The 243,793-nt window shown below is 45.3% G+C and overlaps 1 protein-coding gene across 2 annotated transcripts; it reads left to right on the forward strand.

The window, feature by feature from the left end:
- Positions 1-31,257: 31,257 nt before the first annotated feature.
- Positions 31,258-242,191, forward strand: DAAM1 (dishevelled associated activator of morphogenesis 1). Of its 2 annotated transcripts, none has more exons than XM_054970185.1 (25): positions 31,258-31,343; positions 103,333-103,555; positions 139,002-139,091; positions 167,694-167,765; positions 176,021-176,115; positions 179,694-180,027; positions 180,752-180,862; positions 181,973-182,076; positions 183,337-183,403; positions 184,903-185,020; positions 189,160-189,298; positions 190,625-190,683; positions 192,586-192,773; positions 194,444-194,752; positions 196,082-196,189; positions 213,689-213,792; positions 220,632-220,716; positions 224,097-224,203; positions 225,888-225,976; positions 227,136-227,304; positions 228,806-228,913; positions 230,640-230,700; positions 231,366-231,497; positions 235,554-235,724; positions 237,612-242,191. In XM_054970185.1, exons 2-25 carry the CDS (start codon positions 103,373-103,375, stop codon positions 237,819-237,821), a joined length of 3,213 nt encoding a protein of 1,070 aa, XP_054826160.1. In that variant the 5' UTR covers positions 31,258-31,343; positions 103,333-103,372; the 3' UTR covers positions 237,822-242,191. The 2 variants fall into 2 exon arrangements, with proteins under 2 accessions (XP_054826160.1, XP_054826161.1); XM_054970186.1 differs by lacking the exon at positions 31,258-31,343 and adding an exon at positions 32,699-32,869.
- The last annotated feature ends 1,602 nt before the right edge of the window (positions 242,192-243,793 follow it).

The following is a 243,793-nucleotide window of genomic DNA, read 5'->3' on the forward strand; positions in this document are numbered from 1 at the left end:
TAAATAAGACAATGGAACCCTAATTGGAAGCTAACCTCAAATGAATAAAATCTATTGTTTGCTTCATGCTAGCCGTAGAAAAAGTTTGCATTTTGAGAACAAAGAGTAATTTAAAAGTAACTATAAAACGCTTTAAACGTTCTGGGTGAATTTTGATGGTGGGTGGTCAAAGGGGAGGCTGTTTGTTTCCTGCTGATGTCTGTTAATTGTTTTCTGCTTTAACAGTGCAATCCTAAACAGACTTACTCCAGTCTAAGCCCACTGAAATCAGTGGGCTTAGACTGGAATAGCTCTTTTTAGGATTGCACTGAAAATATCATAGTAACTTATTCTGTACCTCTTTTCCTGAATTTTCTCCATTCATTGCCCCTAAAGGTCCAAGTTCAGTAAAGACCGATGTTCCTGGTGGAGCATAAAACATATAATCAGCTTGCTTCCTTTTTCTGACATGGGCTTTGTGCCTTTATCAGTAGAATGCCGGGTAGAAATATGACAGGTGGAGATTTTTGCATCATTGCACCAGTTTGGGAGAGGGGAAGGATAGTGGCAGATACCGGTTGCCCTTCAACAAATCTATTTTGCATCAGCTCATGTTCTCATGACAAAACAAGACACTTGTGTTTTTCTTGCACGTGGGGGCTGTGCACAATTTGTGCATGGTTGCTATCTCTGTGCGGAGAGAAATACCATGTGCAAAGAAGTTGCTTTGAGTACTTAAGTCGGTTAATCCTGCCAGTTTTTTCAACTGGTGGAAGAGGGGCAAGCCCCGCTCAGTTCCCTCTTCCCTGTAGCCCCACTCCACTTACCAGCAGAGTACCCTTCAACTAGCAATACTGCAAATCTCAAAGAGCAAAGCCGTTCGGAACGAAGAATCTTGACTGCTCACGCCCAGCCGAAGCTTGTAATATCCCATCTGTCGGCCAGCTTTTGTGCAGCCGGTCCCTTGTCCATGTTTACTCAGGAGCAAGTCCTGCCGACTTCAGCAGAACTTACTCCCAAAGAAGTGTGAATAGGTTTGCAACAAACCTCGGAGAGCCTGTTTGGAACCAGGGGCAGGGGGAAGAAGCTTCGGGGAGGGATTTGGAGACCTAGGGATGCCAGTTCCGGACTGGGAAATTCCTAGACATTTGGGGGTGGAGCCTGGGAAGAGCAGGGGTTGGAGAGAGGAGAACCTCAGCAGGATATAATGCTATAGAGACCAAAACAGCCATTTTATCTGGAAGAACTGATCGCTGCAGTGTGATCAGTCTTAATTCCGGGAGATCTCCAGACCTGGATGTTGGCGACCTTACTTGGAGTGGAGGTTGGAGAAGTGGTGTGGGGGGGAGGGATAAGCATCCCTGCTGCTTCTCTGCTCTAAATCGCTCCTCCCCTTCTCCCCCGCCCCATGCTACTTCGCAATGTAGGAAGCACGGCATCTGGCTTTCATGACACCTGTGTGCAGGTGTGTCATTAACATAACTGATTTGCATATTCCACACCCCCTGACATTGCCTATCCTGGCTGTTTTGGACTCAATCCTGGCCATTCAGGGCCGGAATTGGGCCCAAAATGGCAAAAAGGGGCTGAAAATGGCTGAAAAGGGGCACAAAATGGTCAGGATCGGGCCGCTGCTGAGTGGGAGAGTGATCCACCACACGTCAGAGGCCCGATCCAGACCGATTTGGCCCCAATCCAGGCCAAAACGGGCCCAAAATGGCCGAGATTCAGGTGGGTGGGGCCACCTGACATGTGACCTCTTTGGGGAACTGCTGGAACTGCGTTCCTGTGTGTTCCCCCTCGAAATCAGCCCTGCCTGTGTGTATATATATCTCATAAGGAGAACTTTAACTGGAAGAGGCCAACAACCCTATGACATGCATCTCACTTCCTGATAATGTCTAGAAAATAAACGGTCCTGGAAAAGCCAATCACGAGCCCATCCAGGATTTTCCTTTTACTTCCTGTTTGGCCTTAAGCAAATTGCAGTTCTGTTCTTATCTACCACCCAGGATTAACTGAAGTGAGGGTACAGGCCAGTGCTGTAGGAATCATCCTGCAAAAGGTAAAATATTAATAATACGTGGTATCTGAACACATACAAATGGGCTTTTGTTTTATTAGCTCACCTCCCATGGTGGAAAGTGCTATCAAGTCAAAGCCAACGTATGGCAACCTCATTGGACTTTCAAGGCAAGAGACGAACACAGGTGGTTTGCCATTGCCTGCCTCCGTGTAGTGACTCTGGACTTCCTTGGTGGTCTCCCATCAAAGTACTAACTAGGGCCGACCCTACTTAAGATTTCGAGAGCTGACGAGATTGGGCCAGACAGGGCCGTCCAAGTTAGGATCAACCTCCCATGTATACGGGATTAAAGTCAAAGCTTCCAGATAGATGCAGGGCCTTTTCAGTGATGGCCCCCAGGTTACAGGATGCTCTCCTAGAAAAGGTTTTCAAGAGCAGATCTTTGATTGGCTTTCAGAAAAGCTTGTAAGACCCACCTTTTTAGGGTAGGATTTCAAAGCATATGCTGCCAGATCTGCCTACATATGCCTGCTGTTCTCTTTTCTCTTTTATAAAATGGAATTCTACATTGTCTTCTGATAATTGTATATTGCCTTCTGTTAATGCTGTGAACTACCTTGATGTTGGTCAAGGCAGGATAAGAGTGTAATTCGGGTTGCCAACTCTTGAGTTGGGAAATTCCTGGAGATTTGTGGGCAGAGTATGGGAAAGAGAGGGAGGCCATAAATGATGAGATGCCATAGAGTCCACCTTCCAAAGCAGCCATTTCCCCAGGGGAACCGATCTCTATCATCTGGAGATCAATTATAACTCCTGGAGATCTCCAGGCTCCACCTGAAGGCTGGCAACCCCAATTTTGTATAGGTATGTAAGAACCAAGCTGCAAGTGACGCTTGACACAGGTTGGACATTTGTCAGCTTACCTCAGGTTTTGATGGGAAATGTAGGCGTCCTGGTCTTGCAGCTTGGCTCTCCATTTAATTGAAGTTTACAGAACCCCACACACACTCCCAGTGGAGGGGAAGCAGGGCGCCCGGCAAGAGCCCGACGCCTGCACTCCCCTCCCAACCACATGTTCTCCCTCCCATAGACTGCCGCTCTGTAAACTTCAATTAAATGGAGAGCCAAGCTGCAAGACCAGGACGCCTACATTTCCCATCAAAACTTGAGGGAAGCTGACAAGTGTCCAATCTGTGTCAGGCGTCACTTGTAGCTTGGCTTTAAGTGAAAAAGAAAATAAAACTTTTACAATTACCTCAGAAAAGTACAGACTCTGGCATGGCTGATAAATTACTGAAATGGCCGCTTCTTCGCCATACTCTGGAATTTCCTACGAAGAGGGTCGCGCTTTCTTGTCTAATTTAGTTTGAAGCAGGCTCACTTTTGATTTGGATTTCCATATTACAGTGTTGATACAAGACATTGCAAATGGTTAAAACCTGACCACTCGACACAGCTTTCCTAACTCTGGGGTGGCTGTTTATTAAAAGAAAATGGAGCCTCAATGTAATATGCGACTAAGACCTTCAGTGGTGCTAAAGCTGATTATAACGGGCACGCAACGAAGAATTATTTTCCTTTCTGTAACATAGCAGGATTTGCCTGTCTGACATGCCCTCAGTGCTTTTCAGAAAAGAATTTGGTATTAATTCACACGTATTCACTAGAGAAATGCACGCACACCGCCGCTGCAAGAACTTAGTAGTCTGAGGGCAGGTCTGAGTCACTTCAATACAGAAAATTAGCAGCCAGAAATGAAATATGACCATGGCAAGTGTGTGGGTGAAACCTTTGAGATTTCAAGCAAATCTCATTAACGTGATCACAGAGACAGCGTATCGACTGTGGGTGCATCCCGTCTCCTGACGCAGCCATTTTGCTGTCTGCTTGGGAAAAAAATGCACAGCGCACTTTTAAAAGGTGTGCCTGAGATTTCACGATGGAAGCACAGATAAGGTTCTGTGGGTCACCACCACACTGACAAGTTGGAAGCCCAGTTGTTGCTGAGCGGCTTCAAAGAAGGAAAGGGAGAGGCGGATACAATTCAGTGGGATGAAGTTGTGGGTAAAGTGTTCAGTTGCCAAGTTTTCCCCTACAGCACCTCTCTAACCCCATCGCTTCCCCCAGAATGCAACAGTTATATTAAAACAAAGTGTGGTGAAGTTTTACTTGGAAGCAAACAGCAACTTAATACTTAATTCTGTGAACCTGGGCAAATCTGGGCAACTTAATACTTAATTCTGTGAACCTGGGCAGGAAGGGTTACACCAGTGCTTAGTTCTCGTGGCCCCTTCTTACACGCCCAGGGTAATGCTGATCGCCACTTTGGGGTCAGGAAGCAATTTTCCCAGGGCAGTTTAGCTAGGGATCTTGAAGGTTTTTTGCCATCTTCTGGGCATGGAGCAGGGGTCACTGGGTGTGTGTGTTGGGGGAAGGTAGTTGCGAATTTCCTGCATTATGCAAGGGGGTGGACTAGATGACCATAGAGGTTCCTTCCAGCCCTATGATTCCATGAACCACCCCTGAGACGCAGCACAAGATGGAGGGTGGACTCCTTTTGGATGTTGTAGTTGGAGAGGGTGCGGCCATCTTCCAGCTGCTTGCCCACAGAGTTCAGCCTCTGTTGATTGGGGGAATGCCCTTCTTATCCCGGATCGTGGCCTTCACGTTCTCTATGGTGTCACTGGGCTCCACCTCCAGGGTAACGGTCTTGCCAGTTACGGCCTTCACAGAGATCTGCATGCCTCCTCTGAGACGTAGCACAAGATGAAGGGAAAGATGTCTGTTGAATATCAAGTACAGCCTTCCGTAACCCTAATTCGCATTCTCTGAATGATGTGTTGTTATCTGTTATCTGCTAGTGTGGTCTGTGATCGTTGCTGAGGCCCAAGTTCAAATCCAGGAAGCGTGGGTGTGAGGTTCACCCTTCAGCTCTCTGTAGTGGACAAACAGATTAGTCCCTTTGCAAAAGAATTAAGTGTACATAAATCTGACATCAAAAATCACATTCCAAAACCTGTGGGAGAGCGCTTTAATCTGCCAGGCCGCTCCATTACGGGCCTAAGAGTAGCTATTCTCAAGCAGAGAAACTGCAAAGGAAAATTACAAAGGAATTGCTGAAATTGAGTTTATTTGAAAATTTGGAACAATGGTATTGGAATTGGGACATAGGATTTTTCTAATTAATTAATTAGCTAATTAATAATAATAATAACAACAACGTTTGATTTATATACCGCCCTTCAGTACAACTTAATGCCCACTCAGAGCAGTTTACAAAGTATGCTACTATTATCCCCACAACAAAACACCCTGTGAGGTGGGTGGGGCTGAGAGAGCTCTGAGAGAGCTGTCCGTACTAGCCTGCCCTTGTCCTTGCCACTAATTGTACTAATCTCACACTATGTAATCCGCCTTGAGTCTCAGTGAGAAAGGCGGAATATCAATAACATAAATAATAAATAAAATAAATAAATTTGCAATACCCCTCCAATCCTCTGCCTGGACTTTAAAGACTCCTTTTTCCACTCCATGTGTCTGAGGAAGGGAGCTTTGAATCTCATAGGCTCACACCCTGGAAATCTAGTTGGTCTCTAAGGTGCTACTGGACCCAGTCTTGCTCTTTTACTACAGTCCAACACGGCTACCCACCTGAGACTTCTAAGCCTAGTCTCTGTCACAAAGTGATTTGTGTTTATTAAAATGTTTATATGCCGCTTTTCCTCTTGGTTCAGGACGGCTTATTGTGAACATAAATGGTCTAAAGTGATGCTATAAAATGACTAGACCGAGGCCTTGATCACCTCATGAGAAGACAAAACTTGCTGGAAAAGAAAATAATGCTGTGAAAAGTTAACGGCAGTAGGAAAAGAGGAAGACCCAACATGAGATGGATTGACTCATTAAAGGATAGGACATTTTAGAGGTTGTTAATTCATAGGGTCATCATAAGTGGAAGCAACTTGACAGCACGTAACACACAGAGATGGAATTAAAATGAGAGTGGCTTAAAATGCTAATTGCTTTTTGAGAAATAGTTGTTAGCTAAAGTTTGGCATGTAAACACATGGAAGTAGCGCTCCATCAAAGATTATGGGGTTGTATCCTACAACTCCAGTCTGCTGAGGATAGCATGTTTCTCTAGAAGAAGCAGGTTTTTGCTGCCATAAAGAACCTCTTCCACTAGACCGCAGGGGTGGCCAAACTTGCTTAATGTCAGAGCCACATAGAATAAACGGCAGATGTTTGAGAGCCGCAAGGCATGATGCATTGAAGTGACTTCAGAGGAAGAGGCGGGTTTGGGGGAGTGTCTTGAAAGTGGCATCATAGGAAGGGGTGGAGTTTTGGTGCAGTATGCTGGAAGTGACAATTGGAAGGGGTGGAACTTGGGAAGAGCCATCACTCGCTGTTTGACAAAAGTGATATCCCATGCTTCACCCCCAAAGTCCCCAGGTATTTTCTGAGTCAGACCTGGCAACCCCAACCATTTTATTGAAAATATGAAAGACATGGAAAGAAAGAAGGAAAGGGAGGGAGGGAAAGACATGGAAAGAAAGAAGGGGGGAAATAAACTAAACTAAAATAAACTGTACAGCCACAGCGATACTCAGAGATGTCTGGAAGCCGCACAATATGTCTAGAAGAGCCGCATGCGGCTCCCGAGCCACAGTTTGGCCACCCCTGCACTAGAGGAAAGTTCCCTATTCCACCAGGAAGATTCTTTCACTGGAGGGAAGTTCTGCCATCTGCAGAATGGAAGTTTAGCTAAATTTAAGCTTTAATAGGAGTTTGGTTCCAGTTAGCAGACTAAAGGGATAAGCCGGATCCACCTGTTGAAAATCCATCCAAATATCATTTGTTTTGTGTTTGCTGATCATTGACAGTTTTATAATATTTTTGGATTGTTATTAGCCTGCTGACATCTCTTTCCTTTTCACTCTGTGTAAAAAACGTTACAACATTTTCTGGATTCATCCGCTGACTAAATTAGGACAGGAACTGATAGATAACTTCTTTCTTTCTGTTATTATAATCATTCATTGTTGTTTTCCTGTGTTGAGTAACCTTTCGTCTTCTGTTTTATTATTGATCTATTGTTTTAGAGCTATGATTAAGTGCGGGCGGAAATGCAATGGAAACTATGAATAATAATGCATTAATACAAGCTTTGAGAATAGGCTATTCTCAGAGGTGACAAAAACCATTTGTGTTAAGGGACTCTCATTTGTGATATTTATTCATCGTCCGTTCCACATAATGACTCATGCATATTGATGCATTTGCCACACTCTGTGTGGCTTCAGATGTTCGGAAAGCACATGGTGCAGTCCTCTTGAGATGGGAACTCTTTGGAGAGCAAAAGGGAAATCTTACCGCTAAAACCATCCCAAGGCCAAATATTCCCCACATATAGAAAACTAGCATCTCATAAAGAAGTATTGACTGTACCATGTGCTTTTCTGGAACACTTGCATTGGCTGGTAGGTGGCAACTATGTTTTATAAGGAACACGGGGCTGCTACTGAAAATGGTAGTCCTGAGCGTTCTATCATCCCCTTCGGAAATAATCTACTTCATTTTTCTCAGTGTCCTCATGTGACGAAGATGTCTGTTTTCTTGCACATGCCATATCACAGGCTGCCACAGGTGGAGGTAGGGTATCGCACAGGGTACATTGAAGTAGGTGTTCTAGAGGGGGAGAATCTACCAAGGCTGCTGTTTTTCAGTGGCAGCCCTGAGCTCCAAGTTCTCTTACAGATCCTACACTATGTAAGGGCCCTGGACTAGAAGTTCTGCTGCAGTGATGCCTCAGAGTTGCCTTTGAATCCTGAACACAATAAGTTGAAGTGGTCTGAAAAGACCACTTGAAAAAAAAAGAATCAGAAAGAAAAATATTAGGGAAAGGAATGTCAGAAAAGCTGAAGTCTTTTTCAGTACATTGTGAAGAGTTCTGCATCAAACCCACTGAGCCGAGAACAGAAGTCAGTAGATTCGGTGCTGCCCATTTGGCCACAGGGAGAGAGCAAATTACAGTGCTGTTCCAATCATTATTTTGCATTTAGATTTCCAAGGAGATATATTTTGGTTTCAACACGGTCTAAGCAGTTGACAGGCAGCTTCATCTTTTGGCAGATTCTTACCACAAAAACAGGTGGTTTTGAACAAGCTAATCCACAATGAATAATTGAAAGTAAAAGACGCGGGGGGTGGGGAGAGAAAGAGAGAGTGTGTTTGGGGGGGCATTAATAATTTCATGGAAGGGAAGAGAACGTGAACCAACCCCACCCACATGGCCCTTTACAAAATCACCGCACATTCCTCTGACGTTCCAAGCACTTCATCCGTAATTATGTATGCAATATAGGGAGGAACGAGGAAGAGATATGAAGAGGCACTTCAGAGTCCTGCTGAGCCTTCAGAGAGTTTCCAAAAGGGCTCATTCTCCTCCGATGATAATTGGAGTGTATTTATGGAACTGGAATATGTCTCCAGTTGGCTGTGGGCCAGCTGCCACCACCTTTCTGGTGAATAACAGTGTCTTTTTAAGTGTGTCTTTTAAAAAAAAATCTATTACCTTGTGTGAGGGCCTGCCGTTATATTTCTATTCCACCCCTAGCTTTCATTCACAAAACTCTTTGGTTCCAGGTGAGTGGGAACGCTAAGAAAAGACTTCTTTTACTCCATCCTTCGCCTTCCTTCCCTTTCTCAAATCACCAGTGAAAAGACACAGTGGCTGCTTCCACACGTTGGATAATCCACTTTCAATATGCTTTAGTGAACATTTATAACTGATTTTCCATGTGTGGAACAAAAAATCCACTTCTAAAGGATAACTAAAGTGCATTGAAAGTGCATTATTCAACGTGTGTGGAAACGGCCCGTGCCTCGGAGAAAAAAGCTGTTTATATTTATTTGTCCTTCTTTTTTAAAAAAGCCCCTGCGCTATATTTCTTTGCAACCTCCATAATGGCCTTTTTTTGCTCCCGTAGCACTTCTTTCTTTCTTTCTTTCTTTCTTTCTTTCTTTCTTTCTTTCTTTCTTTCTTTCTTTCTTTCTTTCTTTCTTTCTTTCTTTCTTTCTTTCTTTCTTTCTTTCTTTCTTTCTGGGGAGGGCGGGATTTGTGGAGGAGAAGGAGCTCGCTGGGGCATAATGGCATAGAGACCACCTTCCAAAACAGCCATTTTCTCCAGGGGAACTGATCTCTGTAGCCTGGAGATCAGTTGTAATTCCAGGAGATCTCCAGGTCCCACCTGGAGAATCATCAACCCTGTTTCTCGGCACAACCCCATATCTTTCCACCTTACTTTCAGCCTCCTAACATGAATAAAACCCTTCACCTTTTTATTTATTTACTTCATTTACACCACGTTTTCCTCCCCGCTGGCAACCCGAAGCAGCTTATATCATTCTCCTCCCCTGTATTTTATTCTCACAACAACCCTGTTAGGCTGAAAGAGTTTGACTGGCCCAAGGTCATCCAGTGACCCTCTGTAGGAGATGGGAGATATGAACCTGGGTTTCCCAAATCCTGGTCTGACACTCTAACCACTGCACCACTCTGGTCCTCGCTTCCTCTCACTTCCTTCCTCACTCTTCTAATTTGCGGGCTGTCCTCCCTGCCTAAGTACATCTGATCTCCAGAAACTACAGAGATCAATTCTCCTGGAGGAAACGGAAGCTTTGGAGGGCAGATTCCTGGCATCGCATCCCTGCTGCCGATCCCTTCTATCCCCGAACTTGGCCTTCCCCAGCCTCTGTCTCCAAATCTCCAGGCATTTTCCTACCAGGAATTGGCAACCCTACACCCAACTAGAGGCAAAACATATTGAGACAGTAGAAAGACAGAGCAATATAGTTTGGGGCCATCTCTCTGCCGTGGCAGCTTCACTTATCTGAACAGGCAAAATTAACAACTGCCTATTCATGTGCTTTCCACCTTATGGAAAGGCCTGTCTGGTGAGGACAAAACTGGATTATTCAGGAGTGTATTCATGTAAAAGGACTGTACTATTAAATAATAATAATAACTGCGCCCCACCCACTGACTGGGTGGGGCAGCCAGGGAGATCGCTGCTCAGAGGGTTTGTTAATTTCCTCTTTGCCTCCGGAAGGCTCTGTCAGTTTCACCTCCCCTTCTAAGAGGCGAAGAGGAAATAAACCTTTTGAGCAGGGATCTCCCTGGCTCTGTAGAGAGGGAAAGTTGACAGAGCCGATCTCTTTTAAAACTCAGCTTCCCGGCCAACATCGCGACTCCCTTCACGTGCTCCTCCTTGTGTAATTCGTCTCATGTAGCTTAGCTCTGAGACGCTCCATTAACCTCACGTGCTTCAAAAGGTTACTGAGTGGGAAAATGAAGGAGGAGAGAACCAACTACACTACCCTGAACTCCTTGGAGGAAGTGCATGATAAAACTGTGACAGAGAAACCCTGCCGTTTCTCTTCCCCTGCCTCCCTCCATGTGCCTCCAGTTTTTCCTCCACTGGCTCTATCCCTGTTGGTCAAAGTGCATAGGAGATGGGTGACTGAGCTGGGTAAAACCAAACGGGTCTCCTTTAGGGCATGGTCACTGCAGTTGGTTCCTACCCTCCTTAAGAGTGCACCTGGCTGTTAGGCAGTGTTATGAAGCCAGCATTCAGAGCTGGGCTGCCAGTGTCCCTTGAGCACACACACACACGAATCTGTTTTATACTGAATCAAACCATCTGTCCATCAAGGTCAGTATTGTCTACCCAAACCAGCAGTGGCTCTCCGGGATCTCAAGCAAAGGATCTCATATTACCTACTGCCTTATCCTTTTAACTAAAGATGTCTGGGGTTGAACCTGGCACCTTCTGTATACAAAGCAGAAGCTCTTCCATAGAGCTATGTCCTTTCTCCTAAACCAAACAGTGTGACTTCAGGATTAGTGCTGTTCTGGTATAGATTTCTGACTCAGGAGTCCACAAAGATTTCTACCACGGAATACATAATAATAGGAGAGGAGAACAGCCAATGCAGTGGGTCAGCAAATGATATGAAGCCTCTTAGCAGGAACAACGGGTAAGACCAAATTTCACAAGCTTGAACATCCGCATTTTGATTCCACTTCTCTCCTAGGCTCTCTGTTGTTTCCTCGTGCAGAATTTTCTTCCTTGTAAAAATGTTCACGCTTTCCAACACTGATTTGTACATCAGTTGCATACAAAACGGCGTAAAACTACCATAAAATGAAACAAAGGAATCACCAACAGAAACTCTTTGTCTAAGGAAAGTCGGGCCTTCCAGGATCTTGTATCATTTAGGCGGGCCTGTAAGACAGAGATGTTCCGCCAGGCATATGGTGGAGGCTAATTTTAGCCCATCATTGCCGAGCCTTCCACCGGTCTCCCTCTATGAGGGGTTATGGAGAGTCCACTGCTGGCTGCCCTGAAAAGGAGTACAGTATTCTTTCTGTCCGCTACTACCTCTCCTTTTTGTATGCTGATGGGCAGGAGTGCAGGACTGCCCCATCTTGGAATGGTTTTATTAATTGCTTGTGATAATTGTTTTTATGTTGTATTTTAATCAATGTTGTACCTCGCCCTGAGCCCGCTTGCGGGAAGGGCGGTTTAAAAATATAATTAAATAAATAAATGAATGAATGAATGAATGAATGAATGAATGAATGAATGAATGAATGAATGAATGAATGAATGGAGATGAACCGAAATCATCGAGAATGGCACTGCACAGAATCAAAAAGAAACACAAGTGGCCACATTGGAGTCTCCTGCCGGACAACCACTACTTTTCTGGAAAATGAACTGAGATGGTTGGTCGCCCTCTTAAGACACAAGTTACGAACGGCTTCCAATGCCATTAGTAAGATCGTGAATTCTGTACATCCCATTATCGCTCCTCTGAGTTATTTGGTCTCCGCGGCTTTAAACTGTTTATATAAAGGAAGCAATAAAAATAATTGCACCATTGACAATGGCTGTGATGGACAGCCTGCCATTTCCAAATCCCCAAAGTTCCTTGCCTCAAATGGTTTTCTTGAATTACATTGCCAGAGAGATATGCAGCATGCCAAAAAATGTAAACGGGATCTTGCTTTTTTCAAAATTCCAGGGCTCCCCCCCGCCTTTATCTTTGACTTTTGACCTTCTGTTCAGAATGTTGTACGAGTTGATCTCTAGCATTTTTTCCATCCTGCCTCAGCTGTGCCCCAGAAAGAGTTTCTCTTCTGGGATAAGGCAGTATCCGGGACTGGATTATAAGAACATATGGGATGGTGCATTAGCTTATAGGAACTGGCCCCAGAGAATGGTCGAAGGATGGAGGCCCACGTACAGGTGTTGACACAGCGTCGAATCCCGGGGGAAGACTCGGTGAGTCTGGCGTGAAGCAGAAAAAGGATATGCGCATTCCAAGATGACAAGCAGGGGACCTGTATGAGGACTTCAGATTTCTGTAATCTGAGTCGTAGTATATTGCTTACTAGATGTCTCATCAAATTGACTGTTTCATTTTACACTGTGTAATCTGCCCCGTCCTGGATGGCCCGGCCAGCCTGATCTCATCAGATCTCAGAAGCAAAACAGGAGTTGACCTGGTTAGTATATGAATGAGAGTCTGCCACAGAAATCCAGGGTCGCTACGCAGAAGTAGGCAGTGTCAAACCACCTCTCTTCCTCTCTCTTGTTTGTTTGTTTGAGACTTTTATTCCGCTCTCCCCGCAAGCAGGCCCAGGGTGGATTACATCAGATAAAATACACTTTCATCATAAAAGCAATAAAACAATATAAAAAGATCAGACATTTAACAAACATCACAACATACAATATAAAAGCTAATATGCAAGACAGCAGCAATGAGTTTACTAGAAGCTAGATGGTGGGCGACTGATAGGGAGGGCTCAGATCTTCTCCTGTGTCCAGGCCGGCCAAGGCCTAGCCCCGGGGCTTTTTTTCAGCAGGAACGCAGTGGAACGGAGTTCCGGCACCTCTTGAAAATGGTCACATGGCCGGTGGCCCCACCCCCTGATCTCCAGACAGAGGGGAGTTTAGATTGCCCTCCGCGCCATGTGACCATTTTCGCCAAGGGCGATTTAAACTTTAAAAAACTCCTCCCTTGTTCCAGCTGACCCAAAGTGACATCATTGTGCAGTCCTGAGTTCCACCACCTCTTTTCCCAGAAAAAAAGCCCAGCCTAGCCCTATGGGGGTCTCCATAAGTTGGCTGTGACTTGATAGCATTCTACACACACAATCTGCTATGAGTCAGTGAGAAAGGCGAACCATAAATATGCTAGATAAATAAATAATATTCCTCTCTGCTGACACCCACTTCCCTCATCCATTTGGCCGCAGTTTCCTTCCTTTCCTCTGGCTTGGCTTTCCCACTCACTTAGGGCCAAGCTACAAGTGAGGAATGACACTTGCCTGGCAAGTGAACAGACTCACGTGTATTCCTCCCTGTTCACTTGCCATTCACTTGCGCTCCAGTGGCAAGTGAACAAGAAGGAATACACGTGAGTCTGTTCACTTGTCGTTCAAGTGTCATTCGTCACTTGTAGCTTGGCCCTCAGACCCTCAGGGAAAAACTAATTCTGCACCCCACTGGCTCACCTTTCTTCCTTGTTTTCTCCATTTCCCTTCTTGTCCCTTCCCACTCGCCAGACATCCTGGAGGTCTCCAGCCAGTGTAGTGTGTGGGGGACCCTCTCCATGAGCGTTGATTGCCCTCAGCAAAGCGTAACCGCTGAGACATCTGACGCTTGGTAGTGCCCACTATACACTTCTGCAGATTCCCTGGTACACTTTGTGTGGCCTCAGATATATTGTTGTCACGGGTTGCCTTGGCAACCCAAAATGGCACCAAGATCTCATGAATTATTTCAGAAGATCTGGGTCGTCAGAGAGTTTTGTATTCTTTCTTCCCTATCCCACCCCCATTATTTTAATTTCATATTTTTTCTCCCCAGCCACGATTTGTGAAAACCTCTATTATAGCTCTGGTTAACCCAGCTGAGTGGATTTTTTGATTGTGTGGCAGAGGCATATGAACTGGAGTCAGGCAAGTTTAGGCTATGAGGAAAAGCAAAGCGTTTCCATATAATGTTGAAAGCACCTTTCAGCCTACCTCATGGTATTTCTGTGACTGTTGTTACTGAAGGAAATGAAACAGAAATGAGATCACAGAATCATAGAGTTGGAAGGGGCCATACAGACCATCTAGTCCAACCCCCTGCCCAGAGCAGGATCAGCCTAAAGCATCTCTGACAAGTATTCATCCAGCCTCTTCTTGAAAACTGCCAGTGAGGGGGAGCTCACCACCTCCCTAGGCAGCTGATTCCACTTTTGAACTACTCTGACCGTGAAAAGGTTTTTCCTAATATCCAGACGGTACCTTTGTGCATGTAGTTTTAGCCCATTGCTTCGCGTCCTACCCTCTGCTGCCAATTGGAACAGCTCCCTGCCCTCCTCCAAATGACAGCCTTTCAAATACTTAAAGAGAGCAAACCCCCCTCAATCTCCTCTTCTCCAAACTAAACATTCCCAAGGCCCTCAGCCTTTCCTCGTAGGGCTCAGTCTCCAGACCCCTGATCATCCTCATCGCTCTCCTCTGCACCCTCTCAATTTTGTCCACATCCTTTTTGAAGTGAGGCCTCCAGAACTGCACACAATACTCCAGGTGTGGCCTGACCAAGGCAGTATAGAGAGGGGCTATTGAGTATGACCTCCTGCGATTTCGACGCTATGGCCCCTTTGATACAACCCAGGATTGATACAACCCAGGATTGAGATCCATGAACACTGGCTGTAACTTCTAGCCAATGTAGATATTACATCCCAAATGTACACAGAATACATTCCTTCTCTGGGGGATGTAATTAGAACACAATATTAACCACGGGAATGGGTATAGCAGTGGGCTACAATCTATGCTCCAGAGAAGTCTGGAAGATTATCCGTCCTAGGGTTGCCAGCTCCAGGTTGGGAAATTCCTGGAGGTTTGAGGGTGGAGTCTGGAGATGATGGGGTTTGGAGAAGGGATGGACCTCAGCAGGGTATAATGCCATAGAGTCCACCCTCCGAAGCAGCCATTTTCTCCAGTGGAATTGATACTTCTAGTCTGGAGATTAGTTGTAATTCTGGAAGATCTCAGGCCCCATGTGAAGACTATAGCAATTAGTCACAATAATCATGAAATCCTAACAAATAAAGCCTTAGAAAAATTACAACATTATTCTTGCTGTTATTTCATAATTCAAATTGCCATTCAATACATATCAGTACACAGTCTTCATATACAGACCTATAGGCAACCCATGACCCTGTAAATTTTTCTAAGTCTTTATTTCGTTAGGATTTAACGATTGTTGTATCTAATTGCAACCTCTTCCCGTGATTCTCCGCATTTTGTCCCATGTGAAGACTGGCAGCTGTACTTCAGTGTCAGGATTGGGAACTGTGCACAAACTCCCATGAAAGACAGCTGGTCCTTCCGTTACTGATCTTTCTGTGCAATGTACTGCTCCTAGGAAGGGTCAAGCAGGCCTGTTTGATCTCAGCAACTTTCTCCATTTGCTTTGGTTGTCTGCTGAAACTGAAGAGGCCTAGCCAGTGCTGTCCAGTGTACGTTTTAGAATATCCCCCAGAATCCTTTGCAAGATGGAGAGCTCCATGACAGACATGGAAGGGTTCTCCGACATACAAATGAAGAGCTGCTTTAGCATAGTGGTTAAGTGATTGGGTTGCAATTCAGCACTCTGCTGGTTCAAATCCCATTACTGCCATGAGCTAAGTAAGCGGCTTTGAGTAAACTACTCCCCAGCTGTATTGTGGGGATAATAACAACACTGACTTTGTTTAGCACTCTGATAAGCAACTACTGGTGGTCCCTGGCCCCACGGATGCCCGCCTGGCCTCAACCTGGGCCAGGGCCTTTTCGGTCCTGGCACCAACCTGGTGGAACTCTCTGTCTGCGGAAATTAGGGCCGAATGGGATTAATTATCTTTCCGCCAGCCCTGTAAGACAGAGATGTTCTGCCAAGCATATGGGTTGAGGTTGGGGCGAGGGCGAGCTCCTTTGCGAGTCTCCTGTTGAGGTGTGGGGGGGGTGAAACCCCCCTCCCCCTGGTGTATGTTTTACTCTGTTTTAATGTGATTTTATTATATGATGTTATCTGCTCTAAGCCCGCTTGCGGGGAGAGCGGACTATAAATTTAATAAATAATAAGATGGTGATGGTGAGAGGTGCACTAATCTGTCTAAAAGAATGGTATATAAGCACAGTTATTATTATACGGAAAGATTTCTCTGAAACCAGAAAAGCTGAAAAATCACTCGGAGGAGAAATTGACGATATTGTTCAAGAGCCGTTCATGTTCAGTGGCAACTTTACTAGCGATATTTAGCAGCAAATAACAGCCATCCATAAGATTATCGCAACCTCTCTTAAGTAAAATCTTTCATTTTTCAGCCCTCTCGCAGAAAAACAAAATTACAAAATAGGAATCAAAATAGTTGAGTGAAATTGCTAAGGGGTAAAATTAAGTAGCGCTTACAGGAAATAGACATGTTCTCTGCCAGGCTATGTTGCAAACTAATGACAACTGGCACCGTACCATTAATCCAGGCGCAGAGCTTGTTTATTGCACTTTGGTCTCTGATTCGCTTGTATCTTTCAGAAGTTAATCAGACTTTAAAGGAAGCTAAAAGATTAATAGAGTTCCTGGTAGTAAGACTACGCTAGATTTCTCTCTCATTTACTCCAACGAAGCCCAGGGTTGCAGAGGCAGGCAATGGCAAACTCACCTCTGTTCGTCTCTTGCCATGAAAAGCCCACCAGGGGTCGCCATAAGTCAGCTATGACTTGAGAGCACTCTCCACCACCACCCCAGAATATTAAGCAGGGTGGATTTGATTTAAATCAAACTGATTTAAATCACAATTTAAATCACGATTTAAATCACTAGTCAGTAAGGCTTGATTTAAATCATAGTTTTCTACATAAAGACTAATTCTTGCTGGTATAACTTTAATATGCAAGTAGATGAAGATTGTTCACAAACTGTCATCAGAATAGGCCAGTTCTTGATACACTGCTCGAAACAGTCCACCACAGAGTTCCATCTAACATCTTGTGGGAGCGTTAGCTTGGTTCCACCCATCCTTTTCAGAGCTGCTGCAGCAAAATGATTGTTACGGAAGTATTTAGCAATTTCAACAACATTAGTCTTTATTTCTGGAACACTTAAGTCTTTGGCTAAGAGGTGCAGCAAATGAGCACTGCAACCATATGTTATTAGCTTTGTATTCCCTTCCTGCTCTTCTAAATTTCTTCTCATCTTGGATACATTTGCAGCATTGTCTTTAAGGTCTTTTTCTCAACTTTGTTCATGTTATAACATTTTTGCTGTGAAGAAGAGGCGTGTGATCTCTGCTGAGCTGACACAAATTCAGTTTTGAGAACTGCAAAACCAAGCATCTGTGATAATATCTTGTAAGCAGAGAAACTGCCCAATAATCTTACAAAAACCTCTGGAAGAGCATGACATTGTGAATGGATTAATGGAATTTATTTACCAAAAAAATTAAACATATACAGCCTTATTCTACATAATTAAAAACTAATCTTTATTTCATGATGGAATAACCTTTGGATGGTAATATATTTTCCTCAAAAAGCATTTTATTTAAAAAAATCTGATTTAAATAAAAAAAATCCGATTTAAATAAAAAAAATCTGATTTTTTTGATTTTTTTAAAAAAATCATTGATTTTTATCCACCCTGATATTAAGAGAACAGAACTGTACTCCTGTATCTAATTCTGCAGATACACAAAAGGAACTTAGTACCAGGACCTGAGCTCAAAGCAGATCCCAAACTGGTGGCTTATGGAAGGGCAGGTAACTATTCAGTTTGAGTGCTATGTCTGGCTAACCAAAAGCAGTAACCGCAAAGGGAATTTGTCTACTGTATTTATAGACTGGCTTTCTCGCTGAGACTCAACGTGGGTTATATAATGTAAATTGGTGTAATCAATGGGACGAGACCTCTAATAAAGATGTTACACACATTTCCAATGGGTATATTAACTAGTGAGCAATGATAAGGTCAGTTCCTAAATTGGCTCCTCTTGAGATATAGTGCTAACCCGAGTCTGCAACTATATAATGAGTGGAATGGTTTTCGGTAATATATAGAATAGCACAGAGTTCCATTGATTTCAGTTGGGCTTGTATGTTTTTCATTTTCTCTGAATCGTCCCCAGTGTGCCTGAGCTATTGCAAGACTGCATGGTTATATAAACATCAGTACTTTTGAAATCATTAGACTGGGCTTGTAGATGAGGCTGGGTCTCCAGCTCAATCATCCACATGATTGCTTGGGGGCAGCATAATGGGGAGGGGACTTGCATCCCTTCTTGGACTTGGCCAGAAGTGGCCAACCTTGGCCAACTGCAGGGTGCCTTGCTTGAATCTACCCTGTCTGTAGATTGGCAGGGGATTGAGGCCAAAAGAAACCAATGAGGTGAGATCTGAACCAGCAGTTTGCCACCAGTGGTGGTACAATATTGTCATTCTATTGACCGTCACGGTACAGTGGTCTGCTTGTTAACCAAATGGTCTACACTGGTTGGGGGGGGGAAACTTGGTTAATGTAAGAGCCACATAGAATAAACGTCAGATGTTTGAGAGCAGCAAGACATGATGCATTGAAGTCACTTCAGAGAGAAAGGCAGGTTTGGGGGAGTGTCCCGAATGTGACATCACAGGAAGGGGTGGGGTTTTGGTGCGGTATGTGGGAAGTGACATCATTGGAAGGGGTGGAGCTTGGGAAGAGCCAACACTTGACCTTTGACCTGAAAGTGACATCACAAAAGTGATGCCATATCCTTGATAGGCACCACCCCCCAAGTCTCTGGGCTCCACCCTCAAAGCCCACAGCTGTTTTCTGAGTCAGACCTGGCAACCCCAATGTTTTTATGAAAGACATGGAAAGGAAGAAGGAAAAGGAGGAAGGGGAAGACTTAGAAAGAAAGAAAGAAGAAAAGAAGGAAAGGGAGGGCGGGGGGGGGGGGAGGGAAGGAAGGAAGGAAAAGAGAAATAAACTAAAATAAGAAAAACTTCATGGCCATGACGATGCTCAGAGAACTCTGGGAGCCGCATGATATGTATAGAAGAGCCTCATACAGCTCCTGAGCTGCAGTTTGGCCACCCCTGGTCTACCCCGAAAGCACAAAGGACAGAGGGGCTATCATTGGTGCTCTCCTGAAAATGTATTGAAGTATTGAATTTTCATCCATGAAACTACAAACACAGCATGACACTGAAATAAACACAATGTTCTGTGAATCAGATCTCAGAAAACAGAAGATATTTCCAAGTCGTCACGAACTACGGTGGCACCTCTTTCAGTACTGAATGGCTTATTATCCCCAATTGCCAAACACTCGCTGTCCCTCCCTCATGCTTGCAGGCTTTTGACTGCTTCAATGTCCCTGCAAAAGGCAGAGAAGCTTTTTTCATTTAGACCCAGGTTCAAATTAACGCCCAAGCAAGCTCGATCTTGTCAGATCTCAGAAGCTAAGCAGGGCCGGACTTGGTTAATAATTGGATGGAAGGCTTCCAAAGAAGACCAGGGTTGCAGAGGCAGGCAATGGCAAACCAACTCTGTTATCCTCTTGCCTTGAAAACCCCATCAGGGGTCGCCATAAGTCAGCTATGACTTGACGGCGCTTTTCTCCACAAGCACCAAAGATTGTCTTTGAAGAAATGCAGGGTATCGGGGTCTAAGAATTCAACCTGCATTTCTCACAGAATATTACATTCCGAACATCCCCCATACTATAATTTCAACATGTACCATAGGGAGTTTCTTGGCGGGGGGAAGTGTTGATGACTGGGGAAGGCAATGACAAACCACCCCGTAAAAAGTTTGCCAAGAAAATGTCATGATGCGACATCCTCCCATGGGTCAGTAATGACTTGGTGCTTGCACAGGCGACTACCTTTACCCTTTTTACTATAGGAAGAGGGGCTGTGGCTCAATGGAAGAATCAGGAGGTCTCAGGTTCAATTCCCGGTATCTCCAATTAAAAGGACCAGGCAGTAGGTGATATGAAAGACCTCCACCTGAAACCCTGAAGAGCTGCTGCCAGTCTGAGCTGACAAGACTGACCTTGATGAACCAAGAGTCTGATTTTATTTACTTCACTTACACTCTGCCTTCCTCCCCAGGGGAGACCCAAAGCGGCTTACATCATTCTCCTCTCCTCCATTGGATTCTCACAACAACCCTGTAAGGTAGGTTAGGCTGAGAGGGTGCGACTGGCCCAAGGTCACCTAGCAAGCTTCCACAGCAGAGTGGGAATTCGAACCCGTGACTCCTAGATCCTTGTGCGACTACCGCACTGGCACTCAGTATGAGATTCAGCATGAAGCAGCTTCATGTTTGTTCATGCGTGTTCAAGTAATGGAAGCAAGTAATGGAAGAGATGGACAGCTGTCCTTCTAAAGGACCCTGTTGGTTCCTCCATCCTGGCTGTCAACCTTGAGGCAAAAGGAACGCTTGGCGATTGCAATGGGTATACTCATGAGGTGTGACGGAGATTCACCTTGATGGGCAGCGTGGGCTCTGGCTCATCTCGTTCCACATGGTTCCCTTAAGATATGGCACTTTATGGAAACCGGATTACAGAAAAGATCTTCTGTTGTGTTCTCTGGTTCCGCTGTGACAAATCTGCCTGCAGCAGGGTGCAGGATGGGAGTGGTTCCGGCATGAGACTTCCTGCCCAAGTTTCCCTGGTCTTTTTCCCAACTTAACTCCCCACTGGAACCAAAATTTCTCCATTACGCACGATGGCTTCTCCAAATGTCCTTTCAGTATAACTGATGAGCGCTCTTGGCCATCCCTCCAAAAGCTCCTTTGAAACAGCCCTGTGAACGTAGCAGACAATTGCTTTGATTGCCAAGTTTGATTTACTCTCAAAATACGCCATTAATTTCCCTGCATGACTGAAGGGCTCATCCACACTGCCTTATCTTATCGCAAGAGGTTATTAAAGAAACACGTCGCGCTCCAGTCGTTCTGGGGTTGGGAGGAGGAGGTGGAAGAAGGGCACTGGCTCATGCTGAACGCCTCGGAAAGAGCAATTTGTATAACACAAAGTGACAGGATGAGAGCGTGGCAGTTTAGGGAGAGGATTGTATACACAAACTTAAATCTCCACGTTGACAACCATTCGTTTTATATTTGGTATTGGCGGGGGACATCGGACCTACCTCTGCTAAACACACAAAACAGCCTATCTCACATGATGCAAACATCTTGGCCAAGATCCAAATCATTATTGTAGGAGCTGTGCAGTGGGGTTTTTGATCCCTCCACGCACACATCCTTGAAACCACCATGCAACAGAACAAATTATTCTTTAAAAACTATGCTCTGATTCGAGAGATTTGCGGGAGGGCTGTATTGTAGGGCTGGGGTCTCGTATGCTTCGCTAGGGACCATAGACTTCACCACTATGTTGCATTACATATTATCTGTTGCTTTAAATTTGTACTTCTATGTACTACCTGTGCTTTATGTTTGCTTTATGTTGTCTAATTTCAGCCCTAGAAGTGATTATGTTCTGTTTCAGTTTGTCTTTTTATATCTATTTTACCCTATGCAGGGCTTTTTTTCAGCTGGAACGGGGTGGAACGGAGTTCCGGAACCGCTTGAAAATTGTCACATGGCTGGTGGCCCCGCCCCCTGATCTCCAGACAGAGGAGAGTTGAGATTGCCCTCCGCACCGGGAAATCCACACGCACTCACCATCCGCTTATCTTGCACAGTCATGGCAGTTGGGTTCATTCCGCTACCATGCTGTGCATCATCACATTCACCCTCCCAGTGCGTCTTCGTGGCGCAATCAGTTCTCCACACGCCACTGAGTACAGTGTTACAGTGGGCGGTTCCCTCCTCCATCGTCAGCATTGACGGCGCACGTCACTTCCCTTTAAAAAAAAATTAATTTTGCGCTGTACCAATATTCTGACTCTTATGTAGGCAGAGCCAGGGAAAAGCCAGAGTATTTATAGGGGGGAACCAGGTTCCATTCAAAGCTGAGAGCAGAAGGTAACTGATGGTAAGATAAAGGACCATCATCTACTCACTAAAGTCGGTTTTGCGGTACACCGACCTTTCTTTATTGTGCAAATGCGCTATGAAAGCCCTTTTTTTTAAAAAAAAAAGGGTCGGGCAAAAACAGATTTCCGCCATTATCACATGGTACGGAAAGGAGGCGCAATTGTGGTGTTGTGATGGCAGGGAACACGCGGAATGGGAAAGCGTGTGAGTATCTGCTTGAACAGCGCCATGGTTGCGAAAAAGGTGCGGAAACGAAAAGGAAGTGTGGATTCGGCCATTGACTCAGAATTAAGCACCATGAAGGGAGTAAGTTTATAATAACAATTAGCAGAACAGTGAACTAACTGCTTGTACCGAAGTCCTAATTTGCAACTACGGGCAATGTTTCCTCTCCCAGAACAGCAGGTGATGTGAACTAGTATGTACAGAGAATCCATTACATTTCAATTCCATCTTTATCATCTTCTTAAAACTTCATTGTGGGACTCAGAACTTTAGTTCTAAGAACTCTGGAATTTGTGTGAAAGGACAGGGCGGCTGATTTCTTTATCTTCATTTTCCAGGAGACGCTAATTTGAGTGAAGTTATCGGCAACGAGAAGAGGACCGTGAGAGCTCACAGCTGCCTGCTTGTGCATTATTAAAAACGCAGTTACGACTGCAACAGCTGACAGGCCTGTCTCCCCTGGCATGAGATACTTGCAAAAGGCCCTGTTAATTCTAGTGAGTGATTCTGTTATTCTCTCCAGTTAGCCTAGTGAACTGTGCACCAGGGTTTGATCTGTCCTCGGCCGAGGGGCACATTCTTTATCCCTTTGTGACCCTGGCCAGAGGAGAGCAGGTGAGGGGGGAATGGCTTCCTTTTATAAACCTGGCTACTACCAAAAGAATAGATGCAAAATTTTTTAAAGAAGACTATTGCCTTTGTAAAGTACTCAATTTCTAAGAAGACAACGAGTGATTCTGCACACGTTGGATAATGCACTTCCAATCCTCTTTATAGATCATTTGGAACGGATTTTTTTTGTGAGTGGAACAAAAAATCCACCTCAAACGATTGATAAAGTTCATTGAAAGTGCATTATCCAACGTGTGCGGAATCAGCCACTAAGGGACACTGGGCTCCAGTGTCTTAGGAAATGTCAGCTGTTGATCTGGGCAACGGTGGATTGGCTCTTTAACTCACCGGGAAGGTTCCTGGTAGGACCGCTGCCCTGGATGGCACTGGCAGCCCAGGATAAAGCTGAGCCAAGCTCCAGCAATGCTAGCCACCTTGAGGGGGCAACACAGCTCAAATCTGGTCAGTGGGGACAATACTGATGGTAAACAGTGACTGGGGCCAAGCTGAGCAGTCCCTGCCAGGCTAAAAGTAATGCTGGAGTCAAGCTAACATTCCAACCTGGTATGATCCAGGTGGGGCCTTGAGATCCCCCAGAATTACAGTGGCTCTCCTGACTACAGAGATCAGTTCTCCTCAAGAGAAGAGTAGACTCTAAGGCATTATACCCTGCTGAAGTCCATCCCTTCCCCAAACCCCGCTATCCCCCGACACACTAGAGTTGCCAGCTCCCTATACCCTCCCAGCAGGAGGGGGGGCCTGCCTTGTTCGTGTTCTGATGTCAATTGCAGGAATTGGCCCCAGCAAAGCGCGGGAGCACGCCCTCAGCCAGCGCAATGATGTCACTTCAAGAAGTGATGCTGTCGTGCCCCACCAGGAGTGTGCCTGGTACATGCTTTCCTGAGTTGCTTGCTGGTGGTGGGCAATCTTGGGGGGGGGGCTCGCCACCTACCGCCAATCACCAAGAATCAGCAGGCAACAGGGCAGACCCCTGGGACACTGCCCACCAGTGGCTTCATCCTTCAAATCTTCAGAAATGTCCCAATCTAGATTTGGCACTCCTACAACCAAGCCCAGGTGAGCCTGATCTCGTCAGATCTCAGAAGCTAAGCAGGGTCGACCTTGGTTAGTAATTGGATGGGAGACCTCCAATGAAGACCAGGGTTGCAGAGGCAGGCAATGGCAAACCACCTCTGTTAATCTCTTGCCTTGAAAACCCCGCTTTTGGGGGGGGGTTTCCACTGTAAGTCTGCTGCGACTTGAGGGCACTCTCCACTCAAGCAGTCTCTGTACTTGCTCATTGGTGAATATACAACCTGCGTCCCTTCGGAAGCATGTTCCGGGATTGAGCAATGGCACAAATGAAGCCTTGCTTGGAACCTAATGGCACAGAATCAGCAAACAGTGGCTTGGAGCCCCTGATGCACAAGCGGAAAGAGAAACAGACTGTGCATAGCTCCGCTTGTGCAACTCCTTGTGCAACACCTAGCTAGAGCTTTCCTCCCTATAAATTACAGCGTCCAGAAATGGGTTGCTGAAGATCTTACACAAGCGGAAGTGCAAGTATGAGGTACGGCAAGTTTGAGTTAGTGCAAGCAGCTACTGCTTCCTTTCTCTTGTTTTTTTTGCTCGCACAAGAGATCTCACACGAGTGGAAAGTTTGTGCTGGATCCAGCCCAGAATCTCTAATGATTTGGCAGCAAATCTATCTTAAGGGGTGTTTTAATCATACGCATCCCAGAGACGCAGTTAGGTGGATGCTTGGCAGGAGTTAGCACCACACCCTGCTTCTTGATGGAAAAAAACACACACATCTAACTGGTGAGAATCCAAGATGTGGCTATTTCACACATTATAGGCAGCAGAGCTGGGTTTGTAGCTGAACATATACTCAGCTGGAGGATGCAGATAATCCTGGCCCTCTGATGAATACGATACTCCTGTTTGCATTCACATGTCGCTGTTTAAAAATCTAAGGTATAACTCAGAAGCTAAGCAGGGTTGGCCTTGGTTAGTAATTGGATGGGAGACCACCAAGAAAGACCAGGGTCACTATGCAGAGGCAGGTAACCACTTCTGTCAGTCTTTTGCCTTGAAAACCCCAGTAGGGGGTCGCCATAAGTCATCTATGTCTTGATGGCACTTTCCATCATTCATACCTAAAAATGTACTGTTTGAAGCCGCCACAATACTGATGGGCCTTGGACTTGTTCATTAGCCCTTTTGACTTTGGTACCCATATTTAATCTTGGTCCCCAAAGACACATCTGGGATCCAGTGATGCGCAAGACCAAGATACTCCAAACTATTCCCCATTACTGGATGTGAAAGTTGAATAATGAAGGAAGCTGATAGGAAGAAAATGGATTCGTTTGAAATGTGGTTTTGGAGGAGAGTTTTGCGGATACTATGGATGGACAGAAAGAGAAGTAAGTGGGTTCTAGATCAAATTAAGTCGGAATTCTCTCAAGAAGCTAAAATGACAAAACTGAGACTATCGTACTTTGGTCATATAGTGAGAAGGCTCTCTGGAAAAGTCAATAATGCTAGGAAAAGTGGAAGGCAGTAGGAAAAGAGAAAGACCCAAAACGAGATGGCTGGACTCAATAAAAGAAGCCACAACCTCCAGTTTGCAAGAACTGAGGAAGTCTGTTAATGACAGGACGTTTTGGAGGCTTTCATTCATAGGGCTGCCATAGGTCGGAGGCAACTTGACGGCACATTACACACACTTGTCCATATTTACCCCACTCTCACACTGGGTGAGGATGCAAGTTAGAAGATGAAGTTGAGCAGAAGAGGGGGCAAAGGGGACGTTTTTAAAGTGGCCCTCATCCTAACTCAACAATTTCCTTCCTGGTGCAAAGGGAAGCCGAAGTTCCCTCACTCCGTGCCCCACCTTTCTGATCTGCCCACACGCACCTGGGAAGCACGGCACTCCAGAATTAGTCTCCTGAGGTGACCATCCCTGAGGAACAGATAACCAGGAAGCCTTGAAACAGCTTGCTCCTCTTTTTTTCAAGGAAAAGCAGGTGCAGACAGCTGCAAGTTTTCAATGGATTTTGCATCTAGGATTGCTGGGTAATCTCCTACTGATGCACTCAATTGCGCATCACCAGCCAGTTCATCAGCGAGAGGGAAAGCGGGAGATAGTGTCACAGACATCAATGACATCATTTCCAGGTGAAAGTCTGGAAGTGACATCACAAACATGACCCCCCCACACACACACTCAAGGAATCCCTGTGATCTCTATGTTCTTTGCCATAGAGATTTATGGAATTCCTAGTAGCAAAGAGTCCAGTAGCACCTTTAAGACTAGCCAACTTTGCTGTAGAGTAAGCTTACGAGAACCACAGTTCTCTTTGTCAGATGCATCAGAGCTGTGGTTCTTGAAAGCTTACGCTACAGCAAAGTTGGCTAGTCTTAAAGGTGCTACTGGACTCTTTACTACTTTGCTACTACAGACTAACACGGCTAACTCCTCTGGATCTATGACCACAGGATTCCTAGAGCGTCCTAGGGATGGAAGCTGGCATTGCTTCTGGGTTTTCACTCGGAAATGATGTCATCACATCAACAATGCCATTTTCTAGAGCTCCACCCCTGGAAATCTCTTAGGGGTTGCCACTGGCTGGCTGGCAACTGTGGGTGCATGATTTCTTTCTAAGTAGTCCTTCGCAATGTTTACGGCAGCCGATCTGTTTGGATTGGCAGCATTTTTGCCCACGCACAACCTGTTGCAATCCTGTTTGGCAACTGTTGGGGTTGTTTGATGCAGAAGTAAACAGCCTTGGTGATTGGCTCGTATCAGATCATCACAGTTGGCTATACGGCCGAGTGCAAGTTCTGCTGGAGAACACGTTCAACATGAAATTCGTGGCATCCTGACTGTTTTTGCGGGCTCTAAATTGGGTGCCAACTCTTCCCAGTTCTGGCGTTGGCATGCTTCTCGTAATAGTTCTTGGCCCTCGAGCTGCCTAACAATTTTTTGGGAACGTTGGCCTACTAGCTTGAAAGCTCGATGGAAAGGCTCCTTAGGCCAGACAAGGCTCCCATGGCCATACCTGGCCCCTTCTGAGCTCAAATATGGTGCTTCTCCGATCAACTGCTCACGTTGCCCACTTCTGAATATGAAACAATCAAGATATCATAGCATCTGGATGGATCGCCGCATTCAGGGCCTTGAAATTTATGGGCATCAGATCAGACATGAGCTTCAGGTCATTTAAAAAATGTATTTTCTAAACTTCTAAGGGAAACTCAAATGGGAGGTGGGTTGTGTTTTCAAGGTGGGGCAATGCTTCTTCCTGTCTCTCTGGCTCAGCCCCCCTGCCAATGTTTCTTCCTTGAAAAATAGTGATTCACTCAGAATTTACCATCAAGCTATCAGTGCTACATAAAAAAAATTAACACTGGAATAATTAGAAATGGTTACAGCAGCTCTAGCTAGGAAGATTACCAAATTTTACAGTTCCGCTGTTTGGATTCAAAATGCTGTTCGATTCCCACCTTTCTCTTGTGTGACCAGAGTCAGTATTATTTTTTCAGGCCATTTTCTGTTTTTCAGGCCATTTTTTCAGGCCATTTTCACAATTCCCCCCCCCCTATTAAATGCTCCCAACAAAGTTGACAAATAATAGATTGTGGACAGACAAAAGGACGTACTTCTTCACAAGTCATTAAATTGTGGAATTTCCTGCCAATGGCTGTATTAATATATTGTCGAAGGCTTTCACGGCCGGAGAACGATGGTTGTTGTGGGTTTTCCAGGCTGTATTGCCATGGTCTTGGCATTGTAGTTCCTGACGTTTCGCCAGCAGCTGTGACACTGAGAGATCTCGGTCTTTTGGTGCTATACCTCTGAAGATGCCAGCCACAGCTGCTGGCGAAACGTCAGGAACTACAATGCCAAGACCACGGCTATACAGCCCGGAAAACCCACAACAACCAATGGCTGTATTCTTGGCCATGAGCACAGATGGCTTTAAAAGAGAATTAGGCAGATTCACGCAGGAGAGATCTATCAATGGCTACAAGCCATGGTTACTAAGGGGAAACTCCATGCCCTCTGAGTAACAGGGTTAGGAGGCAATATCAGAAGGCCCTGGCTCTCCTAGTCAACTGTTTAGCTGCCACGTGGAACAAGACGGAGAACTAGATAGACAGCTGGTCTGATGTGGCAGGGTTTTTCTTACGCTTTTGTGCAGAGGCATGATACAGTGTAGGACCTGGCCTCCAAGAGTTTACAATAAAAAAAAAATAACGGAAGACTTTCCTACTTGATCTGCTACCAAGTTAAGCTTAGACATTTAATACTTGTAGTCAGCCCCAAGTACTGCTTCTGATCATAATTAGACCAGCAATAGAGTACCTTTATATAGTGCTTAACAGAGTTGTGATTGGCTGCAGGCTCAGACGGCATCCTAAGGTGTTCCATGGCTAATACTCAAAGCAGGAGGCGGCGGTGGGGGGACTTTTCACTCTCCTGGAGTTCAGTGGAAATGTTTATACACGCAACGTAATTTGCTGGTGTAGATTTATGCCAGCACCAGACATGAGATGAGAGACTTTAGGATACTAAGCCAGCACTCCACCCCTCGAACTGCCCATGTCTGGCTCCGATGCTGGAACAGCCACGGTGGATGTATGGCATCAGCGGGCACTACATGGTGGCATGTCCAAGTTATGCCTGCATGAGGCTTTTAGCTGCTATCCCAAGCAACTTAGTGACTGACTTGCTCTTTAAACAGCTGCATTCACGCATGCCGCTTAAAGTATTTTTAAGCCCCCTTTAAGCTTGGTTGTGTGTGCATGAGAAAAGGTACTTTTCTGAATACTTTGGCACAAGATTTCTGAGCTGACGGCTTTGTAAGGAGGTTGAGCTACAACCATACGTTGACCCTCCTGCCCTTTATAATACAAGATTCATGCTGCACAGAATTATGCATGTTTACTTCGGGGGTAACTGTCAATGAGTTCGGCAGGTTTTGCCGCCCAAAGGTGCCTTTGGAGGCAACCTCTGCATCCTCTCCAATCCAGAAACTGCGAGTGAACTGCATCTAGGATCTCTTAGGGGACTGGTCCTCAGTCATTTTAAAGCAAGACCCACGTCTAAAGCGGCTGTACTTTCAGGGACCCTCTTGCAAAGTAACCCAGTGCTATGTTTCCCATACCCAACACAAAAACACTAAACGAGCAAGCTTTATTCTTTTATCCCAGAGGAATAGCCACATTCGCCCAAATGACACGACACATTGCATCACGTGCTAGGCCTGAGTTTTCATGACCCAACTTGCATTTCTCGCACTACAAGGTGGCTGCAGTATTCCCCTCCCCACCCACCCCCAACTTTAAAAAGCACCCCCTAGAGACATTTCAAGACACAAGGGAAAGCAGAAGGCCCTTCCCACCATATTCGAGTTCTGATCCAAAGTGGGAAATAGGTTAATCTGTGGCAAGTCAGATTCCCTGACCAAATTTGGAGCATGTCTTGTGCAGTTTGGGCTTAATATGTTATAGCACCTGTAAAGAATAAAAAAATTATTCCAGTTTAAATTTTGGTGAGTTGTACCTTGCTTGTGTGGGGTAGCAGTTAGAGTGTCGGGCTACGATATGGGAGACCCAGGTTCGAATCCTTGCTCCGCCATGGAAGCTTGCTGGGTGTCCTTAGTTTAGTCACAGGCTCTCAGCCAGACCTACCTCACCGGGTTGTTGTGAAGAAAACATGGAGAGGAGAATGAGGCAAGCCATTTTGTGTCCCTGCTGGGGAGAAAGGTAGGAAATGAATGAAGTAAATAAAGTATTAAGTGTACATCCATTAGGCAGAGGCTTTTACGGTTAGCATTCAACATTTTTTCCAACAGAAGCTACAAAAAAATAACTATAAATGAGTAAAAAGGCCACAGGACACAACCTGTTGCTCAATTCTCAGTATTTATAGATGCTGCTTGGAAATCTACAGTGTTAAGTAGAAATGCAAAGTATACTTAAAGGTGCAATGTTGCCTAACAGATGTGCACTTCACACATCTGATGAAGCGAGCTCTGTAAAAAAGTCTTCATGGTGATAGGCCAAAGGATTGCCAGCTCTGGCTTGGGAAATTCCTGGCGATTGGATGTGTGTGTGTGTCCTGGGGAGGGTGGAGTTTTGGGAGGCCACAGAGCTCAACAGGGAGACGATGCCATAGAGTCCACTCTCTGAAGCTCCCATTTCTTCCAAGATAATTCTAGGCGGGTATTTGTGTTGATCTGCAGTCAAAGAGAAAGATCCAGGTCCCATCGCACCTTAAAGACCAACTAGATTTCCATACTTTGGAAATCTAGTTGTTCTTTAAGGTGTGATGGGACTTGGATTTCCTCCAAGGGAATTGATCTCTGTAGGCTGGAGATCAACTGTTATTCCAGAACACCAGACCCTACCTGGAGGTTGGCAACCATGTCTCACAGGACTTGTGTTTGATTTTTTTTTTCACACTTAGTATTAAAAGGGACGGGTTGCAATTGAGGGCCCTTTTGTTCATCATGGCAAAGACAGCACAAATTTGCCACCCAGGCGGTGGCTGGAGATCTCCCAGATCTCCGGACAGGGATCAATTCCCCTGGAGGAAATGGCAGCTTTGGAAGGCAGCTTCTATGGAATCACATCCCCGCTGAGGTCCCTCCCCTCCCCAAATTCTGCTGCCTCCAAATCTCCAGGAATTTCCCCAAGCCAGAGCTGGCAAATCTCCTCTCTCTCCAGGGCCACCCAGCAACCCTGTTGCCGCTCCAGGTTGGGAAATTCCTGGAGATTTGGGGGATGGAGCCTGGAGAGGGCGGGGTTTGGGAAGGGGTGGGTAACCTCAGCGGGATATAATGCCACAAAAGTCCACCTTGCAAAGCAGCCGTTTTCTGCAGGTGAGCTGATCTCAGTGACCAGAAGAGCAGCTGCCATTCCGGGAGATCTCCCGCCGCCGCCTGGAGGTCGGCATTCCCGAGTAGCCACACCCAGCAGAGCCACCGCCATCCGGAGAAGCCCCCCCCCGAAACGCCCCAGCTCGCCCTGGGTACCCGCTCCCAAGCCCCCTCCGCGCCCCCCTTGCGCGGCTCGGGAGCAGCGGAGCCCGCCGCAGCTGGTGCCGGAGGGCGTGGAGAGCGGCGGCGCCTGGGAAACGTAGTCCTGGGCCGGCGGTGCCTGGGAGCGGCCGGCCGGGGCGGGACTCCAGCTCCCAGGCGCCCGCGGCCCTCCTCCGCGCCGCGCCTCCCCGGCTGGAAGGGGATGATGTCACCTGCGGGCTGGCCAGGCAGAGCCCCGAGTGGCGGCGGCGGCGGCTGAAGCGGCTCCCATTGTAAGCGCCGAGCAGCCGGGCTGGGCTGCCTGGGTCGCGGCCGGCCGAGGATGCGGCGGGGCCGGAGCAGGTAGGGCGGGCGCGCCGGGACCCTGCGGGCGGGCGGCTCACCTGGGCGGAGAGGCGGAGGGGAGCCGGGGGCGGCTGCGGTGCCTTCCCGGGGAGGAGCTGCGCCGGCCGGAGCCTCCCCGGGTGCAGAGGGTGCCAAAGCCGCTTTCTCTCGCCTCGGCGCCTTGCATTGAAAGGGGGGCTCCGCGCGGCGCCCGGGGCTGCTTTGGGGTCGGCCCCGCGCGCTCCTCTTCGCCCCCCACCGGGCGATGCGCTAAGGGGTGGCGGCGGCGGGGCGTTTCGACCGGAGCTTTCGGCCGGGAAGGGCAAGGACCCCACCCCCCCATAGCACGCATTCGGGAGGGTTCTCACGACCTCCTCCTCTTCCTCCGGGATTGCTCTTTGGCTGGCTCGTGGGAACGACGGGACTAGGGCGTGCGCTTGGCGTCCGGCTCCAGCGCCGGACGGGCGGCGGGTTGGCGATCCCGCGAGAAGCGTGTGCGTGTGAACGCGCCTCCCTCGCGGGATCCTTTCCAAAAAGGGGATCCCCCACGGCGACTGTTTACGCGCTTAGAGGAGTGGAGGGGTCTAGACGCGTGTTAACCCAACGCCGTGCCGATGCCACCTCCTCGTGAATCTCCCCACAATCTCGCTGCAACGCCAGAGAGTCAAAGGAGAGATTCACGTCGCTGCTTTGATAATACTCCCCCCCCCCGGCTGCAGCAACAACCAGTTTCCCAATTCAGTTCCCAGGCGCAGAGTTGCCCAGCGGAGCTGCAGTCCCTTTAAAAGGAGCTCAGGTGTCGCTTAAGAAAGGAAGCCGGACTGCCATTGTTATGAATGGCCTGTATATAAAGAACAGCAGGGGAGAGATCAACAGTAGAGCTCAACAAGATTTCCAGGGCTTGAGCTTTTCCAGAGTCAGAGCTCCTTTCTCCAGTATAAAGAGATCCAGTATCCCATATATAAAGGCTCAAGGATCTATATCTCTTAATATTGGGATATAAAGGCTCAGGGATCTCTCATTCTCCTTGTACCTGAAGAAGGGAGCTTTGACTCTCGAAAAGCTCACATTCTGGAAATCTTGTTGGTTTCCAAGGTGCCTCTGGACTAAAATGCAGCAGTTCTACTGCAGACAGACGTGGCTACCCACCTAAAATTGTATATGAAGAGGCAAAAGGTTTGGGAGCCTGAAAGGGGACAAGCCGTATCTGTGCCCCTTTCTTTGGCCAAAAACAGCCATCGGCATCGACTAATCTGCTCTTGAAATTGTGCTTTCTCTAAGGGAAAGCTAATCGGGTTTTCTCCCTCTGCCTGGTGCAGCACTGACCACCTGGTCTCCATCAGCTCTGCCTTCCCTCCTCCCTCCCCAAGGATGTAGGGAGGAGGTTTTGCTTCTGCTCCCTCTTAATTTTATTTGGGAGCGTGTTCTGTGGCCCTCCTTGTACGTTTGGGTGGTCCGCTGTTGCTGCACATGTGGCTCGGGAGATAAATCAGTTGCACGGTTGCCCAGTGACGTGGGGAGAAGACCAAATGAGCCCCAACTAGGTAAGAGAGGTATCTTCTTTTGTGTAGGGTTAAAAAAAAAAAAGCTTGCTCCTGCTGTGCGCATGTGGCATAATCTGTCTTTGCAGTTGTAATAAAATCTCACCTGAGTTGAGGATTTTTGAAGGAGAATGTGCCTGCAACAGGAGAAATGATGGGGAGGGGGCACTGGGAATCTGGTTACTATGGTTACCGAGGCTGTTGGAATCACTGCTGGTTTCTCTCCCCCCCCCCCCCAGTTGATATAGGTTCTCTCCACCACCACCCTTTTTCTTGGCTATTAACTACGGGAGGGTGTGGTTGATAGTCGATTTTCCATTCCGGATTTTAGAAAAGATGGGATTCAGATTTTGTGCATGCCTCCGTGTGCTTGCGATAGAGAACTGGCAAGCTTGCGTCAAAAACTAGGTTAAGTGGTCTGGGTGAAATCCACCTTGCTGCCTTCTTGCTCTACTCCCCGCCCCCCCATTTCGAAGTGCATTGCAGGGAAAGCCAAGGCACAATTGGATCGGGGAGCGAAAAAAGATCGCTGGGGCCCACGCTTGAGTCTGTGTTGAGCAGTCTGGCCGTTTCCTGGGCAGCCAGGGTGGGCGTCTTCCTCTCAGGCATTTGTGGAAGTGAGATGGAAGGCCTCCAGCAGCACGCTACTCCCACAGGGTGTTTCCTTTTCCCCTCCTGCTGACTCCACGCTGATGCGGCGGCTTGCTCGCAGGCACCTGTTGCGAGAGAGGAGGCTTTGCCTGGCTTTGTTCTTCTTGTGCAAGGCTCGGCCCTGAAGGTGTGGGGAGCTTTCTTGAAATCCGGGTGGCGGCTGGACCCATGAGAGAGTGGCAGAGGCTTGTTGGGAAAGAGTGGTGGTTCTGCGAGCGTGCATTTTTAAAAAAAAATTTAAAAAACCTCCAAGGCTTTTTTTTTTGTCTAAACTTGATACTGAAACAATCTCTCACCTGCTATTAATTGCATTGTAGTTTCTTTGGAACGGGGTCTGGGTTGATGTATGCCGAGTACAAAAAGTTCTGACTTGAGACACAAGGTTGAGGGCCACAATCCAGCCACGGAGTGCACGATTTGCATGTGCGAGGTCCCGAGTCCAGCTCTCAGCCTCCCCAGTTAAGGGTTTTTATTTGGCATAGGCGTTGCAAAGGGAGATGGTCCGATGGAGTGAGGTATAAGAAGCACAATGCATAGGTAATAATTGAAATGGTGCGTGCACAATATATGCTTTCTTGCCCACAAGAACAGTCTGGGCTTTCATGGGTATTCCTTCTTGAAACCAGGGGGTCATAGTACTTATTTACTTATTTATATTTTGCCATTCTCTTCATTGGGGGCCCAAAGCTGCTTGCATCATTCTTTCCTCCACCATTTTATCCTCTCAACAACCCTGTCAGATAAGTTAGGCTGAGTGTGTGACTGGCCCAAGGTCGCCCAACGAGCTTCCGTGGCAGAATGGGCGTTGAACCTGGGTCTCTGAGGGCCAAACTACAAGAGATGCCTGACACAGGTTGGACACTTGCCAGCTTCCCTCAAGTTTTGGCGGGAAATGTAGGCAGCTTGGCGGAATGTTGAACAAGTGACAGTTGAAAAGTCCCTTGGACAGCAGTCGGAGAACCAAGCTGCAAGACCAGGACGCCTACATTTCCCATCAAAACTTGAGGGAAGCTGACAAGTGTCCAACCTGTGTCAGGCGTCACTTGTAGCTTGGCCCTCAGAGACCCTAGTCTGACGCTTTAACCCCTATACCACATTGGTTGTCAAGTGGCTGCAGTTTCCACGGCAGTTCTGATCGAGTGGGGAAAGTTCTCCAGATACATAGAAGTCGCTGCCTTCCATTTTGCCAGCCGTACTGGACCATACATCTTTCCATCCGGATGTGTGTTTGGGAAAGGCTGGGGTAACTTGCATGGCTGTAGCAGATGGTGGGTACAGAACTCCATGCTGATATAACTGTGAGCATGGGTCTTTGTTTTTCATCCGCTTCTCATATAAGTTGGGTGCACCATCGTTCTGCAGTATCTTTGCAGTTCACATATAACTCCGCATTAAATTGTGGGTGGACTATCAAGGGATCCCCTGAGATGCCTGAAAACACGATGGTTGTAATTATTGCAGTCCTTCAGGGGAGACATCGTTGGGCCAAATGCCCATTTCAAATGATAATAGGATAACTGTTGCTTTTCTTCTCGCCAAGCAGGCTAATCCGTAGCCTCCTCTTCACTGACAGTGCAATCCTAAACAGAGTTACTCCAGTCTAGCTCCATTGACTTCAATGGGCTTCGACTGCGTAACCCTTTTTAGGATTGCACTGTAAAAGTTCGATCAGACTGCGCCAAAATGAATCACAAGTTAGGGATTCCCTTAATGCAGTGTTTCCCAACCTTTGGGTGGGGACCCAAAAACAGGTCACAAAGCCTTTGAAAACGGGTTGTGGGCCAGCCCATTCTGATGGCCTTTTGCACAATTTGTTCCTTGCCTGTCCTCATCAGCCTCTCAGATTCTTGTCTTCTGCCTCCATTCGCCACAATGATGAAGAGGGGAAAATCTGTTAAGCAACTAGTAACTTTGGAGTAGTAGCTGGAAGGAGGGGGGCTGGAGAGTGGGCGGGAGCTGTTCAAATGCAAAGGCTACGCACTTTGGAATGCCCCACGCTTGGATGCAGTGTTGGTTGGTTGCTTTAAAGCATGTGGTTGGAGACTGTGGAAAATGGAACGCTGGACTAAAAGGGCACCAAGATCGTAGTTTGCCTAGGGTGCCCAAAAACCTTGGGTCGGCCTTGGATGGTTCACCATACCAAGTAGGTTTGGACTTGTGGGTTACCATAACAAAAAGGCTGGGAAGTGTTGCATTAATGCATTCTGGGCATGTATATTAGGGGAGGAAGCTTAGTAGTGGAGTGCAGTGCCGTAGCACGGGGGTGGGGGGACGAGAGGGGCAGTTGCCCCAGGCGCAAAATTTGTAGGGGCGCAAGAGCCTGTGCCACACCCATGGGGAGGCCACCTGCACAGGTGGGTCACTGGGCACCGAGCTGGCCTTCCCGCAGTGGCCGAGCTGCCAGCTCAAGCTGATCTGGCTACGGCGGCACAGGCAGCTGCGGCGGAGGGGGGCAGCTGCGCCTTGCGTGATGACGTCTCTTCCCAGAAGGGGCCTGGAAGTGCACATGCGCAAAGCACATGCGCGAGTGAGAACAAAAACCATAGCGGCGAGACTTGCCTTGCCCGGTGCTCTCTCAACTCATGCTACGCCGCTGGTGGAGTGCATACTTTGCCCGCAAGAAGTCCAAGGTTCAGTCTTTGGTGTGTATAGTAATAGCAGGGCTTTTTTTCAGAGGGAACGCGGTGGAACGGAGTTCCGGCGTCTCTTGAAAATACTCAGCAATAGTGCTTGAAAATAATATTATTTCAAAGAATCCCGTGTGTTTCTTCCTCATTTCCCTCTTGAGAGTTCCGCCACCTTTTTTTCCAGAAAAAACCCCCTGAGTAATAGTAATAGTAATAGTAATAGTAATAGTAATAGTAATAGTAATAGTAATAGTAATAGTAATAGTAATAGTAATAGTAATAGTAATAGTAATAGTAATAGTGCTTGTATACCACTTTTCTAGACAGATTAGTGCCTCACCCAGAGCGGTGAACAAGTTAGTGTTATTATTATCCCCACAATACAGCTGGGGAGCTGGGGCTAAGAGGTGTGGCTTCCCCAAGGCCACCTACTGAGCTCATGGCAGTAGTGGGAGTCGAGCCAGCAGAGTGCAGATTCGCAGCCCAACCACTTAACCACTGTCGCTTCCCAGTTACAGCACCCCTAGGAATTAATCATCTCCAAAATGTCTCATTAAGAGCCTTGCTCAGGTTTTGCAAACTGGAGGTTGCGGCTTCCTTTATCGAGCCAATCCATCTCATTTGGGATCTTCCTCTTTTCTGACTGACTTCAGTCCTTAATATCCCTAGGTAAAGGAATCGAGCAGTTCGCATTTCACTCCTGATTGGCAATTGGGGAGTTAATGGCTGTAGCAGAGGGGCTGTGGCTCAGTGATAGAGCATCTGCTTGACATACGGAAGGTCCAGGGTTCAATCCCCAGTGTCTCCAATAAAAAGGATCAAGTTTATAGATGTTGTGAAAGACCTGAGACCCCAGAGAGCTGGTCTGACTCAGTCTAAAGTGGCTTCATTGCTTCAGACATTAATGAAAGCTGGGGCTGTCGCTTCTCTTTGGAGAGCTAGTTGCAAACACTCCCTCCCGCTATGTATTAAAGGAATCCCAACTTGTGACTCAGCAGACGGCCAAGGTGGAAGTTGTGTCTGTGTGCGAGTGAATGACCTGTAGGAGACTCGAATGAAGAAATTGCTCGGATCAGATTGTTGGCTCGCTTTCAATGATATTCTTATCTTAAGAGATTGAGTGAACAGCATACATTGAGGTCTTTTATCTACAGTAACTCCGGAAATTACATAATGATGATGGCTGCCTTCTGTTGGGTGACGGAGGCCGGGGCTTGCTATCTTGCCACACCCCGCCACCTGTTGAGTTCAGTGTCAAACTGGGCGATGAATCCAGGCGTCCGAAGCCAGTCAATTATTAATTGCAGCGCCGTGCATCTCCCTAGACAATTTCCCGTTTGAGTGATTTGTTCTGGGTGTTGAACTGACATTCTAGTTTCAGGCCAGGGAAGAAGGTGCGGGCTCTAGATTTTTCTTGTAGTGACTTTCAACTTGTCCTCCGATTCTGTCGATCTCGACCCAGGGGGCTTTATAGACTGTTACCTATGATTCATATTGTATTGTTTTTAGGTGCTTGTAGGGTATTTCTTACTCTCAATGGACAGATTATATTTGTCTGTGCAAAACTATTTCCATGTCACTTTTCTTCTAAAAATAGCCAAGGAACCAAACGCATGTTACTTAAAACAGAAGGTCCTGAAAGGGGGAACGCTTCCTTCTCAAGTGCTTCGCTAAGTAAAATGTCGTTTTAACTTGCTGCTGAAAGGAGAAAATGGGGGAGGCCATCAGGTGATCATCTGTAGGGAAAGAATTCCATAATTTGGGAATTAGCATCCGTCAGAAGGTCATTTGTCTGATTTGTAACCGTTGGGAAGTCCAGAAGAGAGGTTGACCAGATAGGGCCGTGTCATAAGAAATATCTTAGAGACAAGCTACAAGTGACGCCTTACACAGGTTGGACACTTGTCAGCTTATCTCAAGTTTTGATGGGAAATGTAGGCGTCCTGGTTTTACAGCTTGGGTCTCCATTACAGCTGCAAGACCAGGACGTCTACATTTCCCATCAAAACTTGAGGGAAGATGACAAGTGTCCAACCTGTGTCAGGCGTCACTTGTAGCTTGGCTCTCAGAGAGCTGCCTTGATAGAGACAGGGACTGTATGCTATGTTATTGGGTACTGTCTGCTGATGTAGATCTGATCCTACTGGGGAACATATGTCATGTTCATTAGTTAAGCTTCGTTTCAGAAAGATTTCACCTCTGCTCGGCTTTATGCTTGTTTTAAAATTGTCTGCCACTGTACTCTATTCTATTTGTTTCACTAAATATCCTAACTGTAGTTCATTATAGTACTTTGCTCAGTGAATGTCCCAGCTGTTGATTATATTGTATTTCACTTGCACTGCATAATCCAATTTGGAGCTCAGTTAAAAAAGGCAGAATAATAATGGTTGTTGTGGATTATCCGGGCTGTATAGCCGTGGATAATGCCAAGACCACGGCTATACAGCCTGGATAATCCACAACAACCATCGTTCTCCGGCCGCGAAAGCCTTCGACAATATGCAGGATGATGATGATGATGATGATGATGATGATGATGAGTGTCCTTCAAACAAGCTAGGCCCACATCATGGAGTCAGGGAGACAGTGACCTGTATGATTCTGAAACCCGTGAAATAAATTGTAGGTCACAGCTGAGCTTAACATTCAATTTATGCACCGCCCTTCAGGACGACTTAACACCCACTCAGAGCGGTTTACAAAGTACATCACTATTATCCCCACAACAACAAACACCTTGTGAGGTGGGTGGCGCTGAGAGAGCTCCTAGAAGCTGTGACTGACCCAAGGTCACCCAGCTGGCTTCAAGTGGAGGAGTGGGGAATCAAACCCGGCTCTCCAGATTAGAGTCCTGCCGCTCTTAACCACTACACCTATCCTATGTACTGCCCTGTGGACTTTCTCCATCGAAAAGTGAGTTCCAAACTATCACTCAGGTTATCACAGCCAAGGATGTTGATGAATCCTTACGACCTTTTGGAACTTCTTCCAAAGACTGGCCACTTCCATTAAGAGAGTACAGAATAGCCTTATACATTCCATAGGTAGGTCTCAGCCAAATAGTGAACGTAATTTTACTTCCAGGAGAGCAACTAGGCATGGCAGAACGTCGACAAAATCTCTTAGGTGGAACTATATAAGCAGTTCCTTTAAGCCTCCAAGATCTTCCATTTAAGAGGTCCAAGTTTCATCCTTGGTTCTTCTTGTTCAAAAGAATCACTTGTGGTAGGACTTGCGAAAGACCTCTGTGCCAAGATGCAAGTTGGGAGTAGGTGTTCCTGGTCTAGATGGGTGAAGGAGCTGGTTTCCAAGCAAGGCGATTACATATAGAATGCCCGTGCTCATTAGCTGTGAGAGCCTATGCCGAAGAGAAGGAGTAGGGTTCTGTAATCTTTGTGACACAGGCTCTGATTGGTGGGGAGGGGAAGGTGTGGTTGGGTGACTCCAGGACCATGTTGCCTGCTGAGCATTTGCTGAGATGAAATGCTGAGATCAGCCTGCAGCCCTCTTGGGACGCACCTTGAATTTTTGGGTGGAGAATTGGCCGAGAGGCATCTGTGGCTGTGCAATGGAGAGCTGGTAAGGAGGTACAGGTTAGGTGAAGTCAGAATTGGAACAGCAGGTCCTTTGACAGGTATTAGGTGAGCCTCCCTCCCCTTGTCATGTATATGAGCGTGTGCCAACCTCGCCTCCCTCAGATGCTGCAGTGCTTTCCCCTGAGTCAGAAAGAGTGCCGAGAGTTTTGCATGCCCACATGCCCAGGCTCTTTACACCCAGGGGAAGCGGCTCTGTAGTGCCGCCCGCATAATGCCTCCAGCTTTAATGAAAGGATGGTGTGGAGTTCAGAGTCTCTGTTTGGGGTCTGAGCCTGTGCTGGATCTTGGACAGGTGACTGAAGAGGGATCGGGTGGGACATTCAGCTTGTGTGCCACCCCCCCCCCCAAAAGAGGGACCCACAGAGACAACAGAAAAAGGCAAACTTCCTTGCATGGAACTTCCTTCCTCACATACCTCCCCCCCCCCCCAAGGTTCCAGATCTGATTCATTCATTGACCTGAGCGTCTATGAGACCTGCTTTTAGTGGTTGGAGGCAATTGGTGGCTTGCTTCTGTACATTCTCAGCAGCCCAATAGCCCAGTTTGGCCGGAGCTCGTCAGGGCTTGAGAGCTAAGCTGGGTCCACCATAGTCAGTACTTGGATGAGAGACCACCAAGGAAGACAGAGGTTGCTACTCGGAGGAGGAGGAGGATGGCAAACCACCTCTGCTCATCTCTTGCCTTGAAACGCTCTATGGTTAGGGTCACCATTGGTAAGTTGTGACTCAACTACTCCTCTTCCTCCTCTGCCGTCTCCTGTGCTGTAGTGATGGAAGTGAAGTGATGGGGGAGGAGATAAGAACTAAGGACTTGTAGTGGGGTCTCCATTAAATACTGAGTAAGTTCAGAAGGGTGATACATTATAAGCATCTGGGAACAGCAACATTCAATTTATATACCGCCCTTCTGGACAACTTAATGCCCACTCAGAGCAGTTTACAAAGTGTGTTGTTATTATCCTCACGACAATCACCCTGTGAGGTGGGTGGGGCTCTGAAAGAGCTATGACTGACCCAAGGTCACCCAGCTGGCTTCAAGCGGAGGAGTGGGGAATCAAAACTGGCTCACCGTATTAGAGTCCTGCTGCTCCTAACCACTACACCAAACTGGCTCTCAATATAGGTGCTTAATCCACTGGTTTACTTATGCTGACCAGTTAACTGTCTCCTGTGTGAAAGGAAATAATCTCCATTTTGAGGGTTGCACTCTCTGTCTGAATAACTTTTGAGTCTGTCCTTCAGCCCCCACCATCACCACCTGCTTTCTCCTGTCCCACCCCTTGAGTTCAGGTGGAGTTTAAAAGGCCACTTGGAAGAGCAACCACTAGCCGAACAATCAGAAAAAGTCCGACCTGTGCATGGTGTGGGGAGCAAGAGTGCTGCAGCTCGTCTTGAGTTCTTCCAAGCCGTGCTTTTGGATGCTTTGTTCTACTGGTTTGCCCGATCAGAGGCTGCCTTTGCAAATAGCACATGTCGATGTGGCTTGTAACGCCTCTGCACAAGCTGTAAATCCATCCCGTTCTCCTCTCTGCGAAGGAGGGTTCAGAAAGCAGCGGAGCAGCGATGCTCTTGCCTGGGGGAGAGCCAGGGAGTGTTCTTCCCTTCGAGCGCCCAATTAATCAGGCCTCGGAGGACTAAAATAGCTCATCAATGCCAAGGCTTATCATGGGAGTGAGAGCTAACCTCTTTCTCAGACTGGCACACTGAAGCAGAAGAAAGGAAATGGCACTCGTGCGTAGAGACGTAAAACTTGCAGAAACGTTTAGAACTGTGTAACTTAAAGACAGTGCTGGAACTGTTCTTTCTGGGAGAGAAACTTTGTATGTTATTGGCTGCTATTGAAACGGCAGTGCTTACGCATTGCAATAAGGAGGGACCTAGTAGGTACCTACATTTGCATCCTGCTTTTCGTCCATCATGAAGTAGGACGCACATGCGGTACTTGCGTCAGATCCCATCCAGGCATTGGCCCGATTCAGACCTGCTTAGCTTCAGTGAGGTTGGTGCATCGTGGTCTGGGATTTCATATTCTGGGCCTTCATGGACTATGTGGTCTTTAATCAGGATCTTATTGTTATCAACTGTTATTTTGTAATGTCTTCTCATGTTTTTTAATAATAAGTTTTTTATTTTTTACTAAGAAAAGGGGGGTACAGAATAAAGAGGGGTGGGGGAAAAAGTTCATATTATATCACTCTAATACATTGCACCGTTCAATCTAATATATTTCTTATCACATCACAGTATGTTCTGCAGATCAGCTATTTGTTTACAAATTTTCCCATTCATTTTAAGATAATGTCTGTAAAAGTCTTCATCTTAACTAAAAGCTAGGTTTCTTCAGTCTTTCTTTGTATCCAGCTGTAAAATGGGTCCCAAATGTCATTATGTATTGTTTTGTCCACATCTTTCAATAAACTCAATCATTTATCCATTTCAGCTGTCTCGAGAGTTCTTTTGACCAGGTTTTCTTGCATTGGGATGGCTGTCATTTTCCAAAGTTTTGCATATAGTATCCTGGCTGTTATTGTCTTGTTATTAATGGGCAGGTTGTTTCTGACCCAGGCTTCTCACCCAAGGCCCATCCATTGCTCACCGCTGTTATCTCTCAAGGAGACCGCCACAAACGTCGTCAAACTCTTCGCTGACACTCCGCTGTTAGAAGCAACTTTTTAAAAACAGTTGGGAATCTGCACTTCACTTCTCGTTCCTGAACCGAATGCAAGCAGCCCTCTTGGGGTATCATGCTAGCAGTCTCAAGGAGTGGTCGTTGGAGGAAGGGAAACACCACCCAGTGTGCTTTATAACGTGCAAGTGGATTTCTTATGCTGATATTGATGGAAGCAATGTCGGAACATGTAGCGTTACAGAATCAGTGACGAAGCATGTTCAAAAGTCAGGAAAAGGGACCCTGCTCGATAATGGGATCTGGAGCCTCTTCCGTTAAACCTGGAAGCAATAGCATGGTAACTGCGCCATTCGTGTGGAAGTAGAAAGAACATGGGAGGTGCTGCAGATCCAGTGTTGTACGGCTGGAACACCTTGGGAGCCTCTTTCTCCTCCCCCAAGCTCTGTTTCCAGGAAACCCTGAGCTCTGCTAGTCTGCATAAGCTCTTAGCAGAGGATTGAACAGACGCACGTGGCTGCTATTTGGGACCCAGAAATCGACGTTGTTGCTCTTAAGTAGGTTATGTTTATCTGTTTGCTTGTTTACCTTGTTCTGTGGTTTTCTCTTTTTTTATCTGATCAGTCATTCTACTGCAAAAAAGAGAGAAAGAAAGAAAGAAGCCAGCTTCAGGGAATGTTAACTTAAGAGATTCGGAGGAAGGTTTTTAGCTGAGGTTCTTGACCTGCTGCTACAGAACCAATCCCCCCCCCCATTTATTAGCAGTTTGCATGCCCTGCAGAATTTCTAAGGCTAGGTCCTGCCTCCCCCTCCCATTTTTCGAAGCAGTGGAAACCCCTGGCTCTCTGCACTGCTCCCTCCCATAACTATTAAAAAGCAAAGAGGGGCTCAGGACTCGTGTCTCCTTCTTGTTCTATGCTTGTGGCTTATGGGTCTCATCCACATCATGTTAGACTAGCGGTGGTTTTGTATCGTCCGTGGGGCTGAGTTAGACTCCTACCCGTCCTCATATGGCATCAGGCCAATTTAGTACGGTCTTCTTTGACTGGCAGCAGTTGTCCAAGGGGAAGAGCTTGCTGTGCCTGTGACAAACATCTGTTCACCTGAGATTCTTCAGCTGGCGGTGCCAGGAATCCAATGTGGGACTTCTGGGCCGTTTCCACACGTCTTACCTGCCTGTGGAACGTCGCGCGAAAGAGCCGGAAGACAGCGTCTTCTCACTCGAAATCGCACCAGGAAGACGCTGTTATCTGGGAGTTTTGCGTGAAACTCTGGGATAACAGCGTCTTCCTGGTGTGATTTCGCGCGAGAAGATACTGTCTTCCAGATCTTTCAAATGATGTTCTGCAGGCAGGTAAGACGTGTGGAAATGGCCCTGGTGTGCAAAGTACGTGGTCTATCAATCACCTCTGCCCCCTTCCTGTCATCAGATACAAGACTAGGCTAAGGGTCTGGCCTGGATGGTCCAGGCTAGTCCGATTTTGTCAAATCTTGGAAGCTAAGCAGGGTCGGCCCTGGCAAGGACTTGGATGGGAGAGCGCCAAGGAAGTCCAGCATCATCACGCAGAGGCAGGCAATGGCAAACCACCTCTGTTTTGTCTCCTGCCTTAAAAACCCTACAGTGTCACAATAAGGGGTGTGTGACTTGATGCATTTTACACCACCGTGAGTGTTCCGATTCTTTGGCTGTTTTCGCACGTCTTACCGGCTGCGTGAAATTGCGCAGGACTCCCGGAACGACGGCGTCTTCCTGGCGCGATTTCCCATCATGACTCCAGTTTGTGGCAATTCGTGCCACAAACTGGAGTCATGATGGGAAATCGCACCAGGAAGACGCCGTCGTTCCGGGAGTTCTGCCCAATTTCACGTGGCCGCTAAGACGTGTGAAAACGGCCTTTGTCTTTTGCAGAGAAACTAAGCTGGGCACCTCTCAGCTGTGGCCTGTAGGAGTTGGAGAGGCAGCCCAGTCCCTTTGGCTTCTTGGGGTGAAACCATAAAATGGGCAAATAAGTCTGCAGCTGTCACCCTAACCATACAAAACCTCACCGATACTATGCAGTGTGTCTTTTTTAAAAAAAGAATGCGCATGAAACAAAAATGCAGGGGCGGGGTGGGAGGGAACCCAGCATTCTGTTCCTACCTTGGGAAATCCTTGCAAATAACGCTTCAGTCTTATCTAATGTAACAAGGTTGAGAACAAACAAGAGTGCACACACATTTTTTCCTTTTAAAAGTGTTGTGTTGTTCTTGCTTCTCTTCCCTTTTGGGAACAGCAGATTGCTAAACCCCTGCATACACTTTTCGCAGTCTGTTTCTCTCGCTGAGAAAGATTTTACCAGGCACTTCGGTTGCTGCTTGATTTTTCTGTAATTATCCAGCTTTTATTACAAAAAAATAAAACTGAATATTGCCAGAGTTTCAGCAGAACGTTGTTTGCCTTGTAATTAAACCTGATTTAACTGGAGCAGCGCAATGTACTGTGTACTTTGGAAATCAGTGTTCATCCCGAAAGACTTGCGCAGATTTGCTTCTGTCGCTCCACGTTAAGCAATATTAGCTCACTATTAATTCAGTGGTTCTCATTTTTTAAAAAAATGTGATGCTCTGTTGTAAAACTACCGGAAGTATGGGGCATCAGGGCTTAGATACCCCCAGTGCCTGCCTTCCAAACTATTAGGGATGCCAACTCCAGGTTATAAAACTCCTGGAGATTTGGAGATGGGAAGAGAGGGACCGTCATAGGGCATAATACCATATCATCCCTTCTCTAAAGCAGCCGCTTTTTCCAGGGGACTGAACTCTGTTGTCTGGTGATAATTCTGGGAGATTTCTAGGCTTCACCTGGGGGTTGGTAACCCTACAAGATATCTCTGTCCCATATCAAGTTCTGGCCTCAGTGGCCCCTAGGGTTGCCAGCTCCAAGTTGGGAAATTCCTGGAGATCTAGGGGGTGAAACCTGGAGAAAGTGGGGTTTGGGGAGGGAAAGGACCTTGGCATGGCATAATTCCATAGACTCCACCACCCAGAGTAGCCATTTTCTCCAGGTGAACTGATCTCTGTGGCCTGGAGACCTGTTGTAATTCCGGGAGATCTCCAGCCACTACCTGGAGGCTACCAAATAACAAGGGATACCTCCAAACCTGCTGAAATGTAAAAAGGAGGGGGAAGCCCCTGGGAGGCAGTTTAGCAATTGTATAGTGGCTGAAGTCTTTAAAGTACCCTCAATTACTTCAACAATGAAAAACAATCATGTGAAACACTTTAACAGCCCTTAGTAGAACTGTATTAACAACTTTAGGCAAACAAAATGTAGCAGAGATCACTACTCTATACACAATTTAAACTAAACAAGTACTCATTGAACTATAAGTTCTGTAAGGACTAGTAACTTACTTGCATTTAAATTGTGTATATTGAGTCGTGATCTCTGCTACATTTTGTTTGCCTAAAGTTGTTAATACAGTTCTACTAACGGCTGTTAAAGCGTTTCACATGATTGTTTTTCATTATTGAAGTAATCGAGGGTACTTTAAAGACTTCAGCCACTATACAATTGCTAAACTGCCTCCCGGGGCTTCCCCCTCCTTTTTACATTTCACTGCCTGGAGGCTGGCAACCCTAGTGGCCCCAGTCAGTCCCTGCAGCCTGGCCTGTCTCCTGGAATTGTAAAGATAAAGCAAATACGGTATTTTAAATCCCTGTGCATTGCAAGGAAGAAATAGCAACAATACGAATTTCCGAAACTGAACAAAAGAGCGTCTGTGCTAGAGACATTTTTGGTCCACTTTGGGACTGGATGGTGGTTGGTTGGGCTTCTCGTCTGCAGACGACTGGACACAAAAGCTACGACAAAATCTCAGGAAGTCTGAAGAAGGGAGCTGTGACTCTCGAAAGCTTACACCCTGAAAATCTTGCTGGACTCAAATCCTGCTGGTCTACTACCTGACCTATCCTCATGGAAGGTACCACATTCAGCCCTGGGAAGTAGAAATCTGTCAACCTCACGAAGAAACTTGGGTGTCTGAGGAAGGGAGTTCTGACTCTCGAAAGCTTACACCCTGAAAATCTTGTGGGTCTCAAAGAGGCCACTGGACTCAAATCCTGCTGTTCATGAAGTCCAAGATGATACCTGTTCTCCATGTCTTCAGGGAACATGTTGTCATGTCTTCCGCAGTCCGTACAGCTTAGGGTTAAAGTATTTATTCCTTGAGAGGAGAAAGAACAGCAGGGTTAACTAGCAAACGCTTGTAAAATAAAAATAATACAGAGAACTTCGGTTCTCCCCCCCCGCCCCTGTTCTTCCTCTTCTGTTTATTGAATGCCAGAAGGGAAGATAACAATGGGGGATAGATTCATTCTTTGGCAGCTGAAGTTGCTGTCTGAACTCCCGGCTCTCTTTATTAATCTAACAAATGGGACTTCTTCAGCTAGGAGGCTTGACACGGCCCTCGCGTCTCACCTTTGCCAAGAAAAGCGAGCTGAAGAGCGCTGCCAAGTTTTGTGTGTGTGTCTTGAGAAGGTCAGCGAGGAGGATGCAGTCGTCAGTTTTGGCAAATGCCTTTTTGGTTTGATCATAATAATACGGACACGCAGTTTCAGTACAGCAATGCAGAATGCCCTTTATTTACCCCAAGGGGTTTGGGGCAGGGGGAACACCGATGAGGATCTAGGCGCATCCGGATGTTGGCAGGTCTATCCAGTACTTTGTGGTTTCTGGGAGATGTAAAGCTTAGTTACAAATGGGCAGACGGTGTTATGTTGGATATCTTCCGTGGTGGTACCTATATCCTTGCAATACTTCATTGGTTGAAGTCTGTGCACAGTTGCTAACATTTTTGCATTTGGGTGTTTTAACAACTCTCATTACTCCGTGCCTCCTAGAAACTGGTGTGCAGCAACAAAATACAGAAGTTTCCTAGTGCAGTTTTGGCTCTTGGTAAGGTGCCAATGTGAGTTGTCATTTTTTTCTCCTCCTAGCTAGGTGGTTTGCAGTCTTTTCAGCTGAATATCATTTTCTGTCATGGCCGAGTTGCCTTGTAAAATAGCCACTGGGCTGGTCTCTTGTGGTCAGTAAAGAATCACCTCCACATGAACGGACAGGGAAGTGATTGTAAACTGCAAGCACAGCAGGATTTGGGTCCAGTGGCACCTTAGATGAAGGTGTCTGATGAAACCAGGGCCTGGCAGGATTTATTATCCTTCCGCCAGGCCTGTAAGACAGAGATGTTCCGCCAGGCATATGGCGGAGGCTAGGATGGGCCCCTGCTGGCCATACTTGACTTGACTTGAAAAGATCTGTCCACCACCCTATATATATCTATAGGTATGGATATATGGGCCATGTCTGAAATGAAGTAACTCTTCCATCGCCATCTGAGGAGAAGTTTTTATTGTATGCGGTGTTTTAAATTTTATTGCAATGTTTTATCTGTTTTTATGTAAATTAAAATGTTGTGCTCTGCCCTGAGCCCGCTCGGCGGGGAGGACAGACTAAAAATCTAATATAATAAATAGTAAAATAAATATAATAAATTAGAGACCAGCATGATTTTCATAAGCTTCCAAAAGGCAAAGATCTCTTCTTCAGATACCGAGCCATGACTCTCGAAAGCGTACACTCTTAAAATCTTTTTGGTCTCTAAAGTGCCACTGAACTCAAATCCTACTGTTGTACTGCAGACCTACCTGGAACTTAACTGGAAGATTTGGTACTGCTTCCGCTTTCCACAAATTGATGATAATAAGAATGTGTGATCTGCCTGGCTAGTATTTTTATGGGCCAGTAACTTCCATGGCCCTATTTGGAAGGCCGTGGCTGAGGCTCCCAGATAGGAGGCCAGGCCTATCTGTAACTTCTAACCATGGTAGCTAAGAGGCACATCCCTATCGTAATTCTTTCAGGTGTCTCTGAAATCTAGTAATTCAGAGAGTTGAGAAAAATTACTGCCTTCCCATGAGCATTGGAAGTGGTCTCCCTCTTAAATGGCCATTGTCTCATCTAGACCACCAATTTCTGCTCTGGTAGGCAGAAGCTTTCCCCTGTTCCCAGCCCTGACACCCAAGATACTTGAGTTGGAGATGCTAGACTTTGAAGTTGTGATCTTCAGCGCACAAAGTGAGGAGCTCTTCCCTCCTTCATGTCCAGCTTGAACGTGCCAGAAACATCTGGGCATTACTTCCTCTAACTGACCGAACAGCCGCCATGTCATTAATCTCCGTGTAGAGGCGCAACAAAAATGATGTGCAACCCACTGAGGGAAAAGACCTTCAAAATGTTGCCTTGGCAGTGTGACTTAAGAGATGTGGACTGAACCTCTGCTCAACTTGTCTGCTCCTCAGGAACTCTTCATTCTTGCCATCCTCCCCTCAAGTTGTCTCAAGTCCCCCATTTTGAGTTGCTGAGGAAAACTGGCCTGGTTTCTGTGAAGGACTGAATCCTTCCCTGATCCAGCTGAGAGTTGTATGCCTTGATGGGCAAGTGGCTTCACGCTGCTTATCTCCCAAAGGAATGTGCTAGGGAGCGCATAGTGATGCGCAGCGAGTAATGCATGATGATCGACTGAGTCACGTCCTCTCTGTTTTCCCCTGTTTTAAGAGCTCACAGTTGGTCTAAAATATCTTCGCCTGTTGCTCGTTTTGAGAGGGATGGGGAAGAAGGCACTTCTGAATCAAATTGGTTGTATTAGGCGACATTGTATTGAGAGAGTCTCTTAAGTCAAGGAATGGTATGTGTTAGTTAAATTATTCTCTCTGGTTCTCTTTAGATGTGCGTGTGGGTATAAAATGTATGTACCGATCTGATTTTTTTTTCTGCTGAAGTTGATGAGGGAGGGAAGGCCGAAGCCAGAGGATAAGCTAGTTTCAGTCTTGTAAACCTGTCAGATTGATGGTGCCCTGCTGAAATTGTAGACAACTGCTTCCTAGCTTAAGGTCTCTTTGCAGCTCAGAAAACTTAAACTGCAAAAGTTGTTATGTTTGTAGCAGCAGTGGTACGAGATGGGTAAATTGCTGTTCGGTGATGGTCCAGTGCCCCTGGGACCAGAGGGTGCCTTCCATTCAGGTTCTTCTTCCAAAGAATTCTGAATTAGGTGAATCTTTGCCTGATCTTGTTATCAAAAGCAGGAGTTAAGAATACAAGTCGAGTCCCACTGCATCAGACCACTGATCTATCTAATCCAACATCCTGTTTCACACAGTGGCCAGCCAGTAGCTCTGGAGGGACAACAATAAGAGAGGCCGTGCCTAGGGTTCACAGGTGCCTGCTGGTGGCGGGCAAACTCCCAGGGATATGCCCCTCGTCTGCCGATTGCCCAGTGATTGGTGGAAGGGGACAAGCTCCCAGTGATTGCCTGCCACTTGCAGGCACCTCAGGAACATGTGCCACCCGGGTACTCCCAACCAGCGTGGCAGTGTCACTTCCGGAAGTGATGTCGTCACGCTGGCTGTGGGAGCATTCCCATGCTTCGTTTGGGGCTAACTTGTGCATGGCCGGGTGGCGATGTCACTTCCAGAAGTGATGTCATCCCACTGGCTCCGGAGCACGTGCGTGAAGATCAACACGCTGCCGGCACGAGGTAAGTGCTGGGTCCTCAACCCTCCCAGTGGGAGGATAGAGGGACCTGACAACTCTAGCCATGCCTCTAGGCTTGCCGTATGCGCACTTATAATGGACAGTCTCCCACTGGTCGCCTCCGTTGCCTGCTGCCAGAGTGACAGTGGGAGAAAAATAAAGAAAAAGAAAGTCACCAAGCTCTGCAGCAGTACGACCCTTCTGGTTATAACCTGAAAGTGACAACGGAATTGGCAAAAAACTCTATGGTAGTTTTAAGAGATGCTGGAAACTGTATGGTAAAACCATAGAGTTTACCATAGCATTTCCTGTGGTTCCTAGAGCTACCCATTGACACTTCTTGATTGTACCTGTGAATGACATAAGCAATGTTGCTGCCTAAATGCCAGGCTCTGTATGTCTCTCGGTACAGTCCTGATGCCTATAAAGTTAGATTTGGGTCCAGCTTGGCAGTTTTAATTATTCCAAGATAGATACGTGAAATCTTCTCGGCTTCCTCTGTATGATGCAGTCCCTCCTAGACTGGTGGTACGTGCTTTCCGGTTCCCTCAAAAATGTGTGTTTGGAAGTACAATCCTGAATCTCCAATCTGTTTGTTTAAAGAACGCTAAGCCAAGATGCCTGGAACACACACAGCTCTCCCCATCTAGTATTAACAATCTTGTTAGGATTTTGTGCTCGGTAGGATTTTGTGCTCGGCCTGTGAAGGGATTGAACTCTCAGCACCTTCTCGAAGACAAGGAACAAACGCCTGCCGCAAAATAAAAGGTCACAGGGTTTTGCCAAGAGTTTGTCTGCGAAGGAGAGGGGGAAGACAGATTTGCCAGACAGTGCACATTTTCTGCTAGCTTGCTCAAGGCTGTGAATAGATACTATCAGTTAATAACTTAAGCCCGAAGTGGCCGGTGAGCATGCTGCAGGCAGACCCTGAAGGCTTCTGTTTTGTGGTTCTCCAGTTCTTGTAGGATTTCAGAAAAATCCGACCAATTAAGTTTCTAGTCCTCTCAGCTCTAGATTTAAATTTGACAATGTGACACTCCAAAAGTGTATCTGAAAGAAACTAGCCACTGATGCCTTATGACAACCTGTCCAAGCCTAAATAACCCAAGGAACATCCAGGATTTATTTATTTACTTTTGATTCTAAATATAGGTAATGGGATGTAAGACATCTCTGGAAGCTGAAGTGACACCTCAGCTTTGCACCCTTTCCCCTCTGCACCCTTCTTCTTTGGTAAACCTTCTGATCAGGAGTGTGTTGAATTGGACCGGATAAGGGGTGGTAGCAGCCTAGGCATTGCGTAATCGTGCGTTTTCTTGTTGCGGAGCTCATTCTATAGACAGCTAACAGATACCTGGTTCTCCCCGAAGAACTGCCACATGGGGTGTGTTTTTAAGCTGTGGTCACCCATTTTCTACCGTATGTGGGAACGAGGTGTGGTTGGTTGCTCGGTTTTCGTTTTGAAGGTTCTACTAATCTAAGAAGCTGTCACAAGTAGATAAATGGAAGCATGCTGGCGGCAGTGCACCCATTCCCCTTTTTTAACAGCATCCTGCTTCATTCTCTGCTGAACCTTCCAACGTCACACTGTCACATCTGTCGCTGGGCTTTACATGTTGGTCATTCTGAAAATTTCCACCCAACTGGAATGTTTATGAACATTCTATAATGCCTTCGCAGCTGAGCCAGTGGCTAAAGAGGGCTTGGCTGAGCCTGAACCAAGTTGTTAGAGCTACAGTAGATAAATAGGTTTCAATTTCTACAGCCTTAATTTTTCTTTTCCATGTACCTGGTTTTTGGTGAGTAAATTGACAGATCTGTGATACTGTATCTGTGGGGCCATAGTCGGTGACATAAAAGACCTACCCCTCTGTTGAAACAGTTAAACTTAAAATCTTGGGATGTCTTAAAGACTAACAAATTTATTGTAACGTAATTTAGGTATGTTTAATTAAGAGCGATGTTGCCTCCCTTGAAAGAGGAATGTGCAGAGTTGGTCGGATCTTTTTTTGAGTTCCACCTAAACAGTTTTGAGGGTGGTTTGATCTGCATTTTAATCTCTGTAGACTTTGGAAAGAACTTGTTTATGCAATATGCTATTTCGAATGTTTACTGTGATTTTTCTAAAGTTTTTTGCATGAAGGATTTGTATGCCAGGTGTCCTGAAATGCCGGTGCTTGTGTTCACAAATCAAACAAGCTCTCTTTCTGTGAGACAGCATCTAATCCTGTGTATACATTCCTCAAGCCAAAAGTTTTAGTCATTTTCTGAGGGCCAAATTTTCTTCTAGGAGGGCTTAGACTTTCAAACAGCAGCTACCTTTAGAAAAATGGAAACTAGTTGTGATTTCATAAGTATGTGGCTTCTTGACTGGAAATGGCAAGGAAAAAAGACCCAGACTGAAAAAAAAATGGGGAGGAGGGTGTTTTCCATTCCCCCCAAAGCATTTTGGAGAACGTTGAAAGAGAAAAGCATTATTAGTCACTCAATGTGTTGTATGAATTCTTTAATGTAAGACAGTTGACAGCATAAAGCATATACATCATATTTTTCAACTCCATGTTTATTGTTTCAACATGACTAATTTTGTCTACAATTAATGTGTGGTTTTGTATACTATTTAAGAGTTCAATGATGTTTATTCACTGACTTTGTATACAGTCTGCCTTTCTCTCAGTGACAGTTTAGCCCTTTATCCAGCTATGCTTTTAGTCTTACTTCATGTCTTTGTTTGATCTTTATTTTTTATTTTTTTTATTTACATCATTTATAGTCCACCTTTCTCACTGAGACTCAAGGCAGATTACGCAGTATGAGGTTAATACAATCAGTATCAAGTACATTTCAATACAATACCATAAGGTAAACAGATACAAGTTTAAAAGACATACCATTAGCAAGGATCCAAGACAGAGTAGAACCAATACTGGAGCAAGACATAATCAATTCTAGGACTAACATTGGACAACATGGAGCACTGGTGGTACATAGGAGTACATATTTAAAGCAGCAGATAATATGTAAGGCAAAAATAGTGATGAAGTCTATGATCCCCAACTTGTTAGTGAAGCATCTGAGACCCCATCTCTACCATACAGCCCTCCCATTTGAGTAAAAAGCCTTTTTGAATAGTTCAGTTTTGCATCATTTATGGAAAGCCAGGAGAGGGGGGGCTCTCCTGACCTCCTCGGGCAGGTCATTCCATAGGGTAGGGGCCACCACAAAGAAAGCCCTTGTACAGGCTGCTGCTGACTTCACCCGTGCGCAGCCTGGCACCTGCAGGAGACCCTGTTCAGATGAGCAAAGCCGCCGTGGAGGAACATAGGGAGGGTTGCAGTCCTGTAGGTATGCTGTACCAAAGCCATGAAGAACTTTGTATATAATAACTAATACCTTGGACTGAGCACGGTAACTGATGGGTAGCCAATGGAGTGACTGCAGGATGGGAGTGATGTTCATGCTCCTGCTCGCTCCTGATAACAGTCGAGCTGCAGCATTTTGCACTAATTGGAGCCTCCTAGTTAACTTAGATGGGAAGCCAGTGTATAGAGCATTACAATAGTCAAGCCTTGATGTTACCACCATAGCATGGATCTGTATTAGCTTTACCTGTTCAGATTGGTAAATAGACATCATCTGTACTGCACAATTTCTTCTGAACAACATACTGTCAGGCGGGACATTTGGAATCTCCTTCTCTGGAAAATGGAGGTGGTTGTGACTTGAGGCACTGAGCTGATGAAGTGACATTTGTATTCTCCCAAGCAGCATACGTGCATTGCCTGCTGAAATGCAGGGCATCGAGTAACCCCTTGGAGAGCTCAGGAATACGCAGCGGTTGCTTAAAGTTGTATGCTGAAAGAGGGCCGCATGCCCCAGCATGAATTTGCATCTTTCCCCTCTCAATAATGCATCTGTGGGGGATGATTCAGCGTCCCATAAGTATGCCATGGCTGTTCACACATAAAGCAGAGGCCTCACCATAGAGTTTCTGCCATGAGAATGTTAATATTTTGATTCTGCTCTTCCTAGATGCCTTTGTGCCCAGCCCAGTGTTTTTTTAACGATTGCTAAATATTTACGACACTAGATTGACTGAAAGGAATTGCAATGGTAGAATGAGATTGACTGTTACTTTGTCTATATCTTACCTATGAAGAAGCCTTTGGGGCGAAACGGGACTGGACTTTTTGCATGCCGGCGAACGCCGTAGGTAGCATACATTACTCAAGAGAAGACCTGGAAGTTACATTCTTGTAGAAAAATCTGGCTTTATATGGGACTATTAGGGCTTCCAAGCACCTTATGTACTGCTTGTAGAAATTTTGTGACTTGTATACCACCGTTGATATCTAAAGGAAATTTGTGATTTCATACCATCGCTGATATTTGTTATATGACAATTTGTATGATGGAACAATTCATATGATGGACTTACTCGCACTGAGCACTTTTAGCACCTTAAATATATGAATTTGGGATAAGTGTTGATTGCATTTTCCTAAGGGCTCTTTGTATTTTCTAAATATTTAGGGTTGCCAGGTCCCTCTATCCTCTCAGCAGGAAGCGATGTCACTTCTGGAACTGACATCCGCACCGGCTGCGGGAGCGTTCCTGTGTTCCGATTTGGCTGGTTTGGGGATGCTCCTGCGGCCAATGCGAGGGGTGGGAGCACGCACATGGTGCATGCTCCTGCGGTGTGTGCCAGTGGCAGCCACGCTCCAGGAGTTTGCCCGTAATCGGCGGATAAGGGGGCAAATCCCCGGGAGTTTGTAACCCTATAAATATTGCTCCACACTTGCAACTTGTGACTGGTTTTACATGCCAACTTGGATGGCCTTCTCTCCTTTCCATTGCGTCTTAAATGGTTTAGTTCATTACATTCAGGGACTAGGACAGAGGGCCAAAATCTTTTCCATTTCAATATATTTCAGAGAGGTGTTGTTTGTTAAATGAAGGGAGCTCGAGAACGCACAAACCTTGTAAACTGTTGTTCTAGGAGTTAATTTATGAGTAACGGTAGATAAAAATCGGCTCAACCGAGAAAAAATTGCCTTGGCAAAAAAAAAAGGATCCAAAAAGTAGAATATAATATGCATAACCTGCAAGACAGTTTGAAGTATTATATGCAGCCAAACTCTAAATTGTTCTCAGCAAAGTGCTAATTTCCTAGAAAGGCAGCAACCATTTCCAGCAATGACTAAGCAATTGCCTAAACATTTTATTTCTTTCAGTAACTATAATGAAAAATACAAGGAACTCCAACTTTCTATCAATTAACCAGTATTTTAAAAGTTTAATGCATGGGAATTTCCCCAGATTTCTATAGCCTTTACCATAGAGAAGGAGGGAAATTACTAGACCGTCCCACAGAGGTGATGTCACATCTTTCCCAAACTCGATCCTTCCCAGGAACCACCCTCAAAATCTCCTGGAATTTGCCAAGGCAGTGCTGGAAACCTAAGTTTTGTTCATCTTATGGAAATCACTTTGAGCAATATGGAAAAGCAGTACATAAATATTTAAGTAAATAATGAGTCCCTAACATGGCTAAATAAAACATATACACAGTTATGCTAAGAGTTTTTCTTTTAAATCACTCTTATAAACAGATGCCTAAAGCAGTACTATAACACAACATCACTTGCCTTCCACATGCCATACAGAAGCTCGTGGGGAAGGAAAAGAACCTTCCGTAAATAGGGTGCCCACACAGGAAAGGCCCTGCTACTACCCTGGTCCAGGACAAAAGTAACATGCAAACAAACACAATAACCAATTGTATCTTTATTTGCTATTTTTTAAATCCGTTGTGCTATCTAATCTGGATAAAGATAAAAGCTTCCGCTAGTACCTGGGTACAAAAGAAGGCAGAATTGTGTTAGTTCTGTTGGATAGAGAAGTGCTTTTTTAAAACTGTTGCGTACTTCTGGAAGGGGGTAGAGCTATGACTTTAGCATGTTTCTAGTGTTCGGGGGTGGAGGGGTTGGAGTTCTTGCTCCTTTCTGTGTTTCCCGGAAATTCCCGTTGCCTTTAAGAACACGAGAGAGTGAGTGAAAGCGTATTAAATTTCCAGCAACCGCCATCTGAAGGTAGCTTCTCAGAGCATATAGTGTGCAGATTAACAACTGCATTTGTGGAATAACTTGCCTTTGTCAGGTCTGGCTAAAGTCCAATTAAATCTGTCTTGATCTCTAAATGAGATTTTGGCCAAATGTCTTATCCCACTGAAGTGTTTGCTTCCACTAATAGCAAAGACGATTACATTAACAATGTCCTTGATGGATATTTATGGTGATGGGCTGGAGTGGGAAATGCTCCTGCAGAGATTCAAGTGTCTGTTTTGTTACTTTTTGAACACGTGAAGTTGCCTTGTAATGAGACAGATTCTTGGCCCATCTATCAAGGTCAGTATTGTCTCCTGTCTGGCAGTGGCTGTCCAGGGTCTAAAGACAAGATCTTTTGCATCATCTACTGCTACTAATAATAACTAATAATAATAATCACCTACTACTAATAATAAACAGATTAGTGTCCCACACAGAGCAAAGAACAAGGTCAGTGTTGTTGTTGTTTATTAAATTTATAGCCCACCCTCCCCACAAGTGGGCTCAGGGTGGGTTACCCTACAAAAGATAAAAGCACTAAAATCACGTATCTATGGATATACATCCTATAATCAGGCTCAACAACATAAAATTCCAGTATCCCCGGTAGACTGCCTTCACCTTCTCTGCACACCAGATAAGAAAGGTGGAGGTGTGGGTTGGTGTACTATAACTACTTGTGCGTGGGGCGCAGATGACCATATGGCCCCGCCACTAGTAGGAGATGGGCAGGGAGGCTGATTAGGTGGGTCCGTTGTTGTTATTATTCCCATAATACAGCTGGGAGGGGTCAGAGAAGTAGCTTGCCCAAGGCCATTTGATGAGCTCAGCTGTAGTGGGTTTTGAACCGACAGCGTGCTGGTTCACAGCCCAACCACTCAACCGCTATGCTGCCTCATAACTGGAGATGCCAGGAATGGAACTTGGGATATTCTGCATGCAAAGCAGGTGCTCTACCACTGAGCCAGGGTCCCTTTCTGTCAGATGCCCCGTAGGAAGATCCCAAGGAATGATGGAGTCCTCAATTCCCTGTTGTTTCCAGCATCTGATAATCAGAAGGGTATGATCTCGAAACCTGGGTGTTAAGTATCATCATGGCCGATAGTTGTTAACAGACCATTCTGCTCTGACCTTTTCTGGTCCTAATGCAAAGAAGCTCTTAACCTGATCGCTGGTTTCCAAGCCCTTCTAAATAACTATTTATATAAAAACTCGTGGTAACATTTCTGGGAAACGTTCAGCACCGTGGCTTTAGAAGCAGGCGACAGTTCTTTGAACAATGCTTTTCATTGTGTAGCGGGGAAGGGAGGGGGAGAGACACGTTCCCTTGAGATGCGCAGACATTGGCCAGCGGAGATGTTATGTTTTTATAATGGCAATAAATTTCCCTGGCACATTTTCATAACAACTGCAGGCAGTGCGGAGGGACGAGGCGCTGGAGGCAGCCTGATGAGGTTTGCAGCCGGACCGAGGCTTGAGCTTTGGTGTTGCTCGTTAAAATAAAAATAATGAAATGCCTATTGCGCTGGCTCTGGGCCAACGTGTGTCATTTGTCCTAGCAGCATTTCCAGGCCGTCTCACATAATGGGCGCTTTTGTGTGCATGCCGTGTCAACTGTATAAATTCAGGCAGCAGGGCACCCTGAAGATGTGTTTTCAGGATGTACGACGTGGCGAGGAGACTTTTTTTGGTATGTCAACTGTATGCCCTGACCCAAATGGCCCATGCTAGCCTGAACTTGTCAGATCTCTGGTTGGCCCTGGTTAAGTACTTGGATGGAAGACCACCAAGGAAGTCCATAGTCACTGTGCAGAGGCAAGCAATGGCAAATTGCCTCTGTTAGTCTCTTTGATAAATAAATCATTATGTAGGCCCCGGAAACCTAATTAAAGGATTCCATGTTTGGGCCGTTAGCAGAGTCTATCGTATGGCATAGGAAGCGTGATTGTAGGTGGTTGTGAGGTGGTTCTGTTAGCTGGTGTGTGTGCAGGAATTAAAATAACAAATCATACACTTGCTTATATTTAGAAAGGAAGTGAGAGTTCTTTATTGTAGGAACTCCATACTCTGATAGGAAAGGAGGAGAGACAGATCCTAACTACCTATCTAGTCTAAGGATGGACATGGATGGCAGGGCAAGGCCTGCATTCATGGTTCCAAGATGGAAGGAGGAGAAGGAGAGAGATGTTGCCTGGAACAAAGCCAGGAAGAGAAGGAGTGAGAGGGAGGAAGTCAGGAGAAGGAAATCCTGAGAATAGCAATCTGCATATTAAAGGACAGTCAGAGTAGTAAACAATAGTAAACAGTAAACAGTAAACAGAGTGCCCTGACCTCTCTATCTTTCTAACTCTTTGGTTTGTCCCTCTCTGAAACCTGAGAGAGACGGGGCTGGATCCTCCTCTTCCAACACTCTTACCTTGAAAACCCTGTAGGGTTGCCGTAAGTGGGCTGCAACTTGACAGCATTTTACAAACACACACATGTCAATTGTCTTGATTGTGCAGTTCAAGGAGCAAAGGGGTGTGACGGAAAACTAAGCGGGGCAATAGAAATCAACATCATCCTTTTCCGCACTCAAGTTAATAACATAATAACATTTGATTTTATATACCGCCCTTCATGACAACTTAATGCCACACAGTGGTTTACAAAGTGTGTTTTATTATCCTTAGACAATCACCTTGTGAGGTGGGTGGGGCTGAGAGAGCTCTGGGAGAGCTGTGACTGACCCAAGGTCACCCAGCTGGCTTCAAGCAGAGGAGTGGGGAATCAGACCCGGCTCTCCAGATTAGAGTCCTGCCGCTTTTAACCACTGCCCCAAAATAATATCAATATTTATTGATATTATTTATAGTCCACCTTTCTCATTGATACTGAAGGCCGATTATACATTGTAAATCAGTGCAATAAAATAATAAATGATTTAAAAATATTAAATGCGGCCTGGATGGTAACCGTGATGCATCATTTCCGAGTGGGTATTCTGGTATTGCAACGTGGCCATTCCGTGGCTCTAGAACGGAAAGGTAAAAGTGGGTGATTATGTGCTGTTACCTATTGCTGTGTTGCTAGATTTCCAGAACGTGCACTACCCATTGCTGTGCTGCTAGATTTCCAGAGCATGCACAAATCCGTGTTTGTATTTTATATTTCAAAATGATTGTGGCACACTCTGAGCTAAGGAGATGGCACAGTGTGTAGCAACGGGAGGGAAGGAACAGGACCTTGAGTTAAGCACGTTATCGAAGGGTTGCTGGTTTATTACAGGAAATGTTGGATCCTGCTAATCTGGCAGAAACAGTGGCAGGGATCATCTCTGGTTATAGAGTCCAAAGAGAGGAATTGCAGGCTTTTTTCTTTTAAGAGTGGATTCTTCTGGCAGCAGTATCTTGGCAAAGCTCTTTCAAGCTATAGGAGACCATAAGGCAAACTGCTGATAAGCTGTTTTTTAACCACTGCAGGGTAGACATGGGCACGAACAAGAAGGAAACCGAACCATGGGGTTCGTGGGGCAGCTGCCATTTGAGGGGCGGAAAGGCCGTTTTCGCCCTCCTCCGCTGCCCTGCGTGCCTGCAGAGCAGTGGAGGAGGAGGAAAAGGGCCCTCCCACCCCTCAAATAGCAGCCGCAGCCACCATTTGAGGGGCGGAAAGGCGAGGGGGGGATCCCCCCCTGCCGCCTGACAGCTGATAGTTTAAAGGGACCTGCCGCTTGCAAGTGGCAGGAAAAGTTTAAATGGCCTTTTCTCCTGGGGAAATGGCCATTTAAACTGGCCCTTTAATACGAACCAAACGAACCAGTAGTCAAGTTCGTGGAAACAAGCTTCTACGAACCCTGGTTCGTGAACCCCGAACCAGGCTGGTTCGTGGGTTTTTTGGTTCGTATTTAGATTCGTGCCCATTTCTACTGCAGGGCAGTTTAAGCTTCTCCCAGATGCTTCCTTGCCTTTTACCTTCTTGGTATGGGCTGGCTGATTCTCAGCAAAGCATGCAGTTTGGTTTGTGTTGACAGATGGCCGGTTTTCCTATAAGTTTACCTTTGAGGCCTGCATCCATTTGAACGAGTGTGTCTGTGTGTGTTTTTGGTTTGTTTAAAGCAAACACTTGCATTGTCTTACCTGCTAACCCACTGATCCATTTCACTAGCCCTTTTCTCCATCGCAAGGAGCCTTTTTGCTGATCCAAGAGACTTGGTCTTTGTATTGGGAGGAAATTACGCCCTGGGAATAGGGCAAATTTACTTTTGGACATCGTGTTTTGTATAAAAGGGAATATGCTGTAGAAGCTCTTGATACACCACCCCGGATTAAAAGTTCAGCATAAATTTCACACGTGAAGTGGACTTTTTGAGCCCTGAAGAGTGTGGTTGCAGTATGTCACAAACAGATGAATTTGGTTAGTTCTCTGATATATTTATACCACTGTCTACAATTCTAGTACAAAGAGAGCCGAGTGGTGGCTACTAAAACTAAGGAATGATGGCCAATGCAAAAATAGTTCCACTGTCGTAGTAACAAAAATAGTTCCACTATTGTAGTAGCAAAATAGTGAAGAGTCCAGTAGCACCTTTAAGACTAACCAACTTTACTGTAGCAGAAGCTTTCGAGAACCATAGCTCTCTTTGTCAGATGCAAAATACTAAGAGTCCAGTAGCACCTTTAAGACTAACCAACTTTACTGTAGCAGAAGCTTTCAAGAACCATAGCTCTCTTTGTCAGATGCAAAATACTAAGAGTCCAGTAGCACCTTTAAGACTAACCAACTTTACTGTAGCAGAAGCTTTCGAGAACCATAGCTCTCTTTGTCAGATGCAAAATACTAAGAGTCCAGTAGCACCTTTAAGACTAACCAACTTTACTGTAGCAGAAGCTTTCGAGAACCATAGCTGTCTTTGTCAGATGCAAAATACTAAGAGTCCAGTAGCGCCTTTAAGACTAACCAACTTTACTGTAGCAGAAGCTTTTGAGAACCACAGCTCTCTTGCATCTTTCTGGGCTGCCTGACCAAGATGGGAGTTGGAGGGTCACATCAGTAAAACAAGATGTTCTTGTGTATATTGTGTATGTATGTGTGCATGCACATACTTTGTTTTAAAATCCTTGTCTTGTTCATTTGAATGAAGGGCACTGTACCCTGAAAACCTTTCAGGTTTTTTGTCATATTTACAATATCCACTGGGTACTCGGCAACTTCGGATTTTTGTTTTTGAGGAGCGTGCCTCAACTCTTGTGTTTAGAAACAGTGAGACATTTTGCTTTCATTTATGCGTTCTGCATGTCCGTGAGCTTGCTGTTCATGGTGAAAACCAGAACACTTTGGCCTTCTGCATGTTTGTGAATGTTCGGTGCTTGAATTCCGCCCCCCCTCCTAAAAAGTCATTCCAAGGCTGGAAAACTTAAAAGTGCTTTCAAATAAGCTATTCAGTACGCTTGCAGAATTAATTTTTTAAAAGACGTTTTAACAAAGAAGCTTGTAATACAGCTGGAAAAAACCCCACCGCAGCTGCCACAGTTTATATCCCAAGATTGTAGGACATTAGGGTGCGTACTTGCTTTATACGCAGACTGTGCATAAGGCATTCAAATGCCATATATTTTCTCTTGGGTCTGCACAGATTTGTTGTGTGCATCAAATAAGATAATTTCCCTAAACATCTTGATGGAAGGGTTGGTTGGTTTTGTGTCCTCTGTGTATGTATCGACACAAACCAACTGCTCCCCTCCCCACAATATTCAACCTCTTTCTGCTACATCTCTGCATGAGTTGCTGCTCTGACTTTACCTGCCCCTGTTATATACCTCCATTGGTATTATCAAAATATTCATTTGCCTCTGGTGCAGTTAGGCAATACCATGGAATGCCTGCCACCAAAGACAGCTGCATGTTGGGTCTCTGATATCTGGAGGAAAGGAATTTGAATTGCCTATTCTCTGTTATCTCTCTTAGGCTCTGTGTGCATGCAAAGGTTTTTAGAGGTAGAGACTGTGGAGCTAACACAATGCAGATTTGACCTGCAGCCCCAACTCTTGTGCAAGATGTTGAAGGGTACATTTTTTTGTAGGAGAAGGCAGGACCCATCATAAGGTGAGGCAGAAGCTTAAAATGGGGCGGTCTACTGTGCTTTGACCCTTGGCCACTCAAGTATTAGAATTTTGCTGAACGCAAAGGCATTTGGATGACCAATTCTAGGACTGAGAGTTGGCTTGATTTAGTGGGTAGAGAGCTGGACTAGGATCCAGGTTCGAATCTCCCATTCCTCCAGACATCCTGAGCCACAGCACATGTAGGCCGCTAGGTTTTGAACCTCATTTCCAGGAGTGCTATGAGGATAAAATGGGAGAGAGGAATTATATACTGCTCTGAGCTTCTTGGAAGAAAGGTAAGATTAAAACTGAGGTAGTTGTGTATTGACTGCTATATCATGGAGTAATCTTAGTATCTTGTCATTTTTTTCCTATGTTTATATGGGATTTTATGATGCATTTATTACGCTGTTGTATATGTTTATGTATTTTTTTTCCTTTTATTTTATATGATGATGATGTTGTGACCTGTCCTGAGGCTGCTTGTGAGGAGGGCGGGCTAGAAATCTAATAAATCTAATAAAAATGTGGTGGAAGGCTGGAATACGGCAGCATTTACTTATGATACGATTGAGAACATACACTTGCTATCTTTATATCTCTAAGGAAATAAAAGGGCTGGAGATTGAGTTTTTAAAATAAATGTGGGGAAGGAGCCCAAAACTTCCTTCAGGGGTCACCCCTCTTTGTGGCTGCTGCCGTGTGCAAGGGGCACATCCTAGCAGTTGTGTTGTCCTGGCTAAGCAGCAAAAGCAGGGAGGACTCAGGATGGAGACTTAGGCCTCAGCCAGCCGGAAATGACCAAGCCTGATGGGAAGCAAAATGGAGACACAACTTGCACTTCGATAACCCTTCTCGCAAGTGCGGGGAGAGCTGCTCTGTTTCCTCTTGTATGGGAAACAATCTGTCATTTTGTCTGAGCCCCAGAGCCGGCCAAAAAGGAAACACCTGGGGCCTTTCCCATGTGCTCTCCCCCTCTGGCACGCTCGCCGAATTTTGGACCGATTGTGAAAGAATGCCTTTTTGGAGTGGACAGATACTCCAAATGTGTATCTTAGCGATAGCTAATGTGTCTACAGCCCAAACTTCCCATCTGCTCTGGCATGCAGGGGAGTGCCGTGAACTGACTCAGATGGAGAGCTCAGGCCCTTTTGAAAACAATGTTGGGAACCACCAGTGAGCCGTTCTATTTACAGATGCAAAAAGACGTCTCTTTTGTGCATTAAACTGAAAATATGAGAGTGCTTTTTCCAAGGGGCTTTTTGGTTACAGTCGAATCTGGAGGCCAGCTTTAAGTTGAGTAAGCAAACTTGGGCCCTTCTAGATGTGATGGACAACCTCAGCTTTTTTCCAGGGATCGTGCTGCCATTTAAAAAGTGTTTCCACCCAGAGACTTGCTTTAAACTGTACCTTGGGGACCTAATTCTAGTTGGGACCACTATGGCACAGGGGGAGGAGGGAATCCTGACTTCCCTCCCCTGGTTTTCCTCCCCATTTTTTTAAAATGGCATAATGTCACCAGAGCAAACTTGGGGACACCCGTAACATCTTGTCATGTAAAGTCTAGCAGCTGTTCTTTCTGTGCTGGTGGTATGTCCATGTCTCACTATCTTTCACGTTCTAGTTATCTGGGAGAAGCAGGCTTATAAATGCTTGAAATAAATAAGATTCTCATCAGTCTCGAGGTGAATAATTTAACTTCTCTAATTTGCATGCAAAGAGCCGGGTGTGAAAGCTGCAAGCGTGCGCGCTAATTTTGATTCGTCCAACAATACCTGCAAAGCCCCAGATAAGCAAAAGGCTTCAGAGCCCCAGATCGCAGCGCTCACCTGATGATCTTGTGAGTTTGCAGTACAGGAATTGTCGCATCTGATCTTGATGCGTTGTGGGCAACAAAAGCTCCTAAAACTGGATGGAAGTTAGTTGTCCTGAAGTGTGGCTTGAGGCTTTTCTTTCATCAGGACCTCCTGTGCTGTGTGTTGTTTGTGCTCGATGTTGCCATTGTAGCTTCATTTTGCCTCTCCCTCTTTATCCACATGAACTAATTTCTTGGGGGCCTTTCCCATGAGTTAATTAAAAACTTCATCAGTATTCATGCTGGGAGAGACCTGCTTGCTGTGTATGACACCTCAATGTGTGTTCTCTGCTCGGCATGGAGACTTCTGTCACACTAAATTCTGTAAGTCTAATCAAGATCTAGGCTTCCTGTCTGATTATCAATGCTGATTTCTCCACACCCACTACCCCTCTGCATATCCCACCTAATCCAATCATGCCTGCTGTTGGCATTCACTGGCTATTGTCATTTTCCTGCTATTGTCATTTGGTATCTGAAAGCACTCCAGATATAGGTAAAGGCAGTCCCCTGTGCAAGCACCGAGTCCATGGGCGGACGTCGCATCACGACGTTTTCTTGGCAGACTTTTTGTTACAGGGTGGTTTGCCATTGCCTTCCCCAGTCATATACACTTTACCCCCAGGAAACTGGGTACCCATTTTACCGACCTCAGAAGGACGGAAGGCTGAGGGCCAAATTACAAGTGACGAATGACACTTGAACGGCAAGTGTATTCCTCCCTGTTCACTTGCCCTCCACTTGCTCTCCACTCAATCCACTTGCCCTTCAAGTGTCATTCGTCGCTTGTAGCTTGACCCTGAGCCGACCTTGAGCTGGCTACCTGAACCCGGCTTCCGCCGGGATCGAACTCAGGTCGCAAGCAGAGCTTGGGCTGCAGTACTGCAGCTTACCACTCTGCGCCACGGGGCTCTTATATTCCAGATATAAGGACAGATGGACTCACATTCTAGCTGTGTCTGAAGAAGTGTGCTGTGATTCACAAAAGCTCATACTCTACCACAAACTTTGATAGTCTTATAGATGCTGCTGGACTCTTGCTCTTTTCTACTGCTACAGACAGGCTTAAGTCTGACCATGTTTGAGTCCTGAGGAGGGGAGTGCATTTCGAGAGTTTGTATAATAATTTGATATTGGGACACAAGTGAGTTTGAAGAAAGCCCCACAGGAAGTGCATTTCCAGAAGCAGCGGGCAACGAAACCTGGGGGGCAGGGGATCGCCCACCAGGGACTTGGCAGCTCTACCCCAAGTCTTCCTTATAGGGCATGGAGAGATTTTGTTTGTCTCAGGGATCTGAAGAGAGGCTGGCTCTCTTGCCAGATCAAAAATAAAGTTCTTGCTGATGGTCAGCAGGCACGGGCCAGTGGGGATCCCAAGGATATTGGCCGTGCTGTATTCCCATCCAGCATGCCCTGATCTCCTTGGGTGATGCACTTGAAATGTGTAGCGCTTCAGTGTTACATGAAGTGAGAAGAGATATGTACGCATGAATGCTGAAAGCTGTTGTACAACCTGGCGAGTTGGGCATGCTCTTATGTACTTGATACGTCTCGCTCACAGCAGTTTCTTACCGGGAAGTTGAACCTTTGAGATTCAGACATCAGGATATGATCTTTTTCACTCAGGCAATATCATCATCATCATCATTATTTATAGTCTGCTTTTCTCAGAGATCCAAGGCAGGATACATAGTGCAAGTGAAAATAAAATCTAATCGGCAACTAGGACAGGCACTGCATTCGCTGAGCAATGTACAGTCACGAACAACAGTTAGGACATGTGGTGAAAGAGATACATAGGGCTGTGTGGTAGGAAAATGGTGCAGGGAGATGGTTTGGTTAAAGGGGCTCTCAGAAACCCAGATGGGGCTGTGGCTCAGTGGTGGAGCATCTGCTTGGTGAGCAAAAGGTCTCAGGTTCAGTCCTTGGCATCTCCCGTTAAAAGGATTGGATAGTATGGGGTGTGAAAGACCTCTGCCGTAGACCCTGGATAGCAGTTGCCGGTCTGAGTAGACAATTGTGACTTTGATGGACCAAAGATCTGGTTTAATATAAGGCATCATGTGTCACCCCAGTTTTATGCTGGATAAAATACACAACATTCTTTGCAGAATTTCCAAAGTCTATCTCAGTCTGGTGGTAATCTTTAGGAGTCAAAACTCCTTCCCAATATTAATACCAAAAGTGAGCCACAGCGGAGCTTTGAGGTGTGTTAATGGTTCACCTTACCTGCTTCAGCCCTTTTCTCCGATCACCTTCTCTGCCAAGGACATGATAGCTTGTAATGTAGCACTTTCCCCTTTTAATAATGCAAGGAGGGGTGGAACTGAGTTCTGGATTCCACTGGAAGAAAGCTGGAGGATTCCTTCCTTGCAGTTTTCTAGTGAACACGATGGACTCTCATGTAGCTGCTTGGGAGAAACTTTTAAAAACTGAGACCTCCCTCTGCATTCATTCTTCAGGCTGACTTTTCCATAAATTGACATGAAGATATGAGAGATATTAGGGAATTTGTTGGATTACGAGAACATCATTATTGCAAATGCTGTGTGTCTGTGTGCTGACAGATGTTATTTAAGCAAAATATTTAGCTGCTTAGGAAGTATACCTCTACTTCTACTTCTGTGGGAGCTGTTTTGGACTACAAGTTACCAGTGACTACAGCAAATGGTTACTATAGTACAATAGCCAAGGATTTTAATTCCAACGTCTCTGTATTCCATGTTAGTCTATAGCAAAACTACATGAGGATCCAGATACACCTTTCAGACATAGATCCAGAGGAGTTAGCCGTTTTAGTCTGTAGTAGCAAAATAGAAAAGAGCCCAGTAGCACCTTTAAGACTAACCAACTTTATTGTAGCATAAGCTTTCAAGAGCCACAGCTCTCTTCTTCAGATGCATCTGGCAAAGAGAGCTGTGGCTCTCGAAAGCTTATGCTACAATAAAGTTTGTTAGTCTGTACTGGATTCTTTACCTTTCAGACAAACTATTTTCCTGCCTTACTGTGTATGAGAGAGAGGCAGCCAGTTTGGTGTAGTGGTTAAGAGCGCGGGACTCTAATCTGGAGAACCGGGTTTGATTCCCCACTCCTCCGCTTGAAGCCAGCTGGGTGACCTTGGGTCAGTCACAGCTTCTAGGAGCTCTCTCAGCCCCACCCACACATGGTGTTTTGTTGTGAGGATACTTGGTAAATCGCTCTGAATGGGCATTAAATTGTCCTAAAGGATGGTATATACATTGAATGTGGTTACTATTATTATATTATTATGAGTCAGCACGTAATTCATCAGATGCATGGAGTGACCATACATTTTGTTAGTCTTTAAGGTGCCACCGGGCTTCAGTTTTAATCAGGGGTCATTTCGTAGAAAAAGAACTGCAGGAACCCATTAGCATAACTCATTAGCATAACTCATTAGCATATGCCACGCCCCTTGACATCACCGGAAGTGTGTCATTACAGTGCACACTGTACATCTGAGGAGGGGGGACATACAGTAACATTCAAGAACAGTGTGTTTCTATGCTTTTCTAGACAGATTAGAGCAGCTCCACACAGGCAACAAAGCCAGCAAAATACCCCGGGCGGGGGGAGAGATACTCACCGCTTGCAGGCTGGGAGGATGGGCTCTGGAGGCTGCTGCAGGCTACAGGCTGTCTTGACCGGCCTGCAAGCTGGGAGGACGGGTAGTGCAGGCCACAGCGGCACCAGGTGGCCACGTGGCCGGCTCCGGAGGCTGCTGCGGGCCGCGGGCCACCTTAACCGACCTGGAGGCTGGGAGGATGGGCAGCACAGGCCGCAGCGGTGCCATCTGACTGTGGGGCCGGCTCCAGAGGGCGCCCCCCCCCCACGCAACCATGCCCCCATGCGGCTGCCCTCCCCTGGCTTCCTACCTGCTGCTGCCTCCGCTGCCGCCTGCTGCTAAAGACACGGGCAGTGGGGAGGCAGCGGGGAGGAAGAGGAATCACGTGAGCGGGACAACTACCCACATGATCTCTTTTTGGATATTCCGGAATGCTGTTCCGGCACATTCCCCCCCAAAATGAGCCCCGGTTTTAATCCAACAGATTATTGTCTACAACCTGTAAGCGCAACAGGAGCCAATCTGAGTAGGAGCAGAAGCTGAAGATAACATTTCAGTTTGCAATTGAATTAAGTGCCTTTTAAAATGTATTTGTTTGCATTATTTATAGTTTTTGCCTAACATTAGGAAGAGCTTCCTGACAGAGCAGTTCCTCAGTGGAACAGGCTTCCTCTGGAGGTGGTGGGCTCTCCTTCCTTGGAGGTATTTCAGAAGAGGCTAGGTAGTCACCTGACAGCAATGCTGATTCTCTAACTTAATATGAATGTACACAGATCAAGAGCGGAAGTACATGAAGGGATGAGCCAGTCCTGGGCTCTCATGGCCCCTTCTTATATGCCCAGAGTAATGCCGATTGCCTCTTCAGGGTCAGGAAGGAATTTTCCTCCAGGCCAGATTGGCCAGGGATCCTGGAGTTATTTTTTTAACTTTGTGCATAGAGCAGGGGTCGAAGAGGTAGAGGTGGGGGAATGACTGTGAATTTCCTGCATTTTGCAGGGTGATATACTAGATGACCTTTGGAATCCCTTCCAGCTAGCGCTCTCGCTCTCGCTTGCTTGCTCGCTCTCGCTCTCTCTTGCTTGACAAGGCAGGTAACAGAATTTTGCTAAAAATGTTGTCATACTTCATAAGACATAATGCTGTAGGAGTAGGATTTCAGAATGCAAACATGCAGAATACAGAATAAAAGAAAAGCTGGAGAAAGGAATGCAGTTATACATTATAAGACATCTAATGCAATAGGACCGGGATTACAAATTTAGAAGACAATGCAAACAACAAACTGCCTAAGGCATGGTGTAGTATGAACAATAAAAAGTGGGTTTACAAAGGCAGTGAAAAGCCAGATAATACCTCTAGAACAACCATAGCCATAGGCTATGACCCTATTCCATCATAAAGGGGCCTACCTGGTAGGGTTGCCGGGCAGTAGGGTTTCCTGGCAACCAGTGGGAGGGCTGTGGATGGGAGTATGAGGGGATCACAAAACCAGCTGTGGCATCACCTCACTTGCAGTAAAAAAAAAAAAAAGTTACGTATGTACCTGTAGGAATCACTGGAAACTATGGTTTTACCATAGAGTTTCCAGTGATTTCTAGAGGATAGCCTATGTTATGTCCTTTTAAAAAAAACTGGAAGTGATGCAACACTGCACATATTGCAGCAGGGTTTTTAAGTTTTTTCTCTCACCACTGCTGTGAGTGGTGGTGGGCAACACTTACAGCAGAGGTGGGGGGGGGGGAGTGGGACTGCTACCACCTGTTTTATTCATTGATCTAATTCTGGTATTTTATCCTATGGGCTGTAGATACTAGCCTGATCCAGTACAAAAAGCCTTTCATAGACTCCATCAGTTGAGTGAATTGGGAGGACCCAGCCTTCCATTGATATCCTGATATTGTCCCCCAGCCTGGAGCTTAAGGGCTTCCCGTGTGAGGTTCCCAGCAGACCTCCCACCTGGGGACTCAGCCCTGCTTTGCTTTAGCGAGGTAGCTGTGCCTTCCAGCCCTACACTCAGATGCCAGAGATCTTGCAGCTCTTGGGAAAACCAGCCATTTGCTTCAAGCTGTTGTGCTCATAGAAACCAACAGTTCTTTATGCTGTGAATATGATTTCCTTTTGATCCATTGATCCAGAGGAGTTAGCCGTGTTAGTCTGTAGTAGCAAAATAGAAAAGAGTCCAGTAGCACCTTTAAGACTAACCAACTTTACTGTAGCATAAGCTTTCAAGAACCACAGCTCTCATGCAACTGACGAAGAGAACTGTGATTCTCGAAAGCTTATGCTACAGTAAAGTTGATTAGTCTTAAAGGTGCTACTGGACTCTTTTGATCCATTGATACACCAGGCCAAATCAAGGGCTGCTTTGCAAACCGTTGTTTAGAAGCGAGTTCGGATGGAGAAACCCAATCTTGCATTGTTTTTCAGTTTCAAAAGCAATGTTTGAAACTTTCACAGTCACATGTAAGTCACCACCCACAAAAAGCAACAACCCCCCTTCAGTGAAACTGTTAGAAAATTATGTTAAGTACTTGTCTCGCAAGGGTCTAATTTTAGTTAATTTGGGCAGAATTCTATAGGGGATTTTAAAATAAACCCTTTAATTTTTAGGTTGCTATCCTGAATACACACACAAACAAACAAAGTGCACCCAGGTTAAGTGTGTGTAAAGATACTGTCAGACAGCATACAAAAATATCACCTTTGCTCACAATTGCTGACTTGCTAGATCGGGTTCGGGGTTCCATTCAGTCCTTAAAAGACTTTGTCAAGATAATAATTTACTCTCTGTATTTTGGCTCCTCTCTATGCCCCCCTTTCCAAAGGGCGTATTTACTTTTCAGCTGAGCTTTTTTTTCTTTTAGTCTGCTGCTTGCTTAATCAGTTGAGACAGCATCTGATCTTCTGATGTTGTCACGCTGCTTATGTAAGTACTGGGCGCAGGGGCGTGGGAGAAGTTGGCACACGCTGGTATGAGAATCTAGATTGAATTGCTGAACTTACCCCAAAAGTTTTTCTTTTTAAAAAAACTTGCCTCCTGACCTTACATCTGGTATAAAGCAGAGAACTTCCAGCCACTTTTTATGCAACTGGTACAAAAGGGCAGCATGGAGGCTTGCCTTAAACTAAAAGAAGGAAATCCTATCTAGTAAACTTGAATTTTTGTGTGTGTGTGCTCGCTCTCTCTGCAAGAGCCAATGGAGTGTAGCAGTTTGAGCATCTGACTAAGATCATGAGAACCAGTCCGCATCCAGATCCTTTTTTGGCCCTGGAACTCCCTGGTTGACCTTGAGCCATTCGCTCACAGCCAAATCTACCTTAGGACAGGGAGGGAAGCAAGCTCATGGTGTAATGCCACCATGAGGTTGCGGTCAAAATTAGAGATGGGCACAAACCGGAAAAAACCCGAACCATGTGGTTCGTGGTTCGTCAAATTTCACTAACCATGAACCACGAACTTTCACGAACCTGTCTCTGGTTTGCGAACCAGTTCGTTTGGTTCGTGAAAACATCACATCCAGGTCAGAAAATCATGACTTCCAGGCCAGCAGCAGGTTACTTCCAGGCCAGCAGAAGGTCACTTCCAGGTAAGCAGAAGGTCTGCAGGAAGTCCATCCCTTGTTTCCTAGGAAACTGATTGATTGGCACCAGGCTGTCTGCAGTGATGAACCAAAAAATGAACCAAATGAACCAGCCTAAAAGTTCATGGAGGTTCGTCAGAAATGGGATCTGACGAACTGTGGTTCGTGAACCACAAACCGGCCTGGTTCGTGCTTAATTTTGGTTCGTATTTCGGTTCGTGCCCATCTCTAATCAAAATAATAGTTTCAACAGAGTCGTATGATTTAATGTGCTTTCTTTGCTTTTTGTATTTGACTGTTAGCAGTCTGAGTAGCCCAAATTAGCTCGAGCTCGGCAGAGCTTGGAAGCTAAGCAAGGGTGGTTAGTACCTAGATGGGAGACAACCAAGGAAAATCTGGGTTATTAGTACACAGATGGTATAATCCTAAACCAAGTTAGTCCAGTCTTAAGCCTATGGTTAGGAGTAACTCTGCTTATGGTTGCACTGAGAGGCAGGCAATAGCAAACTACCTCTCTTGCTTTGAAAACAAGGGGTTCGCCATAAGTCAGCTGTAACTTACCAACACTTAATTGTTAGATTTTCTTGGTCAGTGCCCATTTTTTCTCAGAGTCTGAGTAAATTGTCAGTTTTCTAAATTAGGATAAGTTCTAAATTAGGATTTGCAGCTCCTGAAGGGAGGTGGGTGGTGTCTCTTGGTCCATGACCCTACCTTAGCAGACATCTTAACATAGCAAGGGAACTTTATTTTTGGTTCCTTTCTTTGGTGGGACTTGAACCAAGAGAAACAGGAGAAGGCGAGGTACCTTCCCGAAGCATGCAGCAGCCCTCTTAAGGGAGGCTGCATGTATCAAAACATGTACAATCTAGTAATAAAACAAAGAAAAAACTCACTACATTATATGGTACTCTACAAATCTCTGACTTTTTAACAAAGGCGGGAATGTTAGCATCTGAACACTCAACTGGAGCACACCTGGAAGGTGTATGCTCTGGTTGGTTTCAAACATATCAGCAGCTAGTATGTAAACTGTTAAAGGGTCTAGGGAGTTCTAATATGTAAGTAAAGAGTGGGGAAATGGTAGCTATGGGATTCCTAGTTTTGTAGGCTGGCTGCCAACTGGAATGTGCGATGGAAGTAAGTAATATGGCAGTCCACAGTAGACACGTTGGGCTGGGAACCGTATTTGAGGGCAGGTTGGGTGGGTTGTATTTGCTGTAGTAACGGAGCAGAAAGCAAGTATCTTAGTAGCTGAGTATATACATCTAAGTTGGGAGGTGTGTTCCACTGTTAGTGGATAGAAGCTACCTTTTTCCATTCCATGTATCTGATGAAGGGAGATCTGGCTCTCAAAAGCTCATACCCTGTAAATCTATTTGGTCTCTAAAGTACTACTGGACCTAAATCTTGCTCAGATAGGAGGCATGATCAAAGTGCTAACTGGGGGTTGTTCAGTATTATTCCTAGACTGAAAAGGAACACCATAAAATGTGAAAACCCAGAACTACTTCTATTTACTTCTTCCCGCACTAGAAAATTTCTTTTATTACAAGTGTGATTTCTTTGATAACAACTCTGTGGAATGCCTACAGAGTTTACCTTTGAATTAGACACTAGTGCTGATTTTACAACTTTGCCTAGAGCGGGAAAAGAATTACCTATTACTGCATTCCTCTCGGTTTGGGGTTTTATCCCCTTGTATGTGTGTCGTTAAAAGACAGTGTGCTTGAGTGACATACCTTAAGGCAAAATATTGGCTTATTCAAACTTCTTTCAGCATATTAATGTGGGGTGTTTAAAAATTATAATTATAGTGCGGAAAGACTATTATGTTGTCTTTTGATGCTAATCTGATGGTAAAACATTACAACTGAGCTGGGTTAGAAATGGAGTGTTTATCTAAGTTTTAAATCCTCTTTCAGGATTAGTTTCTGGAATTAACTTTTGGACAGTGCTTCTGCCCCTCAAAGTTTAGGTCCAAGCATGCGAGGAGAAGAATATATATGGCCAGAGGAGGACAGCTTTATGCCGTTGGAAGTAGAGAGAGGAGAAAAGTGCTAGCTCAGCGGCAGAGCACATTCTAACAAGAGATCCCCAAATCACACACGCACCCTCCATTACCTCTAAAAAAGGTACCCCAGGGATTGGAAGGCCTTCCTCTTCACTGATACTCCAAAGGGCTTCCACCAACCACCTTAGTTAATTTTGGGTTGGCTGGACCAATGCTATAAAACAAATTCATGTGTTCACATGTACACTATATAAAATGGATCTGTGTTCCATTTGAAATCTTCCAGTGGAATTTTTTAAAAAAACCTTAGGACTTTTCTCCTATTATTAAATCTTTCAGAGGCTTTGATGAAGTCCTATATGATTTTTTTCCCTGGGGATAAGCTCTATTTCCCTTCCATATGCCTGCAGAGCAAAAGCTCTTTTTTTCCTCCTAGCTATGCCAATGCCTCCAATGTTTGAGGCCTGTTCACAAGTTACAGTGATTCAGTGCACGTAGCTCGTGCCTGTACTTACATATATATGTTTGTAAGAAAGAACCAGCATTTATTCACATTACAAATGAAACTGGGAACTATTACTTGGAAAAATGTCTGGTTTCAACCACACGTTCAGCTTTACATGCATTGAATGTAACATGAGAATGACTTAATGTCTATATAAAGAAAAAAAATCAAGTACACACTGGGCATAGATTGTAGGTCCATTCTCTGTAGCTTGTGAACTGATGAGGGTTAACGCTTGGCCGTTCCCACACTACTCATCTTCTTCCGGAACGGGGCGCAATGTCACGAAAAAGAGCGGAAGATAGCGTCTTCTTGTGCGAGTTTTGCGCGACAAGACGCTATCTCCCGCGGTTTTTTCGTGACGTTGTGCCCCGTTCTGGAAGAAGGTGAGTAGTGTGTAAACATCCGTCAGAATGAATTCAGGGATCTTTTCTCAGAAAGGACTGATTTGACCCCCTTACTGTAACGGTGCTTAAATTCTTGAAAAGCAGTGATCGTGCAACATGACTGGATTTCTTAATAAAATCTGTAGAGTCAGGCCACAATGGTGTTCGAAGAACCCTTCCCTTCTGTTCCCTGTTGGAGATCTATAAGATGGATGATGTGAAAGAGGTGAAGAATGGGGGAGGGGGATGGTAAGGTAAGGGAGGACGGGACAGTATTTCCAGACAGGTCGTCAGGCTCCACGCTCTTCAATATATCCTCTGTCTCATCAGGACTGAATGGAAATGAGAGACTGGAAAATGCTTTGGGTGTCACCTGCATAGTAATAGCACCTCACTCATTTCATGTAGACGTCTAAAGAAACCTAATAAATGGGTTTGTGGGAAACGTAGAGAACATCAAAGGACATGAGGCTTGGTTTGATAGAAAAGAGGAGAGCTGTTCCAAAACCAGGGATGTACCAGTGTCCCTTCGCTAGATGTGCCGCTTTTACTGTTGTTGCTTTGCTTGGGTTGCCAACCTCCAGGTGGGGGCTGGAGTTCTTCCAGAACGAATGTGAATTCTAGACTACAGAGATCAGTTCCCTGGGCAGCTTCAGAGAGTGGATTCTATGGCATCATATCCCTGCCGAGCTCCCTCTCCTCTGCAGACTCTGCCTCCCCCAATCTCTGTCCCCACATCTCCAGGAATATCCCAACCCAGAGTTGGCATCCTTAGGCACCCCTGAACTTCTGAGTCCTGAACGGTTTAAGGGCCTCCATTCCCAGGTTTGTTGGACTAAACTACCTCGTTGTGATCAGCTTTGGAGAAAGAACGCTCTTCCGTAGAAAAGAACATACTCTGTCCTGGTTTAAATTTGGGGAGGGAAGAATGATACACACATGAAAGCAGGATTTCCAGATGGACTTCAGACGGGAGGTAATAGCTTTGATCATGGCAGCTATAGATCAGAAGAAACCTTTTCTGCCTTGCTGGCTCAGAATCCAACTATGTTGCCAAATCCAGATTTTGGAGGGAAGAAACAAAGGCCAGAAGGACTTTGATGTGAAGCTTATTGAGAAGAAGGTAGAGCGCTAGAAGATGAGTGGATTCCTGCCCTTAGCCTTATTTCTGGGGTCTGTTGGAAACCCCCACCCATCCTGGTTAGATTTACACACATCTGGGGGTTTAGCTTGGGTTTAAGACCACCATATAAACTCAGCAGAACTAACAGACCTAATTATAGGGCATTCTGGGGGCACCTCAGGGCACCGTCCCATAGAAAGCGGACAGCAGCCCTCCACTCCCAGCAAGATCCATGACTAAATAAATAGATCAAAGAATGTATCGTGCTGTTTCTCTTCCAGTCATTAGCGTTTGGGGGCGGGGAACTGAGTCATTTTCTCCAACGTGGGTAATTGCTTTCAAATGTTACTGGAGCCATGTGGGTCAAAGCCACGGAACGTGGGCTGCCCCCTTCCCTTGTAAAACAACTGTTGTGGGCTCATCCTCAACATTTTTGTCTTATGTTATGGAACTCCCTCCTTACGGATGTTCGCTTGTCCCCCGCTATCACCCTCTTCCGCCAGCGTGTATAAACCTTTTTTTGTTTCATTTGGCATTCCCTCAGGTAATCCTTCCTTATGTTTTAATTTGTTTTCCTCTAGCTCTCTTTCGCATTGCTTTTATGCCGTCTGAATTCTTGGCCACTACGGTGGCCCTGGCTAGGTAGAAGGGCAGGATATAAGCATTGTCAGTAAATTAAAAGGACCATCTTTCCCAGCCTGTGTTAGCTTAAGATGTTGGTAGGTTTTTCACAAATTATTCCCACACAAGGAATACTAGGCCTCCTTGCATAACTAATACACAGTGAAGGTTTCAGGTGCGCATGACGCACATCCAGTAAGAGAAAACAGAATTGATTGGTATAAATGTTAAAACCCTGCCTCCCCTGAAATTAGGTACGGTAAAATCCAGATATAAAAACAACGCGCAGCCAACTTGGTGCTAAACATTAAAACGGCAACAGTACCCTCATACCTGAAAGCCAGCATTTTCTTCTTCCGGAAAGTATGAGGCGGCTTGTAGGGATAGCCTTCGCACTTCTTCCTCAAAATGGATGTACACCCTGAGGTAATTCTTTTCATCCATTTAAGGCTGCAATTAGAAGGGCCCTGTTCCCCTCTCCAGATGCTACCATTTTGTTTCTCCAGCTAGCAAAGTTGTAATTTTGCCCCCCCCCCTCCATTTCTGTTACAGATATAGGAACGCTCTCTTTGAGTAAGGAGGTTTAATTGCTTGTCTCCTGGCGAGATTTTCCCCAACGCCTCGTGTCCGCAGCAGGAGTTTCATTCATACTCACTGGGCAATCACTGTTCTCTTGTTTGGACTTCGCTATGTGGTACTTTTGAATGTAAAGACTGCATTCTTCAGAAACTGTATGTGAACACACAAGTGGGTTGGAACCAAGAACGGTTGCCAGTAATCCGCGAGGGAAGAAAAACATTGAATTTGGAGGCCATTCAAAGACTTCACTGTTGCCTTCTCCCCCCACCCCACCCCGTCCCGATTCCCACTTTTTGTGCTTTCATCCAACTGGTGGTGAAAGTGTGTGTGTTTTTAAATGTAAATGATGCTTTATTCCTTCCTGCTCGAAAGGCAAATTCCAGATAACCAGGCTTACAGTATTTGCCTTTGCATGGACCGCCTCTAAATTCAACACGTCCCAGGGCATCTTTGGGAAAAGAGCTGTGAACAGGGTCTCTTCCAAATGGCCTGCTACCATAGCTCTCAGATGGTAGTCTGTGTGAAGCCAGACTGCCATAATGTGTGTCCCATAGATCACAGTGGAGGAAATGGAGATTTGAGTTCAGTGGCACCTTAGAGACCAACAAGATTTTCTGATTCCCGAGCTCTGATTCTCGAAAGATTACCCTCTAAAAATCTTGTTTGTCTCTAAGGTGCCACTGGACTCAAATCTTGCTCTTCTACAGCAGACCCAGCTAAACTGCCCCAGATCACAGGTCCCTTGTGGTTATTTTTTGAGAAATGTGGGCCGGTCCAGTGTGGTGGTAGCTTGTGCTGCTAACAGCATGTGCACTTTATCTCATTGGGTGCATCCGCATATCAGCGGGGAGTATTTTTTTAGGGTATTTCCATACTGCCTCCTTGGGAGTCCTGCTCAGGGCAGCTTACAATTAAAACAATGTCACAATATATTTTTTTTAAAGTTGGATGTAAACAGTGTAAAAACTATTCATTAAACTAAAGCAGACCTGGTAAGATTAAAACTTGTAATTAAAAGCTTGGGTAAGAAGGTGTGTTTTGGCCTGGCACCTAAAAGGATATAACATAGGCACCAGGCAAGCCTCAAGGGGAAGGGTGTTCCAGAGGTGTGGTGCCACCACAGAAAATGCCCTGTCTATAGTCACCACCCACCCACCTCACCTCTGAAGAAACAGAGAGCAGGGCTTGAGAGGGACATCTTACCTGGAAGGCTGGATAGTACAGGAGGGAGTGGTTCTTCAGTTATCCTGGCCCCAAGCCATTTAGAGTAGTAGAGGTAAGAACCATCACTTTGAATTGTGTCCGGAAACAGCTGGATAACCAGAGCAGGTCTTTCCTCACAGGGGTGATAGGATCTCTGTAGCCAACTCTGGACAGAGATGCACTGTTTTTTTTTTCCCTGTGTGGACAAACGAACCCACTTGTGAATGATTGTAATAGTGCGATATCGAACGATCTGTGGGGGCTGCCATTGTCTGCTCCTTCCAGCGCGCTATATGTAGGGATCATTTCCTGTGAAGGTATAACATCCTTGTCTGTCTTCCTTCCCGTTCTATGCTGTGAATGGTGGTAGCAAGCAACTGCTTGCCAGTATCTTTTTACATCTTCTACCATTCTAAAGGATTAACAGCAGATTTGGTGTAGTTGTTAAGAGCGCGGGACTCTAATGTGGAGAGCCGGGTTTGATTCCCCACTCCTCCGCTTGGAGCCAGCTGGGTGACCTTGGATCAGTCACAGCTCTCTCAGAGCTCTCTCAGCCCCACCCACCTCACAGGGTGTTTGTTGTGGGGATAATAATGGCATACTTTGTAAACCACTCTGAGGGCCAAACTACAAGTGACGAATGACACAGGTTGGACACTTGTCAGCGTCCCTCAAGTTTTGATGGGAAATGTAGGCAGCCTGGCGGAATGTTGGACAAGTGACAGTTGAAAAGTCCATTGGACAGCAGTCAGAGAGCCAAGCTGCAAGACTAGGATGCCTACATTTCCCATCAAAACTTGAGGGAAGCTGACAAGTGTCCAACCTGTGTCATTCGTCACTTGTAGCTTGGCCTTGAGTGGGCATTAAGTTGTCCAGAAGGGCGGTGTATAAATCAAATGTTGTTGTTGTTTCAGGGCACAATGTAGGCTGTAGGAAACTGAATGTGAAGAAGCACCATACGCCTCCAATAGGAGTGAACCCCTCTCTATGTGCCTGGTGTATTTTGAGTCTGAAACGGGGAGAAAACAGTGTGAAGAGCTAGTCTGGATTTAAGGGTTCTCTGGTGAATGACTTTGAACCAGGGACCTTCCGCATGCAAAGCAGAGGCTATTCCACTGAGCTACGCCCCCAACAACTGCTCCCATATCTGAGGCTATTTATGGATGGGCCCATAGTGGTTTGTGTGGGGCAAGTTTATTGGATTTCTTCCTGGGCCCATCCCCTTCACCAGACCCCTATGCTGAGTGGAAAGGTCAAGATAAAGGGAAAGAATCCTAGAAGGGACCTTAAAGGTCATCTAGTCCATGCCTCCCATGCTCAGCGGAGGAAATCCAAAAGTCAAGAATATCCCTAATGGCTGCCCATTCTCTCCTTGAAGACTTCATTGAAGGAAAGCTTTTCACTCTCTTAAGCAATTGATTCCAGTGTTGACTTGATCTTTCAGTTAGGAAATTTCTCCCTGTGTTTGATTAAAGTCTAACCTCATTGAACTTTAGCCCTTTCAATCTTATCTAGCACTCTGGAGAAGTCTCTTTGAGGTAACAGCCCTGCATGTTTTTGAGGTGTGATCTCCTCTCCGCTGCCCCAAGTCTTCTCGTCCTCCCAAGGCTAAACTAGGACTTCCAGGTCCTCCAGTGGGGGAGGGGAATCTCCTGCTCCTACCTTCTGCTCCTTGCCACCACTCACCTGGCCGGAGGGGGGAAGGCATGGGATCAGGCCACCCCAGGAGTGCTCCCATGCTTCACAGTGGACCGTTTTGGCCCTTAAACTGGAGCACATCCTGCTGGGAGGGTAAGGGGACCCTCGGTTAAACATACCCATTTCCTCCAACCTTTCTTCACTGGACTTGTTTCCCAGACCTCAAGCCATTGTCTTTGCCTTGCTCAACCCGTTCCCATTTGTCTACATCAGGGATCCTCAACTTTTTTGACCCACTGGGCACCTCTGGAATTTTGATAGGGGGTGGTGAACTCCATTCCAAAATGGCTGCCACAGGAGGCGGAGCCAAGCACAAAATGGCTTCCCCAGGAGGGAGAGTCCCACACAACACCTCCCTCCTCACTTTGCAGAAGAATAGCAGAGGGTGAATTTAAAAAATGACAGAGATTGGAGAATAAAAAGAAAACCTGAAGGGGAAATAGAGCAGCAATCTGGAAGCTTACCTGTCCTCCAGAGGCTGCAGCTGCTATGAGGGTAGCCAATAACAAGCCCTGTCTTAAAAACTCGCTTTCTAAAAGCTTGGCAGGCACCAGGGGAAGTAGTGGGGGGTGCCATGGCACCCACAGGTGCCATGTTGGGGAACCTTGGTCTACCTCTTAAAGTGTGATGTCTAGACTGAGTATAGGTATATACAGTCTTGCTTGTAAAGAACCATTGTATGTGAGACTTTTCAGAGTGCTTATTCAGATGGTGTGGAAAATAAGTCCCAGCTTTCATTTACAAAATATATGCTTGGGCGTGGGGGGGGGGGCACTGTCTGTCCTTCATGTGTTGTGCCCCAGGTGCTATGCCAAGAGAGAGTAAGCCCTGAATTCCTTCTAGTGAACTATCACAGCTGATGTTTAAATGCAACCCAGCTCACTCCATGCCTTTTTCAAGGTGCACACAAGTGAGGTGAGTTGGTGGTTGCAGGGCAAAGCTAGGACATTTAGGACGTTCTGGTCACCGGCTTTGATGTGCAGCTAGGTGTCTGTCCCCTGTCCTCATGTAGCATTTTGAAGCAGTGCGGAATTCCTTTTTGCAAAACCCCGAGGTCTCAGCCTGGCAATGTCCCCCTCTGTTGATGCATAGGTAACAAGGAGACAGCCTGGCTTGGATGAGATTCCTGTGGTCTTAGATTATCCTAATGTCCCCACCAAGCCTTGTAAATACAGCTGCGAGAGAAATTTTGGACTTGAGGATTTCGAAGGCTTTGAAGCGGCGGAGAAAGCGCCAACTGCAACAGAAATTGCTTTTGGCAGGCAACTTGCTGGCTAATTTTGATTGAGGTGTTCCTTCACGCTATGTGAAGCATGTGTCTACACATTCTTGTTTGTGTTTGTTCCAGGCTGCAGCTGGCTTGTAAACTATACACAGGGAGTAGAGCTAGCAGGGTTTATCTCTGCTCAATAAAGCCTTTGGGAGAACCAGTTACTGCTCTGGCTCTCTTAAGCAGGGAAGCAAGGGAACCATTGGCTGCTTAGGCAAATGACTTTCCTACCCCCTGCGACCAACTAGAGACAGCTCCATGCTAGAGCAACAGAACTGGGTTGTGCCTCTGGCAACTCAAGTGCAAGGACATAAGGTAGCAGGTTTGGAAGACCTTGCTCAGCCTGAGACTCTGGAGAGCTGCTGCTAGTCAGAGTAGACGGTACTGAGCTAAGTGGACCAAGGGCCTAGAATCATCTAGTCCAACCCCCTGCACAATGCAGGAAATTCACAACTACCCCCCACACACGCACACATACACACATGCCCAGAAGATGGCAAAACACCGTCAGGATCCCTAGCCAAATTGGCCTGGGGGAAATTGCTACCTAGGTAGCGATCAGCATTACCCTGGGCATGTAAGAAGGGGCCGCGAGAACTAAGCACTGATGTAACCCTTCCTGCCCTCCCTCTCATGATCTGCCCAGGTTCGTAGAATCAGTATTCCCTGACTCTCTCTAAGGCAGCTCTGTTTGTGAAGCTGGAGACATCTTGAGTTTTATGAGGAATTCAAGGACAAGTCTGTCTAGGTATAAGCCTCAATACCACTCCTTAGAGAAGAGCTGAAATGGACAAGCGGGCTTCATGGAAACTAAGTCTGACTTGGACATTCTGCTTCGTTCCCACTTGCGCTGTTTATCCTTAGCAGAAGCGGTCCTCTGCTGTAGAGCACATATTCCTATGGGGCACTAAATGTTGCCACTCATACACAATCAGCGTCTTTCAAGGAACGCACTGTGTAGCCACGTGCCATCTCCAGAATGGCCAAAGAGGGCCACAAGTAGAGATGAAGTATATAAAACCCATACTTCAATGGATAACACTTTCTGTTGGCTCTATCATTTCTCTGAACATGGGTACTGGCGAGGGATGTGCTTCCATAATCCATCGTAGGATTTCTGTGGGTGCAAAAATTTCTGCACGTGGACTATGACTTTTTCACTTCCGTTCTCCTGCAACAGCCCAAATGCTTCTCAAAGCCTTGTTCCTGTTTCAGGAAGTATGGCCCTGGGAGAGTGGGGGAGGCAAGGAAGGCATGCTCCACAGATTAAAAATCCTTGCACCCTCAAGAAATGCTCGCCCAGATCCAAGCTGCTCCTTTGTGTAGATCTGCATCTGTTGCTCAGTCACAAAGAGAAAGACATTGCCTACCATGGTAGAACCCCTAAACTCGCTGCAGAATTTAAACTGCGCCTATTTCAATCTCACATCCTAAATATCTGGAAGTACTATATTTTGAAGGTGAATATACTTAGTTACTGGGTTCACCAAATGGAAGAGGCGGAAGTAGTTTCAGACAGATCCCAGCAACCAGCTTACTTAGAATTATCCAGTGTAGTCAAGAACAGTTGACTTCCATTGGTTAAAATCAACCCTGGGACCTCTAGTGCTGGATCAGCTCCCAAGTTCTTCTGACCTTTAATGCAATTCTCTGCATGGTCAGAACCGGGTTTTGGTGGGTCTCATTGTACTGCTACATCTGTAGTAGGAAATTTTCAGAGACTTGCGTCTTCTTTCCCTCTCCTAAGACAGTGGTTCTTAACCTTTTTTCATCATGGACCCCTTTGAGAATCTGATGAAAGCTACAGAACTCCTAGAATGGAAAAAAAATTACAATGGACCCCCTAAGAGTGAAAAGAATTACAACATACACTTGAAAAGACTTTACTTTCAAAGTCATCAAGATCTGATATAAACAAAGACAGATAACCCATAATCATAATGGCAGAGTACCATTTCTTTTATTTCTATCAATGGGAAATTATTCCAGATGTCACAGCATGATGACAAAGACATTGCTCGACTGCGTACAATAGCATCCCATGCCACCCCACACTTTTTGGGGGGGAGTGTAACAATACCGTAACAGCATATTTTGATAGATTTTTTTTTCACAAAGGTAATTTTCAAAGTAACATGAAGAAAATCAAAGCCTTCCACGGATCAGAGATTACAAAGGATCCCTGTCCTAAGAGATCACAGAAGTCATGCTAGAAATGGTTCCATTTTGTAGAAGCTCCCCCCTACATGACACTGATAATATTAATGCTTAGGCATTTTTTAGAGTTTTTATTGTACAAATCTGCATAAACTGAATAGTCCCTAGATTACAATTTCATTCTTAGTTTAGTTTAATTCATTTATGGTCTTCCTCCATCACTGAAACGCAAGGCGGATTACCCTGTTAAAAAGAGTACAATACGAACAATGTCATAAAAACTGGATTATAAAATTAGGGAATACACTAGAAAAAGCCATTTATAGCATACAATGAAGCAGGATTACAACAATGAAAAAATGAAACAAAAACAGTATATCATAGATACGATGAGGAATGTAATGAACAACAGCCTAACATTTCAGAGATGGTAACTACTACCACCCTGCTCCCTTTATAAAAACGCCCTCCTATACAAATGTAGCATTTGTTTGTGTGAAGAGAGCTTGAAATTGGTAGTATAAGCCAGGCCTGTCTGACTTGAGAATAGTTTACCAAGCATCTGGCATCCTATGACAGTCCCCAGGAGTTGTTGTCTGCTAGGGACTGCATCTATAAGGGGACAGTTGGGTATGTGGAAGACCACAGTGCACGGCTGTTGGACTGTATTGGTATGGTAACCCCAAGGATCTGTATACCTGTGGGATTGCTTCTTCCACTATGAGCTAAGCTACAAGTGACTCCTGACACAGGTTGGACACTTGTCAGCTTCCCTCAAGTTTTGATGGGAAATGTAGGCATCCTGGTCTTGCAGCTGTAATGGAGAGCCAAGCTGTAAAACCAGGACGCCGACATTTCCCATCAAAACTTGAGGGAAGCTGACAAGCGTCCAACCTGTGTCAGGCGTCACTTGTAGCTTGGCTCTCAGTCCCCTGCAGGACCTTGCGCTCTGCGGATAACAGCTCCTGGTGGTCCCCATCCCGTGGGACATTTGTCTGGCCTCGACCAGGACCAGAGGCTTTTCAGCCCTGGCTCCAGCCTGGTGGAACATGTTCCCGATTGAGATACGGGCCCTGTGGAACCTGTTACAGTTCTGCAGGGCTTGCAAAACGAGATGTTCCGCCGGGCCTTTGGCTGAGAGCCAGTGAATTATCCCCTTCCTGTTTGCCACATCCTGTGCTCTGGTGGCAGCCACCCTGGGTTGTGCCTCTGGTATGTATGTGGATTTTTAGATATTTCTTATAGCCTGAGTTGATCGTGGCACCAGTTATTTGTAATGTTTTTTTAAGATATGAATATGGTTTTAATTGTATAATATATGTTGTTAGCTGCTCTGAGCCCATTTGCAGGGAGGGCGGGGTATGAATTTGATAAAATAAAAGCCTTCCCATGGTTAGGGGTGGGGTTGATTGGCCATCCCTTGACGTCAGGATATTATGAGTGGGGTTATGGGGCTTGTCTAGTACTAAGCTATGGAAAGTAACTTTTCGGATGTTTGAATTTCTTCTACTCTTTTTTTGTGCCCTGAATCGTAATGTTTGTTCAGCACATAACCAATACTGACTATTAAGGTGTGGAAGGAAGCCCTCAGAAACTGTGTGCCTTCTTTAATAATAATAACCATGTTGGGCAAAGCTGTCGATGGGTTTGACTCCTTTATTAGGTGACAGAGAAAGTTTCTCAGCTGTGAGGAAAACTCTCCTTTGATCTTTGTGCCAAAGGGATCCATCCATCTTCCCTTCTCCACGCCTCTGAATGTTAACCTTATGGCTGAAAATATAAATTATTTGACTTTTTAAAAAGAGAGAGAGAGAACACTTTGTGCTCAGAAAAATGTTGGGAGGTGTGAAGGCCTAAATATGCAGTTAAGGAGTGAAAGTGCAAGAACTGAAGGAGGGCTGCCATTCCCCCAATGGGGGCAGGGGATCCTTTACCTCAGCTGCCACACACACCCCCACCACCGTTCACCTGACTGGCAAGGGGGGAATAAAGGGGAAATGCGGGACTCACCACCATGTGCTTGTGCTCCTAATGACACCACCGGCAGACCCATTGACCTCACTTCCTTTGCGCCCGGAAGTGATGTCATCATATTGCTGGTGGAACCATGGTTTGGGGACAAAAACCAGCGTTATTGCCCAAAACCCAGAGTGGTTCAAGTGGGCTGGTGACATGTCACTTCAGAAAGTGACATTATTACATTAGTGGGAAATGTGCAATGCAGCCGTTAAGTTTTCCCCCACTGATGTCAAACTGAATTTATGACTCTAAATTTGGAATGCCCCTCTGAGGTTTATTGGGTCACCCTTTGAGCTACCTAGCATATACAGTACTGGGATATTGGAACTATGGATAAAGACAGAATATAAACGCGTTAATAAATTATCTGTGTTGCTACACTTCCTGACCAATCCCAACGTGCTGCTAAATCTCAGTATAATAAAAATTTGGACTGTTTATAATGGTATGTTTCTTTCACAGTCAATATGTTGGCTGTCTCATGAGAGAGAGCAATCTCAGATAATATCCACACAAAGCTTACTGGTTGTCAGGCTGTGAATTATATGCAGCTTCATTTGTAGAGTCTGTGGTTGAGAAGAGAAGTCAGTCTTCTAAAGGGAGAAAGTGTTTTCATCCATCAGAGATGGTTCTTGCAATTTGATTTGTGTGAAACACAGCCCATGTTTTCTTCTAAGACAGCAGAGATTAATCATTTGTAGCAGAATTATCCTCCATGTGTAGTAGGGTTTGTTCTGTTAAGCTCATTGGAAAGAATTATTCGGGTATTGGCCGAGCCTTATCCTCTAGGCATGCATGTGGAAGTCTGGCTGTCAAACGGCTGCTTGCATCACAAGTGTTTCCGTCTGACCGTCATATTCTCCCTCTTCTAAAACTTGGCACTGTGCCACTCAACCCATGTGCGTGTCCTTGCGGTTGGAAGAGTTGGACCTCCAGTATCTGAGATCTCCAGTTTCATTCAGGGATATGCCTGAGATTGTAGTCTGCGGTGTAGACAAGACTTGATGGTTTATAGGCCTACCACCAAGCAAGACCTAGGGTTACCAGGTTCCCCTAGTATCCTGGCAGGAGCTGAGAGATTTGGCGCTTACTGTACTGGCGCCCCCATGATGCTTTTCACGTGCCCCTCACCTACTCATGACATCACTTCCGGGAATTGACATCATCATGCAGGCACAGGGGAGGGGTGCTTTGCTGCAGGCCGATTTCGGCCTCAAATGGGCTAAAACGGGCTTGCTGCAAAGTGCAGGAGAGCGCTCTGGGTAGCGCAATGACATCACCCCCAGGAATGACGTCATGCTGCCCCAGGAGTGTGCCTGGGAGGCCCATTCGCATGCCTTCCTCCCCCACCAGCCATGTCAGTGGAGGGGGGGGCAGAGGGTGAAAGCGAAGGATTCCCCGCCCAGACTAGGGGAATGAGATCCCTACATCTGCATCACATTCCTCCTCCTAACCTGGTACTGAACTGTTGTATTAACTGCTGTACATTGACTACAATCCCAGACTGGAATTGACCTTCCAGATTTACCACTCGGAGGCTGGCGTGGCCTCCAGTCTTTTCTTACATTTAACAATCTCCTTTCTACTTACGTGCCTTTCTGGGAAGATGCGCCCTGTTGCCTTTCTACCTGGACGGGGGCTCCCTCTCCTAAGGAAAGTACAGTCTAGTCACCTTGTTGGCTGTGGAGACTGGCTGGAATTGTGTTAGAAAGGGCTGCGCAGCGTGCTGACTTTGATCTAAAGATAGGCCTTTAAAAGTCAAACACATCATTAGCAGCAGGAGAAGCACTTCCTTGTAAACAGCTTAGGAGTGACTCAGAATAAAATCCTGAAAGCTGCCTCGGTCTCCTCCCAAGGTTGATAGATGCAAAGTGTTTTCACTCCTCCCAGAGCAGGGATGCTGACACACAAGAACTTCGTGGCTCAGTTCCAGGTGTTAGGAAACATTTTGGGTCCCATAAGCATTTTTTCCTTGTTGACAGTAACTTCTGATGTTCCCGATAGAGGCGTTCAAGGTTTGGCGGCTGGTTTGCAACGCAGCTCTGCCAAGCTTGTGCTCCTTGTGCCAGCTTGCAAAGGAAAAATGTGCGTGCCCGAGACACTTGGTAGGAAGACTTTTTCCCTAAGAGCATATCTGATCTGTTACCCGCTCAGTGAAAAGGCTGGAGTGAATGTGATTAAATGGCTAAAACTGGGGGTTGGTCGTGATAAGAGAGAGCAGCTGTGATGATAGAGGTGGGGTGCATCTACAAAAGCAGGGATTTATTTCTTTAAAGTTGGCTGCCTCTTTTAAGAGTGTTCAAGGTGGCTCAAAACCCCCTAAGAATGCAATTAAGATCCATAGTCAAAGCAGCAGAATTAAGAATCAGTTTGCAAACAGTAGTGAAACCAACACAGTTTATTTAGATAATGTTCATGCTGCCTCTCCAGGAACCTGCCCAAGGCTGCTTACAAAACAAAAATGATAAAAAAAAACATTAAAAGACAGTAATTAAAATCCAGAATTAAAAAAAAAACCAGCCCAAACAACAGATCACCGACAGTCTGATGAACAATTTCCAAACTAAAATATTATTAAGTGATCAACTCCTTAATTAAAAGGCTAGGTTAACAAAAACATTTTGGCCTGGCACGTAAAAGAAAACAATGTAGACGCCAGGCAAACTTAATGGGGAAGAACATCCCACAAGTGAGGTGCCACCATCGACAATGCCCGGTCTCTGGTTGCTACCCTCCTCTCTTCTGAAGGTGGGGCACAGAGAAACAGATCTTAACTGGCTGGCTGAACAATATGGGAAGAGGCAGTCCTTCAAGTACTCTCACTAGAATACTTATTTCTGGCTGTAAGTTCACTGATACTCTTTTGGGATTGTTGAAAACTGACTGGTTTGAGTATTTATAGAGTAGGAAGGGAATGTGTTTTTGTTTGCCTCCGCTTAAAAAAAGGTTGCATGGGGGGCACCCTTTGCAAGACAGGAGGCTTCCGGCACACACCCTTTTGCTTTAGTTCTTTGGGGTGGGGGGAAAGACAAGTACCAAAAGTACATTATTGGTAAAGTAAAGGTGGGCGTCGACTGCTGGTGGACTTTTGCATATTTTTAAGTAGAATGCTGCTAAAGTTATGCCTTCATCCGCAGAAATGTTTGCAAAAGTTCTCGCTGTTCCAGATCTTTATATTCCATCTCTGTAACAAGAATGGCTCAAATGGCTTCAAAACTGGTGAGCTGTACCCGTTGAACCTCTCCAGGGCTAATGGCAAGTGAGAGGAACTTTTCCAGAAATCCAGAGGATGGAAAAGCTTAACCCATAACTTTGAAATATGAACTGTAGGGGTTGCAAAGTTGCTCTGATATCTGTATCAGATAAAAGGCCGGCTTGTTCTGTTTGAAGCTCCTTATCAGCCATTCTGTTTGCACACTAATGTCTGCTAGTTTGGGTGATGAGAGCGGAACTGTTATCTTCGATCCTTCTCCCCCCCCCCCCCCCGTCCCTTATCAGAATCTCATTTAAGAATGGAGCAGTAGACTGGTGAACCCAATGCTAGCGTCAGCTATTTAATCCGCCCTATTGTATGCCCTGCCTGTGAATTGGGCACAGCAATCCTTTTTACTGCATCATTAGCAATTGATAGGCAGTGTACGTGTCCAGGCTGCGTCGTTGTCCAAATTAAAAAAAAGAATGGCAGAAAAGAAAAAGGAAGGTGACCCAACTGCCAAAATGGTGCTTTCTTGCTCTATTAAACTGCTTTTTGGATACAAGCCTCCTTTTAGGGAAAGCAGTTGCGCTTGAGATGCATATTTTTCTTGGCTGCAGTCTTAAATAACTTGGAGGGGGGAAAGACAGAATCGAGTTGGTGGTAGAAGGGCTGTGTACAAACATAATTGCCTTCCTGGGCTATGCCAAGGGTTCATCTCTCACCAACAGTGGCCAGCTGGATCCCCACAGGAGTACTTTCTGGGTCCGTGATCTATGCCTAGCGGTTGGCTGCCAGCCCCCAAGTATCATGGCCTTTCGCCATGAAAATCCATTCAGTGTGTTATGGCCAATGTAGACAACAGAGGCCGTCTTCATGAATTTATCTAGTCTTGTAAAAAGCCCTCTGAGCCATCTGCAAAATACTGCCTTTAAACATGTTGTCTCACTCATTCTAAAGAGAAAATATTTCATAAGGGTTTTTTTTAAAAAATTCCCCTCCTTAGGGTTGCCAGCCTCCAGGTGGTGGCTGGAGATCTCCCAGAATTACAACTATTTCCAGCCGGTGACAGAGATCAGTTCCCCTGGATAAAATGGCTGCCTTGGAAGGTGGACTCTATGGTATTATAGCTAGGTGAAGTCCCTCCCCTCCCCAAACCCCACCCTCTCCAGGCTCCACCCCCCCCAAATCTCCAGGAATTTCCCAATAAAGAGCTGGCAACTGTAACCCCCTCCCCCATTTTACAGTTGTTCCTTGAGGGAATAGTGGGGGAAGTCCTTGAGGCATAGGAATGGATCCCTTCCCCCCTGATTTTTTCTTACTCTTTTTCCTGGGCCTTCACATCTCTTATAGTGAAATCCTAAGCAGAGTTACTCCAGTCTAAGCGCATTGATTTCAATAGGCTTAGACTGGTGTAAGTCTACTTAGGATTTCACTGTTACTGTTTTTCATCTAGCAGTGCTACATTTTGGGCCCTGCAATCCTTTCTTCATGCCTCTTGTTTCTCACTAATTAGCCGGATGGTATAAGATAAAAGTCATGGATAAAATTCCCACTTCAATAAAATGGGACCATTTCAGTTGGAATTTCTTTTCCTGATGCAAAACACTAAAAAGAAAAGAAATCCAGTCTCATGGTTCATGATCTTTGAGTGCTGCCAGTAAAAGATAAAAGATGTTCTTTAAGATCTACTGGAGATCTACCGCCGACGGTGAGGGCTTTCCCATCTTAAGCCTCTTATCTGGCAGCCAAATTGGAATTTCCAAATCATTTAGAAGTGAATCTTTTGGTATAGAGAGACGCAAAGCCACTGTCCTTAAAGAACAGTAAAAGATGTTCTTTAAGATCTACTGGGTTCTTAAAGTGCCTTAAAAACAGCAAAGCCACTTTCCTTAAAGAACAGTAAAAGGTGTTCTTTGAGATCTACTGGATTCTTAAAGTGTCCTAAAAACGGCAAAGCCACTGTCCTTAAAGAACAGTAAAAGATGTTCTGTAAGATCTACTGGGTTCTTAAAGCGCCTTAAAAACGGCAAAGCCACTGTCCTTAAAGAACAGTAAAAGATGTTCTTTAAGATCTACTGGATTCTTAAAGTGTCCTAAAAACGGCAAAGCCACTGTCCTTAAAGAACAGTAAAAGATGTTCTTTAAGATCTACTGGATTCTTAAAGCGCCTTAAAAACGGCATTAAAAGTCTCTAGAAACTGGGTTATTTAACGGTCTGTTTCCCAAAGCTGTTCATTTCAGTGAGGATAAGGTTAGTTAGTGGTTTCACCTCACGATGAATGGACTGCTCTTACCTGTTCTGAATCCTGGAGATTGTTCTTAATTCATTTTTCTTTTGTACATGTGTGCGTGTGCGCACAGACGCACTGGCCTTGATGGGCCAAACACAAAGCCCTGTTCGCTGCACGGCGTTTCATTGTTAATCCCTGGATGCAACACACGTTGGAAGACTCTGCTGCCAACGGTGTGGGCTTTCCCATCTTAAGCCTCTTATCTGGCAGCCAAATCGGAATTTCAAAAATCATTTAGAAGTGAATCTTTTGGTGTAGAGAGACGCACAGCCACTGTCCTTTGCAGTCTCCATGGCAACCAAGCACAAAGCACTTCAGTAGTGTGTCGACAAGCTAACAGCAAGTTGTGGGTTTTTTTTCTTGTTGGAGTTTTTTGGATTAGAACAGGTTCTCTGACCCTATAGCAGCTCTCCTTTGCGTTGCCAAATTGATTTGTTTGAGTTGATTAAATAAACAGTGGCATCTCATTCACTTTCTCTAAAACACTGTAGAAATATATATTTTGGGTAAAATTGGCATGGAGGCTATGGATTGAATCGCACGAGTGATTTAAATGTGGAATTCACCCTCAGAGGATCCAGTGATGGCCACAGGAATAGACAGCTTTAAAAGAGGATTAGACAGATTTCTGGGGGATAGAGGCTACGACCTATGGTCGCTAAAGGGCACCTCCACAATCATTCAATGGTAAATCTCTGAATGCCGGTGTCAAAAGACAAGTATCAGGGGAAGGTGTCCGCCTCTATGCCATGCCTGTTGGCTCTCCAGTTTGGTGTAGTGGTTAAGAGCGCGGGACTCTCATCCGGAGAGCCAGGTTTGATTCCCCACTCCTCCACTTGAAACCAGCTGGGTGACCTTGGGTCAGTCACAGCTCTCTCCGAGCTCTTTCAGCCCCACCCACCTCACAGGATGTTTTGTTGTGGGGATAATAATAACATACTTTGTAAACCGCTCTGAGTGGGCATTAAGTTGCCCTGAGGGGCGGTATATAAATTGAATGTTGTTGTTGTTGATAATGATAATGATAATGATAACAACAACAACTGGTTGGCCACTGCTTGATGAGACAGGATGCCAGATGGACCAGTGATATGATCCGGCAGGGCTGTCCTTACGGTCTTACCTTTCTATTCACCTAACAGCGACAACTGAGGCTGAAGCCCTTGTATCCAAAGAAGCGTTCTTGCACTAATACAAGGCGCCGATGTTAACATACCTGAATGCCGTGATAGGATATGCCCTACTGTCTATTTTGAAAAGCCCCACATTAGTCTTTGTTCCTAAAAGTCCAAAAAATAGTGGGATTGAGTCGCACCTGTTGCCAACCCCCCACCGGGAGCTTCCCTTCAGGAGCGACTCGGTTTTGAGAATATCATGGACCACTCTTAAGTTTCCAAGCGGCCACGACGTTTCTTTGCCTGTATAAAAAGCCAGTTGTACAATAGAAGAATTTTGGTGGACTGTGATATATGAAATGGACACCATCTGTTTGGAATGTTTGGTTATAGGTCTGATGAAATATGAATGTTGATTAATACTCTGAATTGTTATATGGTCTCCTTGGATTGTATGTCCCTTCTGGTTTTGTATCTCGTACTGTACTGCCTGTCTTGAGGAGGCTCCCCTTCCCATTTGACAAATATTCTATTTTCGTTTGCTCCTTTGCAACAGTTGGCCATTTCAGTCTGGGGGTTGGTGAACAAGGTTAATCAAGAAGTTGAATAGGTTTGCTTGCTGGTAACTAATCACTTAATTGAAGGGCCCGCGTCGTCTGAGCTCGAACCTTGATCGTTGTTCTCCGTTTCCAAGTTTTGTAGAAGTGCTTCCACTTTCCCCCCTGTTATTATTTTCTTGCCCTAAAAACATGACTGATTCATTTGGAAATTATAATTTGCATGAATCCTTGGCAAGGCTGTTGAATGTAGAGGTGACAGAACATCACTTCTGACTGGGGAGATATGTTTTTTCCCCCTCTCTGTATCAAGTATAAATCTGTTGGGAGGAGCGGAACAGAAACAGGAGGGGCCACGGCTCAGTGCTAGAACATCTGCTTGGCATACGTGAAGGTCCCTGGCATCGCCAGTTAGAAAGTTCAGGTAGAAGGCGATGTGAAAACAGCTGGAGAGCAGCTGTCAGTCTCCGTAGACCACACGGATTCAGTCTAAGGCAGATTTCCTGCGTGTTCATGTCTGTGGTTTTCCACTTTTGAGGCAGTGGAGAGCTGCTAGAAGCAAGGCACACTGTTCCTTGGTGTAACAACATTCGAAACTATGCAAAACTAAATTATTCAGGAGGAGGTTTTTACTCAAGCAATAGGGCGGTGCTGTGAGGAAATGGTATGAGGAGATGCTTTGGTAAAGAAACAGGGACAGTAGACTGTACAATCCAGTACTGCCTGTTGACGTAGATACGTTCCTGCTGGGTAATTACCGCATCGTTTCTTATGTCATGTCAGATTACTTATGTTTTGTTTCAGCAAGGTCCATCTCTGTATTCCTGTCCTGGATTTTTTGCTTCTTTGCAGATTTCTGCAGAGTTGTATTGTTATTGTTTTTTAGTAGCTCAGTTGTATTGTTGTTTTTTAATGGCTCCGTTGTTGATCAGTAAGTATTGACTTTGCACTGTAATCTGCCTTGCGTGTCAGTGAGAAAGGCGGACTATAAATAATAAATAAGTAAGTAGCTGTCTCCACGATTCTTTGTAGCAGTGAGCTAGCATAAAGCCAATAAGTGTTCCCCATGGCCTGCGGTTTAAACAACTATGGGCATAAAGTTCCAGAGGCCTTTATTGGAGATGCCGGTAGGGAGACCCCACTGGCTTGTACTGTATACCATCATGGCAGTTTGCTAGAAGAGGGCGCATCTCCCTTGTGCTTCATGCCACCATCATGGTTGGACAAGAAGTAGCATTGCAGTTACCAGCGCCGCATGAACTTTCAGCAGGGGTCAGGTGTTATTAGGGGGCCAGTGGGGTTTTGCCTGGTCACACTAAGTGGCTCACCTGTTCCCTCAAAGCAATGCATTGTTTGAAAGAGACTGGCAATTTCCAACCTGTGTGAAAGTGAAGCTGGGTAAGAGCCAGTAGAAGACAGCAAAGAGTCCAGTAGCACCTATTAGAGTAACAAAATTTGTGGTAGAGTATGAGCTTTTATGAGTCATAGCTCACTTCTTCAGATAACATGGTCATTTGCATATGCGGCCTGATTGGTTCTCCCCCCGCACATTCTAAAGAGTATGCAATTGCTATTGGGAGTCATTGAATGAATGAAGTCAAATGAGGTATTATAACTGGATGTAAAGTAGTTAAATACCATAGCGAAGCATGGGTATCAAGCTAGTATCTAATAAGGCCGTCTCTGATTGTGGAAACTGGGAACGCTCTGCTCAGAAAAGCCACAGCTGGCATGTTAAAGAGCTACATGTGACTCCCGAGCCACTGATTATTACTGCCCTAGATATTTGACAGCTATTGAGTAGCTTTCCATCGACCTGTCTGATGCACTTACTTTGGCCTTGTCATCAACACATCAACATGTTATCCACGACCTCCTGTATCCTTTGGGGTCTTCTCCAACTAGACTTCACTTCCATGTGAGGGTTATCTCCCCAAATATAAGCATCAGTCCCTAATGTTATTTGATCATGGAATTGGGAAGTATTTGCATCTGTCTCTAGAAGTGTATCTGGTGCCAGAGAGCAAAATAGATGTCTTGGCATGCATGAAAGCAATGTGTGAAAGCTCTGAGCTGCACATAAAGTGGGGAAGGTAAAGTTTATGCAATAGAGGTTGGCACCAGGGGAAATACATTTGGCAAAAGAGCCCTCCCTTTTAGCCCAAGTGGGTTCATCGTGCTTCTAATGGTATCTTAAAACCAATGCATCCATAAAACTGCAGATACTTAAAAAGCACTTTGCTTAAAACAGCAAGCCAAATCCTTAAACAGCTAAAAATCAGCCTCATTCTTCCTGTAGGGAACCCCCACCCCAAAAACTTGGTGGTTTCTGAACTTGGTGACTTTGACTGGCCTTATGGGTGCTTCCCAGGTGTTCTCCCTAGGTGGAAAGCCCTAGAGGCAGGGGGCCACCACAGAAGAGGCTCGAGATTACACTGTGATTACATTGGCAGTGGGCCGCAGCGCAAGCCCTTATCCTGAGCGCTCAGAGCTATAAGAAGGAGCACTTTGCCAGTTTCCAGCAAGAATTCATTTTGGGCTGATTTTCAAGGGGCAATGGCATATGATCCTTCACCCTGTTACCAAAGGGGCTGTAGAGCAATGGTTAGAGAATATGCTTTGCATATAGAAGATACCAGCTTCAAGTCTTGCATCGAGAGGTCTCGGCTTGCAGCTACGGGTAGCAACCTTTCTGCCCTGAAGAGTCAAGAGAGTGGCTGCCAATCAGACTGGGCAATATTTTGCTGCACAGACCAGTAGGGTGATTTGGGCACAAGGCACCTGCGTATATTCAGTGAGAACAGATAAAGAGTTGCTATAATCCAGACGGTTTGCAATGTCTGAACACTTTTCAACAGCAGACAGACATAGAATTTCGTGTAGTAATCCAGTGTAGAAGGTACTGTGATGATGATACTTACTAGTGGCTCAGGAACCACATGTGGCTCTTTGACACTGCCACCTTTGCATCTTTGCGCATTGTTCCCCTATCTGGTGCTTGGCCCACCTTTCAGATAAGTGGGCAACACCTTTGTCCAATGGGGCTTGTGGTTGGCAGGTGCTTTCTACCTTGAATCTGCCACTGTCAGAGAAATGGATAAGCTGTAAGCCTTCCTGCGGTGCAGACCTCATTCCAAGGCAAAAACTAAATGTGGCTCTTATGGCTCGTGGTATTTGTGAATGTGGCTGTCCATGTGCCACGGAGTGAGCACCAGTGTATTATGGTGCAGTGTCCTTTTCCCAGCAGTGCTTCTGTCCACACTAGTTACATGTGGCCACCACCCGTGGTGCACTAATGTTGCATGACCGCTATCTTGTAGGGATATGTGCTTTGGGTTTCCAATTTGGGTATTTTACCAGAATCGGACCCGATCCATAAAGATTTGGGATATCCAAATCGGGGACAGCATGCTTTGATTCGGAAATCCCGAATCAAAGCTTTCCGAAGCATTCGGAAAGCTTCGGGCTGAGTTTAAAGGACCCTGTCGCTGCTTGCAAGCAGTGGTGGGGCCCCTTAAACATCACCCCACCTCCAGCCCCCACCGTGGTGGCCATTTGAGGGGCAGGAAGGGCGTGAGGCGGCGGCTTCGGCCCTCCCCACCACCCTGCAGGGCTACGGAGTGGAGGCGGAGCCGGCTCCAGGCCGTCCCAGCTGACTTGCTGCTGCTGCTCTGCCACCACCATGGTGGCATGGCAGCAGCCCACCGCCCAGCTGATAACCCTCCCTGACAGCCAGGTAAGTGGGTGGGGGTGGGGGGTGGAGGGGTTGCCCTGGGGGGGTGAGAGGTGGGGGTAGGGGAGTTGCTCCCTCTCACTTAGGTATGCTCCGAATATTTACGGAGCATACCAAAGCAAGTAAAAATACCATAATTCTGAAGCGGCTTGCCACTTCGGAATTATGATATTTCCGAATTTTTTCCCCACTTCGGGTAAACCCGAAGTGGGAAACCCAAATCTTTTCAGGCTGCACACCCCTACTATCTTGTGGGCACAGCAAGGACTGTAGGGGTGAAAAGTGTTTTGAGTTGTTCAGATAGAAATGTTACCTTGCACGATGAACCAGTGGGTGAGTTTTCTAAACAGAGGCTTGCTAACTAAGAAAAAAAATAAATTACTGCTGCTTTATCCGTAGATTAAATGTAATCAGGCCCTTTCTGACCCTTACGGCCCATTGAGTTTTGCTTTGCAGTTAATCCTCTCCTGAACTCTAATTGCATGTTGCAATGGCTTCCTATCTTGGAGTGTAGCTTTCTAAAAAAATGTTTTACGGCCAGCCTGGAAACAGCCACCCGCTGTGTGAGTAGGTTTTGGAACAAGGAGTCCTTCCACCACTCTGTTGGGCCGAGAAGCAGGATGTAAGGGGAAGAGGTTGTGATTTAGAGCGTTGATTAGCCACAAAATGCTAGATTCTGGAAGGTTTCAATAGTGGTTGAAGAATGGAAAAAATTTGATGGGCATCCATTTGGACATCCAACTGTCACGCTTGCATTTCAAGACTCATCTGACACCAGCACATTTGCTTCCCTGGAGCTTTTCTCATATGATCCAAAGGTACTGTTATGCTGCCATAATGGCACTAAGACTAGCAGCACAGCACTTCTGTTGGCAGAGGAAGGGGGTGCTTTTTGCTGAGTTTCCCCTTCCTGATACAGTCCACTTTGCCTCTTGCATTTTTCCTGGGGATTCTCCAGTTCCCCAGGAATAGACATTCTGGGCGCTCAGACACCTCAGCAAGGGCCGAGGAGGGAAAGTCCTATTCTGCAAGCTTTGCTCCGCTTGTTTAGCCATGTTAGCCAGTAGCACCTTTAAGACTAACCAACTTTATTGTAGCATAAGCTTTCGAGAACCACAGCGCTCTTCATCAGATGCATGGAGAGTATGAAGAAACTGGCCAGAGATATATAGGTGGTGAGAGGAAAGGGAAAGGGTTCAGGGAGTGAGGGCCATACCCAGTTTTTTGCATTTAAAAAGGAAGGTGATGTCAGTTCATATCTGTTCTAGTTTCTTGGTGAGGTTGATGCATTTCCTCTCCATTCGGCTGAATACGGTGCTTTCCATGGTCATAGATCCACAGGAGTTAGCCGTGTTAGCCTGTAGTTGCAAGATAGTAAAGAGTCCAGTCACACCTTTAAGACTAACCCACTTTATTGTAGCATAAGCTTTCGAGAGCCACAGCTCTCTTCATTAGATGCATGGAGGGTATGAAGAAACTGGCCAGAGATATATTAAATCCAACTCGCATAGGATTTTTTCTTTCCTACATAGAGTCCTTCATAGAAAGCCGCTTGCATGCTAGCAGCTGCATTAGAACACAATGCAAGCAAAACAAACTGCTGTATAATGCAATGCAACTAACAGTGCTATAAGCCAACACCATTTGTCTCTTTGTAAAAGCATCTTCATAAGCCATGTTACTGCGCCCTTTGTAAGAATGCCCTTTTTGCTCAGATGAGTTCAGCGGTCACAGTGTGAGGAGTGAGCTATGCACTGCTTCTTAGGTGATAGTCAGTATCTTGAATTGAAACTAGCTGGTAACCTGTGGAATGACCGCAGAAAATGTGTAATATGCATATGTAACCTTGTTCTGTATGCGTTCTATGGGGCTAAATTAAGAATCAAACTTGCAAGACAATGGAAGTTAAGAACTTTCTTTAGAGTTTCTGGGTTGTCTTCAAGGGCAGGCCCATGTGGAGAACATTACAGTAGTCTGGCCTCAAGGCTACTGTGGCATGGATCCACATGGTTAGGTCAGCTGGATCAAGGAAAGGAGCTGTCTTCCAGGTTAATGAAAATTACAGATAGATTTCCCCACCACCACCACTAAATTGTTTCTCCAGCAATAATGTTGGGTGCAGTTGCTTGAAGTTTGATCTGAGTAAAGGTTGAGAAGTTACCAACTGTCCAAGCATTCCTCATGTGCTCCCATGTTCTGATGCCCTTACCACATAAATCTGCTCTTACCTGTATACCATCCCTGCATATTTATATGCTTTAGTGCAAGTGGTAAGTGCAACAGAACATGAAAAAGCATGCGTGTTATATTACATGTGATTTTTTTAAAACACATGGCCTCTCTCTCTCATAAACATGGCGGTTAGTGGATCAGTATGTCCTAACCCTTGCCTTAGAGAAGATCTCCTGTATGTTGTAGCACAGTGGTTAAATGGTTAGGTTGTGAATCAGCATTCTGGTGGTTTGACTCCCATTCCTGCATGAGCTCAGCAAGTGGCGTTGGATAAGCTACTCCTCTCAGCCCAGCTCCCCAGCTGTATTGCGGGGATGATAATAACACTGACTTTCCAGGCATAGGTTGCTGCAGCATAGCAGTTAAGTGGTTGGACTGTGAATCAGCACTCTGGTGGTTCGACTCCCACTACTGCTATGAGCTCAGCAAGTGGCGTTGGATAAGCCACTCCTCTCAGCCCAGCTCCCCAGCTGTATTGCGGGGATGATAATAACACTGACTTTCCAGGCATAGGTTGCTGCAGCATAGCAGTTAAGTGGTTGGACTGTGAATCAACACTCTGGTGGTTCGACTCCCACTACTGCCATGAGCTCAGCAAGTGGCGTTGGATAAGCCACTCCTCTCAGCCCAGCTCCCCAGCTGTATTGCGGGGATGATAATAACACTGACTTTCCAGGCATAGGTTGCTGCAGCATAGCAGTTAAGTGGTTGGACTGTGAATCAACACTCTGGTGGTTCAACTCCCACTACTGCCATGAACTCTGCAGGTGGCCTTGGGTAAACCACTTGGCTCAGCCTCAGTTCCCCAGCTGCATCGTGGGGATAATAATAACACTGGCTTTGTTCGCCACTCTGAATGGGGCACTTACCTGTCTAAAAGAGCGGTATATAAGTACAGTTTTTCTTTGTTTAAAACGCTGCCAACATGCTCGCTTCTCTACAAATGGGTCTGTTCGGAGTTTGGTGCTCGGAATCTGGGATGGAAGCAAGCAGAAGTTGTCAAAACTGCATCGGCCACTGACTTGGACTGGCATTCCATGCAGCCTCATTATGTGACTTTGGGTGGTATTCCGGCAGGGAATGCTTGGAGCTGTGTCAGCAGGCATACCTGTACTTTTCAGCAGAAACCCCACCTATGCTGGGTGATGACTGGGCTGCATACCAGTGGAGTTGGTTACTGCCAAAAGTGGGTGGAAGTAGCGAAGAAGCCTTGCTGATCTTAGCCTGTGATATAGTGTGGTCATGCAACATGGGCGAGGCTCGTTGCCGAAAGGAGGTTGAGCTGTATTTGCTGACATAACCCCACCCTCTTGCATAAGGCTGGAGGCATCCCTAGTGCAGAAATGTCCAAGCTGCTAAAAATGTTGATGCCTAGGAATAGGAAATGTATTTCTGGCCCCGTTTGAACAGCAAAACTTGCATCTTTTCTATTATGCACAACACTACCATAGAGAGAAAATTGGGGAGAAGGGAGAAAGCCAAGGCACTGGAGGAAGATGAATGTATTGGATTTTTAAAAAAATGTCCTTTGATGATCTGGATAATAAATGCCATGGGAGTGGAGTCAGATTATAGCTGCTTTCACACAATGCATTTTAGCAATCGTTTGCTATGGGATTTTCCTGTATGAATGCATCACACATCAACTTTAAGTAGACATTACCCAGCCCCCTGGGGATTGGAATTACAGTGGTGGCAGCCGTATGTTTCCAGTAACATCTGGGTTGACCTTAAATTCCTTGGGGCATGGATGAGATTCAAAGTAGATGTGTAGATTAAGTGTGATTATTTGGACAGATGTTCACTTAGATACCCGTCATCAGTTGCCGCTTCAGTGGTCCCCCTGACAGAAGAAGATGCATGTGTGGTCTTCACATGACAACATTACACTCGTGTTTTCCTTATGTAGGTGCCTGTCATTCATTGTAATTAATTTAGATTACGTCCCCTGCAGGGTGTCGTGCTCTGCAGACCAGCAACTCCTGGTGGTCCCTGGCCCGAAGGACATCCGTCTGGCCTCAACCAGGGCCAGGGCTTTTTCTGCCCTGGCCCCAGCCTGGTGGGACGCTCTCCCGCTGGAGATCCGCCCCCTGCGGGACCTGTTACAGTTCCGCAGGGCCTGTAAAACAGAGATGTTCCGCCAGTCCTTTGGCTGAGGACCAAGCGAGTGTCCCCCCTCTTCCACCTAAAACCACCACTTTTTCTGGGACTGCCCTCGGCCATGTGCTATGCCCATGTCTATATATGGACTCCCGACTATTTATTTAAGTAGCCTATGGATACGGCGCCTGGACAATTTTAATGACTGTTTTAAGATTGGTACTGATTTTATAGTTTTATGATTAATTTATTGTATTTTTATGAATGTCGTGAGCAGCCCTGAGCCCGTTCGTGGGGAGGGCGGGGTATAAATCAAATAAATAAATAAATAAATAGATAAATAAATAAATAAATAAATAGATGGGAGGAAACTGTCTCTAGACAACGGCACGTCCAGCATCACTTCCCTGAAACGAGCTTCATTTCTTAGCGAGAGCATTTTATATATACATTTGGTGCCGCGTTTTATTTATTTGTAGTCCACCTTTCTCACCAAGACTCAAGGCAGATTACATGTATTAAACAACATGGAAACAACATAGGGGCATAGTTGCAGCAACTTACAATACAAAGTACTATAGACTACAGGCTCTCTTCTTTTACCAAAGCATCTCTCTGAACCATTTCCTTAAACACGGCCCTCTTACCTGTGTAAAACGGTATTCCTGAATAATTCAATTTTGCATCGTTTGTGGAAAGCTAGGTCCTTGGATCAACCAGGCATGATCTGTATTTTGCAAGAAAGCTGTGTTTTGTTCATGGGTCCTTTTTTCTTCTCAGTAAGAGGGGGCGGGGAATGTAAATTGCTAATTTAAGCTTTCTAAGGATAGGCATTCACTACTGCCAGTCTAGGACTGGCCTGTGAATTTTTGTGTGTTTGTAAATTGAATGAAGGGACAGTGATCGTTCGTCTGACTCTAAAATGGCTTTGTACATTCCAGTGTGCTAGCAGAATTTGCATTAGAGGTGAGGAGGGCGTGGGGGCCAATTTGGTTTGTTAAATGCCGGTTATGTTTTAGGGTGGCTTGGCAGGGGAAGACTGTGGTCTCCACATTTTTGTAAGGTTTCAGTACCAAGTATTTTCTCCAGTTTTGAGTTCTTCAGTAGGCGCTGATGCGAATGCTATCTAACAGTCCTTTGGCGTCGCCTGATCGGGGTTAGTTTACGTGGCATGAAATTATTTTTACCACTTAGCCCCACGATGGGCCCTCTGGAAGCAGAGGAACATGTTGCATATAGTGTGGAGGAGCCTATTTTGTAGATACAGGCCTCCCCTTTGCACATTTACAGTGATTGGTCTCCACAACAGAGTGCGTTCAATGCACCTTGCAAATTTCTCCTTGGTATTTTGCAAATCTCTCTCTTTGTATTTTGCGCTGACGAGAGTTGTGCCTGCTGCTTAATTTTATCCTGATCTGTCCTTGTGCCCCGGTGGGAGGAGTCAGTTAGAGGAAGGAGCTGATAGATACAGAAAAAGGAATTCTTCTCCGCCAAAGCCATTTGGCAGTCTCTCCTTTTCTTCCCTCCGGGAAGGGCAGACGTTCTGCCTGCTGAATTCTGCATTTCTATTGTAGTTCTTAAAAGTCTGACCTCATGGCTTCAGATTTTAAGTCAATAGGCGCTTTGAACGCTCAGACTTTTTGGGAACTGCTTCTATGTTTAATGTTTGGGGAACGCTGGGAGTGGTGTGGAGAAAACAGAAGCTCACTGAAAGTAACTACTACTTTGTGGTTTTTCTTGAATCAACTATGCAGAACAGCTGGCATGAGAACAGAGGGAGGAAGGGAAGGCGATGACATTGTCTAAGCTCTGGGGCTTCTACTTCCAGAACAGGGAAGGCTCCCATACAGCATCTTATGTTATGAGGACTTTGGAGTCCTCAACATCGCTGCGGTGAAAAACGGTAGAGGACAATATTCAGGATTTGTTGGGTGGGGAAAGAAATAGCAGGGGCTGACTAAAACACATTTTGCAGCTCACTTTTCAAGCAGCAGTTGTTTACTTTGGCAATAACGGACTGGCAGTTCAGTGGAGAATACCACCTCACCCATCCCTGCCCCGTGACGCAGGGTGGTAAGCTGCAGTACTGCAGCCCAAGCTCTGCTCACGACCCAAGTTCGATTCTGGCGGAAGCCGGGTTCAGGTAGCCGGCTCAAGGTTGACTCAGCCTTCCATCCTTCCGCGGTTGGTAAAATGAGTGCCCAGTTTCCTGGGGGTAAAGTGTAGATGACTGGGGAAGGCAATGGCAAACCACCCCATAAAAAGTCTACCAAGAAAACGTCGTGATGCGACGTTCCCCCATGGGTCTGTAATGACTCAGTGCTCGCCTGTTTTACCCCCCCGTCCACCAATGTTCCTCATTCTGTTTTCCCTGGGATGAAAAGAAAATCAGGGGCTATTCCATAATCCCATGCATTCAGCTTCGGGAGGACTGAAGATCTGTCCTTTCCGAAAGACTCTCTGCCCTAATATTTCACTCTAGGAGAAGTATTCACTGTCTTCGTCAAGCACTGTTTTCATGATGCCTGTGTGGGTATCTTCAAGTAAAAAGGCCATAAAGTGCTTCCAGCTCAGTATGAAATGCACAGCTTGAGTTTCCACCAGCAGATTGCTGGCATGAAAGCAAAATGCTCCGGCGACGTGCTCGGTAGACTGCTGATAACCCTGCTTGTTGACTCACTTGACCATGTCTACCTCTCCCTCTTTGCCATCTGAGCCTAAGCTGAAGCCAGTTTTCATTAAAGATGGAGGAGAAGGGGAAGAGATCCCACATAGAGAGAGCGACCATCAGTGTTAATCAGATTGGTGCAATAGCTCAACCCATCTCTTTGCCTGCTGCCCCAGGGGCATTACCTTCAAGATGGACCTGTTGCGATGGCTGCAGCCCCTTGTGGTGGAACGTTATCAAGGAAAATGGCATCAGTTAGAACAGGGGCACCAGCAGACAAACAGGGGCATGGCATGGCTCAGCGGAAAGAACCTCTGCTTTGCATGCAGAAGGTCCCAGGTTCAATCCCCAGTTAAAAGGATCTAGTAGGAGGTAATTTGAAAGACCTCTGAGATACTGGAGAGCCACAACCAGTCAAAGTAGACAATACTGACCTTGATGGGCCAAGGGTTTAATTCAGTATGAGGCAGCTTCATGAGTTTAAGTGCTTGTTCGTGGTTCTGGCAATGGCTGTATTGGTGGCCATGATGGTAATCAGCCACAGCGATAAAGGGTAGTTATGGAGGAGTGCTGCTATAAGGAAACGGCCAAAACAAAGGCCAATGGGCATGGCAGGACTTGAGATGGTATGGTTACCAAGAATAAGAATGTTGGTATAACCCAGTGGATAAAATAAGTGCTCGAGGTTGAATAGTCGCTTCTCTCGTTTTGTCTCTTTTAGGATTTAGTATCTAGAAAAGGAGTTAAGGAGGGCGTCAGCGATGGCCCCCAGAAAAAGAAACGGGCGAGGGATTTCGTTCATCTTCTGCTGCTTCCGAAGTAATGACCATCCAGAGATCACCTACCGGCTGCGGAATGACAGCAGCTTTGCGTTGCAGAGCATGGAGCCGGCGTTTCCCATGCCTCCGGTGGAAGAGCTGGACGTTATGTTCAGTGAGCTCGTGGTGAGTAATGGCGTGCTGTGTTGTGGTTATGTCTTCCCCCATCCTGCTCTTACAGAGGCGTATTGGATATTTGCCCTTTGCTTTTGAGCATGAATATCGCTTGCCCGTATCTCCTTTGCTAAAACGTTAGTCGCAGAACACACTCAGGCATGAAGTGGGCTGTGTGGCTCACGAAAGCTTATGGCGCTGGAAATTTGTCTTTTAAGGTATCTCAAGGTTATTACTTTGGCTGCTGCAGGCTGAAATGGTTGCAGAATTTTGTCTCCAAAAACTCGGATACAGAGTTGCTTTTTCTGAGTGTTGCAAGATAGTGAGGAGTGGGCGGGCAGGTTGAGTTGTTGCAAACAGGAACTTCAGTTTTAAGCTGTGTTTAAGGAGGGTGGCTGGGGGTGGGGTTATAAGGGAAGAATCATAACTGCATGTCTCCCTGTTGAGTTGGGGGAAATGCAGTAATGTGTATGCAAGCATCCAGCACAATGGGACAGGGCTTTCCTACTTGCCCCTTCTGTTGCAGCCCACTGAGCCACCCCCCTTCTAATTTTGCTTCTGGGGTGCTAATGGACCTCAGGAACAGCACAGAGGTAAAATGATACGCAATGGGAAGGAAGAATTGTCGGAAATGTTTGCCCTTTCTTCCGCAAATGGAAATACCATTCCATGTCGTTCTATTGGAGGAAGTGCGTGGTCGGTTGGATACATGCTAGTCTTTTGTATACCCAGTTGTCTACCAAGAACAAAGGAGAGTTGGTCAATCTCTTGCGCTTGATCAGAAATCCAAACCCATGATTTTCATTCGTCTACACTTATTGAATGGGGGTTTCTGATACTACCGCTTCGTTGTTTGTTATAGTTGTTACAAAAACACACTCAGTAAGGAAAACGCCCATCCAAATTCTCTTCCCCCCACCCCCATGTTTTCTAACTATAATTGTGTCTTTGATTATTCAGATTATTCAGTTTTGTGCCTTAATCTCCATTTGTCTAGGTCCCCCCCCAGCATTGTCCTCAAGATTGTCTTATTAATGAAATAAACTTTTTAAAAAAATTATGAATAGGAGGATGGAGGTAAAAATCCCCTCACTGCTTGTTGCGATAATACAGATGGATTCTCCAGAGGGTCAAACTGGTACAGTACGAAGGAATACAGGACTAGGGAGAGCTGCATTCACAAACCATGACTCAGGATTCATTGAATGGGGTGGCTTTTATCCTCTGTGTAGCCCTGCCTTGAACTCCAGGGAGAAGCGAGTGAATTCTGAACATTACATAATGGGCTGGTTTTTCAAGTAGTGTTCTGGTCACCATGGTAAGTTGAACAAAAAAAGGCAAAGGGAAGAGTAATTAATAATTATACATCCCCTGGGTTGTATAATTTATTAAAGATTCTTCCCTTTGCCGCATTTGCCTTTTTTTCTTCATTTTGCCTTGGTGCGGCACCCCTTCTTTTTCACCATGGTAAGTCTCCACCGTGGTAAGTTGCCGTTCTGTAAATAGTCACCAGGGTCAACTGACGGTATGTTTTCCCCAAGCAAGATACGATCCCGCTGCCTTCTCCTATGATGTTGCTTCAGGAGCTTGACTTAGCAGGGGTTTAGGAGGTGCGATTACCATCGCTTCCTGTGCCTCCAGTCGTCAAGAGAGAGCAAAGTCCAATAGCCGTGTGTTTGTTTTGTTTTGTTTTACTTTATTTTACTTTGCTTTGCTTCGTTTATACCCTGCCTTTTTCCCCAGTGGGGACCCAAAATGACTTCCCCTGTAGGCTTGGCCAAAGAAGCGGCCTCATAGAGTACAAATGAAGGAGTAGTAGTTTGCCTCTTAAAGAGTTCCTACCTACTACCCAAGGAACAATCCATTCCAACTCTCAATTTTTTTTTGTTCAAACCAATTCTAGATTTTCAAAAGCGTTGTATCCTGTATCCAACAAAGGGTTGGTATCCAGGGGCGGCGCAAGGGTTTACCACGCTTGCGGCCGGCCGGCCGGGCGCCTCCGCGTGCGCACCGGCCTGCGTGATGATGTCATGCATGACGTCATCACGGGAGCGCACGCGCCGCCGCCGACCCGATTGCTGCGGCGGGCGGCCTCCGAGCTCTCCCGCTCGGTTGCTTGCGCCGCCGCAGATGCCTGCCCATGGTGGCTGCGCCTGGCTGGGGGCTTGTGCTGGCGGTGGCAGCGGTGTGGGGTGGGAGGGATAGGAGGCTGGTGCTTTGTGGCGCGCGCTCCCGCCTGCCGCGCCTCCTCTGGCACTTTCCTTCCGGCACCCCGCACCTGCGGCCACCGCCTACCTGGCCTCAATAGGCTCGCCGGCCCTGTTGGTATCTGAAGAACGGAGCTTTGACTCTTCAAAGCTTATACTCTGCAAATCTCATCGGTCTCTAAGAGCCAAGCTACAAGTGATGCCTTACACAGGTTGGACACTTGTCAGCTTCCTTCAAGTTTTGATGGGAAATGTCGGCGTCCTGGTTTTACAGCTTGGCTCTCCATTACAGCCGCAAGACCAGGATGCCTACATTTCTCATCAAAACTTGAGGGAAGCTGATAAGTGTCCAACCTGTGTCAGGAGTCACTTGTAGCTTGGCTCTAAGGTGCACCTGGAGTCTAAAGGTCTCTCTTGATGTGCAGGTTTTTAAAGAGTTGGGTCTGGGGACTCGGGTTTCAGTACCCATACAGCAGTTAAAAAGTAAATGGATATTAAAAAATAAAGGAGAGCCCAAACAGGCTCAGAATGCGGGGGGTGGGGGGGGCCCTTCTGTTTTTACTGCTCTACGTGGACAGAACATTAGATGTGGAGCAGGAAAAAAAGGAAAAAACCCTCCCAACCTACTCTTTAATAATAATAATAATAATAATAATAATAATAATAAATAACAACAACAACAACAACAACAGTATTCGATTTATATACTGCCCTTCATGATGGCTTAACACCTACTCAGAGCGGTTTACGAACTATGTTATTATTATCCCCACAACAACAAACACCCTGTGAGGTGGGTGGGGCTGAGAGAACTCTGAGAGAGCTGTGACTGACCCAAGGTCACCCAGCTGGCTTCAAGTGGAGGAGTGGGGAATCAAACTGGGTTCTCCAGATTAGAGTCCCGTGCTCTTAACCCCTACACCAAACTGGCATAGGGAAAGAGCTTGAGGGGGAGGGGAAGCCCCTTCTTCCCCCGTGGAGGTATTCTGAGGCTGTTGGGGGCTCTCCTTTATTTTTAACAGCTATATCCCAGAGCTGTTGTGTAGCTCCAAAGAACCTGAGTTCTTTAAAAACCTGCACGTCTAGCTTGGCCCTAACCCTGCTTTTCTACTGCACACCAACACGGCTACCCACCTGAAACTATTTATTGACAGAAGCACGCTCCGTCTATTGTGAAGGAATTGTTTCCCTTACCCTCAGGTCAGACTGGTTACCCCTGGCATCCTTTCCTTGGAGTACTTTTTATCCAGGCAGTCTCAAGTGTTTCGTGTTTCAGTGTTCGTTAAATAGCTTGGAAAATATCCCACAGTCGCTTTGTAAGAACGCTGTGTAACATTTGGAAGAGGGTCAGAAAAGGAAGCCCAGTTGGTTGAGATTCTGCTTCTAACTCCTGGCAGCCCTGATGCAGCTCCTGACTTTATGTTGCTTGGCGCCTCTAACAGGCTTTTTCTTTTAATGAGTGGGTGGGATACTATCTAGAATTACTTAATTATCTTGGAGAATACAGAAAAGACAATGTGAACTGTGCTGAAAGACCCCACAAATGGGAGAGGGTTTTTCTGCTGGGCCAATGGAATTTCAGAATCTCAGATTCCAATTTTTTTTTTCCTGAACAAACTGGGAATAGCTTTCCAGAGTAGCTTTTGAGGATCACAGTTAGATTTCTTTGTTTTATAAAGTCAATATTTGTATGTATTCTGTATTTTTGTTTACAAGCCTAAGTCTCGAGTGGCTTTTGTGTTCTTTTTGCGTTAGTCATTGTACAGGCTTACACAACAGAAAATGCAGCAGTTGTGGCCCTTCAGCTTGGAGAAACATTTCTGCAGCATTTAGGTTCTGCCGAAATCTTTATTAGCACACTTCAAAGAAGAAGCAAAATCTGTTCCTAGCCCCTTGGGGTTGAGGAGAGACGCTGGAGTATACGATGACAATATGACTGAAAAATTCAAACCAGAAATCAAGTAACAACTCCCAGCGGTTTGGCATGTAGCAGGTTCTCTGGTTCAGCCCCTAGCATCTCTAGTTACAGGATTTCCACTGTATTTGTTGGTTTTTATCTCTTCTTTCCTAGGTGGTGCAAATGACTTTCTTCCCCCTCTATTGGTCAAAAGCAATGGGTCCAAGGTCTCCCAGTCAGTTTCATGGCAGACATGCTATCAAACCCAATTTGCCCTGGTCCCCGTCCAACACTGTAACCAGGGAGACTCAGGTTCGAATCCCTACTGTGCCATGAAGCTTAGTGGGATAACGTTAGGCCGGTCACACTCATCCCAACACACTTCACATGGTTGTTGTGAGGATAAAATGAAGTAAGGGAGAATGATGCTATCAACTCCTTGGCTGAAGGGCAGATCGCTTTTGGAACTCTGAGAGCAGAACCACAAGTGACAAAAGGCACAGATTGAACACTTGTCTGCTTCCCTCAAATTTTGATGGGAAATGTAGGCAGCTTGGCGGAATGTTGGACAAGTGACAGTTGAAAAGTCCATTGGACAGCAGTCAGAGAGCCAAGCTGCAAGACCAGGATGCCTACATTTCCCATCAAAACTTGAGGGAAGCTGACTAGTGTCCAACCTGTGTCAGGCGTCACTTGTGGTCCCGCTCTGAGGAAGGGCAAGAGACGGTACCCTAAAATGTCATGGAGGGTAGGACCAGCCATAAAATGTTAAACTGTTCTAAACTAAGCATTTTTGTTTGATGGTAGCAACTGCTTCCAAATAGTGCTTCTTGGGCTCCTCTGAAGCACCTGCTGTTCTGAAGAAGCAGAAGAAAGCTGGGACTAGCTCTTTGGTTCATGTAAGAGACGCTGTTTTGTTCAAGTCCCCCCTAGAGGTGCCAGCCCTCATCTTCCCCGACAAGGGACTGTTTCCTCCCTACGACCACTGAGAGAAGCTGAGAGAAAAAATTTGAGTCTATAGCAAGCTGGTGGCCCACATTTGTTACAAATCTATCCTGGATGAACCTACCAAGAGCAACCTAGGTAAAAAAAACAACCTGAAACTCCTGTTTTTTTTTTTTTAAAGTTTGCTTCTGTGAACATCTTTTGGATTTTCTTCTCAAGGTTCAAGGTTTACCAGGAAATACATCAAGAGCTGTCATGCCGCCCCCAAGTGCTGCCCTGGGGAAGGGGTCACTGTTCTAGGTGGACCAGTGGTTCAATTCAGGCCCAGAACGTATTCAGGTCTTGACATTTCTGAGGAAAACTCAGAATTAGCAGAGAGCGAAACATGGCGACTTTCCCAGGGTTGCCACCCATCACATTAGCATAGCTGAACTGAGTTTTTCATTCATGTTTCAATGAAAACACGCATAGAATGTTGACGGGGGAGTTGGTGCAGAGTCCCAGAAAGACGAGGAGCGGAGCGGCTTCAAAGGGCAAGATCCTTATCATGCTAAAAAGTTGTGTTTCAGCATTCCCTTCTGTGGAGCCTGCCACTTCCTAAGCCGAGGGAAGTTAAGAGTCAAAAGAAACGAATATCAACAGTTCCTTTTGGCTGGCAAAAAGGTGACTTTCTTCTTGTGCCAAGCTTCTTATGCGCCAGTGGCCATGCGCGGGGGGCATTGTGAGGGAGCCAGCGCTTGTGGGGCCCAGAACACTCTAGGGCGAGATCCGTTTCTCGTAGCCTGTCAGGCGTCCGTCTGCTCTGCCCGCCACACAAGGAGCCAGGGCTGCGAGGCAAGACTTTCACAAAAGGCCAGCAGGCCCAGCTCTGCTTTTTGTTGCCGTGCAGCTCCCAGCTGCTTGGAAACGGCTCAGGTTGCCAGAGCAACCGGGGAGCTTTCCTTGAACTGTTGGTGGGTGCTGGGACACGCCTTGTTGACTTCCAGGTTTTCGGCTTAATCTGCGCTACTGAATTAATACTGTCCAAAGATTTCAGGGGAGGTCATGGGTGAAGGAGGGGGGGAATGCAGTGGTGCTGAGCTGTGAGCATCTATTCTTCTGGAAATGGCCAAGGGAAAACTGCAGTGCTTGGAGGAGCTAAAGGGGTTGAATCCCAACTACGCTCTGTCCTCCCCCTCCCTTTCTTGTGGAATTACAGCCCCATCTGGCAACAGCTTTCACGTAATGCCACTGATTCAGCTGTCCATCAAAAAAAGCCTTGTGTGTCGTTCTTCTCCCCAAATGAAGGTAATGAAGTTGAGAGTTGCTTGCACTTAATTACAACGCAGACACATATGCCTAGATTGCTTTTGGGTATGAAAATGTCTTGTCGTTGGGGAGGATCGGGGGGGTATGTTTTGGAGGGGATCTCCCATGAACCAATGCAAGAAAATTAGAGTTGCCACTCCCACAGTCGGAGACAGGATTTGTATCATTTTGTTATCTGCTAAGGGATGGCAGATCAGCTGGAGCCTGCTTTTTCTACTGCTGTGTTTCCATGGATAGCCCCTTATCTAGGTAACGGACAAGCGCCAGACCAGGAATCAACATCCTACAGCACTTTTATTCAGAGTACAAAAGCAAAGGCCCCGTAATATTTTTGCATCGAGAGCCATCAGTCTCTCACAAAACAGCCAGCACGCTTTTGCAATCTACGGAGCCTCTTCCTCCTGTTACGTGTTAAAGAGGGAGAGGTCTGGAAGCGGAGAAGCTGTTTCTGGCACTGGCCGTGATCTCTTATCTGCATTTTCTGCAGGATGCCCCGCAGGTAGCGATATCACAAAGGCCAACTCCAGATTCCCTCTGACAGCACCCATATCATATCTTTATTGCTTCAGCACAGCAATAGCAAATAACAAGGAAATTACAAAATTATTAATACAAATTACTACATCATAAATTTAAACCAAAAATGACAAACTTCATCAAGCACCCATATCGTAGATTAAGGTATAAGATTTGATTAAAACACACACACACACTCAACAAGGAAGTAAATAAAATCATTCCAGGCTGTCAGGTACCCACATCGTTGCCAGGCCAACTTTGCCTAGATGCAGCCAAGCGGCTCCATTTATATACAAGGCCGCTACTTCAAGAGAAAACAAACCATAGCTAAAGCATGCCAGGGTAAACTTGGCCCATTGTTTTTTCTGGCCTCGAATGCAACTTTGATAGGTGTAAGAGTTTCTCCCCCCCCCTGTACATTTCCAGAGATGCTTTTGCCCTCACAAACATACATCCGTATTGGAAGAGAAGATGGATTGCAGTAGCAAAGCAAGACGGTAAAGGGTTAAGCTTTTCTTCAGGGCATTTCTGTGAATCGAATTACACACTCCCCAGAGTTGTTTTCCTGTAGAAAAAGCACCTGCTGAGATTTACATATTGCATATGATTCAGCACAGCATAAGACCTCACTGGGTTTGGATTTGTTAATTTGAAAACGGAGAGCATGGATTGCGTTCCTGATTTCTCAGAGAGTTCATTTCTCTTTCTTTGGACCCGACTACATGGGAGATTCGAGATCAAATCTCCTGACATTTTCATTTTTTACTTTTATATCAGCTGTTGGGAAGAGCTGCTGGGGGGGGGGTCTTCCAATACGTCAGTGGGAAAGGAAAGTTTTTCACTTCTCAGCTCCCTGTTCTAATTTGCCCCTTGTCCCCAGCATTGCAGTGGAGAAAGTACTGGCAGCGGAGTTATGCATCTTTGTACGGAAAAAAGCTAGAATGCCTTTTGACAGACAGGCTTTGGTTCAAAATGCGTTATTTTCCCCTGTGTTACATTCTTGCAGCCAGTTTGTTCTCTTCCAAAATGTAATAGTATTGACTTCCCTTGCAGGATTGCTGTGTATTTCTGCAGTATGTCGCTTTGTGTGAAAGCACAGAATTTCCCACTCAGGGAAATCTGTTATTTGGTTAAGAGAGGGAGAAATCAGGTTTTTATTAGATTTATAGAGATGTTTGGAAAAGGGGACTGTGCAAGGTGGAAGTTTTCCAAGTTGTGTGTTGGAGAGGGGATAGATGGGAGGCATTTTATAATATATTTATATGAGGGATTTTCATTTCTCTGGATAGTTTCTTGATTACAGGAGTCCAGGCACCAGACTAACAAGATTTTCAGTTTATCCTGTTGGTCTCCAAGGTGCCACTGGACTCAAATCCTGCTGTTCCACTGCAGACCAACACGGCTACCTCCTCGAAACTTCCTTGGCTGTCAATGATTAGCAGAAGCATGGAAAATACAGCAAACACACGTGTATTAGATGGCCTCTCCTGTTGATTATATTGACTTATACTGTGTTGCATCTCAGAAAAGAAGACCATATATGTGTCGGGTTGGAAATTCCTGGAGATTTGGGGGGGTGGAGCCTGGAGAAGATGAGATGTGGGGAGAGGAGGGACCACAGCAGGGTATATTGTCATAGAGGCCACATACACCCCCTCAAAGAAGCCTTTTTCTCCAGATCAGTTGTAATTGTGGGAGTTCTCCAGCCACTACGTGGAGGTTGGCAACCATGTGTGTGTGCATGCATGCACGTGTGCGCATGCGTGCGTACACACTCTTCTTGATGCAGAATTTTCATTTCTTTTTCATAGCTGACAATGTACTGATGCCTTTTTAGCATTGTGCATTAGAACAATGACTTTTTTTTAAATAATTCAATGCAGCCCCTGTTGGGCGCCAATGTCCCATGTCCTTTCATCTGCAATGAGGTACACCTGGGGCAGATCAGCCAAGTTAGCATTGAAGGCTTCCAAAGTGATTGGCAACTGTTAATGATGTGAAGCAGTTAGTTAACCTTGGCAGCTTCACTCATCTGAACAGGGTCTCTTGCAGGTGCCAGCCTTCACATGGGCGAAATCAATAGCAGCCCGCACACGGACTTTCTCTGTGGTGGCCCCTACCTTGTGGAATGGCCTGCCTGAGGCAGTCAGGAGAGCCCCCACGCTCCTGGCTTTCCACAAATGATGCAAAACTGAATTATTCAAAAAGGCTTTTTACTCAAATAGGAGGAAAGTATTGTAGGGAGGGTGGTCCCAAATGCTTTGCTAATGAGCTAGGGACCATAGACTTCATCAGTATGTTGCCTTGCATATTATCTGTTGCTTGAATGTGTACTATTACCTCTGCATCCTGTTATCTAATGTCAGTCCTAGAATTGATTATGTTCTGGTTCAGCAATTCTTCAACTCTGTATTAGATGCTTGCTAATGCTACGTCTTTGAAAATCCCTGTGACATTGTTTGTGGAAATGTCCTTGACGCTGTATGGAAATGTCCTCGATACTGATTGTAGTAATCTCACGCTATGTAATCCGCCTTGAGTCTCAGTGAGAAAGGCAGACTATAAATAACATGATAGGTAGGTAAGTAGGTAGGTAGGTAGGTAGGTAGGTAGGTAGGTAGGTAGGTAGATAGATAGATAGATAGATAGATAGATAGATAGATAGATAGATAGATGGGTACGGGTACGGGTACGGGTACGGGTACGGGTACGGGTACGGGTACGGGTACGGGTTAATCGATTCCTGGTTCGCAGCAAGCGCCAACTTGCTGTTACATCCAAGCAGGCCGTCTGTGGTTGGCAGTTGCCTTGCAAATTGGGGGCAGACTGCATTTTCCAAACCATCATTTGCAAGCTCAGTTTGCAGGACGTGTGCAAGAGTCTAGCTTGCTGGTTTGGTTGTATGGTTTGCCCCCAGCCACCACTCACCTGGCTGCTGGGAGGAAAAGGCGAGGGAACAAGCCTCCCAGGGTGCACTCCTAGTGCAGCGCAACAATGTCACTTCTAAGAGTGACATCGTTGTGTAGGCGGCGGGAGTGTTCCCATGCTTTGCACTGGGCCGATTCAGGCCCCAAACGGGCAGATTCTTTAAGAATTGGCCTGGCGTGAAGTGCAGGAGCACTCCCGCAGGTTGCATGAGGACTTCACCCCCGGAAGTGACATCACTGTGCCCCTCCAGGAGTGCGTGCACACTTTACACGCACATGAAGACCTAAAAAGATGTGTACCGGGTTCCCTACCAGGAGGGTAAGGGGATCTGGAGACCCTATAACATCAGCATGGTGTAACAGTTAGTTTCAGGCTAGTACCTGGGATGGAAAAAACTGCTGTGAGGTCACAGCAGATTTATGGCGACCGCCGCTGGTGTTTCCAAGACAAGAGACTCACAGAAGTGGGTTGCCGTTGCCTGCCTCGGCAACCTTGGTCTTCTTTGGTGGCCTCCCATTCAGTTACTAACCCCGGCCGACCCTGCTTAGCTTCCGAGATCTGATGAGACTGGGCTAGCCAGGTCAGTGTAGAACCTGGTAAATTCAGGTTCGAATCCTTACTGTTCCATGAAACTGGTTGAGTGACAGCCCAGTTGATGTGCACTCAATCTAATCTACCTCTGAGGATGATGATGGAGGAAGAACCAGTGTGGTGTAGTGGTTAGAGTACTGGACTAGGATCTGGAAGTCCGAGGTTTAAATCCCCACTGTGGCATAAAAGCTTACTGAATGACCATGAGCTGGTCACACACTTTCACACTGACCTACCTCACAGGGTTGTTGCGAGGATAAAATTGAGGTGAGGGGAGCTATGGAAGCTGATCTGTGTCCCCCTTGGGGAGAAAAGCAAAGTATAAATGAAGTAAATGGATTATGTACATCACTTTGAGGTCCTTGTAAGAAGACTGGGATAAAATATGTGTATAACTAGGCCCATCGGAACGATGTCAGACTAGTTTTCCGACTTTTATTAAAACTATAAAACATATTATAACATGTTGAAAATAAATACCATATTTCTTCCACACCCCTTGTTTTACTTGACAAGCAATTTCTGGTAGGGCTGTGTTTGCTTTTTTTGGGTCACTGCAAACTGCCAAATATGTCAGATGCTATAATAAAGAGGTAGGGAGTCAAAATCTCTTAAGCAGTCGCATGAGTGACAGATGTTCAGTTGACGTAGATGGAACCAGGGCTCATTTCGAGGGGGAATGCACAGGAACGCAGTTCCGGTAGTTCCCCAAAGAGGTCACATGACAAGTGGCCCCGCCCACCTGACTCTCGGCCCTTTTGGGCCCATTTCGGCCATTTTCAGCCATTTTCAGCCCCTTTTTGCCATTTTGGGCCCAATTTTGGCCCTGAATAGCCAGGATTGGGTCCAAAACAGCCAGGATAGGTGATGTCAGGCGGTGTGGCATATGCAAATCAGTTATGCTAATGACACACTTCTGGTGATGTCAAGGGGCATGGCATATGCTAATGAGTTATGCTATTGAGTTCCTCCAGCTCTTTTTCTACGAAATGACCCCTGAATGGAACATTTCTTGCCATCTTCTCAAAACATTGTAGGTAGATACAGCTGCCCAGTCTGTGTCCAGTTGCTTCTCTCTCTCTTCAAATCTTCCAGGTGATATGAGCTGCGTTTACAGTAACATTATCTTCTTATAAATTAAACACCATGCAGAAGAGAACTTGATGCATTTGATCTCCTGAGTTGTTAAGCTAATTCGCCATTTCAGGGTTTCTTGACATTTGCAAGATACTTAAACTCCCTATATATTTGAACATGAAGCAATGAGCCTGCAATACACCATTAGATGGACAAAAATAGTAATGTAAAAAAACAAGAATAACCCTTAGATGCAGGAGATGCGCTGAGGTTTTAAAGATGATCAGTGGAATTCTGTGCCGCTATGTTGATATATATAATTGTATTTTAACTGCATAAATTGGATGTTTTTAGAATTGTTAATTATAACAACTGTTTTATATATTTTAACCTTTGTGTCTTTTGTAATCCGCCCTGAGCCTGCTGGAAATGTGGGGAGGGCGGAATAAAAATAGAAAATAGATAAATAAATAAATAAACTAGCGACTGAACAGCCCTTAGTATATAAACATGCCTTAAAACTGGGAACGAAATGGCATTGGCCAAAGAACCCTTTGTAGTAATTTGAAAATAAATATTACTGATGCTTTGTCAAACTGTCTTCCCCTACAAATTCCTTTAAAAAAATAAAGTTAACCGCTTTGTGTTAAATCGTTCAGAACTTGCCTTAATCTTTGAAAGTTCCATTGTGCTTACACTGCTGTTAGAGCTGCAGCCAAATATTACTGGATGTTGGGTTATAGCAACCATTTTCAATCTGATTTTCCTTTGCGGACAAGTGAAGCCAGGTGCAAATATGAGTGCTTATAGTGCACAATATCTAGCAGTATGTGAGTGTGGCCTAGACCTTGAACCAATACGAACACTTCAACGATTAAGTTAAAAGAAGTCTAGGTTAATAATTAGGCATGAAAGAATTTGAGGAACAGATTGCTGAAAGCATCAAGACAGACAATAAGAAGAGAGTTCTTAAGGAACTCAGAGTTCTTAGGGGACTCAAATGTGAAATTGTTGATCTATTAACTTATCACTAACTCAGCTGCTGTACCAGAAGACTGGAGAGTAGCAAATGTTACACTGATTTTTAAGGAGGGATCCAGCGGGAAACCAGGAAATTAAAGGCCTGTTAGCCTAAAATACTGTGTAAGGTTAATAGTTATGGGATAAGAGGAAGAGTGCTCTTACGGATTAAAGATTGGTTCAATGACAGGAAGCAAAGAGTAGGAATAAACAAGACAGTTCTCGCAATGGAGGGAAGTAAGCAGTGGGGTCCAGCAAGGATCAGTATTGAGGCCAGCGTGGTTTAATTTGTTTGTAAATGTTCTGGAACTGGGTGAACGGTGTAGTGATCAGGTTCGCCAATGACACACACAAAAACCCTGAAACACAAAAAAAAAACAAAGCTGATGATAAAAAAGCCCCAGGAGGATCTCTGCAAACTGGGTGAGTGGCCATCAGTGTGGCATATGAAGTTCAATGTAGGCACATGTACAGCGATGCGCATTGGAACAAAAAAAAATTCCCAACTTCAAGTATGTGCTGTTGGGGTCTGAACTTGCTGAGACTGAAAGGGAAAGAGACCTTGGGGTCATAGTGGATAGGTCAAAGAAAGTGCCGACTCAGAGCGCCGCCGCATTGAAAAAGGCAAACTCTATGTCTTTTATTAGGAAAGGGATTGAAAATAAAACAGCCGATATTATAATACCGCTGTATAGATCTATGGTGCGGCTTCATTTGTGTGCGGTTCCGATCACCGACTCTCCAAAAGGACACTGCAGAGCTGGGAAAAGCGTAGAAGGGGGCAACCAAGTTGGTCAAGGAGCTGGAACACTCGTCCCATGAGGAAAGGTTGAAGCGTCTGGGACTTTTCAGTTTAGAAAACAAAACAGCCAAGGAGGGACCTGATAAAGAGTTTTATAAAATTACACATGGAGTAGGGAGGGAGGACATTTTTCTCCCTTTCCCCTCATACTAAAACTTAAGGGCATCCAGTGAAATTCCGTACCGACAAAAGGAAGCACTTCTTTACACGAGTGATTAACTCTGCAATCCTAAACTTAATTACTCCAGTCTAAGCCCATCAATGGGCTTAGACGAGTAACTCTGCTTAGGATCTCACTGTAAGATGTGGAGTTCACTGCCAGAGGATGTAGTGATGGCTACAGGCATAGAAGGCTTTGAAAAGGGATTAGAGAGTTTCCTGGACGACAGGTCTATCAGTGGCTACTAGCTATGGTGACTAAAGGGAACCTCCATATTCAGAGGCGGTCAAACTGTAAACACCGGTGCCTGGAGGCACCTTCAGGAGAAGGCTTCCACCTATATAAATCAAATGTTGCTGTTGTTATATGTCCGGCCCTCCAGAATAACTGGTCTGATACAGCGGGGCTCTTCTTTAATCTTCTTAATATTGCATGCAGAAGGTCCAAGGTTCATTCTCCAGTGGTCCGGAGTGGGGCAGTCAAGACCTCTGGGTAGCTCCTCCTCCGTCTCTTACGCAGGGCCGGACAGATCTGCGATCCTAGGGGGAGGGGCTCCCAGGCAGCTCAGTTTTTTCCGGCCCTGCTCTGCAGGCAGACATAGTTTTCTTTGCTCCGTGGGAGCAGCGATCCTAGGAAGAAGAAAAGAGACGCAGGCTCGCTGGGGAAAGGAAGGAAGTATTCCTCCAACCCCTCCCCCCCCCTCCTGTTCCGAGTGCAAGGCTGGAAGGCCTCGGGAGCGAGCAGCAGAGCCGACGATCCTAGGAAGCTAGGACCCGGCTTCTGCGGAGGCGCCACTTTGCAAACGCCGAAGAAAAGCCGCGGGAAGAGAAGGACGCCCGGCGCGGTTTCTGAGCGGCGGCGGCCTCGTATTTAGCGTCTTGCTCGTGAGTATTCCGATGGACCCCGTGGAGAGGCCTCGGAACCTCGAGGAAGCGGGGGAGGGGGGGAGGGGGAATCTACTTGTAAGCCCTTAAACGGCACGGGGACAGAAACGGCTATATAAAAAAGAGAAAACCGGAGGTTTCTTTCCCTTGAGTTCCCCCTTCTTAGGCCCAGTCCAGTTAATGGCAGCCTGATTGCCTTTGGCCTGAATGGTGCAAACTGATCATTTTGTAGCCTTTGGAAGCTGAGGAGGGTCAATGCTTGCTTATTTGTCCCCTAATTCCTGCGGATTGAGGGATGTGGGGTTATTAGGCTCTGGCTGCATTGTAATGCCCGCCTACGCTTCTCTTCCATTTAGGCGGGAAGATTTGGCGGGAATGACGTCACAGGCCAGTACAGCAGAGCAACAAGTGGCTGAATCCGCTTTAAGCAGCATGGAGTCCCCAAAGTTAACAAGGCAGCTACACCCTTCTCAAGGGGAAAGCCTGGGGGGCAGTGACCCGGATCTTGCAGGCCCAGATGCAAAGGCAAATATCTTAGCCTGGCTGCAAGCTGAGATTAAGAAAGGAATAGACGATGCAGTCAAGAATCTGAAGCCAGTTTCCCATAAGAAAGGCAAACAGCCAAGTACCTCCAAAGGGAAAAGGCGTGCAGAACCCACTACCCTAGTTAAAACCAAAAAGAGAAAACTAAGGGAGTGGGAGGATGAAGACTCCAGTGACTCAGATGTCCCCCTGGAAGATTCAGAATCATCCCACAAGTCCTCAGGGAGTGAAGAAGGGGAGCTATCTGAGGAGGAGGAGGTGGATACTAGCCAAATGCAATCTAGGCTTTTCCCTCCTGATATGTATTCTAAGTTGCTTTCAAAGGTATTAAGAACTCTGGAGATATCACAGTCTATTGCAGGTAAAGAGGAGACGGAATCCTCCTACCCCCAAGGTCTGGAGAGAGCCTTACCTAAGATGGGGCCTAAACACTCAGGGGTGCCCTTACCTGCTATTTTCCACAACGTCTTGAAAATGGAATGGGATAATCCAGCAAAACCTAAACTGTATCAATCAGTTTTTCACAAATTCTACTCCTGGAACCCAGAGGATGCTAGAAAGATCAAGCTGCCGATCGTGGATGACCCAGTTACCAGTCTAGCTACCACCTCGGTTCTGCCCATGGATGCTGAGGGCATGCCTAAGGACCCATCAGACAAGAAGATCGAACAGGCCCTGCGCAGGGACTTCGAGGCATCAGCAGCGTCTCTAAGATCCTCAGCAACTGGGTCCTTGTTTGCTAGGGCGGCCTATACCTGGGCCTCAGATCTGGCAGCGGCAGGCAGAGAAGTCCCTAAGGAAATTAAAAATGAAGTGAAGAAAATAGCCCTGGCAGCAGCATTCGCAGCGGACGCCACCTTGGACTCATTCCAAATGTCTTCTAGAGCCATGGGCTTCAACGTGGCAGCCCGTAGGAACACGTGGCTGAGGAGCTGGGATGTGGACCAACAAGCTCGTAGCAGGGTGGCAGCGATTCCGTACACGGGTTCCAAACTTTTCGGTGAAGCCTTGGACAAATATTTAGTGGAAAACGCTGAAAAGAAGAAGGTGCTGCCATCCAAGAGAAGGGACACGAGGTATAAAGGAAGGCATTCCTTTCGAGACTTCAGAAGAACATCCAGACAGAACTCCGAAAGACCTTTCAGGAACAGGTGGCAAACCAAGCCGAGATCGGATGCCAGACCATTTGCCTTCAGGAAATCAGTCACCCAATCCAAAGGACAGAAAAAGAACAATCAAGCATGACTATCCGTGTCAGGGGAAGTCAAACCAGATTGGAGGTCGTCTTCAAGCCTTTGCACCCCAATGGAGACGAACAGTATCCGACAGGTGGGTACTGGAGACGGTATCCAAGGGCTATTCCTTGGAATTCGAGGAGGTGCCAACCAGACGCTTCATTCAAGTGTTTCGCAGCCGGTCGCAACACAAACATCAGAAAATGAAACAGGCTATCAAGCACCTGTTGCAGATCGAGGCGATAGAACCAGTACCCACACAATTCAAGAGACAAGGGGTGTATTCTATTTTCTTCATCGTCCCGAAGAAGAACGGGGAGATCAGGGCCATTCTGGACCTCAAGTGGCTGAACCTTCACATAAAGGACAGAAAGTTCAAAATGGAAACGATGAAGTCCACCACCGGAGCCATACAGCAGGGGGACTTCCTGGCATCCATCGATTTGTCAGAGGCCTATTTGCACATCCCTATGCGACCATCTCACAGGAGGTACTTACGTTTCGCCTACGACGGGGAGCATTTCCAGTACAGGGCTCTCCCCTTTGGCCTGAAATCTGCACCAAGAGTGTTCACCAAGGTGCTGGTAACGCTGGTGGCCTTCCTCAGAGTCCAGGGCATTGCCCTGTCCCCGTACCTCGACGACATCCTGATAAAGGCGCCGTCCCTACAAGCAGCACAGACAGCGGTCACAAGGACCTTGGATTGCCTGGAGGATCACGGCTTTATTGTGAACCGGCAAAAGAGCATCTTGCTCCCTACTCAGAGGATCGTCCACTTGGGAGTTACAGTGGACACAGTATTGGACAAAGCCTTTGTATCACCGGAGAGACAACAAAAAATTCTGTCCTTAATCAAGGAAGTGCAAGCGGGCAAACCAGTGGAGATAATGCAACTGGCAAAGCTGCAAGGCATGTTGGTGTCCTGCCAGGACACACTGCAATGGGCCAGATTCCACACCAGGCCACTGCAACGGTTTCTACGTCCATACCAACGCGTGATTTGCCACAAACAGCACAGGCTGGTGCGGATCCCTCAGTCGTTGTCCAGGGCATTGGACTGGTGGCTGGATGCAAGCAGATTTGCGGAAGGATCTCCGCTCAGGGAACCGAGCAGGATACCCATGACTACAGACGCAAGTCTGTTAGGCTGGGGAGCCCACATAAAGGGCAGAGTGGCTCAAGGAGAGTGGCTTCCCGAGGAGAAAGAAGCAAGTATAAATTTTCTGGAGCTCAAAGCCATAAGGAACGGGCTACTGGAGTTCGAAAACGCCCTACAGGACAGTCACGTGATGGTACTCACCGACAATATGACAGCAAAGGCCTACATAAACCGGCAGGGAGGCACCAAGTCCAAGCTTCTGAACCAGGAGGCAGAGAGGATCTTCTCCTGGGCGGAAAGCAGAGTGCAGTCAATAAGAGCCAGTCATATCGCAGGACAACAGAACACCACGGCGGACTGGCTGAGTCGGAACAGACTCGACCAATCAGAATGGGCTCTGAACAAACAAGTATTTGCACTGATTTGCCAGAGGTTCGGCACCCCGGGAGTGGACCTCTTCGCTTCTGTGGGGAACAGGCAGGTGCCTCAGTTCTTCTCGAGGTACAGCGAGCCAGAGGCAATGGGAGTCGATGCGCTGACTCAGGAGTGGCCGAAATGCCTTCTTTACGCCTTTCCCCCTCCGAAGATAATACACAGGGTGCTTCAGAAGATCCTCGATCAGAAGGCGGACGTCATTCTGATTACGCCGTTCTGGCCACGGAGGCCATGGTTCCAGGACCTCAAGAGGATGGCTCGGGGGCAACCGTGGTCTCTGCCGTGCAGGGAAGATCTTCTGACACAAGGGAAGATCCGGCACCCAGATCCTGCATCTCTAAGGCTGACGGCTTGGAGATTGAACATGGTCAACTTCGGGATTTAGGATATTCAGAAAGGGTGATTTCCACGATGTTAGCTTCAAGGAAAGTATCTACTAACAAGAGCTATAATAAAACATGGAAAATTTTCAATGAATGGTGCATTAAGAATGACAAAGACCCCATGTCAGCTACAGTGAAGCAGGTCCTCCTGTTCCTGCAAGATGGTTTGGACAAAGGACTCAGTACAAGCACGCTGAAGCGGCAGGTGGCAGCGATCTCGGCCATTAGGGGAACCAAGTCCGGGACATCTCTGACTACACACCCCCACGTCAAGAGGTTCCTGAGAGGGACTACTTTGCTGAATCCACCTCAAGTGCATCGTTTTCCTACATGGAACTTGAACTTAGTGTTGAACGCACTCACTAGAGAGCCCTTTGAACCAATGGCAACTTGTTCTCTGAAGAATCTGACTCTTAAGACAGTCTTTCTGGTGGGTCTGACCTCAGCTAGAAGGGTATCAGAGATAGGGGCGCTTTCTGTAAACAGGGATCTATGTATTTTCCACCAGGATAAGGTAGTGTTGAGAACGGATCCTGCCTTTATTCCTAAGGTAAACTCCTCCTTCCATAGAGGGGAGGACATCGTTTTGCCCTCCTTTTGTACTAATCCCAAGCATGATAAGGAAAAGGAGTGGCACAGGCTAGACGTGAGAAGGGCTCTGAGCTTCTATATAGACAGGACTAAGCAATTTCGTAAAGGGGAGAGCATGTTTGTTTCATATAGGCGGAACTCCATGGGCGGAAAAGTCACAACTTCGACACTCAGTAGGTGGATCAGGGAGTGCATAGGGTTAGCGTACAAAGCCAGGAACCTTTCGCCCCCGGAAGGCATCACGGCTCATTCCCTTAGAGGGACGGCCGCCTCAGCGGCGTATAGATCCTTTCCATCCTTGGAGAAGATATGTAAGGCTGCAACCTGGAAGTCAGTTCACACTTTCACTAGGCACTATAGAATAGATCAGATTGCGTCTTCCGACGCAGCCTTCGGCAGGAGGGTGCTACAGCACGTACTAGACTCCTAAGTTACCCGCCCAAATGGAACACTGCTAAGCATACATCCCAGAGGTCTTGACTGCCCCACTCCGGACCACTGGAGAATGGAAGATTTTTTCACTTACCGTGAAGCTTCCTTTCTCGGTGGTCCAGGAGTGGGGCAGTCACAATCCCACCCAATCAGGAAAGGGGTTAGTTGAAGCAGTCATATAGGACACAAGAGCAGACGGAGCAAGTTGTCAACTTGGTCTAGGTTACTTGTTGTGAGTGTGTGGTTTACACTGTTACGTTATTGGATAGTTCATCAGTTGCTGTTATAGTGTTTTGAAGCAGGTTGGTGGCAGCCTGGGAACGAACTGTATGGGGAGTCAACAAGGGCTTGAAAAGGAACTGAGCTGCCTGGGAGCCCCTCCCCCTAGGATCGCAGATCTGTCCGGCCCTGCGTAAGAGACGGAGGAGGAGCTACCCAGAGGTCTTGACTGCCCCACTCCTGGACCACCGAGAAAGGAAGCTTCACGGTAAGTGAAAAAATCTTCCATTCTCCAGCTGGAAGGACCAAATAGTCATTGATGTGAAAGACCTCTGCCTGAGACCCCGGAGAGACACACTGCCAGTCTGAGTAGACAATACTGACCTTGTCATATCAAAGGTCTGCTTTTCCATAATGCATCTTCATATGTGTATATGGTAGCATGATGTGGGCATTTCGCTGAAACTTCGCGCCACTGACTGTCTTCCACAACAATTTATTTCTCTCAAGATTGTCTTCCTTATGAAAATACTCCGAGTGCTTAGGCCCTGCTTTCTGCTCATTCAAAGTTCAGAGCTTGGGTCCCAACATGGTGCACTGATACTTTTTCATGTATTCACCAAATGTTTTTAGAAAGCGGGCAGGGCAAAGTGGGTCTTCTGCCCAGCAAGGATTTTGATTGGCCACTGGAGATTTGATTGGCTGTGCATATTTTAAAATAGTTACTCTGGTAGCAGCTGCCACCACAACACAAGGAACTTCATTGCGTGACTGAAGGAAATCTGCGGCGACCATTTTGTCCCCACCACACTATTAAAGAATTCCAAAGATGCCCACAGGTTCAAAAGTTTTGGGGACTCCTGATTCAAAGTATGTTTGTGTGTGCCTTTTTGCTGATGGCAGAATTCTCTGTCCAAAGAGATCTGTTGTGTTCTTTTCTTGATGGCTCTAGGTGCTAGGTCAAGGCAGGTTTATCAGAGACCTCTGTGGATCAGCCTAAAAAACATGTAAGAGCAGCCATGTTGGAATTTGTCCAATCCCCTTTTAAAGCCGGCTATACTAATGGCCAGCATTACATCTTGTGGCAGTGAGTTCTGCAAATTAATAAAGAAGTAAATAAAATGATGCACAAGTGGCCTGCCTGCCTATACATGCCTTTTAATGGTTTGGTAGATTGAAACAAGATCAGAACCTGCCTATTTGACTTTACAGAAAGGTTCTGCCTGTGTGGAGGTGATTTGTTGCTGCAGGTAACTTGGCCTGCTCTCAAGCTCGGCCACAACTAGTGGCAATATTTGCCTAGTTTCCCAGCTTTCATTTATTGCACTTTGATCTGGGCGGATTTTGTTGTATCTCCTTCTATCTCATGTTATTACAATGCATCATTTGGTTGGAACACCATCTTCTCCAGCCCGCTTGGCTTCGCACCACATTTCCCTTTTTATCAAGCACATTGATGCTGCGTTGCTTTTGCTCAGCACCCCAAGGGCGGGGAAGATGCTACATAAATTATCCTTATGGAGCAACTGTGTAATCTCTTTTATAACCTGGGATTTTGCCCAGCTCTGCAAATAACTGCCACGCTAAGCTTTGCATGCAATCATTAAAAATAGTTGCCGCCACCAGGGTGTAACTCCCAATACATTTTTAACAAACGCTGCTTCTGATGGCTTCTTCTGCTTTGCAAATTGATTTTTATGGCTTTAGTTTTTCTTAATGCGCATCAACAGCATTTAAATGCTTTGGAGGATCATTACCATGGGAAAATGCAGTGACGGAGAGGGATGGGCAAATCTAAACCTAAGCAAAATGACAATTGGCTCAGCTTAGTGTTTCTATATTGGGAGGGGCAGGGAGGCATTGGACCATTCACTACATGTGAATAACTGCCATGTCCAAGAGTATGTGTGACCTTGAATCTGTGTCATAGGAGTGGTCTTATTTAGAGATGGGCATGAACTGAAATACGAACCAGAATTAAGCATGCACCAGGCCGGTTTGTGGTTCGTGAACCAGGGTTCGTCAGATCCCATTTCTGACGAACCATCATGAACTTTAGGCTGGTTCGTTTGGTTCGTTTTTTGGTTCCTCACTGCAGACAGCCTGGTGCCAATCAGTCGATTTCCTAGGCAACAGGTGATGGACTTCCTGCAGACCTTCTGCTGACCTGGAAGTGAACTTCTACTGACCCGGAAGTAATTATTTTCTGACCGAATGTGCCGTTTTCACGAACCAAACGAGCCAGTTCACCAACCAGGGGCAGGTTCGTGAAAGTTCGTGGTTCGTGAAATTTGATGAACCACATGCCCATCTCTAGTCTTAATTGTGTCTCTGGAGAGGTGGGCTGTACAGTTTTGATTCCATTTCAGTCAGATTCCATTTCTGACGAACCATCATGAACTTTAGGCTGGTTCGTTTGGTTCGTTTTTTGGTTCCTCACTGCAGACAGCCTGGTGCCAATCAGTCGATTTCCTAGGCAACAGGTGATGGACTTCCTGCAGACCTTCTGCTGACCTGGAAGTGAACTTCTACTGACCTGGAAGTAATTATTTTCTGACCGAATGTGCCGTTTTCACGAACCAAACGAGCCAGTTCGCAAACCAGGGGCAGGTTCGTGAAAGTTCGTGGTTCGTGAAATTTGATGAACCACATGCCCATCTCTAGTCTTAATTGTGTCTCTGGAGAGGTGGGCTGTACAGTTTTGAAGGAGGCGTGAGCCGCAAACTCGTGTGCTGCTGCAGCTTTTCCTCTACCAAAAAGCAAATTGCTGTTTTCTTGGGTGAGTTTGCAAGTCTGCCATTTCACCACTCAATCTGAGCAGCTGTCCATTATTTCATCAGAATCAAATCAACCTATCTGACCATAATATGCTACAAATGAAGCATCAGCAGAGATGAGGCTGTTTCAGTCTGCGCTCTCACTATATTGTCTTGCAGTGTGTGAGGGGGGGGGCACATTTGATCAGCTGCGCCGCCAGACAAAGCTGTTCCCCTCAACATAGAAAACAAGAATTTCTGGGAGAAAGACTGCAGCCTTAAGCTTCTTCCAGTTATTCCAGGTTTCTTTGTGGAGGATCTCGTTTTTGTACAGAGAAGCATTCAGTTGTGTCAACAGCCACCTGTGGGCTGAAGCAGTACAGCAGATATACCCTTTCAGTGAAAAACAGGCCAGTATTCCTCACAAATGTGGCTCTTCTCATTTGCACTCAGTTGTTGAGACACCTCTAACACAGTAAGAGGCAGGATAGAAAGTGATTTTCTGGACTGTTCTCAGACTTATTTGTGGTGGAGAGTGCCCTCAAGTCACACCTGACTTATGGCGACCCCTGTCAGAGTTTTTGTGGCAAGAGACTAACAGAGATGGTTTGCCATTGCCTGCCTTCGCAATCCTGCTTCTTTGGAGGTCTCCCATCCAATTACTAACCAAAGCCAACCCTGCTTAGCTTATGAGATTTGATACGCTCGCCTGGGCTATGCAGGTCAGGGCCCCAGACTTATTTATTTGTGGTCAAAGAATTGTGGTCAAAGAATGACCTACCTCTCTAGAATCTTCTTCTGTCTTGCCCTTTGTGAAAATCCCAGGAATGGGCTGGTACTACAGTAGTAGATGGTGGATCCACTGGCTCACTTGAGACTGCCTTCTGATCACTCCTACACTAAATCATGAAATATTAGCAAGTGGTTGGGAGATCCAATTTCCTAATACAACACGTTGTTTTTAGGCTGAGAAGAAGAATGACAGTCTTCTTTCCCCAGACATCCAAATACTTCTTTTCCAGGATATGGGTCTTATTCTACAAGATTCATCTTTCCACTAGCAACTTTAAACCAATGTTCTGAAATAGGTGTGCGTGAGCCTGTTGAACATTGATAACTCATAATGCATTACTTTAGAATGGGGAACAATCGATAACTCATAATGTATTTATGTATTACTTTAGAATAGGGAACAATTGTTGGAGCAGTGGGATGCAGTTGGCAAGCGTGCTTATAAATATGAATGGGAGAAAACTGCTGTGCAATTGAATGCTTTTAGTAGTGATGAATGTTTACCTCTTCGACTGGAGCAAAAAGCATGACTTAGTGGAGGTGCCAGTGACGCTGCCTCAAACCCAAACCTTGTTTGCTGCAATAATTGTACTGTTTTGATACCTCAATTTTTAAAAAAGCGTTTTCTTCCTGGGAATAGTCTCATAGGTAATTCTGACCATTTGGAGATCTCAGTAAATGGGATGACGAGGCCAACTGGGGATCTCAGTAAATGGGATGACTAGGCCAATTGGGGATCTCAGTAAATAGGATGACAAGACCAATTGGGAATCTCAGTAAGTGTGGTGGCATGACAGTATATTGGTTGGCTAAAGTCAGACCACTGAGCCTTTCAGCTCAGCATTTTCTCAATTTGGCAATGAGTTCTCATAAGAACATAAAAGAAGCCATGTTGGATCAGGCCAATGGCCCATCCAGTCCAACACTCTGTGTCACACAGTGGCCAAAAAGACCCAGGTGTCATCAGGAGGTCTGCCAGAGGGGAAGGGACACTTAGAAGCCCTCCCACTGATTGCCCCCCCCAAACACCAAGAATACAGAGCATCACTGCCCTTGCTCCAGCTGACCCAAAGTAATGTCATTGTGCAGTCCTGAGTTCTACCACACCTCTTTTCCCAGAAAAAAGCCCTGGATAGAAGTAGCATGCCATTCTCACTGCAGAATGAGTTATACTGCCATTTGGGGTGGCAATAGGGTTACCAGCCTGTAGGGAGTGGCTAGATAACTCGTGGAATTACAACTCATCTCCAGACAGAGATCAGTTCCCCTGGAGCAAATGACTGCTTTGAAAGGTGGACTGTATTCCTGTATACCCCACTGAGGCCCCTCCTCTCCCCATACTCTGCCCTCTCTAGGCTCCACACCCAAAACCTTCAGGATTTCCCAACACAGAGCTGGCAACCCTAGGTAGCAGGAAAGAGGGCAGGAGATAATGTTCGAGACATGTGCAGTCGTGAATGTGGCTGCAAAATGTTCTCTCTCTGGTGTTTGGGAGAGGAGAAGGGGAGAATCTCCTGGTTTTAGAGTTGCCAGCTCCAACCTGGGTAATTCCCGGAGACTTGGGTGGTAGAGCCAAGAGATGGCGGGGTTTGGGGAGGGGAGGGACCTCCGCAGGGTTTAATGCCTTACAGTCTATCCTCCAAAGCTACCATTTTTTCCAGGAGATTGATCGCTGTTGCCTGAAATAATTCCACGCAATCCCCAGACACCACCCGGAGGTTGGCTGGCAACTCTACCTGGTTTTCCAGCAACCTTGAAAGGAACACTTTCAAGAGAGTTTGGGCTAGAGCATGCCCGTGTTTGGATCGGGGTATTGATCTTAGCTAGGGCACGTTGTTCAGGTGTTCAAGTTTTCAGGTAGCCGGAAGTTTTCCAACAGCCCCACCTCCTGTAGCAACATTGTCCTTCCGGTAGGGTTAGAATTTGAGATAGAATTAGAATTTGCCAGGTCAGATCATCTATCAGAGGGAACATTTAAGACATCAACTTACTTTTACAACAGTAGCAAAGAACCAAGAGAATTACACTAAAAGGCTCCAGGGCCTAGTCCCTTCCCCCTCAATAGCATGGAGCCTCCCTCCAATTTCCACACCAGGAGCTAGAAGGGACTGGGCTATACTTGGGACTTTGGGGCTCTTGTCATCTGCACTGCCTTTTGTTTACAAGGATTCTGGTACTTGTGGCTTGAGTGTTCCCTGAGCATGTGAAGAGTTCCTCTTTTCCAGAGTATGCAAGCATGAGGTGCACTTTAGCACAGGTAAGATGCTTTTCCTTTCCAAGGGCAATGCCCTCACCCCATCCAGGGACATTGGCACGTGTTGTCCTGAGACTGCCACTCACTTAGTCTGCCTAGTGGGAGAACAGATCCTGCTCGGCATTGGGTGCGGCTTGGGATGAGGAAGCAGGCGGGCAGGGCTTTCAGTTGAGCAGACTTCCTTGCGTAGTCTCATCTGTCACATTCAGGTGAAGATTGTATATTTTATTCCAAACCCCTTTAGGTTCAGCGCTGTTGTGAGTAATTTTGGACATGCATATTTTGTGAAGACGATGACTGTAAAAATACCTGTCTGCTTTTTAAAGAGCAGCTGTCATTCTGTCTGAAGACAGCTGTGATCGCATTCCCTGAAGCGCAATCTGTTGACTGAAGAATTTGCACCATTGTAGTTAACCCAAGTTGTGCAGTACACACTAGAGTTGCCAGCTTCCAGGTGGTGGCTGGAGAGCTCCCAGAATTACAACAGGTCTCCAGGTGACAGAGATCAGTTCCCTTGGAGAAAATGGCTGCCCTGGAAGGTGGACTCTATGGCATTATAGCCAGCTGAAGTCCCTCTCTCCCCCAAACCCCGCCCTCTCCAGGCTCCACCCTCCAAATCTCCAGGAATTTCCCAACCAGGAGCTGGCAACCCTAGTATACACATATGGTAACTTGTTTGTTTGCTCTCTCTTTCTGTAGGTGGCCAGTCAGGGTGATGAGCTCTGGGACTTTAGGAAGGCTTAACCTGTTCCTAAAGTGGAGAATTATAGAACTTTAGAGTTGGAAGGGACCCTACAGGCCATCTAGTCCAACCCCCTGTCCAGTGCAGGAACAGCCTAAAGCATCCCCGACAACGATGCGTCTGGTCGCAGAGAAGATCTGCCTTCTCTGCTTATCCTGTTTTGGACTAGCGAAAGCTGCGCTCGCCTCAGTACCAATTGTTCCTCAACTGCACATTACAGGCAGCGTCCTTGGTCGAAAAAACTGTCCCTTTTTATCTAATATTTTTGTGCCTGTGTGTTCTCACACGGCTGCTTGAAAACTGTGGCTTGTGTGCGGTGAAGAGGCATGGTTTAAGGAGTGGCAGCCATCATACATTTTATTTTACTTGGTTTATTGTTTATTTATTCATTCGATTTTTAACCCCGCCCTCCCCGCAAACAGGCTCAGGGCCTGTTTTTTCCCCATTTTCCTCCATAGTGGGAATCCAGCATGCTTTACAACGTTCTCCTCTCCACAACTCTGTGAGGAACGTGAGGCTAAGAGAGCGCAACTCTCCCAAGGACACCCAACAAGCTTCTATGGCAGAGTAGGGATTCGAACCTGGGTCGCTCAGATCCTAATCTGACACTCTAACCACTACACCACACTGGCTCTAATTATACTCAACTAGTCCTTCAGCGGTTATGTTGGTTTATCCTTAAATAAACTTGCAAATGACCAAAATATTCATCTTAAATGTCTTTTTTGAGAACAGTTTGAAAGAAGGGCGCAGTGTCTCAAGTGTGAGACCTTGCAGTTTAATAAACAAAGGCTACCATTCATCTTTAGTACGTTCTTCATTGCTTTGGAAGTCTGGAATACAGAGTATGCTCTGTGATTGTAGCACAAGAACCAAAATAGCTTCAAAAACTGAATAAATTCACATGAGTATTATGAATAAACTGAATGTTTTGACTCTGACGCCTGAGCGCTGTCAGCTTTCTTTTTCCTGTGTTGCTTATTGATACGTACAAGCTGAAACCAGGGACCGTTTTTGAATTTCGCTTCCATCAAACCTGAGAGCAAGTGCATCTTCCTGAAACATCCATTCAGCCTGACCCCTGCTGATTAATCTCGGGCACATTTTTTAAATCTGCGATTAAACAACTTGGTTGAGCTAGTGATATTATCTGGATTAAAGTGGATAAACATGGAACAGGGAACGCACTTTGGATATTGCTTCTGTAGAATGAGCGGATGGCACGTGATGGACCGAACGCCGTAGATGCCAATATCCATAAAACATAACCTGCAGGTGCTTCCTGAAGTCCAGAGACAGCCCCAGAGAGTCTGTCCGGCTGTACCCAAATAAGAGACTGAACTCCTGTTGATCTCCATACTTGTTTTCTTTAGCTTATTATTTTCCAAACGCCCAGCATGGATAGCCCAAGTGAGCCTGCTCTTGTCAGATCTCAGAAGCTAAGCAGGGTCGGCCTTGGTCAGCAATTGGATGGGAGACCTCCCACGAAGACCAGGGCTGCAGAGGCGGGCAATGGCAAACCACCTCTGTTGGTCTCTTGCCATGGAAACCCCACCAGGGGTCGGCATAAGTCAACTCTGACTTCAGGGCACTCTCCACCACTGGTGCAAAGCAGAAGTACTTCAAACCACTTCAGACTACTTTTACCACTCCGAATAATGTTGCACATGCATGAAGCTGCCTTAGAATGATTCGGACCTTTGGTCCATCAGGGTTGGTGTGGTCTACTCAGACCGGCAGCAGCTCTCTAGGCTCTCAGGCAGAGGTTTTTCACATTATCTACTGAATGGTCCTTTTAGCTGAAGATGTTGGGGATTCAACCTGCGACCTTCTTCATGCCAAGCGAATGCTCTGCCACTGAGCCCATTGCCCTCACATCACACCGTAGCCTCTCCACACCTTTCTACCTATGTTTCATTTATTTTCTTGTATTTATTTAGGCCATTGATAGTCCACCTTTCTCGTTGAGCCTCAAGGCAGATTACACAGTGTGAGATTATTACAATCAGTATCAAAGACATTTCCATAAACGATGCCATAGGGTAAATTAATGCAAGTTTACCACAAGAAAGCATTAGCAAGAATCCAATACAGAGTTGAAGAAATGCTGAAACAGCATAAGCACGTCTAGGACCGACATCAGACGACATAGAACTACCTACTAGAATCATACTTGAAGCATGGGCAGCACATAGGAGCCCATCCTTAAAGCAACAGATAGGACATAAGGCAACATAGTGGTGAAGTCTATGGACCCTAACTCATTAGTGAAGCATCTGAGATCCGCTCCCTATAATACAGCCCTCCTATCGGAGTAAAAAGCCTTTTTGAATCATTTAGTTTTGCATTGTTTGCTGCATGTACTAGTGCTATGGGAAGGGGAATGCATTTCTCCAAAATTCATTTTTTTTAGATACAGCCATTGATTTCTTTTTTAAAGAGAGATTTCTCTTTGTAAAGAGAAATCAGGGCACCCTTTTCTTACTTCAGCCCTTGCCAATGTTTTAGGTTACACACGCTCTAGCAGGAGGATAAGAAGCCTTGGGAAGACGTTGCCTGCCTCTGAGCATCTGCAGAGTTGAAATTCTGAAATTTTGCAGAACACCCCCCTTCCTGACTTCCTTTTGGAATTTCTCTTTGATTAAAACAGAATCAATTAGGAACGGACTCCAAATTCCTAAAAAGAGAAACAAAACGATTTTGGGATCTCAGGGAGAAATTGGTTAAAGATGAATTAAGAGCATTTCTCTTAATGATGCTAGCGCGTCCTAATCTTACCCTTGCTGGGCACCTCACTATTCAGGAAAACCATCCACACAAATCTGATTATGTTCGGAATGTGAAATAATGGAGACTTCCATGGGAGAAATGAGTGCATGTTGCTATGCGTGCAATAATTATACCTAAAGGCAGGAAAATACTGCTTTTGTCATGGAAGTATTACCAGTTTGCATGCCATTTTGCTATGCCCAATGAGTTTCTTTAAATCGTAGAAGGGCAGTATTGTAGATGGCACACATGTTCATTGTCTGACAGGCTGCAAATGCCTCCAGCGAAACGGCCTTTGCCAGAATTATTTTTTTCAAGCTTTATTCTGGAAAATAAGCTCTCAAAATGAAGACAGTACTTCTGCAACAGATGTGTATGGTGCTTCGACTTCTACCCCGTCTTTCTACCATCGTGTTTCATTGCAGCGGACAAAATCAAAATTGCATCAAATGATTACCACCACCCCAACGTAAAAGAGAATATTGCATGCTGGCCCTTTGTCTTATGTCTGACAGTCAATAACGTCGAGCAGCCCACAGAAAACAGAGACAGTTCTTGTTCCTGCCGATTTCAGCTGGTTTCTTTCCTGCCAGGAGAGGGGGAGTGTCATTCCGGTGTGAGATTGTAGGTACCTGTTAGTTAAGTCTTATGATCGCTAGTACAGTTATGTGTCTGACTGTTGCCATGTTTGAACAATTTACTCTTTTTTTCTTTAGAAATTTTATAAATATGGGTCGTTTTCACACTGCTTACCGGCCACAGAACATCTCACTGAGATCCTGGAATGGCAGTGTCTTTCTGGCGCGATTTCGCACGAGAATGGAAGTTCTCGCGCAAAATTGCGCCTGGAAGACGCTGCCGTTCTGGGAGGTCGGCACAATGTTCCATGGCCGGTAAGCATTGTGAAAACGACCCTGGTAAAACTGGACACAAAAGGAAGCTAAAAAAGATAATTCCTGTCCACGTTACAGTTGGCGGTATATATAGTAAAGAATCCTCTTGGCACTTCCGTGACAATAACCTTATACTTGGCAGGCTGCCTGATAGGCTTTGCAAGAGTTTTACCTTCCTTTGTACTGGATAATATAAACATGCTTCAACATCTTGGGTCCAATCCAAAAGAAGTCCCAAGGAGCCTTTTAAAAAAATCCTTCTGAGCAGTTTGTTGATGCAATTTGGGAGGGCAACTAAATCCACTCTGCCCTCCTTTGCTGGTTGGCAGGACTTGGCTCAATCCTAATTGTTGGTTCAGGTGTGGAGACCCTGTTACTTTTGCTCCACCTATGACGTGATCACCCCTCTGTGAGATCTTGTTTCTTCCTGAAAGCAGCTCCCAAGTGAGATAGTACTGTGCTAAAACTTGTCTCAGTTGTAAAGGACTGGACTAGTCAACAAGATGTGTAAAAAACCCTCCCCCACATATGGTATATAAGTAAAGTTCTGTAAGATAAAACCCAATGAGAACAGGAAGTTTAACTCGGTGTTAATTAATTTAACTTTCATGTTATCTCTTTAATGGAGAGACTAGAAGCAGCTGAAACCTGAAGCTTCCTTCCTTCCTTGTCAACTAAGAAAAATATCTAGATTAGAGATGGGCATGAACCGGGAAAAAATGAACCATGTGGTTCGTGTTCATCACATTTCAAGATCCACGAACTTTCACGAACCTGCCCCGTTTCATGAACCAGTTCATTTGGTTCGTGAAAACGTCACATCCAGGTCAGCAAATCGTCACTTACAGGTCAGCAGGTCACTTTCGGGCTAGCAGAAGGCCACTTCCAGGTCAGCAGAGGTCTGCAGAAAGTCCATCCCCTGTTGCCTAGGAAATTGATTGATCACTGCCAGGCTGTCTGCAGTGATGAACCAAAAAACGAGCCAGCCTAGAGTTCATGGCGGTTCATCAGAAATGGGCTCTGACGAACCAGCAGTTTGTGGACCACAAACCAGCCCCGTTCGTCATGAATTTTGGTTCGTATTTCAGTTCGTGCCCATCTCTAATATAGATTCTTCTTGCCCTATTTTTTATTATGCTATTTTATACACATTTCTGCTTTACCACCACCCACATGCTCCTAAGACAAGGAAGTTTTATGGAAAGGCCAAATTGACTGACACATTAAGAAATTTGGCTTCAGCTACCAAGGAACACCAGAGCAAACGCATAAAATTTTCGAGCTGCTTCCATGATGCAAGCTAGAAAGCCAAATGTAGAAATGAATTTCCTGAATCTTGAAGGGTAATAACTTTAAGTTCTCTGGGGATAGATGTGTGAAAATAAAGTATCTAGTTGCAGGATTCCTTTTGGTAGCAGGAACTAATAAATAGAAGGATATTTTAAACATGGCATAGTTGGCTGCAAGTCACTAAGCTGGGAAAAGAATAGCGGAGATATTATTACCAACGTATAAAGACGCATAGGGTATAGCTAGAGGCTCATAGGTAGTGGATGCTGCAGCTTCATTTTGCTTTTCCAAAACAGAACTCCAGGGAGCTGACCGCATCCTTTCTAAAGCTAGCAAAAATGTCCAGGCTGGCATGAAGATTGTTCTGCAGCAATTGAGGAAATCACAAGATCGGTAAAGCAATTGTGAAAGTGGGGGTGGATTGCAGCTTTCTTTTTCTGGTTTGAGATTTTATGAGCACAAGGGAACACGCCTGCTCTGGTCAGCATGGAGGCAGTGTGTATTCTTTCATATATATAGACAGGCACAAAATGAACCCGTCAGAGAACAAATTGCAGATGGGCCGTAAAACTAATTGCCATTTGGCATATCCCGCTAGCAAATTAGTCTGCTTCATGATTGTTAATTTGAAGCTGCATGGGATGAGATGCATGTACAGATTGCTGGAAGAATTTCAGAGTGGGAGGATGAATATTTACTGTTTTGGGGGAAGTGAGTTTCCATCGGAAAAAACCCTTTCCAAGATCAGCAGGATTAAGACAGGGATGCGCCTGACATTCTGTTGTTATGTGTTATGTGCCATCAAGTCGCCTCCAACCTATGAGACCCTATGAATGAAAGACCTCCAAAACATCCTATCATTAACAGACTTTCTCAGATCCTGCAAACTGGAGGACGCGGCTTCTTTCATTGAGTCAAGCCGTCTCATTTTAGGTCTTCCTCTTTTCCTGCTGCCTTCCACTTTTCCTAGCATTACTGACTTTTCCAGAGAATCTTGTCTTATGATGTGACCAAAGTACGATAGCTTCCATTTTGCCGTTTCAGCTTCTAGGGACAATTCAGGCTTGATTTGATCTAGAACCTACTTATTTGTCTTTTTGACCATCCATGGTATCTGCAAAACTCTCCTCCAAAACCACATTTCAAAAGAATCAATTTTCTTCCTGTCAGCTTTCCTCATTGTCCAACTTTCACATCCATCCATAGCAATTACCTTGCAGTTAATTTATGTGAATATTGAGTGACCAGCGACAGCTAGAAATTCCCACCTTTTATTGACTCCTTGTCCATGCAGGCTTTTTGTAGGTGGCTGCTGCCCTGCACAAAATGAATGTTTCTTACCCCTCCTCCCTAAAAAAGCTAAATTATTCAAAAAGCTAGATCCTATTCAACCAGGTTTCCAGGGCCGTTTCCACACGGTTTACCTTGTTCCAGAAAACAGCGAAATCTCGTGCGATAACAGCGAAATCTTGCGAGATTTTGCACGAGATTTCGCTCTTTTCCGGAACAAGGTAAGCCGTATGGAAACGGGCCAGGCGTCTTGCAGAGTAACTTCACTTACCTCGGGATCTTGTTATGACAGTAAAATAGGATGTGTGCCATCTTGCTCTGGACCACAGTACCACATTCTTGGGCTTGTAAGAGGGCTTTGTCTGTGTGAATGTGGAGTTCTGCCTTAATAGCCGAGGGTTGCAAAGCAGGAGACCGGATACTTGCCTGAAACTTACGAGCTGATCTCAGTGTGGCTGAGAGGGCAAGACAAGGAGAATAAGCAGCCACCTGGATATTCACTTAATGTTGAAGTAATTAATAAAGGTGGTGGAAATCAGTCACAGCTGATTTATAGCAACCCCTCCAAGAGGATTTTCAAGGCAAGAGATTGAACCGAGGTGGTTTACCTTCCAGAACAACTCTGGACTTCCTTGGTGGTACGAACAAGGACGGATCCTACTTAGCCTCCAAGATCTGGCAAGATCAGGCTAGCCTGGGCCGTGCAGATCAGAGTATTAATAACAAGATCTGGTTAAACTTGCAAACACAGTAAGAGCCAAGCTACAAGTGACACCTGACACAGGTTGGACACTTGTCAGCTTCCCTCAAGTTTTGATGGGAAATGTAGGCATCCTGGTCTTGCAGCTGTAATGGAGAGCCAAGCTGTAAAACCAGGACGCCTACATTTCCCATCAAAACTTGAGGGAAGCTGACAAGTGTCCAACCTGTGTAAGGCGTCACTTGTAGCTTGGCTCTAAGTGGGTTGTTCTTCAATACACAGTGTGTGAATATTGTCAGCTAGTTCCCCACAGGGCTTACTCAAGGAATTTTGTTGCTCTGCTGATTCCATCCACCCCAGCCACACACTCCCTCCTCCACGGAGGCTCCCCAGTCCCCTACATAATCACCGAGGTCTGTCTAGTGTGCAAACTGCCTATTTCCCCAAGCAGACTTAAGAATTCCACATTTAGCAGTTAACTGTTCTGGCTTATCTGGCTGTTCCTCCAAAGCTCAGGGCAGTGTGTGTATATTCTCCTCCCCTCACTTGATTCTCACAACAACCCTTTTGGGTCGTGAGTGACTGGCCCACGGTCACCTGGCCAACTTCATGGCAGATTTCAGCCTGGGTCTTTTGTTTACTGCCAATCTGATAATCCTTACTTCAAATTTTGCTTTTGTTCTAAGCTCACTAGTTAGCCTTGATCTGTGATGTGGGATAATATTGGGCTAGGATGATGACTGTAAAGACTTCATGAAACACTGTTGTGGTCTCAGCTTTCGTGGACTAGCGTGCGCTTTGTCGGATGTATGACACGCATCTGCGCTTTTGTACCTGGATGTAGGCAGATGTTGGGAGTCAAAAGGGCATGGGAGGGCTGTATTGTAGGGATGGGGTCTCAGAGCAGAACCACATTGACAAAAGGCACAGGTTGGACACTTGTCTGCTTCCCTCAAGTTTTGATGGGAAATGTAGGCATCCTGGTCTCGCAGCTTCGCCCTCTGACTGCTGTCCAATGGACTTTTCAACTGTCACTTGTCCAACATACCGCCAAGCTGCCTACATTTCCCATCAAAACTTGAGGGAAGCAGACAAGTGTCCAACCTGTGCCTTTTGTCACTTGTGGTTCTGCCCTCAGATGCTTCGCTAATGCGTAGACCGTAGACTTCATCACTATATTGCCTTACATATTATCTGTTGCTTTAAATATGTACTCCTATTACCACCAATGCTCCATGTTGTCTAATGTCAGTCCTAAAATTATGTTCTGTTTCAGTATTTTTTCTACTCTGTATTGGATTCTTGCTAATACTATGTCTTTTAAACTTGTATCTATTTACTCTATGGCATTGTCTATGGAAATGTCCTTGATACTGTATTGAAATGTCCTTGATACTGATTGTACTAATCTTATACTGTGTAATCCGCCTTGAGTCTCAGTGAGAAAGGTGGACTATAAATGACTTATAAAATAAAATAAAATTAAATAAATGATATCTGCCAGGGGCACATATACTTCATGCATTTCACCACGTAAACACTGATCTATGGGACCTTATGTCATTACAGATCGGCTAGGCTTTATGGAGTGCTTTCTCTGGGCTTGCAGATGTGTACACCTTCAAAGAAATAGTCTGCCATATTTGTGGTCTATGAGGACACTGGAGAAAAAAATAAAAATACAAGTGTGAACCTCTCTTAGATCAGATCTCTCCCATACATCAGCTTTTGATCTGCAGGGCTGTCGGATGGATTAGAACCCGTGTCTCTCTAGTCTTAACACTCTGACCATCTTGCCTTGCTGTTTTCATAAGATGGGGCAAAGAGCCTGCCCTCCTTGGATCTGTCTGGGAGCTGAGCAGCGAGTGGTTTGCAGTTTACAAATAGGTTAAGGCTGCCTTATCCTCTCAACCCTTCCCAAGAACAACTAGCTTGATGGCAGTTCAAATCCTCCGCAGGGAGGAGCTGGAATTGCCCTCCTCTGGAGAAAGAGGCTTTTTCTGGTGGCAGCACAGCGGGTGATGATATCTGGCTTAGGAGGCTGGTGGCTATTTCTGCCACACAACTCTTTTTCACAGATAGCTGGCCTGATGCGACTGTGCTCTAGCTCTGCGGTCATCATATATGCTCTAAAAGCACAGGACATCATCTGAAACCATATTTAGCAGCCGCAGATCAATCTGTTTGCGCTAAGCCACAGACTCACTGCAAGCTGACAACCGGCACGCAGCACAAAGATGACTGCCGGACACAGAAAAGAGAGGTCAAGTCAGTGAGCCAAGGTGCAAAGTAGTTAAAACTATGTGAGCTTCTCTCTATTTATTGCAACTCATGGCAGATTGCACAGTGTGAATCAATATAATAAACAGAATGAAACATCTAATGAGCAATGTAATAAGACTTGGATTACAGCAATCTGAAATGAGCGAGAAGTATTAGACATGATGGGTTAATGATGTTCCATAAAAAGTACTGAAGAGAGTTCCAGCCCATTTATCACTAGACTGCCAGTGAACACACCAAGAATCAATAAGGTCACCAATGAAATTAGGATAATTATTGCTCCGGGCTAAATCAATTATGCCTCGGCAAGTGGAGCAGGGACCGGCTCCCCACTTGTCATGCTGATCAAAACAATTGACTGGATATTTTAATGACCTAAAATGTTTTTTCTTTCTTTCTGTCTCCTCTTTTTAGGATGAACTCGACCTTACAGATAAACATAGAGAAGCCATGTTTGCACTTCCTGCTGAAAAGAAATGGCAGATTTATTGCAGCAAGAAGAAGGTAGGACACTCAACCGAAAATAAGTTTGTGTTCATAAACAAGACTGACCTTGGTGTACCAAGGATCTGGCTCAGTATTAGGCAGTTTCATGTGTTCTTGGTTTCCCTGAGCACACTTGGCTTTTATACTGATATTACCTGTAGACCTGGTATTAACCTATAAAGCCCTATGCGGACTGGGACCACCGGCATGTCTATGGGACCGCCTCTCCCTATATGAGCCCCGGAGGATGCTTCGATCCAGTGACAAACAGTTGTTACTGGTCCCTGGCCTCAGGGAGGCCTGCCTAGCATCGACCAGGGCCAGGACCTTCTCGGTCCTGGCTCCAACCTGGTGGAACGCTCAGTCCAAAGAGATCAGGGCCCAGCCGGATTTGCTATCCTTCCGCCAGGCCTGCAAGACAGAGCTGTCCCACCAGGCGTATGGTTGACGCCCTTGGGCCTCCCTGCCAGCCACCTAGAAGAAGCTCTGCCCCTACAGAGGGTATCTACCACCTAGCCTTTGCTAAATACTCCTGGAGGTGGTTAGGGGGTGGTCGCTGGAGAAATCTGCTGCTATATGTCCTTAAAATCTGCTGCTGCGTTGTTTTGTTGTGTGTTTTTAAATATTTAAGGAGTTTTATTGGTTTTAAAGTTATATGTATTTTATATTATTGTATAAATTGTAATCCGCCCTGAGCCTGCTTATGTGGGGAGGGCGGAATATAAATTCGAATAAAATGAATGAATGAATGAATGAATGAATGAATGAATGAATGAATGATAAGACCTGTGTCCTGAAACACCTGTGTAAATATCCCCTAGGACACTTCCTCAGTGGTGCCTCTGAGCTGCATTTATACAAATGTATAGAAACGGTCTGCACTGCTGTCTACGCATTATGCGTCTGCTGCCACCTGATTGCTGCAGTGTGCATGGGACAATTCTCAAATGTGCTGACCCGCATGCAGCAGGATAGGGAAGCTAGTTGGGTTTTCATTGACGGAAACTCTTTGAACGGGCCCATCAAGTCACAGTAGACTTACAGTGACCCCATAGGGATTTCAAAGCAAGAAATGTTCAAGGTGGCTTTGCCGCTGCCTGCCGCTGCATAGCAAACCTAGACTTCCTTGGTGCCTTCCCGTCCAAGTACTAACCAGGGCCAACTTTGTTGAGCCTCTGAAATCTGACAAGATAGGGTTTGCCTGGGCCAGACAGGGCAGATCTGACTGGAACTAGACAAGAGCAAAACTGCTGTCTGGCTCCTTGTTAACAGAAGGGGTCGGTTCCCAGCTGGGTGGCATTGCAGGTAGCTCCCTCACTGGAGCCACCATTATGCTGTGTTTGGCCAAATGGACCCTGCTCTCCCCCCAGCCTTTTGCCACAGTCAACTTGCTAGTCCTTAACATGTCACAGGAATGTTATTACCATGAGAGGGTTTTTCATTTCCCACTAAGCCTGTAAATGTTTCCAGTGGGGCACGTCTCTCACCCATTTGCCTTCTGTCTGGAGCTTGCTGGTTTCTTGCCCCGTTGCTTTTGGATAGAGGTTGGCGTCTTACATCTCACTGGGCAAACGTTGTGCCCGCAAGCCTCCTTTAATGCGTCTTTGCTAATGGAAAAGCCGACCTTGTAAAATATAGCTTTGTGAAGACGCAGCTCTGTAATGAGGCTTTGTGAGTTCTTTATGGCAAATTGTGTCCCCGGGGCTTAATTTGTGTTACGTGATTAAAAGAGAGTGATACTTTAAGAGGGAAAAAGGGAAAAGATCTTCTTTGCCAATTTTCAGTGTGCCATTAGATGTGTGCATGTCGTGAAGTTCATGTCTGAAAGAGGGAGCAGTGTCTGTGTTTTTGGAATACCCTTATTGGGACAGGCGACAATGACCCTCAGACATATACAAGCTTTTGAGTTCACCAGAACTCTTCATCAAGCTAGATGTTACAGTATAAAAAATTTCCAAAGGAGATGGAGGGAATCATTCCACGTCATGATTTTAACAACAACAACAACGGTGCTTAAACACCACTCTTCTGGACAGTTTAATGCCCCACTCAGAACAGTGAACAAAGTCAGTGTTATTATTATCCCCACAAAATAGCTGGGGAGCTGGAGCTGAGAAAAGTGGCTGCCTGTTGAGCTCATGGCAGCAGTGGAATTCGAACCAGCAGAGTGCTGATTCACAGTCCAACCTCTTAACCACTATTTTAAAGGCCTTCTCTCATGGCATCTCTGTATCAAGTGCTGGGGCTTCTCTGGTTAATGGGTATTCAGAAGCTGTGCCCGGTGTTGTGGCCACGGTGCCTCCATCCCCAACTCCTGACGCCCTTTGATAAGCTAGACTCCTCCCTGTGACCCACCTTGCAAGCCGCTGCTGCCTGCCTTGCTAGCCGAAGGATCTCGCAGCATGAGTACATGTTTGTTTTAGAAAGATCAAAAAGAGTCCAGTAGCACCTTTAAGACTAACCAATTTTATTTTAGCATAAGCTTTCGAGAATCAAGTTCTCTTCGTCAGATGCCTGATACAGAGACTGGACAAACACAGAAGAGCAGAGGGAAGAGGCAATTAGGGGGGAGGGGGAGGGAGCAATCAAAACATTCCTTTGCTAGTATATGTAAACATCTCCTTTTGGTGTGTGTATCAGTTGGCTTCCTTAAACGACTTCTCACTCACAACCATGAATCAGCCAGCAGAGTCACCAGCACAGGTACCAGGCCCTGCAACAGACCCAGATGCCAGCTCTGCCCCTATATCTACCCAGGGAATACAATTACAGGACCCAATGGCATCAACTACACTGTCTCTGGCTCTTACAGCTGCTCATCCTCCAATCTGATATATGCCCTCATGTGCCAACAATGTCCTTCTGCTCTGTACATTGGACAAACCAGCCAACCTCTACGCAAAAGAATAAATGGACACAAATCTGACATTAGAAATGGAAACGTCCAGAAACCAGTGGGAGAACACTTCAACCTACCAGGACATTCCATCAAAGACTTAAAGGTCACTGTAGTTAAACAGAAACCTTTCAAAAACAAAATCCAACGGGAGGCTGCTGAACTGGAATTCATATGCAAATTTGACTCTGTCAAGCTGGGACTGAATAGGGACTATGAATGGTTATCACATTACCACAGGTAACAGATTTCCTTTACAGAGGTGGGGTCTGGGGGAGCTCAGTGGTACCTGGCGTGGGCTTTCGGGAACCACAGATCTCTTTGTCAGATGCATCTGGCAGGGAGAGCTGTGGTTATCGAAGGCCCATACTGCATTGGAATTGGATGGTCTAGCTGTTTGGCTTCTACAAACTAACAGGGCAAACTCCTTTGAAGCCAACTGATACACACACCAAAAGGAGATGTTTACATATACTAGCAAAGGAATGTTTTGATTGCTCCCTCCCCCTCCCCCCCTAATTGCCTCTTCCCTCTGCTCTTCTGTGTTTGTCCAGTCTCTGTATCAGGCATCTGACGAAGAGAACTTGATTCTCGAAAGCTTATGCTAAAATAAAATTGGTTAGTCTTAAAGGTGCTACTGGACTCTTTTTGATTTTGCTACCACAGACTAACACGGCTAACTTCTCTGCATCTATGTTTTAGAAAGGAGAGTGAAAATGCAGTGCCCTTGGATTTATGACAACAGGGCACCTGGGTGATCAATACTCATCCAAAAGCTTAAAAGGAGAGAGGCATTTCTAGAGGAGATTGAGGAGGCTGCTAGAAGCCTTTTTGTCAAATATTTTAAAAGGGGGGGGTGATAGTTGCTCAGGCAATTGGGACAGGAAGCAATGAGCAAAGCAGGCTTTGGATAGGATCTTTTACAACAGGCACATTTGTCCATTGGGATGAGCTACCAGGAGGGACTGTAGCATCCTCCTACACTGAAGGTGCCATAGGTACGGAGAGAACTTAGTGTAGGAATTTAATCCGCTGGGTCACTTCTGGTTCTGATTCTGTGAGTTTGGGAAGGAAAGCTATAAGGCATTGTAAAGATTTGCCCAATGCTAGAGGGAGAATTTATTTATTTATTTATTTATTTATTTATTTACACTTTGAGACCGCCCTTCCTGGGCGGTCTAGAAGTGGACAATCGGTAAGAATCTATATGGGCAATCAGTAAGAATCCACTTACCAATTGTCCATATAGTTTTTCTTATAGGGAATAATGAAGATTGGAATTTGCTGGGGGCCACCTTCTTTGGGGGGGCCATAAATGCCCTTCAGGGTCCAATCTTCATGAAACTTGGGGGTAGTTAGAGGACAGTTAGGAGTAGTGATATACGGTCCAAAAATGAAACCTCCCTACAGGCTACCGGAAATTTCCGAACTGAGTTTCCTATTGAAACAATGGCCGGATTTTACCAAATTTGCTCTGTATTACAAAACCAAACTGAAGAATAAATTCGCTATACGGGGAATACTAATTTTTTTTTTTCAGTTCGGTATTACCCAACCGAATCAGCCGGTTTTTTCCCGCTGTGCACACCCCTAGTCATTACTGTTTCTTCGCTGACACTAGTTGATTGAGGGTTACAGGCTGCATTGGTGGTGGTTTAATTTCTGGGCTCGAGTCAGGATGTTGGTTTTAACCTGAGACTCACACAGTCAACGCATTCTCTGTCTTATTCACCCACTTTGCACAACCTCAAAATCGTCACGAGAGGCCGTTTTTCTTTCAGCGAGAGAGCCAGAGGAGGTGTACTAAGCCCCTTTTTCTCTTAGGTACTACAGACTTTCTAAAGTAATACTTACTCAGGAGTGTATTCCTTAGTTGAATTCTAATGGCTGTGGCATTTTAATAACAGAAATCTGGTGGTTTGTTTCTCTGAACCCAGAGAATCTTTTGGCTGTTCATAACTTTGGGTGCTTTTGTAGGCAAAAAAAATCTGTGTTGTTTAGGCTGAGGTGTTTTGTGTATGTGTGTGTTGTTGTGATTTTTTAATAATTGGAAGCTGCTTGGAGCTCAGTTGGAAGCAGGATGGGTTTGGGGAGGTTTTTTATGTCCGTGTGCCCCGGTGGTAGCATCCCAAAGAGATTTAACTGGCTCATGATGGAATCAGAATGCTAGACTGGATTGAACCTCCATCTGATCCAATAAAGCAATTATAACGATTGAGTCAGGCCAGTCAGATTACTTCAGTCTTGTGCGATCTAGAGAGAACAAGAGAGTGGCCCCTTTGTGTTAAATTTACACATCCTTGAGACTGCTTGACTGCTAAAACTGATTTATCCTGAGTGTGTCTTTGTCAGTGACGTGCTTTCCTGGACCAGAGCAAAGTCTATCCAAGTCCAGCATTCTTCAGAAAAGAATCTCAGTTAAGTGCTCGATGTGGTCATCTTTGGACAGTTAACCAACTTTCTGCTAGTTTATGGTCTTTAGTCATTCCTGGAGCACCTTTGAGAATAGAAAGGGCCTTATCCTTGCCCTGTTACCCAAACCTGATATTGGGCTAGGAGGTCGTGTTGAATGGCAGATAGTTGGTCTGGTCAGAGGTAGAGTACAGGTGTAGCATTTTGTCAGGTTCAATCTGTCTTGTCTGTAGTTGAAGGATATTAAAAGGCAAGTACAGGGGAAAGGTCTTTCTATCTGGGACTCTGGAGAGGATAGAGGCAGGAATTTTGAGTCAGGTGGGGCCATTGGCTATAATTGGGATACAGAAGCTTTATAGAGAGGGCTGTAGCTCAATGGCACAGCACCTGCTTAGCATGTAGAAGGCCTCGGGTTCAGTCCTGGGGGGGTGTCTGCTTTTTATTTATTTATTTACTTCATTTATACCCCGTCTTTCCCCCCAATGTGGACCGAAAGCAGCTTACATTGTTCTCCTTTCCTCCATTTTATCCGCACAACAACCCTGTGAGGTTGGTTAGACTGAGAGCATGTGATTGGCCCAAGGTCAGCCAGAGAGCTTCCATGGAGGTGTGGGGATTTGAACCTGGCCTCCCAGGCATCTTCAAGCCTTTGACCACATGAAGAGGCCTTCAGCCTTTGACCATGTGAAGTCCATTCTGATCTGGCTGGACCATGGGTATATGACTCGGTATAACATAATGAGACACGGGAGTTAGACTATTGGGATGTGATCTGGGAAGACCTGATTTGAGTCCCCACCCACTGAAACCCGCTCAGTGACCTTAGGCCAGTCGCACTCTTAGCCTATCCTACCTTACAGGATTGTGGAAGATGGGAGAGAATCACGCTCGCTGACCTGAGCTCCTTGAAGGAAGGGCAAAATAAAAAATATATCAAAATAAACATGTCTCAATTATGCCTCAGTGTTGGGGTCCCCTCGCCAGTCCTCTCTGGCCAGCCAGTGTTAAGACATGGGCTTGCTCCTTCCTTTACCTTCATATAGTTTCCACGTTGTTTAAGATGTCCTGTCAAATTAATTACGTTTTGTTTCGGTGATGTTTCATCTCTGTATCCAGATTTATGCTTGCTTTCAAATTTCTGCACTCTCTCCCGTCTTGCATTGTTTATTGAATGCCCCAGACATTGATTGTATTAACTCGTGCTGTGTAATCCGCCTTGAGTTTCCATAAGAAAGGTGGACTATAAATAACCTAAATAAAATATGGTTAGGTCAGACAGGGGGAGCAATTTGGCAGAAGTATACTCGATGCTCGACTGCACTGCTTTAATAGTTATGACAGATCTGCAGTCCGAAAGTGCCAGAGGAAGTCCAAAAGATACTGTCATTGTGTGTTTTCCCTGCATCCCCTGTGTCGATGAGGTCGTTGCGATGCGGTTTCCATCTTCTTCCTTTCCTTCCTCTTGGACTGCTGACTGATTTGGCCAGCTTGTGCTGTCTGAGTAACTGAGGGAACTTCAAATCATGAAAAACAAAAACTATCCTGATTTGAGAGGTATCTGGATTTATGACGGAATGGCAGCGGTGAGAGAGCAGGAGCAGTGATCCAAAGAGTGATCCAAAGAGTGGATCCAAAGACTGATCCAAAGGCTTGTGTTGTGACCTGCCTTAAAGGTCATCACTAACTGGGGAGGGATTTTTGGATTATGGTGGAAGTGAAACGGACCTTTGAAGTCTCGCTGGCGCTTTCTGTCTCTCAAGGCTGCTGTTTGGCTCTAATAAGGAAGGAAAATTGAGATATTGGGATTGCTTCCATTGAGGGATAAAATACAGATTTAAAAGTCGCATTAGCACCCTTGGGCTTGGACTGCAGCTAATCCCAAAACATTTTCTTCTTTGCGGGCCCCTCCTTTCTAAGAGAGGGTATTGACACAAGGGAGCAGAAGTGCTGCAGGCTTTTGAGGCTCAGCTGCTACGAAGTCAGGAGGAAGAAAAGGGACGTGTTGTGCTGAATCGTGAATGGAGCTTAATTGGCTTGGCTTTTGTGCATAGTTTTAGAAATAAAGGGTGTTCTTGAGCATGGAATTGCGCATCTGTAGGATTACTGTGGAAGTGTTCTGGGGGGGGGGTCTGTCCACAGGATTTTGTATGCTATGTTGCTTTCATTAAAAACAGTTCTAGTTTTCATGGGGGGGGGGGTGAGAGAGAGAACACCTAAATTTCACGCGAGGCAGGACCAGTCTGCCTACGAGTTGTCTCATGGGGCAGACCAGAGTGTGCCAGACATCCCCATTTCACTTCTGAAAATTCCAACTCATGTTGTTGATGTGTATCGACACTGCAGTAGCATAGCAGTTAAGTGGCTGGGTTGCAAATCAGCATTCTGCTGGCTCGACTCCCACTACTGCCATGAGCTCAGCAGGTGGCCTTGGGTAAGCCACTCCTCTCAGCCCCAGCTCCCCAGCTGTATTGTGGGGATAATAACAACACTAACTTTCGAGGTATATGCTGCTTTAGCATAGTGGTTAAGTGGTTGGGCTGCAAATCAGCACTCTGCTGGTTCGACTCCCACTACTGCCATGAGCTCAGCAGGTGGCCTTGGGTCAGCCACTCCTCTTAGCTCAGCTTCCCAGCTGTATTATAATAACAACACTAATTTTGTTCACCACTCTGAGTGGGACACTAATCTATCCAGAAGAGCAGTATATAAGCACACTGTTGTTATTTTCTTCCTGGACTGGAAACTGGAAAAGAACAAATGTTTTCAGTAAGCCCATGTGAACACACAAAGTTTATCAGGCCATCAATCTATCAAGGTCAGTATCGTCGTCTCAGATTGGCAGGAGCTGTCCAGAATCTCAGGTCTATCATATCACCTGATCCTTTTAGCTGGAAATGCTGGGAATTGAACCTGGGGCCGTCTGCATGCAAAGCAGAGGCTCTTCAACTGAGCCATAGCCCAGTACTACTATGCCGGCGTACAACTGCTGCCTTGTAGGTGGCGAAGAACATGCAGTTATTCACTCTTAGACCTGCCCACTTCACCGGGTGGTTGCGAGAATAACATTGGTTTAGGCTCTAAATTCCTTTTCTGCTTTTAGAAGGCACTTCGACCTGTGGAAGGGGAGGATTTTTCAGCAGTCTTCCCCCTCCAATGCAGACTTTCACTTCACCTTCATGCTTTTCCTTGGTGGTCCACCAACTCCCTGGAGCAGAATTTCAGAGGCTACAGTGTGTGTGAGCGGGGAATCGAGAAACGTCACCTGGGGAACACAGCTGTGCTTTTGTAACTTAAGACTCTCCAGGCGTTATGTGGTCCCATTTGCAAAGATATCGGGGATGTGGGATGGGGGAAGGGACCAATTTCAAGGAGATAGTATTGGTGGGAAGGAGGGCTGGCTGCCTAACTCCTCCTACATCCATCAGTCCTCGAATACATTTGTTTCCCCTCTGCCCCCATCCCTCATCACTTCTGGTTTTGGCATGTGGGTAGGGCAAAAATATTTTATTTTATTTATTAAACGTATAGTCCGCTCTCCCCACAGGCAGGCTCAGAGCAGATCACATCAATTTAAAAGACATAAAATAAAACAGAAAAAAAATGGTAACAATAATCTCACAGGGTGATTGTTGTGGGGATAATAATAACATACTTTGTAAACCACTCTTGAGTGGGCATGGTTGTCCTGAAGGGTGGTATATAAAACAAATGATATTATTATGTTATTATTATTAAAAAAGCAGATAAAATTCACAAATCCACCCTCAACAGTGCAGACTGCATAGTCCCGTATTCAGTTATTTTGAGCCCTCAAGGGCAACTGGCAGTCAGCAGGTGAAAGAAACAAAAATCAGGGAGGGGACATGCCCCCCCCCAGTAGGAGGCCAAATTTGAGGCCCACTTGCCTCAACCACCAAAGGCCTGATGGAATATCTCTGTCTTACAGGCCCGGCTGAATGATAGTAAATCCCACTGGGCTCGAGTTGTCACAAACAGTGTTCCGCCAGGCTGGGGCCAGGGCGGAAAAGGCCCAGGTCCTTGTCGAGGCAAGATGGACCTTCTGGGGGCCAGGGACCACCAGTAGATGTTTGTCTACTGAATGGAGCACCCTCTGGGGAATATAACGTGAGAGATGGTCCTACAGGTATGCCGGTCCCAAAATTCTTGAAAAAATTCCCTGGGGAAGGAGGTTCTTTGCAGGGGAGAACTGTCAAATGGTAGAAGCTTTGATACCCCCTCCATCCTTCCGCTTCTCTGCTGCAAATGCCTCTCCCCCATACTTGCAGCATGCCTGCATTTTTCTTGTAGCTCCTATTTCTGTCCTCTGTAGTAACACGGCAAATGGTAAATGGCAGGATACGACCCCGGATCATTGTTAAGAGGGTTGTAGCCTTGCCTGCCAGCTCTCTTTCCTTTAATGAGTTTTTAAAATGAGACTGGGTAATACAAGTCATCTGTAAAATGAGAACGGGGAGGGAAGGGAGAATGTCGAATAACCCGCGAATTGGTTCAAGCCAGATTATAGACTGACTTTAATAGCTTAGTGCACACTGCCAGATGGAAATCGCCGAGCAGTTTCAATTGGATTTTATGGAATGAAAAACCTTGCTTTCGAAATCAGAAGGTTCTGAGCGTCTAACTGGTGGCGGTGGTATAGCAGCAGGAATCCGTGTAAGCCCAAGCATTGCTGTCTGGGTAACTTGGAAATGTCGGGATCCTTTAAAAATTACTTTTTAGTTTCTGAACCGTGTAACAAAGTGTGTTCTTGCAGAGGTTTCCATCAGAGCTATGAAAGTACCGATTGAATTGCTTGCAGAAATGAAAATGGAGCTTCTCACATGCGCGCACACACCCAATGCAAGAGCTTAAACAAGAAACATTCCAGGTTTGTGTGCATGTGTGTGTGTGATAAAATCACAGGATCCTTGCCATAACGGCTTCTTTGTGTTCTTCGACAGCAGAGGTATACCTGGCAATGGTTTGCAACTGGCTCAGCATCTTGATTGAATGGCTGCAGTTGGCAGGCTTTCTACAGGGTAGAATATGTGCATGGAGCAGGATGGGTGGTAATGGTAACATCCTGATACAACAGAAAGGACTATAATGTTTGAGACTGCCAATTGGAGTTTGGGTCACGTTTTGAATGTCTCTTCCATGAAAGCCCAAGTAAAAAACCAGCACAACATGAGAAAAACAGTTATCCACAATGTGCTAGTCTTGCTTGAGATTGGCTTTTTTACTATGAAGGACCTAATAGTCTCTTTTCACACCTCTCAAACACACCTGCAGTCTGAAGCAATACAGTCTATCCTGTAGTTGCAGGACTGTACCACTGCTGCTGGGTCAGGTGGTGGGTTTTGGTTGCATCCTTTGCCATCCCCTTCGTCAGCCTTATTGCTATCTCCACCCAGGAGCTGGAACCCTTCCCTATTTTATTCTCCTAACAACCCTGCAAGGTAAACAAGGATTTGATTGGTTCAAGGTCATGTGGCAAGCTTCATAAAAGAGTGGGGATTTGAACTCGGGTATCCCAGATCCTAACCTGATACTTGAACCACAGCGCCACTCTGATGTTCCAGGAGAGATGCTCTTTCAGCTGGACAAGTCCCAGGTGGTACAAGGTTTAAAGGCATATTAAACCTGGAAGCATGTGGGTAACCAGTGTTCCTAAATTGGTCAGATTTCTGGGCTGTAGTCACTGCATGAACAACTGGAACCGATGCTGTCTCGGATCACTGTCAAAGGTCTTGTAGTTAACAGCCGTATGGCACAGAGTTGCTTTCTGTGTGCCACGGATACTTATTTAAAACTTTTATATCCCAAGGCGGTGTACGATTCCAAGATTGAAAACATACAAAATCCAACAAAACCCCATTAATCCTGTGCCCCAAGAAAATGCCTGCAGCTTAAACCCAATTAAACCTAATTAAATGCCTTCACAAATAAAACAGCTTCCTAAAAATTTCTTAAGATGGCAGCTCAAAAGCTTCTCGGGAAGCCTCGTTCTGTTAGGCAGGGGCTACTGTAGAGAAGGAACGGGGTCAGCTAGACACCAAAACGAAGGAACTGCTAGAAGGGGGCATATGGGGAGAGATGGTCTTGCAAAAGGATCGGGGAAGGGCATGATAAATGTTAGGAAATGATGCATCGTATATAAAGAGTTGGATGGCGAGATTTTTTCCCTTGTTTCTTAATAGTAGAATACCGAATCACTCAGTGAAACCGAATAGCAGAAAATTCGGGATAAGACTGAATTTGCTGCCACGAAATGTCAGGGAAGGGATTCGATGAATTTGTAACCAGTAATTCCATCAGCAGCTGCTGGGCTTCAAAGCTGAATGGAGCCTGCATGTTCGGGGGTATTATACCCCAGAATACCAGCAAGAAAATGCTGTTTCCTTTATGCCTTGCTTCTGAGGTTTTTGGAAGCATCGGTAGTCGGCGTTCCAAACAGAATGTAGGACTTAGATAGTCCCCTGGACTGATCCAGCAGGGCTTCTCTTGAGTTACACCAGGAGGTATTGTTTCAATAGGAAATCCTTTTGGGCTGTATTTTTTAAAGGGGGTGGTTTCCTGTAAGTTCCACGTCCAGTACCTGTTCTCTGTTGTTGTTTTTTTAAAGGAGAGTCTTCTGCAGCCAAAACCTGCATCTGTTAGCAATCTTTAGGGTTTTAAATTGGAGCTTTTTAAACAATGAGCCATTTGACCATGGAAGGCATTTGGTCATGCAGTATTGCTTATTGTTCATGTGATTTAAGGGGGGGGGAGAAACCTTGGGAAATGTGCAAGAGTTCTGGGAAGGAGCGAAGCAGAGGGAAACCCATGTCTGCTTGGGAGAAAATGGATTTGTGATCTGCTGACCTGAATCCCATCCTGATCATACCAGGAAGAACGGCTGTTAACATGCAGTTCATTTAGGGAATGGTTATACGAGTAATGCAGTTCCTTAAAGACTGGTGGAAAGAATGATGCTGGAAAGTGCTGTTTAGATCCCCTTGAGCAGCGTCCTTCAAGGAGAAGGGGGCAGCTTGAAGGTATTGAATCTCCAGGAATGGATCGAATCTCTCGAAGAACAAGCATAACTCCCTAAAATTTTATTCAGGTCCAGTAGCACCTTAAAGACCGATTAGATTTCCAGGATATGAGCTTTCAAGAGTCAGAGCTCCTTTCATCAGATATGAGGAATGGAGAAAGGAAAGAGATCCTTGCTATCCAGGCAGAGAGTGGGTGGAGTATTGAAAATTAGTGTGTCAGGAAGCTAGCTACAATACATGTTGTGGTTAGCTTGATAGAGCCGTGATAGAGCCGTTATTAATGCCATAGGAAATCTGGTTTTGGTCTTAGTTGTGGCTTTCTGGAACCTGAAGGCTCACAGACAGCAGTACAGAAGATGGGAGTTTTCAAAGGAATGCTGTTGAGTGGTTACTCTGCAGCATTAGCCAAAAGCAGTCGCTCCATCTCCTCCTTTGCAATCCACACTGGTATTGTCCTGGAGCATTTACTCACTAATTTCTGGTGTTGAAAGAACCTCACGTCCCTTGCCGATTTCAGGACAGCCGTTCTTAAGTAAGGACTGGAGAACTTCCAAACTCTTCATTCCTGGAGCTCCCTTGCTATTTTCTTCAAGATGCTGATTTCAGAAACTGTCAAGTAAGAGTGTCACAGTGAGGGGCTTTTGGCAACCCAGCGTGCTTAGAATTTTCAGCCAATCTGGTGCAGTGCTTTGCCGTGGCCCTCTGCGCCTAACTGGTTGTGGAGCATGGTTTAAATCCAATAGCACCTTAAAGATGAACAAGATTTCTGGAATACAAGTTTTCAGGAGTCATACTCTTCTTGGAGCTTGACTCTCGAAAGCTTATCCCCTACTTATACCCTGGAAATTTTGTTCATTTTTAAGGTGCTACTGAAATATTGCTCTTCTACTTCGGACAATATGGCTGGCTACTCACCTGAAGCTAACTGGTTTGTATGCTTCTTTCTCAAGCCAAGAATGCAATGTTCACCGTGCCAATTGTCAGTAACTAGTAACGGCTGCTTCCGAAAAGGTGTCCGTTAAGCATTGCAGTTGCAGAGTGGTGGGTGGTCTGTCTCATTTCACTGAGTTTGACAATGGATGCGTCGCAACCAGACTGTGTTGGCGTAGAGACAACTCAGCTGGTTTTCCTGGAAATTCTGCCGCCTTTCAGGAGATATTTTGGGATCATTTGCCACTTTGCCCAAGGTTATCTGTGAGTGGCGAGATCTGCTTATCTTTTCCACGTGACTCATTGAGTAGCAGTTTTGCTGTTGACCTTCAAGCAGTGGCGCGAAGCAAGCAAGTTGGTGCATCTGTTGGGTTTTGCGCTTGGAAGGAAAAGCTCTCGTTTGGGGCACAGATTTAAAAACTGGACATTTTGAGGGCTTCTGGTCAAATGTAAAAGAAATAGAGATATTAAAGGGGGGGAGTGGGTCACATGGAGTCAGTGTGTTCTGTAGCTTTGAAATCCAGGATGGGGCAGTACAAGAAATGGCCTTGCTTAGCAGGTATGGAAGTAATATGTATGCATTTGAACAAGAGGGGGTCGTCGTGTGTTATGGGTGACTTGACTTGGTACAAGAGACAGGAGTTTATGACATGCCTGGACAGCAGAGATCATGACTTCAGCTGAGGCATAGGCCCTCTGTTGCACGTTATGTGCACGACACTACTTCGTATGGACTTGCAACAGGCTGACCAAAATATTAGCCGTCCTGCTTTATCATCTGCCCTGTTGGTTCGGACCACTGGTCTCTCTTTTTGAGCCTGTGGGCACCTTTGGAATTCTGAAACAGGATAGCGGTCACCATCAAAAAACAGCTATTACAGGAGGTGGAGTCAGCCACAAAACAGCCACTGCAGGAAGCAGAGCCATACACATAGAGGAAGCCCAAGTGCATGGGGAAAGGAGGGTAATTAGAAAAGACAGTGGGAAAGAGGAAGGAGAGAGAATAAAAGCAACTCTGTGGTGGCAGCTGACACTGAAAAAATGTTATTTTTATCTGCCAATCCAATCGGATCTTCTCTGACCAATCAAAAGTCCTGCTGGGCAAAAGCCCCACCTGGCTCCACTCACAGTCTAAAAACACTTGGTAGACACCGGGAAAGGTGTTGGCAGGTGCCCACGGGCACCGTGTTGGGGACCCCAATCTAGTTCAGTATCGTATTTTCCACATTTGTCATCTGTGTGCCTTGGAAGGCTCAGAAGTAGGAACACAGAAGCCAAAGTTTCCCTTTGTTGTCTCCCCAACAGCAGAGATCTATTGCCTCTGAACATGGAGGTTCCATTTAGCCATCAGGGCTCATAGCCACTGAGATACATCTCCTCCATGAATTTGTCTAAACCCGTCTGAGTACCTGGCCGTTGCTGTGAGTTGTAAGAGTCAGTTATGTTTTTTAGATCTCTCTCACGTTCTTATCCATCTCATTCATGTTTTGAAAAACTGGCACTACAGAATTAATTGATTAATGAAAGGATCTTGGGATCTAGAGAGCAATGGTTCCCGGGTTCCTTACCTGCTCCTCAGGACCTTCATTGGTGATCTAGTGGCACTGAGAGCCAAGCTACAAGTGATGCCTTACACAGGTTGGACACTTGTCAGCTTACCTCAAGTTTTGATGGGAAATGTAGGCGTCCTGGTTTTACAGCTTGACTCTCCATTACAGCTGCAAGACCAAGATGCCTACATTTCCCATCAAGAGGGAAGCTGACAAGTGTCCAACCTGCATCAGGCATCACTTGTAGCTTGGCTCTGAGTCACTGTTCTGAAGTATCTTGCTGCAGGGCTTAACCTACAGGGAAAGAATGGTAGGTATGAATCGTTGCCAGGGGAGCCCTCTTAACTCTATCCAGTTATTAAATACGGTTTCACACTTCTGTCATGTATTACTGTTATTGCCCCCAACCCAGTTTTGGTGTTGAGTGTTTATATGTTTTTGCTTTCAGGAGGGTAGCCATTTTGGTCTGTAGTGGAAATCAAGATTCGAGTCCAGTAGCACCTGAAAGACCAACAAGATTTCCAGGGTTTCAGCTTATGTGAGTCAAGGCTGGTATCTGATGCAGGGAGCTTTAACTCTCGAAAGCTTACGCCGTGGAAATATTTGGGTCTTTACGGTGCTACTTGACTCAAATCTTGCTCTATGTTTGTATCTAATGATTTGATAGATGATTTTAAATGCTGTTTTAATATTTGGTGTAGTTTGGTGTAGTGGTTAAGAGCACGGGACTCTAATCTGGAGAGCTGGGTTTGATTGCCCACTCCTCTGCTTGAAGCCAGCTGGGTGACCTTGGGTCAGTCACAGCTCTCTGGACACCTCACAGAGTGTTTGTTGTGGGGATAATAATAACATATTTTGTAAACTGCTCTGAGTGGGCATTAGGTTGTCCTGAAGGGTGGTATATAAATCGAATGCTGTTTTTGTTGTTATTCCAACATTTTAACGTTTTCATGTTCACCGCCTTGTGGTGGGGGATCCTATTCGGGTGGAAAGGCAGCATAAAAATGTTTTAAATCAATAATCAATCAATCACTGGAGTGCAGCAGACCGAGATTTGAATCTCCACTCACCCTCAATGTTCCGTGGGTGAAGCTGACCATATGGTTCTTTCTGGTTTGTCTCCTCCGGTGAATTGTTTATAAAATGAGAGAAATCTCATGTGAGGCTTGACCGGAATGCAGAAGAGTGAAGGCCAGGAATTTGAAGAAAATGAAGTCAAATTTTGCAATAGTTAAGAAGGGACATTAAGGAGCCACTCGTGGTCACCTGGAGGGCCAGGGGAGCTGGCCATCTGGACCCTTTTTGTGCAGCAGAGACAGTGCGTAACATATGGACACCCTCCCCATTGAGAGACAGACAATGCATGGAAATGCCCGCAAAGTGGCTTTCCATTCAGAAGGCATCAATCTAAACTCAGCCCTGCTCCGTGGCCCTGGCAAAGGATTTAGCACTGTTGTGATTTTGCATCTGCAGTTTCTCCTTTTCTTTAATCTGTTGCAAGGGAATGCCTTTGTCGCAATCTAGGGGGGTGTGACGACTTATCCCCCTTTTGTTACCCCGCATCAAGGTCACGGACCCAACCTTCCATGACAGGAACAGGGCCCGCCTGGCTCTGTGGGAATCCCTCCTTGCAGCTGGTCTTTTTTATTTAATGGGGGCAATTTCTGGCGCTTTTATTAATGGATTACCCCGTGGAAAAAGAAATCCCGTGAACCCGATATCAAAGGAGAATACGTTAGTTCAAATTTCAGAGTGAAGCAGATGGCTCGGGAAATATTTTCCCTTTTGATAATTTGCAGAAGTGCGTGTGTCGCCGCTTCCTTCTATCTAATTGCCGTTTTGAAGATGAGAATTTCTGATAAGGATTTGAACAGAAGAAGCCATGTTGTACTGAATCAGACCATTCGTCCGTCAAGGTCAGTATTGTCTACTCAAACTGGCAACAGCCTTCAAGGGTATCCGCTTAGAGGTCTTTCATACAGCTACAACCTGATCTTTTTAACTGGATATGCTGGGGATTGAACCTGGAACCCTTCGCATGCCAAACAGATGCTATACCACTGAGCCACGGCCTTTGTCTAAAAGAGGAAGACACATACTAAAGGCAATGGTGGCCATACACCACGACTTTAAACTTCCATTCAAAAGAGAGGATGGAGTTGGAACCAAGGGCTTGTTACATCAGTTTGGATAAATTTAAGATAAATATGGAAATTTGCGTGTTGTGCAGGATATCTGTGGCAGCTTTTCAGGTTGACTGAGAGCCAAGCTACAAGTGACACCTGACATAGGTTGGACACTTGTCAGCTTCCCTCAGGTTTTGATGGGAAATGTAGGCATCCTGGTCTTACAGCTTGGCTCTCCATTTAATTGAAGTTTACAGAAACCCCCCCCCCCACACACACCCAGCGGAGGGGAAGGGGGGCACCTGGCGAGGGCCTGACACCTGCACTCCCTTCCCAACTGCATGTTCTCCCTCCCATAGACTGCCGCTCTGTACACTTCAATTAAATGGAGAGCCAAGCTGCAAGACCAGGACGCCTAGATTTCCCATCAAAACTTGAGGGAAGCTGACAAGTGTCCAACCTGTGTCAGGCGTCACTTGTAGCTTGGCTCTGAGTATCCTTGGGTAGCATGTTAAACATCGAATGAGCCTTCTTTTGCTTGTCAGAAGCGGAGTTCATTTCACATGGGATCAGGAATTTTAACCAAAAATAAACAAAATCAATCCATTGCGAAGAGGAACATTTCGGAGCGACTGTGCAAAACACACTGGCAAATTTGAAGTTAGCAGGTTGTATTCAAAGTTGTCCTTCCACTGATGTAACAAGCCCTTGGTTCCAACACTACGGCTTGTGTCCGTCTCATCTTTTTTTCTGGAAGTGCTGGAGCCACCATTGCTTGTAGTATCTTTCCTCTTTTCTGCCTTATTACTCCCCAGTCAAGCCAGTTTTACATGATTTTTGTAGTGCTGAAAAATCTGCCAAGCCTGTTTGATCAGAGACCTAACCGGACAGAAGAAGTCAGTGTCCATCACAGGATAAACCTTCCCTCGGCAGCTTCGCTAACGCACTACCCACTTGTAACCATGATGCCTTCAGTCCGAAAAACAGTGAACCCTTTTTGCAAATGGTGTTCTTAGTGTGCAAACAGGATCTTTTAGACTCAGTAGTGCTCACTCCTGTGTAACGCTGTGAAGATAGAAAAACGGCAGTATCCTTGGCTGTTGCACTTGCTAAGTGGGCAGTCGGTGGCTGTAGTAAATTTTCTCTCTTAATTGGGTTCTGCTGTGCTTAATTGAGAGTATTGTTGCAAATGGTCTCTCTGAGGAGGAAAACAAGGACCCCGTGGGAGGTGAGGAAAGAGGAAATCTTTCTCTTTCGGCAGTCGTTCTGACGGAGCCCTGCAGTTGTGTCTCTTTCACTCCTCCCTTCTTCCGCTCGGGAGACCGTTTTCGCTCCTTTGTTTCCGTCTTGGACTCCGCCACCTGCCTCTTCCCAGCGCTACCTGACCTCAGGCTCGCACGGCTGGGGCTCACGTCCTGTCTTGTCTACATGTCAGCAAAACGCAGGAAGCTGCTGTCAGCCTGCAGCTGGGGCTAAGGCACAGGTGCAGATAAGATATTTTTGCTAACATGTTAGGCAGCTGGTGGCCACTAAAGCTGAGCCAGTTTCTCGGCTTTTGCTTGAAACCTGCAGGTTCGGTAAGGGAGAACCTTTAACCCCACCCTTAAGCGAATTGCACGGAAATCTAAAGTGCTTCTCTGCTTTCAGAGTTCTTGTCAGAGTTCTAACAGAGCTGAGCAAAAAAAGCTCCCAAAGGTTGATGGTTACGGCTCCAGGAAGCTGTGTAGCCCCTGAAGCTGTGTAGTCCCTGAACTCTGTGTAGTCCCTAAATCTGTGTAGTCCCTGAGCCCACAAGGCACAGTGGAAGGGCTTGAGTTGCGGGGGGCTGTGGAAGCTCTGCTGTCCCTGAGCTTGCCTGATCAGCTTCACAGAAGCCTCTCAATAAAGCTAAAGCTTATGTAGACACTTCATAAATCTGTTCCCACCCAGCCCACATGGTTGTTAACAACAGTGCCTTGTCTTCGTTTTGAATGAGCTGACCCAGTCCATTTACAGGCCAGTACTCACAGTTGCCAGCCAGCCACTTGTCGGGCTGGTAAAACAGCATTCTGTCTAGATAAACTATGTAGGGGGCTGAAAAGCCTCTAAAGCCCAGAATTTGCCACGTTCCATCGACACACTTCCAGGTACTGGCCAGCAGGGAGGTGGGCATATTATTTTAACATTTCTAGCGAACTGTCCTAATTCTCTCATTGTTCATGCATGAAAGTATACACAGTGGTAGGAGGAGAGATGCTGATCTCACACTTTGGGAGGCAACATTTATGTACACAGATCCGGAGGAGTTAGCTGTGTTAGTCTGTAGTTGCAAAATAGTAAAAAAATCCAGTCGCATCTTAAGACTAACCAGCTTTATTGAGGCATAAGCTTCCGAGAATCACAGCTCTCTTTGTCATCATCTCAATAAAGTTGGTTAGTCTTAAAGGTGCTACTGGACTTTTGACTATTTTGCAACGTTCATGTAGATAGTTTCAGGTGGGTAGCTGTGCTTGTCTGCCATAGAAGAGCAAGATTCAGTTCCAGTTGCAGTCTGCATTTATGTAGATACGTAGAAAACTTCAGAGTTGTCCTGCCACTCTTTGTATGTTCAGGGCAGCTAATGAGGAAACATGGCATTTTAAAAGCATTAAACCTGCCAGATCAAAAGAACATTAAAATCCCAGGTGCAACAGGTCAAGTCTCTTCAAAGGCTTTCCAAACCAAAGAAAAAAGTTTAAACCATTGCCAGAGAGACTGTAAAACTATGTCAGGTGTGCTTGGGGGGGCGGGGTTCCAGAGTTTTGGAGTAGCAGCTGAGAAGGCCATTTCACAGGTTCCTGCCAATTGATCTCATAAAAGGGCAGGTTCCCTCAGCCAATTAGCCAAGGTGATCTTGAGCTACTTAATATGGATGGGAGCAGTCATTAGGAGATTTGGACTCAAGGACTTCAAATGGTCAAAACCAGCACATTGAATTGGTTCTAGAAATGAAGTAGAAGCTGCTAACATTGATCTAATGCTATTTTTTTAAATATTCATTGTGGAAGCCTCTTGTTAGCACTCTCCGTGCATCTGACGAAGAGAGCTGTGGCTCTCGAAAGCTTATGCTACAGTAAAGTTGGTTAGTCTTAAAGGTGCTACTGGACTCTTTACTATTTTGTTAGCACTCTGCGCATCAGCGTGTTTTGTACCATCTGAAGATTCTGAACCTCCATTGGAGGCGGCCCCATATAGAGCATAATAATAATGACATTCAGTTTATATACCGCCCTTCAGGACTACTTAACGCCCACTCTCAAAGCAGTTTACAAAGTATGCTATTATTATCTCCACAACAAACAAACACCCTGTGAGGTGGGTGGGGCTGAGAGAGCTCCGAGAAGCTCTGACTGACTCAAGGTCAACCAGCTGGCTTCAAGCGGAGGAGTGGGGAATCAAACTCAATTCTCCAGATTAAAGTCCCGCTGCTCTTAACCACTACACCAAACTGGCTCTCATGTTGCCATGGTGTTACCTGGATGTTACCAAGGTTGTATGACAGTGGTGAGGCCAATTTTCTCTAAAAAGGTCCTCAACAGGCAAAACGTCATTAGATGGGAAAAGGTACTCCTAGTCACTTCTGTGGCTTATTTATCAAGGGGGGAGTGAAGAATTCTGGCATAGCCTGACTGCATCTGACGAGGAGAGCTGTGATTCTCGAAAGCTTATGCTACAGTAAAGTTGGTTAGTCTTAAAGGTGCTACTAGACTCTTTTCGATTTTGCTACTACAGACTAACACGGCTAACTCCTCTAAATCTATGACCTTTCAGAACAGGTTTTATTACCTGTCAGCTTTATGGTTCCATCTCTCCCCCCCCCTCCTTGACTAGATTATGCTCCAGTTGAACACATGATGCTGCCTTGTACTGAATTAGACCATTGGCCCACCATGGCAGGGGCTCTCCAGGATCTCAGGTGAGGGTCTTTCACATCACCTGCTTACCTGGTCCTTTTAACTGGAGACGCCGGGGATTGAACCTGGGACCTTCTGCATGCCAAGCAAACGCTCTGCCACTGAGCCATAGTCCTTCCAAGGTTGTTTACTCTCACCTAGGCCTGCATCAGTTCAGCACCTACCCTGCTTTCGTGGAAATAGGTGGCAAGGAGAGAGAGGGAGAGCTGAGCATCGTCTGCATATTGGTGACACCTCACTTCAAATCTCTGAATGACCTCTCCCAGTGGCTTCGTGTAGACGTTAAACAGCACTGGGGACAACATATGGGGCCATGTGGCACCCCATAGGCCAGGGGAACCTTATACTTCAGGAAGGAATGAAGCAGGCACCAAAGAGTACTGTCAAGACTTATTCCCAGCTAGGCAGACTGGAAAGATATTGTGGGAAGTTATAATGACATAGTGCCTGCTGTCCAAAGCAGCCATTTTCTCCAGGGGAGTTGATGTTTGCCTGGAGATCAGTTATAATTCCGGGAGATCTCCAGGCCCCATGTGGAGCCTGGAAACCATAGGGAGGCCTTGGCTCAATGCTAGAGCATGGCAAAGGTTCCAGGTTCATTCCTTGGCATTTCCAGTTCCAAGGACAATAGATAATGAGAAATATCTCTGCCCGAGATCCTGACAGAGCAAAGATGTGACTCAGAAGAAGTTGGGTTCGAAAAGTTCATGTTTAGTTGATGGTATCACTCAAGGGAATCAGGATCCCCCCCCCCCCCCGCAATTTACTGATCAGTACAGATCACCTAAGCAAGGTGTTTTAGTACAGAAAACAGACTGAAAAAGATCAGATAATTGCTATTGTTTAGATATGCTTGGAGTAGAGAAGCTATCACACTGTGTCAGAGCTCTCCCGCTTATCATTATAGGAAAGAAAATTTCATTTCCCCTTCGCTCAGGGGATCGTGAGAGTAAAGATAGCCCTGTGGGAGCTGGCAAAGCCATCAGCATTTAGAAGATGCCTCCACCGGGCCTGATTTGTTGGCTTAAAGACTGGCTGCTGAGAGTTGAAAACAGCTTTAAAATTATTTTAATACCGCTTCCCGTTTTATGACGGATGTCTTTAATTGGCGATGCATTTTTAATGTTTTCTTTTGGAATGAATTGTGTCCTGTTGTTGTAAGCCACTTCGGGGGTCGTTGTCAAGAAGCGGGATAATGGATTTTGAAATGAAAATCAAATCCCACATTAATTTTTAAAAGCTCTTCTTCAAAAATGCGGCCGCTTCCCTAGAATTTGCAAAACGAGTGTGCGTGCTTGCATATATCTCTAAATACACATCTATTCTCCATCTCTACGATTGATGTTACCAGTTTATGTGAGACAAATTGCATATGCAGGGTCGCATAGGAATGTGTGGTATCAGCCATGGCTTGGAATTTGCGGGAAGGGATACATAAGAATTCCCAGTGAGTGCCTAGTGCTAAAACGCCAAGGCAAAGTGAGAAACAATTTAGAAAAATTAACTAGCAGAAGCAGAGCCCGAACAGCAATAGAAAGGTCATAAATCATAAAATCATCATCAATAAATCACCTACTGCCTTTGTTCAGTATATGAAACCATCATTAAGATGAACCGTCTTTAATAAACCAGATTCTGATTTGATGGACTTCTACCCGTGGGTTGCATCGAGACTAAATTTTCCACTTGTGCAGGGCGCTTCTTTCAGTGAGTAGAATGTTCCTCCCTCCCCGACGATAGTCCAGTGATCTCCCCACACTGTTGCTTCCGGGAGAATTGGAAAGCCAAGAGAGGAAACCAGGGGTTCTGCCAGATTTAGTGGAATTATCTCATTCATTCTGTTAGTGGAAAATTTAGTCCGGCTCCAGCCTCTGGTGAGTGGAGCGTCCTGCATTCAGACAATCAAACTAAATGTAGTGGAATTAAACCAGGGTTTCGCACTATGTTTGAACTGAGCCATTGTCTTCTAAAAGAACAAAAACCCCTCCCATTAACAGCATGTTCACTGTGGGGGAAATTCTGTATGAGTTTCCCTGATAATCGGAGCCCCCAAGGAGATTGCATGGTGTGCCGTCTAATTTTAACAAAAGCCCCCTGAGTTTTTTCTTTAAGTAAAGTGAAACTGGGTGGTAATGCAAGCATCCCACCCAAGCCCCCTCTCCCGTTAGCAAAGGATGCTTCTCTCTCTTGAGGAGGGATGTAAATTAACGCTCCAGGGGTCTGTAAAAAAAATGCTGCTGCAGATTGACCTTTAAACAAGCCCTCATGACTCGATCCTGCACTTTTGCCATTTTCAGGGCCCATTAAATGTGTGTCTTCTCTCTCTGCCCTTCGCCTGCACTTTAGGCTTTCCGATCTGCCTCATCTCCCAGGAAATCTTTTCATTTAATTTCCCCGCCTGCCCCAACTCCAAGGGCAACATACCAGATGGATGGAAGAGTTGGAAGGTCAGGCTTGGGTTAATAGCCTATTGCGTTCAGTGACACTGTTGTAGTCAGGAAGGCATCTTTCTCCCCTCCCCACCCATCAACATCTTGTAATCAAAATAAACCAAGTACTTTAGGGGTTTGCAATAAGGTCTTGTCTGTTGTATAAACTGATCCTTTACATCTACAACTATTCCTCCTGGGAAACCTCTTCTTAAGATGAAGTTGCAGGCGGCTGTTTTGATCCATAGCTTGAAAATATCCCCCCTTAACATTCAGCCTGGTATAGAATTCTGGAGAACTCAAAAACTTGAATTGGCTTTGTATGACTTTGCTTGGTGTTAAAGACGCATACGTTGCTTTTGTGAGTTGTTAGGAGAGGTGGGCACGGACCAGAAAACGGACCAAAATTTAACACGGACCGGGCTGGTTCGGCATTCACGAACCGGCAGGACGTGGGACACCCATTTTTCATAGACCCCACAGACTTTTTGCCAGTCCATTGGTCCGTTAAAGCCTGGCGGTGCCGCTAGCAAGCAGTGCCGGGAGCGCTTTGACATTTAAATCCCCCTTGCTCCAGCTGACTGGCAGCCCACCAGTCAGCTGAGCAAGAGGGGGGGTTAGAGTGCTCCCGGCACCACTGGCAAGAGGCGCTGGGAGTGCTTTAACATTTAAATCCCCTCTCTTGCTCCAGCTGACTGGCGAGCCTGCTAGTCAGCTGGAGCAAGGAAGGGTTAAAGCACTCCCTGTGCCGGCCCAGACCAACAAACCACTTGATTTGTGAACCGGTGCTGGACCGTGAAAAGTTCGTGGTCTGTGAAACACCATGGACTCACAGCCCATGGGTTTTTCCCAGTCCATGCCCACTTCTAGTTGTTAGTTTCTCCCTAAAATGGTGGGCCATGTTCAATGCCCTCATGATATTAAGAAGGCATATGATTATGGAATATCATAAGCTCCTCTCCTCATGTGTTTAAAACACAGACGTGCTGCCCAAGCAAGTAGAAACATGTAAGCCAGATCCTAGCCAGGAAACAGAATGTTGTTAGCATATGAGATGACAGGCGAGACCAGGTCAACCCCCTATGCCCCAGAAATGTGCTAAGGATCCTGATACAATAGAGCCTTCCCGGAGTTCCTGAATTAATCACCGCAATACACTCTCTCGATCTTCCCTTAACCACTTTCCTATTCTTAGATGACTCAGGGAGCTGATAGCCTCACCCATCCATACTCTGCAGCTCATCAATCATTATTGATAACTTTAGTTCCGCCCAAGAAGACCTAATCAAACCTTCCTAGTTCACTGTCACACCCTGGAGACGGTTTGCCAGTTCATTGTCCCACTACGGAGACAGTTCACCAGCTCTTTGTCTCACCCCGGAGACAATTTCTCAATCCCTTTTCTCACCCCAGGAACAACCATTAAGTCTTTGTTTTTGGGAAGATGCAATCTTGCCCCTGGGTAGGATCCACAGTATAACTGGACTGCCCTTCTGCCATAGCTGTGTTCATGCTCTCAGATCCAGCATCCACTCTCGAACTTCTGTTCAAGCTTTTCCGCTTTGATGCGCTAGTCATTCAATGCACTCTCTCCCGGACATCTTCTTCTGGATGGTAAATATTGCCCAATCCCTCAAACTGTATTCACCTATCACCTCTGCTTTCTAGTTAGCGCTGAATGTGAGCTGTGTGCTATTGATCTTTGTTATTTTCAATAAAAATCCCCTTTTGAATCGAAACCACTGTCTCATTGAAAGAGTTCTCTAGCCAGGACAATCCTTGTATACACAGGTGGAGATCCCAGAGTTACCTCCTCTCGCTGCCTCTCCTTGCACACTAATTCCCCCAACTCACAAGACCTTCCCATTGGGTAACAGTGGATTTAGGTTATAGCATGTTGGGAATGAAGGTTTGCCAGCTGTGCATTTTTGTAATATGACTTGGTAAAATATCACAAACTAAAATTTTAATATCTTTTGCATTTCTTCATGTACTTCTGTCTAGTATTTTCTTGCTTTCTGACATGTCCACCACATGTGATAAAATGCTGTGTCCATATTCTGGTATTTCCAACACTTTCCGTTATAGTCCTTATTAGTTTTTGCAATATCTTTGGGAGTGATATACCATCTGAAAAACCTGCTTAAATTTCTTGACAAGTATGGATTTTCTCTTTTTTTCTTCAGTGGATGGCATTTGTCATCCAAACCAAGTTTAGACAAGCAGCAGTTTTAGCGTGAACTAATAAATGTGGCCAGAAAAGTAATTTTCTTTGGGGAAAAGAAAATGATAGCATTTAGTTTGCTTTCCAAAACAGAATAATATTTTGCCAGTATGTAAGTTAGTTTCCTGTGCTCAATTGGATCTACTGAGGTCATTTACGTTGGATTGTAAATCAAACCAGCATAACCTGTTGCCCTTTTGTATTTGGGAAGAGGGTTGTGGATCACTGGTAGAGCATCATTTTTGCATGCAGTGTTCCGGATTGCTAAAAGAATCAGGCAGTATGTGATTTGGAAGCCCTAAAGTCCATGTCCTTAAATTTTGCTGAGAGCTTAAATGCTAGGAAACCAGGCTGAGACCTTTTGGAAAGCAAAATTCAAGTCCGGGAGCACCTTAGAGAACAAGATTTCCAGAGTACAAGCTTTTGAGAGTCAAATCTCCCTTTATCAGGTATATAGCAATAATCTGAAAGGGGCAAAAACTTTGCTTTCTGGAAGCAAATAACCCTGTGATCTGCTAGCGGTAACAAAACATCTGGCTTGGAACCTCTGGACATTTTGTGATTGGATGTTGCACATCCTCTACGTGAATTGTTCTTAAAACCTCCTGTGGAGGAAAAAAAACACTGCACGTGGAGAGATTTTCAGTCCCCATTTCTCATTTGTAAAATGAGAAGGTGCAGGCATAACCTCACAGGCAAGAGCCCACTTGACCGAATCCTTCCAAACCAGTTGTTGGCACGTATCCACAAGGGACGCAGTGAATGTCCACTGTCGATAGCTAGAGCAATCAGACTCATGTTCGATCTTTTACGTGTTTGCCCTTGAATTTTTGTCACACGCAATAATCAGAGTTCTAAGCCCAGTCTGAATTTTCCAAGCAAACTCGTGCATGGTTGGGCTTCAGCCTGTATTTCTGGCCCCTTCCATGCCTCTCCCCTTGTTCGAAAATTAACTCTCAAGTAGCTATTGTATGCTCACACTTGGAATATGAAAGCATAACTGTGTTTCTTCTACTGTGAACTCATCACTCCAGCGCCTGGCGGTTTGCCAGTCAAACAAGCCAACGGCTTTTTCTGCTAGTGACCTAAATTTCCTACTGGAATTGTTCAGTGATAGCCAAGGCTTGTGTGAAGCAGCTGATGCGGCCTACCTTCCTCAGGGACTGTGGGAAATGACCGTGAATTCACCAGCTCTTATATGCAACCGATCTGTTCACATTAAATATTTGTGTGCGTGTGTGGCCTCAGTAAATTGTTCCACTCTAGTAATAGGCCGTAATCTAATTATGAAAAGATGCTGTCATCTTAACTTTCCACACATTTATGATTTGAGTCACTAAACATTTGTAGTTTTACATTAACACAATGCTGAAGTTTCATAAATTTTGAAAAATGTTTACGTCCTTCTAAACTTCCACTCTCCATCCCCTCCCCCGCAGAAACATCATTGTGTTGTGATAATAGTTTCACACATACAAATATGCTGATTTGCAGAACTTGGCTTTCTCACAAGGTTTGTGTACATGTGTGTGTTCCTAGTGTATAAGTTGAAGGACAAACTTATATTGAAAAAATATGGATCACTGTGGGTAGATTTTCTTAAGTGAAGTTCATTTGTTGTACATGTGGAGGTTTCCTCATGATGGTTGGCTAGTTCTTAGACAAGAACTCCTTTTTCTATCTCCCCCCCCCCCCGGGGTTGCCAGGACCAGGTTGGGAAATTCCTGGAGATTTGTGGGGTGGAACTTGGAGAGGGTGGGATTTGGGGAAGGGAGGGGGCCCTGTGCGGTATAATTTTATTTTATTTATTTATTTATATTTAATTTATATTCCGCCCTCCCCACATCAGCAGGCTCAGGGCGGATCACAACCAAGGCCGTCGTCACACGGGCATCTCTTCCGTTAAATTTACAGCATATAGCGTCCTACCTGTTATCGGCACAGTAACGTTTCTTTGGGTCACCTAACGGCTCTTCGCGCCATCAGCTGTCCACACCGAAGCACTCTGTTCTGTTCTCTCTAACCGCGCAGAAGCAGCTCCTCCCCCCCTTTTTTTTTATTATTCTGGCGTTTAATTCCGCTATAACGGATTAACAGCATATAAACATTACGACCCTTTTGTTTTTCCAACTTTGAAATTATATAAATAGCCCTTTGCCCGCAGAAAACTCCCTGTCTGGCGTGATCCCCATCGCTGACGACTCTGCCATGGCAATTGAGTCACTTTTACTTCAGCAGAAAGTTTTCATTGTGTTATGTCGTTATGGCATTATAAGGACATAATAAAATAAAAAAAGGGGAGTCGCAGGAAGAAATGGATTCTGGGATTGAAGAGAGGGCATAGGACGTTGCGAGGCGAAATACATCGATGTGAGGCATTCACACTGAGGCGCAAAATATTGCAACTATCAAGCAAAAAACAGCAATGAGGAAATCGCATCAGTGTTGGAATAAGGTGGGTGTTTGCCGGGAAATAGCGCCATTTTAGCGCTAAAAAAAAGCCCGTGTGACGACGGCCCAAGTTTAAACTCCCCTCTGTCTGGAGATCAGGGGGCGGGGCCACCGGCCATGTGACCATTTTCAAGAGGTGCCGGAACGCCGTTCCCCTGCGTCCCCGCTGAAAAAATGCCCTGGGTATCAGTACCCTGCCTATTCCATACGCCGCATCTTTTCTTGGCTTAAGATTTTGCTGCTTGGAACCCTTGATCAGGAAAACGACCAACTTTGTTCTCTCCTGCCAAGAATCTTGCCTTCTGCACACTGAAAGTTGGATGCAACTTCAAAATGCACCCTGTGTTTATAATTACATGGCAGCATTTTCTGTACAAAATGCTTTACAAATGGGGGGAAAAAGGTTTCTTTTCTACATGTTTGGTACCTCTAAAATACATATTTGTTATGGAGTTTTTCCAGTTTGGTGGAGTTTATCAGCAAGTGCCAGAAAATGGGCTGTGTATGTAGGAAATTTCTTTCACCCCAATTGTGAATTGCTTGGAATAATTCAATTTCTACGAAAGGCACAGTAAACAGGGAGGCAGGCAAACCCATTTCTGATATTGTCCTTTTGTTTGTTTTTGCTCTTTTCAGGACCAAGAAGAAAATAAAGGAGCGACAAGCTGGCCAGAGTTCTACATTGATCAGCTTAACTCCATGGCTGCTGTAAGTGGAGTTTGCAAAGACTGCATTTTTGGTTACATAAACAGAAAAACATTTTGAGTCTGAAGGACAGAATTGTGAGATGTAGGGTTGCCGGCTCCAAGTTGGGAAATTCCTGGAGATCTGGGGGGTGAAACCTGGAGAAAGTGGGGTTTGGGGAGGGAAAGGACTTTGGCATGGCATAATTACACAGAGTCCACCCCCCACCCCAAAGTAGCCATTTTCTCCAGGTGAATTGATTTCTGTGGCCTAGAGACCAGTTGTAATTCCGGGAGATCTCCAGCCACTACCTGGAGGCTGGCAACCCTAGTGAGATGCCATGCTTAGGTAATCCAAAATCTACAACCCGGGAAGCTAAACCTTGGGAAGGTTTAGTTTGGAGAAGAGGAGATTGAGGGGGAACATGATTGCTCTCTTTAAGTATTTGAAAGGCTGTCATTCGGAGGAGGGCGGGAAGCTGTTCCAGTTGGCAGCAGAGGGTAGGACGCGAAGCAATGGGCTTAAATTACATGCACTAAGGTACCGGCTGGATATTAGGAAGAACTTTTTCATGGTCAGAGTAGTTCAAAGGTGGAATCAGCTGCCTAGGGAGGTGGTGAGCTCCCCCTCACTGGCAGTTTTCAAGAAGAGGCTGGATGAATATTTGTCAGAGATGCTTTAGGCTGATCCTGCACTGGGCAGGGGGTTGGACTAGATGGTCTGTATGGCCCAACTCTATGATTCTATGAAATTGTATTCAGTTGTCCTGTCCTTGAGTGGGTATAATCTGTACACTTCCAAGCACATTTATGCTTCCATAACGACTAGAAGCATGATATTTTTAAATGAAAACTGTAGTTCTCAAAAAGCTAGATTCTATCTATCTAGCATACTGTGATAGCATCCTTCGTCCGGGGTGTCCATAGTGGCATGCATTGTTTTTCATTCTTCATTTTATCTCCACAACAACCCTATGACATTAGGTGAGACTGAGATAACGTGACTAGCCTAACATTAGCTGATTCTGCACACATAGGATAATGCACTTTCAATGCACTTTATCAATCATTTGAGTTGGATTTTTCGTTCCGCACACAAAAAAACCCGTTCCAAATGATCTATAAAGAGGATTGGAAGTGCATTATCCAACGTGTGCAGAATCATTCATTATTCAGCAAGATCAAGATGAGTAGCCGTGTTTGTCTGTAGCAGCAGAAAAGAGCAAGAGTTTAGTATCACCTGTAAGACTAACAAAATTTGCGGTAGGGTATGAGCTTTCGTGAGTCACTTCAGAAGCGAGCTGTGACTCACGAAAGCTCATACCCTACCGCAAATTTTGTTAGTCTTAAAGGCATTATTCAGCAAGCTTCGTGACAGAGCTGGGATTTGAATCTGGGTCTCCCAGCTCCTAGCCTATCATTCTAACCACTAAAACATGCCGCCTCTCTGTGCCTGTTACCACATTATTTGGTACTGTGGGACCACAGCACATGCGTGGCCCTCGTAAAGATTTTCTTACCAATGTGTGCAACCAGCTTGCGGCTTAGTCGTACCTTCTCCTGCTTTTATGTCTAAGGACCGCTTCGCGCATTAGCAGAATTCCTACTCAGGAGGCATTCATCCGGTTGGGGAAAGTGCTCACCGATGCTTACAAGTGCTTTAGAGAATCAACACCAATGGTGGAAGCATTCAGGCAAGCTTGCAGTGGCCAGAATAAGGCACTCGGGGTTACGGCAGGCAAAGGTTTTGTGCTGGAAAAGCCAGGATGGGATGGGCTCTTTCTCCAGCTGTCTAAGCAACTGCAGTGGCACAGCGCCACGTGTGTGTTTGCAGAAGTGGGGAAGATTAGTTTTTGCAAGCCTCTCTAATGACTTCAACAAGAGCCCGTTGATCAAAGACAACAGACGCAGCTTGTCTTAAGAGCACTGATTTATAGGCCCTTGGGCGAGTGTTACTTAGTTACACCAACAGGAGTGCACCCCAGGCAAGGGCAGCTGGAATTTTTACGGGGGGGGGAGTTATACAGGTTGCCTTTGCAACCGCAACATCTGTAGTGCCTTTGACAAGAACGAGAGCAGTAGCCCTTAACCTGCAGGGCTGCATCATGCCTTCTTTGTGGGTGATTGTGGGAGGTCTGGGACCCCTGGACGTGCATGAATTTTTCCCCATCTCTACTTGGCATATATTTCAAAGAAGAAAGCTGCAGTTTTATAACTCGCCAGCACACTTCGTAACTGATGATTTACCGAAGCAGTTTGTATTCTGGAACCCTCATATAGCTCTTTTCTTAACACTTTTCTTAAGAGTGCGAATTCCAGTGGGGGCACCACGTTAGTCTGATTGTTGCAATAAATAAATACATGCAAGGAGTCTAGTAACACCTTAAAACACATTCAAGTGCTGCAGTTCTCCTTTTATTTTAAGAACTGGCAATGGTAATCTAATAGCACCTTCACTGCTCCCTAAATTAACATATTTTACTGTCTTGGAATTTATTTAATAATAATAACAACCACTACTACTAGTACACTTATATACTGCTCTTCTAGACAGATCAGTACCACTCTCAGAGGGGTGAACAGTGTTTATTTATTTATTTATTGTGTTGTTATTATCCCCACAATACAGCTGGGGAGCTGGGACTGAAAGGAGTGGCTTAGCCAAGGCCACCTGCTGAGCTCATGGCAGTAGTGGAATTCGAACCAGCAGAGTGCTGATTCACAGCCCAACAGCTTAACCACTATGCAGCATTTCTATGCCACCTTTCCACCCAGATAGGACCCCAAGATGGTGAACATCAAAACATTTTAGCATTAAGACAGCTTTTAAAATAATATATAAAATAATTCAATAAAAACATATAAACACACATAATGTCAAAACCAAGGAGGAAGGACAATAACAGTTATTGGGTATATGCCAAACAAAACAAAGATAGAGGGAGACAGGTGAATCTTCCTGGGGAGGAGTTCAAAGTTTTGGTGCCACAACCGAGAAGACCCTTTCCCAGGTTGCCTCATCTAGCATCAAATAGGAAGGGCACCCAAAGCAGGACCTCTGAAGATGACCAGAGTAGTCAGACGTTCATATGAGAGAAGGGAGTCCTGAAGGTATGCTGGTCCCAAGCCATATAGGGCTTTAAAGGGCAATACCAGCACCTTGAATTAAGCCTGGGAGCAAATTGGAGTCAGTGTAGATCTTACAAGACGAGTGATACAACCAGGGCTCATTTCGAGGGGGAAAGCGCAGGAATGCAGTTCCAGTAGTTCTCCCAAGAGGTAACGTGTCAGGTGGCCCCACCCACCTGATTTTCGGCCATTTGGAGGCTGCTTCAGCCTGGATTGTGGCTGAAACAGCCTGGATCAGGCCTCTGACGGATGGTGGATCACTCTCCCGCTCAACAGCGGCCCGATCCTGACCATTTGGGGCCCCTTTTCAGCCATCTTCAGCCCTATTTTGCCATTTTGGGCCCAATTTTGGCCCTGAATGGCCAGGATTGGGCCCAAAAGAGCCAGGATAGGTGATGTCAGGAGGTGTGGCATATGCAAATCAGTTATGCTACTGACAGACTTCCAGTGATGTCAAGGGGCATGGCATATGCTAATGACTTATGCTAATGAGTTCCTGCAGCTCTTTTTCTATTAAATGACCCCTGGATACAACCCATTCCGATTAGCATTCTGGCTGCAGCATTCTGTACCAACTGTAGCTTCCAGACAGTCTGAAGAAGTGAGCTGTGAGTCATGAAAGCTCATCCTCTGCCACCAATTTTGTTAGTCTTATAACTGCTACTGGAGTGTTGCTCTTTTCTTCCTCTTCAAGGGCAGCCCCACACAGAGCACAATTGCAGTAATCACACACCACTCCCCCTCCTACTTCCGAGAACAATTTTTCAGCATCTTAATAAAGCTTGTATTTTGTTTTGTAAACAAAAGATTAATATATACCCATACAAATACATACCTTTTAAAAAACATATGCTTGAGAGGCTGGACAAGTATGCTCCTGGTACCCTCTGTCCCGTGGGACCTGACATGCTGATCCAACATGTGACTTAACTGGAGTGTAACACTAGCTGTGATTTTGAGTTTACATTATCAGGTGAAGACACCACTGTGACATCCCTTAGCTATTGTTCACTATGAGATGTTTAGTTAGGCTGACATTTTATTTTCTTTTAAATAGGCATTGCAACTCTGTATTTTAAAAAATCTCAGTTGGAAGCATTCCACCATAATCTGAAATTGCTACAGCAGCTCTTTTTGGAGAGGGGGGAATTGCTTTTGCACATATTCAGAGATTTTCTTTAATTTTGCTGCACCTTGTCTCATTCTTAACTTCAACATACTTACTCCCAGTTATCCTGTCTGAGTTTTTTGAGACATCTAGACTTTATTTCAGATGCCTGAATTATGCCTTTTGAAAAATCTACCTTGCTTAATAGTAAAAAGTCCAGTAGCATCTTTAAGACTAACTTTTTTGTAGCATAAGCTTCCAAGAACCACAGCTCTCTTTTTCAGATGTGACAAAGAGAGCTGTGGTTCTTGAAAGCTTATGTGACGAAGAGAGCTGTGGTTCTTGAAAGCTTATGTGACGAAGAGAGCTGTGGTTCTCGAAAGCTTATGCTACATATAAGTTGGTTAGTCTTAAAGTTGCTACTGGACTCTTTACTATTTTGCAACTACAGACTAACACGGCTAACTTCTCTGAATCTATACCTTAATTAAGGGATAGAATGGATAGAACGTAGAAAGGACAGAAAAAGTTAAGGACACGTTTTTGAGAGTAAAACTTACAATTTTACAATGAGGTGGAAATATGTTCCAGTATGAAACTTTATTGAAAAACCTTCTTAATAATTTAGAGAGAAGTTAAAATGTCAAAATGAGTAATTATGTTAATATGCCTCAGTGTATGGTTCTCTTTAATGTAACATGAAATTTTATTTCTTAACTAAATAGATTATGCAAAAAAAAGAAAGAAAAGATCATTTGCCCTGCTTAAGTTATGCCTACATAACATCTCCTCTGCTTGTGCATGAGCATTTGAGAGGATGAATCTTTTTTTTGGGGGGGGGGGGTGCTGACTTTCTCAACTGTAGCATGTCCTGGCCAGCCAGACTTGTAAAATATTTCAATTTCTTTCCCCCTTGCTTGTGGTAAGATCTGGACATAGCTGCAAAATTGTGTTCCTCAGATGTGGGCACTGTTCTGCTGGAGAGATAAAATGCCTTGCAAATATTCCTGGTCCCGGTTGCACATAAAACGCTTCAGCTGTGCTTGGGAGAGAACCTTGCCCCCCATGAATTTTTACGGTGAATTGCTGGCATGGACGGATGACATCACTGCTTAAACATTTCTGCAGGGCAGCTTCCTCCTTTAACAGTCCCAATGACAGCTGTCCAATTGCATCACCATCTTAGACAGCTTTAGCGGGAACAACAAGAACTTCTTTTCTCACCAGAGGACAATCGCCTTTCCCAGTTCTGTTCTCCGCAGTTGGTTGAAACTTACCTACGCGAAGCATTTTGAAATCCAGGCCCAGTAGCGACTGGAGTAGGACAATTGAACAAATTTACTGAACGGCTGACTTTGCTATGAAACTGAGCAAAGCTTATACGGGTTTTTTTTTTCACCTTTTACATATTTTAGGTCTATACCTAGAAACAATGGGTTAGATCCAAGCATTTGCAAATGGAGCAAATGCCGTCAGATGCATGGAGGGTATGAAGAAACTGGCCAGAGATATAAAGGTGGTGAGGGGAGCGGGGAGAGGGTGCAGGGGGCAAGGGTCATGTAAATGTAAATAAGTTCATGAAAGAGGTGGAATGTGCAATCCAGGTGGGGTGTGACCCCTCCCCTCCATGGCAGAATCTGAATAGAATGCCTGAAGGCAGTTACTTTTGGTAATGAGATAACCATTCATAGTCTCTATTCAATCCAAGTCTGACTGAGTCAAATTTACATATGAATTCCTATTCAGCAGCTTCCCGTTGGATTCTGTTTTTGAAATGTTTCTGTTGAGCTTATTGAAATGTTTCATGAACTTATTTACATTTACATGACCTTTGCTCCCTGCACCCTCTCCCTCTTCCCCTCCCCACCTATATATCTCTGGCCAGTTTCTTCATGCCCTCCATGCATCTGACGAAGAGAGCTGTGGCTCTCGAAAGCTTATGCTACAATAAAGTTGGTTCGTCTTAGAGGTGCTACTGGACTCTTTGCTATTTTGTTACTAAGCAATGGCATTGGTGTAGTGGTTAAGTAGCTTGGTGTAGTGGTTAAGAGCAGCAGGACTCTAATCTGGAGAGCCGGGTTTGATTCCCCTCTCCAAGTGGAGGAGTGGGGAATCAAACCCGGCTCTCCAGATTAGAGTCCCACGCTCTTAACCACTTAAGCCAGCTGGGTGACCTTGGGCTAGTCACAGTTCTCTGGAGCTCTCTCAGCCCCACCCACCTCACAGGGTGTTTTGTTGTGGGGATAATAATAGCATACTTTGTAAACCGCTCTGAGTGGGCATTAAGTTGTCCTGAAGGGCGGTATATAAATCGATTATTATTATTATTATTATTATTATTATTATTATTATTATTATTATTGATCATCAGGATGGGTTTTTCCAGTGTAGACATAATTTAGCAATGGAAACAAGAAGGAATCTCATGGCATCTTAAAGGCAAACTGATATATTGTGGAATAAGCTGTTGTGGACCAGAATCTTGCACCATCAGATGCACAGTGGGGCCTAATGCTTGAAAAATTATGCCACAATATGATCATTTTAGAGCCAGTGTGGTGTAGTAGATAGAGTGACAGACTAGGATCTGGGAGACCCAGGTTCAAATCCTCATACTATTTGGTGCTGAGTGTAGAATTCAGCACCTTGAGTCCTGCCACCCGTAGAGACTGGGCAGATTTTGCAACCCATTTGCTTATTTTAAAATAGAATTTGCTTCTGCTAGTTAAATTATCACAGCTTTACAATTTGCACTCTCATTTCTATCATAAGGGCTTAACACTTTTTCCATAAAATGTAAAGATTTTGAATGCGTTTCCAACAAATAGAAATAGTGCGTAGGATGAGGCACTCCATCCCAGTTCACGCTGCGTTCAGAGGATACCAGGACAAAAAAGACTGGGTTGGATCCATTCACCATCGTTCCGTCTGATGTTAACTATACTTGTTGGCTGTCCTGTTCCCCTGTTATGAGGTCATACATTTGTCCATTCATTCTCACGCATTTTGGTGCATCGTAGCCCAGCTGGGCTACAAGTAGGGTATAACATTTGGAAATCAAATTAATCTGACCTAGCTGCTGCATTTTAAAAAAGCTACTTCCCTATTGATGGTTGTTGTGGATTTTCCGGGCTGTATAGCCGTGGTCTTGGCATTGTAGTTCCTGACATTTCGCCAGCAGCTGTGACTGGCATCTTCAGAGGTGTAGCACCAAAAGACAACCTGCCAACATCTTCTCCACGCTGTGACATTGAGAGATCTCTGTCTTTTGGTGCTACACCTCTGAAGATGCCAGTCACAGCTGCTGACGAAACATCAGGAACTACAATGCCAAGACCACGGCTATACAGCCCGGAAAATCCACAACAACCATCGTTCTCCGGCCATGAAAGCCTTTGACAATATACTTCCCTATCGATTTCCCATCTATTTTATGGAATGGTGATTGGCCACTAAATAGGATGGTGTTGGAGTTTGTACCTGAGGGATCGGCAATCTGGTGCGCAGAAGGCAATGCCCCAAAACACTGCTGACTGCCTTGAAGCAACACCTCACTTAAACTACAGCAGTTCATTGGGCCACCTATGCCACTGTTATTGGTTCTGTCCGGCAATGTCTGTTTGGCCTTTGGCCATGCTTTATCACCTCTGCTTTGTGAGATCCTTCTGAGAGCGGAACTACAAGTGACAAAAGGCACAGGTTGGACACTTGTCAGCTTCCCTCAGGTTTTGATGGGAAATGTAGGCAGCTTGGCGGAATGTTGGACAAGTGACGGTTGAAAAGTCCATTGGACAGCAGTCAGAGAGCGAAGCTGCAAGACCAGGATGCCTACATTTCCCATCAAAACTTGAGGGAAGCTGACAAGTGTCCAACCTGTGTCAGGCGTCACTTGTGGTCCCGCTCTGAGTTGGGCGTGACCTTCTGCCATCAAATTGCATGGTCCATCAATTGTCCCGTCCTCTTGGACATCGCCTGGTGGTTCTGGACCATCATATTTGTCAGCAACTTGTTTTCAGCTAATCTTTTTCCTCCTCCTGTTGCAGAGAAAATCGTTGATCGCTTTGGAAAAAGAAGATGAAGAAGAGAGAAACAAAACCATTGAGAGTTTGAAGACAGCATTGAGGACCAAACCTATGAGGTAAATATTCCTCGTTCTTTTGTCAGAATCTTTGCTCCCCGCCCCCTTGGCCCTCCAGCATAAGGGCTTATAAATTAATCTTTCATAATCGTTAATATGAAGTTCTGATCAATGCAAGTGAGCTGAAATTAACTACAAGGCCCAAGGGAGTTGCTCGATTTTCCTCTTGTGTAACATGAGACTTCTTGTTTCACTTAGCTAGAGAATCCAGTGTTTGCCAAGACAATCTGAGAAGTGCTATTAAACTTTGAAATAAATACTTAAAGCCAGAATCACAAAACTTGGACATATTTAGCTCTTGAAATCTTGCAGTGGCCAAATGCTGCAAAATTTTAATTTTAAGGGCCCTCTGCCTGATCTCAGAAGCCCAGTCCATCAGATACACTTGTCCATCAGATACGCCATTTGTCTCCAAATATTGATATTTTTAAAGGCTTTCTTTTTAAAGAAGCTGTCAGTTTGATCGTCCAAAACACATCATTTACCTTCTCTGATCGTTCTTTTTTGTCTGGGGAGGAATTTTTTCTTCCAGTATCTGGCATAAACAATGCAATTGTTATTGGATATCGAACCAGCTCTTTATTTTTGTATCTCTTGTGATTTTCGCAGATAAAAACCAACTGAAAAAAATAAAGACAACATTTATTGTGGCATAAGTTGGAGCCCATTTACTCAGATACTAGAATAAATTTTAATAGGATGTAAGGTGCCACAAAGGGGGGTGGGGGTGGATGGATTTTATTTTATTTTACTGAAAACATTTGCATGCCACCCTTCTATCCAAATAGTGTCACCAAGGTGATTAACATTATATATATATCAAATGAAAACATTTTAAAACAACTTAACTTTAAATATAAACATTTAAAATACTTTTATTGTCGATGTATTGTCGAAGGCTTTCACGGCCGGAGAACGATGGTTGTTGTGGGTTTTCCGGGCTGTATTGCCGTGGTCTTGGCATTGTAGTTCCTGACGTTTCACCAGCAGCTGTGGCTGGCATCTTCAGAGGTGTAGCACCAAAAGACAGAGATCTCTCTTAAAATACTATAAAACGATTCAATAAACACTCACAAAATCTCGCAACATAAAGAAGGAGGACCCGTAACAGTTACACATTTGCTTCTGAAAAGGTCACTGCAGATATTTTTACTGTACAGAAATATACACATGAATTTAATTTCGAGTATACTGTACTCGAAAGACAGTATACCAAATAACATTTAGAGTACAATCCTAAGCAGAGATACTGCAGTCTAAGCCCATTGATTTCAACCTTGTTTTCAAATGGAGCCAATGTAACTATTGCCTCTGTGCAAGTTTTTATGCAATATTTCTTTTTAGTTATTTTTAAAGGGGAAAAAGGCTTTTGCAGTTGTTTCTTACTAATGGCATTGGTATAATACTACCCAAAGACATGCTTCACCCACTTGACTAGCACACAAGTGGATCTTCCCAAATACCTTATATAGTACACTGAATCAACTGCGTATATTGTAAATGCTTCATTATATACCATGCGGCTGTGGGCTTGATTGGAAAACGGCTGGCTTTTTTATAGCATCCAGAGCTGTATATGCTGAGCTCCTTGGGGCGGGGTGGGGGGTGGGGGTGGACCTGCAATGAATACACTATGAAGATCAAGGATACTTGCACAGATTAGCGTGTTTTGCATAATTTATTCTGCATCTGCTAGCCACATTTGCAGTTATGCAGAGAATGGAAGGTCTGCCACTTCGCTGCCAGTTGTTCTTGCTGGCACATCTCCAACTGCCTGGGCTTCAGAGATTGTCTGGGCTTGCTCATCTGTGCTTAAGCTTTTCTTCATAGCCACTAGGGCTACTGACCTGATTTTGGGGGGAAGGGGGGATAATATATAAAAGTTGTCATTCACATGTGGCTGTGTTTTGGGTCCATTGCTGAAATCTATACTTGCCTGATGAGAGTGTTACTCCAAGATGGGTAGTCGTGTTAGTCTGTCTGTAGCAGTGGAAAAGAGCAAGAGTCCAGTAGCACCTAGAAGACGAACAAAATTAGTGGTAGAGTAGGAGCTTTCATGAGCCACAGCTCACTTCTTCAGATACCTCACGAAAGCTCATACCGTACCACTAATTTTGTTCATCTTATAGGTGCTACTGGACTCTTGCTCTTTTCCAGAGTTGCACCAGTTAAACACCATTGAAATCAATGGACTGAGACAAGAATAATTCTGCTTCAAATTGTTCTGGAGTATACAATGGACCAGTGATATGGAATGGAAAACTTTCCAGTTCTGTGGACAATTTTCTGCCCCACATATGTAAAATGTAGTCTCTTTGTATTTATTGTTCTGCATATATTTCATTCATGCATGCATTCATGCATGCATTCATTCATTCATTCATTATAGCCTGCCTTTCTCACTGAGTCTCAAGGCAGATTACACAGCACAAGTCAACATGATCAACAGCTAGGACATTCAGTGAACAAATACAATAGAGTATGGGTTGCAGAAATTCGAATACAATTATAAATCTGAATACAGAAATGTAACATTGCTGAAACAAAGCATAAGAAATTAAACATGACCTCTGTAATGATGTGGAAACTACCCAGCAGGAGCATATCTACATCAACGGACAGTACCCAGTAGTATAGTCTACAGTCCCTGTCCCTTTCCCAAAGCTTCTCTCTGAGCCATTTCTTACAGCACAGTCTTTATTACTTGACTTAAAAAGTCCTCCTGAATGATTCAGTATTGCATAGTTTGCAGAAAGCTGGGAGAGTGGGAAGTTTTCTGAACTCTTCAGGCAGGCCATTCTGTAAGGCCGCCGCAAAGAATACACATGTACCAGAAGCTGTAGATTTTGCCCCAACTGCAGGGTGGTATCTGCAGAAGGCCCTGTTCAGATGAGGGAAACTGCCATAGTAGAGCATAGGGGAGAGACAATCTTTCAGATATGAGGGCTGCAAATCAGTCATATTAGGCTAAATGTGAGATACGAAGCAGGAACAGTCCCCAGTGCTTGTGCATGGTGTATTTTCCTTCTTTTGCTATCATTATTTAAATTATGCTAACATCATTTAAGTATTAAAATTATTTATTTAATTTTCCAATTCAAATTTTCCCAGAAAACCTATGTCACTGCATTAGTCACAGCCTTCCTTTTCCTGTGCTCAGGCAGGATTAAACAAACCTCAGGTACCTTAAAAGAATATTTTGCAAGCTGATGGATCATTTGGGTATGACCTCTCTAGGTTTATGGAGCGTTATAGTGCTGTCGGAGCTGGGGAGGAGAATCCCCTAAAGTTAACTCACGTTGTCACTCTATTGAATAGAATAGAATAGAATAGAATAGAATAGAATAGAATAGAATAGAATAGAATAGTTTCTATTGAAACTATTCTTCCTGGTGCACTTGCCCATTTTTAGACACATTCAACCATCTTGCTCTTTTTAGGGCACTGTGACTGTTGGCTTATACTTTAAAGTGTTTTAATTGCATGTATTCATATTATTATGTCTGCTTGAGCACCCTCAAGGGTAGAGATTTCAGAGGGACAGAAATATTCTAAATACGTATTTATGTCGTTGTCAGGTTTGTAACCCGATTCATTGACCTGGACGGCTTGACGTGCATTCTGAACTTCCTGAGGAGCATGGACTATGAGACCTCGGAGTCTCGGATACATACCTCTCTCATCGGATGCATCAAAGCACTGATGAACAACTCTCTTGGGAGAGCGCATGTCCTGGCCCACTCAGAGAGCATTAACGTAATTGCTCAGAGTCTGAGCACCGAGAACATTAAGACGAAGGTGGCAGTGCTAGAAATCATGGGCGCTGTGTGCCTGGTTCCTGGCGGTCACAAAAAGGTGTTGGAGGCCATGGTGCATTACCAAAAATACGCCAGCGAAAGGACTCGCTTTCAGGTATGGAGTGTCGCATTGCTGCATGCGTTTTTGACGTTGGTCTCAGTCTGGTGGGAGAAGTGGGGATTCGTTGGGGGACAACTGAATCTGTTTTTTGAAGAAGCTCACATCTTTTTGATCCATTATAGACTTTAATCAAACAGGTTTCGCAGGGTTCTGAAGCAATGCGAAAACCTGCAAAGCCTGTTTAGTAGAGGCATAAGTGGTATGAACGGACATACATTCGCAAGCAGATCCCCCTTCCGTTTTCTGGGGAGAACCCCACTGTCTCCTTCCTACTGTCTATGCTCACTTCCCTATGTACAAAAGTGAGATTTTTGAGGCATGTCTAGAGAAACAGGGCTGCCCAGAGATTAACGATTTTAATTGTTTATCCATCAGCCTTTTAAATTTAAAACTTTAAATTTAGAAATTCTGACCCAATTCATTCTAAAAATAAGCAACATCTGAGAAGTATCCTTAGAAAGTTCCATGTAATACATCTCTGGATGTTCTTTCTTACCCTTAATAATGGCTGCTAAGCCAGGAAAGCACGTACTGCTTATTTGACTATGCAGAGTAATGAATTGTGCATGATTTTTTTTTTCTCATTCGTGCAATTAATGACATTCAAGTGTCTTAACATTTGGATGTGTTGTACTTTGGGGAACACCTGAGCACAATGCTTTTTTAATTGCCTCTCCCCTGCCCCCTAATTTTTTTGTACCCACTATATATTCTGCAGACATTAATCAATGACCTGGATAGAAGTACAGGGCGCTATCGTGATGAAGTCAGCCTCAAGACGGCCATTATGTCCTTTATTAACGCGGTCCTAAGTCAAGGAGCTGGAGTGGTAAGTTTGGAAGGGAATGAGAGAGCATTCTTGATTAATTTGCTGTTTGGAGGGCATAGGATTCGAGCACTGCTTTTGAGCAAGCTGTCAGTAATTCAGGATAACCACAAAGGAAAAAAAATGCAAACAGAAGTACTTTGTCATTTAATAGATAAGTAACTTGTGGAACTCCCTTCCCCAGGATATAGTGGTGTACGCGACTTGCTTTTAAAAGGGAATTAAATCACGGAGGGAGAGATCTATCAATGATTCTTTGAATTCCAGTGCTGGAGGAGGGAGAACAGCAAGGCCTTGGTTTCTGTCCCTTCTTATAGGCTTCCCAGGGACAATTTGGCTGACCACTGTATAAAACAGGATGCTGGGCTCAATGGACCACTAATCTGATGTGGCAGGACATTTCTGACGTTCTTAAGAATTATCAAACCAACGGAGCAATAACAGACTGAGTGTGAACTCCAAAGTAAAACCAGAGACCAACATAAAAACAAATTAGTTATAGATCAGTATTCTCTTTTTGCTCCTTTGCCTTGAACAGTGGTCCCAAAATCCTGTCTCCAAGAAGTGCAAGTGTCCTATGTGTCTCTGAGGGCCAAGCTACAAGTGACGAATGACACTTGAACGGCAAGTGGACTGAGTGGAGGGCAAGTGAACAGGGAGAAATACACTTGCCATTCAAGTGTCATTCGTCACTTGTAGCTTGGCCCTGTGCCCTGCAGAATAGAACTTGGGCATCTTCTCATAGGGAAGAAAATGACGGAAAAAATCAGAAGCAGAAAGCACGTACTGTCTGTTCTCTTCCTAAATCCTGACATTCCTCCTATGTCTTCCTCCTGCCGTATAACTGATATAACCCCGCCTCCCCCACCCCATATAATTGATACCAAGAACTGAACCACCATCGAGCAACTCTAGCCTGTGGGCGAGCACTTAATTTATACTGTGGCTGCCGGGGCAGACAACCTAAAATAATGGCATACTTTGGAAACTGCTCTGAGTGGGCGTTAAGTTATCCCAAAGGGCGGTATATAAATTAAATGTTATTATACATTATTATTATTATTTAAAAAAGCTTTTTTCAAAAAGGTGATGTCCCTGTCTCCTTGTTTGCAGGAAAGTCTGGATTTCAGACTTCATCTTAGATATGAATTTCTCATGCTTGGGATACAGCCGGTCATTGACAAATTAAGAGAGCATGAAAATTCCACGTTAGATAGGTAAGTCTGAACTGTGTGTAAGGGGTTATTTCCCCTTTTGCTCCCTTTTCTTTCCTCGCCACATTTGGTGGTTTACTTTCAAATGCCCCTTTGTTTCTCCTAATTTTGGATTAGGCTAAACCCTTCCAATTATACAGATCCTACTTAATAATTGTCTAACTTGCCCAGAGCCGGTAGAACTTCATGGCTGCTGTTAGTCATTTTTATGTTGTACTATTACTTTACAAAATGCTGTATAACCTTCCTTTGTGTACACCCTTGGGGGGAAAGATCATTCATTTACTGCTTTTATTTTTCGCCGTAACCGATAAGCACGGAATCATCTGGCCCAGGAAAGTTTCTCGTACACAAAAGACGGGACAAAGAAAAGGAGAAGCCTGTCCTCAATATGATCAGTATAACCCCCCCCCCAAAAGGACCAAGAGAAACTATAAGCATGTGTTCCCAGTAATGAATGCAACAGTATGCAATTAGTTGAATAAATATCACGTGCACAAAATGTAAAATACTCACTATTAGGTACATACATAAGGTAGTGTCAGGTGGGTGGCTGTGTTGGTCTGCCATCCGACTCTCAAAAGCGTATATCCCTGGAAATCTTGTTGGTCTTTTAAGATGCTATTGCACTTGAATCTTGCTCTTATAGACAAGATCGTGGCTCACAGCCTCTTGGGCCATTTCCTCCACTGATGACTGGATTAAATTTTGTATACTGTGTAGCTCACAAATTCACTTAATTAAACCATATGTTCTCAGATGTCAGCCACTGTTTTAAGCCCCTAGGAATAACTGGCTTGCCGTTAAAGACCAACAAGATTTCCAGATTTCGAAGATTTGACTCTTGAAAGCGTATGCCTTGGAAATCTTGTAGGCCCTTAAGGTGCTGCTGGACTTGACTCTTAAGGAAAAGCGCTCCTGTGATGCTTGGTTAACATGTGAATGGATTGGCAAGATGTAAATTGGATGTTAGAGGCATGTTGGTTCTGGTGCTTTCTCCCCCAAGATTGAGCAACATGGACGGGATCTGGATATTTTGAGACATTTAGGGACAAGAACCGGGAAGTCGTTCCGTATAACATCCCACCCACCCCAGACTAGCTTTTGAAATTAAATGGTGGCAAATGGTTTGCCTTCTCTCCAAATTGACTGCCTCGCCATGTAACATTTTAAGCCTGTTTGCAGAATTTGTTGCTGTTGGATAATCAAGCAAGCCGTGGCTTCAGTTGTGTTGTTTCCTCTTCTCTTGCCTGCCCCCTAAAGGCATTTAGACTTTTTTGAGATACTCCGGAATGAAGACGAGTTAGAGTTTGCCAAAAGATTCGAGTTGGTACGTATCCTAACTTGCACGCTGCTTTTACTTCTGTGGGAAACGAGCTGTTTGTTGCTGGGGGACAGGAGGAGAAGATCACCTCAGAGCGGGACCACAAGTGACGCCTGAGACAGGTTGGACACTAGTCAGCTTCCCTCAAGTTTTGATGGGAAATGTAGGCATCCTGGTCTTGCAGCTTGGCTCTCCAACTGCTGTCCAATGGACTTTTCAACTGTCACTTGTCCAACATTCCGCCAAGCTGCCTACATTTCCCATCAAAACTTGAGGGAAGCTGGCAAGTGTCCAACCTGTGTCAGGCATCACTTGTGGTCCCACTCTCAGACTCTGCACTGAAAATCCTGCAATTCTGCAGCTGGCAAAGCCAAAATTAACCATGTTTGGACTGCATGCTACATTTCCTGTTGTGAAATTTGGAAACCTAGATATGGATGGGGGGCAATAGAACGTTTCCTAGGATGACTCTGTTGCTATTGAGGGGTAATTGATAGTCCTGGGCTAGGAAGGGGCAATTTCTAAATCCTGGAACCCTTTCAATTTATAATATAATCCACATTTTTTGTGGTAAGCGTGAGGGCCGGGAGCCCAATGAACCCAACATTACAAAGCAGTTTTATTGAACTGAACTGGTTTCGAATCCCTAATCTGCCCTGGGAGCTTACTGGGGTAGTCATGGGCCACCCACGCACTCTCTGCCTAACCTACCTCACAGAGTTGTTGTGAGGATGAAATCATAGAATCATAGGGTTGGAAGGGACCTTTAAGGTCATCTAGTCCAACCCTCTGCATAATGCAGGAAATTCACAACTGCGCCCCCCCCCCCCCGACTGCCCCAGTGACCCATGCTCCGTGCCCGAGGAGGATTATGGAAGCCACCCTGGTCCCCACTGGGAAGAAATAAATGAAATAAAAATAAATGAAATAAAAATAAAAACAGTTACTTTGAAGGCAATCAGATTTTGGTACATGCCAACGTTACTCAGGGCAAATTCTGCCGCTTAAAATGGGAGCAGTGATTTCTGTATTTGTCACATGTGTTTATCAGAAACCAGAATGGAAACTGTACAGTGAATATCAGCTGTCCCATTTTGGTGACTTTCAGCAGCCACTGGTCATGTGAAAATATGCATTTGTCAGATTTCTGAAGTTCACTGTGCCTTACCTGGCTTGCTTCTTTTTTCACCTACCTTTGTACATTACAGAGGCTCAGCTGCATAGCACTTTTCCTCTGGATGTAGCCACATTTTCGCACATTGAAAGAGGCTGATCTTATATGAAGCTTCTAGGTGCTAGGGAAGGAGCATTGTCTTGCGCTGAAAAAGGGTGTGGCACAATGGAAATGAGGTTTAGGATACAATCCTCTTAGAGAACTGTTCTCCAGTAAGGATAGCAAGTTAGAACATCTAACTGTGGGAAATTCAGACAGTAATACCTCTGTGTGGCAATGCTAAATGGGTGGCGGTTAATCATTTCCATCTTTCCCCATCACTGCAATACAGGTCCATATAGATACGAAAAGCGCGACGCAGATGTTCGAGCTGACAAGGAAGAGGTTGACTCACACGGAGGCATACCCGCACTTTATGTCTATTCTTCACCACTGTCTCCAAATGCCTTGTGAGTAAAAGGGCATTTTTAAAAATCTGTACCCATGCACAGTGGAGGCTGTAGGAAGCTGGGTGGCTCCCATACCGAAATTTAAGATCTGAAACATGAAGAAAAACAAGTCTACCTCTTACCAATGAGATTTTTAAAAGGCATTTGCCCAAAAGAAAAGTGTTGACAGCAGTTTATTGGGAATTGGTACCACAACAGAGAACATCGCAGCAGCCCTGTTGGATCAGTCCAGTGGTCCCGCTCACACTGCAGGCAACCTGGAAATTTCGAGAGGGGGTGGTGTGTGACACACCAAAATGGCTGCCTTAGGAAGCGGAGCCAAGCCCAAAATGGCTGCCGCAGGAGGCGGAGCCAAACACAGTACCTCCCTTCTTACTTTGCAAAAATAATTGCAGAAGGGAAATAAAAAGAAATGAAGGAAAGCTGCGAGGAGAGCAAGGGGAGAAAGAGAAGGGAAAATTAAAAAAAAAAAGACTGCGGGGGAAATTTGAACCACAATCCATATGCTTACCAGTCCTCCTGATCCTCCAGTGGTTGTGGCTGCTATTGCAGCTGTGGAAATCCCTGTCATTTGAATGAGGGCAGCCAATAATAGGCCCTGCCTCACAATGGCCCTGCCCACTTTCTGGAAAATTCAGTGGGCACAGGGGAAGTAAGTACTGGGTGTCATGGAGCCTGCAAAGGCCACATGGGGAATCCTGGCCCTCCTAGTTCAGCATTCTCTTTTACATGGTGGCCAGCCAGATACCTCCAGATGACCTACAAGCAAATCATGGATGTTGAAGTCCTCTCCTGGTTGTTGTCCCACCCAGCAACTGATAGTCAGAGGTATCCTGCCTTCAAACATGGAGTCTCCAATTGGTCATCATAGCCAGCAGTCATTAATGTCAAATAGGATCTGGTGGAGAAGGTTATTAAGTTGTAGCATGCCTCAAGGGCCTTTAGGCAGTTATCTGAAATCTCTTCCTCTGTTTGACAATAGCGTTTTTTCTTCCCCCAAATCTCTTCAGCCACCAGTCACAGTGGTGCGGTAGATGTTTCTTCCCAAATCAATAGAGTTTTGATATGTTTTTTTGTTTTCACACAGTTGGCACGTAACAATGTTACAGAGTTACGCTGACAGAAAAGTTAGATTGATTTTTTTGTCAGAGGGGTTGCAGCAGAAATGAACAGGAGTTTTGTGGCACCTTAAAGATGCTGTCTGTAGCATCTTAAGAAATGGGCTGTAGCTCCCAGAATCTGAAGGTGGAATAAATTTTGTTAGAAGTCTCCTGTTTGTTGCTTCAAGTATCCCCGCCCCCCACCCCTGACCTTTCTTCCTCTCATAACACTGCTACTGTCCCAGTCCATTCGTCAACAATGCATTCCGTCCTTTGCTTAGACAATATATGGAAGAAAAACCCAATAAATAAATTTCTTTTTCCTGCAACCCCCTGGAGCATCCAGGAAACATGCTTTAGTTCTCCTGTCATTTCAATCAACTGCTTGAAGGATTTTCTTAATTATTTCCTATCGTTCTGGATTTGCCAGTGCAAGTCTGGCATGGCTCACAACCTCTGGTGCCGTTTCCTCCGCTGATAATTGGATTAAATTTTGTATACTGTGTAGCTCGCAAATTCACTTATTAAACCATACGTTCCCAGATGTCAGCCACTGTTTTAAGCCCCTAGGAATAAGCAGGGCTTTTTTTTCAACTGGAATGCAGTGGAACGGAGTTCCAGAACCTCTTGAAAATGGTCACATGGCTGGTGGCCCCGCCCCCTGATCCCCAGACAGAGGGGAGTTGAGATTGCCCTTCGTGCCACTCCAGAAGCGTGGAGGGCAATCTAAACTTCCCTCTGTCTGGAGATCAGGGGGCGGGGCCACCAGCCATGTGACCATTTTCTCCGAGGGCAACCCATTGAGTTCCACCACCTCTTTTCCCAGAAAAAAAAGCCCTGGGAATAAGTGTCTTGCCGTTAATTTTGAGGGGGGATCCTTACATACTTTTAATTTTTCCCACAGTTCATCCGCATTTTGTGGTTACTGAAATGCACAGATGTGTGGAAGCACATGCCTTAATTGGAAAGGCCTTCGGAAAGATGCTGATTCTTCCAAGGTCTTTGTCTTAATTAGCATCTTCTTCCAGAAACCTGCTTGAATAAGCAGTGTTTAAATATTTGGCTCTGTTGACCCTTCACCATTTTAAAATCGGTGATCCCCCCCCAACATAGCACCCGTTGATCCATTTCCTGGCACCCATTTTTTTAAATTCAAAGCATCTTTCCCAGAGAGAAGAGTCAGTCCTGGATTACCACCACCTCATGGGCCTCCTGCCATGGCTGTTCATCAGTAGCTGGCCACCTGGCCCCATGGGTTCTGTTCCAATGGGTTATGCAATTATGTGCGCTGCTGTTTTTAAGTGATCCGTATTACAGGTTTTATCTTGTTTTTATGCCACCATGTTTTATCCGAATATTATGAACATATGTTGTGCTCGTGAGGAGAGTGGATTATAAATATAATTAAATAAACATAAATATAATTAATTAAATAAATTGAAGCAGGAGGTGCTTCGGAGGAATCCCAGACACATCCCGTTTGTGGTTGCATGGAGTACCCATTTAAAAATAGCTGCTTCCATCTTGGCTTAGAAACTCCCAACATTTTGTGATTGCTCCAAGATGTCTATGGCAGCCATTTTGTGATTCTTCTCTCCACTTCATTCATTTGTGGTGATAGCCACTCTTAAAATTCCACAAGTGCCCAATCACTCAGTAAGATTGGGGGACCCTTTGATAAATCTCCAAACTATTTTGTAGTAGAAACCTGACGTAGTGGACATTTTTAGCAAAATTGCTCTGAGTCTGTAATATAGACTGCGTCTTTCCAATTACTTTTGATTTATTTTTATTTTAAAAAATGTTTTACAAAATTTATATCCAACTTTCTGCCCTCACAAGGTCTGCCAAGGCAGCTAACAAGTTTATTTATGTATTTATAATCCGCCTTTTACTGAAACTCATGGCAAGATAACACAGTGTAAGCCAATATAGCCAACGGCTGGGACATTCAATAAACTTACAATAAAGATAGCAGAAATTTGAAAATGAGCAGAAATCCAGTACATAGATGAAAACAATGCTGAGACAAGACATAAGCAAATTAACATGACAAATTAAATGGTGCTGAACTATCCAATAGGAGTATACTTACAGCAACAGACAGTACGCAGTAGTATAATCTACAGTCTCTGTCCCTTTACCAGTAGATCTTCTGAAACTTTATAGCACAATCCTAATACAGGTGTAAAAAAAACACCTTTTTGAATAATTTGGTTTTCCATCGTTTGCAAAAAACCAGGAGAGTAGGAGCTATTCTGACATTTTCAGGCAGGCCATTCTATAAGGTAGGGGCTGCCACAGAGACTGCACATGTATGGGCGCCAGTTGATCTTGCCCATTTGCAGGGTGGCACCTGCAGAAGGCCCTGATTTTTTGTTATCCTGCCCTTTCATTTTCTGCCTCAATTACTGGCTATCTGATTTTAATATTTAGACATATCTGAGCAATTGCAGTGACATTCGAAGAGGTTATCTACTGACCCCTTATGTCTTCTGTTCTTGCTCTACTTATCTGTATTTTGTAGATTAATCTTGAATCCTGCTGTTAGCACAAGCATCAGAGACTGTTATTATTGCTGAAGTTAATTCTATCCTGCTTCCTCTAAAAACAATTTGCTTTTCCATTGGACCCTGTATGGGGAGTCCAACTACTGAATGCAGTTTGTTACGTAAAGAACATTCACATTTCAGGGACGGAATAGTTTCTCGGTTTTGTTGGTTTTTCTTTTAATACATGACGAACACCCACCTCAGCTCCTAAGGAGAGTGATATTCATGTTGCCTTGCTGGAAGGCTTTTTGTAACCAGAAAACTGGCAGTACAGAACGCTGAAATTGCACATAATTTTCAATATGCTGAGAGTTTTATTGTCTGTTTCATCTTTGGTGATTGGAAATCTAATTATCCCATTTTCTGAAGAAGAGCTCACTATTGAACACATTTTTCATGAAAGTACCTACTCACCCCTGTCAATTTCTGGGTTTGATGTAAATCTTGCAAAGTCTTTTCACTTTCTTTCCTTTCTCTCCTTTTTTAGATAAGAGAAATGGCAACACCGTCCATTACTGGCTGCTGCTGGACCGTATTATACAACAAATTGTTATTCAGAACGACAAAGGGCAGGACCCCGATTCAACACCCTTGGAGAACTTCAACATTAAAAACGTCGTCCGAATGTAAGAGCTCTTTCCTCGCCCCTCTAAACTAAAATGGAAAGCTTCCCTCGCTAACGTGTGACTCTCTGTCCCTAATACGTGTGACTCTCTGTCCCTAATTTAAATTATTGGTCGTAGCAACAAAAAAAATAGATTGAAATCTGTATCTCCGGTTAAGCAAGGAACTTTTCCAGAAAGCCAGGAGGGAGTTGGAGGAACCAACCCATCAACCGAAAACTATGGCCATGGTTTTTCTCCTTGCCTGACTTCTTTAAATTTTGGTTAAGTGGTTGTTTCATGAACTTAGCTGCTTTAGTGACTTCACTTTCCTTTGTTCTCATTGTTAGAAGTGTGTACAGCCAGTAGTAAAGATTCTCTGGCCGAGTATGATAGTGGCAAATACATTGGTCTAAGAATATGAAGTGTTAGAGGCATATTTGTTTTCATCTGTGAAATGTCTGGCCCATCATTTGCTCAATTCTGGGGGTTGGATACAGACTAAACTGGTAGTTTCCGCCGATTTCCCCCTTCCTGCTGCAGCCCCCTTCATGACATTTCTCAGCATCCACGATCCTCCAAGAGTGGCATTTCATGGAGATTGGCTGGCATCAGTAGGTGTGGAAAATCTAGTCTGGATTCCTCACACCTTTTTTGTCCTACCCTCTCTGTATGCGGTCATAACCGTCGACTTCCGTACCAGTCGTTACCCACGTACCTGCCTAGCACGTCACCTCTCCTGCCATCAACTTCTGTAGTCCTTGGGCCTCATGTAGAGTTCTTGAATCTCAACTAGCCCTTCACTTCCCTAACAGAATCTTCACGGGTTTGCTGACATTTCATTACTGACACCTTCACCGTGAGCAGGCTGTTCTTTGTGAACATTCCATGACTTTATAAGTAGCTCAGCCAATGACTAGAGAGCGAAATGTCAAAGAAGCGTTTCTCCCTAATAATCTCTTGTGTGCCAGCCATCTCTTTGACAAATCTGGCTGTATTTAATGAGCCCAAACCCACAACTAGCTTTTAAGGGTAGTTATGAATGAACAAAACTTGGCTGTTGCATAGAATGTGTTTGTGTAAGGGAAACGAAGAGGTATTATGGAAGCAATTGTTGCGGGCCATTTCCACACTACTTACTTTTATCCGGAACGTCACGAAAAAAACGCGGAAGATAGCATCTTCTCGTGTGAGTTTTGCGCGATGAGAAGACGCTATCTTCCATGTTTTTTTGCGACGTTCCGGATGAAGGTAAGTAGTTTTACTTAATCTTAAATTGGAGTCTTCCGGTTGCTATATGTGTGGTACATCTGTTTGTTTCCTGAAAAATCACACACATTTTTTTTTTAGGTTGGTTAATGAAAATGAAGTTAAGCAATGGAAGGAGCAAGCAGAAAAAATGCGAAAAGGTGAATAAGCCAAAATATTTATTTTTATATACGAGAGGAAGTATAACAGCCTGGTCCTTTATGGTGATGAGAGGAAGTGACATCATAGAGGCGAAGGCCCAGAAGCCAACACCGTCCTGTGTGTATGGACAGAAAGGAGCACAAGTATATGTCAGTGGATTTCAGTTCTGAGGGTTGTTAAGTTGGCAGTGTGAGGTCTGAAGCGGGAGTGAGAGTGGGGAAGCTGGAGTGACTTATGAACTGTCTGCTACCCAGATGTCTCTGTACTTGTATGCACCCTTGACTTCCTTTAGTACTTTTTGAGGAGGAAAGTGTTTGCATTTGTATAACGAATCAGTGTTTAAAAATTCCTGAAGTCATCCTGACGAGGAAAGGAAAACTTCCTTGGAGAGAAGAAAGACTGGAGAGTGCCAGGCAGTGTGGCTCATTCAGACTAATAAATAGAACGTTGAATATTTCTCTCTGGATATTTATTTGTATTTCCTTCTCCATCAAGGACTTGTAGATAAACTTGTGCTGACAAAGAATACCGCTAGATTATGGCTTCCAAAATGCACTGTAGAAGAAGCAGGGGTCATTTTGTAGAAAAAGAGCTGCAGGAACTCATTAGCATGACTCATTAGTATATGCCACGTCCCTTGACAGCACCCAAAGTGTGTCATTAGCATAACTGATTTGCATATGCCACACCCCCTGACATCACCTATCCTGGCTGTTTTGGACCCAATTCTGACCATTCAGGGCCAAAATTGGGCCCAAAATGGCAAAAAGGGGCTGAAAATGGCCAAAAAGGGCCCCAAAATAGTCAGGATCCACCACCCGTCACAGGCCTGATCTGGGCCGTTTTGGGACCGATCCTGGCTATTTTGGACCCAAAATGGCTGAAAGTGGCCATTTTGGGCCCATTTGAGCCCGGATCAGGACCGAAACAGCTGGGACCGTGTCGGTGCCGGGCAGGGGAGGGTTCCCCCACCTGGCACCAACCCGATCCGGGCCATTTTGGCCGCAATCCAGGCCGCAAGGATCCCAAAATGGCCGAAAATCAGGTGGGCGGGGCCACCTGACGTGACCTCCTTGGGGAACTACCGGAACTCCGTTCCTGCGCATTCCCCCTCAAAATGAGCCCTGAGAAGAAGTAAAGTATTGGTCGGATCCTGCGAACAAATTCCATGCTTGCTAGATAGTCTCTGCCACACAGCTTGTTTCCTCTTCTGCTTTTCACAAGATCAGTGGTTTTCAGTGGGCCCGTGCACAAAAAGAAGTGCTAGAGGAAAAAGAAGCATACACCATGGCAGAGACTATCTATTGTGCACAGAACTCATTCATAGAATCTCACCCAGTGACTTTTTTTCTTTTGCTTTTTCTGACCCAAAGTTGTTGCTTTTAAAAAAAAAACACCTCTGGCATCCCCTTTAAGTTGTATTCTTCTACAAAGACCACTGAAGTCTCGTGTGATAAGCTACAATTCCTTGTATCTCTAAGAGGAAAAAAGACCTCAGCCGTCTCGCTTTTCCAGTCTTGAGTTAAACTTGTAGTGAGGGAAATTCCACCTCAGGTGTACGTAAACAATCCATGTGGAATAACTGAAACTTTCCCTGCTTCCTCCCTCAAACTTGAGAGGCATAAACCCATTAAAGAGGTCTGTTCCATTATATTTATTCTGTGTTTTTTTAAAAAATACGGTTCTGAACATGGGGCCTACCGGATGGGGAGTGTTCCCTGCATGCACTTCATAAAATGGCAGTTGCACGGAATGTTCTGATGCAGTTCCTGTTCCTGAAGGCTCCAATGGCCTTTGGGACCTAGCGATTCATGCGGGGGTGATTCTCTGCCCTGTCGTTTCTGTCAGTGCGGTGACCAACAACGGCTGCTTTTAAGTTTTCTTCTTCTTCTTTAAAAAAGAACATCACGAACTCCAGCAGAAGCTGGAAAAAAAAGAGCGGGAGTGCGATGCCAAGAGCCAGGAGAAAGAGGAGATGATGCAGACCTTGAATAAGATGAAGGAGAAGTTGGAGAAGGAGTTGGCAGAGCACAAGCAAGTCAAGCAACAAGTGGTGGACCTCACAGCCCAGATCCATGAACTCAGCAGGGTGAGGCCGGATGACAGAATCTCCTCTGTCACGGACCATGTGTTAAGAGTTCCCCATTGTTTGTGGCCTAGAAAGTTACCCAGTTGTCTTGAGGCAGCAGAGCAGAAAATCTTTCACATTGTGGAGAGGAGGAGTAGCCTAAGGGCGTGACGTAAATGTGGCTAGTGTATTGGTTAAAGTGCATCTAAGTGTTCTCTCAGATGCAGAGGAAGTTTCAAGAGGATGGCACCATCTTGAATGCCTGGGAATAGCTGATGCTTGTAGCTAAGTTGGAATCAGTACATCGATCCTCATATAAGCTGCTCATAATTTCCATCTAGACCCATCACCGTCATGGGTATAACTGAAAATTCAGGAGAAAGGAATTAATTTAGAAAATCCCTTATTCCATGGGATTTTTGCTACTCTGATGTGAGAAGCATTGATCTTTTATTTTAGCAGTTGTTGGTAGGAGAGAGAGATTGTGGACAACTAAGGTTCCCCTCTGGGCAGGCTAATATCAGCAGGGTTTAATTTGGTCAAGATCAAGTTCTGGTCTGCCGGGGAGCCTTGCCCACTAGTCTGATCCAAGGTTTTTTGGGAGGCGGGGCTTGAGAAGCAAAAGGTCTTCATTGGAGGCTCCACCCTTCTTGGTTGCACAGAAGAGGAGGGCAAATAAGGGAGCAGGAAGTGGTGGATGTTGTCATTTCCCTTTTTTCCTGTTGCCACTTCCTCACCTACCTTTTAGTCCAGAGGAATGGAGGACCAGGACTGGTTGGCCATCCTTGGCCCCCACTGCTGGAAATTTGGCTTGCACTCCCCCAGTAATTCAGACACCTAACACTGCTCTTGATGCTTGCCCTGGAAGTCCTTAAACAGTGTATGCACCTGCAGGGTAGTTGGTGATAAAGGAAAGGCATTACAGATTCCAGCTGTGAAGACAGAGCTGGTCAGCATATGAAGCTGGCTTTCACTGGATCAGCCCATTGATCTATCAAAGTCAGTATTGCTTACGCCGACTGGCAGTGACTCTCCAGGATCTCAGGCAGTGATTCTCCAGGATCTCAGATCTTCCAGATCACTAGCTGTCTGATCTCTTTTTAAAAAAAAATTGGGGGTCCCAGTGATGTTCTAGCCCTTGCGCCTCAATTCTTCTCCCGATGGACAGTGCTAGGTTTTCCCCACCTTTCTCTATGAATAACCAGACTCGGGGCCAAGCTACAAGTGACAAATCGCACTTGAACGGCAAGTGAACAGACTCACGTGTATTCCTCCCTGTTCACTTGCGCTCCACTTGCGCTCCACTGATCACGCAGCCCTCAGCCTGCTTCTAATAATAACATTCTGCTAAAGGAGGTTGGGTTGTTTCTAAGCTTGTAGTTTCCCCTAAGCATTGCGTGCCCCCATGTGAAGGGGGAGAGAAGTTTTCTCTAAGCGGCTGGAAAGGGAGGAGGCAGAGTAGTTGTCTGGGGCTGCCTTTCCCTGTTGCTGCTGAGCCCCCCCCCCCTCCTTGCCAAGTAAAAGGAGTGCTAGTGAAAATTTCCCGTTTTTAATGTTTCTCCCCCTTAGTTTTGTAACTTTATCATACATTGCGAATAGAGTGATCCGTCACTGGTTGTCAAATCAGTACCTGTCTTAACATTCACCTTTCCTATGGTTCACGTTGCAACGATATATTCTTTTTCTTTCAGAGAGCAATATGCGCCTCAGTACCAGGGGGTCCCCCTCTACCGGGTGGTGCTCCTGGGGGCCCCTTACCGACCTCTTCCATGGGATCTCTCCTCCCAGTTCCTCCTCCCCCACCACCACCTGGTGGAATCCTCCCGCCACCTCCGCCGCCGCCACCGCCTCCTGGTGGTCCACCGCCTCCACCGGGGCCCCCTCCTCTAGGTGGCATCACTCCCCCACCTGGAGCGCCATTGGGATCAGCACTGAAAAGGAAAAATATCCCCCAGCCCACAAATGCACTCAAGTCCTTCAACTGGTCTAAGCTGCCAGAGGTAAAAGATCCATTCTCATCTGCTTACCTGCCTTATCTGATTGTCCAGTATACAGCAAAACTGTGATTTTACTTGTCAGGAAATGGCAGCTCTTTTGGAGTTCTATGTTGGTCATAACCGTGATAACTTCTTTGATTTTTATGACTGCTGTGGAACCCTATTTCTGCAAAGCTTTGCAACCCCAACAAAATCAGCCAGTTCTACACTCATAAATACTTGTTTTTTCTTATTTGGATAGCGTTCATGGCAGTTTACAGTTCAGAGTAACATCTGTGGTATGATAACGATGAATAGAGAAGAGGAAAGGCAGCGAATTTGGGCAGATACTCTTAGATAGATAGGTTACATCATGGTTCTGGTGACCAGATGGAAAGGCCGCTAGACAAGGCAGTTCTGGGAGGACCTGAAGCGAAAAGGCTTGGAGAGCCATAGTGGTGTAGTGGTTAGTCTCAGACTAGGATCTGAGAGGCCCAAGTTTGAATCCCCACATCGCCATGGAAGCTCGCTGGGTGACCCTGGGCCCATCGCGCACATTCAGCCTACTTCACAGGATTGTTGTGAGAAAATGGAGGAGAGGAGAATGATGTAAGCAGCTTTGGGCCCCACTGGGGAGAAAAGAGGGATATAAATGAAAAGGGGATTTAGAAATGAAGAGAGAAAAGAGGAATATAAATGAAAAGGGGATTTAAAAATGAAGAGAGAAAAGAGGGATATAGATGAAGCGGGGAAAGAGAAAAGAGGGATATAAATGAAGTAAATAAATGGCATGTCGTTGGTCCGTATATCTAAAGGAAGGGGGTGTTGATTTTCTCAGTTTCTTACTGCAGATGCTCACTGTGCCCCCCATGCTGTTCGTGAGGGTTCCTTGACCCTCCCCCAGAGCAGACTTTATGGGGGGTGGTGCTCAGTGGGTTGGAGGGGGAGGAAGTCGTTCCACTAGTGGCAGTGCAGATCCAATTCCATTATTTATTTATTTATTTATTAGAAATATTTATATATTTGCCTTTCTCCTAAGCATCTCTGTGTCGCTCGGGAAAGCATCCAAAAATTATTTCACGTGCCTGCAAATGAATAGAGATATATATATCAATGTCATTTACTTTTTGGTATTTTTTTTCTAAAGAAGAAAAGTGAGCTTAAAAAAGACAGGGGGGGTTGCCTACAATGAAGGCTGATTGGGTGTTCCAAGAGGGCAGAAAGGCAGTCTTACAGATGAGCTATTTAAATATATTTCCGTTAACTATTGCAAAAATGTGGCACATAAAATAAGAGATATTTTCCCCATTTGCTTCTCTTTTCCTCATGCTTCTCTCCCCACCCCCTGACCAGAATAAGCTGGAAGGCACTGTGTGGACAGATATAGACGACGCAAAGGTCTTCAAGGTGCTGGATCTTGAAGATCTCGAGAGAACATTCTCTGCTTACCAAAGGCAGCAGGTAACACATGGCTTGTGGGAATGGGAGAAGTGCATCAAGTCATTGCCTGGTATTTTGGAATGCACCTTTTCATCGCCGTCGTCACCTTTTTTGCACGTACCACTATTTTAACTTGCCTTGTCGGTTTAGCCGGTTGAAATTCCCCGTGGGCATGTCTGTGTTATTTTTTTTTTTTAATGGTAGTCTGTGGCCTGGTAGAGAAGCTCTTTGCGCAAGCATGTGCACGTGACGGGACATTTCAGAGGCCACGCATGTTCAAATAATGAAGATGGATAACTCGATGAATCACTTGGCATGGCTACAAACTAACTCCACAGATGTGGCTGCATGCAAATGATTTGTCTCCTCGTTTATAAATAAGCAGGGCTTTTTTTCAGGGGGAACGGAGTTCCAGAACCTCTTGAAAATGGTCGCATGGCTGGTGGCCCCGCCCCCTGATCTGCAGACAGAGGGGAGTTTAGATTGCCCTCTGCACCGCTGGAGCGGCGCGGAGGGCAATCTAAGCTCCCCTCTGCCTGGAGATCAGGGGGCGGGGCCACCAGCCATGTGACCATTTTCTCCGAGGGCAACCCACTGAGTTCCACCACCTCTTTTCCCAGAAAAAAGCCCTGTAAATAAGCCTTCAGTTGCATAGCCTGAATTATGATTCCCCCCCCTTAAATAAGCCTCCGATCTCTTAACTGTTGGTATTGTAATAACAAATGTATGTTGGTGCTAGAGGGCAAGTCAGAAGAAGGAAAGAATCTACGTTTCTTAAAAAGCAGGATGCCCATCAGGGCTTCCGATTCGTACAGCAAGCATCCCTCTTTAGAGTGGCAGCGGATCAAAATATTGGGTGGAAAGCAGCAATCACCCCAGCTCAAACAGCCCAGAATGGCCAAGGGTCCCCTCATGCTCTGCCACTTTCCATACGCACACTTTGCTTTGCAAACACCAACCTTTCTTCTTTACACACATGGCACCTTCTCACCCTCCCCCCTTTCTCACTTATGCTCCTTGGTCACGTCCATCTGTATATACATGCTTCCCCAACACAGAAAGCACTTCCGTGTGGGAAAAACATGTGAAATCCAGTTAGATTCATGCCTACGATTTCGGCACGCACATTTTGCTGCATGCACACTGGGTGCATTCAGGCATCATGAAAAACTCGTGTTAAAATGAGGTTTTGTTGGCATTGGCACAATCACATGTTTTCTGTTTTTATATTCTCTCTCCTCATTCCTCCTGCCTCCTTTCATGAACAGAGAATAGATTAACGCTCCCTAGTTTGATCAAGCTCCTAAAGCAAGTGTCCTGGAAAACTGGGAGTTTATTTTTCTACACAAGCTGTGATTCTTAGTTAAATCCCATATTGGAATTCCAGTTTATGGGGTTCTCCAGTTTGCCCTGGCACCAATTGTTCAGACACAACACTTTGATTGAATCATGTAAGTTAAAAATATACTGCTGGATGTTTGACTTCTTCATAATTTTGTAACCACAGAGCCCCTAAATCTACACTGTAACATCTGTAGCCATATAAAATCGCTTTTGATAATCAGTGTCCTTGAAACGGGTGCTTCCATCTAAAACTGGCTAATTTTCAATCCTACAACAAAAAAAGCCATATTAGTGCACATCACTGAATGTAGGCCATGTTTTCCTGTGCAGTCTGAAGCACACACACCAAAACAATGGTTTTCCCCAAAGGAAAAATCATTAGCACACCCACAAATCGCCGTCTGATTTTGTCATGAAGATCACACACCAGATCCATACACATGTTGAGTCTGCTGCCTGTACATTGATTCATTAAGAGGGGAAGCACAGATGGATAAAGAATTTACGAGGCAGCTGTTTGAATTGGTCCTTCCTTTGGATTTCGTTGTAATAAGGCAGTAACTCAAAGTGTTAAGAAGGGCCGATTCCAGACGGCCCCCTGCCTTGCGAAACGTCGCGCGTCGTCGCGCGTCGTTGCGCAGAAAACGCGAAATATCGCGTTTTCTCGCGCGAGTTTTGCGCGACGTCGCGCAAAGCTCGTGCGAGAAAACGCGATATTTCGCGTTTTCTGCGCAACGACGCGCGACGACGCGCGACGTTTCGCGAGGCAGGGGGCCGTCTGGAATCGGCCCAGGTAAAAGCGTGTGTCTGGTGTATGTGTTAAGGTAGTGGAGCTACTGGTGATTTCTAAGAATTAGCTTTCATGCTAGTCTGTTAAGAGTAATACTCAGAATTCAGAAGGTAAAAATCTTTCAAAGATGAAGCAGCGTCTACATTTAAGTCCTTTTTAGAAATTACAAGTTCAGTCTCTTCCTGGTGCTAATCAAGAATTGGGTGGCTACCAGGTCAGGCGTCAATAGTTACATAGCACTAAAGTCGAAAGGAATTTGTGCAAAAAGAGGATCTGCTCTTCATCTCTCTTGATATTTCCATCACAGTAAACATGAGTACATTGAGGCTGTTGAGTAGTTATCAAGGGTAGAAGAAACACAGAAACCGGCCCTATAGGGTATTGAACTTTTGCCCCATCCAGTTTAGTATTTTCTGGTCTGATTGTCGGTGGCTTTCTCAAGTTTTTCTCCATAGTCTCTTTATCTTTTAACAGCAGATTGCATCTGGGATCTCTTCTGCATGCCAAAATCCCATGTTTATTCAGTGTGGAATTGGAGACAATTGGAAAGTGGGAAATCAAAGAAGGGAGAAACTTTAATTCTAGGTCCAGGACTTAGGTGGGAAAGAAACACTGGGAAAAGCCATTGTAAATTGAGATCGATCTCTGCAGTGTGCCGGTGTTTTGTGATTCAGAGTAGCCTTCTCCAAGCTGCTCATTGGAACTGGGAAACCGGACTTACAAAGTTAGAGTAACTGGAAGCTTTTGGTAGAGTGTTGCTTGATAGGGGAGTAAGGGCTACTTCACATTGCTTTCCCGTATGAAAGGCATCTCTCAGTACACCTGAGTGTAAAGTGGCATGTTTTAATTAGCATGCATGCACCATGGGAAGAATCAGCCAATTCTTTCTTCTCCCTAGGTATGCATGCAGTGCAAAACACACAGAGGCACTGATTAAAAGTGCAAATCTAGAAATCCGTGGTTTGCTGTCTCCTGTACGGTGTGCAAAATTCCCCTCCGTTAGAATTGTGTCTTGGGTGGAAAAGCTCCTTTACAAATCCCTTTCGTAAGTGCCAAAGGCAGAAACCACAGGGCCAGCGCTTTATGCGGTTCTTTGTTCCAGCGCAGCTTTGTGCAAGGAGCATTTCCAGTGGACTTTGGCAGCGTTCCATTTACCAGTCTCAGTGTTAACTTATTGGTTGCTTCTATCGTTTAGCTTCCCTGATAATTTGAGATGAAATAATTACAGGATATAGTCACGATTGTAAGAGGCACACACCCACAGTGTCAGCTCTTGTTACAAATGAATGCGCCACGGGGCTGTTACCTCAGAAAACAGTCTTGTTAAAAGGAGCACTTCCAGTCTATGCAGTCCAAATATTTGCTGTTGCATTGGAAATCGAATCTAGGTGCAATTATAGAAATATTAAGCTCTCTTTACCAGCACTGATTCTTCCATCTTGGAACTCCTATATTACTTGGAAGGCCATTTGACTAGTCACTGCAAAGCAACTGTGGCGGGGGGCGGGGGGGGGGTATTGGCATTGCAGCTAGGAGAGCAGGGGGTCAGAGATCTGCTCTGAGGGATGCAATCCCTCATGGGAATTTCCTGTTCAAGTCCCCACGAAACAAACACTGCGCTATACTTGCTCAATTTCAATGAAGCTTGTGTAGGAGAACTTCCGGAGAGGGTTGTAAGCCCTGGTGCCACGTGAGGGGTGAGTCCCGTTTGAATTTCCTGCCTGAGGCACCGAAATGTCTTGGGCCAGTCTTGGATAAATCAAATCTTGTTTTCTTTTTTTTTTCCTCTTGAGTTTGTAAATGTTTGCACAGGGAAAATTGGCATGGATGTGGAAGGACGGCTACTGCACTTGAGAAAACAAATCCTCACGTCCTAATTTACAGAAAAAGCCATTGATGGTTAGCTTTGGCTGCGTGCCCCCACTTCGTCCACACAAATCTTTCTGTGTAGCAAGGTGGGAAAGGGCGGGGGGGGGGGGGAAGCTGCCCTACTGCACAACTTTTGAACTCAAAAGATATTTACATTCTTGACTTACATCGTTAGATTTTTTAAAAAATCATTTCAGAGTCTGAAAGGGGGGCTCTGCTTTAATGAGGCCACTGCTTTAAAAGAGGGTTCTCAGTCCTTGTAATATGTTTATTTAAAAGTGTAACAGCTCCCATTATAAGAAGCGAATAGTGCAAATCCTGACATTTTACATTGTTTGTGTGGAACACTTGGAAGGCTGTGATAAGGACGGCTTCGGATGTTTGAAGGGACTTGTGCTTCTAGGTGATGTCTGAAAGGAAAGGCACTTTATTCTGTGCCTGTATGCTCATGCACCTCATACACCCTTTAAGCACCAGGACAAAAAGCACGAACCGTAATGTGGATCTTGTAGGTGAATGGATTCCTACTTAGTAAGGGGCCACTGCTAAAAAGGCCATGTGAAAAGGACATTGCAGAGCTGGGGGAAGTACAGAAGAAGGCAACTAGGATGATTAGGAGGTTGGAGCTCCTTTCCCAGGAGGAAAAAATAAAGAATCTGGAACTTTTCGGTTTAGAAAAGAGATGAATAAGGGGGAGAGGGACAGGGTTATATGATAGAGGTGTATAAAATTATGCACACGGTAGAGAGAGTGGATAGCGAGAACTTTTTCTCCCACTCCTAAAAAACTAGAACTCGAGGGTGTCTCACGTAGCTAATGGGCAGGAGATTCAGGATGGACAAAAGGTAATACTACTTTACACGAGTGATGGAAGTGTGGAATTTGCTGCCAGAGGATGTCATGACCACGACAGACAGACAGAAAAAATCCCACGGGAGGAAAATGTACACTCTACTCTGTGCATATACTTTATAACATTTAAAGTGCTCAAAACTCTATCACCATTCATATAAACAGTATTACAGTACATAATAGTTATACTTCATAAAGGGACAGGCAGTACTCTCGTTGATACATGCAGGGCGAGAGTATTGCCTGTCACTTTAATGAAGTATAACTATTATGTACAGTAATACTGTTTATATGAATGGGGATTGAGTTTTTATGAATTAGCACTTGAGCACTTTAAATGTTATAAAGTATAAGCACAGAGTAGAGCGTACCTTTTTCTCCCGTGGGATTTTCCCCGCCTCTTATGCTGTGTTAGAGGATGTAGTGACGGCCACAGGCATAGACGGCTTCAGAAGGGGATTGGACAGACTCATGGAGAATAGTTCTAACCAGCTAATAGCCACTGGAGGGAAGCTCCGTATTCAGAGACGGTAAACTTCTGAATCCCAGAGGCAGCATAAGAGACGACTTCAGCCTCGATTCCCTGTTGTTGCCCCTCCACCGTAACTGACTGGCCACTGGATGAGACAAGAGTCTGGACTAGATGGACGACCGGTCTGATCTAGCAGAACTGCTCTTACGTTCCCATCATCCTAACCTTCCAAACATTGGGCGGGGGAGGCTAAGCATGACTTCTTTAATAGATTTGGAGTGTGTGAGCTCATGTTGAAAGAAGCATTCCTGGAGATACGCTGGGCCGTAATCGTTGAGGAGTTTATCCTAGCCAGAATGTTTTTAAAGCCAGTACAGCCAAGTCCGTATAGCTTGCACATGTGCTTATTGTTTGATAAATTGCTGCATTCATCAATAACTTTATGTTCCAATTATTCTGACTTGGAGCTTCTCCACCCCCACCTCCCTTCCCGAAAAGGAGAAAGTAGTAGAGTGCACATCCAATGAGTACGGTCTAAAAACGCAGTTTGTAAATTAAAAGGGCAATGTAAATGATAAATAGTATTCCTGCGTTCCAACTTCCGATGTTTCTATATAGCTTCAGATGGGGACTGAGGGAGTTTAGCCTGCGAGATTCTCTGTGGTTATTGCAAAGTGGGGGCTTTTAAAATGGGCTCTCTGTTGCCAAGGGTCTCCCATCTTCATTAAGCGAGCCTTAAGTGCAGTGCAGATATTTGAAGATCCTCCCCTCTGACACAGCTGAAGCAATAAAGCTTTCGGCTAGATAGCTGTGTGCACAGAGCCTGTCTCCGTGGAACTGAATTTATGAGCAATTTTCAGAGCATTTGGAGCATTTTGCAGGCTCACCTTGACCTGCTAGACTCAAGCGTCTCTTTCTTCTGCCTCTGGGATCTGGCGCAGTCAGATGGATGCAGAAATATTCTGCCCTCAAACTGTCCACTAATGAGAAATAGGACAAGGGCTGGCGTCTTCCCTTGTGGCACTTCAGCTAATGGCATGTGATTACTACTGTGATATGAAACTCGAGTTTTAAAAATGGGTTTATAGTGACACGTGAAATGGAAGGTGTTGGGGAGGAAGAGCTGAGGCATCCGTATTAAGATTGCAAGTGTATGCATTTTACTTGCATTTTTATAATATAGCAGAATACGTTTGGTCCTAATAAGTCAGTGCTGCTGAAATCCACAGAAAGTCGGGCAAAATTCAAAGCCAGCAGTACCTTATAAAACCAACAAAATGAGAAATGTTGGTCTTCTAAGATGCTTTACAGATGATACCCTGACCTGGGTAGCCCAGGTGAGCCTGATCTCATCAGATCTCAGAAGCGGGATTTGCCTTGGTTAGTAATTGGATGGGAGATCTCCAACAAAGACCAGGGTTGCAGAGGCAGGCAATGGCAAACCACCTCTGTTAGTCTCTTGCCATGAAAACCCCACCAGGGGATGCCATAGGTCAGCTATGACTTGAGGGCATTCTCCACCACCATTACAGATGAGAAGCCTGAATTCTCCCTAGAAGCTAAAATTGTGAAACTGGGAGCCGAGCTACAAGTGATGAATGGCACTTGCCTGGCAAGTGAACAGACTCACTTGTATTCCTCCCTGTTCACTTGCCATTCACTTGTGCTCCAGTGGCAAGTGAACAGGGAGGAATACACGTGAGTCTGTTCACTTGCCAGGCAAGTGCCATTCATCACTTGTAGCTTGGCTCTGAGACTTATCATTGTTTGGTCACATCATGAGAAGACAAAACTCACTGGAAAAGACAATAATGTTGGGAAAGGTAGAAGGCAGCAGGAAAAGAGGAAGACCTAAAACGAGATGGTTTGACTCAATAAAAGAAGCCACGTCCTCCAGTTTGCAGGATCTGAGCAAGTCTGTTAAAGATAGGAGGTTTTGGAGGTCTTTTGAGAGCCAGTTTGGTGCAGTGGTTAAGAGCAGCAGGACTCTAATCTGGAAAAACGGGTTTGATTCCCCACTCCTCTACTTGAAGCCAGTTGGGTGACCTTGTGTCAGTCACAGCTCTTTCAGAGCTCTCTCAGCATCCCCCCCACCCCACCTCACAGGGTAATTGTTGTGGGGATAATAACGACATACTTTATAAACCTCTCTGAGTGGGTCTTAAATTGTCCTGAAGGGCAGTGTATAAATCGAATGTTGCTGCTGCTGTTGTTATTATTTCATTCATAGGGTCGCCATAAGTTGGAACAAAACTACTCTTCTGAGACTATACCATAGAAAGTTAACTCACCTTGATTGGTTGCCAACTAACCAAAGATGTTTTAGTTGCTTGGAACATGTGCCTTAATGCAATTAAATTGAGGGCCGGATGAAACATCATGAGGAGAAACGTGTGTGTGTGTGTCCCCATGTCCCCTCATTCACACTCTTGCAGATTGGTGGTGGTGCTCTGCCACTGCCTCTACCTCACCGCTCACGATCACTTTCAGCATTATTACTGTTGTTTTTAACGCCACGTTCGTGCTGTGTCATAATGTGGCGGTCAAAGCAGCTGATGATAATTGCGCATCTTCTAAAGTGCTGTAAAACAGTCACTGCTAAAACGTGAACAGCTAGGAACTGTCTTGTCCAAGGCTGTCTGAAACTGGAACCACAGTGGAGGAAAATACTGAAAACAGTAGAGAGTGGCGCAGTTGGTCACCTGGGAGTGGTGCAGGGCGCTGCTCCCCTCACCTGCGTACACACAATTTTTGTGATCCTCGTCTCCTCGCTTTAATGCAATATCAGCCAGGCTGTAAGACATTTCTAGTGGTGTCCCCTTAGTTTTTTCATGCACTACTGAAGATTCGTGTTTGCGTGACAGCTCCTGTTCGGGTTTCGTCCAATGCTGAGGACCACTTCCATCCCCAGTTTAGCAGCAAAGTTGTGTGCGATTGAGCATTCAGGTCCCTTTAATCCCACGTGTGTTTCGCAATGTGGTGATTTACATTAACAGCATTGCTCCGTTTCCTGTGCACGAGTGCTTTCCTTTTGGTATGTTATAAAACAAACCTGATGCGTTACGTGTTAAATCAGGTGGCGCAGAGAATTTAATTATTTATGTCATTTATAGTCTACCTTTATCACTGAGACTTAAGGGGGATTACACAGTGTGAGATTAGTACAGTCAATGTCAAGAACATTTCCATAAACAATGCCATAGGGTAAATAGATAGAAGTTTACAAAGACATAGCATTAGCAGGAATCCAGTACAACATAGTGGTGAAGTCTATGGTCCCTAACTCATCAACGAAGCATCTGAGACCCCGCTCCCTACAATACGGCCCTCCTATCTGGGTAAAAAGCCTTTTTGAAAAATTCGGTTTTGCATCATTTGCGGAAAGCCAGGAGAATTCTTTGCAGCACTTGTTCGTTTGCAACAAGCGCTGCTAACGCAAACTCACAACTGAACAGAACTTAAAAATTCACCTGTATTTTGAGTGATGTCAGATCTGTATAAAAATATGTGCTGGATGCAGAAAGCAGTTAGTTCCCTCGATGCAAATCTGGTGCAGAAAGTGCTGGTTTATTGCGGACAAGAGGGCTCTCTCATGCAGTCAGTAATCGTTCCAAGATAGAAGCCTTCTAATGCTTCTGGAGTAATGTGAAACTAGAGGAAAATGTTAGGGGAGGAATATTGTTGGGTGTATAGGGTGTAGCACGTAGAAAGATAAGAAATGTTAGTACAAGAAGTGCCAACTATTGAAGATTGGACTTACAAATTGCTGTATATGGCTGAAATGGACAAGATGACAAGAAAATTGAGAGATCTGGACTCAGGGCAGTTCAACACAGACTGGGAGAAGCTGAAACAATACCTGGAGAAGAAATGGGAGGTGGGAGGAAAACTGTGGCAGTTTGAGAACTACTGAAGTATTGAAGTAGAGGGGGGAGACTTTACCGGGGGGAGAAGAGATAAATGTGAATTAATAAGCAGTCAGATTAATAGATTGACATATATATAGATATATATAGGTTAACAAACAGAACATAGAGAAAATAATTAATTATAAGGACTAAATATAAGGAGCGATTAACTAACAATCTTTTTTTTCTGACAAGTTTTCTGACAAGTTTTGTACCAAACTGAATGTCTGAAGATATAGATGGGTCAAATTGATTGACTACGTGAGGAGAGATATATAGAATTATTATAAAAAGATAGAATGAGTAATATATATAGAGAATAAGTCAAATTGTTTGATATAAACGAATGTATGATCTATATGGTTTATGATATATAGAAATACCTGAAATTGAAAAATTGGGATAAATTGTTTATCTAAGATGGAAACAAAGGCTTACAGTTTGGGCATATAATGTTAAAAATAGTTAAGGATGTACTGCTTAGAATAATGGAGAATATATATTTGTTTTAGATAGAGGAAGCTAATAAAAGTAAGGGAAAGGGGACAAAGGGTTGGAAAGCTGTTGGAAGTCAACAAAAAGGGGGGGGAAAGGGAGGGGGTTAGAGATGAAAAAATTGGGGAAAATTGAATGTAAATGTGGAAATAATGGATTCTAACCCAATAAAAAATTTTTTTTTTTTTAAAAAAAAAAAGAAAGATAAGAAATGTTGTTTGGAACATTTATTATAGTATGTATGAGCGTGTGTGTGTGTTCGCGCACATGCGCACGCGCATGCACACGTGCTCGTGTATCACTCTTCAGTGCTTGAATCTTTCAATGCAAGCAGAAATTTAAATGGACTTAGCACAGTTCTGCTTGTGCAAGATCTTGTGCAACACCTAGTGTTTTCCTCCCTATACATTATAATGCCCTGATATTGGTTGCACCAGGTCTTGTGCAAGCCGAAATGCAAGGAGGGATACAATAAGCTTGACTTAGCTTCTGCAGTATTTTTCTTGCATTTCTGCTTGCATAAGAGCTCTAGCACTAGCAGAACATTTTGCACTGGATCCACCCCATTTTAGCTATTCATTCATTCATTTATTCATTTGCAGTCAACCACCATTAAGAGCCATTCACATCTATTTACAACAGCCCTAAATAAAACGGGAACCACATAAAATTCCATCATATAAAATGTGAAGCATAATAAAGACATAATACAATTTAAAATACATGTTAAGATTTTTAGCTATTTGCATGGTTAAAAAAAAAATCCAGCATAAAGGGATCAGGAAATGGCTTGTTTGGGAGAAGATAGAAGAGTGTGTTTTTTTGTTCTTGGCAGGGCGTTGTGGTGGCGGCATACAATGCAGTAAGATCGAGTGCCTTTTAAATGGCACTAAAGCTACCGTGACACTTGGGAAGAAACCTTGAAGGTGGGGGCCACTTCACACACCATACAGAGGCAGCCCAAGATATGCTATTCCTTAAAATTACTTAAACATGTTCAGTGCTGTCCTAAGAAGAGTTACTCCAGTCTATGTCCATTGAAATCAATGGGCGTAGACTGGAGTAACTTGTTTTAGGATTGCACTGGTTATCTAGGGAGTGTTCCTGAAAGTGATCACACTAAATTTTTTTTTAAAAAAAGGAAAGATCAGTCCTCCATATCAGTGTTCTCTCTGATCATACTCAGTCTGGGTGAAATTCTGCTCCTATGCAGACCAGTGGCAAAACTTGCATTTGTTTTAATGCCATCATCATCATCATCATCATCATCATCATCATCATCATCATCATCATCATCATTACTACTACTATCATCATCATCATCAACAACAACAACAACAACAACAACAATATCCCGCCCTCCCCACAAGCGGGCTCAGGGTGGGTCACAACCAAAGACAAGGAGACAACATAACGCCTAGAACTGCCACATGTTGAAAACCTAGAGAAATCCATTCCCCGGCTGCTCCCAGCTACTGTACTGTGCAGAAAGGTTGGCGACAGCTTACTAAGAGTTAACCAGCTCACATAGTTCCCTTAAATAATGTGACCCAAATGAAAGCTGGTTGGGAAACCATTTCTCCTGGAGATGATTCATATCATGCTAGAGATGAGATACCGTGCTGTAAAAATCCCATGAGAACATGACAAGTCGGCATTGTTCATGCCTCGCAAGGCTGCGAGGGACTAAACCACCAACTCTGCCTTGAAATTAACATGATAATATATCAGATAAAGCATCCAGGAACCTGTTATACCTCCAACCTTGAGTGTCGTGTTTGTACAGGAATCAAGACTGAGGCAAAACTTCCCTTGCCTGGTAAGCATAGAGCCATTAAACATAATGTTCAGAGAGAAAATCATTAGAAGCTGGTATTTCAGATTAGCAGAATGCTCGTGGGGCATTGTTTTCTTTACATATACCTTTGAATTCCTTCCATTCTGGCAAAGGCATTTGATGTGTTGCTCTTAGACATTTTACCGTCTCCAGGAATTCATCTTTGTCCCTGGCTGTTGCCGAAGCAAACAAGTGTTGTGCGTGATTTTAGCAGATTGTAGCCTGGTGTTTTCATCAAAACCAGGACTTGCTAACATGACCAGCGAACCCAATAACTCACTCCAACAGGATTTGAGTCCAGTGGCACCTTAGAGACCAGCAAGATTTTCAGGGTATAAGCTTCAGAGAGTCAGTGCTCCCTTCTTCAGTGTCTAAAGAAGAGAACTCTCAAAAGCTCATACTCAGAAAATCCTTTTTTTCTGAGAGGCCACTGGACTCAAATCCTACTGTTCTGTTGCAGACCAGCACGGCTACCTACCTGAAACTAACACATTTGTATGATTATGTAGTTAATTGATTGCTGAAGTAAGAAGTCCCATGTTTATTTAAGGGGCACTTGGCTTGCCTCTTTTAGTTTTTCCTGCGTTATAATGAACTCGGCACAGAAGTGGAGGCTTTATATGCGTCCCACAATAATGGGTTATATCCAGCAAAGTGCTCGGGCTACATGTATGGATTTTCTTCATGGACTCCTTCTTCCAGCAGACCCTTTTGATTCCTAGGAGCTGCGTGAACAAAAAGCTATGAAAGGGGGGCAGGCTGCAGTGAGGAGGAGAAACGGAGCAAAATAGTCTCTGTTCCATCGGTACAGAGCAGATCCTTTTCTGCTCATGATTGTTGGATACAGCCACCAAGACATGATATCACGGCTGTTTAGAAGTATTTGGAGATCCTTCCAAGCTAGTTATATCCAAGACTGGCTTGGGAATGTGAGCCAGATCTTAGGTTATAGGAATGGCATCCCTGTAGCCTTCTATCCCATGCTACTTTGGTACTGTTGGAATGGCTGACGTCGTGTGGGAGGGCCCCACAACCCTGTGGCTTCCCACACTGATGGTGCCATGCCCTCTGGGCATGCTGTCGTAGGCACTGGTCCATGTTGTCGATCTCTCCACTATTGATCCCTCCTTTATTTTACTTTTAAAAAAAATTTATAAAATGTATATCCCTCCTTTCTGCTGTGTCAGGGTCAACAAGGTGGCTAACAGTAAAAAAAAAAAGCATCAAAAGGCACATCATAAAACCAACTAAAACCAAAATACAATGCAATGATAAAAAAGCAAAAACAGCAATAGAAACATAAGGCAGGAAGGAAGGAGTCACTGGGGGAACAGCAGATTAAAAAAAAGCCTTCACCTGCTGGTGGAAGACAGTGATAGACGGGATCAGACGACTGTCCCTGGGGAGGGAGTGGCATAGTTTTGGCACCGTAACCCAGAAGGATCTCTCTCTTGGATTTGCCACCAGTCTAACCTCAGAAAATGGTGGCATCCAAAGAGGGGCCTCCGAAGATGACCGTAGCCATTGATTTTCTATATGTCTATATAGTGTGTTTTCATCCAGGCCTACTGAGCTCAGGGTGGCATGCCTTGTGGTTGGAGGGAGAAGAGCAGCCTCACTGCTCCTTTTGACATCTTGAGAACTAGATACTGCAAGATTCAACTCCAAAGCAGTCTCAGGTGCCTTTAATTGTGTAAACCCGGCCTTGGAAAAGACCTTTAATTCCAGGTGTGCTGATGTTCCCCTTTGTGTCTGTGCAAATATGCTTGACCGACTAACGAAACTGCACCTTGTCGTCCGCCGTCTCTGATTTCGCATGCTGCTCTACCGCAGAGCCCTTTCCACTAATATCCCTTTACCGTATTGCACCTCTTCATTTGCATTATAATGTCTGCAGCAGATATTTCCGGAGTGTTGGGTGGGGAGGGGGGTTGCAACCAGCACCACTGAATTTATATATCCTTCCCAACTGTGCTTTGACTCTTTATTTTTTTCTCTATTTTGTGTTTGTGGGGTGTTTTTGTTTTGTTTTTTTTGTTTTGCTGTGACCACTGAACCGCACGCTTTTTTCCTGCCTTATCCCATGCTTCTGCTCTGGCTGTAGGACTTCTTTGTGAACAATAACTCCAAGCAGGTAAGTCGGCTTCCGTCAAAATCTTCTGTTGGAACAAGCGAGCGAGTCTTTCTCATGTTTGCTGGAGTGTCTAAGTGCTGGCCTTGTATATTAACTTGCAGAAGGACAAGATGAAGGTGGCGGGTCCTGATTCTTCAAAACCGAAAATGTTTGGGATTTGGGTACCTGTTTTGTGGAAATATTGCAGTAGCTTTGTGTCTGTTTAAGACTCAGAAGAGTTCTTTATTAAACTATTTAACTTATTTGATTTGATATATTGTCGAAGGCTTTCATGGCCGGAGAATGATGGTTGTTGTGGATTTTCCGGGCTGTATAGCCGTGGTCTTGGCATTGTAGTTCCTGATGTTTCGCCACCCACAGCTGCTGGCGAAACGTCAGGAACTACAATGCCAAGACCAAGGCTATACAGCCCAGAAAATCCACAACAACCATTATTTGATTTGATTTATAGTCCACTCTCCCAGCAAGCAGGCTCAGAGAGGATGATAAAGTATATATAATATTATCATATAAATATTATAAAAACATTTTAGGGCAGTGCACAATGGATCCCACATCTCAATTCTCAGATATCTTCAGAGTCCACGGGGCAGGATAGCCAAAGGCTAATTATTACAGGGTCAAGTTACACACACACACCACTGGCAGGAGGGCGGTTGCGATTATCCACCAGCCTCAACCACCCTAAGCCTGTCAGAACATCTCCATCTTACAGGCCCGGCGAAACGACAGCAACTCCTGCTGAGACCGGGCCTCCACGGACAGAGATTTCCACCAGGTAGGTGCCAGGGCTGAGAAAGCCCTGGCCCTGATTGAGGCAGGGTGAGCCTCCTTTGGACCAGGGACCACCAGTAGCTGTTTATCTGCTGCCTGGAGCAATCTCCAGGGAATATAGAGTGCGAGACGGCCCCGCAGTGATAATTGGGTTGATTTAGCGTTGTTCATCATTTCAAGACCTGGGGCCCTTTAAGCTGCCAGCAAATGACAAGATGTCACATGTCAGAGTCATGTAACAGGAATGGGACTCCGGAGTGATGACATCACCAGAGTCAGGGCTAGGCCTGTGGGCAGCAGACCAAGAGAGCTGGGGTCAGGAAGTAAACCGGGAACCAGGAGGTATACCAAAGGGAGGAACAAACAAAAGAGTCAGGACCATGGAGGAATGCTCTCCGCCACTGAGTGACTTCACCTTGCTGCCCTGCTGCCATTCTCAGCATGCATACAAAAAGAGACAGAAGGCGTGGCAATCTTACTCTCTGCTCTGTTGGTTCTTCCAAAAGCCAGTTTAAAAACGGCAGCTGTATAGGGCTAAAGTCCTCTGGATTAGGTCATCTCCAAGAAAGCACACAAGAGATGCGATACAACTTTTTAAAGTCTTTCGTTATGCATTTGCAGCAGCAGAGATCCGCAGTCTTCCTCGAACTAACCTGAATGACAGCAATTTATTCCTCATTCCTGTTCATCCGGCCCTTTTGCTCACTTCTGCAACCAGCCCACGCTACGTTTTCGGTCACGCGGTGGGACGGGAATGAATCACATTCATCCACTAAACACTTGTGAACTTTCTTCCTTTCAGTTATAATGTCAAGTTTCTCTGGCTGTCTCTGTTGAAGTACCAGAGAATGCCTTTTGTGTTCAGAGTGGTCATGACTGAACCGGTTTGACATTTTGCCTTTCACCTTTTTGGATAGTTTGGTGTGTTGATCCTAAATATTTCCTGGAGATAGGCGATCAAAGACCTTGTTGGTTATTTTAATCAATAGGAAGTCCAGATCCTCTCCCACTCTACCCTTGCTCTTGAGTTGTCCCATTCCAGGTCAACCCCCAGCCCACTGTCACTCGGTTTCCGTGCTCCTGCTTCTCTCCTTACTCCACTTCCTTCCTTTGTGTTTCTCCCTCTTGGACTTCTTCTGGACTTGTTTTCATTGTTTCCTGGCTCTCCATCTCCCTGACTCTTGAGCTCCCATTCTAGGGGCACCTCAAAGCAGCACGCTCTTTCTCAAAAGCTCAGTGTTCATTTGTGTTTCTGGGGTTGAGTGGAGTGCCCCGATCAAGTCGACCTCTCACTTCCCTCTCATCAACTGCACTGTGCACCATCAACCCACACCCACACGTAGGAGGCCATAGTGGCTCACCCAGCGACTGGAGAAAAGGAGTCAGCTGGAGTGGGGAGGTGGAGCCCTTGGAAGCAAGCCAGTTTCCAGTATATGCACCATGATCACCTTGAATCTGATAGTTGTGTTGGGTTCGAGCAGGGAGCAAATAGAAGGACTTCCTGTGAAACGCAAACATGCTTCCCTTTCTTCTTAACCATGTCCAGTGACAGCCATGGGTGGAGAGAAGGGAGACTGAGCTGTGCTCGTTGTCTGCCCTCTCCTGGTTTTAGCATTGGTGTACTGACATTGGATTAAGAGTCTCTCTACATGAGACATCTGACACTTGAAGAACACGTGTCAGGAGATGCAATTTTAGCCAGGAAGGGTAGTTTAAGAAGACAGACCTGGTGGCAGGGCAAAGGCTTTGCTATACACTGGAGCTGTGTGAAAGGGCTGTGAAATGCCAGAAGGGAAATTTCAGCCCATTAGAACCTCTCCAGGTCCAAGCCCAGCTCTGGAAGGCAGCTCCAGCCCATTTCCATTCCTTGTTGCTCTCTGGTTGCAATCCCACACAGTTTTAGCCTGGAGAGCTGAAACTGACAAAGCTTTGGGGAGGTGAAGATGAAATTAACAAACCCTCTCATGAGTGATCTCTGGCTGTTCTGTCTTTTTAAACTACGCTTTCCGGCTAACATGCTGTCTCTCTACATTTGACGAATACGCGCCGAGGCATTTCGTGGAGAGAGACAGTACGAGTGAACGCTGGAGCAAATTTCTGGTGTGACTTCAATCCCTGTGCCAGAACTTGGCAGTTATGTCTACAGACGTTAGACCATCTGCCCACACAAAGCAGCCTCCGTCCTTTGTGGTCCTGCAACCGGAAGCAGTGCGGTAGAGGAGCTCAGCCAGAGCTGCTTTGCATGGCAAAACTGTGTCCACCTCACAAGTAGCCGCTCTCCAGGGGCTTTTTAAAGCACCTGCCACTGAGAAGCCCTGGGATTGCTCCGGGATACCTACTGTGTCCAAACATGTGGCCCCTCTCCAAAAGTCTGATGAATTAAGTCATTCTTTTTCCATTTTGAGCATATGAAGTTCAGGGTTCTTTCTCTACCCTGATTGGCAGTGGCTTGCCAAAGCCTCAGGCAGAGAAATATCTCTCCCCGCCCCCCCCCCCCATCCAGCTGCTTGACATCTCTGTTTAACTAGAGATATCAAGGATTGAACCCGGGACCCTGGACATGCAAACCGTGTGCTCTACCACTGACCTATGGCCCCTTCCCTTAGAAGCAGCACACAGCTTGAAACGCCGAAGGTAAGGTCAACATGGTCCCCAGCTGATAGTAAAACAGTTCTAAACAGAGCATCATAATTTGTCTGTGCTTGGGAACCCCGTACACGTTCCTCGCGGGTCTGCACACTTGTGAGTTCTTAAATCTTTCCATCTGGGTCAATATTTATGTGCTTTCAACCAATAGTGTTTCTTCGCTTCCCCCCACACACACACACACACACACCTTCCCCGCCGCCGCCCCCCCTAAGAGGAGACAAGAACATGCCGTTTTATGAACAGCTGATTGTATTTCAGTGACAAGCTCTGGAATTTTAAATCTGTCCGCTTCGGCAAAACTTCTTGATTGATGCCCGGTATGCTGGCATGTGCCAGAAGTTCTAAGATGTCAGTGCATGTCTGCGTGTTAATGGATTCTGTTCACGTTCCTCCTAGAAAGAAGATGCCCTCGATGATGCGCTGAGTTCCAGGCATAAAGTCAAGGAGCTTTCGGTCATAGATGGTCGGAGGGCCCAGAACTGCAATATCCTTCTCTCAAGGTATCATTCATTCTCCCCCTGCCCTCAAAGGAGTGAGTTGTTCTGAGAGCGTTTCTCTCCGTGCAAGGCCAGCATCAAGAGTTGGCATCATCGGGCATTTACCAGGATCTGCAGGAGGTGCTTGGCAAACCTGCTGCCCCAAGGAAAGGGATACCCTTGCTTCCTGCTGGGCAAGGTGCCATGCCATCAGACAAGAGTGTAGTTCTCACACTAGAGAACCACTTTCCTTTACCTCTTCCAGAATTTTCCCAGCGTTGCTGTGGCCTCCAAAGTCCCGTTTGTTGCTGGGAGTAGCATCTGTAGGAGTCTCTTTCTGTGGCGTGCCAGTTCACCTCAGTGCCTTCTTGTTTATTAATGAATTATTTCTTCTTGCTGGCTTGTAGCGTCTTGCATATAAATATAGCTGTTACCAGGTCATACAACAGCCTGGTTTGTACAATATGTACAGAAAACAAGAGGGGTGGCAATGGGGCAATTGACAGGGTGTTAGGCAGGAATAGGGTCTCAGGCTACTGGCTTTCTCTTGGCTTAGCCTGCCCTGCAGGGTGGCTGTGAAATCAATGAGACATTTGCTGCCTTGATTCCAGAAGTTTGCACAATTAAACAAAATAACCTTGCAGACACCGAGCTGAAGAAGGTGAGATGCCACGTTCACAGTATTATATTTCAGTACCTTTTCCAGGATTTCTCCTTGCGCTGTCAGTTCAGTGAAAGATGCTTGCCTTTTGACAATCGCCCAGGACCGTATTCACCCTAGACTTTTATCTTCCTTTTCAAGCAAGCCTTTATTGGCATATAACCTAGACTTTCATAAAGCAATCCACATACTCTCTGGCACGCAGTGCAGAAAGATCCTGTCTTGCTTGATATTTTATCTCTTTGTGCTCGGCTGGGAAAAATGATTGTGCGGTGAGGTCATATTTAGTTTTCTCCTCCAGTCTAGCAAACAATTTAGCTCTTATGTTTTTGTTTTCCCATTCTTTTAAAAAAAAATTATTGAAACTGTATAATACACAAAAAATTACAAAACACACAAGAAGTCAGTGCTAACAACAGATAACAGTGAAACAAAATACAGCTGATAAGATTACAAGAAGTCGTAACGGGTTAATTACAGCTTTCAGGGAGAGTATTCTTATTATATCCAACATGGATAAACTTGACGTAGTAATACAATATACAATGAAAACGTGAAGTTAACTTATACGTTTACATATATATAAAAGAATTTTAGGCCAGGTAAGGAATTGTTACTTTCAAGGTATTCAAAAAATGGATACCATTGTAGTTCTCGGAAAGTGTTCTACTTGATAAACTTTATCATATAATTTTTCTGAAATAAAGTGATCCCAAATTTTTGCGTACCCATTGTTTCCCCATTCTTGCCAGGGCTGCCTGACCATTCATGGCTTTTTAGGTCCCCACTCTTAAGCTGCATTTTAAAAGGCCAGGCGTACTTGTTCCTTATGAAAGGGCGTGTGTGCTTGCACGGACTCCTTCCCTGTTTCTTTCCACCAGCGGTGTGCTGGGGATCATCGGTTGATAACGTGTTTGCTGTTTTAGCCTCAGTTGCATCCTCACAGCCTTCTTTCCCCTTTCTGCCTCTTACTGCTGCGTGTCAGAAATTTGCCTCTCACTTCCAAACACCAGCCCAGCTTAGAGCATTGGATTAGACTTGGGGGGATCTCCAGGGAAAGAGTTTTGAATGAGTAGCAAATGACTGTGCAGTTTGATTGCTCCCCAAGTTTGCCCCCAGGTGGTATTAAGAGGGGATTCTTAAATTCAGAAATTCAGCTTTCCCTCCTGTTTCCCCACTTGTGAGCTATTGATCAGTAGATGAGACCTTAATGCCTCTCCTCACAGATATCCAAGCTAAGGAGAGATGGGCTTCTTGTAGCCTGTGGGCAATAGCATTGGGGGCTGTGTTGGTGGCCCAGAAAACTGCCAGGGGTCCCATTTATGGGAAGGTATCTGGAAATAGCACGTCCTCCCAATTGAGAAGAAAAAGCAGCAACCAGTGACCTTTGAGAGCCAGTGTGGTGTAGTGGTTAGAGTGTTGGACTAGGATCCGGCAGTTCGCCATGGAAGCTCGCCTGTTAGCCAGTCACACACAATCAGCCTAGCCTAGCCTACCCTTCCAGGTTGTTGTGAAAATAAAGTGGAGGAGAGAAGAGTGAGGTTAAGTTGCTTGGAGTCGTCATTGGGAAGAAAAGCAAGGGGCATAAATAGAAAAAATATTTTTCAAAAAACTAAAATAAGCTGATTTTCTTCAGTTTAATTTTGGATGTGTTCAAGAGTTGACTTTGGTGTGAATTTTGTGGCCATGTCCCCCCTTCCGAAAAACAAATACTTTCACATGGGCTGGCCATTTCCCCCTAGGCGGCAGAACAGGAGAAAGAAATGCAGAAATGGGATTTGGAGTAAGATTAGGTTCTCTGTCTTAAGGGTCTGGAAAATCAGTCACTTTTTAAAGTTTGATCCTTCTCAGAAAAGCTTTCATACCGTCTCCTTATTTGAAAAAATGGACCCTAAACCTATTAAAAGGTATCTGGGCAGAGTATGTCAATCACAGAGAGAACATAATGGGTGTTTGGAGTTTGCTGGCTGGTGTCAGTGTAAGAGAGAAAAAAACAAACTTATACTTAGTTTAGGTTTAGAAAATAAATAAGAGTTCTTTATTATAGGAACTCTATACTCTGATAGGAAAGAGGAGAGAGAGATTCTTATCTACGTATCTAGTCTTGGGATGGGCAGGGATTGCAGGACAAGTCCTGCATGCATGGTGCAAGATAGAAAGGAGAGATAGTTGTGTGACAAAGGGAGGAAGAGAAGAATGTCACGAGGAGGAAGTCCTGAGATTAGCAATCTGCACTTTAAAGAAAAGTTCAGGGGAGTGAGGAGTAAACAGATGCCCTGACCTCTCTATGTTTTTAACTTTCTGGTTTTTCTCCCTCTAAACCTGAGGAAAGGGGCAGTGTTAACTCCTCCTCTTCTAACACTCCTTTCTAGGCAACAAACCAGAAAGAGTTCAAATTCATTGTACTTGATGGCAATCTCCAAAAGGTGTAATGGCGGTGTTCAGCACACACAAGAACACAGAAAGAGCCCCATTGGATGACACCAGTGGCCTGTCTAGTCCAGCATCCCCTTCCACACGGCAGTCAGCCAGTCTCTCTGCAAGGCCCACAGGGCAATAGAGGCCAAGGCATTTTTCTGATGTTGCCGCCTAGCACCAGGTCTCAGAGATTTGCTGCTTCATCAATTGCCGGCAACCCCCTGCTAGGAGCAGCACTAGCCCCGCCCACAGTGGGAGATCAGTCGATTTTCCAAACCAAATGGGAAACACAGGGGAAGTGTTACCCTCTAGCACTTCTGTGTACAGTCCCACATTCTGCAACCAAGCTCCACCCCAAAGTCACTTCCAGTTGGCGGAAGCCAGGTCCAGCAGGCATGGACAGCGTATTTCCCACTTTGATGTTGTTTAGCCACAGATGCTGTTTGGTGGTGCCCCCCAACTTAAGCAGTCTCCCTGCGCACATTGCCTCCTTATCCTTCCACCCTTTGCCCCAAGACTGAGAAGCCCTGGGCCTTTATACCTTCTTCAGCCCCTCCTCCTGGACATCGAAGAGCTGATTGGCTGTTTTTTGGGGTGTGGCTTAGAGCATCACCTCCCCCTGTGGTTACTGCTCTTGATGGTGGTGAAGTGATCCGTTAGAAACGGCTTTAGAAGCCAAGGAGAAGCATCAAAAGAAAAGCTAGGCCCAGTGTTCGTGAACTTCGGCACAGGCTTTGTGCCATACCTGGTCAGATCAGGGCTTTGGGCGAGCTCCATTTTGTTGCTTCTCTGCCAGTTTTCCTTCCAGGTGTGAGGATTCCCCAGTCTATCGTGCAGGTAACAGTTCTTTTCATCTTCCCCGGAAGCGCACCTTAAAAGTTGCCCGTGCTACCTTCTTTTCTTGTATGCATTTTGTTTGTGACCGGCTTGACGTTGCTTTCATTCTTTTGTGAGCTGAAGTCTGTTGGAACCAAAAGTTTACTGGGGAAGGGCCTGGGGTTCCTATCCAAAGAATTTGTTCCACCTCTACCTCCCTTTTAGGGTGTGTTTTTTCTCCCTCTCCTTTTCACCCTTACAAGGTGATCCATCCATCTCTAACAAAGCTGCACCCAAACAGTTCACTTTTTTGTCAAGGCTTTGCAAGCTGTCGCATCCCATCGAAGTGTGTCAGGATTTTAAATCCTTGCGACAGCCAGCACCGTGACCCAGTTCCACCCTCGGGACGATTTGCGCTCCACGGCGGCTGCCAACAAAGATAATGACTGTGGGTTTTCAGGATAGGCTTATAGCTTTTTCTGGCCCCTTTCCCGTGGTGTCGTCGGCGTTCTATTTTGGCACTGAGAGATGACTCTCTCCCCCGCCTTCCAAAGAAATACATTCAGCAACTAGCTACAGACATATTCATGCAGAATGTGATCATACACACACCCTTCCAGTCCCAGAGTGCAAAAGCAGGGCATATATTATAACCCTTGCTTGACAACCACGTGATAGGCTTGTTAACCTTTCACGCGTTCCCTTGCCAGTCCCCCAAAACAAGGTCTGCCCTTTGGAAAGGTGTGGTTTGCAACACACAAATGTCCCAGTTAGTCACTTTGAGGCCCAATCCAGCTCCCAGCTCTACACATCCACTCCCATCTAGGTCCTGATTCTCCAGAAATTAAACCATCTGGAAGATATTGTGTGTCTGGTAAAGAAACTAAAACAGGAGTTATCCCAGGACTGAGCCCACAGAAGGCGACTGGTAAAATATGGGTTTGGTTTAAGAATCATTGCAGCTTTTTACGGGTACCCTGTCTGCTAATCTGCAGCACAGAAGCTGAGATGCAAAAAAAGAGCATGAGAAAAGAGGGGAAATAAACCTGCCTGTTGTTGTCCAATCATCCATAGTTGCCCAAAGTCACATGTCTGATTCTCCTTCCAGCAGTATTCACTAAGATGGAACGTTCTTTCCCGTGTAAGACTGCATGCATAGAAGCAAAGAGAAGCTTCCGCAATATCTGTGCCACCTGACCTGCTGCCCTCTCTAAGCCTCTCCGCAAGCCAATCATCTGGTTTTTCATCTAATGACTTGAAACTATAGCTACCTGTTCCCAACTGAAAAGAAACCTGTGTCACATGTCTGATTCTCCTTCCAGCAGTATTCACTAAGATGGAACGTTCTTTCCCGTGTAAGACTGCATGCATAGAAGCAAAGAGAAGCTTCCGCAATATCTGTGCCACCTGACCTGCTGCCCTCTCTAAGCCTCTCCGCAAGCCAATCATCTGGTTTTTCATCTAATGACTTGAAACTATAGCTACCTGTTCCCAACTGAAAAGAAACCTGTGTTTTAAGACATAAAGACTTCCCTTCTCTGCCAGGCTTTTAGTTGATGGATCAGAGCGGCTCTTAAATCTGATTGGTTTCATTGGAATGGATGGATTTTTGTGATGCTGTCATAAATTGCTGACACCGATTGTTTTACCGGCCACATTGAAACATCCCCTTTGTTTATGATGGGCACTAACACAGCTTGCTTGCCATGTCTCCTCCCTCCCTGGTTTGGAAGCAAGCTCCAATTTTTAATGATACTTGAATGCAGGCCTGTGGACAAGTAGGAGCATGTTTCCTCCAAACTGGGTTCTAGACTGCTGTTTAATACCCTTTTAGAATACTGGTTTGTAGGGAGAAAACACTCCAGTTTTCCTGGGTGCCTAAATTTGGTTGTCATGGCAAATTGCTGTTTGGTTGAAAGCGATCCAGAAGGTTTCCATTGCACTTTGTGCTCGAGTGGAGGGGAGAGAAAGCATAAAATCATGTTTGTACCCAGCATTAACAAGCTGAGTCATTGCAAATGAGGCCAATGTCTGTTTATATTTACTTATTTATTTACAATATCTATAGCCTGTCTTTCAGCCCAATAAAGGACTCCAAGGTGGTTAACAATTAAAGAAATAAAAATACATCATTAAAAACAGTTCCAGTCACAGTTAAATGCATATATAAAACGGCAAACAGCAAATTTAAAACTCAAGGCAGGAAAGAAAGATCATGGACGGAATATGGGGCAGAATGAAAATGGCTTCCCCAGCTGGCAGGCGGCAGTGATAGAAGGGGGCAGACGAAGCTCCTCGGAGAGGGAGTTCCACAATCTTGGGGCCATGACCGAGAAGGCCTTTTCTTGGGTTGACACCTATCTAGGCTCAGAAACTAAGAGGGCCTGAGAAGGGCCTGTGAAGATGACCATAGTGGTTGGGTACATTCATATGGGAGTAGGCAGTCCTTAATGCTGGCCCCATACTGTATACGGCTTTTAAACATGATAGCATTAATTTTTTTTAAAAAATGTGAAACGCTGCATTTTTTTTCCAAATATAAAACTAGTCTAGCAATGCCACAAATAAATTAATTAAAAATAAATGCTGTTCAAAAGATAGATCAGTGACACCTGTCCATTCTTTTATATCCTTGAATAAGCTCACCTTGTTTCCTGAGTTCCTTCTCATCGCATCCATCCCCTCGGTGCTGAGCATCAAATGAGGAGAAACCTGGCCCAGAATGCACCTGGATTTCCCCTGCACATTCCCGCTTCCTCTCTCCGGCCTTTCTGCTGTTTTTTTTCCTCTTCGCCCTGCTTCCCCCACGCCCCCATCACTGGCCTGTCTCTCCAGACGAGGATCTTAGCTGCTACAAACGATGCCATCTCTTTGGCAGAGTGATACCACTTGACACTGGGGTTCTTCGATGCTTGCCTAAGCTTTGCCTTCCTTATATAATCCTCTGCTCTCGTTGCTGCTTTTCCAGGCTGAAGTTATCAAACGACGAAATCAAACGTGCGATTTTGACGATGGACGAGCAAGAGGACTTGCCAAAAGACATGCTGGAGCAGGTGAGCGCAGCGGCTTCCCGGATGCTCTGAAGAAAACACGTGGACTGTCGGAGATAGATTGAAGAAATACATCAAGAGCGTCAGATGAGGACCAGGAAGATCTGGGATTAAGCCAAAATGCTTAGTAACCGGCTTTGGGCTGACCGCTTTCTCTGTCTAGCCAATAGTAATTCGAGTGTTGGACTACAATCTGGGAGACCCAAGTTCAAGTTTCCCCTCTCCTGTGGAAGCTCACTGAGAGATAAGCTACAAGAGATGAATTACATGAGGAGGAGCACGTGAAGGGAGTTGCAATGTTAGGCGTGAAGCTGAGTTTTAAAAGAGATCCGACGGCTTTGTCAATTTCCCCTCTCTACAGAGCTAGGAGCTGCTCAGAGGATTTGTTAATTTCCTCTTTGCCTCCTAGAAGGGGAGGTGAAACTGACAAAGCCTTCCAGAGGCAAAGAGGAAATTAACCAACCCTCTGAGCGGAGATCTCCCTGGCTCTGTAAAGATGGGAAATTGACAAAGCCTTCTGATCTCTTTTAAAACTCAGCTTCCCGGCTAACATTGCGACTCCTTTCATGTGTTTCTCCTTGTGTAATTCGTCTCTTGTAGCTTGGCTCTGAGTAACCTTGGGCCAGTCACACACTCTATAGCCTAACCATCAGGGTAGTTGTGAGTATAAATTGGAGGAGAGGAGAACAATATACCTCTTAGGCTTCCTACTGGGCTGAAATGCAGAATCTAAATAAAGTAAATAAATAAATAGTCTACCTCCCAAAGCTGTAATGAGGCTGACGTGGAGGTGGAGGCGGATCAAGTACGCCATCCTGAGCCCCTTGGAGGAAAGGAGAGAGAATACACAATACCCAAGTGCAAGTGTCTGTTCAACTCAGAAAGCTAGGAGTGCGTTTCACGCTTGGGATCTCTGTACCTCTGTGTTCCTTGGTCACCAGGGCTCCTGGCTGCCTTTTCCCTCTTTGTCTTTACACGGCTGTTTCGCCATGCCAAGTTTTCCCTGTGTTTAAAATCGAAATTCTGCAAAGCTCCCTTTAAGGCCCGAGACATCGTACAAATGTGCGACCGCTCCATACCATTCCAGTTCCCCGGCCCTGCTGAGGAATTGCTGAAAGGAGTGAGGAAACGGGGAGGTCTCTCCTGCCAGTGAGCCATGCCATTATCAAAATAGAAAAGAGCCCAGCAGCACCTTTAAGACTAACCAACTTTACTGTAGCATAAGCTTTTGAGAATCACAGGTCTCTTTGTCAGATGCATGGAGGGTATCTTACTTCTTCTGACCCTCCATGCATCTGACAAAGAGATCTGTGGTTCTCGAAAGCTTATGCTACAGTAAAGTTGGTTAGTCTTAAAGGTGCAGCTGGACTCTTTTCTATTTTTGCTACTACAGACTAACACGGCTAACTCCTCTGCATCTATGCCATTATCAAGGAGGCTATCCCGGGGATGGCAAAAGTGGTTTGACTAGATCATACCACACCTGGGAAGTCATTCTTTGTGTGGGAGAGGAATGCTCGAAAGCACTGCCACGCCCTGGAGTTGCGACTAAACTAGTCTGCTTGGAGATTGTTTTGTGTGTTTTTTTTAATCAGTTCATTCCAGGTTGAATTTTTGAATCTCGTGTCTCTCTGAAAATGCAGGCCATAAAAAAGGCAAAAGCGCTCAGGGTTTCTGACGGCCTGTTTGAACAGCCAAGTGGCCTCTCTCTGAACTGGCACTTTGTGCAGAAATGACACTGTTTTTCAAGCAAACTTCCCGCCAGGGGTCAAAACTCCAGGGGAGGGAGAGCGGGGGTTTTTTTCTACAGGATGTGTGTCGAAATACTTTTGTCAGCAAACTTCTGAGCAAGTCCTTCTCAGATAAGCAGTAGGAAAAAATTGATCCCTCTTCCTCCCTTTCCCTTTCGGGAGGCAGGTTTTTTTCTACCGCCTCTCTCAGAAGGGCTTGCTCAGGCATTCTTTGCCACTGGGCCATTACAGGTTCGTCCCACCCTCACACCGTAGCTGTGATTGATTTCTCCTCTGGCCGTGCACCTCAGATGAAATATCTTGCTGCAAGAGGAAACCTAAGTTGTGACTGGAAAGTACTTGATGCTGAGAGCCAGTGGGGGTGTAGCGATTAGAGTGTTGGGCGAGGATCCGCCGGAAAAGGCCACTCGCTTGTAGCCGCCCCCGCCTTCCTTCAGTGGCTGCATCATACAGAGAAGGCCTTACCTAGAGGATCTTAATCGTTTTAGGCCAGTCAGTGTCTTTTCCTTCCTTTAATGGTACAGCTTGAATGGCCTAACCAGGGCTCATTCGAGGGGGAACGCGCAGGAACACAGTTCCGGTAGTTCCCCAAAGAGGTCACATGTCAGGTTGCCCCGCCTACCTGACTCTCAGCCATTTGGGGCCTGTTTCAGCCTGGATTGGGGCCGAAATGGCCCGGATCAGGTCTCTGACGGGTGGTGGATCACTCTCCCGCTCAGCAGCGGCCCAATCCTGACCATTTTGGGCCCCTTTTGGCCATTTCCAACCCCCTTTTGCCATTTTGGGCCCAATTTCAGCTCTGAATGGCCAGGATTGGGTCCAAAACAACCAGGATAGGTGATGTCTGGGGGTGTGGCATATGCTAAGGAGTTATGCTAATGACACACTTCCAGTGATGGCAAGGGGCGTGGCCTATGCTAATGAGTTATGCTAATGAGTTCCTCCAGCTCTTTTTCTACGAAATGACCCCTGAGCCTAACCATAGGGATTTGACGGAGGGAGGGAGGAAGAGCTACAAGCTCTGCTCTAATTGGAGTCATTTTATCAAGTTCTTCTGCCTTCAGCTCCCTCTGAAAGCGTTCCACGTTGTGGAGGAGCTGCTTTAGATTTCCAGCATTTATCATCTACCACCCAAGTTTTCGCTAAGCATTCCAGCTTCCCTCTGTTAGAACCATTTGACCATTCTGGCAGCATCACAAAGGCATGACTTGTTGAGGTTACAGCCTATTTAGTGATTTTTGGACATCCATCCCAAACTCCTGAACTGGGCCTTCTCTCGCCCCACGTGCCTGAACTGAGCAGCTGTTCCCAGGCACTTCTGGTAATGAACTTGACGAGTACCCTCTCTTCCATTGCACCGCCGTGGGGTGAGGTGTGCACCTGCATGCTTCCTTTAGTAAACATGGAGAGGCCAAGTGTCTATTGACAAGCGGTCATGTGAATCCCTGCAATGGCCTGCTGTGCCCAGTTAGATGCACAGGGCGCTCCTGCTGTTCAGGCTCCCAAAGGCAGGTTCTCTTCCTCCTATCTGTTCTTCTTGTACGCTTTGGGCCTTATTGACATTTAGAAACAAGCAATGCTGTCTAAAATTAAAAGCATGCTTCTTCTCCCCCCCCCGCCCCTGCTATTTAGCTCTTAAAATTCGTTCCTGAGAAAGCTGACATTGACCTCCTGGAAGAACATAAACATGAGCTGGATCGGATGGCCAAGGCGGACAGGTTCCTCTTCGAAATGAGCAGGTAATCTTTCCCTGCCCAGGGAAATCCATTCAGCCTGCAGAGGTTGGAAAAACTTGGCAAGCCACGTGCTGTTCCAAGCATAGGTTGTATGTGTTTGAGAGGAGGGCAAAGGAGAGACCTTCTGCCCTAAAGGTAAAAAATGGTTGTCTAGAAGTAAAGCTGAGACAAGGTTGGAGCAGTTGCTGAAGGCTGCTGGAAGAGGCAATTATGCAAAGATGGGTTCTTGCCCGTAAAATGTAAAGTGCAAGCTTGTACAGCCTCAGTTAATCTCGGGGCTGTGCAGGGAAAGGAGGTGTAGTTTAACCCTCCAACTTCCATTCTGTTTTGCTATTTGAAATCAGGCTACCTGTTTTGGGGTCCCCCCCTTTCAGTATTTTAAATGGGAGGAAATGTTTCCTTTAAAGAAAAATGTGTTCATCTTCTTTAAAATGTAATAATAAAACAAGAGGAAGGTTGTTTCAAATACTGAAACTGCGGTGAAGATTAAAGGAAAGGGTGAAATCCCTTCTTCTCCCTTCACTGCACAACTCCAAGGCAAATGGAGACGATGCAAGGCTGCGAGAAACATTTTGTGGGTTAAACCAGATGGTTGATCTTTGTCCAATCTGGGTGAACGGAGGAAGAGGCTGGAAGCAATCGGGCCGGTCCAATTCATTTCAATGGGTGGGTGAGGTATCTGCTATAGATCAGCTGTGAGACACTCAGCCTGTCTGTTTTGACAAGGAAGGGGGAATCTCCCAAGGTGGATTTGATTTAAATTGAATCGATTTAAATCACTAATCAGTAAGACTAGATTTAAATCATGGTTTTCTACATAGAGACTCATTCTTTTCTACATAAAGTCTCCTCACACTTAGCTTCTTGTGCAGATCTCGTCTACTCCCAACAATCTTCTATTCATTGAATTTTTTGAAACTTAGCACTTAAGAGGTAAGGGGTTGGTTTTGTGTACAAAGATTTGCAAAGGAACAATGGGATTACGATCTTTTTCTCAACCGTGTATGTTTTATTTTATAACCTTTTTCCTGTGAAGAAGAGACGTGATCTCTGCAGACACAAATGCACAGTTTTGAGAGCTGTAAAACCAAGCATCTGTGAGAATATCTTCTAGATAGAAAAACTGCCCAATAATCTTACAGAAACCTCTGGGAGAGCATGACAGTGTGAACGGATTCGTGGAATTTGTTTACCAAATAATTTAAACATTGCATGAATATACAGCCTCATGCTACATAATCCTTATTCCATGATGATAACCTTTGGACTATATCATGTATCTTAAATAGAAAACTATCTTTAGAAAGATTTTTCCTTAAAAAGCATTATATTAAAAAAAATCCAATTTAAATTTTAAAAATCGAATTTTTTTGATTTTTAAAAAAAATCATTGATTTTTATCCACCAACATCTCTATTATATTTAACATTCAGATAGTGGTGGGCATGTGGCACGCTGTTATCCCGGGGTAGGGTCTGAAGGCACATGACGTGGATAACCGTGCTTGAAGCAGAGCAGGTCTGAGTCTAGTCTGTGCTTGGACGGGCGACCTCCGGAGCTGTACACCGCCTGGGTATCACAAGGGAAGGAAAGTGGGTTATATGTGTGAAATGGACAAGTTCTGAAACCTCCCGTCAAAACTTTTTGCTATTCCCCAACTGGATGTGTTTCCCCCCCTTTCTTGAAGGATAAACCATTATCAACAAAGGCTCCAGTCGTTGTATTTTAAAAAGAAATTTGCCGAGAGAGTGGCTGAAGTTAAACCTAAAGTGGAAGGTAGGTTACTTTTTTAATGTCGAAATTTGCTAATAGTAAAACCAAGTTCCCCCTTTCTTTCCCCCTTTCCTCCTGTCTCTTTCTCTAAAAGGTTTTTAAATCAGTAGCGGAAAGTATGGGGCATCAGCCCGGGGTAGAGTTAGGACAAGAGCATAACTGTGGCACGAAAGGGTCTTGTTAGTATAGACTCACAGAATCCTAGAGTTGGAAGGGGCTTTACAGACCATCTAGTCCAACCCCCTGCAGAATCGAGGAACGGCCTAAAGCATCCCCGATAAGTATTCATCCAATCGCCCCTTGAAGACTGCCAGTGCAGGGGAACTTACCACATCCCTAGGCAGCCAATTCCTTTGCTGTATTACTTTAAAGTAAGTACATTGGCAACTGCAAGAAGGCCAAATGACACGTTATCTTTCACACAAGTTCTCCACGGAGGCTTGCAGCCATATTGAAGTTCTGTCTTACAGGTGGTAACACCATATAGAAGTGCCGCAGAGGCCCAGTTCAGATTGGGACCATGGCACTGGGGGAGGAGTTTGGCCATTAAGCTCAGAAACGATTCAGCAATGTGATTTCCACCACCACCAAATGTTTTCAGGGTGACAGATGCGAGACCAAGTGTCGTGTTTTTGTTCAGAGGCTTAGTAAGAGCAGCAGGCCTGGCAGACCGGTAAGGCTGCAGTTTCCTGTAGGGCCTTCTACTACCACCTCAGCATAATAAAGTACATTTAAATACTACTACAGAGCGTGGAGGAGCTTAAAACCATGTGACACTATCTACCAGCAGGTGGTTTGCACAATAGCCTTTGAGTTGACTCATTGTATAACGCAGCAAGGGCAGCCCCTGGGGCAGTGGGGATTTCAGCATCCCACGCTCCCCCAGCAGTCAGTCCAGGGGTAACATGTTACGCTAACCTGTTCTATGCAATCTTTCTTTCTGTTCTTTCTCTCTCCCGCTTCTTTTCTTTCTTCCCCTTCCTTTCTCTTTCTCTTGGCAATTTATGCTCCAGCAGGCGCTGTGGATTGGCATGTTATTAAGGCATAGAAATGATGAGTTATAACACCACTGTGAACCCGTGCCATTGACTGGGTAGTATTTTCTGACTGCGTGTCTCTGACTGCATGTCTCTCCTTCCTCGCCCCCCCCCCCCCCCGGCAGCCATCCGCACCGCTTCCAAGGAAGTGTTCCACAGCAAGAGCTTGAAGCAGATCCTGGAGGTAGTTTTGGCCTTTGGCAACTACATGAACAAAGGCCAAAGGGGGAATGCGTACGGCTTTAAAATCTCGAGCCTGAACAAGATCGCGGACACAAAATCCAGCATTGACAAGTAAGTCGTTCCTGCCTTTGAAGGCTTATGGTTTCTTCCAGGAGGGAAGGCCGTACTCGGGAACCTCTCTCTTTCGTTATCTGCTGGAGGGAGCGCTAAAGAATTCACACCCACATAGAACAGCAAAAAAATTACTTGTGAACATGCGTAATGGAGCACAGCTGTGTTGACATGTGGTTGCTTTTAGGGATCTGCCTGTTGCACCAATATAGATAAAAGCACATTACAATAGTCAATACTAAGCAATACTAGGCCATGTGCTTGTATTCTAGATGAACTTTCAAACTTTGCATGAACTGTCTGTGTGTTTTTTTCTAAGTGTTAGGTAGTTCTAACAGGTGTGCTTTAATCTTTTGACAGTTAATTAAAATAGTGGACTCTTATCGAGATTAATGTTCCTCTGTCAGAGATTCAACCAATAGTGATCTCTCAACTTAACTTTTTCTGTCATTTCTCAGAGATTTATAGTTTTGTTTTGCAAGTTTGAGTGTAACGTCATTTTTTACTAATTGGAAGGAATAGAAACTATGAATATTCAATGAAGCATCAGACCAATTATCGTTTGTTTGTGCTATCACATGAAAAGCTCTTAGATATTTGCATATGATGACTTATAAAACTGCAAGTTCAGATAGAATGTCAGAGCTCTGATGGAAGAAATCTCTTGAAAGAATTTAGATTTCTCTTTACGTATGCATTCCATAGAAACTTTGATTATATTAAACTTAGAATTTATTAGGAAATGTTAGCAAACTTATTTCTTATTGCCTTTCTGTGTTCTGTTTTTACAGGATTTATATTAATAACCATTTATATTTTAATTACTTGCTTCATTAAAAAACTAGGGTGTATTTTCAATAAAGTGAAATAAACTCTAGACAGGTGTCTGTGTGTTTGATAAGGAGTTGCAAAGTAATATTGAACTCTATATAAAATAAATGTACTGATAAACAGGTGGTTCAAAGAACTTAGCTGTTTGACAGGTCTGAGAACTAATTGCTGAAAGCTTTTCAAGAGAAAAGATACATCTTTCTTTTGGTTAAGTAGAAGCTTAGTTTCAGACAGGGGCAAAAGCTCGTTACATGCCTGCTTTATTGTGGCCCAAAGTGACTGTTGTACCTTCAAAACATCTATCAGCCAAGCTGGCCTTGAAAGTTAAGAACAGTTCCTCGTTTAGAATTGCTTTTGGGGGTAGTACCAGGCTGCTCCATGTCAAAAAAGCAACCTGAATTGCCTGCTGCATTTAATAGAAGGCCGGTTCTCCTAGAACGGAGCAGTTGTGCATCGTTCTCCATAGAGTGCAATTGGCTTAACAAAGCCGCAAGTCACTTGCATTCACGATAAGAGTTCAGAAACCAACTGCATTCTTCAGAACTCTTCTCTGTAATTGCAAATATATGATTTTCCTATTGAGGAACAAAAACAAAACAACAACACCCCCCCCCCCCCAATATTCTTTGCATGTGTAATAGGTGTGTTAACACACTTTGTTTTGTCATAGGAACATTACTCTGTTGCACTATCTCATCACCATCGTAGAAAAGAAATACCCCAAAGTTCTCAACCTACATGAAGAACTAAAGGATGTCCCCGAGGCTGCCAAAGTCAAGTAAGCTTGTTTTTTAAAAAAACTCTATCCTGCCTTTCCACAAAAAAGAGCAAGGCAGATGTCAAGAAGACTGAAAAGCAGTGATAAACATATCGGGATGTACATTAGCCATATCTTCCTTTGATGCAAGACCAGCAGGATTTGAGTCCCGTGGCATCTTAGAGACTGACAAGATTGTCAGAGTGTAAGCTTTCGAGAGTCAGAGCTCCCATCTTCAGACACCATGATGCAAGAATAATATAACATAATAACATTTGATGTCCCTTCAGGACAACTTAACACCCACTCAGAGTGGTTTACAAAGTATGTCATTATTATCCCCACAACAATTACTCTCTGAGGTGGGCGGGGCTGAGAGAGCTCTGAGAGAGCTGTGACTGACCCAAGGTCACCCAGCTGGCTTCAAGCGGAGGAGTGGGGAATCAAACCCGGTTCTCCAGATTAGAGTCCTGCCGCTCTTAACCACAACACCAAACTGGCTCTCGCTGGTTTTGCAGTGTGCAGGGGGGAGTAGATGATCATGGCAACAAACCGTGTTCATGCCCTCTGTGCACAGAGATTTGTCGTGACATCTCAGTGCAATATGTGCTTTCAGATGGGTGGCTGCTTTTTCTGATTCTGTGACCACAGGTATTCCTGATTACATCTATGTACATAGATGTTTAAAGCACCTTTATTTATGATAGTGAAGAGTCCAGTAGCACCTTTAAGACTAACCAACTTTTATTTATGATGGCATTTCTGTGCCACTTTTCTTCCCAAAATTCCCAAAATTGCAATACAACCAATTGAAACAATCTAATATAAATAAACAAGACAAGGAAAACACATCATGGAGTTGGTCCTCTTTCATTAGCCTGGCTGTTGTAGGTTACCAGCTAAGTCAAGGGCCAAGAGCCCTTTGGCTCTTGTACATTTTGTGCCAAAGGCCTCAAGCTTCTGGCCATGCCCAGCATTAAGTACCTGCAAGAAGAGGAGAAAACAACAGCAGCTCAGATGCTGTCCTATAATAATAATAATAATAATAATAATAATAATGATGATGATGATGATGATGATGATGATAATAGATTTATATTCCGCCCTTCGGGACAACTTAATGCCCACTCAGAGAGGTTTACAAAGTGTGTTATTATTATCCTCACCACAATCACCCTGTGGGGTGCGTGGGGCTGGGAGAGCTCTGAAAGAGCTGTGACTGACCCAAGGCGACCCAGCTGGCTTCAAGCGGAGGAGTGAGGAATCAAACCTGGCTCTCCAGATTAGAGTCCTGCCGCTCTTAACCAGAATCATTCATGAGTGTCATTAATTTTCCTTTCCATACATACTGCCTTTTTTTCTTGTAAAGCTGTGCCAATGTACCTATTTGTTACAAATGCACCAAAGGGGAGGCTGGACAAGTTCTTAAAAAATGAGACGTAGTATTTAGGGTGGCTTTCTCCCTGTCATTCTTGTCTTCTGTTTGCATGGCGTATGTTTTCTTAAAAATTATTTACAAAGGCATATTCAGAGCTGGATTCCTCCACATGTAGTCCATTTTACATTCCACCCCCTTATTCTCCTGCTGGTGTCAACTGTCTCCATCTGTGGTGCTGATCCAAAAGATGGATGTGTATTTCCACCAGCACTCTCCATGGGAGAAACACAGGTGACTTCAGAGTTACGTTCTGGAAATTTGCCAGAAGCAGCTTTGAAAAATGTAACGTCTTTCCTTTATTTCCGGCAGCATGACGGAGCTAGAAAAGGAAATTGGCAACTTGAGGAGCGGGCTGAGAGCTGTGGAGACCGTAAGTGCGGCTTACTCACTTCATTGTCCCCTGCTGTGAATCAAAGAGGGCTTTTTTTCTTTTTTAAGGATCTAGCGTTGAGATTCAGGAAGCGAAGCTTTTATTTTCTCGAGGCCGGCTGCTTTCTCTTCCCCAGCCTGCATGTCGTCATTCCTTATTAGGTTTTATAGAACTTCTGAGTGCCGGACGGGCGTCCCTTCACGGTGTTTTGTATGTGCCCTGGTTTGTTCATTGTCTTTTTATTCTCTCCGTCAGCGCAGGTGGATAAATGGTCAGGACGCAGCCCTTTCCCCTGCCTTCCTCCTTTCCAGCCCCATCTCTGCTTGCGCACAAATGGCCCTCACTTTTCTACCACCACGTTCAACCACAATTCGTCTTTCACGCCTTTGTCAATATTGACTGTAGGAAATGCTAACCGGAGTGTGCCTAATCGGCACCCCGCTTGGAAGGAGGATAACCTTTAAGTAGAAAAGACCCACGTGATCTATCCCCTTGTGATTGCAGTATCTGGGCCTGTGTGTTTGCCACAGCAACGAAGCAGGTCTCACCTACTGAGTAAGAGCGTGAAGCGGGTTTTGAGGGCTTCCCCAGTCGCCACCAGCCCCTTGGACTGTGTCTCTCTCAGCTCGTCCCTTGCTCATCGGAATAAAACTCTTTCTTCAAAGGAGCTGGAGTACCAGAAGTCTCAGCAGTCCCAACCGGGAGACAAATTCATTACCGTTGTCAGCCAGTTTATCACCTTGGCCAGCTTTGGCTTCTCGGATGTGGAGGATCTTCTGGCAGAGGCCAAAGAGTTGGTAAGAAAATTATAGTCATTGGAAGGTTCTGCGGCTCCGGGTCTTTCCTTCCACTCCTGTCATTCTGCTCGTGACAATTACCCCCATTCGACAGATGGTTTGGGGAATGCAACTTCCACGGGCAGCGGCCTAGTTCTACATGAGGTACCGCACACAGTCAAAAAGTTCCTCAGGAAAGCGTGTTTGCCTCACCTACATGGCATTTGAGGGTCAAACCAGAAGAGATGCTGAGAGTTCTGTGAATACAGTCCTGGTGAGGGTTTTTCCACTTTAAATATCAGCTGTGTGGAGGGGCTGATTACAGTTGGGTTAGGGAAGCAGGGTAAACCTTCCTCCCCACACTAGGCTCGAAATGCCCATAGGAAAGCACCATTTACCCTGTTGGGGCAACTATACAGATACATTTATCACTGTCCATATGGTTGCTCCCAAATGGGGCAAGTAGCATCTCCTTGGGGCTGTTTCAGGTCAAGAAAATGGCACAGGCGGAGGCTTAATTCTCCCCTCCCTTCCTGCAGTGGCCTTGATTGGAATCAAGCCCCCATACTCCTGATATCTGAGGGGGGGAAATGTTGGAAGCTGTTTGTAGAACTCTCAGATACTCATCTGGCTTGGCTGTAAATCTGGTTTAATCTAATGTCAAAAATGGTTCATGAGAGGGATATAAATAGTTAGCACCAGGAATGCTTCTGGGGTGTGTGCTTTCCTTTCATGGGCACCTGGGATTATTTCCCAGGTATTGTCTTTTATTTTAGCTGAAATCTTGCTCGCAGTTCCTCCCCCCTCCATGCACACAGCTGTTTTTTTAACAACTTCCTGCTTACATGGATGCAGTTTCTTCCCTTCAGAAAAGAAGGGGTGGGTGGAAAGGAAGAATTTCTTTTTAAAAGCTTCAGTGCCACATTTGGTTCCAATATGGAAGCATGTGGCAGCAATAAATAAGATACAATGAGCAGGCCTTCAAAGAGAAGTTGAAAGTGCAAGTTTTCCCTCTCCCCGCCATTGGGTGAGTTTTTATATCTTCCGTGCTGCAACATGAGGGCTTCGTTGGGTTTATGGCTCCTGAGTTAATAAAGGGGCAGAGGAGAGGCACTGGCCCATTAAGCAGAAACAGAGGTGCAACTTCCAAGAGGACTTTTCGAAGTCCTATGCAACACAGTCGGTCTTGTTTATAAGTATACCTTTGCCTTAGATAACTTGCATTGTCCTTTACTTCTGTAATCCTTGTTCTGTTGCATTGTTCATTGGTTGTCTTACTCGGTCTGATTTCACTGTTTGATATCTTGTAATCCGCCTTGAGTCCTAGTGAGAAAGGTTAGATGTATAGCCATGTTGGTCTGCAGTAGAAAAGCAGGTTTTGAATTCAGTGGCACCTTAGAGACCAACAAGATTTTCAGGGTGTAAGCTCCTGACTATTGAAAGCTTACACTATTGTTGGTCTCTAAGGTGCCACTGGACTCAAATCCTTCTGTTCTAATGAGGAAGGAGGTCTATAAATAAAACAAAAAAATGAGAATTTAATTGTATCCTGAAGTTACGTTAGCTCTCTTTGTCTCTAAATATAGCTCTTTCTAAGCCAGAGACTGTGTATAGCGCATACTGCATGTTACTGTAAGTAAGATCCTACTATGTAATTTTGCCGCATGTCATGTTAATACTTATGCTTTACTTCAGTCCTCAAGTTTCTGATTTGCGTTCATCATTGGATGTTCCAATCCTTTTGATTGTATTGACTTACTGTGTGTTAGCTGCTTCCCTAATAAGAAAGGTGGGCTATAAATAGCATAAATAAATAAGTTTAATTCACATTCAGGTCTGATCCAAGCCCAAATGAACTCATTTGAGGCAAACCATGCCAGAGCTTACCCATCACTGAATGAAGCTGTTTTCGGAGAAATCTTTTTATTGAGAAAAAATTACCCTACCTACACTTCAAACGGCAGAGCAGGGGCATGTCTGATTTCTCCACACCTATTTTATCCTCACAACAACCCCTGGAGGTGGGCCAAAGAGAGAGAAACTGATCACCGGCCACTCTTCGCCCTTTTGTGACTGAGCAGGGAATTGAACCCGCACTTTAGTACGATTCTTTTCACAACATTCTGTTCACAAATTTTGCTGTGGATTGCTCTGCCCGGCCGTCACCTCATCTCCTTCCGCCTCCCGTATAATCCACCTTTTCCCGTGCTGTGAATCTCTACCTTTTTCTGTGTCTTGCAGCCCACTCATACGCTAACATTCTTGGATGTTTTCTCTCTTCTGCTCATTCCCTAGACCCTGAAATAGCCACCTTCAAAACTGTGTTTTGAAGCCACTGAATTCCCCATGTTGGAGAATTAAAGAGATGGCTAATATAAACTTACTCATCTTCTCCTTTTCGTCCATCATCTTCTCAGCTAAGAAGCCCAGCGTCACCCTCATGATCATCGTTGCTACCTTTGAACTCTAGAAGACCCCCTCCGATTGCTTTCCCGCTCCTCAGAGCCTGGACACCCATGCACTAAATTCATCTGTGACTGGGGGGAAACCCAACTCTACTTGAGTTTAATGTGTGACTGTGCTCGCCTTCCCAACGGTTTAGGGAAAGGGAAAAAGACTCCCATGTGTGCATGCAGTCGGTCTTGCCTTCCACGTAAGCGTACTTCCACAGATAGAAGAACTTTGGGGAGCTGGCTCTTTCTCTTTCTCTCCCTTGTGTTTGCCCAAGAGACATGTGGAACCGGGGAAAGAGAACGAGCCCACCCCACACAGCTCTTTTGTGTCTGCAAAAGCACGCTGTGTGGAAAGGAGGGACAGACAAAGCCGCGTCTCCTCATGTACACATGGGAGCCCTTTTCCCTTCTCCTGGCCCAAACTATTTAGAAGGTAAATACGGTCACATTTAAACTCAAGTAGAGTTGAGGTTTCCCCCAATCACACACGAATTTAGTGCCCATGTGACCAGGCCCTCAACTGTCTGCTAAAATAGAAACAATCCCCTCTGGTCGTTCCTCTCTCTTCCGACACCCTTCCAGTCCTTTCCTTTCCCCCCACATCTAGCCAAATAAGCTGACTCCCTGGTTGGCCGTGTATAACCCCTCCACAGAGCCCCCTTGAATCTGTCCACTCGTGACTTTTGGTTGCCACCTCTCCAGCCATTCTCCGTCTTTTCCCCACCATTCTCTGTCTTCACCCCACCATATATCCCCTCTCTCTCTTTTAGCAAAAAGTCCTGTAGCACCTTTAAGACTAACCAACTTTATTGCGGCATAAGATTTTGAGAACCACAGCGCTCTTCGTCAGATGCATCTCTTCGTCAGATGCATCTCTTTGGCAGATGCTTATGCCTTAATAAAGCTTATACCTCAATAAAGTTGGTTAGTCTTAAAGGTCCTACTGGACTTTTTGCTGTTTTACAGCTACAGACTAACAGGGCTAACTCCTCTGGATCTCTCTCTTTTAAATCCTCCTTTACTGTATTCAATCATATTTCTTCCTCCTTCTCAGCTATCCTGCAGCCCAATTTCCCTTTTGCACTTCGCCTCCAAAGCAGATGGCCAGTCCTGGCTTGCTTTCACCTGATTGGATCAGGGGGCAGCTCAGAGAGAAGCCAGGAGACATTGAGTCTGTAAAGAGAAGACCACAGAAATGGTTGCCTCCATCTTAGGAGGTTTGGAACGTCCCCCATAGTGGCCATTTTGTGGTGGCACCCACTTCCATTCCACATCCTCAGAAACCCAAAAGTGCCCCCAGGCTCAATAAGATTGGGCACGGCAGCACAGCCAGTGGCAAATAGAGACCTCCCTGTTTGCCCAGGCAATGTGAAGGCCTCGTTTTCACCTTGCCGAGGGGATCTAGACAAGTTTGGTGAGGTCTTATAAAAGGAACGAGCAAAGATCTTCAGCCGTCTTTCAGACCCGCAGTTTTTATTCAGAAGTAGAGAATGATGGAAGGTTACTTTAAGAGTTTCTAGTGCCCAGAATGACCCCTTCCTTAACCAAGGAGGGGAGTAGGAGAGGGTTTCATTGGGCTAACGGATTTCCCCCCCCACCAAGAACCTTGACTTTCTTCTTCCAGTTCAACAAGGCTGTGAAGCATTTTGGGGAAGATGCTATGAAAACGCAGCCAGATGAGTTCTTCGGGATTTTCGACCAGTTCCTTCAAGCTGTGACGGAAGCCAAACAAGAGAATGAAAACATGAGGAAGAGAAAGGAAGAAGAAGAGCGGCGGGCTCGCATGGAAGCTCAGGTGAGTTTGGGTCTCTGTTGGGGGGAGATTTCCTGCAGCACATCTGAAACCTGGAGGGTACGTATACAAAGTCTCGTTGTGTACACACTTCTGTCACTTCACTGAGCATGCAAAACACAAATGTTCAGGAGGGTATTCTTATAAAGGGATAAGAACCAGGGCTTCTTTTCAGCAGGAACGTGGTGGAACGGAGTTCCGGAACCTCTTGAAAATGGTCACATGGCTGGTGGCCCCGCCCCCTGATCTCCAGACAGAGGGGAGTTTAGATTGCTCTCCGCGCCGCTGGAGCTGTGGGGAGGGCAATCTCAACTCCCCTCTGTCTGGAGATCAGGGGGCGTGGCCACCAGCCATGTGACCATTTTCTCCGAGGGCAACCCACTGAGTTCCACCACCTCTTTTCCCAGAAAAAAAGCCCTGATAAGAACTATAGTATAATGGATTAGCTGAGGAGTAGTAGTGTAGCATTTTTCAAAATTTATTGTATATATCACACACACACACGTCCTTTTACTGCAATTCAGTGTTTTCCACCCTTTCTTCATTATGGTCTATCGAGCTTTAAATAGTTTTTGTTGCCTTACACAGTTCTTTGGTTACATTGACTATAAAGTTGCCTTAGGCAGTGGGGGTTCCCCCCCGCCCCTCTACTTGTGTCATTTGCCGGTTCTTCAGTCCTAGCCACACTGCAGTGGTTTGTTCATTAAAGAGCTTCACTGTTTGATTACATTGTTTTTATCATGTTTTGTAATCCACTCAGTGGGGAAGGTTAGCTAAAAATAAAACACAAGAATGTTGTTTCCTTGGTGGCCAGTCATTCAAGAATGCAGTCCAGGGTACACCGAGTGCCAGGTGCTGGAGCGGTCCATTCTAGCCCAGTGCTGTCTATTTTGACTGCCCGTAGTTTCCAGGGGCTGCCCTATAATATCCATTGTGGAGATCTGCTTTAATAACTATAGAGTTTCTCTTTCTGTCTCCAGAGGTGGCTGGGATCCGAGATGAGCTGACGGGGGCAGCTTTTTGTCCTGTTTGTGATTTTTGCCATTGCCATTGGTTTGGGTTATGTGCGAATTATATTTCTGATGCTGCCGCTGATTCTCTTTTATGCAGTTGTTTCAAGAAAATCATTGCATTTTAATTGGGAAAATATGATGCCGAGGAAAGAGACGCCAGCGCAAAAATAAAGATTCACAAGTTCCTTTCTCACAAGAAATTTTTTAAAAAATCAAAATTTGGGCAATCAAGTAGAACCAGCCAGCTTCTGAAATTGTGTCTTCAAGGGATGGAATCTTTCACTCGTCATGCATAAAAACCAGTCAGTTCGCAGGGGGGAGGCGTTGGCTTAGTGGAAGAGCCTCCTCTGCTTTGCATGTGGAAGGTTCAGTCCCCATCGTCTCCAATTAAAAGGATAAGGCAGTAGGTGATATGACCTCCACCTGAGAGCCTGGACGGCTGCTGCCAGTCCGAGTAGACAATGCTGACCCTGATAGTCTGATTCTACTTATCTACTTAAACGATATTGCATCACATTGAAACAACCCTTTTTAAATCTCTTTTTACACTGAATTACCGCCGACAGAAATTTAGCAACCAACAACGTTGTCCTTTTATCATTATCTAATAGTAACGTCGGAATTAATCTCTGCAAAGAAGGAGATCGTTTATAAAATATAAACGGCCCTAAATATTTCTTCCTCAAGTTCTCCCAAAAACGACATAACAACAATGTTCCAGCACGATAGTTGGATTCAATCTGAGGCAGTTCCCTGTGTGTTCATGTGTGGTGTGGTACTATAGCCTTTGAGTTCCCCGGCTTTGCTCCCATTAATTTTGGTAGCGTTGAGATCTCCTTCTAAATGTCCTTGTCTTCTTTTCCCCCCTCCCACCCAGCTCAAAGAACAGCGGGAGCGGGAACGGAAGGCCAGGAAGGCAAAAGAGAACAGCGAGGAAGGTGGGGAGTTTGATGATCTTGTCTCCGCTTTGCGGTCCGGCGAAGTCTTCGACAAAGACCTTTCCAAGCTGAAGCGCAACCGCAAACGCATCACCAACCAGTTGGCGGACAGCAGCCGTGAGCGGCCCATCACGAAACTGAACTTTTGAATTTCCTTCGACCAAAAGAGAGTTCAGCGTGTTAGAAGAACTGCTTGAGCAGCCGTGTTGAAAAGGCCGGGATTTGCCTGCCTTACAACTCGAGCAGTCCTGCTCGTCTCTGTTCTCATTTTGAGTGCGTGTGCTCATGGAAGCATGTGTGCAAGGGTGCTGTGTATGCATCTGATTGTGTGGGTGGAGGGTCAGGAAGTTCGCCCGTGTGTGTGTGTGCACGCATGAACACACATGCAGACGCTGTTGCCTGGGCAAGTATTCCCTTTCCTTTCCCTCAACCAAGGCGGTATTCCAAACAGCAGTTTCTCTGCTATTCAAGCACAAACTTTAAGAAAGAGAAAGTTAAAAAAAAAACATTCCTATTGGAAATGAACAAAGCTTCTAATGGAATAACAGACAAGATGGCGGGAATTCTATGTATGCTTCTACCATAGTTTTTTTTTCCTTTTAAAGTGCCAGCATGTAGAAGGGTCTGAGTTGTGTAACCCTTGGGGCACCCTTCCATCCCCGCAGTTCTCCCAGCCCCAAATGACCCTGTGGGATCATTGGGAACTATAAAAGCAGCATGGGGGAAAGGCTTCGTGCATGTTGTGCTGCAGCCGCCATTGGAATCGAGGCCTTGTGTGCTATTTAAAGGGAAGACACCTTGGGGAGGCTCCATACATGGGACTCCCAACATCTTGCCCGGTTTGGACCTTATAAGCTTATAAAGGGGACCAGGAAAAAAAGTAGGGAGATTTAACATGGGGGAGGGCAGGGCAAAAAGGGAGACCGTATGTACTAGCCTTGGTTGGGATAAGCCGAGAGTCAAGTTGTTGACACTGAAACTGCAGGTAGCTTGAAGTCCGTTAGAAACTCCAGAATCGTTGCTGGTAAAGAATCGAAGTAATTCGTTCCTGTTAATTCAAAACTTGAATTGCCCTTCTTGTGGTGATTGTGCTAGTTTCATTCTTCTCTGTAAACCCCTCTTGATGGACTATCTTCTCCTCTTCTGTTGCTGGTTTCTAATGAGAACCATTTCTCTTCCCAAATCCCATACTCCTGCTGAAGAAAACTGCCCGGAGGACGTTCCTCTTGCTGTGATAATACGTTATGTGGAGTTCTCTCATTGTTTTGCTTGAGACCAGTGGGAGGGGGAATGTTTTGTGTGTGTTTTTTTTAATTATGAGGCAAAGCGCCCCACATTTAAGTTCTCTTTTTCTTTTCCCCACCCAATGGAACAAACTGTATTCTCTGTAAATATAGGTGAGAATTGATTCTGTTTGGGCCAGTTCAATTGCAAACACTCACCTGAAACCAGGCAACTCCGGGAGAGACTTGAGTGTTTAGACACAGGTGCAAACCTTGTGGCATAACCCAGAGAGTTGTTTATCATGCACACTAGATGCAGGCACATGTGCACGGAAGTATGTTATAGCTGCATTTTGAATGCAGTCTCTCTTTCATCCTCTTCGGATAGACCAGCCTGTTAAACGTATTATAGTTTGGGGCGGGGGTAGGGCTGCTACAACAAAAACGGTTCTTGGGAGCCTTCCCCATATTGTGGGTGTGTCCTTGCCTCCCCAATGATCCATGAACTTGCAGTGCCATGGAGCCAGATTTATAGCACCTGAAATCATTGTGGGAAGAGGGTGAAGAGAGCGCCGTCCCTTTCTTGCATAGATGTCAAGTCACGGGTTTCGTTCCAAGATTATCTTGGATCTCGAAATCGGGGAGTTAGAGGTCGGTCTCTAGCCAAGGGAGTTGTAAAGGGGCTGGCTTTGGTTGACTTTTTAGGGACTTTAATTTATAATGTAAAAGTAGCAAGAGAGAAAAAGAGGCCAAAACAAGTTTTATTTTTGTTTGTTTCTCGAAAATGTGTTTCGCTGTTCATATTTGTCTTGCAAATTTGTTATCAGAACTACCTGTAAAAATGTCGATCCAAAATTCTACTAAACCCAGATTGCTCAGGGAGTAATTAATAATTTAAAAATAGTAATACGAAAAAAAATAATTGGGAAACTTTTTTTAAAATAATGCCAATACTATAGCACGGCTTAATATTCTTAAATTATAGAGAATATAGACTGTTACTTTTTGTTTGTTGTTTTGCTTTTATTTATTTGTGGGTTTTCTTTTAAGTGATTTTTTACTATAATCACAATGTTGTGATATGAAATGTAATGGGGATATGGTGTGTATGTGTGTGTGTTTTCTTTCCTGTGGAGATTTTTAGTTGGTCCCTATTGCACTAGTAGTTAATGCTGTTTTGAAATGTGTTGGCCTTGTAAAGGATATTGACTGGTAATGAATTTGGATGACATTTCCCCCCTTGTGTACTGAAGAGCAAAATGTGCAGTTTTCTATAGTTTGTACAAAATACAGTTGTTGGCACAGGGTAGTACAGATCCCGGTGCAGCGCGGAAACTGTGAAGATCGCTTTGTAGAGAGCTGTCAAAGAGAGAGTGTGCATCAAAGAGTGTGTGTGTGTGTGTTTTCTTTTTACAACTCTAGCTTTTCTTCAACTTTTGGATGCTCCACACATGTGGGCAACTCTTCAAATAGCTTATGAAACAGTAAGAATGCAAAAGCCGATTCTCCGAACCGCTGTGAACCCTGCCGAATGTGCAAAGACCCGACACTTTGCTACGGAAGTTGGAAACCTAGTTGATCCATAACTGTTCCTTAACTAAAGTGCCTCTGCTTTTTATATAATTTTTTTTTTCATTTATAGTTGGAAGAAATTTGGTTGGATACGATTTGAGGAACTGACTTTTTCAAAACGAGTTTGGATGATCCGACAATTCGCATTTTAACAGTTTGAGATTTTTGAAACGAAAGCATGTTTTGAATTTGGAAGAAAAAATTAAAAAGGAATGGTGCTGTCTCTACAGCTTTCGGTTCAAGGGGACCTCTCTTACTCCATAGCTCAAGAGATGGAGGATGGCATGCATAAACTGGCAGCTTCCAGGGCATAGTCGCATCCGCAGAATGTGTTCTGGAGAAAGGCGGGTACCTTGTTCTCCCAGGACACGCCCACATTCGCTGTCTACAAGGGCCGTGTAGCCCAGCAGGGACCACTCTGGAAGTGGGAGCATCTTGCAGTCCTTCCGTGTGGCGACTTCAGTGTGGTTCAGAGATTGCTGAACCAGTACTTCTGATTTCCTGATGGTGCCATCCAAAAGTACACTCACTTCTGGAAAACCATGCAGACAGTTTAACACAACAAATGGTGTTTTGTGTGGTTTGCAACGGTTCTCCTCCCCCCCCCCTCGCTCATGCGCGCACGTGCTGCAGTATTGCTTCCTGCAATTAATGTCTTGGAAATCTGTGCACTCGTGGTGGGAAAATTGGACCACGCAACCCCTCCTTTGTGTGGGACTTCAAATTGGTAAGCCTTAATTGAAGGGGGGGGCATAGGAGAAGAGACTTTAGAGCCCCTCCCGCCCATGATCAGTCCAATCATACCGTTGCAAACAAAGGGAGGTCATCCAGGTAATGAAGGAGCACTCGAGAAAATGCTTAAATCTTGAGCCTGTCCAATCTGATGGATTGGAAGGAAAGACAATAGACTAAACTATAAACCCTAAAAGAGGCTGTGTGAATTGACCCATTGGCTTTGCACGTAGGGGCAGAGCTCAATTCTCTTCAAGATCAGCCATAAGGCAACCCCCAGGTTCTGATTTGAGCCCGCAGTGTGTCTGGGTTCTGTGATCCAGAACTTATGCATATAAGTTCTGCCCCAAAAGTCTTCTGGTGTTTCAGTGCATTGAGAACCACCCTGTACGGAGTTAGGTTTGTGCTGTGCAAAAAGTGTTAAGTGTTCACAGGTGAGTTTGCTTCAGTTCTGCAGCTGGGGGGGTTACAGCATCTCCCAGGATTCTCAGGAATTCATGCTGCACAGATGGCAAAATTGAGAAGCCGGGCATTGGTTAAAGGCTTTTTTCTTTCTTTCTTGCTCTTCCAAGACTATTCTTACTTCTACAACCAACCTTGTTTATTGGGTTGCACCTGCCATTTCTTTTGTGTTCTTTCCTTCAACGACAGCAACAAAAAAAGGGTGTGCAGGTAAATACCATGTGCCATGTGCCATTTCTTCATTTAGACTGGTGCTGGGTGGAAGTAGCCACTCTTTTTAAATTTTATTTTCCTCTCTCTGTCTCTCCTGGGTGTGTCATTTTAAAGATTTTTTTTTTAATTCATGCCAAAAAAAGACAAAAAGTGATAGTTTGTAAACTGAAGTATACTATGATGTAGCTTAGTGGTAGCAAACAGTTTAGTGGTTCTAGGTGCAAGAATGTTAGCTAGCAGGACATGCTGTGTATGTTATGAGGCTGTACATTTTTTTAAAAAAAGATGGCAATATGCAATAAAGTGTGTAAATAATATGAACGTGTGGAATTATTTGGTCGTTGTAAAATTTAAGTTTTTTAACGTGCTGCGGCGGGTGGTATGGTCTGTCACATGGGGAAATATGTATAACATTCAAATGGAAGTCTACAGAAATGGGTCTACTGGGCCGTTTCCAGATGGCTTACCTGCCTCCGGAACGTTGCGCCATCTTGCGGGGAAAACGCGAAATACCGCGTTTTCTCACGCGACTTTTGCGCAATGTCACGCAAAACTCGCGCAAGAAAACGCGATATTTCGCGTTTTCCCCGCAAGATGGCACAACGTTCCGGAGGCAGGTAAGCCATCTGGAAACAGCCCTGGTGTGATAGGTATACGTGTTCTTCTACCTCTGAAAGAACTCAGGCTTATTTTAAAGTGCATTTTCAGTCATTCATTACAATTACACTGCTGGAAATAACCATATTGAAATTGTCTTCTTCAGAGCATCATACTTTGGCTTGGATCCTACGGATTGTTGCTTCTAACAGAAGGGGGCCATTTTTACACCCCCTTCAGCAGATCGTTGACTTCCCCCCTCATCCTGCTCCTAGGGGCTCCGTCTCCCCCCCAGGGGCAGTATTGGAGGTGCGGTTTGTGCTGCAACGAGAGGTGGAAGAAGAGAAGTCCTTCCATCAGCGATTTTCAACAGGATCCGAGGCATTAAAAACATAAGAGCCCTGCTGCTTCAGACTAATGGTTCATCTAGTCCAGGATCCTGTCTCACATGAGCCCCTTCTGCACCACGGACATAACTCCTCACTTTCCCTGAAGTCAAGCCGAAAGGCATGGAATCAGATTGTATGTGGCCGTTCGCACCTCTCCTGTTTGGTTGCCGCGGCACCATTTTTTTTTTAGTCTGCATCGTGCCAGAATGAGTTGGGAGCATACCCATGCTCCCAACTCATTCTGGCACGATGCAGACTAAATAAAAATGGCTTGTGGCCCTCACTGATGCCGTCACTTGTGGCATCCCAATGCCAGCCCTTTCTTCCCCCCTTTTTTTTTTGCGCATGCACTGAATCAATGCATCGCTGAAGCACTGGATAAAAAGAGAACTCCCCCCCGGCATGCTTTCAGACCAGTGATTCATTGATCCTGCACTGAATTTAATTTTTTTTTAAGAGGAAAGGGGAGAGGGGAAGGATGAAAAGGGAGGGGAGATGGAAAGAAGGGGGGAGGGAGTGGCTAGAGAGACGAGAGTAGCCAATCACAATGTAGGGGGCTGGCGGGGGGTGTGAGGAGGTGTGAGGGTGGAACACCAAAAAACAGAATAAAGAGTATGCACGAGAAAACAGCCAGCCTCAAAGCGGCTTTGAGGCCGGCTCAAAGACAGCCAGTTTGGTGTAGTGGTTAAGAGCATGGGACTCTAATCTGGAGAACCAGGTTTAATTCCCCACTCCTTCACTTTAAGCCAGCTGGGTGACCTTGAGTCAGTCACAGCTCTCTCAGAGCTCTCTCTGCCCCACCCACCTGATAGGGTGTTTTGTTGTGGGGATAATAGTGACACACTTTGTAAACCGCTCTGAGTGGGCATTAAGTTGTCCTGAAGGGCAGTATGTAAATCTAATGTTATTAGTATATAAATCGAATGTTACTAT

Source organism: Eublepharis macularius, chromosome 2, assembly GCF_028583425.1.
Source record: "Eublepharis macularius isolate TG4126 chromosome 2, MPM_Emac_v1.0, whole genome shotgun sequence".
Classification (NCBI taxonomy): domain Eukaryota; kingdom Metazoa; phylum Chordata; class Lepidosauria; order Squamata; family Eublepharidae; genus Eublepharis; species Eublepharis macularius.

Coding starts and splice junctions, on each gene's coding strand:
- DAAM1 (XM_054970185.1), top strand. CDS start 103,373: ATGGCCCCCAGAAAAAGAAACGGGCGAGGGATTTCGTTCATCTTCTGC. Junction 225,977..227,135: donor AGTTAAACCTAAAGTGGAAG/GTAGGTTACTTT, acceptor CCCCCCCGGCAG/CCATCCGCACCGCTTCCAAG. Junction 228,914..230,639: donor CCCGAGGCTGCCAAAGTCAA/GTAAGCTTGTTT, acceptor TATTTCCGGCAG/CATGACGGAGCTAGAAAAGG.